Source organism: Poecile atricapillus, chromosome 2, assembly GCF_030490865.1.
Source record: "Poecile atricapillus isolate bPoeAtr1 chromosome 2, bPoeAtr1.hap1, whole genome shotgun sequence".
Taxonomy (NCBI): Eukaryota; Metazoa; Chordata; class Aves; order Passeriformes; family Paridae; genus Poecile; species Poecile atricapillus.
In genome coordinates this window covers 39,132,302-39,420,659 of record NC_081250.1, presented here as the reverse complement: position 1 = coordinate 39,420,659, position 288,358 = coordinate 39,132,302, and the positions used below count along the sequence as shown (strand labels likewise).

At 39.3% G+C, this 288,358-nt stretch overlaps 4 protein-coding genes across 12 annotated transcripts; 2 read left to right on the top strand and 2 right to left on the bottom strand.

Moving 5' to 3' along the window:
* Positions 1 to 49,994: 49,994 nt before the first annotated feature.
* Positions 49,995 to 56,227, bottom strand: OXSM (3-oxoacyl-ACP synthase, mitochondrial). 4 transcript variants are annotated; one of them, XM_058833170.1, is made up of 3 exons: positions 56,058 to 56,227; positions 52,984 to 54,001; positions 49,995 to 50,612 (listed from the first exon to the last, which is right to left on the bottom strand). In XM_058833170.1, the coding sequence occupies exons 2-3, from the start codon at positions 53,985 to 53,987 to the stop codon at positions 50,210 to 50,212; spliced, it is 1,407 nt and encodes a 468-aa protein (XP_058689153.1). In that variant the 5' UTR covers positions 53,988 to 54,001; positions 56,058 to 56,227; the 3' UTR covers positions 49,995 to 50,209. The 4 variants fall into 4 exon arrangements, with proteins under 4 accessions (XP_058689153.1, XP_058689152.1, XP_058689151.1 ...); XM_058833169.1 differs by lacking the exon at positions 56,058 to 56,227 and adding an exon at positions 55,832 to 56,041; XM_058833168.1 differs by having other exon boundaries at positions 49,996 to 50,612; positions 52,984 to 53,989; positions 56,058 to 56,226.
* A 2,098-nt stretch (positions 56,228 to 58,325) lies between these two features.
* On the top strand, positions 58,326 to 80,744 carry NGLY1 (N-glycanase 1). Its single transcript, XM_058832579.1, has 12 exons — positions 58,326 to 58,506; positions 59,590 to 59,704; positions 61,903 to 62,145; positions 65,557 to 65,716; positions 68,920 to 69,142; positions 69,872 to 69,993; positions 70,410 to 70,555; positions 70,737 to 70,847; positions 74,760 to 74,924; positions 76,212 to 76,400; positions 79,827 to 80,004; positions 80,422 to 80,744. The coding sequence occupies exons 1-12, from the start codon at positions 58,346 to 58,348 to the stop codon at positions 80,595 to 80,597; spliced, it is 1,989 nt and encodes a 662-aa protein (XP_058688562.1). The 5' UTR covers positions 58,326 to 58,345; the 3' UTR covers positions 80,598 to 80,744.
* A 16,804-nt stretch (positions 80,745 to 97,548) lies between these two features.
* Positions 97,549 to 157,331, top strand: TOP2B (DNA topoisomerase II beta). Of its 6 annotated transcripts, none has more exons than XM_058832575.1 (36): positions 97,549 to 98,107; positions 116,214 to 116,369; positions 117,050 to 117,140; positions 119,176 to 119,239; positions 120,460 to 120,605; positions 121,000 to 121,097; positions 122,492 to 122,704; positions 122,784 to 122,957; positions 127,483 to 127,584; positions 127,666 to 127,803; positions 129,389 to 129,527; positions 132,186 to 132,343; positions 133,059 to 133,184; positions 133,853 to 133,963; positions 134,045 to 134,150; positions 134,342 to 134,451; positions 136,916 to 137,008; positions 137,103 to 137,217; positions 139,920 to 140,041; positions 140,818 to 140,966; positions 141,565 to 141,796; positions 143,199 to 143,333; positions 143,772 to 143,972; positions 145,620 to 145,815; positions 145,970 to 146,061; positions 147,146 to 147,301; positions 147,431 to 147,514; positions 148,461 to 148,658; positions 148,997 to 149,141; positions 150,376 to 150,534; positions 151,295 to 151,502; positions 152,008 to 152,090; positions 152,409 to 152,519; positions 155,637 to 155,753; positions 156,540 to 156,637; positions 156,847 to 157,331. In XM_058832575.1, the coding sequence occupies exons 2-36, from the start codon at positions 116,214 to 116,216 to the stop codon at positions 157,006 to 157,008; spliced, it is 4,788 nt and encodes a 1,595-aa protein (XP_058688558.1). In that variant the 5' UTR covers positions 97,549 to 98,107; the 3' UTR covers positions 157,009 to 157,331. The 6 variants fall into 6 exon arrangements, with proteins under 6 accessions (XP_058688558.1, XP_058688561.1, XP_058688559.1 ...); XM_058832578.1 differs by having other exon boundaries at positions 97,948 to 98,153; XM_058832574.1 differs by lacking the exon at positions 97,549 to 98,107 and adding an exon at positions 98,311 to 98,752 and having other exon boundaries at positions 116,196 to 116,369; positions 152,011 to 152,090.
* Positions 157,332 to 157,394: 63 nt separating this feature from the next.
* On the bottom strand, positions 157,395 to 249,789 carry RARB (retinoic acid receptor beta). Its single transcript, XM_058832580.1, has 8 exons — positions 248,384 to 249,789; positions 224,541 to 224,689; positions 202,930 to 203,071; positions 178,011 to 178,171; positions 170,931 to 171,107; positions 163,392 to 163,596; positions 161,916 to 162,074; positions 157,395 to 158,820 (listed from the first exon to the last, which is right to left on the bottom strand). The coding sequence occupies exons 1-8, from the start codon at positions 248,538 to 248,540 to the stop codon at positions 158,624 to 158,626; spliced, it is 1,347 nt and encodes a 448-aa protein (XP_058688563.1). The 5' UTR covers positions 248,541 to 249,789; the 3' UTR covers positions 157,395 to 158,623.
* Between the last annotated feature and the right edge of the window lie 38,569 nt (positions 249,790 to 288,358).

Sequence of the window (288,358 nt, the reverse complement as noted above, 5' to 3'; positions counted from 1 at the left end):
ACAGGACCAGAACAGCAGCTGGAAATTGATGTTCAGGAAGACTGTAGCAGCACAGGGAGCAAAAGGAACTGGCTGTTCAGATTACTTTTATGAACACTGAGCACTGAAGTTTTATTTCCTTGTAAACAGGAAACAACACAAAAATAGAAAGATGATATCTGAGGTAAACAGTTTCTGGAAACACATGTTAAAAATGCTGGACTGTGTGATGGAGAACTCCTCTGTATTGGGAACCACGCAACAGGGCACTGCAAGACATCAGATTGTCACAGCCATGGCAGTCAGAAACAGCACAACAGGATCAAAACAATACAGGAAGTAGGAATGTGAGTGGTTTTCAGCTGGAAGAGGTCCTCCAAAATGCAGTAAGGGTAAAAAAGCAGCAAACAGCAACCTCAGCAAGCCAAAGATGACAATACTTTGCTTAGAGGATATTTCCAAGGCGTACAGTGAAAATCTGGCATTCAAGACAGAGGATCTGTGGAGCAGCTCCTTCAGGCCCAGCCTACAAAGGGACACCAATACTTCAGCCCCTCTATAAAATCTACATCTCTACACCCCAGGTACCTCTCAGTGACTAACGATTGCTCACTTCTGAATAAGTAATTCCTGAACTTCTTCAGTCAGCTGCTGCCAGTGCCTCCCAGACCAAAGAGCTTGCAGGTGGCAAGCACAGCTGGGCTTGTCATGTTAATGTGATTGGTTTTGCATCTCTTTCTGGATGGAGCCACTTGATCTCCCCAGTTCTGGGTGACTTCAGCAGCAGCTCTCCAACCACTGCTGACATTGCTCAAAGGCACCCATTTTGTATTTGAGCCACAGTGCACTCTGTTGAGTGATAAAAACAAAGATTTTGCCTGTGCCAAGAGCAAGAGCTCTGACAGTAGCATTTATATTTCCCCTCAGCCACTGGAGGGTCCCCCCCTGAGCAGGAGTCACCCTTTCAGCACTGGTGCCTCTATCTGGGCAACTAAAACACATCTCCAGATCTTCAAGCACGCCATGCTGGAGACACTGGTCCAAGGTCTTCCATGGACATCTAGATAACAGGGGCTTTGAGAGAGTTTTACATTATAACCAATTAAGTTAATATTGCCTGCTAAATGCCCTTACATCCTGGCTAATGAGTGTTCGCATTGCAAGGCTTAATTCAGTTTTCACTCTACTTTTTGAGTTGTGCCTGAATGCTTCTATTAAATTCCTGCTCTGCTAGTTCAATAGCAAGCAGCAAAAGCAAGGCAGTGTAAAGTTTTAAGTCAAATTTCAAAGAGAGGACAAGAACTGTTCTTCTGTAAATCCACATAATAAATTCTAGTGGAAGCACAGCATATTAGTACTTCTCAGGATAATGGTTGCTAAAGAAATTCTGTACTGGTCATTTTAAATAGAAGAGGAATCCAAATTCCTCACCAGCTTGCACTTCTGCTCTATTATGTCAAGCTGCATTTATGTCCCACTGCTCCAACTATTCAATTTTTCAAACAATGTTCTTCAATGTAGCCTATTCTATGTAAATATCAAAATGTTTAATTATTCTATTATATAGAGCATTTCTGTAAAGCAGCAGGTATTTTATATTAACTCACAAGAGATAAAAAAACCACAGTTAAGTACCCCAAAATACCAGTCATAATTTAAGCATCAGATTTCCAGTGAAACTCAGCTAGCTCACCAGCTCTCAAATACAAATCTAAAGCTTTAAGAAATGAGTCCATTTTCCTTTGGAAAGTTCTCACAGGGTGCTGAATATTCAGGACTGCCGGAGGTAGACAGCCACCTGAGATGACCTTTCATCCTTAGGTGAAACCCTTGATCTGTAGCAGGGTTTGCACTAAGGGAACAAGGACTGAGCACATAAAAAAAATATATGAGCCTCTGTTTATATACTGCTTTTTTTTACAGCACAGTTCAACTCTGTCACCAACCACAATAACTTCTCCACTGTTAAGCTCAGTGGAATATTTATCTTATTCTCCACTGCATGAAAGACTGTTTGAAGCCTGAACAGCTAATAAAACTTTGAGCCTTTATTAAGCAACGCTCAGTTCTTCCCTCAGGTATGTAAGCATAGGCAAAAATCATTCCTGTTTCAGGATGGAAATAAAGCTGCCAAGTTACTTACAGCTATCAGCACCCTCTCTTCACCCAGACTGCAGCAATGAGTGTGTTGGACACACACATTAAATAGGGCTGAAATCTACTTCCTCCCTTGTTTTTTCTACATCAACAAAATTAAGTAGTGGACATTAGCTTTCCAAAATCAAAAGTAAACACAAAAGTGAGAGTTTAAATTTTGATCTGTTCTCTTACCTGTAATTTTAGGAAAGATGGCACTCTGTTTCTTGTCCCACTCCTATTTATTAGCAAAAGGTTATTCATTTGACATCACTAGCAAAAAACTGTACTTTTTTTTTTTTTTTTTACCACTGGTCTCTAGGCTTCTCCTTATAGCTCTGGCATCAAGTGGGGAAAAAAAAATACATTTTATTCCACAAAGATTTTTACTCTGTCATGAAGTTTTGACTCTGCTATTAAACATCATTATTTCATAGGAACCAGTACCTAAAGTTATTTTCTTCCAGAGGTGGCTGCTTTTTCTCCTAGGAAAGACACAGTTTATGATATATAAACACAGGTATAGACTTTAACTTAGGACAAAGACAACCAGAAAGGATACAACTTGCATCCTTAGACATACTGCTGTTTTCATCAGAGGGGGCAATAGCCTTGTGTGAGATACAACAAAGAACAGATAGTATTAACTGGAGGAGTTACTGAAGTCATTTTGTTTTCCATCTCTGCTGCATACTGAGCACAACATGACTCCCTCAAATGGCTAACTTCTGCACACCAAGTCTAAATATTGCCACCCCGTGGTCTGACAGCACTGTCTGACAGCCCTGCAAACAGGGAGACAAAACATTTCTAGGCTGGGCACTGCACATTCCAGTCCCTACACACTGTTTCTATTCAATATCCAGTTTTGTTTTCTTCAGAGTCAGGGCAGCAAAAGAAATGGTTCCCTAATGACCCCACTTTCTCCTTGAACTTGTTTTTTTTCCCAGGTGCCACACCCTGACTTACCCCTCCTGCGGCCCAGCATGAAGACAGACACATGAAGCAGCAGAAGTCAGCAGCAAATACGCAGCCATAATAAAACTTTCACTGCAACGTCACACAGCAAGTGCAAATTCCCTTCTGAGGGGATGGACAGCAGAGGCAGGGAAAATCCCTCCAAGCCTTATTCTTTGCCATGCCAGCATGATTTCCACCGGATTTCGTGTGCGAAGCAGTTTCTACCACAAACATGTGGAGATACACTTATTTCTTTGTGATGGAGGAGGGAAGAATTAGCCACAGCCTTAAAGCTTTAGGGATCTGTTCTGGCTGTACAGCTCAGCAAGTGCAAAGCAAGTGCAAATAGCAAGTGCAGAGCACCTGACCCTGCAGGGGCATTAAGTTCAAAGGCCTCTCTTCTTGTAAGTCTTCTGTCCAGTGCCACAGTAAAACATGCTTCATGGACAACTGAAATGAAATTCAGCAAAGACAGATTTTATATTCTTACTTTTGCAGAAATGTCAGAGAGCCAGAGCAGCTGGTGGGGTCCCAGACCTGGAAGGGACCACCAGGATTGCCTGGTCTAAACTCAGTCCTCAGTTAATGGCTGAGTAGATCAAAATAACTTTTCAAGGAGAAAGCTTCCAACATCTCAGGAAGGATGGACTCCAGCATTTTGCAAGCTGCTCCAGCCACTTTTAGTGTTTTGCCCGCTTTGATCTGCATCTAGAAACACTTCCCAACTGAGGGATGTTTTTTATACCTCAGCTTGCTAGACTGGGGAGTATTACAAAGCCTCCATTTTCCATACAGCTGCTTACAGAAAGTTTAAGCCTCTCTCTAGTTCTCCCTATTTGAGTAGGCTCCTCTCGTACCTCAAAGCCATGGGAGACCAGGCAGGAAGCCCCAGCTGAGCTGCTCCATCAGACACCATTAGAACATAGCAGCAGCTGCCCCAAGGAGCCAGACCCGAGTTACAGCCAGAAAGTGGTACTGGGCATCATTCAGGGGTACTGTTATGTGCTTCAAAGGGCATGGGGTAGTCTGCCCGTTCCAACATTAGGTCGTTTCCCAGCCTCTAGGGGATTACGCTTAACCACTGAAGTTAATTATCCTTCCCTACTGCTTGACAGTCTTTTCAAAGTTATAGATGTTATTACTGAAAACTCCAGATAATCTCAATCTTTATACAGAGGTCTGATGTCCTAACTTTCTTACTCTTGGCAATAACAGTATCCTGTGACAGACTAATGTGCCTGTTGTAAAATAGATGTTTTAGCACAGCAATGATATTGTCATATATCCGTATCTCCTAATGGGCCATTATTTTTGTAGAGGGACTAGGCTGTACTAACAAAGCAATAGTTATGTTACTGAGAGGTGACATGTTAAAGGCTGCTGAAAAAGTCCAGAGAAGGGCAACAGAGACCCCTGGGAGCACAAGAGAACAGATGCCAGAACTACGGGACAGCCCAAGTGTTGATCACCAGCCACAAATGATCTGCTACTGGTCACTGAGTAAATCCACTTCTGAGAGCAGCATAGAACCAGTTCTAAGACATAACTAGAAAACATAGAGCCTTGTGCTACAATTTATTGCAGTTGCTCAAGATTGGTAGCCTAGGCAAAGCTGTCTTCAGATTATCTATGACTGCAATGAAAGCAACTGGCTGTGCAGGATAAATCTTTTGGAATAGAGCAATCTGTTACATTGTATTGATAGGGACAGATGATTTCTTAATTATTAAAGGGGAAAAATCATCTCTATTGCTTTTGCTCATATTTTACTGCTTGTGCTTGGTCTGGTACCCACTCCTCCCCCTTGATGCCTTATTGTAATTGGTATAGAATAATATATCAGAAAATTGTTCTTAAATTATTTTTTTAACTCCTCACTCCAAATGGTTGTCCCTATGGTCTCCTGATAACAGAATGGGACAACAATTGCCTTATTTTCTGTCTGCTATCATGGTCACCCTTTCTTTTCTTTTGAAAGGAAGCAATTTTTAATTCACAACCAGATGCAGAGATTCCAGAATTCTAAAGGATAAACCAACTGAACAAAAATCAAAAGAACCTTTAAATTTGTTTATTCCAAATTCTTTATCTTTTCCTGAACACACTCCACTTCTTAAACATCCTGTGGAGGTAAGAATGGCCAGTGCAATTTCAGAACAACCTAGATCTCATCTGGATCTGATCCCAGCACTACTTACTTTAGGAGCATGGGAATGCATCTTTATTGCTGGCTGCCTTATACAACGCGATTCCTGACATTTTATTCATTGTTCTGGAACTCTGAGTTCTCTCTATAGATGTCTAGGTTCCTTCTGGGCTGACAGATGTAACTTACAGCCCTTTAAACTCTTTAATAAGTTTCTAATAAGGTGGAGTTTTGCCACCCAGAGTCCTTCACCTCACAGCCAGAGTGGCAAAGGCTGTGGTGGGAGGGAAAGCAAGAGCTGAAATCTGCCATCTTACCAGACAGAGGCAGGAAAGCTAAAGCTCAGGAAACAGAATGATCTTGACACAGTATTTCTTGTAGCTGCAGTGAGCAGGGGGGATTAAAGGCACCGTGGGAAAGAAATAGTGACCCAGGAAGCAACTGTTATTAATAACCTAACAGCAAAAGGAAGGCTTCAGAGAACCTCCCTTGTATTGTCTTCAAAATTTCTTATGGATAAACAGCTTTTCAAAAGTCCCCAACTGGCTGCTCATAAGCAGAACTCATGCTGAAAAGAGAGATGGTCTCTCGCCAGTCCTGTGCTAATTAAGGCTGTTTATGTTCTGCTTGAATGGATGACAGCATGTCTTCCTGGGAATCCAGCAAACCTGGGAAGCAACTGCAGGTACCTGAATTTCATTTTGGCCTCACTGTGCTATTCTTGCTGCTTGGAGTAAAAGCCTGGTAACATTGCTATAAACTTTACCTGAAGGATGAGCACTCCTGTGCCCCTTATGAAATTTGGCAAAAGCAAGACGCATTTTTCAAGGTGGGAATGCACCACTGCTGTTTCAGTAATGTTCCTTGACAACCCAAACCAGGCCCTGGAGATTCAAAACTATTTGACAAAATATTTCTGCCCCTTTGGGGAATCTTCTTCTATAGCCATCAAAATGCTGTAAGGCACCCTGGGAAAATCGATGGGAAAGCTCTTGACAGCCTTCCTCCCTGTGATTCCTAGTCCAAATTTGTTCCCCCAGGAGGCTGGGACTCTGTAAACAGACATCTGACTTACAGCTTCAAAGCACATCTCTTTATCCATCTTATTTCTTCTTAAGAACAGTGCAAAGTGAAAGAAAGGAAGCCTAGTTTTTTGCTACTGGAATATAAATATAAATCATTCAGTTGTTTTTTTAGAGTTCCAAAAGCTGATCCACTACTTGAATAGCTCCGCAAAAGTCAGTGTGAAGGTGGAGATTTTGAAAGGAGGCTTTTAGAATTATTTTTTGCAGAGGCTTCCAAAATCTAAGACACCATTCTCTGAGTGTCTCAGCCAGATCACATGAATAACCATTTCATTAACCCTTAATCACCAATAGAAAACCTGTTTAGCTTTTTTCTGTTTTTCAAATTAGGGTTCCAGTTAAAGTTAGGGGAAAAAAAAGGTCTTTGGGTTGAAAAATCCTTCCTTCTCCCTTCCCCACAGAGTCCAAATGTTGCAAAACATGGATTTTCAGGCAAATGACCAGGCTTCTATCCAGGAGAGGTCAATATAGAACATATGAATGGGAAATTACATTATATAATCTGGAAAATCCTGGTTTTATGTTACAGCCTGGCCTATACTTCAACACCGATATCAACTTTGGCTTAGCAGGTTTTGCTGCTGATCTCACATCTTTTTCAATAAAACAGTCTGAAATGACATAACAGATGATAAAACAGAATCTTAAACTTGAAAGTCAAAAAGATTTCCCTATGCTGAAAAATCAAACCCTCAGAAGTCCAGCTGCTGGCTCAGAGACAATTTCACTCAACTGTCCCCAGCCAAAATCTTCCCAACATCAATGACATGCAGCCTAACTCCCAAAGTAAGTTGCTCCTGTAAGTGATTTTCCATGAGGAAAGCTAAAGGAGGATAGGAGTAGGAGACATTATTGTCCTCAAAGCCACCCACCTGCAGAGACTCTTGCAGTTCACTCAGCAGGTGAGAACTTGGCATCACAAAGCTGCTGAAAGTAGAGCTCTGAGCGGCCTCAGGAGTGGCCAAACCTGCAGTGGCACTCGCCAGTCTGGGTAAGTCCAGCTCCAGGCACTGGGTAGGCTCCTTCTTGCCGTGGGCAGTAGTGCACAGCTGATGCCCTAGCAGAGTACTTGAGCTGGAGCAGCTTTCAGCACATCCTCCTCTTCTCTGCAACCTTCACATCCCAGGGAGCACCTTGTGCAGTGGCTTTCCAGTCTTGCCAAGTTTTTTTCCCAAGCCTCCTCTGCAAACTGACTGAGATGTAATGGAAAATGAACAAGTTGCAGTGTAGTTGGGTGGGTATGTCCCTGCAGTGTCTTACCACCCTTATCACTGTGGTATCTCAGCTGCAATTCTAATACTTTTAAAATTTTTGCTTATAAGTCCAGATCTTAGGATGCACATATTAAAAACCAAACAAACAAACAAATAAAAAAAAAGTAACAAAACCCCCAAGCCTGCTGGAAGGGAACAAAATAAACCCCAAGACTTCTGGATGTCAGACTAGCCTGTCATTTCACAGTTTAATGATCCCATTTTAAGGGGATAAAAAAATCTGCTTCAAAAAACATACCTGAACAATTCGCCAGAGTTTAACAGTCAGGTTCAAATTAACTGCTTGTGCAAAATTCTTGTCACCAGTTAGCAAAGATAGGAATGAATTTGTGGACACATAAATAAACTTTCAAAGAGATTTAAAAAGCAGAGGTGAACATGTTCCAAGTGCCAAGAGACACTGCAAGTCACAGATTTTACTGGTGTAATAGTCCATAGAGTCAATATAATTATTTTAAACTAGTAAGAGTACTTATTGCAACTCATGGTTTTTGTGAAGAAGGATCCCAGGATGAAGATGATTGTTAGCATTCATCTTGTGCTCACCCAACAATAATTCCAGCCTCTGCTATTGCAAAACCAGAAGCCTGGGAGCTGAAACAGAAAAAATATGAGAGATGAAATGTGCATTAAAGGCCCTTCAAGTCCGTTTTATTTCTGTGACTCGCAGATGTATGCTTACTGCTTGCTTTCTCTGCCCAGGAGGCAGACACTTTATGTATGACTACTTTGTATATGGAAAATTCAGAATGGTATCTTATACCCCTGGATTTAAATCTAGTAAAAATATTCCTGTAATATACACTAGCTGGTAACAAACACAAAGCCAGATTCTTTCCATGGGTTCTGAGAAATGAAGTGTAATACACGTTACATTATTTATTAGGATGGCATCATATAATTTTTTGTTCCTCCTGTATAAATATTATAATACAAAGTTTTACAAAGCTGCCTTATAACAATTTTTTTTTTTAAAGGAAAAGCAATTCCTGCCTTTGGAATTTAAAAAAAAAAAATAAAAATAAAAATTCATAGACAAAACCCAGACACTGCAGAATGAAGTGAATGAAGAGTGAAGCCATGTCCTGGATAAATGGAGCCTCCACTGGCAAAAAAGGAAATTCCTATTACATCAAAAAATAAAAAATAAATACAAAAAATTTTTTTAAAAAAACTTTTAAAAATTAAAAACACCACTAAGCAATACTAGCTACAGATGAATGTTGCACCCATTTTGCCAAGCAGCTGAAGGTCACAAGTCCAGCCCAGCAGCAGCACTTAACTCTAATGGATACTATTTGTCTCACGCAAGGATGGTGTCATCCCACTGAAGAATGAAACCCATGCCGGGAAAGTCAGCCCATGCAGTGGACTCTGCCTAGTCGTTTCCATTTAAATGCACATTCTATGCAGGCATGAGTCTGCTCAGCTGGCTGCCCTTAACTGCAGTATCCCTGATGTGCAGAGCTGGCATCCAGGATTGCCCTTAGAAGGCAGCTCAAGCAGTGGGATCATCTTCAAGGCATCTAAAACCATTCTCCAACTTAATAAGAATAGCTTCCTCTCAGGTTTATCCTCTTAGAGTGGCTCCTAAGCTACATATGCCCCTCGTAAGCATGTGAAATCAAACACTACCCTTTTCTCTCTAGCATCCCAAAGTACACATACTGTACTCCAAACTTCCAACATTTCTCTGCCTCTCCCTTTTTGAACACCAGGAAGCCACAAGGGGTCAGTTAGCTGTGTCTGAAGTAAAGTGTGCTCCTAAGTGTTTGTAGCTGTATGTTCATGCCTCCCACTACCACTCTTAAAAAGACTTGCTATTCAGGCATTAAAAAAATATAAAAAAAGAAAAAGATTACTTTTCATTGTGTTTAAAGAGATTACATGTGGGAAGTTATGATCCTAGGAACTAGACACATAGAAGTGTTTTAGCTGTAAGTACACTGAACAGACATATCAGGGCAAGCAAAAAGTTCTGGCTTCCAGAAGTGCATTGGGATGAAGCCCTAAAAAAAGTCTTTTCATCCAAGTTTTCATGTAAGAGAGAAGTTTTTATCTCCAGATCTTTTTTAATCTATGTAATTTTCACTTCAGTAAATTGTTTTTGCCATGCTCTAGGATTACATTCTCACCCATAGAAAAGATATCCAAATGCCTGCATCTGAACTTCTCCTTACTTTCTTGTGATCTCACCTGCTGAGCATGCCCACCACTATTGTCACTTAGGAAAACCCAAATGTATTTTATGCAAATGTTTACCAATATTTTGTTCCCAGTTTGTCAATAAGAAGTTTTCCAATTAATTCTATTCTTCATTCACCTTGTACACAGCTACAAAGAAAACCACAAGTAGCAACATTTTACCTGCGTGCCCCAACATGAGAAGGATGTGAATGTGCTGAAGCAAGCCCAGAGGAGGATCACAAAGATAATCCAAGGGCTGGAGAACTGCTTCTGTGAGGACAGGCTAGGCCTGGGGGTTGTTCAGCCTGGAGAAAAAAGGATCCATGGAGAGTTATAAAGAGAGCCTACAAGAAAGCTGGAGAGGGACTTCTTACAGGAGCATGTAGTGATAGAGGTGAGGCCTTCAAATGGAAAGAGGGCAGCTTTAGACTACATATCAGGAAGAAATTCTTCACTATGAAGGTGGTGAGACACCTTGAGTTGCCCAGAGAAGCTGTGGATGCCCCATCCCTGTCAGTGTTCAAGGCTGGTTGGATGGGGCTCTGAGCAACCTGGTCTAGTGAGAGGTGTCCCTGCCCTTGGGAGGAAGTTGGAACTGGATGAGCTTTAAGATCCTTTCCAACCCAAACCTTTCTATGATTCTATGACATTTCATTGTGAGGGGGGAAGAAATAGAGCTGTCTTCTCCTCTCTTGTATATGCAAGTATTAACTTAGAGATCCAGCAGTGAACACAGGAATATGAGCCACCTGAGCACATCTTTTGAGAAGGAATCATGGTCTTAGGCATTAAAGTATCAGTTCTGAAGGAAATAAGATGAAGTTCTGGTAGCATTGTGTCCTAGCAACAGAATTTTGCACAGCCAATGCAATGCAATGCAGTAGCAAAAGAGGTCTTAGGTCCAACAGTTTCATTACTGGAAGACATAAAATGATTTCAAAATAGCTTAGGTTCAACTGTTCTCTAATAAGTTGAAGTAGTTATATATTCACACCACTTTCAGAATTGCAGTATCCAGGCTATTCTTAATTACCTACAGTTCACTGCTTTTCTAATGTATGTTAGCATAGATACTCTTTCTGCAAATTTTTGGTTATAACTTGCACATTTATTTTTGACTGGAGTGAAACTGTGAAATGTCTGAGTACTCAGAAATCCATACATTTCTAAAGCTCCTGGAGTTTGCCATATTATTGTAATTTCTGGATGACAAAGAGCATGTATGCTATTTTAATTTATAGCTCAGCTCTTTCTTCAGAAAAAAAAAAATAAATAAAAGGGCCATTTCTAACTCTATTTTGAAAGACAAACAAACAAAAAAAAAGAAGTTAAGGTAGAATCCTCTAAGCCAGAGAACCAAGAAACCACAGAAATAAGAACTTTGTTGCACCACTGCACACTATTCTTCTTTGAAAATTGTAGGACAATGAAGAAAGGAAAGTTCAATGTATAAAAAGAATAATGTATAGAAAATCCAACAAAGTATATCAAAGTAATGTGAATTAATTAAAAATTTAGAGTGAGGACAGAGTGTGTGACTCATCTGTATGCTATGAGACATTTAAAACAAGCAATCTGATCTTGGGTCAGCAGCAAAGAAAGATGCTGAGGCTTCAGGCACTCCAGGCCAGAAGCTGCCTGAGCTTCTCACCAGACACTCCCTACAGGCAGCGTGCAGCCGAGGGAGCCCCACCCGGCATGAGGGGCTGACCTGCACTGAGCTCAGAACACTTGGTGCCACAGGGCCACACATGCCCCCCTCTCCAGGAAAATACCTCAGATACACATTCCTGCCTGTACTCACTTTATAGGACAAAATATTCCATGTGGATAAAACCTTTCTCAAGATCTATAGGAGATATAGATACATATATAGATACATATATATATATATATCTGATGCAGAGACCCCAGCATGTATTTATAGCTATATGTGTATGTGTTGAAAAAGAATTTGTGTTTATCTTTTTCTTTCAGTTGAATTATTTTGGGGTTTTTCTTGGTAAAACTTTAGGTATCAGAGTAACAAAAGAACTTTTATCACAGGGTCCTCTTCTCACAATAGCAGAAAAGGCAAGTGTGCAGATTTTTTTGGAGTTGTTCCACAGCTGTAAAATGTTCTCAGTTCCTAAAAAATAGCTAGTAATATCTTATAGTTGAAAATTAATTAACTATCTAATTTAGTTGATTAACTGAATAAATCAATGACTATGTAGAGCATGTTGAAAGAAAAATTCTGAAAAAACTCTTATTTTGAGATTAAACCATTTTGCTTAGCCATGTAGATTTAATGTGGTGCAGACCTGAAAAAATATTACATCTAATTATATGTGCAGTGCCACAGAAGCAATGGGAACTTGAGAGTATGATTGATAAGTGGCTAGATAGTAGGCTAATACATATGCATAGTTAATCAAAGGTCTAACAATGGTCACAAAATATAAGTCTGCTACTGTAAGAGGAAAATAATCAGAGACAGAATTTAAAGTTGCATCGTATCTAAAGAATGCCTAATGCTGCCAGCTGCAGGAGCCTGAGTTCATGCTCAGTGGATAAGTTAATTAACCAATTTAATACATCATGATGGACGCATTAAGGAAGATAATCACTGAGAGGAGGCTGAGGAGAAAGTGTCTGGGCTTATAAAGAAGAGCAGCAGTTCTGGATTTGGGATGCCTGGGCTCTGCCTGGTGAAGCCCCAGGTGGGCTGCTTGGTTCTGGGTACACAGCCTGGCATCTCTGACCTAACACATTACCTGGGTTAGAAATGCCCTGCTGGGCCCTGAGCCTAGGCAAGGCACAGTGGGGCTGATCCCAGAACTGAGAAAAACAGACTGGAAACAGGCAGCAGTGGTGAGTGGTTGCCATTGCATGAAGGAGATGCCTCAGTCAGGTGAGGCCCATGGAAGCCTGCAGATATAGGGCAACCAGAAGTATCCTGTGAAACACAGTGCACAGACACTGCCAGGCATAATAAACAATAAACATGGTGTGTGTAACAACCATGCAGAAAATCCTCCAAAACCTCTTACCACCAGTACATCTTCCATATTTTTTTTTAGCTGCTGGAGAAAGCTGCCATCAGCAGCCAAAATATTGTACAAGAAAAAAAAAAAAAAATACAAAAACTAGATATGAGGTGGCAGAACAGCAGCCATAAACTCTCTTCCAGAAATCCATGGATTTTCAGCCATCATCTGATCTGGTTCAAACCAGATGAAAACTGAGACAGTTGAAAGGAAAGAAATTAGAAGATATGACTGACTTGCAGTCACTTGGAAACAAAAGACTGAATTCCAGCTGAAAGAAGACAGTAAGTAATGCTGTATTTCCTTAAATACAGAAATAATAAAGAAGTAGACAATAAAACATTCACACAGCTTATTTTTGAAGAAAGGAGAGTAAAAGGCTACCGAAGGAGAGTGGCAAAGGTTAGAATGTTTTGAGGAGTATGAAATTAGCACATCTATAAACATGACCTATTGCAAAAACCAGGTATTGCAGATGTCACTTTTTTTTTGAACTGCAGTCAATCTTAAGCAGCACGTGTAAAGAAACCGCAGACATAAATATTCACACAGCCCTGGTGCCTGAATTTCTTTCTTATCAGGGACTAACCCTGCCTTGAACTGCACACATTTAGCAGAGTCATATAACAACTGAACAGCACTGCAGATCAATCATGGATACAGACATATCTTTCTTCCATGGTTCCACAGTCTTAGAAAAAAATTAGTCTCCTGCAGTTGCTTAATGATAAGGCTTCCTAAACTGTTAAATCTCTGAGACAGAGTAAGCTGTAGGCTTAAACATGCTCCAGAAAAATAATTAACAGGTTTTAAAAGATTATTTTGTTTTCTCTCTCGCAGCTTTTGCAGCAGATTTTCTGAAGATTTCTGGTCAAAATTATAAAATCCCTTGCCAGCTGGAAGAGGTATTTAATCTTAAAATAGTCAATAATATTAAACTTACTTTGGAAAAGCAGATTTTTTTATTTTTTTTTTTTCCAAAAAGGAGACGGCAATCTCTAATTTAATTCGTACAAGAACTCCAAATGGATTATAAAAGGAAACCGAGTACCTTCTAGAAGAAGCCAGGCATGTTCTATCCTGGAATAGATTAGGTATGTTTTTATTAAAAGCAGTGGAATGTGCAAATTGTTTCTCACTTTTGAGTAAGTTTTATCATCCTGCCAATGGAGTGGAGCAACAGACTGAAAGCATCATGAAAACAAGTGACTACTAGTTATGGTGGGAGAATTAAAGCAATATCAAAGTCTTGACATGCAAGACATATTTAATACTCAAGAAGTATTTCTTCAGTGCTGCAGCTGAAACCATGTAAGCAGTACTTACACAGAAACAGAGAATGAATGCTGCAAGATCGTGGTCATAGTCCAGGTCTTTTATGTTAAACCTACACCACTAAGCAGCTTGAACCCCTTCATGGTGTCAGTTTTTATGATATTGATATTCCCCTAAAACAGACAAGACAAACAAGAGAGGATGTGGGAGCTCTTTCATGCCAATTTTATCCATCTAAAATTCTCATTAAAAGCCAGGAAGATGTGTAAGGAAAGCAAAGGTGACTGTGTCACATCTACCATCTCGTGAGGAAAAGCCTCTCCAAAATGCAAGCACAAGACAAAGCAAGCCCCTTCCAAACTCTTGGTCTGTCCATACTTGCAAATTGATTTGTACAAAGTAAGTCTAAGGTCAGCAGGGATACAACAGCTAAGGAAATCAATGATGAGGTGCAAAACTTAGGCAGGGTCCAAACCCAGTAGTGCTACTTGCAGACAGCTGAGATCTCTCCCTGCAATGCTCAGCCCTCCCACGAGCAAACACAATGGCTCTGCTCCAAGCACAGAACTTGGCCCTTCCTCACAAAGGTTCCCTCAGCTTTTGTTCTCCTTATCAAAAAGTTGGAACAAAATTGAGGAATATTTATTTATTTATTCTACTCCATATCACAAAAAAGGGAGTTTCTTTCCATGACCCTACTCAGTGGCACCTTTGTACCCCTCCATACAGTTTCTGAAACAGAAGCCCATTAGCATAACCCAGCCTGACTCATCAAAAGCAAAATAACATCACAAGACTATTTTTTTTAATGGGAACATATATGAATACAAGTCTTCTAACCACTGGGATGCAGCTGCTACTCTTATACCCTTATTTAACAGTACATATAAAGGATGGATGTAAGTTAGTTAATAAGATCAAAGTTATCCTAAAATAGAAGCAGAAGGAATTGAAGCAGAAGGAATGTTTTCACCTGCTGTCAAATAAGGCCTGTATGGAGCTATTGTACAACCACATCACCAGGTAGTGGTTATGTTCCCTTCCACATACTCCAGCTTAGCTGAAACAATATGCCTGAATCTTTATGCTTCTAGATGGCTAAAATATCAAAATTAAAATCAATATAAACCTAGCAATTGTATTATCCTGAGGCTTATGGATCAAGAACTAAAAAAGTGAATATAATCTTAAATTATTTAAGAACCATACTCCTTACTGAAAGATGACTTTACTTCTTTGCATGAATGTTATTAAAATCATTGACAACAAATTACAACAAAAAAAATCAATAAAAATATGAAAATGTTGCCATTTTCAATTATTTCTAACTTTAGCTTAAATTAAGAATCAAAGTTGCTGCCAAATTTAAAATCAGATCAAGGGTCTAAACTCTGCGAAGAATCAAGAGTAAATTACAGAAATTATTAAATTAACAACATTTCTTCAAGAAATAATCTGTTTGCAAATTCTAGAAAGTAACAATCAATTTACAGAATGTCCAGTTGAAGCCAGAGTAATTTAAAGTGCATTCAAACAGCAGTGAAGCAGCGTTATCTAATCTGCAATCTCAGGCTACTTGAGCTTCCTTCTGGGAAAGCTGCTTCTTGGTGAGTGCAGGTTTACACAGTATGGTTCTAAGGCTCCTAGAAATTCCAATATAGAGCCCAAAAGTTAAGGTACCTGAGGCTATATTTTCAGAATTATTTCTATTTGCAAGACTTGTCTTTTTTTTTTCTTTTACCAATATGTGTTTTACAGGAGCTCACAAAGCTCTCAAATGCACTAATGGCCTAAAGTTAAAATTGGGATATCTCTCCTGTTAATAAAATACAAGCAACAAAAATGAAATTAAGATAAAAATTACACTTAAGATTATCGGGGATTCATAAATGCATCAGCTCAGAGTTTCCTGGCCTCTCATATGTAAGTGCTGCGGCAACAGCAGGGACCAAAGCACCCTTAGTGACGGCACAGAGCTGTGAGGCCCCAAGATTGTTTACAAGCTGCAGTTTCTTGTTAGTATTCTTCTTTTCAAGATTGCCCAAAAGAGGATTTTAGGAAGCCTTGTTTGGGCTTTTTGCCACAAACTTCCCTTTCTTCTTGAATTTTGTTTGTTGAGCCTTGCAAAGCTTCCCATTAAGGTCCTTAGGCAAACAAGTCAGCACACAGGCGTTCACCACAATCAAATTCTGTTCATCAGTTCAACTAGGGAAAGAAATTTATCTGAGCATTTTTAAATTTAATGTAATGTCACCAACCACAAAGCCTGAAAGCTTAGAGCTTTTAGAATTTTCTAGATTACCTTTGGATATGATTCAGGATTGGCGTAATTACATGAATACTTTTAAGTTACATTCTCCCACTAATATATGGAAATCGTAATTTTTTAAAAGATATTTTTATCAATAATCAAAAAGTGTCTAGCCTATAAAAAGACAATAAAAATAAACATGAAAACTTGTGACAGCTTAGCAGGAACACTCCCATGTTAGAACACAAGTTTTCATTTCAAATAGGATTGTAGGTCCAAAAAAAGCTACAATCTGATGTTTTATTTTGTCAGTTCTGTTCAAAATATTGCAAACTAAACCTCAGTAAAAATACGAACTCTTTTCTTTATATTCCTTCCATTTCTCTAAGGAGTATCAGGGGAATTCTGCATTTGCTGTTGAATGACACAGGAAAGCGCTGCCTGTTGGCAGGTGGTTGTCTCAGAACAAAAACAAGTCAGTGATTTTAGGCAAACTGCAGATATGAATTTATGGACATGAGGATAACAGCAACAATATGCCGTTATGAAAGTGAGTTACATGCCCAGGTTTATTGTTCCTCATCTTGTCAGAGTAATTTAAAAGTAAATCAATAATGATAAGTGATCCCCAGCTGCCAATTAACAATGCATCGTATATGTCTTTTAAGCACTGTAATAAAGATGATTCAGGGAATGGATTTTGAGAGCGAGTGAGGAGTAGCTCAGATATCATATAGAGATTGATATCCACTTGGAAAGGGATTCCTGAAATAATACAAATACACTGGAAACATGGAAAATTACAGGTAAGGGAAATGTACACTACCTAAAAGGCTGAGAAGTCTTTGTGGAAGGAATTGTCACAGAAACTTCTTCCGTTCAAATGAAGAAAGTGGTCTCTCTTGTTTAATGACTCAAGGAGATCATATTTGTAAATGCAGAGCAGAAAAAAATGTATGCAGCTTTATGATCTCCTAGGCAAGGTCAGGCAGTTTTAGGGCCTGATCCTGCTTCTTCTCCCAAGCCCCCACTGTTGCCAAGGAAGGGGGACAGGGGAGTGAATCACAGATTGACAGCCTATGGTCTTGGGGCTGAGGAGAAGCAAGAAACTCCAAGACACAGCAGTGTGGGGCAAGCTGCAGGCACTGACCCAGCAGCTCTCAGGCACAGCAAAGCAGAAGAGCTGTGACTTGGCACCATCACCCATAACTAATAGTTGTAAAGCACACTGGGGCTTGGCCAGGCCTTTAAGCCTGACCACGATGAACAGTTTAAATACAGCCAATTTTCTTCAGGGCTTTGGATTCCCTTCAGAGCTCAGTTAGTTATTTCCTGACATTTGGTACTCAAGCCATTTATTTCATGTGAAAAATAATGGTTTACCTATTTTTCTAAGCTAAAAATCCCGTAATTGATCTAGTCTCCTTTTAAGTAACAGTTCAATAAGAAGATTTTTGATCTAGATTCAGCTTCAGCCCAGCCCCACCTCATCTTTCTCTTTGACCTGATCAGGATTTATCCCACTCCCACAGACCCTCCACAAGCACTCCAGGAACCAAAGCATGGGCCTTGAGAGGAGGTCCTCTACTTCCTCCTAGTTCTCACTGCTCCCTGTTGCAGGAGGGGAAAGGAAGAAAAAAAACCCAAAACCAACAAAAATTCTTGCAACTAACCCACAACTAAGTTTAACTGTGCCAAAAACAGGACAAAAATAAACCCTGCATTTCTGGGCTTTGGCTATGGCTTCAGTTGCTCCAGGGTAACATGACCAAATGAAAGTTGAGAAGAAGCAGCACTTTGGCATGAAGTCCATAAAATTTAACTGCAAATTATTTAAGGGGAGGCTGTCAGGTGTGGGTGCAGTGTGGGTCTTAATTGAGATTGAACAAATGTTGCAGAATCCTTCAGAAGCTGGTAAAGGAAGAAAAAAGAACAAGGCTTATACTCAAATGCAGCAAGACACCCTTGTTTCATCCATAAAATGAGTAAATCTGAATCTGAGTTAGAGATGAAATATATTATATGTTTATATTTACCACAATTGAATAAAGCCTTTAATATTACCATTTCCAAGGCTGCAATGAACACTGCTGAGGGCCTTTAAGAAAATCATATTATGCCATGGAGAACAGCACAATGATCATATCCTCAAGTTAATAGAATACAACCACTGCCTACGCGTAATACCATAAATTAACTTTTATATATATGTATCCGATAGGCTTATCCTTAGCAGCCTGACATTTCCAATCCTGATGATGTAAGCTGGTATGTCATTCTCTCCTTCAAGTGGTCAGCTAACAGAGTGTTTTTCCTGCATCATTCTAACATTATAGCATTTTAGATTTACAGGGAGGGGGGACAGAGGGTGGAAGAAAAGGGCAGTGACTCCACTCAAAACAAATCTCAGCTAACATTCTCCCAGCAGTACTAAACTGAATTAATCTGGTTTGCCTAAAACAAGGAGACATCGGTGACATTTTAGGCCAGGGAATTAGATTTCAGAGTAGCCATGAAAGCATTTATTAAATTCATGAAATGTTAATCTCCTAATAGTAATATATAACCTAATTTCATTTGTATGAATTAGCCATGAATCACAATAGAAATAGAACCACTAAATCAGACAGAGGCTATGTTCTGTAGCACTGGGTAATTTCTTTATTATTTTTCTTGCTCTGAAAATGTAGCTTAAACATGCAAATGAGACAACAGTCAAGTACTTGAAAGTCTTCCCTGTGCACTTTTGGTGAAGGATAACCAGATTCAACTAAATCTCATTTTAGATTCCATAGCCATACAACAGTAACCTGTGCTGGTAGTTCTAGCATCAAACTCCAAGGAAGCAGTAGAAACCAGAGCTGGGAGTTGAAAGTAGATGAGGCTTGTGGGTGCCTTCCAGTTCAGGAGATTCCATGGTTCTAGGATTCAATGACTAAAGCTCAGACCCCAAGAGATTCCTTTTGAAACAGAAATTTCACCGATCTGAAGGTCAACTTTAGTACTTCAGGACTGTTATGGATTTATACTCAAGAAGTATCTCATTAAGCGAACTCATATTGCAACTTTAGCTTTGTGACGCCTTCATAGAAAAGGTAACAGGATGTTATAGAAAGTAAACACATAATGCACAAGTCTAATAAAAGTCAATATCACTAAGTGAACCTTAAACAAGACACAGTATGGAAAGAGAACAAGATCTTGACTGTTCTGCTGAAATTAATGGGCACTGTGTAGCTAAAGCCCCATGGATCTCATTGTAAATATGCCTATTACATTGTTTTACAGCAGCCTGCAAGAACAAGACTTAGTCACCAAGGCTTCAGACTAACTCAACTACAGTTAGTCCTGAGCAGGAAGGAAGCAGAAAGTCTGATGTTTAACATAATGGGCTGATAAAGTCAGCAATAACAGGCACACCAAATTGTCCTTCCTGAGGACAGGAAGAAAAGCTCTGTCCCTAGTTCACACATAACCCAGGTGGAGAGGTTGGACCTGGCAGCACCCCTTGAGCTGAGGGGACCACACTGCTCACGTGGCAGGGGAAGAAAGAACAATGGTGGCTCCAATAGGCTCATTGCTGAAAGGTGTTTTGTGAGCATGGCCAGAATGAAGACTGTGAGGAAGGGAAGGTGTCGTTTTCCAAGCCAGATACAAGCCCTCCTTGCAAGATATTTACCAAATTATATATAAAGTTATGCATGTTGCTTTTCTGTGTCAAGAAAGACAGCTCAGTCACCTAAGTAAAGATCAGTAATTGTGGTCTTCTGGCAGGATGGATAACACATCATGATTCCAAGTCCACTGTTGTCTCTACATACTATCAACACCCTCCAATTTCTAACCTTATAAAAATAGAAAATTGGTTTGCAGCATACACAGTGACACTGCCCTTCAAACAATAGATGAAAAGGGATAAGTTTATGTACAAGTCATTGGTACATATAACTACAATTCATAAAGACCTTAAACCAATCCAAGTTCAACTAGCAAACATCTGTACAATGTCCAATGATGTAAAAAGGGCATGATGACAGGAATAACCTTTTCCTGTCAGGAACTGCACAAAGTCCTAGTCCATCTAATACTTAATTTTTTGTCTTCATACCCCTTCCCACGTGCTCGTAAAGGAAATATTATAAATTTAATATTAGTGGCCTTGGTCACTTCTTGAATTTTAAGATACTGATATTTCTTTACTTTTACTTTTTCTGTTGTTCTGTCTTCCAAATATGTTGATTTAGTCTCATATCTAACTATATCTACTACAAAGGCCTGATTTTCCTTAACAAATACCGTATCTGGTTTACACAGTTCATTTTATTCATTTTTTAACATTGCTTCCTGGAATACTACCCTTCTTTTCCTAAGCTTCATTCACCTAGATGTCACATGGTTGGTTATGTCTCTTAATCTTAGCATCTTGTACCAGGGGGCAGTATGCAATAATATGTACACAGCTGTCATTCTCCAGCTGGCAGTGTCTGCATTATTTGAGTCTGTTGCCTATCCTTAATCTGAAACTCTCTGGCTGGGTAGGCACTAGCTCTCAGCTGTTCCTCTTTAATGAGTTTTCTATAGGGAATTCCTCTAATGTTCAATCCAGCTGTTACTAATATTCTTCTCAAAGCTAAAAATTTCACAGCCTTGGGTAACAAGCTAGGTCCAAATTATTAATTCTTAGTTTTTCCAATTACAGGATTTCAGAAAAATTACCTTTGCAATAGTTATCTCCCACTCCAAGTCTGGTTCCTCACCACATAATTCCTCTGATATAGCCAGGACTTCCTCTGGGTTTCAAACTTTTGGAAAATTTGAAAATATTTGAAAGATAAAATCCTTGTGACCTCCTGCTGCAATTCACCATTTTTCAAACTCTTTCTCAATGCCATCCTGCTCAACAACTGCTCTTAATGTCTCATCCAAAGACAGCACAATTCTGTGCACTCTTAAAGCTGGCCACACTAGGGATCAGTCCTGAGATCAGTCTGGTAACACCTAAACACCCACATCACATGCTGTGCTATGACTTGGCAGGTACTTTCCAATAGATGTAACCTTTCCTTGACAGCAGGTCAAATTGCACGTCTAGGGTTTCCAGGAACAGGGGTTATGCTTTACCTGGCAGGCCAAACTGATGTAATCACAGAATAGTATATCCTTTCAGGATGTTAGCTGTATAAAATCTCTCAAATAGAGCCTTTCCAACCTGCTGCAACCACCCCTTTATCTTTTCCAGTAGTTCTGGGTTTGATATTCCAGTCTATGGGTCAATACATAGTCCAGGTACTTTTCAGGGCTACCAGGTTCAATCATATTGAGGGGCTGCTGTTAACTGCCCATGTAGGACAGTAATTGATTATATGAGTTTTTAGTGGTCTTGATGTAAATTCTGCCTCCTTTTATGTCTTGAGGCCAGTTAGCTCAAGAAGACCTCCCCAGTTTCAGTATTTTATCTGCATAGGATTCCTACACAGGATCCACTCAACAGAAGCAAGTTGTGTTCAAGGATCACAGTTGTTTATTTTTCAAGCAATATTGAAACCCACACCCCTCTTCATCCAAGTTATACACTTACAGCATCCATAGATGAGTTAAACAAAATTGGAAGCATCTGATCATCCTGTTCTGTACCACTCCAAATCCCAACAGCATCCAACTGTTCATTCTTCAGGTCAATGTAATACTGATGTTCTCATATATCTTCATATAACGTTATGATTGTCACAGCCTTCTGTTCAAGAGCTGTGATAATGTGAGAATGCCTTTCAGTGTCAAGGCATTTTGCTAAATCAACCAACGCCACTCCCAGTGACCAATATTCCTTCATGTTTCAAACTAACAGTTGTAATTCTTTCAAGTTTTCCAAATGTCCTGATAATATCATAAATCCCCTTGGCCTTGGATTACTGGAGAGCCCAAGAACCTAGCCAGAAGATTCAGTGATCAGCTTTGCATTTATAAAGCAAGACTTTTTACTTTAATACACTGATGCTCAAACTTCCTTCAGGAGTTTAGACATTTGGCAAATTTTCAAATCAGATATTACATCTACCCTACATCAAATTTTTTTCTGGTCATATCCAGTAGAGCATTCAGAAATATTCTTAGCTTTAAGCACAGGTGTAAAGTGCAATTGCTAAATCAGGAGTCCTGACTTTACATGAATTTCCACATGAGCCTTCTGTAAATGTTAGTAAGCACAGGCTATTTTTGAAAGGCATATTAAGGAAGCTACATTTAAGAACAAATAAGAAAGCTTTTTTAAAAATTATTTTTATCTAATATACCCTTTTTTGGAATAGAAATGCAAAATGTATGTATTTTAACAGCTTTTAAGAACTGTCTTCATTCTTAGAGCTATTGACAAAAATGTTGGCTGCTGCATCCATCTAATGTGTCTTTTAGATAATACAGTTCTTGAGGCAGTGCTTCAAAAAGAATTGCTTTCTCTGTTGAGTATCAGATTCAATTAGCTCCTTCAGAAAAGCAATCGATATCCCACCTGATTTAAGAAAGTTGCTATGCAATGCTTTTATATAATGGCAGCAATCCTTTTAGCTTTGGGAATCCAGCACTGTCTCCATCGGTGCCATGCTCCAGCTCTTGAATTACATGTCCCTGAGTAAAGACAAGGAGGGAGGAAGGGAGGGAGGAAAAGAGGAAGGAGTCTAAGCTGTACCAGGCAGAGCTGCTTCTCAATAGCCCTCTAAAAATCCACTGGGCATTTCTGATGGATATAGGGGTTCTTGCCTCACTCACTTCTAAGGGTACATCTGTAGGCAGCAGGCATGCACTCTCTGCCAATAATCACGAACCGTAGGCAGGTTCAGTCAGGAACCTCTTGGCACTTAATCTGAGCACCAAACAAATCAGGCTGAATAACCCCCTGATTATGGGCATAAAAAAGCAGAAGGATCAAAAAATATTAGATATTAAAGATTCTGGCCCCAGTCCTGAAGCAGGATATTAATCATCACTCATTAACATGGTGTCCCCATACTGAACAGCACATGTTTGGCTAGTTAATTTTGGAACTGCTGTGATGTTTTGAGAGCTAAAAAGAACATACATAAAACCTGCAATAAAATAATGGTACTGTTGCTGGTTATGTGTACAAGCCAAGAGTGAGAGAGCATTCATAGGCACAATTGAGGGGTTTGTTATTCAAAGATGTGCTACAGTAATAAAACTTCTCTAACTTTAGTTGACAGAATGCCATAGTTCTGCAACATTGCATAAATGCTAATCATCTATATAGACAAACAGTAATGCTAAAGCAATCTGTATACTAAAACACAAAATATTGTCCAAATTAATCTGTATGAAGAAAAGGTGGCTGCATTTGAGTAGGCTAATGCTGATTTGTTGGGGTTTTTTAATAGAAGTTATATAGCAAACACAGTCTTAAAATTATTAAAATGCAAAACAACGTAAGCATTGCATACGCCATGACTTTGAGGGAATTTTGATAAACAGAAGATATTTATGGCAGTCATTTACATAAAAGCAGAAATATGGCAAACGGTTCTAAATAGCATTACAAGTAAAACCAGAAAGCAAAAATAAGAGACTGATTCAGCGAAGTTTTTCCCAAACATTTTCAGGATTTTTCTTCATTCAGAAATTCACTTGAGAATCCATACAAGATTAAACCACAATATTTAGTGGTCTTTGGGTTAAAACCCCCATTGTGATATTCAGTAATACATCAGGGATAATGATAAAACCAACTAATATGTGAGAAAAAAATCTCATCATCACTGGGCTGCGTAATATAATATTTGTACACAGACTGTACAACAGACTGGTCAGTCGAGCACAGTCCCTGGCTGAAAAGCTCAACCCATCTGCTACAGTGCCAGAGCTTAGCAGGGGAAAGTGTCAGATAGAAATCAAGAGGCAGTAGTTTCTTAAGCCATACAAGCTCAGTCACAAGAGCACACTGGGTTGTGGTCTGAAGTCTAAAACATTTAAAGATCTGAAAAACTGTGTTGACTGATGACCACTGTTCCAAAGTAATTATTAAAAAGGACTTTTAACAGTGGCCAAAGTAACTTGCAAAGGAGCAAGGTGGAGAGAGAGAAGCATATCTTACAAAAGAGAACTGTGAGAAAAATCAGAGGAACAGCTGATTTTGACTATAGTGATGTCAGACCAGAGCATGCCTATAGGAAGCTTCAAGAAGAAAAGGATGCCACGGCATGAGAAAGCTTTGGGAGTAAGGAAACACCCAAGTATTGCTGCCTAGTAACAAGCAAGTGCTCATTTTTATGCAAAATTCTTAAAAAGAAAGATAATCCATATCCATATACATAATTTTGTACTTGCATTTTCTAGAGAGAGCTCACCAGAACAGAGTACAGCAAATAAGTTGTTCTTCAGTATTCTACCCACCAGTATATACATTTCAACAACAGTAGCCTCCCTTCAGGACATACATCTCCCCCCACTCTGAGAATGGCTAGCTCTGGCCCATGAGTATCAACACACACCACATGGCATCTGTTCTCATTTCAGACTGTAGCTAAACACTACATATTTGTTAAAAAGGCAGATATCTAGTGATAGGCAAAGGAGAATAATAATGCCTGTCCTGAGTATTGGAGATACTGAAGTGTGAAAGGCAAATGGTAACATATGAATAGAGTATAAAGTAGAAGTTGACAGACTACATCACTCATTTTAGCGTCTTAAGGCATGTCTTGGAGGGATATGTAGCATGGCAACCTTGAGTCAAAGCTAAAGCTTTGTCTGTTGGGGCTTGAAATAATGATCATTTGTTTTCGTTTCTTTTTACAGAACAACTTAACTATCTTAAAACCAGGAACAAATGTAAGGAAAAAAACCACCAATTATTCATGTTTAAATATATTTGACAACTTATCAAGATACTCCAGTCTTCTTTCCTTATTGTCAGCTGTAAACATCAAACCTGCCATCAATCTGCTATAGGAAACTATAGGTTGTCTTCTATTAAAATTACATACCACCCTTCCTTCTGTTTTCTCAAAGTTGTTTCTAAAATAATTCTAAATAATCCTGATGCTTCCAAAATTCCTTAGAGATATATATTTCTCACAAAGCTCCTTTATCCTTCAATAATGTCTCTGGAATAACCATTTATTCTCTAACATCATAATCCACCACCCTTTCTCCAATAACTAGTTCATCTGCAGCTGGGGATCACCAGTGTGTATAATTCCATGTTAACTTATTTCTAACAGCAGAGTCAGCTTTTCTCAAGTAAGATGTCTTCTAGAAAAAGCTTTAGTCTCTTTTCCGATCAGGAGATCCTTGCCAGTGTGGAGGATGTTTAAATTCCTGATGTGTTGTAAATGATCACAGTAATCTTTGCATGGAATTGCTAATTGTAGCCATTGTGTCAGGATGTTAAATGTTCTCATCCCAAAAACTTCCATGCTGTGAAACCTTCCAGGACACTATATGTATAATGCTGTAAATGAATCAATATGGAGAAAAGATAAAATATTAAGAATATATTTAGAAATAATTTGACTGGTCTTAGCATAAGCTCCCACTGAACTTGATTCTCACAGAACTCTCAATAACTGCATCACAAATATATATTTCTGTATTACACAGGTGAGTGTTTCAAACTATCAAAAATATTTTTACTTCATCAGAGTAACCTGTCCTGCCAAATTCTTGGGAACTCAGTACAACAGTAGGATTTCATTGGATTTATTTTTGTATTCAATAATACTCTAAGCACAGGAAGTCTGCAGTCCTGATGTTCAAGCTCTAGACTTTGTTCGTGTTGTAAGCACTATCTTAGATAAAAAGACCATTGGTAAGAATTTTGTTTGTCCAAAATCTGTCAGTTGGATAACATTTTGGTAATCCCAACTCAAAATTGTTACACATAAAACATGAAAGCAAATTAAAACGTTTTGTTTCACTCATTCCAAAGCTTTAAATAGTTTCATGTCAAAGAGGAGCACAATCTAAAAAGGTAAGGGGAAATGCACCACTTTCTCACATCACTTTCTCCACAGTTACACACTGAGACATATCTTTGAAGAGTTTGAAATAAGCCAATATCCAATCATCCTCAAGACCTGAATTAGATATTCCTTTTCTGTCATCCGCATCACCAAATTTACTATATATCCATTTTGGGTCCTTTAATAAAATATTTAAACTGGTAGTAAAGAAGGGGAAGTGTTTTTCCAAACACAGCAGCAGAAATTTTTCCTATGTTTTTAAAGCAGAAGATAGTGCTCTTCAAATAGCTGAACCTTAAGCAGGATATTGCCCAATTCTCCATCCTCAGTATATTAACTATTTCAAAGCAACCAATACCAGCCACTTGAGACAACAAATATCTGGAACATCACCTCCTTACATTCATTCCCTGTATTTTATTTAACAGCCACAGTCCAATATATTGCCTATGGTTTTGACTCAAAAAACCCAACTCCTAAGCTGTACCTAAGCTTTGGCAGAGGATATTTTCAAATACTATTTATTCAAATGGAGACAAAATTATATGAAACTAAAGCAGTTGAATTATTACGTATCTAATGCATGATTATAAGTTCACATAAAACTGGTATGGAGTAGATCATGAAAAAGTAAAACTGTTGCATATGGAAAAATTCATGGTTTTTTGTATAAAAGAGAAAAATGCTTACTTTTTCATTTTTTTCTGTGATAATTATCCAAGTCTTGCAGGCATGCAAGCAACTAACAACATAAATCAGCTGTGGCAACAAATCAGCTGAGATTATGCCAGCTAGAAGTATGACTATATGGAGCTAATTTGGGTAGTGAAAACAACCAGGTTTTTCTCCAAAAGGTGTATGCACTTGGATATAAACTCTCCCCAGACCTGTGAGAGAGCGTAAAATAAGGTCTTGGTCCCTCATCTTTAAATATACAGCACTTTTCAAAAGACTACTGGTTTTGCCCTTCACTTTCCATTGTAACTATGTTCTCTCTGACTAAATTTACCACCCCATTTTGAAAAACGTAAACCTCACTCCATCTTCCAAAGGCAGGGACATGTTGTATTGCATCCCAATGGAAAGAAGAACTCTGTGTTGATTTGGTCTCACTCAGAGCCTCTTCCATCTCCAAAGGAAGAGTTATGTGCAGTGTGGCAGGAAAAAAGGAATGCAGAAGTAGGCAAGCAACTTCACCAATACAAACCATAACTTTAAGTTCATCTAAAAGGTAGGTGCAAAACTTATTTCCTTTGATGCCTCAGTGATGGAACCCACAGCCAGGTTTAGACAGCCTCACACTACAAAGTTTTGCAGTTTTTGCTAGGGATTCCTTTCATTTTAAAAAAGACAACAGCGGAAAAGATCTATCAATTTCAAAACTGTTAGGCCACCAGCAATCCAGGCTTTCTAGAGGTGATGTAAAGACAAATGTTTTCACATGTGCTGGCGCATACAACAACATTTCTAAAGAATTATGATGCTCACTGCAGATTAATTTCCAGTGGACATTTCTAAAGAAAATTTCTGACTTAGGAGATTTAAAATGAGTTCCTATGTATCATCAATAAGACTTCACCTGTTTCCTGACAGATAAAGGTTATAAAGGTTAATAAATAAATCTTTCCGATTTTAGAAAGAACCTTTGCCATCTCATCAAGTAATATTAAAGATAGCAATGATACTTGAATTGAAATGCAAGCATCTTTTTTCATGCAGTTCTTTGGACTTCTTTGCAATTCATTGGATCTTGAATAATGATAGTTCATAATATTAAAGCACACTTAGCCTCAAGAAAAAATTCTAAGCATCAGAAAGTGTGGCTACATCACACATGGTATTTAGATCAAGACCAGTGAAACATGTAAGCCAAAGTTACAGATCTTTGAGGGAGAATTTACAATCACACATGGAAAATTGCAATCAGAAAATAATGAATAGAAGAAAAATTGTCTGAGTTATTTCAGTGTCCACTTTTTTTTTTTTTCCAAAGAGTCTGAGCTAGTCCACACTCATATCTTAGAAGTAAGAAAATATTTTCTTCATTTATGAATTGCAAAACATAAGTCAAGTCATACTAACAACAGTATGTATCAAATAAACTGAACATTCTTGCCATGGAAACTTGGAAAGTCTCCAACAAAACTTTCTCTTTTGCTTAAAATGAAATGTAGAATATTATATTAAATATAATTTTTCAGTATATGCCCTAAAATCAGACCCAAAAGTAAACCCCTGACTGCAACAAGAGTTTTCATAGGAACTTTTCACTGTAGCCCAATGCAACATTAATTTAATTTTGTTAACCAACATGCAGTCAGTGTTAAAATTCCTACTTCATATGCTCATGAGTTCAGCATTTATTTCTACTTTAATTAAGAATTCTGCAGAAGTGGTACCACGAACACAATTTTTCCTTGCTATGAGTGCACTACAAAACTCTCTTTTTGCATTATAAAACTTTCTTAGTAAACAAGCAGTTCTAGTATTTCCTGTCAAAAACCTCTCTTTTCCATTGCTTATGGCTTCCACCACTCAGGAAAAAGTCCTCCTCTATCTTCCTCAACATAAATATTTTCCAGAGGGTTTGAACCAGACTTAAAACTTCATGGAGGAAAAAAGTTTTTCATTAAAAAAAAAAAAATCATTAAAAAATAGCACTTTTCCACTTGTTTGAAGCTAAAAGTGAGACAGAACTCCATAAGAAGCTCATCAATATTAGAAAAGACTGCCCACGGTGAAAACGAATATAATTTATCCCCTTATTACCTGTATCCATTAATACAAGCAATCATTTAAGTGGTTCTAACTTACTTTAGTTAGCCAGAATGATCCCTAAACCTGACATCAGCTTCATGCTGAAGGAATTCCTTTCTAAGTGTCATGCTCCCTTTCCAACATGTTTCAGAAGTGAGCTTTTTCAGAAAAGCCTATGAGAGCTCTGGAAAAAACAGAATATTAAGTCTCTGCAAAGTAGGTAACTTTTGAGAAGGCAGAATTAGCAAGTTCTTACAGAGAGAGGACAAATTCCAATATTGGCTGAAATTTTATTCTTTTGGAGCACTGAAATTCTTCACATTTAACTTAATTTGACCCTCACAGGCTGACCGAAGTCGCAACAGAGTAACTCAACCTAAATCAGCAAGTAAAATATAGGTTAGGAGCTAAGCTATTCCCTTTACTCCTGTGCTTCAGGACTCCTCCATTAGAAACTCAGAAAGTTCAGCATCAAAAGTATGCTCGCAACTTTGTTACTAGAAATAACATTTTTGCATATTAGAAATTTCTTGATTCCTACAGAAAACCCAGATGAAAGTGAGGAACAAGACGTACTATTACTCAGATTTTCAGGGGCACCAGTGACCTGGGCTGCATGAGTTAGGAGTTCTCTCCCAACAAACTGCAAGCATTCCTTTCAGGGATACTATCAATAAGGGGCAGGTTTGAAGATGTCAAGTAGAAACCTTCTGAAAGGGAGTTGGAAAGATGCAACTCTGCATTATCACCAGATTGTCATGGCTACCTTTATCTTTGATTTAAAAATAAAGGAACTAAGGTACATTAGTGAAGTGACAAATCAGATATTCAAAACCCAAGGAAATGCTAAAACTGAAGTTTGCCTTATAAAATGAGGTTTATAGTACCTCAGTATGTCTCAAGGTGGCTGTAAGAATGTTTGTGAAACACACAGATACAATAATGACAAATGCTGTAGAAAAGGTCAGAGGAAATTAATACTTCTTTCTTCAGAGCTGGGTTTGAATAGGATGTTACCCAACATGGCAATAAAGACCAGCACTGCATACTGAACACTGAGGCAGTAAAACAACATTGAGTAGCTGCCCATTAAAGGGAGGATATATCCCACCTAAATTTAGCAGTCCACTCTATGTAGTCAGGCAGACTCCGCTCTTGCTGAAGAGATGCAGACATCTCCAGCAGCAACTCATGATCCCAAGATAGTCTTCTGAGATGAGCAGGAAGAATAACCATCCAGAGCTCCATCTATTTCCCCTTTGACTCAAGACAAGAATTAGACATCAGGTTTAAGCTATGTGCCTAACTGGTAAGCAGCTAAACTGAGATGGAATTTATCTGCCATAAATAAGCACCATATGTCCCATGTATTAAAGAATTAAAGTAACAAAACCAAACCAAACCAACCTAGTATATAACCTGGTAATTGCAAGGGTTTTTATGATATGTGTGCAAAGGGCACTTCTAATGCATAGTGTAATTCTGAAAATCTTCTGGTTTTTAAAGACCAATTTTGCAGACCCTAGTGTGCGTCTTGTTGTACAGAGCGAAAGTACATTTGCATGCTAACTAATTGGAAATACAAAAACTACATGAAACCTCTCTTTCATTCTGTTTCTGTGCTTCACCAGCTCAGATTTCCTCATGTTCTGTATGACAGGAGAAAATCCCACTACATGCATATTTAATTTTTCTTGCACCATCTTCCATGCTACATTAGGAGGTTTTCATATTCTAGTCACTAGATTCCATCATGCTAAGAATTGCACAAAGAAAACTCAGTACCTGATAGTTCCTCACCACAGGCTCATCTACATGGAAATGGTAGTTGTTCCTGCTTTTGCTCCAAGAATGTTCCAAACTGATTATTCCAAACTAGAACAGACACGATAAGATGTGATGGGATCACATCTTATAATAAAGAAGGAAATAATTCCTCTTTCATTAGAGAGCCCTGCTCTAAGAAAAGCAGAATTACTCTTGAACTTTCCAAATGTCCATATTTTCCTTAAAAAGGGAGATGTTAGTTTCCTACAATAAAACATGCTTCTGAGGCAAATAAGATGACTCATCCACCCTCAGATATTTCAGTTTGCCAAGGAAGACTTTAAAAAAGTAATTCCATATTGAAACAAAATCAAAGTAGATTTTGAGTCAGCAGTTTGGCCAGGAAAAATGGTACACCAGGTAGGGTTATGCTATACAATGTCTGCTACTAACTACAAAGAAGTAATTGAAGCAAACCTCTGGAACAAAGCAGACATCTCTACCACCGTTCTGAGAAAGTATGATTGCTTTGTAATACAGTGAAATCAATCATTTTCAGGAGCATCTGAATCACCCTGACGTGGCATAAGTGGTGCTGCTCCAGGGAGCAGACTCATACACAGCTGCTGGCATTTCACACACTACCACGGCTTTATGTGGCTGCCTACCCACTCAGAGGCAAACGGGGATACTCAGGAGAGAAGCAGCTTGTCTGAAGCACAAACCTGACATGTTGCTCAGGAAAGGAGGGACTGCCTTAAACCCCTGCCATCACCCTTCCCCTGGAGCTTGGAATCTGACTGCAAAGTTTGTCACCAGCAATCCAAAGAGCAAGTACGTGCTTAAAAGGCTGAGATTATGGCACTAAAGTGTTTCAGCTCCTACATAATCACATTTTTTTGTTTGGAGCTCCTCTAACTGGAAACTGCCAAACTTGTGAAAACAGCATCTACCTCAAGTGAAATGAGCATTAAAATGCAGTCAGACCCCCACTGTCTGAAAGCCAGATCCTTAATCTCTATCTCCAGTGATTCACAAGACTTTCCATTCCTATTAGAAATAAAACCAAATAGCACAGCATGAAGTTGATAAAGCTGATTGGATCAACAAGTCTGATATTTCACAGCTTTCTGAAAATAGAAAGAAATTGACAGAGGCAGTACATTTTCCAATCACTGCTCATGAACCAAAAACTTTCAATCACTGGTTATTTAAGTTTCACACAGACATGCACTGTATTTCTAGGATATGCCCCAGAGATTAACTAACCTTTCCCTGAAAACAAAGCTAATACACATGCACAGCACAATTTACCCATCAGATAGCAACCAATGGATTTAATTCCATGTTAATAAGACCACTGTCAAATATACTTCACACCTGTCTATTGAACTTTCTGATGTGTGTAATAGTGCTATTCATAGCTAATAGATCATCTTTACGTCCTGCATGAAAGCAGGAACATGACGAAAAGCCAGTTCCTCTTGCAACACCTTTCAAAATTTAGAGACTTATTTCTGTGTTATTCAAGTCAAAACCAAAACTCTGAAAGAATTTTTTAAAGACCCACATAAATCTGTTTTCAGATTAAACCTCAAACTGCATAGCAGGCTTGTCTGGATTAGGATGAGGAGCTTTTGTAACCACACTGAAGGTGAGTGCCATAGTCCGGGGTTTTGAAGATCCAGTCAAGTTTCTGTGCTGATTCAAAGCAGGCTTTTGGAAAAGCAAAAGATTAATTCCAGTTGAGAGCTGGGAGATAAACTGCATCTTCAAATCTTAGTGCAGTGTCACGAGCACCATATCTTCTAGAAAAATGAAAAATAAATAATACTTTTTCCTCCAACATTCACCTGCATCCAAAAAATATATCCAAAGTTGTTAGAAATCCTTGAAAATAAACAGGTTCTTTAAAAGGCATGTTCTCCCCCCAAATCCTTAAAAACTTCCACCTAGCTCTATAAAAAGCCTATAAAATATATCAGCACAAAATCAAGTGAGTTAATCAGAATGATCAAGGAAAGTAAGAGTGTGTCAGTGGAGAAGCTGCACTGAAATTTACATTTTCTTTAGAGATGTGCAGGAAATCTGCTCATTTCAATTTAACAGAAACCAGAAGAATTAGAAAAAACAACCAGCAAAACGACCATAAGGCTCATAGCTCAAAATTTTGAAAATTCCAGCAAGGCTGGACATGTAACAGGATCCACAAGCTTTTAATCAGCTTGGGATCATATGGAATCTTGCATCAAGATGTTTTTCATGTTTGCTTGTGAATCAGAAGGAATATCACAAAGGCACAGAGCTGGCTAGTAAATTTGGAGCAAGATGTGGTAAGGCATTGTCAGGCAAGAGAAGACAGAGCAGGAGGAAGACACTCAACAAGGTCAAAGTAGCATCTGTTGGGCCAGAGAGAACTAAAGTCCATTGCAGAGGTAATCTGTGTATAAGCTAGGAATCAGAAGGACAAGCAGACTGATTTTCTGCAGTTCTTTGACCAATGCTTAGCCCCAAAAGATACCAAAGTAAAAATCCAACATTACATTCATTTGACTTACATAAAACCTAACCAGAAATAAATATTGTTTTATCCATATGGGATATGCTCTAGGGCAGGCACTGTCTTAGTTTTAATCCAAAGAAAAATTATTTTTCTTGAGAACATGACAAAATATTGATGTGATCAGAAATTGGAAATTCCCTTCCGTTAGGAAACTCTTACTATGAAGATTTGTTTCCATCTCAGGGCAGATGCTGCAGTACTTGCAACTTTTACTGAATGTGAAATTGTCCCCTCCCCCCCTTCAAATCTCAAGGTGTCAAAACATGTTGGAGCTCAAGCCTGAATTGCTTCCATTTTACGTAAAGCCTCCAGGGCTATGGAGCTAATGATGGATCTCTCACAGCCTGGACCTTTCCAGCAGACTGCTTCCCATGAGTGCTGCAGTCACGACACTCCTGTGATGCACAGAGCACCTAACCACAGGACAAAGCACAGCCTTATTTTGCACAGGGAGGCCAGAACACTTTGAAGGGGCTATATGTGCCTTTTCACAGTATTTCAGGCAGATAGACTTACAAATTAATTAAAAATATTTTCTCAGCAAAAAGAAAAAATCAATGTTTCAGCCTACCAACATTTTCCTATTGAATATTTCAGTTTTGTAGAAACTGAATGCCAGGCACTCAGATTTACAATGTTTCCCAAATATTAGTATATACTTCCTGCTTTAATTAACCCAGTGGTTCCAGTTAGTGCATAACACACCAAGTGCAATATCACAAATCACAGTATGGAAATGCTGGCACATTTGAATGCAGTGAGAACTTCACCAGAATTTTATGCACAGTTTGAAAAATCAAATAAAATCCATTTAAAAAATAAGAAGGGAATAGGCATTATTGGAGACAGGGGTAGCGATTCATCTGATTCTATGTCATTTTTATAATCCTAGCTTTTGAGCTTCTGTGGCCTTATATTGATTTTCTCTGTTCTTTCTCTACTTTTTTCTTTTTAAATTATGGAAAGTGAACACATTTAATATAAAACAGATTTTGCTTTATTTTTTCAGGTAAGCCTGTTAAAAGTAGAAGATACTTCATCTACTGCACACACAAAAAGCATAACATTAAGCATTTGACATTAAATCTTGGTAGATAAATATCGTCTCTATTTAATTATCTGTTAAAAATTGATGGAAGGGTAGCATCAGCTTTTGAAATCCCCAGAAGCAGAACTCCCACTGATATCAGTGGGCCTAGGATTTCACTTGGAACTTACCTTTTTTCTTTTTTTCTTTTTGAACAAGCAGCATCTCTTTGTGCAATAATTGGCAGCTATTATTGTCAGTTTGGCAGATCCCAACTGCATGGGTCTTTGGGAAATTTATGCCTCCTAACATGCTTTGCTAAATTTAAACCTGTTGCATAATATGCAGATTTATTCTGATGCATGTAATGCAGCTAAGAATATCTGAGGTTCAAGGGAAGCTAATACACATGCAGACTAAAAAGGAGTGTTTAGATGCATTTGGGCTTTCCCACGTGGAATAAAAAGCGTTGATGACTCCATTTAGACAAGCTATACCTTTTCACAATCACTTCAGTGAACATACATTTAATTAACGTGACAAACGTAAATGGTAAAAAGCACCACCAACATTAAAAATAGGAAAACAAGAAAAGGCAGACTTGCTTTTTGTTTCCACTAAGCCATCCCTTCAGTCCTAGATCTGGGGATACCGTGCTCTAAAACAATTCTGGGGAAAGATGAAGCCTGCTTTTTTCTCCAAAATTACAAACTGGATGACTTATTTCTACAATGTCCTTCTGTATTCCATCTTTTTTTTTTTTCCCCCACACTACACATAAGAAACAGACCTCTTTTTCTCTTTCATCTTGGAGACTGAAAAGCCTTTCTTGTAATTCACATTTTTACTTCTGGTCTGAGCCTGAACACAAGAAAATACAGCGCAGGTAGATATGTCTACATCTTTTCAGAAAGTTAAATAGCAGCTTGATCCTATGTGAAATTTTAAAAACAGTTTACTATCAATCATTACAAATAATACAGATAAAATAAGATTGGATGAAGTTTCATCTCTTTGGTCTTCATTTCTAATGCACATTCCAAAGTGAAAACTTCTAGAATCCTTGACAGATTAGAATGGAGAATGGATAAAGAACCATAGCCAGTATTTGGGGTTTTTATTGGTTTGAGGGTTGAGGTTTTTATCACCTAACTGTTATCACCAAACCTCTTCTGGAGTAATTCCCTGAGGATGAGATAATTCCTAACCTATAGACCAATTCTTAAGTTATTGTTCATGTTCCTGTTTCATCTTGAACTTGAGCCATCAAAATACCTTTAATACTAGCAGCCCAGACATGTTCTTAATTCACACAAAAATATTCCAGGCCCCTCATTCAAATATTATGCTTCACAAAAACCACTTCTTACAGAACACATATTTAAAAAATTATCCTCCTGATTTTCAGCTTCAGACAAATAAAGGTTTCCTTTTGCTCTGTCAGGCCAGCATATCCACAAGCCTTCTGCACATGACATTTACTCTCACTTTTTATCAGGTATCCCAGCCTTATTGGAAACAGCACACTGGAAGACAGCCCTGGTCTGCATTAATATAGAAGAGCCCCCAGTGAAAATGCCAAACAATTTTTTGGTATCAAAAACATGACATGGTTGGAAGCAGTAGGAGAGATGATAAAATTCTTTCTGTGTTCTGAACCATTCCTCATGTTTCAGTTCCCCATGATACTGATGCAGAGCTATTAAACCCTCTGACCTAGAAAGGATATCAGTTTGAGATCAGTACTCAATTACTTAATTTTTTGGTACAGCCTGATTCTGCTTGGAATAAACATAACACAACCACCAAATAAAATGATCAAGATCACTTTTTTTAAAAGAAAACCAGAATATGAAAACTTTCAAACAGAAGTTCAGGATTCTTATGGCAGAAAACCTCTCCAGAGAGTTTGAAATGATATGAGTGTTTTGAAAAACATGAAAAAGCACATGGAAAAAGTGGTGATTGCTATTTATTGTTGCTATCGTTATTACTCCAAACCAGAGATAAGGTTGACAGGAAAATCTGAAAGAACTAAGTCCACAGCAACATAGGCGGTGATTGAATCAAGATAAAAAATAACCGAAGAGGAAGAATACAATTTGAAACATTGTGAATAGCAAGAACTAAGCATTGAGGGAGAATTCACCTGTAATTATGGTGTTTGTTAAGAGCTTTATGAAGGTTTCTAGGCTTTATTTCTAGCATACCATTATATCCATGCTATGAGTAGTGTATATTACTGAACAAGAACTTCTGACCAAAAGCAACATGGTCTAGCCATTGACAGAGTTGGATCCCAAGCAGTGAACATTTCACAGCTGCTTCGGACACAACTTTGCAGGGGAAGGAGACAAACCAAAAGTTTTGTTTGTTTGATACAAAGGTGTATCAGCCCCTGGCTTAACTAACCAGCTGCTGAATGCAACTATGACCAAGCTCAAAATTAGCTACACTAGGAAACCTGGTGAAATGGTGACTTTGTCTCATAAACAACAGGGCTGTAGATAAACCCTGAAAGAAACCACACAGCAGAAGTCCAGGTATAGAACACCCACTAAGGCACTGACAGGGAGTGGCTTAAGCTTAACATGACATCTCCAGGAAGGCTGCAGAGGCTATTAATATACTGCCTATTTTTCATAAGAATAAGGATGGAAGAAGCCTCCTGAACAGACACATAATCTACTCTTTACCTTTTTAGAATGTATTCCAGTTCCAGTTCTCAAAATCTGGAACAATTCAGCATTCCACTTATTCTCTGTTAATATTGTACTTCACTAACTCCCTTTGCTTTGCCCAAGATATTTGACTTCTGGTGCCCTTTTGTGTGTCTGACTCACCTTTTAAAAGAGTCAGTCAAGAAAACTTCTCTTTCAACAAGTCTCTTGTTAAACCACACCTTCCAGAAGACAATGAAAACTCCCCTGAATCTCATGAAACAAGTGCTTATGAAAACAACAGATACACAGTAAAATAGTGGAGATGTGACAAACACAAGTTTTTCTCCAGTACCTGCTGTTACATTTTCTCTCAGTAGCAGCCCAGCTATCACAAAGCATTTTAAGAGAAAAACGTATCAAAGACAAAAATACATTATAAACAAAAAGCAATCCAAAGCAATTTCTTTTTTTCATATTCTACTATAAGGATTCCTATTTAATCATTACTTTATTCAGTTCTCCACACCTTGGTCTAAATTGCCTTCACTTTCCTTATTTCCCTGGCCTCTTACACCAGAACAGACAAGTTAATGCTCTTTACTTCATCAAATAAGTATTTCTGACTTGTATAGCTAGCAAATAATTTATTTAACTGCTGACTAATAAGCAAAGATAAGAGAATCTATCACTAGAATAATCTTGGAACCCTCCATCTGTTATAGATAGTGTGTTTCTGTTCAAACAAATGCTGGGAATGAACAATTTATTTCTCTGTTTACTTCCTAACCCATACCCTGCATATTTCATAATGATGGAAAAGCCTACAGATGAGTAACTAACCCCAGAGACAGCAGAACATATATTCCAAGCTGTCTATAACTTCAGAGCCAAAGCACCAGCAAAAAAAACAAGAGATCAGATAGCCTAAGGTGCTTTTGGTGAGGAGCAGCCAGTATTCTAAATTTCATTCTAACGCATCAGGGTAGAATACAGAAAATTTGAGGGTCCTAGTGACATTTTGTTTGAGTTGGAGAATCAATAGCTTTGGAAAGACTCAATAGCATAGTTAGGACCAACACTACCTCATCTTCCGAATGGCTCCACTATCAGTCCATTTGTTTAGATTTTGGAAAAAGGAACACATGTTCAGCACCTAGCACAGTGGTACTGGCCTTCTGGGTCCTTTGGCACTAACCTAAATTAAGTTAACACTTTTAACAAAATGCAGTACCTGACACAAGTACTAATAGTTTCCTTAGATATGGCTTACTTGCAGAAACTAACACACAGAGCTAAGACCAGCTCTTCTCATATTTTATCAGGATATTTTGAAATTGCAAACAACATAAAATTATTGTGTTATTTTAATCAATCTGACTTACCTGTACAATGAAATCAGTCCCCTCTTAGCAAGAGTTCACTCATCTCCCTGATTAGATCTGCCATTTTTATAAATAGCAACAGAACCCATCAACCATCTGCTGATCTTCAGCCAAAGGCTAGGAAATAAACTGGGATTTGCCACCAATGCAGGACATACATACAGCACACTGGGGAGAGCAGGGGACTGGAATTAAGGCACACAGATAACTCACAGCACACAGGGGGAGCCCAGGTGCTGGATCTGAGCTTGAATAGGCTCCTGTGCAGTGGCCAGAGAGTATGTGGGTGAGGGTCCCAGCTGAGGGCCCTCAGGGCAATTACAGCCTGCAGGTGCCCACAGGGTCCTGGCATACACATAACCATGTGCAGAGATGTGCAAAGGGTTGGTTAATGTTTAGAGTCAATAAAAAAGACATAATTGTGTCCTGGATGTATGGCTTCTTGCATTAGCTTAGAGGAGATATGTTTGGGTTATGTGCTCTATAAATCAGGGAGAAAAACCCCACTTTGCTCTCTCAGCTGACTGAATTTTTTTTCTCTGAGATATGCAAGTCACTGTGCAAGCACACCTACAGCATCAGGCAGATTTCTTAGAGCACTGGAGCTCTTGAGCAGATTGACAGCCTAATTCCTGCTGAAGGCAGTAGCAGTTTCACAATTTAGGGTAGGCAGGTTTTGAGCAAGAAAGTCATGAAAGGATCTGAAAGTCTTCTGAAGTTGACCTCCCTAACGTTCCTAGAGTTCACTGTCTGTTCAAAAAGCACCATCTTAGATAACTGTGAGTCAGCCTGGGGATATTCATAGAATCATAGAATGGTTTATGTTGGAAAAGATCTCTAAGATCATCCAGTCCAACTGTTAACCCGGCACTGCCAAATCCACAACTAAACCGTGTCCCCAAGTGCCACATCCATGTATCTTTTAAATACCTCTAGGAATAGCGGTTCTACCACTCCCCTTAGCATCCTGTTCCAATCTTTGTCAACCCTTTCCATTAAAAAAAAATCTACTATCCAATCTCAACCTCCCCTGGGGCAACTCAAGCCCATTTCTTACTTGTTACCTGGGAGAAGAGGATGACCTCCACCTTGCTACAACCCCTGTCACACAGCTGCAGAGAGCGATACGGTCTCCCCTGAGCCTCCTTTTCTCCAGGCTGAACAACCCCAGTTCCCTCAGACATTCCTCACAGGATTTGTGCTCCAGACCCTTCCCCAGCTCCATTTCCTTTCTCTGGACATGCTCCAGCCCCTCAATGTCATTCTTGTACCGAGGAGCCCAGAACTGAGCACAGGATTTGAGGTGTGGTCTCACCAGTGCTGAGCACAGGGAGACAATCCCTGCCCTGGTCCTGCTGGCCACACCATTGCTGATAAAAGCCAGGATGCCATTGGCCTTCTTGGCCACCTGAGCACACACTGGATCATGTTCAGCTGCTCTGGAGCAGCACCCTCAGGTTCTTTTCCACCAGGCAGCTTTCCAGCTGCTCTTCCCCAAGCCTGTAGCACTGCCTGGGGCTGTTGTGACTCGAGTGCAGGACCTGGCATTTGGCCCTGTACTATGGCCTCAGCAAAAAGCAGCTCCTACAGGCAGGGGTCAGTCCTCTCACAGCCTCTCCTCTCAGCAGGGCCAGGCAGCCCCCACTACACCAGCCCCAAGCCAGCCCTGAGCCCCGAGGCCCACAGCCTTGGGACCTGGCACTTGTACTAAAGAAACCATGGAAGTAAGTACCTCCCTCTGCCAGACCAATTCTGGAATGCAACCTCAAACACCTCAAGTATCTTTGGGACCAAATACCTGAAACATTTTAGGTGTATTTTACCTGGTCCATTACAAAAAAGCATGAGGAAGGAACAATGACTGAATGACTGTCTTTATGTTCATTTTTTTAAAATCTTCCCTTCTCTTTCTTATTTCCTCTAAACAGGTACTAAGCAATAAATGTTATCATTTGCCTATGAATGCATTTTAGGAATTTCTTTTGAAACAGTTCCCAGGAGAGTCTTCCTTTCTTTCAGTCTTGTAGGCAACTCCATACAGAACAAAGGTATCTAGAGATGAAGCCAGAGGAGGAAAGGAGCGAGAGCAGGAGCAACGTCTGAGTCACATTCAATATCCAGTGAAGTAGAGGGATTCTTAAAATGTCTCAATTAATTTGCAATTTATAATGGGAAATAAGTAGTCCTAAAGCACTCATGAAGGCCCAAAACAAGACAAGTGAATCACAGCAAATATTGAGTTATCCCCAACATACTTCTATTTTTAAACTCTGTGGTTCCTTCAGGGCTAGAGCCGACAGCAACAGGGACCTCTCCTGCCCTCAGTGCATCAGCAGAGACATCCAAGCAGTACAGCATATTTAAACAATTTCTTTTTCTTTAATCTCATACTTCCTTCCTTTCAGCAAGTGTACAGTACGCTGCTTAGGAAGCATGGAATAATTTCCCCTCATCACTGCTCTGCCTGTGCTTCTGGCATCTAACAGCGTAACATCAAGGCTTTAAAGAGCTGCTGACCCCTTCAAAATCTGTGCCCTTCAGTAAATCAGCGCAAACTCGAGTTTAATTCACACAGAAGAACTCAGATTAACTTTATGAAGGATAAACAAAGGCTGGATGAGACTTGTTTGGTCTTTGTCCCGCTCTTTTCCTTGGCAAGCAGCGGCTCGGTGGAGGTTTGAAGAGGAAAGCGATGAGGTGCGGTGGGAGGTGTCGCTGCTCGCTGCAGGGCACGGGGCAGGATGACCCTTAGCGGTGCCTCCCAGCGCTGCCGCACGGCCGAGCTCCGGGATAGCCGGGGCTCTGCTGCCACCGTGTGCCCGCTTCCCGGCCGGAGAAAAGGGCTCTTCCTGCAAAACTGCTCCTCGCACGGACGTGCCCTCCGCCAAACTCTTCGCCCTAAGGCTAACCAGCCAAGCCCAAGCGAGTTCGATGCGTGCTTGGGGAGCAGGGGTGGCTGCTCTCGGTAGATGGAGGGTCACCAGCTTTACCCAGTTTCAGAAGATGCTCTTCTGCGGTTTCTGACTGCTCTGCACTGGTCCCCCAGTGTCACCCATTACAGATGGACAAGCAGTAGTCCTCAGGGCAGAAGCAGCTCCTTCACAAAGTAGCAAAGATCTATTCAATCTCCTCCCACAAGATTGACAGCTGATGATGGTTTAAAATGTTTAAGGTTCAGACTCTTCTGACACAATCTTTCGGCCTTCTGTCACAGACACAAACAGCCTGCTAAGTCCATTTCCTCATGAGCATTTATGAATGGTGGACATGCCTCTGGAGCTTGTTGCACTGGGTATGGCCAGAGGATCAAGCACACACTCTTTAACGGGGGTACTTTTAAGGTTTCCTCTGGAGAGTTACTGGAGCTGAGTGGAAGAGATATTAAATTCTTCCCAGAAATCCTACAGCACACCTCTTCTTAAAGTGATCCTATAGCATCCATCATGAGATACAGACCAATTTGGCCCAGTGCAGGAATCTGTAACATTCCAGGACAGACCAGTGTGCTGGCAAATAAGCCTGGCTATCAGCCAGTAAATCCTGGCTCACAGTGTGTGAACCACAATACTACCTTTTAAAATCTGTTTCTAAAGAGGACAGAGTTGTTTTTAATCTGTTTCTAAAGAGAACAGAGTTGTTCCAGACCAGGAACAAATCATTCAGTACAGAAATGAGGATGTCCCAGTGACCTGGTGGCCAGGTACAAGGTCCTTCTAGGACTCCGTAAAATCTGTGGCTCTAAATAGTAAATACAGCTAAGGTTTTAAGTAAGCGTGATCATTTCAGGCAAGGTGACCCTTGGGAGTGAGACCTTCCATGTCAGTCCCAGTCATTTCCCGGCAGAAAGGCACTCACATTCAAAGCACAACCATCACAACTAATCATTGCCAGTCAGAAGAGAAACAAAGACTAATTAATTGAATAAAGGCCAAATTATTTGCTCCTATTATAAGCATGACATTGGCAAGAATCCCAAATGCATCTAGCGGTAACTTCACCTAGTCTGTTGGATATTGCAGTTGCCTCTAGGGGAACATGTTCTATTATTTTCAAGGGCTTCACCAATTGTTATTCTGAACACTCTCTTTCAGACACATTTCAGCTACCTAAAACAGAACAAAGGTGTCCTTTACTCCCTTTCCACCTTATATGGCTGAATCAAAAAGAAAATGTCTCTGAAACAGATGTGAATAGAGAAATTATTACTCCTTGTCTTCGTTGCTCAGTTAGACTCCCTATACAATTTCTTAGCAGTCTTAGGAATCTGCTTTTCTTAGAACTTCTGGCTATTTTTTTATTTTTTTTTTTTTAATTCTAAATTCATCTGAATCCTTCTCTCTGTGTTATTGAAGAAATTCAGCGAGAGCTATTTCTATAAATTCCACCCCCACATAGTCTGCTAAGAAGGACTTGTGCAATGAGTAATTTGCCTACATTAATGTGAAAAAATGCACTGACAAAAACTGACTTGCATCCATGACAAAGGTTGTTATTCTCTTTCTTTTCCAAAAAGGGAAGCAGAGGCAACTCCCTCGTGTTCTGGTACAAAGAGTGAAAATCACGTCCCCCATCTAGCACTTAAATTAAAGGTATGCTTAAGACTATTATTTTTTAAACCAAAGGATGACTTACAGGATGTAGATCAGACTCAGTTTTACCCACTTATGCACAGCTCTGGCCTTTACTTTCCATCCAAGAGAGGAGTCATTATGTCCATCGATGTTTCAATAGACAAAGCTGTGACAAGACTATCATTGAGGTAAGTTAATTGATTTTAAGTATCTAAGTAATTTTTAGTGTTAAAGAATGGATGGCTAAAGGGCAGTGTTGGGACAAGCCTGGCTCCAGAGACTCCTTTTGGTGTGTTGCTGCCAGCAGCATTTCTCTTTATCCACTCTGGGCTTGTTGCAGATTGGGTTTTGTTAGATCAGGACCAGCAAAGTGAAACCTCAGTTCTACTGCCCTGGCCTCCTGCACACATCCAAAGGATGCTCTTCAAGTGTGGAGAATTTGGCTGGTCCCAATAGAAACAATTATGGAAGTGGCTGAACTTGCTGGTCCTGTTCTCCAAATGATATCCAAATCTCTCAAGAGTCAAGAGTATTGCCACCACTGATATCAGAAATTGCCTGAGCATTCCTAGATGACTAAAAAAAAAAATCTATATTAAATACAGATAGATGATACCAAGTTACATGTAAGCCTCCCTAGGCCAGACACCATTCTCAGAAAAAAAAATCCTCAGGAAAAAATAAGAAATTATAATACTCCTATAAAAATAATTAAATTACAGATAGAATTATAGCTTTCTGACCCTCTTTCAGAACTTATAATTAATAATTGTATACATATATTCCATATCAAGACAAATGTAAGCAATCCTTCCTTCCTTCCTTCCTTCCTTCCTTCCTTCCTTCCTTCCTTCCTTCCTTCCTTCCTTCCTTCCTTCCTTCCTTCCTTCCTTCCTTCCTTCCTTCCTTCCTTCCTTCCTTCCTTCCTTCCTTCCTTCCTTCCTTCCTTCCTTCCTTCCTTCCTTCCTTCCTTCCTTCCTTCCTTCCTTCCTTCCTTCCTTCCTTCCTTCCTTCCTTCCTTCCTTCCTTCCTTCCTTCCTTCCTTCCTTCCTTCCTTCCTTCCTTCCTTCCTTCCTTCCTTCCTTCCTTCCTTCCTTCCTTCCTTCCTTTTCCTTCCTTCCTTCCTAGAATTGATTCTTAAATTAATTCCTAGAATATATTTTGTCTTGTTTCAGCACAGAGACTGCTTGATGGCATTCTAACTCCAGGAGACAATCTATTAGGCATGAAACAACTGACCACTGCTTAGAGCAATAACATTTAACACCAAAATCATGACAATGAAAAAAGAGGAAAACTACAAAATTACCTTAACTATCACATGGATGTCCAGTTATTTTACATCTGATCTGCTTTATAGAACTCTAAGAGAACTATCAGACTCACATTAAAAAATATTAATCTCTTTTTCAATTATAGTTCCTTGTTTGCATTTCTTCTGCTCTTCATGAGCATAGGTCTTTTTTTCAAACCTTATTACTATTATTTCACTTCATTCCTATTATAATTTTTTGGAGATCTTGGGCTGCAATAGCCTATATGCTACCAGTTTGATATACCTGTATATTAGCTATCACACTAAAATGACTGTAACTCCTACACAGAGGTACTGGCTATAAGCAATTGATATTGACATATTTCTTTACAGTTCAATAATTGCAGATAGGAAATTGGCTTTCTACCAAGTTAATATTAATCATCATTGTTAACAAAATTTAGAGAGGTGTCTACTGCCCAAGCAGAAACTACTGCACATTTTGCTGCCTTCACTGCACATAAACTGCCTTTATCCTAGTTTTTTTCATTACTGTTGCTAGCTTTAGAAAACAAACAGGAGCCCATCTTAAAAAATAAATCAATAAATAAAAGAGGAACTAAAGATATATTACTAAAACTGTGATAGATACAGAATCATTATTACAAATCTAAGCTGATTAAACTTAAAAGCTTACATGATATTGCTGGAAATATCCAGAAGGAAGAAATATTTTCACTATGGTCTTAGCTATGATAAATGCTAATTCTACCTTCAATTTCCTATTTTGTGAAAGCTAGATAGTGAGTATGAGCCAACATTGCTACAGAATCCATATTTTGAGGGTAGTTACTCTCCCCCCATCGTACAAGAAAGAGAAGCTTGACTGTGCCCAGATGACAAGCAGAAGCCCTGGGAGACTTGCCCAAACTCCTCGTGCTACTTAAAGATCAAATGTAATTTCCTTCCAGGTGAAATGTGATTTGAAGATGGAAAATAAAGGACAGTAAGAATATTTATTAATTAAGTTGCACAGAAAGCTTCTGAGAGTAAAAGGATGTAGTCTAGGTATTTCAGGTACCATGCAAGCATGTTTGTCCATTCTTACTGCTACAGAAGCTAAAGTGGTGTATTTTCACAAGCCATGGCCCAAAGACAATCAGAGGAAATAAGAGGAAATCAGGATTTTTACATGCCCTTAAAAGCACTAATAATTTCCATTCTGCAGTATACTCCACTATATCAGCTGAATTCGAAACACTGCTTCTCTTCAAAATATGCCCCTCTATAAGGCAAGGTTTATACATTCCAAAGTTTGGGATGTTTATTGCTTTAAAATGATACTTACGTCCTGAAAAAACTATTGCCAAAGTTGTTGTTTCTTTTTTCTTTTTCAGAATGCAAAAGCTAATGGTTATGTATTATTCACATAAATTAGGAAAGGATGTAAGAGAGTGAAGATTTAGAAAAAAAAGGGGGGAGAGAAAAAGTTATCATTTCATTACACATTCTTTTCATTCTCTGATACCACAACATCTATCGTCCACTTCAGAATAAGAGGAGCATTTGCCAGTCTACAGTTTGGGGGGAAAAAAAAGTATTTAGAAACCTTTTCTCAGAAATTGTCCAGGGTAGAAATGCTCTGTATAGTCCTCAAAAACTAATAAAATGGCTCCTCTCCCAATTATATTCTAAGACCAGCATATAGCTGAAAATAGAAATAAATTTAGGTTTTTTCTGATATCAGCAATCACTGTAAAGTTTTACTAAGTAAATAAGTATATGTTAAACAACAGATAGCAAAATTAAACTTTTTGCAAACTTTTATCAGTTATTTTTCACATTACCTGAAAAGCTGTACACCTCTGAGATACTGTCCTGCCTTGCTTTCCAAAAAATCCAAAAATCCACCTCCTAGAACACTTAAAATTTCCTTTTAAAATCAGTAGAGCTTCTTATGTTTCTTATCACAGAGACTTTTCTCTTTACTTCAACAACCATAGACCATCACCCAACTGTCCTTAAAGTCTGCTTCTGAATTCATGATCCAAAGTACTCTCAGAGCATCCATGGTAGAGAAAGCCAAACTACCATCAGCTGGTAAGCAGGAAATCATGCTGACTTGCATCTAAAGATAGTCCTTGTGTTAGTTAGCTTTTTGTTCAAAAGAATGTCACAGATGGCTTGAAATAACTACAGTATATACCTATTGTTGATTTTTTATTATATTTGTAAACCATGAATCCCATTTTCACTGAAAATAAAAGTTTTTGCTCAGGGCTTCTTTCAAGCTTTAAATGGATTTAATCTGAAATAATTTAGGAACTTGCAAGATATTATAATATAAATTCATTCGTTAGCCAAAAATACACTGTATATGTAAGTAAAAATCTTCTGAACTAAAAAACTGAACTAAAGTGATTTGCAGTAAACTAACACAAGGAGTATTTGCTCTCTACACTTGCAGAAGCTACGGAAGTCTGAAATGAAATTAGGTTTATCATTTTAAAAAACTGCTTCTGGAGACAGACAGTACTTAACCCTAAGCAGTGGCTTGACCTTTGTAAAATTTCAGCAAGCATATGCTGTCTATATTTTTTATAACACATTTTTTTATTAGGTTCCTTTAAGTAAATGAATTCAGGTGAGTTACCATAATTACAATTTTTGATTAAAATGCATTTAGTTCTAAAAATATTAGCTTAAGTTAAAGTCCTTGATTCAAATGTAAACAGTATTTTAACCAGCTGGAAAGCAGGTTGACAAAAAATGGCCAGTGGTCCTCATGGACCAGCTGCCTTTGCAGTAAAGAAGACCAAAATAATCATGGGCATGAGGAAGAGCAGCAGCAGCAGCTCATGGGAGATGATCCTTCCCCCCTGCTCATCAGAGACATATCTGCAGAGCTGTGTTCAGTCCTGGGCTCCCCAGTACATGAGAAATATGTTCATGCTGGAATAAGTTCAGTGAAGAGCCACAAAGATGATAAAGGACCTGGGGCATCTGACATGGGAGGAGAGGATGAGGGAGCTGGGACTGTTCGGCCTGGATGAGACAAATTTCCAGTGAGGTCTTATCAACATGATTATACCTGACGGGGGAAGGAAGAAGAGAGAGCCAGACTCTTCTCAGCAGTGTCCATTGAAAGGATAAGAGGCAATGGGCACAAATATAAATACAGGAAATTCCACTGAAATGTAAGAACCTTCTTACAGTGGGAGTGACCAAGCACTGGAACAGGTTGCCTAGAGATGCTGTGGAGTCTCAAGATACTCAAAACCCAGCAGGACATGGCCTTGAGCAACCTGCTCTAGCTTGCCCTGCTTGGAGCAGTGGTGCTGGACTAGAAATCTCCAGCCACTCTCTGATCCTGCCTGGAACATTTGGCTCTCACAAGTGTGTTGCACCATTTGAGAAACAGGCTTCAAAATAAACACTCTACGAGCACCTTCAAGTTTTGTTTATGAGATGGTAAATAACTCCAGACTTGTAAATTTAAATATGAAGCTTTTTTTAATCCAGACTCTGGATGCTGCATTGTTTTAATACGTTGGCCAATTTGCTCACTTAATAGTTTAGCAACGCAGATCTATTTTCCTTTTATGTTTGCAGCTACCATAATAAAGCAGTAATTAGCAGTAAGTAGTCCCTGATCAGCTCAGTAGGGTATATGATAAAAAGAGATTATTCAAAAAAGTATATAAAAAGGAAAACTATATGAACAAATTTCAATTAGACAGGGGTTAAACTGTGGCTCTATTAATTTTTTTAAAAAAATCCGGATTCCCTACAGGGTACACTACTACTGCATCTAGGCATCTTAAAATCCATAATCAAAACACCTAAAATAACTACTGTGACAATGCTTTCACGGTTTAAAGGTTACCTGCACCAGATGATTAAATTGCAGTGGGCTGAAGAGAGAAAAACCTTCGAAACATTTCAGTTTCTGTTTCATTTTTTGTCTGAGATAGTATCATCTATCTGTTCATGGCTGGCACACTGCAGCCTGCACCCAACACTCCTGGGGCCATGATCTCTATCTCTGCTAGAGGGAAGAGGAGGCATCTCTGTCACAGTATTAATTAGAGGTCTGCAGCTCTGTAACAAGAGGTGAGTTTAGTTAGACTGTACTTCCAGCCCACAATAATGCAGCACTATCTAGTCCTCCCTTATACTGCCTGGAATCACAACTACCTCAAGAAACATCACCTCCAGAAGAAGCTTGCTGGATGATTTCCTCCACATTCACTGCCTTCCTGCTCGCTCTCTCCTCTGAGACTCTGAGACTCTGAATTCTTTAAATTAATTTCTTTTCGCATATAATTTGCAGAGAGTATTGATGAACTTTATATTCTGCCTTTTATACTGCATGCAATCCAGATCATCATTCATTGTACTGCCACTGTTAATTAACATAAAGTAAGAAATTTGTTAGCATTTTCCCTGACAGCAAACTCCCATACTCTGTCTTGCTTGTATATTTCACATTTTGCCTTTGCTAATATATCATTCTACTTTCACGCTTATTACTCATTAATCTGTTCTGGGATTCATTGTTCTATATGAACTCAGCTTCTGAAATAGTCTTAATAATTCTCCAACTGCATTTTTCACAACAGCCTCTTTAACTTTCTATTCACTAAAGACAGCAAATGCAAAAATTATGCTGTTCAATATCAGCATTCAGACCATTGGTGTAAATAATGAGATTTTAGGGTACAGCTCAGCCTCATAATAGCCTATTAGTAAGCTCATTCCAGAAAGAAATTTACTTAGAAGTGCAACTGCTTTTCATGTTATTTATTTTAAATCTAATGAGTTACTTTGCCTCCTTTGACTTACAAAGGTCAAAGGCTAAGACTGACAATTTCAAAATGAACACCAGTGAAAAGTCTTTTAATGAACTAACCCACCAATGGGAATATCAAACTTCACTCATATCTGCACTATCAATCAAGCCACTGTTTGGCTAAGATGCTTGGCTGGTGCCAGAAGGAATATACAAAAGTCCTTTACTTTTTCTTTGCTAAACTACACCCTCATCAATATGTTAGTTTTAGGTATAGTTTAGCGTTCCTGTTCTCTCAGATTTATTTCTTGAAGACTTTTTTTTTCCTAAGAGAGGCCTTGTTTGACAAATTTTGCTAGTTTTACTTTTCCATTTTGTCAGAAAAACCAGATACTTTCCAAGATACTTATTCCTTTCTATATAACTATTTTTAACATCTTCAGTGCCATACTTGAATATCTACCTTACTATGCTTGTACAAAAGTTCAGAACAAAACAGGTCATGACCTACTAATTTTATCCCTGTGCTACATGGAAGATGTGCAGGCCATGCTGTATGCATCCTTCAATGTTAGACCACAGCTAACAAGGAAACAACAAATGGACATGAATAAAGATGAAAAGAAAATGAACCAGTGCCAGAAAACTTATGAACATCTGTCTATATTATTGTCCCCTGAATATCACCTGTATGGAAGAATGTACATAAATCTATGATTGAGACAACCCACCATGAGGAAAAAGGCAGAATTCTATATGGAGTGGGTAGCAAAGGGGAGCTCAGTCATAAACATTGTATTACCATGCAGTTAATTCACCATGTGTGGAGTCCGGTTTTCCAAACAATTTCTTTGTCACATGCATAGAAAAATATTTTCTAACATAGTTTAACCATGTCTCCTTCTCTAGTAAAGAACAAAAACTTCTTCATCACACAAAGAATAGCTATTTTATTTGTTTTTATTAAAATGAGTAAAAGAAGTTTCCTCTTTCTAAAAGAATTACTGGTGTACATGTTAGGGTGAATAAAGTTCTTATGTATCAAATGAGTGACTCTCAAAGCTGAGGAAAAGATTACATAACACACCAGGGACAGCAGTACCATCATTGGTGCCATTTTTTCACACCATTCACAGCCTAAGTTAGACACTTGCAAAGCACAAAGTTGCATTAGTGCCACCAAAACCAAATGAATTTGTGAGTGCTATACGCCGCTTGTCAGTTTTCCATTCCTGAGCTGTCAATGGAACATAATTGAGATCAAACTCTGCCTCTGTTTTCTGCAAGTTTAGAGTAGGTGGCAAAATCCCATGGTAACAGGACAGTGCAGTAAAAGCTGCTTCAATAGCTCCTGCAGCCCCCAAGAGATGTCCTGTTGCTCCTTTTGTTGAGGAAACTGCAATATTACGTGCGTGATCTTTAAAAAGCCTCTTGATTGCTTGATTCTCAGCAGCATCTCCTAGAGGTGTAGAAGTTGCATGTGCATTGACATATGTTACATCTTCAGGTTTGATCCCAGAATCTTTTATTGCTGCAGACATGCACCTAAGGAAAAAAAAGCCAACAGAATGATTTTCCCAGTGTACTTTTGTCAAATGTACAAACCAAAAGAAAATGTGTAAGTTGTTTTAAAATGTTTGTCAAGTGTGAAAATCTGCTTTAGCAGAGATGTAAATGACAAGGGATTAACTGATCTAACAGCACACATTAGCATCTACATTAGGTCCCAGAATAAGACAATAAAAGTGAGCCCCACTATAAAATCAGACTTGCTGTTAAAAATTCCACACCTAGGAAAAATACAGAGAAGAATAAAAGAAGTTATGAAAACCAGTCTCTACAGACTGCATTAATGTATAAAACACGCTTTTCACTGTAAAATTTGAAAACACTTGAGAGAGAAGTAACTAACGATATTATTAAAAAAAATTTAGAAGTGCTCTCCCTAATAAAAATACTGGGAAATGAGAGAAAAAATCTGCTGTCACCCTCTACATGAGCTTTTTTTGCATGCTTTCCAGAGACTAGAAAATGTCAAGGAGATAGCACAAATCCCCACATTTCATTTTATAATGAAATTTACTGCAGGTCACACTCTTCTACCCCTGGCATGGTATGTTTCATTTGACTCTTGATGACTTGTGCACTGTGACTGCCTCTTTAAAACATGTTTTTTTTTATGAAAACCATGGAAAGATCAACACAGTTCCATACTGCAGTTTCTCATAGATATCCTTCAAAGAAAGAAATGAACCAGGTATCTCTCCTTGCACATAACAATAAAGCACCTCTGAGCAAAAGACCACTGACTCTTTTGAAATTTATGAAAAATAAGGAAATAAAAGGAAGTTCAAAAACAGATAGCACAGGCTTCTGGACAAATGTAAATGACTCTACTACAGCCTTCTACCTCAGAGGCATCAGCTTAGCTTAGAGTGGAGGCCACTGACACTCACTGTCACTAGATAGTGAGCCAATATTCGGGCAAAAGAGATTACTGATAACCATGAGATAATTTAGTTAAATACATTATCTGCAATGAATTTATTCAATTAAGGAGATATCAGATTACTTGTGTAGGACACTCTTTATAGTCACAATTCTAAGACTGGCTTGGCCTCTCCTTTCCTGCTGGTTTATCCCAACATACGTTTTAGCTTCCAACAGAAGTAGTTATTAGAAGATACCTAAAAATATATTCCTCTGAATTTTTTTGATGTGGTAAACAAAATTCCTACCAAAAAAGTGAGATAAGCACATACATTCCAGATTTAATCCATACACCACTGCAGTAACAAAATATTGGCTTGAAGACAGTATTAAAATGTATTATCTTATCTCAGGGGTGGAAATGCTCAACATTTTGGAGATATCCAGATTAACTTTCAACTCTTCCTGCTGTGAATTTAATTTATATGCTACTGCAATCATAAAATACACAAAAATTCTATTACTATGTATTGCCATATAATCTCAAGGGTAAACAAGTCTGAAAATATGAGATAAGACACTCCTGATTACTCATCTCACACCTAAGTCTGAAGAACAATTAAATATGAATCAAAGAGCATAGATGGAAACATGGTACATTTACACTTCTAGAAAAATCTCTTAACCTTATAAAGATGCAAACACAGCTTTACAATACCATGCAGAAGTTTGATCTATTTGTGCAGTGATATATTGAATTTTGGTACTACATATTCACATACACTCAGAATAAGGCAAACTAAATCTTTACTAAAGATTCCAATGCCAGCAATAGTACTCAGCCTGCACGAAGCTCTCCAACTTACACATGTAATTTAGCTGACAATTTAATTAGGTCAATGATAATGATTAGTTGAGTATCATCTACTTGTGAACTGGTTTTGATGAGATAAACACTAATGAAGCTTTACCACCTGCCTTAACAATACTAAAGTATATTTCTGCACCAACACTCTTAGCTGCATCCAAATGAAGTACTAAATATTCTAACAAACGAGATCTTCTAAGTGCTCTACAGCTTTCATCATCTGAGATTTCTTGGTGGGGGGGAGGTCTTCTCAATGGAAAAAGAGTGAAGACGAACCTGAAAAGATTCTATCTTACCACAAACATCTTAAAAAGAGGTTTCCATTGAAATCTATTTATATGAACAGCTGTATGCAGCAAAGGAAAAATGTTTTCACACAGAGAAAGCTTTCATACCTCTATGGAAAAAGGTTGATTCTACCGAGGACTGGCCTTCACCCTCCTACTAAATAAAGAGAGTTGGCCAGAAGCTCTTTCATTTTTCAGATTTTCAAGCTTTTGGAATATTAATTCAAGACTGAACATCCCTTCTCTATGAAAAATATACAATGACAGAAACAAATGTACCCACTACAATTAACATATGAAGTAGCCAACATAATCAACATAGTGTTCTTACCTGAATGCACCATCTCCCTCGGGATTAGGTGCTGTTATGTGGCAAGCATCACCGGACAGTCCATAACCCAAAACTTCTGCATAGATCCTAGCACCTCTTTGTACGGCATGTCCATACTCTTCCAAGACCAGCACAGCAGCACCCTCTCCCATTACAAACCCCTCCCTCTGTGAATCAAAGGGTCGACACGCTGTTTTAGGGCTTGAGTTAAAACTCGTGCTGAGGGCCCGTGCTCTTGCGAATCCAGCCAAAGACAAAGGACTGATGCAAGCCTCAGTGCCTCCAGCCAGCATGACATCAGCATCACCAGCAGCAATGAATCTAAAGGAGTCTCCAATGGCATGTGCACCTGTGGTACAAGCGGTCGACACAGCATGATTCGGCCCTTTTAGCTGGTATTTAATGCTGATATGGCCTGCTGCCATATTGACTAAAATCTTTGGGACAAAAAACGGGCTGACTTTATTGTAGCCCTTTGTTTTAAATAAGGCAGCTGTGTCAGAAATTTCTTCCAGTGGAACCATTCCCATCCCAATTGCCACACCAGCAGTTAAGCAGTCCTGCTCAGACTGGGGAGACCAGCCAGAGTCCTTCATTGCAAGCTCTGCTGCACCGATGGCCATCACGGTGGCAGAACTCATGGATTTGATCTCTGACTTCGACACAAAGCTTTCTTCACTGAACTCGCCCTCCTTGTTTCCCCTTGGCACACATGCAGCCACTCTACATGGGATGCCTGCATATTCTTCCCCATCTAGTGATGTAATCCCACTGCCTCCTTCCAGAAGGTGCTTCCACACAAACTGAGTCCCCACACCAAGAGGGGACACTAAGCCAATACCTGTAACAACTACTTTCCTTCGACATGCAGGCAATGACTTGCTGAAAGCCCTTCTGTGGTTTTGTAAATGTCGATTTAAATTCAGACTCCGGAGATGAAGATTAGCAATCTTTAACAGATCCTGTGTGCACTGTGAGAACATGGTTGCAATAATCAAGCACATTCCTTGAGGAATTCCTAGAGGAGGGTAGAGGGGGGTGGGGAAAGACAAACACAATAATAAAGCAGCCAATGTGGAAAACATTCCAAGAACATTAAATTAATAACCTGCTGTTTACATGACAGCCTATTTTCAACCCTGAAGAAAGGGATATATAGTTTCTGTGTCTGTAACAAGGAATAGTATGAGTTATAGCAGATAATGGCAAAGAAACATGTTCACTTTGAGAATGCTTCTAGTGGGCTCTTCTAGCTTAAGCTACTGATAAATATAACTTTGCACCACTGTGGACTGTGAAGCACTCTCTGGTTCTGCTGCAAAATTGTCCCTGGAGCTTTAACCACCAGCTGGCTGGAGGAAGAAACAATGAGCAGTAAAAGTTTCTTTCTTCTAAGGGAAAAAGTATGTGTTCACTGGTAAAGTGTATGTCCCACCATTACCAAGTTGAGGATATTGCTGTCTCAACCTTCATCTAAGGCAGAACGGTCTAGAAAGCTCAAACAGGAGTCAATAAACTTCTCCTGGTTCTGCTACTGATGTAATACACATCTAGGACAAGACCCTTTCTCGTTCAGCCTCCATCTACCCTTTATCAGCTACAGGTTATTACACTGTCAGGGGACAGTATCTCAAGTAGCTTGAGCAAGATGTGGAGCACAGCACCACTTCCATTGAAGGTAACACCACCACACCCCGCGTAACAAGAGGCATGGCAATTGGTGGCAGAAGGCCTCTGCTGAGAATAAGCACTTGAGGAAGGACCAGAGGACTGTGCCAAGCAGTGATGGTGCTGTACTGTGCCACAGTACCTTTTCCTTGCCTTGGCCACTGCCAGGTCCAGAGCCAGTCTGACTACACACATCTGACATGCTGGAGCAGGGCAGAGGCGGCAGTACAGCTCTGCCAACACCTACAACACAGGTTTCAACAGGTTGCCTGCTATTTGCCTTGTCCAAAGAGCAATTTAGCATCCCCAGGTCTTTGGTAAAATGGAGAGAGCTGTATGAAGACCATAAGGGGCTGCTGGGCACTCCTGCTAAAATACCCAGACCTGTGGCAGCACAATTGCACAACAGCGTTACTAAAATATGTTATGGAAGCATAGAAAAGCCTGGGTTGGAAGGGACCTTAAAGATCATCTCATCCCAACAATCCCTGCTCTGGGCAAGGACATCTTTCACTAAATCAGGCAGCCGAGACCAGCATCCAGCCTGGCCAAGAACACCTGGGATAGGGAATAAAAATAAGAAGAAATCACATATTATATTTTATACATATTTTATGCAATCATTAAATTTAATTATTAAAAAAAAAAAAATTAAAGGAGCCCGTTTTAAATCCTGACCTGAATTTCCCATTTCAGTTTTTTAAGCCACTTAGCCCGGACTCTATAAACGAGGCAGTGTGTGTGTGTGTGTGTGTGCGTGTGTGTGTGTGTGTATGTGTATAGAAATATATATCTAATATATAACATTTTATGTATTATATAATGCAAGTTACAGATATAAATATATAAAAAATATTAGATAGTCTATACATAATATAAACCCCTCTGCAGTCATATTGTATGCATATTTATAGAGTATAATGGATAACATATGTTTTAGAGAGACACTGTATGTGTTGTGCACCATATACAATGCGTAAGATAATGTATTTTATACATATTATTATATATGCATAATGTATAAGGCGTTTTTTCAGTGTAAATACATATATCTCAATATGCACATATAATATGTCTGCAGAGCGCTGTAAGGCAGCTCGTCCCGCAGCCCCAGGCAGCCTTTACTGAAATCCATAACCCGGTGCCGAGCCGTCCTGTGCGACCCACCAACGCCCGATACCTGGTGTGCGGGAAAACCAGGCGCAGGATTATTTCCCCCAGGAGCAAGCGCACTACCGAACACCTCCAGGTGTTCCAACTCTAATGTGTAAACCAGGAGTCAAACCCCGGCGCCACGGGACCGCCCAGCGCCGCCATTGCCAGCCCGGCCCGCCCCGCCGCGGGGAGCGTCCCCCGCCGCTCCGTGCTGAAACCCCCGCTTCCTCCGCCCCAGCCCTCAAGTGTACCTCCGCCGGCCGCGCTCCCCCCCGGCCCGCGATGGTTCGCTCTGCCTCCTCTCCCGTTCCGACGGCGCGAGGCCGCACCACTCCGCAGGCGCGGGGGGAGAGAAGGAGGCGTACGGGTACGCGCGGCCCACGGCGCTTCCTCCCGCCGGGCCACGCCCCGCAGGCGGGCAGCGTGATCGTGTGAAGAGCCCAGACGCCAGGAAAAGGCGATGAAATAATTCCCTCCCCAAGCCACGTGTTTCAATCACGCAAAGGAGGAGTTAAAAAAAAACCCAAACCAAACAAACCTACCTAAAAGCCTTCAAACGAACACTCTGGTGGAGTGGTAAGGCTAGACCTTATCCCGGACAGACTGGAATGGCAGAGTATAAAATGTTTGTCAAAGTCTCATCAGCAGAGACACGAATTAATTACATTGTGAGTTTACTTGTTAGGTGATACCTTTATATAATTTTAGTATACAATAGTAAGAAAACTGAAATAACTTTACCCCCACACAACATAATTATGTTTATTAGCTGCAAACACAGCTACTTAAAAATACGAACTATAGTAATGAGGCATGTACTGCAGGAAAAAGGAGGAAAAAGCCAAGAAGGAGATAAATGCAATATTTAATAAAGAAAAAATAAACATATGTGCACTTTTTTTAAAATGAAGACTGTTTTTAATTTAGAAATAAAATTCCTTGGGCATTTAATGTGTTAGCGATTTGTTGGAAGTTGGCACTTGGGTTTAAATTTTTCTCACTGCTTGCCTATGAGCACTTCCAAAGCATTGTTTACAAATGCCATACTGAGATACATTATGTATTTATATGCACACATGTATAGCACCACAGTTAATTTTTATATTTCCTAAGGCAGCCAACATTGAGACTCACATGCCTACATGAAATACATGGAAAGGAAATGAAAGCTGAAGTAGCAGCCAAGGAACATGGCATCATCTTAAATTAGAATTTTATTACTTTGGTACTAGTTCCATGATCTTGAGGGCTGAAATAGTAACTTTTTCACTATGCTAGTAGGAATAATAAATGTAATCTCAGCAAAAGTGAACTACCCTGTGTTAAATCTCAGCTTTTCTGAGGGCTATGTACCACTATCTTAAAAAGTCACAGAAGCTGAACAGTGACCTGTCAGAAGCAGGCAGCAGAGGCAGCATGTAGTATCACCTACATAATCAGAAAACGGCTTGAATTTTCAAGGCCTCACTCGCTTAGGACTCTTTAAATCTGCATTCCTAATAAAGTCTCCATTCCTAATAAAATCTCCACAGGTCTTTGTGTCCAAGGTTCTTCACCACAGATCTTTCTGTAGCAGCCCAAAACAGACGACTAGAAGGAGACCAGGGGTTTTTTTTTTTTGCTTCTCTGGGATGCAGTTTGGGTAGTGAAGGGCAGATGTGATGGTGGGGACGAGTTGCTGCAGTGATATCCCTGCTCAGGCAACCCAGGTGAGCCTGAAGGTGTGGTACCCTCAGTACTGTCAAACCAGGGCAGTACAAAAGGGGATTTATATCCTGAATGACGTTACTGCCTGCCAAGGGGCTCTCGATGTTGTAAAATATGGAATAGGTAAACATTTTCTTAAGAAATTATGCTCTTTGATCATTGTATACTTTCAAACCAAATCAACCAGAAAGGAGATTTAATCTAGCTCTAAGTTATGTCCACGTGTTAGAAAGACAAATTGCTTGTTGATAGAATTGCTTTTTTAGGGCTCCACATGTTTCATGAGATCACACCTCAAAGAGCTGGAGGTTTACAAAGCTGGGGAAGAAGGATGTACCACTGACAGTGGGCACAAGAATTTACTTGTCACAAGGACATTTGGCAGAGCTCCCAAGATAAGGAAGAAATTAGCAAAGACAACTCAGCTGCTGTGCTGGGATCACCTCTGACTGGATAAAAGGTAATTCTGGCAGGGGAAGTCTGCAACCATTTACTCGAGAGAAAAAATGAGGACGTGAGCTAATCAGCGTAAGAAGTAAGGGAATCATTTGTGCATCCCTTTCTGCGCAGATCTATAAATAAATCGTGGATTGGCCCCTTGCACAGCGGGTGAAAGAAGCTGCTTTGGGACCCCGAGATCCCGGTGTGATCGGGAGGTCCCGCTGCCCGGGGCCTGCGGGTCAGGATTAAACCCGCTCGGGCCCTTTAAGGCCCCCCCCCCCCAGCAATGCGCCGTCTGTGGGGCTGGGGCGGTGACCTCAGCGCTCCTACCGCGCATGCGCGCAGCGGCGCTGCCAGGCTGGCGGCTGTGACCTCGGTGCTCGCACGGCGCATGCGCGTGGCGCAGCGCCGGGGGCGGGCAGCGATGGCGGCAGCCGTGGGACTCTCGTCCTCGCCGGGTTCCCCCGCTGTGAGCGAGCTGTGCCAGAACAGGCGGGAGATCTTCCTGGAGGCCTCGCGGCTGCTCCTCACTTACGCTGACAACATCCTCCGGTGAGCGGGGTCGCCGCCCTCGGTCCGCGGGCGGTGCCGCAGGGTCCCGCCGGCCTCTCCCCGGCTCCGCGCGGCGCCTTCGGTTCTGTTGTGTAATACCGGAGCTCAGAAGCGTCTCGCGTGTTTTTGTCGTGATTTTAAAATTAATGTTGCTTACCTAGGGGTGTAGTGTTCTGGATTTCTGTTTCTTTCATTATTGCTGGTTGGTTTGCTTTGAAAGTTTAGGAGTTTGTGCATTAAACACAAAGTGATGCCTTATTCCTGATTCTTCACCGTAGGTGCGTATTAAAACAAGTATTACTGTACTGAAAAAAGTGGGTGCATAGCAAGTAATTTAACTTGTTTAAAACTATTTTAACTTCATTTTAACTTCCTTGTATTTTTTATTTTATTTTTCGCTTGCCCTTTGCTTCTGACTTCGCAGGGTTGGTACCAAGAGTTAATTATAGCTGAATTTCTGCGAGGTGGCTCTGTAGGGTGCACATACACGCCGGTACATGCGATTGACCTTGATGTCTTCCAGCAGCTCGAGGAGTATGGGCTGCTCCTCCCTGTCTATATCTGGCTCTTGAACTGCTTGTAAAAGCTGCTGTGTGACCGAGAATGGCGAGTCCCAGGCTGGCTTCTCTTAAAGAAAAAGGCGAAAGAAGAAGGTTTTTAAAAGAATTGACTGAGGAAAGGGTAGCTGAGAGGTGGCACAGAGATCGCAGTCGTTTCACTCAGTACCAAGCAGTTTAGCACAACCTCCACGGTGGGACTAGAGCCATCCAGCATTAACCTGACAGGTTCATTTAGAATGCACTAGGTATAGCGGGATGTGAAGTTGTCTCTAAGTGTCTTAGCCCTGCTGGGCATGATTACAAAACACGAATTCATGAACATAAGTTGCAAGCTAAACTTTAGCACCAACTGGTAACTCTCAAAGTAGAAAAAAGGCATTTATAATGTCAAAGTTTTATGTAGGTTTCACCTAAGTGATGTAGATTAAATTAAACTTAAAAAAAAAAAAATCATAGTGCAGTTAGCCTGCTTTTAAGTGTTTACTTAATTTGAAAATATAATTATAACTTTCAATTTGTTCAGGAATCCCTATGAGGAAAAATACAGATTAATTCGGATTGGAAATCCAGCATTTTCCACAAGGCTGTTGCCCGTCAGAGGAGCAGTTGAATGTTTATTTGAGATGGGGTTTCAAGAGGTGAGTATAATGTGGTAACTTCAGGTGCCCTCATCAGTTTACATAGTAAAATTTAAAATTGGAATTTTTTTTCTGCTTCTCTAGTGGCAAGGCAGTAGATTTTAGGGCAGTTGGTATATTCTTTCAATTCTTGCCTGCAAATATCTGTAGCTAACCAGCAAAGAATTTAGATGTGGTTGCTTCAGAAAAATGGTGGGCTAACCTAATGCATAACAAGATATTTTTTTTTTTGCTGGTCAGGCACGCTGATGGTTTACTGAATGGCTGGATACATATCCATGCTAGCACAAAGGAAGTGGTGGGAAGCAGGGTAGACTGTTAGGTGAAATAACAGTGTTGCACTATAAATAGTAAAATGTGTGTGTGTGTGTGTATATAAAATAAAAAAAAAATAACACTATAATAGTATAATATTTATGTGTACTATATATATTATATATCCCATTAGGTATTATTTTTATTATATATATTATATAATTATATAAATAATAAAAATGTAGCACTATAAATAAGTGTTGAAACTGCCATTTTAAAGAGAGGAAAAAAAAATTTAAAGCCCTGCTCTTCTTCATGTTCCTGCCATCAGTAGAGCCCAGTAGTGATTTAGGGGAAGCTGATCTGATTAAAATTTAATCTTCCAAAACAAAACGAATTTTTCAGCCAATTCACAGTGCTGCTGCACAAGTCCTTGTGTTGTCATGACATCAGCGAAGGGCAATAGACTGACTGTTCAAGTAGTAGTAGGAGGGTGAGTTCTTCAAAACCTGTTTTTAAAAGTTACGAAATGTTATCCTAAAATAGTGTTGAGTGAATCTTGATTCTGTTGCAGTCAGAAAGATGTGTTTCAAAGATTGTTTTGTATTCTCAAGTGGTCCCTGTCTTGGTTGAACTTAAACTGACAAAGCTTGTTAAACTAGAAGTAGTTTTTATAACTACTGGAAACCTGGCCTGAAAACCCAGCTCTTGTTTAACGGTGCAAAGCTCTTGCTTTGCTTTAATTTGATGCCACACTTCTGTATGGGTATGTACATTATGTTACTTAGGTCCAGCTGTCATGAGACCTCTGCCTTCTCTTTGGGTGAAGTTAATTACTGTAATTTTTTAATTGAAAGAAAAAGTGTGCTGGAAGAGGTGGTGACTGCAGAGGGAGAAATGGTCTGTGGATTTTTTCTCTTGCTGGTGCTCCGGAGACTTTTAATGGTGTATTTTTGCAAGGAGGTGGGCAGTGTAGCTAGGGAAGCACTCAGGCAGATCTCTGGGAGTGTGTTGGCTCAGTCTTACGGTTATTGTGTCAGTCAAAGCTGGAGCTCACAAGCTTCTCTTCAACTGTATGGCTAATATATTGTTCTTTTGTTTCTGCTTGGTAATGGCTTGATACATTCCATTTAGTTTTGTGGTGATTTTAAGTGTTAACATGAAGTCTCCATCTATAGTGATATGTGACTTCAAGTAACTGTGGGTAAATAAGTCAGCTTAATAAGCTTATTAAGTAATAAGTAGAAGCTGAATAGTGGTAGAAACTGAAACTGTTAAAGGATGAGTGCTTCAGGATATTCATGTTTTTAGTAACCTGTTTCTTTATGTTAAGTACACAGGTATTTGATTCTGTCATACTTACTGATCTCATGTTACCCTGCCGGTAATCATGTTGCAGTCAAAAATAAAATCTAGAAATCAACCCAGGTACCAGTTTTAATAAGAGTAATAATGAAATAAAAATAATAAGTAATAAAAATGAAAACTTAAAACTTCAACGTAAAACATACCAGTACGTAAGACAATTTCCAGCAGATGCCATTCTAGGGACTTCTTCCTTCAACATTGAATGTCTTCCTGTGTTGCCTAGGATTTCACTGAGGTGCTGTGGGAACTGAGCATTAGTTGTTCCTTTCTGTTGTTGCTGCTTTCTGTGTCACACCATAACTACATAGCCCACAAATGGCGCTCTGCAAAATAAGTTACTAATAAAAACATATTGTTATGAGCCCTCTTTCTCTAGATTGACTTTAGATTCTTGATCTGGTAGGCTTCTGAAGCTGTGAGAGGCTTCAACCTTCTATTGTAAGGGACCTAATCTAAAAACTTGAATACTGCCAAGCCTTAGGATGCTAGCTTCCAGTAAACTGTCACCTATAGCTACAGATCATTGACCAGCTTAGGCTTGCATTAACTGCTGAATTCATTTGTCTGAATTTCAGGGAGAAACTCACCTGGTTTTCCCTAAGGAAGCTTCAATTGACCAACTACGTAAAATCAGAGACTTAATTGCTGGTGAGAGGAGTAGCAGACTGAATGAATCAAACCAAATCCACAGATCGGGATCCTCTGAAACTGTCACCAGCACTCAGACAGCTGTACAACGGCCTTCGAGACCTGTTGACTCTGTTCTTGCCCCTGCCCATCAGCAATCAGAAACATCACTTGTGCAATCTCTTGAAATGGTAATTATAACCTGCAAACTTCATAGGCTCATTAATCTTGCATATGAAGAGTGAGGAAGAGGTAACTATTAGGACAGGTTGCTCAGAGAAACTGAGTAGTCTCCTAGAGCAACTTGGTCTTTTCTCATAGCTAATCTTGCTTTAAGAAGGTTGGACTAGGCTTATTTATTCAGTGGTTTCTGAAGGTTTTGGAATGTTTTCTTCATTTTACATGCAACTTAAGCATGAAACGTGCCAAAAATAGAATATTAGCAAGAGATTTTGTTGAAAATGTCCATAAATATTCTATTGATCAGGGTGTCAAGAGAAAAAGCTGATACGTATTAAAAAGGAGCAGCAAGATGGGGAGCAAGGGTGAGAGTGGGAAGCTAAGACTAGGGTTATATTTGATATTTGAGAGCCAACAGAAGAACAGGTGCAGAATTGTAATGTTTATAGTTATTGGTGTCTTGGTTCATGCATTTTGATCTCTATGTGTAGCCTGTGAGGAGGGCTTTCTTTTTTCACATGTGCCTGTCATTAAAAACAAATTTAGCCAGACAAGGACAAGTTTATAGATATTTAGGCTGTTTCCTTTGTCCAAGAGGTTGAGGTGAAGTTCCTGATCAAGACAGAGCAGAGTCCTTTCATCTGTTGTTAACTGGCCTGATGGGAGAAGACTCAGCACCTCGAACAACTTTGAAAAATTAAGTTACACCTTTTGATAGAAACTTTTAAGGATCCTTTGGTTTAACTTTCTGAAGTGTTTTCTCCTAGAACCAGTGCCACTTTAGTCTCAAAGTTGGTGTACGATGAATCCTTCCAAAAGCTCACTTCCCATGCATCCTTAGATGCATGTTGCATGTTTTAAATTATATTATCAGTATATTGTTGGATATGAACTAATACATACTGTTTTTTCCCAGTACCTACACAAGTCAGTGAATGAGAAGCAGCAAAGCATTGTTTGAAGTGATGGCTTTTGGGGATAGAGAGCACTGAATGACCCATCCTTACACCAGAGGTCCTTTGAGCAAGGTGCTGGTGTAGGTTGTCTTGAGACATTTAATCTAATTATGTTAGCATGGCAGTAGTTGCCTTTAAAATATAATGACTGGATTTCTTTTGCTTTGGGGATTTCTGGGTTGTTTTTTTTGGCTTGCTTCTAGACTTTTACTGTTCCAGCCACTTCTGCAATGGTGGTTGGAAGTAATTACGAAACCTGTGGAATGATTTGCTGCTGTTGTACTGCTTAGTACTGGAAGCTTTAAAAGTTGATCCTGCAATGGCAACAATGTTGCACAATATTGACACAAATAACTGTGGTTAATCCTTAAAATTCCTAGATTTTTTGCCCCTGCATGTGCAAGCCGTCAGGGTTGTGGATCCATTTCTCTGAAACTATTAATTTTCCATGCTTCCATGCCTGGGTGGTGGGACCAAACATACTACTATTTAGAGACACCAATAATGCAATGTTTGCGCTCTGTTAGAGTGCTGTATTTAGCAGATCTCTACAGGGAACTCTACTGGTAGGTCTCTGAACCATTGAATTTGGTCTTTATAGTCTGGATTGATTGGGAGGAGGTCTGGCAGCGACTTTGCCATTTTGCTTGCACAGCAGTGGGGGGTTTATTTCCAGTGAGTATGCTGCAGAGTTATAGTTGTATTATTGTTATACGCACTGCTGACAGATCTCAGAGAGATTTAGAGTTGTTTCCGTAGTGCAAGCATTTTTTTCTTGCCTGTGTGTTTCACCTGTCATTCATGGGAGGCCTGGTAAGTGCAGGGAAAAGCAGCTTATTTGAAACAGAGAAATATTCCTAAATGCACAGTTCTAGGGACTTAGCCCATCGCTAATTTGCTTGATTGATTTCTTCTGCATATTGTCATAAAATATTCTTGAGACTTGGGAAAATGGGAGCTCTGGCTAGTTGTTAATCCTGTTGGATCGGTTCTGATCTGTTTCTGAATGGCATAGTGATTACAGGAGGAAAGATATATCCAAACTTAAAACTGCAGTGAGGTTCACCTCGCTTCTAAGATTAAATGCTTGCATAACACTTCATACAGTGGCTTTCATGAAACAGATTAAGCCCTAGTGTAACACTGGTGGTTTTGCCTCAGAAACCTGAATTGTCGAAGAATCAGGGAGACTTCCTGATGTGCTGAACAATATCCCTGCATACCCTTTCAAGAAGCTGACAGACCATGAAGGTCTTTAGGCCTTTGTCAGTCTCTAATGTCCCTTACTTTGTTCTTTCAACTTTCATTAAAGTGAATCTGGACACAATGTAGTTTATGATGTTAAACCAGTTACCTACAGCTGATGAGCTCCAGGAAGAGTAAGACCAGCTCTATTTTTCTATCTTTGTTCTATTTTAGCAGTTATGAAAACTAAGGACTGATCCTGCAGTACTGTAACAGCATAAAAACAATCACTTGTAGTTTAAGTGCTCCCCTAAAAGAAATTATCTTCTGAAGAGTTCTCACACCTGGGTGTATTATATTGCATTTGCTGCCAGCCTCTCAGGAAAGCATTGCATTTTTGATTAAATTAAGATGGTAGTTAACAAGGCTGAAGGCTGAAACACGATGTAGCAATAGGGAAAAGGTAATTTATCAGTGCCACAGGCTTCCCCCAGAAGTATGCCAGACTCTTACTTTAAAAATCACATTTCACTTTCTGTATTGTTCCCTTTTAAATGAGAACAAGTAGTTTGCTGAGATACCAACTTCATTACTATCAATTTCAGTATCAATTAAAATAGTTTTAGTATCTATGTGTGTACATTATTGGGTGCAACATGCCACTAGTGACTCGTAGGATAATTGGCTGAAAAAACCTGGTTCTCAAATCCAGTTGCTACTGAAACAGACTGGGTGGTTCAGTGCTTCAGTGTCTATAAAACCTCTATCAGAGCTGATCTGTAAAAGAAGGAAGTAGAAACAGACAAGCAACATTCATGAATAAGAAATATTAAGCAGAATTCATCAATAATATAGTTCTACAAACCAGTATAGCAGTGTCCAGAAAATGAAAGTGATTACAAGTCTTTTTTGTGGATTTTGAGTAAAAGATGTCCAAAAGAAAGGTGTGGGGGATTAGGTGGGGAAGAGAAGTCAAAAACTTTCCCATTTGAGGTGTCTTTAAAAACAGTTTTCTCCCTTAGTACACTTTTCACTCAAGACACCATTCAGAATGCTCGGAGATGACAAGACTGGCTTTACAATTTGGGTGGTGGTGGTCTTCAGTTTCTGTTGATTTCTTTGCAAATAAACATTTCACCTGTAAGTAAATACATAATGTAAATATGAATTATGTAATGTAAATAGAATTATGACTTACTTAAACTAAAATAGAACAGCTTGGTTATTGTGCCTGAAGGTGAAAGTTAATAAATCATCTTGTGACTGAAAATCCTTTTGCAGGCTGCAAACATCTTGAAAACACTTCAAACAAAATTTGAGAATCTCGTATTGATGTATGAGAATCCTTCTATTCAGCAGAAAGCACTAGCTGCAATTCCCCTCCAGGAATTGAAAAACAAGGCTCAGAAAAAGCTAGCACAAGCTACAAGACTGGACAAAGGTAATGCTGCCAAGTTGAAGTGTATATGGAAGCAGAAATGTTCTTTCAAATGTACCATACATCGTTGATGTGTGTTTGGTCGGCGGTCGGCAGGTTCCAGCTGCTGTTTCTAAATTGGAATTAACTGCTTCATAATTTACTAGTCTTTTATTTTTTGTTTTGCTTTTGTGATCCATCTATTGTTGCTTTTATGTAGAAATTTCTGACTCCTAATTTCTGAATTAGTAGAAAAAGGTCCTGTGGAAACAAATGTTGCATTCCTTGAATCTTGAGTGAAATAGGTACAAGGAGAGGAGGGGAGCTTCTTGTTCAAGTAGTCGTTGTTATGAAATTCTCAGAGTGCAGTTTTCCTGCACATACTAGAGTTCTAAATTCAGAATAAATTTTTAAATACAGCCTCTCTTTTTTCAAGTGGTAATGGTGAGATTTTGAATGAGATCTTTCCAAGATGCAGATAACAAACAAATGATCACTTCCCTTGCAAATGCTTAAATAAATGCGGTTATTCCCTCTTCTTCTTGGACCTAGATATGAAATGTTGGCATAAATACTTGCGGCATCAGTGTCTAAAATTCCTATTTTCTTCATAAATGAGAATTTGTTTGGAATGTATGAAGTTTTTGTCAGTTAAAATGACATATTTCTGTTTTCAGGTGATGGTTTTAGATTTGCTTCAGTGGTATAGTGAAATATTGCTTCTATAGGATAAATATTAAAAAAAATACAATTTCAAGACCATATTTAAACAAAAAAAATCCTTCTCACTGTGAATCTTTGATAGACTGTTTCAAGCAATTCTGCTAATCTTACAGAAGTGCTGTTGGTTTGCAAACCAAAAATAATCTCGTCAAAAAAATAATCTGTTTTTTTTACAAATTACTTTGTTGTGTCTCATATGGCCACAGTAATGTATAATTGTGCCTTTGGCATTAAGGAAACTTTTGACAATGGAGTTTCATAGTAATTTTTCTTCTTTTATAAAACTGTATTGGGAAGTGAGAAACCATGTGAACAAGTAAAAAGCATTCTCATTCAGCAGCATGGGACAGTACAATAGGGAAAAGACACATAGCAGTAATAAATTATACAAGGAGAAAAATAAAGAACAAGCCTGCCTCTTAGACTCCGTTCTAATACTACTGTGCACATTGTTTAAAAAAGGGGAAGGAGGCGGGAGGATAGTGTTCTGGGTGTTTCTTCCCAAATCATCAAGCTGACTTAATCAAAATGGCTTCCAGACCTTAATTTAGATATGAATAAAGGGGAAGGGATGGAATTCCATTGTTTTGCATTGTGACAGCTTGAAAGCATTTTTCAAGAGCTTTATAGAAACATTTGTTTTGGAATGGACTCTATATGAGATGTTTCGGTAATTGACTTTCAGCTTCTTTGGTTTCTGTCCTGCTGCATTAAGACCGCCACCTCTGGGAATAAATACTTAATGCTAGGGGACACTTATTTTTAGGATAGGCCTTGCAACACATTATAAGCATTCTTGGCTCATAAAGACTGTACTAGGAGAATAACAACTATTTGATGGGAAGTATAGCTTTGATTTTACTATTTCCCTTTGCCACATTTCATTAGAAAGATGTGTTGAACAGTCAAAAATAGCTGTGTATCACAGCCAATTGTGTTTTCTGTTCGAATAAGTCACATTTATCATTTTTCCATGTGATGTTTTAATGAAGGTTTTGTTTTTCAAATGAAGGGAAGAATGTTTATAGTGCATAGCAGTTATATTTTCACAGATGGGTTCTAGTTTGAATGTTGTTATCCAGGAAAAAAAGAGTATGGCCTGGGCTTGAAATCTTCTCATTCAGCTTTTAGCAGAGTTTGAATATACAAGCGTATCCTTTCTGTAAGTAGTAAGCCTTTTTCTGAGTGTTCCAGCACAAAGGTTTTCCACACACAGGAGTAAAAATGGAAATTTTACTATAATTAGGAGTCAGATGTTCTTGCTTTTATTGACAGATGATCTCTTCCCATGCACTTCATGATCTTGGCAATGTGTGTTTGATAGTGTTAATGCTCCTACAGTCTTTTGTACCAAAAATGGCTACAACTTCAGAGCAAGATGTGAAATGAGCATAAAAACTAATCTTGGGTTTTTTTTCACCATCCTGAAAAAGGAGCTAGTGCATAAATTTTTAGTGCAACAGCCGTCAATTTCCTTTAAACAGCATTTGTACAAATTTATTTTGTATGTTAATATTCATTAGTCAAACCTGTCTGCACTGTGACTAGAATAAAGCTGTAGTGCATAAAAATAACCAGGCAGTAATACCTTTGATTGCAGTGTGGCCTAGATGATAAAGTTATTAGGAAGAATTATTTGAATATTTATGTATCTGAGAAGGAAGACTATCTCTCTGGGGATTGCATTTAAAGATTCTAAGGAATTTAAAGGAATTTTCAAGTTTCTCTCTTGAAAAACTGGATTTTTTAGATTTGTTTTTTAGGTAAAATGGGGCTATTTCAGAATGTCAGAACAGTGAGAGTATGTTAGTGGGTTCTAACACCTGTTGTAAGCAGGAAAATGGGCCAGAAGAGTCTGGTGTGGTAAAATCATCTAGAGTAGAAAACAAAAGACATCCTGTGTCTACCTTGGGTAAGCTGAGAAAGGTGTTTATTTGCTGAAATTAGAACAAACTTAATGTGTTTGCACGGTATATATGTATTTTCTACGATAATTAAGCCGTGTTTGTAGAAAATCTGTTTATAGAAAGCCTGTACACCTGGTTGTTTAGACTGCTGCCAGTGTCTGGTTCTTTAGGATTTTGAAATCAAAGCAATTGTTATTCCTAGTTTAATAGCTAACAATAGGAAAATATTTTGGAGCATAAAAATAATTAACTCTCTGTTCCAAAGTCCTGGAAGAGTGTGAAGGGCATCAGGAAATTCACCAGGCTGAAATGTAAATCTGACTCCTTTTTCTGAGCAATTTCTTATTCTCATTTTAACTGTAGTATTTAGGACTGCAATTTTTTGTTCTTAAGTTTGAACTTAGTCTTGACAATTTAGATTTTCTTTTTTTGTATGTGTTTAAATAATATATGAAGCTTTTTAATACAGTTTTTATATTTAAAAGTACAAAAAATATATATAAAGGCCCAGAGATGCTGATTTGCATGGGCACTGTCAAGTTCAACTAAATTACTTTTACTTTTCCATTTGAACCATGTGTTGTATGAATTTTACAGGTGCACATGTGAATGAAGAGGACTTCTTATTGTTGGAGCTTTTGGATTGGTTTAAGACTTCCTTTTTTCGTTGGGTAAATAGTCTTCCTTGCAGCAGGTGTGGTGGGCAGACAGAGCCTAAAAGTGACTACCTGTTGCCTACTGATGATGATCTAAGGTGGGATGCCAGTCGAGTAGAAAACCATTACTGCAACCAGTGTCACCTCTGTAATAGATTCCCAAGGTGAGCATACAGAGACTTGCTGTCTTTTTTTCTTTCAAGAAACAGCTTTGCATTTGTGCATTTTGTGAACAGGTGAGAAGTTGTTAGTTCAGAGAGTAGAGAAGCTGTTTTAAGTAACATAATATAATGTTGGATGAACCAGCAATTTCTCTACAAGATTAGAGATTTTTAAAAACAATATGTGCTTTCTCCTATGCAGACTTGTTCTGAATGCTTGTCTGGCTTGGTTGGGGGTTTTTTAATGTTAATTTGATGAACTACAGCTTCCAAATTAAATATGTTAGTATTGGCAACCATATGTAGGTAGTGTTTTGTTACTGCACGGAAAACTTCATTTCTGTAGGAAATCCCAGTGTAATGTACATCTTTTGCTGCATCTGTATCAGAAGAGCAAATACACAATTCATTTATACTTCTGTGATGTTTAGACATTTTTGCTAACTATTTAAACGACAAGCATACAAAAGTCATATTTTAAGATGTCTAAATCAATTTTGAAAACTTAACCAGATTAATTTCATTGCTGCTGTAAACATATGATGGAATCACGTGAATTGAGGTAGCATTCTGATCAGATGCATTTTCTGTGGTACAGCAATTATTTCCATTATCTTCTGTGGACTGCTTGGTACTGAAGTCTGTTCAGATCATCAGAACACGATGTGAAGATTTCTGAAAGGTGAAATGTATTTTTAGTTGTTCATCTTTTGTGTTGCTTTTCTCCTGTAGATATAACAACCCTGAAAAACTTCTGGAAACCAGACGTGGACGTTGTGGCGAGTGGGCCAACTGTTTTACACTGTGCTGCAGAGCTGTAGGGTTTGAAGCAAGATATGTCTGGGACTGTACAGGTATCAGTGTTCTGGAGTCTTGAAACATTAATACAAACCTGTGCAAAAGGAGTTTATGTATTTTATGTCTCTCAGATCATATTAGCCATCAGGCAGCGTGTGCAGTTATGCAGTCAGCTAACTGAGACAATATACATTCAATTTCCTGTCTTGCCTGATGAGATGAAATACAGTTCTGCAAGTAAGATCAGATGACTGACTTCAAAATGATACAATCTTTAGCTGAATGTAAGGGACTGTGATCCTAAGAAAAAGGAAGCTTTGGTAATGTTTCTAAATGTAGATGAAGAGAAAACACATTCTTTCACCTGTTCCTTCATTTAATAAATCAGTAAAAGTTACAATATTCTTCAAGATTAGATAGAGGCTCTATCTTCATAAGTTATAAGTGTTCATTCTTGGCCTTTGTTACACAGATCATGTGTGGACTGAAGTATATTCTTCATCTCAGAAAAGATGGCTTCACTGTGATCCTTGTGAAAATGTGTGTGATAAGCCTCTTCTTTATGAAACTGGCTGGGGAAAGAAGCTCTCCTACATAATTGCATTCTCCAAAGATGAGGTAGGAGTAGTGATGTTAATAATAAACAAACTTGCCCTGAAGCAAGTGTGCAATGTATTCCACCTTGGTGTGATTTTCAGAATTATTGTAGAAAAGCATACTTTCTTTAACTGGCCTCTTTAAATGAAGCAAGATATGTGGAAATTTTTGGTTGCTTTATTTTCTTTCACTTGTGCTTGAGGTTGTTGATGTCACCTGGAGATACAGCTGTAAACATGAAGAAGTACTCTCCAGAAGGACAGCACTCAGCGAAGCTACACTGCGAGAGACAATTAACGCACTAAATAGAACGGTATGTGACTTTTCTTCAGTGGGTTTCTGAGAGTGAAACGCAAGTATCTGCACAATGTGGAGTCCTCAAACAAAGGAATGTATTTGGTAGGAATATCCATGCACTGTGGATATAAAAAATGCTGTTAATTACCCATTTTACCCTGAATACATAGGAATCAGTGTGTGATGAACTTACTGGAAATAAGATAAATGATAGTATGTAAGATGATTGTCATATTATCTCTTATATACACAGATGTGTGCATATATATTATTTTTCCTAGGGACTTTGGAGCAAATTTGTACTTGCTAGGAGTAAACTGCAACTGCTTAGTAACTTATGTAACTTAGTAACTGTGTGGACTCCTTCAGGGTGTTTGAATGTTTTCCACATCAGTGCTGCTATAATTTGAAAACAGTAGCATTTACAATTGTAAGAAATGCAGGTTTAATTTGATTTTAGTGAGTTTTTACAAGCACTAGGAAGTGAGAGGAATGATTCACGGACTGTTTTGAAGCCTTTCAAAAGGTGTTGATACCAGCAGCAGAGTTTTGACTCAGAGCCACGTGTATTTACATTGTTCATGCTTAACATCCCAAAAGTACATGGAGCCATTTGCACCTGCATGTCATGTTTGCAGAAACTGTCTGCTAAGGTTTTTTCCACTCCTACCTGGGACACCATGAACTTGGTTCAATATTCTATAATACCATAAAACCTTGAACCACCTTGGGGTTTCAGTTTTGTCCTCCCTTCCTTACAGGGCTAATTCCCATGCATGGAAACTTTAGTTCCAGTGGTAGTATACATCTGATGACTTAATAAACAGATTATGCCTTTCTTGAGGCCTGCTGGCTTGAGAGTTATAGCCATAGATTAAGATTATGAAGAATTGAGCTGGAGTAATATTTTGAGACCAGGGCTTGAAATCGTTTTAACAGTAATGAAAAATTAGAGTCACATAGCAGAGCAGAGCACTGAGAAGAGTAACCAGAACAGCAAGGCAAAAGGAGGTGTAGGATCAAGTTGAGGAATGCATGCTCTTTGTGCAGAGTTGCAGGAATCTAGTGGTGTTCCCTCCAAGCCATGAATGCCTGCTGGTTACAGAACTAATCTGAGGGGTCCTTTCTTCTGATCTTTTGGCAAAAGAAACCAATCACCACATTCTTCACCTCTACAGCTGTCTGTACAGAAACAACTTTGGAAATGGGGCAGTAGTAAGTTGGAAAATTTCCCTGACAATACTGATGGAATCAGGAAACTATGACAGGGGTCATTTTTGTCTTTCCTGCATAAAGAGCAAGGGCTGTTACTTCTCTGGATGTCTGTCTGTTCCACTGCCAAGCAGAGGCCACACAACAGTTCAGAAGTTGTTGAGTGGTTTGCATAGCAGACAAGATTAAAGTAATCTCTTCTGTACTTATTTTACTTGTCAAAAATAGTTTGTGTGTTTTATGTGGGCCAGGCATTCCTAAATGTGTGTATAGCCTTTGGATTACCCACTCTCTGATAATATTCTGTAGTACTATAGCACATATTGACACAAATTTTCTTCACCTACTGCCATATTCCAGGCTATTGTCTGTTATCCAGATAGAAAGTGGGGAGGACCCTGAACTTTCACTGCTTTCATTAGAATTTGGATGGTGGAACAGAGAAGCAAATTATTTTTTTATTTGCTCTCAGCTCCAATCTTTTGGTAGTGATTATAAATGGTTATAGTTATAGCCAGGTCAATTCTTGATAGGAAAACTAGTAATTTAGGTTGGATTACAAGCATTTCATGCTCATTAATGTGAGATGAACCAGTGTTCTTTGTCAAAGGTTTAAGATTCCATTCATGCCCTCAAATTATCTGTTGCTCATCCAGCAGTAAGCCTACTTGAACTATTGGCTTTATATAACTATATATATAGTTATATATAACTATGGGTTATTGGACTCCTGAAAGAAGAGAGTCCTTCAGGAAGCATCAACAGCACAACTCGTGCATGACACAGAACTGATTTTAAAGGTGCAGTTCACCATCCTTCGTAATACCTTTGTCTGCCAAAGAAAGGTGTGGCCTGACCAAGTATGTAGAGGGTAATACCTTGAAACAAACAAACAAAAAGACAACAACAACAACAACAGCAACAACAACAAAAAAAACCAAAAAACAAAAAAAAAAAAAAAACAAAACAAAAAAAACCCTAAAAACCAAATAACCCAACCAAAAAAAAAAATCCAAAAACACAAAAGCAAGAAGTTTGAGCCATGGAAGCTGGGGTTTTTGCAATCCATTTCTGATGACAATGTCATTGGTAGGAAATGTAGTTGCAGGTTTCCCAGCACAGGCTGTGTTGATGTCTGCTGAGTCTGAGTGTTTGGCATGTTGGACCTGCTGCATTTCTGTGCAAGAGTCTGGGTGGCAGGAGATGACAAGAATTAGCATACTTGTGTTGTACTGTTTATACTTGAAGGACTAACTGTTTTCTTGTATTATGCATGATGAGGTGTGTTTTCTGAAGCCTTTTCATGTTGAAGCACTGCTCTATAACAGGTTTTTCAGCTGTTGTTACAAAAACTACACAGCATCCAGTTCTCAGCATGACATCAGTGATTTCAGTGGTGATGACCACTGACACTGGGTTTCCACTACATCAGAGTACTTAAAGGAAATTGTGAACTGGTGTTGTTAATTTAGGATGAACCATATCAAACTTCCTCTGAGCTGGAGCAAGATCAGTACTGCTGCATAGGGATATCCTAAGTGTCAGGGCAACTGTTAGATTCAGAAAGGCCTGATGTTCCATGGGAAACTGCTGCAACCAGTGCTTGTCATCCATCAACATATGTAGAGGTGTATTTCCCCCCTTGCTGTGTAAGAACTGGTATTTGGCATCTGGAATATGTTCAGCTGGAGCTGTTTCTTGTCATTTCTCTGTATCTACTTTCCTGTATACAGTTCCACATTGTTGATGGGAACAAAAAAGGTCTTCAGATGTTTCTTTTGTGATCTCTATTAGCAAAACTAGCTGGGATCAGAGCTGCTTTTGAGATAATTGAAATGCCTATCAGCCTCAAGTGTCAGGTCCCAGTGGGCTCAGTGTGCATGCCTTGGGTGATCACCAAAGCAAAAAAAGAGATGTGTGTAATCATTTATATACTCAATGTTGAACTTAATTTTTTCAGTCCCATGTGGGTTTATTCACAGTTAAAAAACTGAAAAGCTTCACATTCCAGATTTGTATATTTGACATGAAAATCATGTAGACAAAATACTAGCATATCAATGAAATTTTAAAAGTTGTTTACCAAAAAACTGCTCAGAGTTTTATTCATGTAGTCAAAGAAGACATGTAATTCTTTTTATTTTTCACTAATTTTCCTGGAACTAAGTTTTTCTTTGTTTTCTCACATCTGAAAAATGGAAATGTCAAGGTTTGTTTATGACAGAATCAGCGAAATAACTCTTTAAAAAACTTTTATTTGGGCTTAATCACAAAACCAAAACTGTTGCCAACCAAGTCACTCCACCTTTGAGAATTAAAATTTGACCATATGTGATTCTTGCCTTCTCTTTCCTCCAGATAATATTGAGAACAGCTATGGTACAGCATACATATGAATAGCTATAAAAACTGTTATGGAAGTGTTTTATTGTCCAAGTAAATATTGAAAACAAAGAACAAACATTATTTTAAAAGAATTCCACATAGTGTCTGCAAGTTCTTAGAGAAAGCACTGCTGTCACATAACTGTACATTTATGACTGCTTTATATTTCTGTCTGTGGTATAAGTTTAATGCTTCTAACAATTGGTCTAGACTTTAAATGTTTATCTGTTTTTTCAATTATGTTTTTCCCAGTTAGTGTCACTCTAGAGCAGAATTACAAATACCATTTTTTCAGAATGTTTTCTTTTTTCCTAAATGTCTTTTTTTTCAGAGACAAAAGTCTTTGTCAGAAAATAGAAAAAGAGAACTCCTGGAAAGGACTATTGTGGAGCTTGTTGAGTTTATTTCTCCTAAAACCCCTAAACCCGGTGAATATGGTGGAAGGACATCAGGCTCAATGGCTTGGCGAGTAGCCAGAGGTGAAATTGGTCCAGAGGTATTTAACTTTTGCACTGATGACCATCTTAGAGGTAGCTAACTAAGGCTTCATTATTATGACCTGTAAAAAAAAAAACATGGTAGGTAGCCAGATTCAGCTCTAACAAGTGAATCTTGCAAAAACATTAGGTGAAAGTTTGATGTGAATTCAGTAGAGGTCCACAAGTAATTTTTGAGAATTGATGCTGGAGAATTGATTCTAATAATGTTTGGGACTCCTTGATATAAAGTGTGTTTTGTTCTTAGAAGTTAAAAATACCTTTTTTATTTAAATTAGTCTGACAGAAGTAGGAAGTATGTTAGTTGAAAAAATTGGGAAAACTGTAAAAAATTTTTGTACTTGTAATATTAGTTACTTCCAGGTTTTAACCAATAGTAGGTTTTGACCAACTATTTTTGCTAATCAATTAACAAAATTGGGAGCAATTAGAATTGTATAAATTAAGCAATCACTTAAATAATAAGCTTGATTGATTTTCACATCAATATTTTTTTACTGTTTCCAAAAGCAAGGCTTAATTATTATTTATTTTATGCTAAGATACAGTTTCCCAGTACCATAAAAATATTTAACATGAACCATAATAATATTTCACTTTGAGGATGCAAAGGTGTGACATCAATTTTGTAGCAATCCAGTCATGTGGAATGTCTAATTGTCCTAAATAGAAACAGTTAAGTGAAATTAATGAGTTTCTTAGGATTGTCTAATTTTCAGAAACTAATAGTTTATTGCAATTCTCAGTTGTTTGGAAAACTTAATTTCTGAAACTCGTAAGAACAATGACTTTAAAAAAAAATAATACTATGATGCTACAAAGTTTGTACTTTAAGTTTTTTTGAAGTTGGTTTGAAAACAGGTATACACAAGCACCTGTACATAGTAGTCACAGGTTTGCTATTCAGAATAACCATTTTCTTATTGTACAAGCAATGTATTCAACGTATAAATTTTCTGTTCTGAAACTCTAATTTCATACTTAAATTATATTATTTCATGTTAGTTTGTTAAAAAATTACTTCTAAAAGAAATTACATGAAAATTTAAAAAATAAAATTACTCCTCCCCTCTGGAAAAGTTACAGGTGTACTGTAGGAAACTGGTTTAAAACATTTCTTCTGCAGAAACGGTTTTGTGACCTCTCTTAAAAAGGACATTTTTTTTTTTTTCACTTGGTAGCAAAACTGAATTGCAAAACCATGACATACTATTTAAAAGTAACATAGTCTTGGGGGAATTTAGGCATTGGGGAATGAAGGTGCGTCTGTTTTTTGGCTTTTTCAGAAAAGAAAAGAAGTAGTTTTTATTCCCTCTGAAAAGGAGAAGGCATCTAAACTGTTCCATCTCGTCTACAATGTAATAGATGATAGTTATACACGGATTTCCAATAACAGTGAAAAAATAAGTGGCTGGGAAGCAGGTGTTTGGAAGTCAGAATCGGTTTGGAGAAAGGTTGAAACAGATTGGAAAATGGTAAGAATACGAATTATTAAAAGCCTATAACATACAGTAAAATTGTGGTAACTCCAGTAAAACAGAAACCCTTGCCAATGTTTGTATTCAAAACCTCTCTTGGTGCTCATAGAATTTAGCTGATGTTATAAATGCTGTTGTTAAGATTCAGTAAGATGGCCAGATGGTACAAGAAATTAGAAATAAATATAACTTGTCAGAAAGGATAATAACAGAAAGGATTATAACAGAAAGGATGAGTGAATTCTCTGCAGGTAGGTAAAATCCTTGCCAGAACACCAAATTTTAAAAAGTGGCTTCCTTCTTAGACTTTTGGGAAAATGCTGATTTATTGAAAAGCAGTATTTCTCTTGAAACAAAAAAGGTACTTGTTGTTTTTAAGAGTAATTTTATAGTGTATATCTCTTTGATATACAGCCAAAGGAAGAAATTGTCATCCTAAATAATAAAATTCCATCTGCAAGAAGACAAAAACCTGTCAGTTTTCCAGAATATTGTATACCCTGCCCAAAATCCTTCCCAAATGTCAGGACTGAGCAGCTCAAGAGTCATAGGCTCTAAATCTGAGAACTGTTACCTGTGAAGTGGGAAGGGGTTGTGTACTAGCAAACAGCTTTTCCCACAACAGCAGCCAACTGTGGAACACAATGTTCTTGTCAGGGACTAGAGCATGTTACTGCTTTTTTCCTCTGCCATTTTACTAGTCTGAAGAGTCTCTGACCAAATAGTCTTCTAGCTTCCCACTGATGAAAATGGAGCTAAGTATGTATCTGCCTTTTGAGATTTTCTCTCCTGGGTCTGTACGTAACTGATTTGCAAAATGTAATGGGGGAATAACTTGAAGAGGCTATGCTGCACTAAAGAAAAAGAATAAGGAGAGAAACAGGAGAATAGTATGAAAGATGTCACAATGAAGTAGACCTAATAGTAAAAGAGAAGTAACAAAAAACTCAGAATAAGGGACAGATGTTCTGTTCTTCCCCAGGATCTGCTAAAAATCTGATAGCGCATTATGTTTTCAATTCTGCAGTGACCAGTTATCCTCACTTTTGCAAGAAACATGCTGTCCCTGCACTGAAACAAAACCACAATTTTTCTCAGCTCTACTAATCTTATAAGACAGGGTGAGACTGATCTATAAGACCAGGCAAAAAGACTTTACCCTTGTATTCAGTAACACATCCAAAGGATGAGATGATGGCACTGAGAAATTAGGAGCTACTGCTCTAGGTCTCTTTCAGGTTTGTGAGTAAGGCATGTTAGTTCTGCAGGAATTGCATCCTGCGGAAAGTGTGTAAGAATCTAAGAATTTAAAATTACTTTTCATTGTGTGTTGTTTGTATAATGGGAGATAACAGCAGAGGGAGAGATTGTCACCCTGAAACCTCAGCTGAGCTTGCTGACATGGTTTTCTAAAGACTTTCCCAGGACAGTAACTGTAAACATAGATATGTGTACATTCTTTCTGTTACACGTCTTGTGATGGGCATCTCTCATGGCCAGTGCAGTGAGAAAGTGTTATCCTGACCATCCAATCCCTGGCTGTGGTCAGAAACCTATAAATCCTGGGAGGAAAAATAAACTTTCTCTTCTTTTCACCACACCTCAACCTGTGTCCGTGTGATCTATTCATCTTCAGCGGCAACAAGAGATTGTTACAGGTTTGCCTGTTCTTTTTGTACAAGATGCAGCTTTGGACTTTGATTCAGCAGCTGTCCAAGAGCTTAAAAGCCAAAGGAACCTTTACAGAAGTACTTGGTAAACATTTATAATGTGTTGAATGGAAAGGCATTTAAATCTAAAAGCCACAGAAAATGTATCTGTAAGCATTAGACCAGGAGTACCAGAAAAGAACCATTTGGTTTCATGGTACACAATGCAAACAGGTACAAACCACAAATTGAGTTGGATTACCTGGAGACAACCTGGTATCTAGGACTCAAGGAGGCAGACTACAGTAAATAATAGTGTAAGAACCTGTAGATGTGAAATCCATGGATCTGTGAAAGGCTTGTTTTCCAGAATTGCTGCAGTGGAAGAGAATTTGAATGGTTGGTTGGTTAGGTTTTTTCCTCTGAATTCAGACATTTTTCAAATAATACTAGAAACAAAACAAAAAGTTAGAGGAAAGTCAAGAATAAACAAAAGAAATCTTTAAATTTTTTTTTTCTGATTAAATGCTTGGATATTATAGTGAAAGATGAAACAGACTAATGTTTGAGGCTTTTCTAGTGTTCAAAACTATATTTTTAGTGCCTTTCAACCAAGTAGTATTCAATGGGGTGTTTTGGCTTCCTTACTCAAGTACAGCCATTCAGCAGGATCTGATCAAAGGAAAGCTCTTGCTAGAACCACTGGAGATTGTGGAAAAAAAGGTGCTGGCCTCCACACATAAAAAAATGTGTGGAGGCCAGCACCTTAGTGAACATTAAGATTACATTCACATGAAAACAGCTTAAATCATTACATTTTTCGTAGGTGATCTTCAGTGTAAGTCCTCACACCTTTGGGGTTTTTGAGCTTTCTTCAACATGAAAATAGTAACACTAAAATTTTGTTTACTAGTCTGTCAATGACATTTCTATATTAGGGTGCGATCTTTTGTAAAACAAGCTACTGTGTTTTATCATTTTACTCTGGGTTGTGTTTTCAAGATTAAAAAATGAAGAGCTGACTAAGTCCACTCAGTATGATATTAAACAGAAGCTTTGACGTGACAGAATTTTTATTAATTTAGGATTCCAAAAGGATCATGGTAGTTTAATCGGTAGTGTCTGTTATTTGGATTTACTGATAATAGATGTTGGACTTGTCAGGCACTTGTGCCCAAATTCTTGAGAGGGTTCACAGTAACTGTAATGCACGTTAATATGTGAGTGTGACTGTTAAGCCAGGTGAAGTTCAGAACAGCATTGGGACTAAATGAAATTATGCAAAGTTGCAGCAGTTCAAATGATGTTAATATGGGATTTACAAATGGCTGGCATGAATGATGTGCTTTAACTGAGACACATCAAGTCCTAGGAGAAGCAGTGTGCAGGCACAGCTGAAGAATCTACTGATTGCACAGTTCTTTTCATCAACAGTACTGAACAACTGAAGTGTTCTGTGCATTTAAAAATATATCAAATTCTCCTTTAAAAATAATAAACTTAGGTGTTTTTGTGGCTTGAAATTTGCTATGGATGTTGAAATAGCAAGGGGCTATGAACATGTACAATTACCTAACTGTGGAATATACTTGAGGATGAAGAAAGAGTGTTTTTTTGTATAAAATTGTACTTTGTACATTTTTAAAGGTTCAGGGGCTTGACAAAGAATGCAAGTGTGTTATCTTGAGATTTTTATGTTGTTGTTACAAGGATTAATTTGATGTGTGTTGGTCATCTCAGTTTTTGACATGCTGGTTGTCTTCTTTCCGTGTAGGTTTATTTAGCTCGAAAAGAAGGGTCATCCTCTGCTTCCGTCAGCTGGAAGTTTGAGTGCAAGTCAGTCGGTCTAAAAATAGATAACATTTCAGTTAGGACAAGCAGTCAAACATTTCAGAGTGGAAGAATACAGTGGAGACTTTGCTCTCCTACAGCAGAAGTTGCTCTGATAGGAGGTAAGTCTGGAATTTAAATAATGAATTATATCATGTAGCAGAGGTGTAACTGGAAATATTTTATGTGGAGAGAGTGTGCAAACATTAAAAACAAAATATGAATATTCTTTACTTTTCCAACAGTGTTTCTTAGCAAGGCCAAGAAAATACTGTGCATTTAATTCAAGATGGTACAAAACTCAGTTTTATTAATGTACACAGCCCTATGTTAACAGAGCATGGCAAGCAGGAGCGGAGAGTGAATACAAGATACCTGTGTTTTACTAGGAAGGATAGATACATCTGTGTCTGGTGGCAAATGTCGCAGCTGAGCTCCTTAAACATCCATTACGGCTTAGATTTTTTAACGTGCATTCTATTATTATATACTGTCTGGGGCTGTGGCTTACTGAATTATTTATCTTTTTCCTCCAATAGATAAAAATCTTTGCTCCTATTCAGATTTTTCTGGAGCAACGGAAGTTATGTTGGAAGCAGTTTTAGATGGAGGGGATGGTGAAGCTGCATGGCAACACACACAGCTGTTTAGAGAGAGCTTAACAGGATGTGGGGAAAATTGCTTGGAGATGATTATAAAACTCAGTGACCTCTGAGAATCTGAGCTGCAGAAATGTACTTTGGAATCCTTGAAGACACTATACTATGGATACAACGTGAAGATTTGGTTGGCAATTCCTCTTCATCCTGCTGGCAGCTTATTTCCTGTTTCACTGCTTCCATTAAACCAACTTGAAACTGCACGTGTACTGAATAGGTAAACATCACAGTGAGAACCTCTTTGCTATAAAAACACCAAAATTAAGGGATTGAACCATAAAGTACCCTTAAACTTTACAATGAAAAGGAAACAACATTTTTAGGAAGCAATACATGATTATAGAAGCACAAAGCAATTGTAATTGATTTTAATTTGGAGTTTTGGGATTGGGTTGCTGGTTTTTTGGGGGTTTTATAATCTATTTGGAAAAACAGTTTGAATTCTGTTTTCCAATTACAACAGATGCTTGTGATGATTTTAAAATATTTTAAGCAATGTTAGAGGATTTAGACATTTTTTTAAAAATTTGATTTCGTGTAGTATCCAGAAGTGCTGAAATTAAGTTAATTTCAAGATTGCTTCAAAATTTTCTTGTTAGATGTCTAAGTATTAAACCCATGTTTAATACCTAGAACTATTCAGAAGCATGATGGTTGCTGGAAAAAATAACCTCATTTTGAAAGAAGTGTTCATTATATACCTAAAATTGTCATGGCCTGTGATATGAAATTGGGGCTTAAAACTGATTAAGAACATGGTATTTTTTTCTATGAAAAAATAGGTTATTCAGTATAAATACTTTTTAATGGTATTAATTCAGATTTGCTTAATAAATCTTTTAAAAGGTAGGCATGTAGGTTGAAATCCTTTTAAGCTATTGTCTTGACTTGCTTCAAATACTATTCCCAGATTTGATGTAAAAGCATATACATTTTTTTTCTGTTCAATTAATGCAGTGTTTGAATTTATTTTCAGTCAATATAATAAAAAATACTATCCAGGAGATGTCAGATGTTGCTATGAATAAAGCGTGGAGTGAATGTTCAGATTAGATAGTCTTTTTCAGAATGTGAGGAAGGCCATGCGTGGATTATACAAGAGATTTTCTATTACGGAACTAAAATGCAAAGTTCAAACTATGGTTTTATTTTAAAATAAGTGAGAATTAAGGATGATGTTCTCAAGATCAGTATTTTTAAAGATTTTCTTCCTTTTTCTGACCTTTCCAACCTCTGTATTGAAGTGTTTGTCAGAAATAATTTATGTTGAAATAAATGTTTGCTGACCTTTCAACAAATCTAAGCAAATATAAAACTATTCAGATTTTATTAGAAAACTGCATATGCACAGTGAACACAGGCATCTTAAAAAATAGTAGATTATGGCAGCTCAGAAGTGACAGAACAATGTGTGATGGATTATATACCCTTTACTTCAGAATGTAAATGGAGAGTTTATGAGGGGAATTAGAGTTGGGGAATCCCTGTAATACAGAATAGCGCAGTGACGGTACTGTGTTGTACACACTGGAAGGATGTTTATCAGTGCTTGACTAATGCAAAGTGAATTTGCCAGTCTCCATTTTAAACTACTTCTGTATTTAGTTTCAGTTAAATGCTTTTTCTGAGATTTTGACTAGGAGCCAAACAGAAAATTATTTTAGCCTAACACGGATACTACATTGGAAGAAAAAAGGAAAAGGAGGAAAACTCAGGTACCACCAATCAACAAAAATGTTTCCACTTAATATTTTGATAGCTGAAAAAGTTAGTGCTTTAAGGCAGAAATTTTTTTGCAGTGGAATTGCAAAAATTCTTAACCTTGAGGAATTGCAGAATTCTTTAACTGCATCTGATAATTTGAAATCAGAAGGCAAAATAAATTTAAAAGTAATAAAGTAATTTTCTCATAATTTTGATCAGAATCTCTGGGGGAAATGTAATAGCTGTAGATAATTTAAAACAGTAATTTAAGTCAATTTTTAAAAAGTTGCAGTGAATTAAAAAGATGGAAAAATGCCTTGCCAGTCTTATTAATGAGGAAGTACTTCTGCATTTATAAGATCACATGCAATGAATAGATTTTAGGAAAGAATTAATAAATAAAACACTCAGGCTGAATAGAGCTAATATGAAAAATTTAAATGTAACTCCTTCAGTTGTCTTTTGGAATACGCTATAAACAGTGAACACATGAATCTCTTCATGCATAAGCTGTTTTAAAGACACTAATTTCCTGTGTTGTTCTCCGTTTCAGCCCAGCTCTTAATATATTTTAATTAATTATTTTTTTTAACCAGAGGTAATTCCTCATCCACAGTTGTTTAATGTTAACTTAGAATATCCTGAATTTGCAGTATTACGTGGTGGAAAGATCTGTGCTGCAATCTGCTCTAAAACTATGGTTATTAAGTTATGCTGGCAGTGGTACAGTGCTGGGTAAGTGGTAGATGTTGATCAAGGCACGTGTAGGTAGAAGTCAGTGTTTACTCAACTTTTTATAGAGTACTTGGATAGTAGATAACTTTTTATAAGATTGAGGAGGTAGAGATTAAATGGGGAAATGAAAACTACCGTTGCCTAGAAATGTATGGCTTAATAAAGGTTAAATCAGCAATGTTTGCTAGGATCCAGCTTAGTCAGGTATATTTTAAAGAACAACTGGCTGTCGACCATGCCATTCGTGGATGCCTTCCAAGGTTGCAACTGAGGTCTTACATTAAAGTTTACATTAATGCTATACTACCCAGTTAATGCTTGCAAACTGATTTTGGGGTGCATTGTTTCCATCAGAACTATGTGGGAGCCAGCTTGTGCACAGAATTCCTCCTTTCAAACAAACATTTGTTGTACTGTTGTCTGTCTAGAGTTGATCATCCAGCTGTTGATTTCTTCATATCCTGTTTTGATACTTCATGCTTAGTAATTTCCTACACCACAGGAAGTTGCTGGGAAGATGTGTCCTTAAAATATAAGATGGAAGCCCCTTCTAGGCAGTGTAGAAAGAAAGAAGAGGCAGAAAGCACAGGTATGCAGGAATCAAACTAACTTTGGTATAAACTATATAACTTAAAATGAGAAGCAAGTAGTGAAAATTGTCTTGTCTGATCCTGTATGAAAATCTGTCTCAACTTCTGTTATCCTTGGAAGATTTTTCACATATAGTGGGTTGGATTTAAGATATAATCCTTATTATGTGCAACATCAGGAAATGTAGAACACTAAAAATAAAGTGTGTTTGTCTCCATAGTGCGGTGGAATGAAAACAGATGGCAGGCAGCACATATGGCTGCCAGAAGCTGGGAACACCCATTTGCAGAGTTCTTGCAGCTCTAAACAAAACAAGCCAAAACAAAGGAACTCCAAGAGGGGTAGAGATTGTTCCAGGCAGATATCAGGATATCTGTCCTCCACGCCCACACTCTTTATTTGTTTACCTTTGGTTGCTCAAGCTAGAAATGGAAGTATACTACTAGTTAAGAATTTATTGGACCTTCGTAGTATTTGTCCAAACTTAGCATTTCTTAAGTATAGGCATTATTTAAAATCTCTAATTTCTATTGTAGGTTCAAACCTCTGGGTTAGGACAAAATCTGAAGTTTTGCCAGTGTTGTCCAAGCAATTTGACAACATTAAAAATGTGCCAGTATTGAAGGGACTTTTGTATGTCAGCTTCATGTCATAGAGATGGTTGAGAAGGAAATTGCAGACCGGTGTCTTCCTTAAACACAGCTGCTGGAATAGACTTGGATCCTTTCTGTGTACTTTGAATATTTTGAGGGAATTTATTAAACATTATTGGCAGTAGTTGAGCTTACCTGGTGCTAGTTCTGAAGGTTCTTTATGGAGTATTACTGTTGCAAGCAGTGCTTTATGCCTTGTACCTTATGGCCTCTCTAAACAGTAATCAGTGATGTAATGTGGATTATGTGTACATCTGTGATCACTGGTCATATAGTTGTCAACATGAGCAGAAGGGAAGAGTAATAGCAATAATACCTGACACAATTTTAGGTTTTTTATGCTTGTCTTTGATAGTTAATCCAAACAGAAGGACAGTAGAGTTAAAAAAAAAAAAAAGTCTTTAGTAGATTGAAGCAGTTTCTTCTTTACTAAAGCTTTTAATTTCAGAAGCAGAATTTTGAGGCCTCCCAGGCTATATTACAGAACTTGGGAATGACTAATTAACAGTCCAAGGTCAAGTATATGTATTTTAGGTGTACAGGTATTATGAAATGTGTAAAGGATTAAATGTGACTGTGAATAAGACACCAGTGATTTTCTCCATTGTTAAAATTTTTATTCTTATTCTTGGACTTGGGTTTTTTTTTTATGGTAAGCTTTGTAATTTGGCTTTAGCTTTGTTTATTATTAGCCTGCTTCAGTTTCTGCAGCTTTATTTTTTTCTCATCTGATTTAAAGTACATTTTAATTTGCTTTAATTTATGTACAGAATTGCAGCTGTATGGTAAATACACAACGACAAAAAGTAAGTTGGTTTATTTGGTAAAAGGAGGTGAAAGGAATAGACTGGAAATATTCAGACTCAGCAGAAAAAAAAAGCAATAGTAATTAAAATTGATGATACCCAGAAACCAACAAAATTATGAGGACTTAATAAAATTTTATTTCAAAAGAAAATGTAATGGACTGCATAAACTGGTGCTGGCAAAAAGTAGCTTCCAATGACTGACCCTGTTTTTGAGACATTTTATTGTGTGTTTATTTATATTTAGGTCACTAAAAGTTTTCAGTAGAAGAAAATTGCTGAGACCAGTGAACGGCTTTTTTTGAAAATCCATCTGAGATTTAAGGAATAAATATTTAAGGGTTTAAATATTTTTTATTTTTACTAGTTAAAGCTATAGAAATAATTTTAAAATTAAGAATAAGGTTCCTCTTGTTATAGATAATGTCTTCCTTTGTTCCAGTGAATAATCTTGATCTTTGATTTTTGAAGAAGTGTGTTTAGTGACACGTTGTAACCAAGAGCTTTAGGTCCACATTACCTGTAAGGATGTGAGATTTCAGTGTGGCATTGAGCATCTGCTTAGACTTGAAGCCCTGAGTCTCCCATTAGAGGTCTGTTAAACTGTGGGAAAGATGATTTCACTATGCATTTTTATGGTAATGTTTCAGTGTATGTTCTGTTAACTTGATCCCTTTATTACATAATGCTGAGTGTTATTTCATATCCTTGGAACTTCAGTAATATAGTGTATTATCCTTGAAGTCCCAGGGGAACATACTTTCCCCACCGAAAATCATCAACTAGCAGCTTATATCTGTTGCAATCAAGAGGAAATGCTGGACTTACTTTAGATAAGCACTTTGGATAACAATATACAGACTCCCCTGTGGAACAGTCATAAAGAAACCAGCTGATATAAGACAGTGAAGACATCGGAGAGCACTGTTTAAGCAAACTCGAACGAAAGTACTTGGAACGGTTGGTCACAGTCTCTTAGAGCAAATGGAAACAGCAGTGAAGTACAGAATGGAAGGAGAGAGCCTCACTTCTCACCTCTGCGTTATTACCACTGTGAAGAGAAGGATGGAAGGTAATGGAATATATGTGTGTCCATTCTTGCGTTATTTGAGAAGTCAAAATAACACAGTTAAGCTGCAGCAGCTTTTACCTTTAGCCAAAGTGCCAGGGAAATGTATGGTATATAAAAAAGCAAAGTTCACTGCTGGCAAAAAGGATGTAAAACTTTATTGGTCGAAAAGGAAGTGCCTGGTTGTGGACGGCATTAATAATTGTGGCGCTGTTCTGGTTTGGTTTAGTATGAAGCATGCCCAAAACTGGTTTTGATTTGTGTTTTCTTTAGGTTGTATAGATTGGAGTTTCTGCCTGAGTATGCTAATTTCCATGATGTTAACAATAATGGTTGAAAAGAAAATAGTCCTTCCTCTCCCCAAACTAAAACAAAACATTCAAAATGAAAAATAAACACCCTCACTAAGGATGTAGGAACAGAAACAGGAAGTGTTAGAGGCTGCAGTTTAATTTTAACACTAGAGGGTGGGAAAAAGTTAAGATCAATGCTGATTAATGAATGTCAAATTTGTAGCATTTGGGGACTTGTTTAGAAAAGCTAATTGTTTCCTTTTTTTAATAAATATTTTTTGAAAGGAATTTGTATCATCATGGAGCCTTTCAAAACAGCCTTAGGAAGTTCTTGCCTAAGGGTCAGTTCTATGCAGGATCTGCCTTTATAAGTTGACTCAGCCTCTAACAGCATTACAAGTCATATCAATTCTTCCTGTACACTTCAAAGTCCGTCTTTGATAATGGTATTTTTAAAATATAAATACATTTGATTTTTTTTAGTAAGGGTGAAACCCCAGAGTTCATATTCAGTGCAACAGACGTTGCAATTTTTCTTGACTATACACTGTAACTATGTACTCTGCAACTTCATTTTGTAGTTTTATTTCACATTTTAAGGCTTGCTGGTAATTCATATTTGTACACCAGCTTGTAGGTGAAAAAAAAGAATTAATGTGTGACAGAAAGATATGAAGAAATGGGCTTTCAACCGTACACAACATAAGCATAATGAAGATACAGAAATGTGTATTTCTGGCCCACAGAAACAAAATCTGTGATAGGAAACAGACTAAGAAACACTTCCCAGAATACATTTACCTTTTCTATTTTTGATTTAATTTATTTCACATACAGAACTGATTACCAATCATGTGAGGAAATTCAATCTTTTGTAAGTATTCAGTGAAAAATACAAGGTTCGTCTGTGAACAGAGCATGGAGGCAACATGTATGCCAGTGAAAGAGTGGCTGAAATTTTGGATGTGGAAAAAAAGAATATAATTTCTAAAGATCATGAGATTTGCTGGCGTGTGATAACCAATTCAGTGGAAATCAACTAGAACCTATTCTGTTCCAAGGATTGAATGTTAAATCCATAACTGGGGAATATTTTATTGGAAAAGTTGTATGGAAGAGACACTTCAGTCATGTAGTGTTACTTGTGGGTGGAGCAGGAGTAACTACGAGCAGAACTGGTCAGTGGATTTTGTGTTTAACACACATTAGAGCAAGAAAACCAGGACTAGCACCACATATTAGCATTACCTTTATTAGTGGTGAGATGGAGGGATTCTACAGTGAAGCATAAGCAGATGTTTTATCCTTCTTTTGGAAGATTCCTTTGTTTAATGTGTGATACCAGCTGTCTTCTGGGGTAACCCTCACTGTTGTCTTCACTCTTAAAAGCTCTTCTAAATTTCCCTTTTTCTAAACTGGTGGTTTTCATTCTTTGAAGCAGTGTCTGCAGTGGCAGTCAAGGCAACTTCCCAGTGATTCATAGGTAAGATCTGGAGGCTTCTGTACCATCCCTGGATTCTGTCTTTTTCTCTCTCTCCTGGTGCATCACAGACTGGTATCCCAACCCCATACAGAGCCTCCATGTTTTCCCTAGTTTATGACAGCTGCTGTTCCCTCTCTGGTGGGCAGTGGGAGAAGCCATCAGGATGACAGCAGCATGGTCTGCTGAGGGAGTATGTGGTCCTTTGCATCTGCCACAGTCTTCATTGCTGGAAGATTTTGTTCATCTCTTTTATAATTTTATTTCCTGCGTGCTTTTTGTGTTGTGTCTTTGTGTCCTGTGTCACCCCCCTCCTCATGACATATTCATAGGACAACTGAAACCTCAGCCCCTATCGTTCCAGTAATGTGTCCCTCACTGGTATGCTCCTGTGTTCCCAGCAAGTCTACTGGCCACCAAGAGCAGCCTGCTGCAGGCCTGGTAACATAGGACTTTCCTCACATCATTTTGAGATCCACTGTTGCCCAGGAGCCCGAGAGGTGACAGACGTGTTGCAGGGGCCACAGTGCAGGGGAAGGTGAAGGAGCAGACACTTTAAGGGAAGGGTTTTAGGACCAACACTGCAACCTAGTGTTTTGGTATGTTTATGCATATAGTTCAAAAGGGCAATGAAGCTCCTGACCAAATGAAGTAAGCAGATTTTACTTCATGGGAAAATTTTTCTCCACACCTCATAGAAACATTACAGAAGGAGAACTGAAGGAATTGCCATGGAAATTCAAAGAACTGAATGAATGATTATACGTTAAGTTTGCGTGTTGTGCTACAGGTATCTGTTGTAAGGCTATCAGAGAATAAATCAAACAAATGCTGAATTGAGAACAATATTTTTATTTCGTGTCTTTTTGAAAGATTAACTATTGCTTTTTATAAATATGCAAAGATCTGTAGGAGTGGAAATGCAAAGCACAGCACTCAGGCCATTAACATGCTAATTCATCTGGAGGGGATTGAAAAAGTAGTTTCAACTATTTTATTTGCATGTCCCTGCTAGTCTGTTACAGAACCTGTTAAGCTACCATGCTGTGGCATAGTTAACAACCCTGGAGAGAGCATCAGCCTTAGGGATTGTGGGATGTCCCACCATGTACAGCATGGGACTAGCATAGGTCAAGGGTGGGATGACAGGCACTGCAATCTTCCTGTTTGTGAAACACAGACAAGGGATGATAAATTAGCAGGGCAGATTTAAGCATTAAGTGGGAGCTGGAGGGAGGCGTGGGAATGTTGTGTTCCGCATGTACATTCTGCTGGGAGAATGTCTGTTGTACGGGGCAGCTTGGCAGTGCTGTGTGCCGTGCCTGGCTAAGGAGATGTTTGGCTTTGTGGCTGAAAGCAGTCATGCTGGTTTGGTGAAGCAACTCAGAGCTGAGGCATGTGCCATGGATTATGTGTGAGTGCTGCAGCTTGTGCTATGTTCCCATGGGTTGGTTAATGTGCCTGCCTCTATGGCCTGCGTGCTCTGTCTGTAGCATAATCAGAGAGCTGGTGTGGATCCAGCTTTGCTGTACTTCATCAACAACTATCAGGAAAGAAAGTATTGTTTCATCTGAATTCTCTTCAATTCTGCACAGCAACTCAAAATTTATACCTTTAATTATTTGGGAGAATGGATTGTTTGATTAGAAAGCTGAGGAAAGCTTTATGATTTGAAAATTAAATGTCGCAAAGAACCATATGTGTGCAATTATCTCTTAAACTTTAGCTATTCTATAACTTCAAGTAATTTCATTGTGTTTTCAGCCTTTATGCCAGTGTGCTCTTTCATTATTGTTACTCATGTCTCAGAAAACTGAGTCAAACATATTTTGGGAGAAATGATAGAAAATAATGAGCAATTGAAAAAAACAGGTTAGCAAACCAGCGGAATTCTCATGCATGAGAGCTAACAAGTGACTTTTTCAATAAACTAACCATAGGATGTAAAGTAAAAAAGGAGCTTCCATGCTTCTTATTATGAGTCACAAGAGAAATGAACTCAGCAGAAAAATGTCATGTTTCAGTAGCATGTCCAACATCTCTCAAAGGGTACAGGAACATAAAAGAATCTGTAATATCTGTCTTTTCCCAAAGAACTAACGTTAGTACTGGTTCCAAAGTAAATGGAATTCTGACATGGTTAGTGTCAAACAGTTTCAAAACCTGCTGGAAAATACATTGATACATAAACCCCATTTTCTAATTTAAGACACATTAGAGGGAGGAAAAGGTTGAATGGGATGGAAACTGATACTATGTTGAAATATCTGGGTAATGTGTGTTGCCTTTTCATGGAAACCTGACGAATTCATTGCACTTATTACCTGGAAATAGAAGAATGTGAGCAGCAGTAAAAACCAAGGTAAAAGGAACCACATTACTTTCAGATAAATTTCAAGAGCTTCAGAGCTTCCTACTCTTCAAAGGCTTTCTGCAATAAAAGCTTCCAGCAGAAGAGCATATGTGGAATAACAAAGCTTAGTAAAAATCCAGCTAAATGAAAAGGAAGGTGAGTTGTTATTACAGTTCTATAGCATGATGGTGAAAAGTTTGGCATGAGCTTACTATGAGGTACAGTACAGGAAATGTATTCTCTCTAGCTGTTACCTATGAACATGGGGTATCACTAAGTTGTTCCTGCAAAATTATTTTGAAAAAATGAGGAAAGTGATTATAGTATAACAGCAGATTTGTTGCAAAAATAGATATGTTGCCTTTTTTGACACTTAGGTCTGTCAGTAAGATAAAATATACAGTACCTTTGCTTCATAGTTTGCAAGAGATGAAGGAATATTGTAAAAGAACTGCATTGATGAAAAACATTTTTCTTTACTCTTCTACAAGTTAAATCCACAGTAGATTTCAAAAAGAAATATGTAGAATAATGAGGACTACAGTGTCCATATTGTTTAGGTAAAACCCACACAGGTGTATGTATATCAAAGCAAGTTACTTCTAGCACATCCTGTAGATGAAAATCTTTTTTCTAGAACATTAAAGTGAATTCACAAATTACTAAAGCACATATATTCAAAGTCATTCAAAAGACTGTTTTCCTTCTTCATAGGTGACAGCCAGGAATCCTAAATCAAAGAAAGAAATGCTGTGATCAGGATGCAGCATTCTGAGGTGCTTAGAAATGGAAAGATGCTGTTGAAAACCATGCTGGACTGAAGACCTAGACTGAGATTCCCAGACTCTAATAAAAATACGGCATAGCAAAGTGCTGGTTAAATGATGCCTAAGCAGTCAAACACATTGTCCTGGCCAGTACTGACATCTGTTGCTACTGTGACTTCTTCTACCTCTACCAGCAGTAGCTACAGTTATAGTGAGCAAGAGGCATGTAAGAACCACTGATCCGGATGATTTTACTTCATCTGAAAACTGAGGTAATGTCTTCTTACATTTCTTTAAGAAAAACAGGAGTGCACTAAGGAGCATGAAGAATCTACAGAGCTGATTGGAGCAATGTAAGGTACGTAGTGGAAAGAGAATATTAGTGTTAGTTGGGTAAAAATAGAACAGGAGACCATAACTTAAATGTAAAATCATATTTAATGTGTTGCATTTGGTGCTTTATTTACCCATTCTCCTAATAAATACAGCACGGCTAAAATGCTAAGCAGAAACACCACTGTTGAAAAAGCATGGAGGACAGCTGCATGGTATCTGGGAGAGAAACATTCAAGACCCAGAAATACCAATGCATTAAAGGATCTAAAGGAATAACTGAAGATTTTTTTTGAATTTCTGATCATCTTTGCGTAGTAATAGTAGTAATACCTAAGGAAAATAGAAAACTGCATGAAGCAGCTAGCTGTGACCATTTTAAAATACTGCTTGCTTAATCACCCAAGCTGTTGAATTACACAACTGCTACTGAAATAAATAGGAGCTGCTTCTGGTGAGCCTTGTTATAATTGAGGCCACCTGAGAAATTGTTGAATAGGTGATCTCTAACAAGTAATTGTTAGGGAGTTGTAAATTCAGATAATACTTATGGTTAAGTGGGTGGCTGAGTCTTGTGTACATTTTAGCTGTTAGCTATACTCTTTATATTTTTACAGTTGAAGTATACATCTTATTTTTGTAATTACTTTCTCAAAGACTTCTGAAAAATTAATTCTCAAAAGCCTTAGAATACTCTGCTGACATAGGTAATCTGAAACAATGCATTTAAGCAAAGAGAATTATTAGCAAACAGGTAACTGGAAGGAATAAGCACTTAAGTCAGCTAGAAAAGAATACTCACAAAGCAGTATTATTGTATAAACTTCCTTTTCTAAACTGCCTTGTAATTGTCAGAAGAACATGGTGAGCACATTCCCTGTGCTGTGGGCTATAAAAGAGGAATTTAAATTTTAGGCCATCTAGTACCAAATCAAAAACACCATGGTCTAGTAATTCAAAGCACTAAGTCAGTATAAACTCAAGCTGCCAGAACAAATTTACTCTAAGGCTTTCTTCATTAATTTGTTGGATAGGTACATGCAAACTCTCTGTGGTTCTGCTATTCTGTGCTTGACTGGACCCTTCATAGTTACCCCTGACTATTTTTTTGTTAGTTACTACTTCTTGTCTTCCCCACTTTCTGTGCTCAGGTGTATTGTTAGCTGATGTCCTCATGTGTGCCTACCCTAGTCCTCTATCAGAAGGATGTTCACAGGTCATTCATCCAACTCTTTTGTTGCTCTTTGCCTCAGAGATTGATTTGCTCAAGTATTCTAAAACTTGTGGCCTGCTTCTCTTTTTGCCTTTGACCTCAGCATAAACTATGTGGGTACACTGGCCACACTTCAGTGACATGCTCTGCCTCAGTGGATCTTGAGCCATCAGCCTCTCTTGAGTCCTGAGACTTTTCTCTTCTTGGGCTACCACAAGAACCACACGACTCCCTTCTGAGAAAGGGAATGCAAATGCATGCCCTGACCTAGTCATCATTGGTTCTAGTCAACACTGGTGATACAATGAAGGTGTGCAGAAAAACATGTTCTTTCTCTTTCCTCATAATAAGTTAAAACATTATGTGCCAGAAGTGGTTGAATTTTAGCTCAAGAGAACAAAGTGCCATCTCTTTAGACATTTCCCAGAATAGTGGGCTTCTCTGCTCATCATTCTCTACATCACTTATCACTTTTCCCCACAGAGTCAACATATCCACACGTGCCTTATATCTTTCACCTTCCTGTCATTTCAGGAATGAGTAGAAATGACCTTCTGCTATTAGGAAGCAGTCTTGATACTCAAAATCTATCCTGTCTATTTCTATCTGGGAGACTGGAGAAACACACTGGTAATGAATGGGTACCTTCAATGAGCAAGGAGTCTTGCTGGGGAAAAATGAATTGCCACTCACATTATCTTGCTTAAACAGTCTTGTTTAGGTGAACTGCTAGGAAAAAACCTGCCTGTTTTAGTCAAAAGGAAATTCTGCTTTGGAAAGAGAGAGCTTCTTTACAGAGGGTATGGGATAGAGGGACAGTAAGAAATGGATATGTGGCTAACATCAGAAAAGCTTCTCAAGGAAAGCCTAGCATACTTTGCACTATTCATCACCCTGAGCTCGAGGGAGTGCCTTTCTGAATGGCATGGCATGCCCAAACCTTGCTGGCGGTTTATGTTCTCCACACTGATTTGCAAAGGTGTAATGGAGTTGGTGATTCCCAGCCTCCAAATCACAGCAATCTCCTCTCAGCTCAGTGTAACTCCTGAGATGGCCACTGCTATCTCATGCACATTCAGCACATGAAAATCAAAATACATCACCTTCTCCATTCTGTGTTTTTCCCATTGTTTTTGTCCTTCCAGGCATTTGCATCTCTTCTGACTGCCACCAACTCTTGTAAGACTCAGATGTTGATAGCATGGATAATAATCCTATTTATGTTGAGAATTCCTCCCGGTACAGCCAGTTCAGTTTCTCCTGCTTCACCTCTACATGCAACTTCTCTTGCTGTGTGTGGTCACTGCACAAGGGAGCTTTGTCCTATACAAGGAATTTCGATACAAATATATTTAATTTCTATGACCAGCCTATGCCATATCAACAACTTTGTGTATGCTGCCCAGTGAAAGTGTGTCACAGTTTAAGACTGAGCTGTCTGTGAGGAGACTGGGCTTGGATTCTAAAGTACTTCTAGTCACAGATAAATATTTAAAAGTGACACCACTTCCCTGTTCTGTGTGAGAGACTGTGCAGTTCAGGCTAGAGGCCAAGCAAGTCGGTGTGATGGTCCCTAACAAAACTAGCAGCAGGGAGATGATGCCATCCAGGAGGGAGGAGGTGGGTCAGCGCAGCAGTCCCAGCCATGCGATGGGCAGTCCAGGGTGGAGCCAGGGGTCCCTGTAGCTAACCCTGGGGATTCTGCCAGATCTCTTCCCCAGCTACAACCTGGCAGTAGCACTCACAGCCTGCTCCGCTTCTGTTTTCCACACCTCTAACAACAGCACAGCACTTAACAGGTTAGTCACCAGAGGAGGAGTTGGAGAGTAAACAGATTTTAAGCCATCCAAACCCTCTGTCAAGCTGTCACAAGTGGTACATTGTTCCTGGAGGATTAAGATGGAAATGACCTGGTGTTTTTCAAGAGACTGGTTGTGGAACAGTCTGGCCCCAGGAGTAGCTACTGACAAAAGTGCCATGGATACATCAGGTATGTAAAGCCTGGGCACAGTTCAGCTGAGAGTGTCAGGCAGTGCATTGACAGTGCACACCCACAGAAAACCACTGGTGTGGTCTCTTGCTAATTCAGCAAAGGGTTTTGAGATACAATTGTGTAAGAACACAGAACCTGGCTAAATTTATATCATAGGTGATCTGGCCATGGATAGACTTCTCTTAAATACTATGCAACCATGGCCTGAAGGTCATTCATAATGCAGTACAAGTACGTTGGTCACTCTTACATGGTATTGCCACAATCCTACTCAATAATTTGATCAGTTATTTTAAAATTATGTTAATGAATTATAATGAAATTTTTAAATGCAGTAGAATATGGAAATTACTTTATAGCAAGTGTAAATATTTAATTTTAAAATGTGCAATGTTTGTTTATACCTCATTACAACTACATACAATGTGGAATGTATAATGTAATGGACATCTACGTAGTTTCATAAATATTTTAGCACAAAATTACACTTTTTTCTGTGTAGTTTTCAGAAAGATGAGAGCTGTGATCGGTCATTTAAGTAAGTAGTTGTATCTGAGTACATTCACAGAGTAGATAAATGTACATAGTTTCACAAATAGTCAACTTTTAGGCCCTTTAAATCTGAGTCCAGAAAAGCTACATAGAAAGAAAAGGTTTTATTAGATAGTAAGTAAACTAGAAGTGGCAAATAACATGAAATAGATGGGAAGTTTGTACACACCAAGTAGAGAAATACTTAAAGATCATACATACAGCTGTCTTTCTGCTAAAATGATTGAACACAAAGTAGTATTATAGTAAATATTTTGCTTACTAAAAGCAGTAGTGAAACTGGTTTAAGTAGATCATTGTTTTGAAAGCCTGTAGGGTACTTCTGTTTATGTTATGGTCTACAACTATGAGGACAAGTAAATCTCCAATGAATTGAAATAAGACTTTGTGTGTACTATCTTAAGGGGATTATTAATTTAAAATGTCACACAATAAGTGTGAAGTATTTGACATGCACTGGTAGTGCACTATTTGGGCAGGTTGCATCTAGCAAAGTAATTCCACTCCCATCAAAATATTATGGCACTTGAATTTGATTTATGCTCAAATCTGCTTCTGTGTTTAACAGGGATCACTTTCAGTGTGATGAGCAATCTCATTTCGCTGCTTCACCTCTGCAGTCCACAGAAGCAGCTGCTTTTAGTCTCATGAGAACTGGGTCCCACAGTCCTACATAGCTAGCAATGCAACTACTCAGCATATACATATAAGCATTAGGGATAAACCCAACATCAACAGGAAGCCAGTAACATGCCGTGCAGCTAGCATAGTATAGAATGAGAATTAAGTAAAATCCAACCTGGACAAAGTAATTTCAAAGGCTAAAGAAAATGCTTGGGGGAACATCAGCCTTTCCTCATAAATCTGCTCCAGCGTGACACAGACTGAACATGTCTGACCATGCACGTTCAAAGATCGGTAACTGCCAAGAAGAAACTCCCTCTGTCTCTCTCTAATATATATGGAATTGGCTGCCTTCGAGTTAGATTGCTATCTTCTACTTGGCTCATGTTGCAAAAGGCATGCTTCCCACACTAAGGACAGCCTATTTACTAAACAGCTGTAGCTAACAAGAGCATAGTACACTAATGTTTGTGACTTGCTCTGTTTCTGCTGAATGCAGTAATGGTCCTCTAATGATGCAAAAATCTCTGAACAGATGCACTGCTTCTGTTTTCTCTGGTCCTCACAATATTCATTGCAGCAGTTCACTGTACATGGTTAATTTTAACAGGTCCTACATATAAATTTGAGATTTTGGAAAAAATAAAATCAACATGGTTCTAATCAGCAAGCTCAGAATTCTGAAGTGCTAGGCATAACCCTGCAAGCGTTACCTTCTGGTTCTGCAAGAAACACTCTTTATCTTGCCAAAAGTAGAAAAAACCACAGCCTACAGCTCAGAGGTACATGCAGCTGAAATAAAACTAGGCTGGAACAGATAACTTACTGTCCCCTCTAGGCAGATGCCATTATTTTCCATAATCCCTGTGCAGCACTTAGATATTAGTTTAATAGGTTCCTTAGAAACTGGCAGAGTAAAATTATGCTAAATAAGCAATATTTACTAAAAATTCTTCTGATCCTTCCCTTGAGGCATAATTGAACATTACAACTGACTCCTCAAAAGTGGCTGTTCCATTTCCAATCCCTTTACTCCTTAGGAAAAGCATTTTGCAGAAGGAAAACCTTTAAATTATTGCTCTTCCTTTGAAACGATTCTCTGATTTGTCTACTAGCTCAGATGCAGTGCTCCTACTAATCCTTCCTTTTGAGACTTTACATTCTCAATAATTCAAGGAGTGGAAACAGGCTGGACTAGGTAGGTCCTTTGCATTTCACACAGCAGAATGAAAATTACTAGTTAAGAAGCTGCATGTGCTGATGCATTTTTCTAAGCTTGCAAAAAAAATCTTACTATAATATTTACGGTTATTTGTATAAGTATATATATATACACTTTTGGTGCAAAGTATATAAAACTGTGCTTTTTTTTATGTGCTGGTACCTAAAATTACATGAATTTTGGGCTTTGTACACACACCGGTTAGACCTAGGAAGCAGATGCTAAGTATTTTGGCCACAGCATTTTTTTCAAAACGGCGAATAGGTTTGCAGTACGCAGGGTTGTGTGTGTTTTATGTACAGAACGGGCTGCTGTGCTGTGTGACCCTGTATGAGGACTTCACACGGTGATGCTCAAATGCAGGATAAAGATCTGTGAGCTGTCCGAGTTAAAAAACTCCACGGGCCGATCCCCTGAGCCCAGAAGAGGGCAGTGGATTGTAAACACTCTCCTGCTTGGGGCCCCGGGACTTCCACCCTGCTGCTCCTGCCGGAGGTCGCAGCGAGGGCGATTGCAGGGATCAATTACGGGGCTGGCGGAAAAGGGGGCAGCTGCCCGCCGTACCCCCGCACACCTGTCCCCCCCTGCCGCATCACCTCTTCTCCGCCCGCGCCATCATCCACCTGGAGCACCAGGGAAACGGGACAGCCGTGTTCTTCCAGTCCCCAAACCAATTCCCCTGTGCCATCACGGGGAACCGAGGCGTCTCCCTGCCCGCTGTCGCAGAGCGGGAGGGTGGGCTGAGGGAGCCCGTCGCTGACCCGGCAAATGGGCGCTGCTTCGGCTCCATCCCCATCCGTATCCCGATCCAACCCCTCCGCCTCCCCTCACGCCGCCCCCTGCTCGTGCGGCAGCGCCCCCGTGCGGGCTGTTCGCGCCCTGTTGCCACCCTCGGTGACGTCACATGCAGCCTCTCCTTCTGCCTTCTCGGATTGGCCGGCGCTCCGCGCAGCCTTCCCGCCTCCAGCGCGCGATTGGCGGGCCGGCCCGTGATTGGCGGGCACAGGGCGCGGGGGGAGCAGAGGCCCGGGCCGGCTGTGTGGGGAGAAGCGGCCGCGGCGCGGACGCCGAGCGGGGCCGGCGCGGTTGTTTATTGTCTACGCGCGGTGTCTCGGCGGCGGCGAGAGGAGGGGGAGGAGGCGACGGCGGGGGAACGGCACCGGGCACCGGGACGCAGGGTGGAAAGAGGAGGGGAAGAAGGAGGGGGCCGGGCCAGCTCCGGCTGTGCGTGTGTGCGGGGGGCGCGGAGCGGGGAGGGGGAGGGTCTGCGCGGGAACGCGCGCGCACGCGAGGGGCGGGAAGGGAGGGAGGGAGTGAACGAGGGAGGGAGGGGAGGAGGGAGGGAGGGGGAGATTTTTTTTATTATTAATCTGTTTTCCGGGCCTTTGTGGCTGCGGGGGGGGACGGCCCGGGGGTGAGAAGGAGGGCGGGAGGCAGCAGCGCTACGGCGGCGATAGCGGTGGCTGTTGTTGCCGCCGCTGCCGCCGCGAGGCGAAGGGACCGGCCCGTCGTCCCTTTAAACTAGCGAGAGCCGCAGGCCCGGCCGGGCCCTCCCTCCCTCCTCTCGCTGCCTCCCCGCCGGCGGAAGGGGCGCTTTGTGCGGGCCCCTCGGCCTCCCTTCCTCGGTGCCGGGGCGCCGGTGAGGGCGGGAGAGGCGCGAAGGGCGGGCGCGGAGCGGCCCCAGGCGCGGTGTCGGTGCCGGCCCTCCCGGCCGCCTCCAAGCGCCCTCGCCTCGGCTGAGGAGAGACGGGCAGAAAATGGCAAAGTCTGGAGGAGGAGGAGGAGGAGGCGGCGGCGGCGGCAGCGGGGGACTGACTTGGGTGGTAAGTTGTGGGGCTGCATTTTGTTGTTCGTGGGATTTTCTACTCGTGTTTTATTATTATTATTACTATTATTTCTGTTTGCGTCCCTTGCGTGTATGCAAAGAGCGCGGGTTGGCTTTGAAAGGAGGGAAGAAGCTGAGGGTTGGCGTGGAAAGCGAAGCGCTGTAGAGCCGCCGCTCGGTGGAGGGCTCCGGGGTAGGAGGAGGAAGCCTGGGCTTGGAATTGCTGTTGCAGAAGGGTAGCTTTTATCCCTGTGAGGGGCTTCTCGGGGTCCTGGGAGCCGTAGGGAAGAGGTCAGTCTGTGAGCAAACAGGTGGAAAGCTCCTGTGGGGAGCGGGTGGGTCATCAGGGCTGTCTTGAAGTCGCTGTCCTCCTAAGCGAGGTATCTGTCTGTCGTCCCGCTAGAGTTGCAGGTATTACCTCTTGTCCCTAGAGCAAAGCCTTTGCGGGCTAGCAGAGGGTCTCTATGTTGATCCCATTTTCTTTTCCAACTATGTGAAAGGACAATACCTCAAGTTCCCAAGTTTCAGAGACAGGAAGCAGGCGCTGTCTGCTTGCTATTCCATCTTGGCATTCAACTTCATCATCTTCCAAAAGTTGTAACTCTGTAACAGACCCAAGAAAGGGGGTGCTTTACTGCCTTTCGTGGATTGGTCGGAAGTATTAAGATTAGAGAGGGTGCTGGTGATAACTGACTCTAGAACTGGTGAATCCTTTTGAGCCTCCTTATAGTCCTTTGAGAGTACAAGCCCTGGCTCCCAGTGCAGAGGTGCTCCCCTCGCCAGTAGTAAGAGTGGATGCTCTCAGGTTTTGGTGAGACCTGAGAGAGGAAGGAGGAGCCAAGGTGACCTGAAGGGTCTAGTTCATCCCATCACTAACTCCCCTGCCTTTCTCTTGCTCAGCATAGATGGGTAACTTTAATGTTTAAGCGGAAGACAGTACATCTTGATGGAGAGGTGGTGAGGTATCTTTAATCAGACGTGTGCTTTACAGAGGTGGAAACTTTTAAAGTTAAACAGAATAATAGCTAACTTGTTCTTGTCTACATCTTGGAGCTGTTGAAACAGAAGTATTATTGGAGTGAACAAATCCTGTGTGTTCTGATGGTGGACTATTTCCATGGCTCTAATTACTGCATTTTATGTTGGTAATTCTCCTTAATTTTAAGGAGCTGGCACCATGGAAAGGTATATTAAAAAAATGTGCAAGTTTCTGGGTGTGCCACTTGAAATCAGACAGTTTAGGCATGGGAACATGTCTAAGTTGAGAAGCTAAAGTTATTCTTTCTTTCCACAATACTTTGCAATCTTTGTCAACTATGGTCTTTGGATGGCTCCTCAGAATTAAGATTTTACCATCTAGGTTTGACCAAGTAATTGAAAGTTTTACAGCTCATACAGAAAACTGCAGAATGAAGTGTGAAAATTACTGAATAGGCATTTTTATGGAAACGTGTCCTTAAATGTAATGGGGTTGAAATTATGGTGAGTCAACAGTTTCCTACAACTGGAAATGATCAAACTTTTCATTCTCTAAAAGCAGTAAAACTTAAAAGTGTTTTTGTCAACTCAAAGTAGTTGTAGGGAAATAATCGGATTTTAGTTAAAGCTATGTTCATTTATTTTTTTAGAAAACAGTGGGGCATTCTTTCTTTCTCTCATGTGCATTTTAAATGGTGAAGGTGGGATTTCTGAGCCAACTCCTAAAGCCAGACCTGTTCCATGTCAGCTGTAGAATACTGGCATACAAAAGAGCAATATTGTTGTAGAACTGAATTGGATGGGACCATGGCCAGTGTGCCAGGCTGGAAGAAATGTTGGTTTAGGTGGTTGTTCATTTGTAGATGATCATATGCTATCCTTGAGGAGGGTGAGAGGTACAGAGGTAGGGACAGAATAGTTTCAGCTGTATGGCTTTAATCTGCTTGCCATATGTCTGCTGGATATGAAACCATTTGCAGTTTGGTTGTACGTCGTTTTGAAGCCACCTTGATTTCTTTAGAATTCTTGCTAGTGTGTTGAAACCACTAGGATGCTTCTCTGTCTGAGTAATGTATTCTCTGTAGTTTGTGGTTTCTTAATAAAACCACGAGTTAAACAATTGTATGGTAACAGAAGAAAGTCTGGCTCTAAAGATGAGGAAACACTTAAAACTGGTGGGATGTTAATTTATGTTTCAAACTAGCAGATCCTGTGTATATAACATAGCTGTTCACATTTTAGTAAAGAGTTGTGCTTGTAACTTCAGCTTTGGGTGTGATTCAAGAGCATGCTTGTAGGTAGGAAAGAATTACATGCAGTTATGAAAAAGGAAAGGTACTTCCTATAATAGAGAATTTACCCTAGAGTGAATTTCATAATGAGACATCATATAAGCATCAGTTGATACCTATTTTTACTTTTAAAAGCAAGAGGAGTTAAATGTTTATGGAAACAAACAGTAAGTCATCTGCATTTTCAACTGTAACAGAACTTGAAGAAATATAAGTTAGGCACAATTACCAGTGATGGAAACACATGAGAGTATAACAACTAAAAATGTTTATTGGGAACGTAATTTAGCATTATTTAACTGAAGACAAACCAAGATAACCTCTGATTTATACAATGTATTTGCTTGGTTTTTTAATAGCTTCCTTTTTTTTCTTCATCTGGCTGATTGTTTTCTGAAATCAACTTGAAGCCCTGCACTCTGGTACAAGGTGGAGTTTTAACAGACTAATATAAATTACTTTTAGGGGGTAATCTCCACGTGTCATTCATGAAAGTGTTAAATTGTATTAAGAGTTAGTTACAAAAATATGGATTTGTAACTAGGAGAGTTTTCCTTGGTGCAATGTAATGACATGTCCTAATGCTAGGAAAACTTACTGTGAACAAAAGAAATAATTCTTTAGTGTCTGTGTGTTTAGGACCTACAGAAAATGAATTGTAATGGCACAGTAATAGCACTTTTTTTTTTTTTTTTTTTTTTTTTGTAAATATGCCTTTTATAGTGGAAGTGAAGTTATTGCAAGTAACACTTTGAAGTGCATTGGTTCTGATGCAATGGTAATGCCCACAAAACTGAGCATTTCAAATAAGCAACATTTAATCACTTCTGTCAGTGTTTTCAAGACTTTCTCCTCTACCCTAAGAGCTATATGAACTTGATAAATGGAAGCTGAGAGTGCTGATAATAATTTAGGACTCTGAACTCTACTTCTACTTTCCTGTCCTTGGTGAAAGGGACAGGTTTTGGGTCTAGGAAATGCTAGCTTGAAGTGAATATATGCCAAGTGTTCATGTGACTTCTCTTTTGAAAAAAATATCATTAATATCTGCTCCTAGATGGAGTGGAAATATATATATTATTAGTAGATTAGTATTACTATTATGAGTAGATGGAAATATTGCATATATTTAGGTTATACTTGTTTGAATAAATGCAGTAGATGTATATTGGTAAGTGAAAAGAACCAGCCTTTCAAATAATCTAAATTCAGACATAAGCACCTTTCAGAAGATTCAAAGTTTACTTTGAAAATAACTTCTAACTTAATACTGCCATTTTTTAAAAATCTGAAGAATGTATGTAATTGATAAGATAGTAGGCTCAATTTATTTTTTTTTTTAAAAAAAAGCTCCAACAAATAAAGCCCACACTAGTCCTGTTAAAGGGACCTTGTCTTTCTTTTACTGTTCCATCTGAAATCATGTACTTTTAACTTTAGAAAGGGATGACTTCCAGTTTGATTTGGCTTTTAATATGTTCTGAGAGGATTAAAGCAAGTCTTCCTTTTGAATAATGTCCAATAACTTCTAGTGACGTTATTGCATATGCATAACCATAATTCACTGGTTATGGCTTCTGCACTGGGCGGTTTCTAACTTTATGGGCAGGTTTCTTGTGTCTGAAATCTGAACTGGATCTCTGCTGCCCCAAGGATCTGCCCATCACCGCTACACTGAGCTTTGACTGTTCCTCTGATTTGGGAGCAGGGGCTTTTGGATGGGAGCAACACGGGAATTCCCTTTTTCTGCCAATATAGTGCTTGGAGGGAGGGCGTTGGGCTCTGACAGCGTCCCCAGGAGTTGCATTGCGTTACCGCTCTATCACGGGTCTGTTTCTGTAAGCTGTCAGGGTTCTGCCTGCCTGAAGTACAAACAGTTGGCAGATATGGTCAGTAATATGACCAAATCGTAATAAAATCTTGTTTTTTGAAATAAGCATACTGTCATAGAGGTGAACCAAGGGTAAATAGTCCTTTATCATTTTTATTTGCTGTTCATTACTATGTGCTGTTCATTTCAACGGAGGAGTAGGTGATTGAAGTTCCTACTCCTGAGTCCATAGACCTCTTTAGTTGCCTCTGCAGACCCAGGTTAAAGCTCAGAATTAGCTTCCTGTTCTTTCCATTAGTTTATCTGGATCAGGCCTTCTGTTTCTCTGCTGGCTGCAGCTGGGCCAGGACGCAGTTGTCACATATGTAACACTTGTTACATGTGCTGTTAGTTTGTCTTATCTTTCCTCTGCTACACTGTGGTGTCTGCGGAACAGGCGGGGCATGGTGGAAAAGTCTTGTGTTGTTGCCAAGCCTTGTTTCAGTGCTCTTCTCTTGCTTTAATATAAGTGTCTGTCTTTTGCTATTATGGTGACCAGAGAACTGGGAGGTTTTTTGTCCTGTGTGTCCTTACCCTTCTTCCCCCTCCCTTTTTCACAGCTATACAATGAGAGGAAGGTCAGACCTGAAATATTTGCCCCAATGTATTAATATTAATATTTACTTTTACTAAACAGAATGCGTTTTGAGCTATATAGTTCTGTCCAACAGTTGAGGGGAAGCAGCATTCCTTCCTGGTCTTGTTGTATTCCTGATTCCACTGCCTTTAAGGAAGCAGTGCTGTAATGAGATGTCATGACTCTCCTAGATATTCTAGCACCAGAGGGAAATGCTTGTGGCTCAGTTGGGCGAGTCAGACACAATAGTTCTGAAGCGGGATTCCTCAGATGTTATGGTTTGCCTCCCCCCAAAAGAAAGTGGCTGCTTCTTATCCTACCCTCCCCACCACCATTCATTAAATACTTTTGTAGTCCAGTCTTCTTGTCAGAGTGCTGAATAATGCAGGATCAAAGAAGTGATAGAGGTGATATCAAGTGGAGGCTTGGTACTGGAACAGGATCGGGGCCACATCTTTGACAGCAGCTGAGCCAGTCCCACAGCTCAGTACATACATCTGCACCCTCTATTCTGAGCTGGGAGGAAACCTTGTTCTGGCATAGAGTGATGAATGCATAGGAGTGGGGAGCTAAATTGTAACCAAGTCTAGGAAGGAATGTATATCTCAGGGTTTGGGGAGGAATTGATTTTAGAAGGTTTGTGGGCTATTACTTTAGGAGTTTGGTGAGGAAAGGTGTACATTGGAGCAAATGCACTGTGTTAATGTTCGACCCGTGAGATTTGTGTGTGTGTGTACATTTAATTTCTAAGGTGCCTGTGTTGTATTAAAAAGTAAGTAATTACTTTATTTGGACAGATAAAGTAACCTTTCCAAATAAAAGAACATGTAAGTAATCTAAGATAGACAGCTTAGGTCTGAAAAAATTACTGATTAAATTTAGTGTTTCATTTGCATTGACTTTATTTTTCCAGAGGTTTTTACCTTGCATCTAGATTGTCTTGTGTGTCTATGTGCAAAGGCAATCTGCAAATGCATGTTTATATTTCAGTTAATGAAAAGCATATTAATGTGATTCATAGCTGATGGATGGGAGCAATTCCACCCCTGGGAGTAAGATATATTATAGAATGTATATATAGAAAACTTAAGAATTAAAACTATTATAGAAAACTTAATTTACTGTTTCAAATGAGGAAAATTTCTTGCAAGCCACCCACAGTGGAAATATTATTCTGCGTTGAATGTTTTCAAAAGCAGACTGAGCAAAAAAATTATGTAGTTCTAAATGTGTATAACTGTGTGAAGACGTCTCTTCTGAAAATTCCATGCTTGGAAACATAGTGGTGTCTTCTCAAGTACTTTTACTGTTACACAGGTATCTTGGAAGAATTCATTTTAAGGCTTATATTCCAGATTTAAAGTAAATTCTAAATCAGGGCATAAAAAATGTTATTACATAACTTTGAAAATAAATACTAAAATTTGATGTATGTTTTAAGTTCTAGCAATAAAATCAAGGTGTCAAGATCAAACACCAAATATTTATTTCTATTGCAAATATAGAAAACTGTTGCACATGAGTAAGTGATAAACCAGCTCTTAATAATTTTTATTCAAAAGTGTTTCCTAGCTGTTTTCTTCAGGTATTTCAGTAACGAGTACTCAAAAATTTGGTGTGAAAAGCAGAAAAATATTCTTCTTCCCCCTGACAAGGGAGCATCAGATCTGCTGTTTTTAAAATTTCAATGTGATTGCAAGTGCTTTTACTCTTATGAACTAAGTCCTTTTAAGCTGTGTTTTGAAGTGAGTTGTTAACTTTTTCTATGATATCAGCTCATCTAGTTTCATTTAATAAAGCTATTTTAATATCCTGTCTGTGTCTCAATGCAATTCCAATTTACATAGAAATACATTTTGCCACTGAAAATAAAGTACTACTTCTATTTTTTTTTTATTTGTGAAAGTGATAAATCTGTGTGTTTGTTACACTATGCACATCTAGCAATTTTAATGGGTTTTTTCAACAAGTAGGAAAAAAGGGTGTTAGCCAAGTTAGTGTAAAATCTGCTTGAGCTAGAACACGTTTGAAGGGTTCAGACCTAAACACCAGACCTATCTTTTCCTTTGGATGTACTTAAAAAAGCTACCTTAAAGCAAAAAAAAAATATATATATAAATATGTAAAAGAGGATTAAAATGCTTAAACTACTAATTTTTTTTTTCCTGATTTGTGAAGTAGAATTGCAGCTGAGATATTAAACAGTCTCCTCTCATGGACCCCACGTCTTGATTTCTTTTGCTCTTCTTTGGTGAATGAGTGGGCCTAGTTAGTCTTGGGCTTCCTGTTCCTTCTTCAGATAATAGAAACTTGTGAGAAAAGCAAATGTATGAAAAAGTGGGCAAATGTCTGTATTAGTGAGGTGCCAGAAGCTCACACCATCTTTCTCAATCTTTGAAGGAATCTTTAAGGAGAGAGCAAGAAATAAAATTTTCTTGTCATGACAAAATATATAAGATAACACTGAGGAGTTATTTTCCTATAAATCAAAAGAAGCTGAGATAAAGTAGAGGAAAAAAAAACAATAAAAAAAAATTCTTGCAACCAGATAACTTGATATGTAATGTTTCTATAAGAGCAGTTAGAATTCTGGGGTCGTCCCCTAAGCAGGGCATCTTTACTTATGAGAAATGGATAGGGTGAGCTTCACTGGAGATATTTCCAGCTGTGTAATCCATGGTAGCTCTGGGCTGTTTGGAATTTTTAGGAGCAATAGTGTTGTAGTGTGTGAACATTTCAGCCCTGTGTTTATTCCCCAGTTGTGTGCCATGATATAAAGGCACAAGAATGGCAAGATGTCTGGGGAAAAGTAACTTTGTCTCAGTCCAGCTGATGTAGAGAGTTCTGCTACCTGTAACAGAACGCTGTTACTCCATGCGTCAGCACAGAGCTTTTTGTCGGCTGAGGTAGTTTTTTGTCATACTATGTTTAGTGATCCTAACTTAGTGTTTTCCATCGCTCTTGTGTAACAGCATCATCATGGGAACGTTGAGATGTCATGTCACAATCTTGGAGTAAAAGGGAGGCAAGTTGCTTGGATGAGAGTGGTTGCAAGAAGGGAGGCGGTTATTATTTTTTGGTATTAAGTAGATGCAGAAGAGGATTTTTCTTAAAATCTCATATAGGAGACTGAAAAAGCATGTGAGAAATTGGCTGGGGGCAGAGGAAGAGGTTCCATACTGGTTTGCTGGGGAAGACAGAAGCAAGTGGTCGAGATGCTCGAGAGAAAACATCTAAAATTGTATCATGTTAACCTGCCCTTCCTGGTATTAGTTAAGTCTTTCCGAATATGCTATGTAGACTTTCTTCTTTGATAGCTGAGTGATAAGCATACATGTCAGGTAATAGGTGATGAAAATGCAAAACAATTTAAAAATTAATCTCCAAATATATTTGAAGTTATTTTATGAGTCTTTTATATGGTACCTTTATGGAAAGGTTGATTCTTCTGCCTGACAAGACACAATTCTCAAATAGCAAATTAAAGGGTACAGTTTTGATGATCTTCAAGATTGTCAGCACTTTTAATGAACAGTCCTGAAAGATTTTTCCCTAATGGCTTCTGCACGAATGTTGTGGGAGGATGAGTGGCTGAGGAAGAGAAGGGAGTCTTAGAACAGCATTAAGTCATTATTGACTCATTGATGCATCTGTTTTCTTCCTTCTGAATTGCTGTCAATGTCTGGAACACCAACCCTCTGTTCCTTTCTTATGGAATTTACTACAGGATTGAGACTAGAATTTGCAGTATATTTATGAGGCTTATAAAACATTTCAAGGCTTGTAAAGTCTCCAGAGGAGGAGTAGATGTTGCATAGTAGGAACTGGGTAATTAAACTCCAGCAACTGTTTTTTAAAGGAACACTGGATTCATATTTATCTTAATATGGCAGAAAAAAATAGATTTTTAAACTAGAGAATACCAGAAAATGTGGCTGTATTACCATAGATGCTTCTAATTATAAAAAAGTAGTTTTTAGTGTGGACAAAATGTAGTATGGGGTATTGAATGTGTAGAGTTTGTTCAATGTTTGAGATAGTTTTTTTTGGAAGGAAAAAGGAAAAAAGCTTATTATATGTGGTTTGTGTTAAGTAAATATGTTGCAAGTAAATTTGTTGCTTTTCTGTGGAAGGTTCCAGGAGCAGACTTCTAATAGTTTCTGTTGATTGTATTGCATTACTTTTTAGGGCACCATGTGTATTAAAAGTATGAAAATCCCATGTATCACAGTCAAGGTATTTTAGTATTTCAATGCAAGGTAGACAGGCAAATAACATAAAGGTATGTTATTATAAACAATTTCTAATAAACTGATAGCTGTTACATTATAGAACATAAAGCTGTTACATTTGTGAGAGTTTAAGGATTTGCTTCTCTTGTTCAGCAGGGGATTGCTTCCCACTGAAGAGTGCAGTTGGATAAGTAACCTCTGAATGATATTTGGGCTCTCCTCTATTACTAATGTTGTGTGACTGGTAGTCCTGAACCTGACTAGAAAAGTCTGGGTTTGGGGTGCTCTGTGAAATAAAAACTTCATGTATGCCAGTTAACATGAGCTCAAAAACTACCCTTTTGGGTTTGTTCTCCCCCTGTGCTGTCTTGCAGCATGAACATCTTGAAAGTTGCCTTAGTCCTGCCCAAAGTTTTTCCTAAAGTTTGCTTGTTAATAATGAGGATGGGTGAGCAGGGAAAAAATACCTTGCAGTGTGATATGGGTTCAAGCTGGCCACAGAACCCAGAGCAACTGAAAGAAAATATCACAATGCTGATGTGGTACTTGACATACAACCTGTGTGGGTTTCAAGGATTTTGTTTTTCAGAAACAAAAATCTATCAGGTTGTGGCAAGTAATCCTTGCAGCTGGGAAATGGAAATGTGCTGGGAGTCTGGAATACTTTCACAGTGCTCAAACTAGTGATGCAGTAAAGTATTAGGAAAAGGTAAAGGATATGCAAAACACTGAGTTATAAAGTGCAGCAGATACTGATAACCTGAAGTGCAGATGTCAGAACTTCTAACTTTTTGATTTCTTGGCTAGTGGAGCTCTTGTGTGTGAGCTGGCTGGTGAAACAGTGGACCAAACAGATTTGGTCATTCTGTCACCAGACAGCTTCAGCCAGTGGTTCCAAAGACCACTGTTATCAGAATCTGTAAGAAAACAGTCATAAGGTGTCCTAAAGTATAACATTAATAAATTCCTTTTTATGTTACAGTATTTTTTTCTCTTGTTTGCCTCTGAATTTTAGCTGAAAATAAGAGATTCTTAGAAGATTAATCTGTTACCACATCATCCATGGATGTACTTTTTGATACTGTGTGAGTAGTGAAAAATTCAGTATTATAATAGAATTTGTCAGTGGATAGACAACTAAAAAAATTTCAGACCAACAGAAAAATTTAGCAATAAAATTCAATTTAATTGTCATCATGCAAGGGCAGATGCTTTTAAAGAACATAGAAAAGATCAGGATCTGAATGTATTGGTGGTTGTGGACAAGCCTGTGCCAAATAAAGCATAACTGTTGCTGTACTAACTTAATATGACTGAAAGTGAATTCATATTTGAAACAATATACATAATTTTCTGGTTCATAGTTACAGTGAGCATACATATTTGCACAAAGGTGTTATTCTTCAAAAAGAATGGAGAAAGATCCCTAAATTTTTATTTAAACCTGGTGTGCCTCTATGTTGTGTATTAATAATCCTAAAATAAAAATGCTACTTTTCTGAATCTTAGATATTTACTAGGAAGATGAAGCTCTGTAATTCCAAGGGTGTCATTCCATTGTGCAGCTAAGCAATCTAGCAATACCTGTTGAAAAGTGGGGGTTTTTTTAACCATATCATCCTAGTTGTATGTTTCTTCTCGTTTCCTTGCACCACTAAGTTATCTGATTCTCTAGAAAGCTCGTTGAGAAAGGTGAGCTAGTAGACAACGGATTGCTTCTGGTTGATGAAGAATGGGGAAAAGCTATGTTTGCTCCCTGAACCAGATTGTTGTGAGGTGGATTTGATTCCACTGTAAGGAATGGAGGAGGGAAGAAAGAACTTTTGCCCTTTTGGCAGCAATTAATAGTTTAGGTTTTCTATAACAGGGAAATTTGACCATTCTGAAGCTATTCCATTACCAGATCATCATCACTAAACTCTACATAATATGATGCTCTCGCAGTCCAGAGTGAAGTATCAGAATCAGGGGATTTTGAAAAAAAAAAAAAAAAAAATTAAAAAAAATTTAGGAATTTAAAATGAACAAATGGATTAGTCTCATTGGTGAGACTAGTTCTGGGTGAATTTTCCAAGAACTCCTTTCCATGATTAGCTTTGGGAAGGATGTGATAGAGAGATTTAGTTCATGTCACTAATAGTATGCAACAGTCTATGGAAATCTGCTGTAGTAAAAGGGAACTGTTACTTTTGTGTGTTTTCATCTTGGCAGGAGAGCCCAACCATTTGTTAAACACAGCAGGAGAGTGGTTTATTTTGAAACTCCCTCCAGTTTTGTTTTCATGGTGGGAGGTATTCTCAGCCAGAGCTGTCTTTGGGAAGATTGCAAAATATTTAGGTAAAATTTTATTCCTTGACTATTTTTCTAGGGCAAGAAGAGGCCATTATGATCCAGTATGGCACACTACAGTCAAGTGCATGTTATCTATAGAATCCCCTAGTAATTATCATATTGCACCTATACATTTGTTTTTTTGGAGGTATAGCATATCTCCCTCAGAAGAGGTAGTTTTGTTTTGAACTGTTTTCCCTGGATTTCATTACTTAATTAACTTCCCAAGGTTTTACAGCTTAATTACACTCAAAATTTAATGTCTTGTCCCACTAAATGTGCTTATCTTACACTTTATTTAAGGAAATGTAGGACACATGGCATGTACTTCTCTAAATTGTTATGTCCCAGGGCTGCATTTGCCTATTCAGGAGTATGTATCAGGAGTATTCATTATATGGAGTAGTTTTATGCGTTTAAGGCAGAAAAGACAGAGCCAAAGGGAAGGAAACTTCTTGTTCACCTACATCTTCTCTTCTAGGCTCACTTATGCCTGCCTGCCAATGTAGAAAATGAGCCCTTTTTATGCCTATTACCTAACAAGGGTAAGCAGGAATGGGCAGACTAAAGAAAAAATGGTTTGTTAGTGTTGTTGTATGGAGATATTTTGCAGTGGAGGAGAATAAGACAGTGACCAATACAAAATTAAGTTTGTGTAAGTGAGGAGAGACATTAATATTAACATCTTTCAGGTTCTTCAACTTTCTATGGTGTGGAATTCATCTACTTAAGTAAGAGTAAAGCCTTCACTTAAAGTAAGGAGTCAAGCCAAGGATGTATATTCCAGATATGGCAAGTTTGAAAGTGATGATGAAACCTGCCTTCTTTGTTGTAGCTTTACATGTTATTGTGTCTTTTGATAGGAGTAGCTTTTCTCTGGTGCTGCCAAACTCTCTAGTTTGAGAGTGTATTAAGATTTAGCTGTATTAAGTACAGCTGTTTGCAGCATAATTAAGCAAACTCAGCACAGTGGCTCAAAACACAAAGGAAGATGACATGACCCAGTTTTCATTACAAAAAGACAATAAAAATCTCTGACTTAATATGGATATCATACATGCCTTGTTATACACAGAAATGTCAATGGGTGAGAACATAACGTGGAAAAAAAAAGGAGGTAAAATGTGAAGAAATAAGATGCCAAAGCAAAATATGTGAGTTCATGGGTTGAATGTAGACAGTAAAAGCCTTGTTGCCAAACTGTTGTCTATCAGTGGCTACTTGAGTTCTGGCTCTGGAGATCACTAAAGGAAAGAATGACTGCAGCTTTCATACATTAGTGGATAAATTCAAGGCAAAAGCTACTTCAAAAGGGAAGCCCTTGCAATCCTTCTGGGGAGAGCAGTTGCCATGATAATACCTGGTTGTGACAGCATGCACAATAATCGTGATGTGGTAACCTGTGCAGCAATTGCTGTCAGCTGAGAATTGGAGTTTTTCTATCCAGTTGTCACTCTGCTGTGTTAAAGAGCGTGTAGAAAGTTGGCACCATCAGAGGTCACTGTATGAAGTATGACTGCATATCTTTGAAGAAGGATGAACAATGCAATAAGTTGTAGCTTTCCAAACTGCTTAAGCATGGTCCTCCTGTTGACTTACCCATATGTGTGTATTTGTCATCAGTCTGGAGGGTTAGAAAGTCCACAAGATTAGTAAGAATTTGTAAAGTCTTGAATATCACAAGAGCATTGGGGAAGTCATAGGCTGTGTCTAAAAAAAATAATAAAAAGTTGGCAAGATTAAAATTGCAAAGCAGACCTTGAACATTGGGTAACCTGTAAACAAACAAGCAAAAAGCAGTCTTACTGTGAAGCAGAAGACTTAAGCCCTTTGTGACACTTGGTTAATTCTCTTTAGGGGTTTTCTCATGAAACAACAGCTGGTGCTGTTTTGAGAAGTGTTATTGGAGCTTTAACAATACGAAGATCTTTCATACAGGACAGAATACAAAAGGCATTCTTGAGACAATTCCAAAATATACAGCAGAGATTGTCAGTTAAACAGCACTGTGGTTAAGTGCTTGCCTATTTAAAAAAAAAAAAAAAAAAGGCGGGGGAGGACTTTCCTGTTGCATTTATTTGTATTTTAAGTAGTAGAAATTCAGAAGTTGAAAAGACTTAAATTTCATTTTGGTTTTTTATCAAGGAACACAAAGTGTGAAGACTGTGGGAGCTGTTTGTGCCCATAGATCTCCATCCTGTGTTTGGTGATGAAGATTCTCTTTTTTGGAATGAGTTCTAAGCATCACTTGAACTCTAAAAATGTCCATTTGAGATGAAGAGATTCAGAATTAGTTTTCTGGGTACAGCACAGCCCAAAATGCTTGGCCTGGGAAACTGCAGTTCTGTGGACTTCTGATCCCTGCATACCTGAATAATTATATTCATTTGTATGGTTGAATACTTTTGGGCTTTTGCTTTTATTCTTGTGTTTCAGTAGCATGTTAAATAAGTTCTGAATGCTTATAATGCAATGGTTTTTACATGCAGAATATGTATGATTCTTGAAGGGTTGCATGAATAAAATCATACATCATGAATGAAGTCTGCCCTTCTCTATGACAATGAAATGAACATTTAAGTTGGCATACTTTGTGATGTCTTAAAAACTGTAGCATTAAAGTTCTTTAAGACTACTTTTTTCCTTTATTTAATTTTTTTTTTCAAATCATTGAGCAGAAAGAAAATATGTTATGCTGATCCTTTGTGTATTTTTCTCCCTTCTTAAATCATACATTGTCTTCCAATGAGTGTGTGTGACAATAATGGACATAGATGTCCCAGGGAGCAGAGTGGCAGAAGATCCTTACTAATGCTGGCCTACAGCAAACTGTAAGTGTCCCCAGGAAGGGACACTTCTGCAGGGCTAACTCTGTTTAGGCAGCAGAGTTTGTTTTGGTGTGACCTCCCTTGTCTGTCAACGTGACAACGATTTGAAAGTAGCATCTCCAGAGAAGATAGTTTTGATACTCTACATTTTTTACTGATAAATTGGAAAGTATAAACTCCTCTAAACTGTCAGCTGCCAGTTTTTCACTGGAAAGAAGAAATGCATTTCCTAGCATTGTATTAAAGGCAGTAGCCTGTAGAAATCCCTTCCCAACATTCTATTCTGTAAGTTTTCCCCACTCTAGAGTTACTCGGTCACTATAAAATAGACTTTTACAAATCTTCTGACTCTTACTCTACTTGTCCCATAGCATTTTTGCTATTGGAGGTAGGAAAATTGTAGCCTAAATTTTTAAGCTAAGGTTTAAGTTCTCACTTTGTGTTAATGTGTTTGCTGAGTTGGGATGCGTGGTTAGATCGCAGTCCTCACACTGGACGAGCAGAAGCATTTTGGAGAGCTGTCCTGAGAATACAATACTGATATACATGTCAGCTGAAGAGCTATCATGGTACCTGCCTATCACAAACTTCCCTGACTGTAAAAACTCCTTAAAGCCTAAGAATTGTGAGCAAACAAAACAGTTCTGTTTGAACAAGATTTTGATGGTCTTTGCACCTGGAATTCTTTTGCATTCATATAAATTTTGTCTCCTCTCTTCCATTTTTTCCATCACTTATTTAATCTGGGAAGTATTATATTATTTTCCTGCTAGCGAGCGGTCCCTTCAGAACAAGTGAGCATAGTAAAACAGTGTTAACAGAGCTGTGGGAGCAGTAAGTGAGCTAAGGGTAATTCCTATGAGGTATGATGTCAAAGATGGTAATAAAATAAAAAAATATTTATATACATGTACACTGAAACTCATTGGAAGCCTGGGCATCATTCACATAACTACTTCAATGGAAAAAAAAAAGCTATGTTTCAACTATCGGCAGTGCTTCTTTAGTAACAATTTTTATTCCTCCTCTTCCATGTATCAGTTTAATGTATTTATTTGCAAAGTTCTGTTCCTTTTCTGCTTGCTTAGTTAATCCATAGCTAGTATTTTTAGGGTGATGGTGACAGGGTTATCACAGTTTAAAACCAAATAACTGTGAAGGCTAAATTAACTTGGATACCAAAGCCCTCTAATCACCCATGTGATTTTGCAACTTCCCTGTTTGGCAGAAAATGAGATAGACTCCAGAAGAATAGTCATGAGAGCTTGTGTTGTTGTTCCAGCTCTGCTGCATGTAATCCTGATGCCAGATTGTGAGGTTCCCTGGGTTCTTTCCTCTTTTCCTCTGGATGCTGTCAGATACAGGAGTAGTAATAGAGAGTTTTATTCTCATTTGGCACGTTCAGGTATACTTGTGGCCAAATAATTGGTTGTTGTCATCACTGGTGCACACAGTCTGCCTCTCTCAAAGTTCTGGAAGTATGTTTTCTACAATTTGCATAAATAAACTAGAAAAATGTGATCTCTAAATCTGGAGGAGAAAGGTAATTTCCCATGTTATGAATAGAATTAAATGCTTTATTCTTGTGCCGGCTTGGCTGGGCTTGGGGACGTGTAGAGGCATCAAAGCCTGAGTACTAGAAGCTGGAGAAGATAAATGAGATTAATATGTGGAGAGTTGTGTGCTGTAGGTTGGTGTTTGGCCTTTTTGATTCTGCTGAAGTTGTTTGTGTGAATTCAATATCCTTTGCTCCATTTTCCTATGGATTTATGTGCTTTCTTGCCCTTTGCTTTCAGTGCTATCTGAGGCTGCAACAAAAGCTAGATCGAAGGAGAAGTGATTACACTTCCTCTTGGCCACAAAATTTGCATGATGACTGGTTAATTGAGGGTTGGAGTTTAGTCTATGTTTACTTTTTTACATAGGCACATACTGGAGACAGCTAAATGAGAGTGAAAAAAATTGCCTGAGTGGCAAGTGGGTTTTGTCTTCTTTATTTGTCTGGTGATGGTTTCTACTGGTCATGTAACACCTGCTTCAGAGTTCATAAACCCCCTCTGAGAGAAGGAGGCTATTTCAGGTACTGGGTGGGTGGGGACAGAATTTCTTATGTCTTCTAGCCAGGCAAATAAATCATGTGAGTTAAAGTTACATTTACTGGCATTTTTAAGATAATTCCATTATATAGATAGGAATGCATACTGTAAAATGTCATTACTAGTTTCTTTGTATATATGCTTTTACTGTCTCAGAATAGAGCCAGTCTATATTTGATCATTCTGATTAACCTTTTTTTTAATGTGGTTTTCATTCAATGGCAAGGAGGCATCTATCAGCAAAAAAACTGCTGAAAGTGCACCAAATCTCTGTATCCCACCTCCCTCCCCATCCCAAACTGAGTTAGTTTACCATAAAACTGTTCTTCAAAGTATTTTTCATAAAATCCAGACAGATTAGTCTTGAATTCTGTTTAAATTCCAACATCAGCCTATGTGATTCTCTCTTCTTACAGTCCTTGGCTTATTTCACAGAATCATAGAATGACCTGGATTGGAGGGGACTTTAAAGATCATCGAGTTCCAACCCCCCTGCCACCGGCAGGGACACCTTCCACTAGACCAGGTTGCTCAGAGCTTCATCCAACCTGGCCTTGGACACTCCCAGGGATGGGGCATCCACAGCCTCTCTGGGCAACCTGTTCCAGTGCCTCACCTCCCTCACAGCAAAGATTGTCTTCCTAATAAGTAATCTAGCTCTACTCTTTCAGTTTGAAGCCATTCCCCCTTGTCATTTCTCTATAAGCTCTTGTAAATAGTGTCTCTCCTTTCATCATAAAGCGTTCTGGGATTGTATCAGGTTTGATCACTTCAATAGAGAATGTAAATTATAGTAATTGAGAAGCCAGTAGGAGAGGCATTATAGTGTTTCTGAAGTCCTGCTGAATGAATTGTCCAGACTATAATGTAAAAGTGTGGTATTGCTGTTACCGTTTAGAACAGTATTCAGTGGTTTGGATTCAAATGCTTATGCACAAAATGGATGTTATAAATACTTAACCTGAAGAGATGGGTGCCTTTTGTGTTGTTGTTTCCTTATTTTGGTTTATTGTGCTTAGTAAATTGCTAGTTTGAATATGCAACAATTTGTAAAGGATCTGTCATGTAATCTGTTGATTTTTCTTTGTTGCAAGTTCTATCTTAATACATCTGAAAACTTAACATTTAAATTACATGACAAGTTTTGATTGTAATTTAAATCTCTGTCAGATTTTGTTTATGTCTCAAAAGTGACAGATTGAATGAGGTTGATTGTTGGTTTGGTTTGTTTTTTTAGACATTATTTGATAATCAGATGAATGCTTCAAAAAAGGAAGACTCAGAAAGCATTAATAAAAATGACACTTCAAAGAAGATGTCTGTTGAGAGAGTTTATCAGAAAAAGACTCAGCTTGAGCACATCCTCCTCCGTCCAGATACCTACATTGGGTCGGTTGAACCCTTAACTCAGGTAGGTGTCACTAAATTTACAGTCTTACTGGTTTTTGTTGTTTTAATGAGGAAATGTCTATTCTGGTTATTAAATAGATGCATCTCTGCTTTTCTCAGTATTCTAAATTAGAAAGTTAAAAGCTGTGGTCTTGTTTATGTATGCGTGTGTAGGAAGGGGATGAGATAAGACTTGCTGTAAGGCATTGAGTGCTTGGTTCATCTGAAAAGATATGGTCAAAAATGTTGAAATCCAGTCAAAACACAAACACTCTCCTATGTGTGTAAACAGACAGCTATGTGTGTATGGGTGTGTGCTCACAAACGTGCCATGTGCACACACATACGTATGCACATTTGTATGTAGCATTTGTTCTAGGTCCAAAAATGCTTTGGTCTGTTTGTTTAGGTAGAGAACAAAGAATTTAAGCTTCCTGCTGGCACTTTCTTCAGTTGTTTTTGTGAAGTTGCAAATTGCTTTGAACTTCACTGTCTGTACTGTTGGGAGTTCCCCGCCAAGCAGAAAATAATGGATTTTCATTATGGAATTCTTTGTGGCTACAGCTATAACTTTTGCACACTTCTGCTTTTGTCTTGTATGCCTGCAGTAATCAGACTGTAAGAAGAAAGTTCCTAAAGGAAAGAGAGAATCATAGACTGGTTTACCAAGACAGTAAATACTTTTATTTTGTTTCCATGTAGTTAATGTGGGTTTACGATGAAGATGTAGGAATGAACTGCAGAGAAGTTACCTTTGTTCCAGGCTTGTACAAGATATTTGATGAAATTCTTGGTAAGTATTTTGAACAATAATAGTGCCTTAGCATTATGGAGGACAAGCTTTTTTGAGTGCTCTCAAAGTACATCAACTTGTATCTAAGTTTAAAACCCAGACTTGAGTCCCGCTAAACTATAGGGCATGAAAATCTAGTGCATTCTAGAACTATAGAACAGTTCAAAAGGGAAGAGTTTTCAGCTGAACTTGGTAGAAAACGTAAATATTTGTTACTGAATGTCCAAACTGCATTGTTCTTTATGATCAATATTGTTGCAAGATTTTTAATCTGTGAACTGTTATTAGGGCTACAATTTAAAGTGACATTTGAAAGAAGATTATTTCTCTGAAGGAATGCAACTTCTAAGTTGTCTGAGATTGTTCACTTAGATCATCCTTTCATCAATCATTAGACTTCATCCTTCTGTACAGAGGGATAGTGGTGGTAGTTTCCATGGATCATATCTAGACTTCAGACAGTTTTAAAATAAATATGTATCACACTGCCATTAAAAAACACCATGGCTGAGGCACAAAAGGATTATTTTTAGAAAATTGTGTCAGTTCTCTGAGTTACTGTTACTTTCTGGTTGATGATACTCTGTTGGTGACAGACTAATCAGACAGTACAGATGACACAATAATCAGCAGTAGAGATGTGGAATATCTGAATACTGTGCTGTCTGATGAACTGATATTTTGGCCTAACTGACATGAAATCTTGGACTTCTCAGCTTTCATGAAGTTCTGTTTAAAGGATTGGTAGGATTACGTCATTAATTAAATTAGGGTCTACCGAGGTCAGTTTTCATGACCTTCATTAGGTTCACAACTTTTCCACATCTCTAAAATTGCTTTACTGCATTGCTGTCTTTGAGACAATAAGGACTATATCTTTACCAGATAGAAGATAACACTTAATATTTTTTTAGTATTAGTTTTAACTTATTACTTAATTTGATAAACATGGGAATGTTTATCAAACATTTAGTTTTATTGCTTCTGTTTTGAGTGCTACCTCATATATCTAAATTTTTTGGCCTTTCATATTAGGAAATGCCATATGTCTCAACACTTCCATATTGTCCCATTCAGAAGGAAGATCAGTATTCTGTATGGGAGGGAAAATGGAATTATTGGAGTACTTCACGGCTTATTGCTGCTTTATGAGGCGCTGATAAGTGCTCCACAGAGTGTGGTTTGAGAACTAGGGGATAGTGTAATAACATTATGAAAATGGGACATTTTAGCTATGCATGCTTTTGGGTAAAACTGCACTTCATGGTTTTAACAAAAGCACCTTGAAATATCTGATCTTAGACTGAGGTCCTTGTCAGCTGTTAAGATACTGTACTTTGGTGCTTTGGGGTTTTACGTTCATCTCTTTCATGGATGATGAGACAGATACTGGAAATGACTGTAATGTGTTATTTTCATGTTTAGTGGCCACAGTCACATTTCTGCTTCCTGTAGTTCAAATACCTGGCAGTGCAATTTAATTAAATTCTGATCAAATGTTAATTTCCAGTTATCCTCATTTTGATCCTAAACTGTGTAGGCTGTTAGTTACAAGTCTTGCAGGCTCTTTAGAGAGAACTTCTGCTGCAGTCAAAACACCCCTTAATGGATTTGACCTTTTCTGGTGGGTTTCAATGTGTAAACTGGTCTGGTGATGCATATAAATTTCTTGGGTTTTTCACATACATGCTGCAATAAATATCCAATCAAGAACAACAAGAGAAGAATGAAGTGCTCAGTATGTTAAGAACAGTTATGAACTCAAGAAATACACTTCCATATGTATTTCTGAGATGGTCTGACTGCTAGAAATAGAATCAGTAATTATAAGAAGGTTGAAAAATATCTTCTTGTAGGTACTTGGTTATATTTATATACTCCAGTGCTAAGATATGAAATATATACAAAGAGCTACCAGATTAAAAAATACCTGGACTATTGTAACTGGTGGTGGAATATCTATAAAATCAGTTTTACAGACCAAGAGATTAATAATTGCCTCTGAAGTGTTAATTTGTGCTACTTTGTTTCATAGTAAATGCTGCTGACAATAAGCAGAGGGACAAGAATATGACTTGTATTAAAATATCCATTGATCCGTAAGTAAAAGCTTGTTTTCACTTGCCTTCCCTGTCAGTGCTATTGCAGTTTAGATTTGTACAAATGATTTGACTAATGAAATTGGATTTCTTGAAAACAGAATATTTTTGAAATTATTTCCATTAGCTTCATATTTTAAAATGAAGAGGCGATTTAAAAGTGGTTAACAGTAAGTGCTGCCATTCTGAATTCATAGTAATTGCTTTCCTAAACCATTTGTTAATGTTTGAAACTTCTAATGAGAAGTTCATTAAATTTATGATAAATTGAAAGTTTGACAGTGCATAACTATAGCCAACCAGATTTCTTACAAATCTTAAATACCAGCTTTGAGATTTTGTAACACAATTTTGCCCTTCTTGAACTTCTGTATTAACTCCTTTAGCATTAGGATAAGATTGTTTGAATTAGTCATCTGTATCACACTGAATCTTCATATTGCAAATACATCATTACCATGATTTTTTGAAACTGAACACTTGAAAGGATAATTTCTGGTGAGAAGTACTGTATTTAAATAGGTGGTGATTGGGCTCCTTTAGTAGTACCTTTTCAGTGACACTGAACTGAATAATAAATTATTTAGAAAGCTAGATTTCAGACCTAACCTTTAGGATAAATATGCTAAGACATGATTTTTCTACTTTCATCATGGAGTGGGAGGGAAATGGTAAATGTGTAAATTTGCCTGACCTGTCCTGATTTTGAATTCTCTAATACTCAGAAACAAAAATTCTGTGTTAAGAGCTAGAATGATGCTAGGTATTGATGGATTTTGGCACTGATACATAAAGTCACAATGTTTATCATAACTCAGAAATAACAATTTGAAACAGATGATAGCTTGTCTGGATGGACTTCTATGAAACCTTAAAAGCTACGTCTCTAACTTGAGTGTAATTCTTTCACTGAAGCCTCAGGATCCTGTTGCAGTTCATGTTGACAGTGAAAGCTCTTCAAACAGATTTTTTTGGTTTTTGGGGTGGTTATTTTTGTCATATGAAATACTGTCATGTATGGACAATTAAGCTCCTTCTTCCAAGACATCTAATAAGCAAAAATAAGTGGAGTTTTTTGTAATTAAAATTGTTAGAGGTCTAAGTAAATGTGGTAAGGATATGGTCTTTTGCTATATTTTTATGTAGTTATTTTATTTACTGTGTTTAGACAGGAATGCAGAGACTGCATTAATTTGCTTAATGTCTTCACTGTTTTCTAGGGAATCGAACATTATCAGCATATGGAATAATGGAAAGGGGATACCAGTTGTGGAACACAAAGTAGAAAAAGTATATGTACCTGCTTTAATCTTTGGGCAGCTACTAACGTCCAGCAATTATGATGATGATGAGAAAAAAGTTACAGGCAAGGCTATTTAATGTGCTTAGTTTTATTCAGTTAAGACATTGTGTGGCTCTTCAGTATGCTTCCCCTTCTTAATTTTTTTATTTCTTTTCTGTTTCATAACAGGTGATTACTCAGTCACCCTTAATATAGCTCTTTATTAGAGTAAAAAGACTTAAAGGAAATATCTTACTTTTTCTTTTTTGATACCAGTATTTACAGAGAACTTTACATTTACATCTCTAATGTCAGTGTAAAAAACAATATACTTTTATATTTTAATTGTAATGTATATTTAAACACTTCTACTCCTGAAATGCAAGGAAAAATAAATTTTATAAATTAGGATATGATTTATTGTCCTAAATTTAAACTGGCCCTGGTTTGATTTTTCAAACTGGTTGTTTTTTTTCAGGTGGACGCAATGGCTATGGTGCAAAACTTTGTAACATATTTAGTACAAAGTTTACAGTTGAAACTGCTTGCAAAGAGTACAAACACAGCTTTAAGCAGGTATAGAAATGTTCAAGACTTCTTTCCTTTTTTTTTGCAGTAGTTACAGGTTTAAAATCTAACACTTATATTTCAGGAGTATTTAACAAAATGGATAATTTCTCATTCAAAGGGATGTGTAGAGTTTTCAGGCTAGGTTAGTTCAGTTGGTAAAAATTGGTATTTCTATTTGTTAGACTTTTTGAGTAAAATAATATTTTCTTTGGAGTGTTAGGTAACTAAAAAAAACCCCAAATTTTTGTTAAAACTAAAGTATATTAATGTACATGTGAAATGGAATATATTCAATTGAAAAATTTTGAAATTGCTGTTGTATAATTTGTGAAAAAAAAATCTTTCTACTTAGTTATACAAACATGGAAACAATTATCTGTGTAATTTTGTATGGTGTTAAGAGATTTTTCAGTGTTTATGTCATGAATTTAACTAGCCCCACATGGACTAGAGTGCATACTCCACTCTTGAACCCATTGCTCATTGTTGACATAAAGACCAAGGGCTGAATGTGTTCAGGTCTACTGTATATAGCTTTGAGATGGCCACTTTTCTAAGAGTTTAGAGGACTTTGACAGAGTATTAGATGCTAAAGTTCCTTGGCTTTACAGTCTTTCCCACCTGGAGGCTTTCTTCTCTTACTTTTTGGACAATTAATTAATTTCTGGTCATGCTATCATATCACTACATAAATAATACACTTAATCTGTTGTGCCTCTCTCTTAAAAAATGCAATATTTTATGCTGACTGCCAAAGGGCAAATTAATATTGGTTCAAGTGTACTTTTTGAAAATGACTAAATGCTCTATGACTTAAAGTGCTACATTTTTCAGTATTATCAAAATCTGTGAAAATTTATTAGAGCTGAACTTCGATATATGCTGTGAGCAGATATTGTTCTGCTTGATCATGCAGATGTGCCCACATTCTTAAACAGGGAACAATACAAGACTCCTGAGTCAAGTCTGAACACCTTGGGATTGTTTTTTTTTTTTGGCATATTGCACAACCACCCAGGTGCTGTCTTGCTAAAAAGCCTCTCTGTAGAGGTGTGCAGTAGATTGAAAGTGTTAAATGGATGGCTAATAAGGACTGTAATCCCAGTTCACTTGTATCTAATTTAGTAAGCTCTGTGGGAGGCTTCATTTGCGTTAGAATAATGTCCATCAATGTAATAATAGCTGCATGTTTACAGAAACCACAAATGTGCTGCCACCTATGCTTGTGCTTACCTCTAAATCAATTAACTTTGTGTAGTGTTTTACCAGAGGAAACTTCTAAAAGAAGTTTGTGAGTTTTTTGTTGTGCAACTGTTGCAATCCCAGCATAGTCAGAGAAGGGACTAAAGGAGGAGGACAGTGTGTTGTAAACTAATATCTAAAATGTTTTGTTTCCAAAGACTTGGATGAACAACATGATGAAGACCTCTGAGCCCAAGATTAAACATTTCGAAGGTGATGACTACACATGCATTACATTCCAGCCAGATCTGTCTAAATTTAAAATGGAAAAGCTTGATAAGGATATTGTGGCCCTCATGACAAGACGAGCGTACGATTTGGCTGGGTCGTGCAAAGGAGTCAAAGTCATGTTGAATGGGAAGAAACTACCTGTAAGAACATCAGTTGATGTATCTTGAGTGTACTGAGTATTTGGTGCAGAGAGTAGTGACTGTTACCTGTTACTCGTAGGTAAATGGATTTCGCAGCTACGTAGATCTTTACGTTAAGGACAAGCTGGATGAAACCGGAGTAGCACTCAAAGTCATCCACGAAGTGGTGAATGAACGATGGGATGTGTGCCTCACTCTGAGTGAAAAAGGGTTCCAGCAGATCAGCTTTGTAAATAGTATAGCTACCACAAAGGTGAGTGCTTAGATCAAATGGTACAAAATGGAAATGATAAAATGAGTGCTGAAGCTATGCCCAGTCAGGTGTTTGATAAAAAAGTGAATCTGGGTTGCTATAAATAAATAGGTGAGGTAATCCTCTGCATGAGACAAACTGGCAGAGCAATTGGATGCAATTAAAATACATCCATTGCAGTATTTCTACATAAGCACTAGTTTTGATAACGCTGGTGATCATTATTGGTGATACTGATGTCTTATGTGAGCATACAAGGTGTTGGAGAAAATGGAACTAATTTATTTCATCCTTTTTAACACACTGTAATTAAATAATTCTGAAAGTAAGGTAAAAAAGTGTAAAAACTCCTGTAGAGCTACCAGTAGCAAGTTTTGGAGAGCAAAAATGGCTTTTGGTGTCCTTGAGAAGTGGCTGTTCAGTTACTGCTTTATGATGTAAAAAATTGGCTTGGAGTGTTGAGATTAATTTTCTTTTATTTGTGTATCTTTGTAAGGATACCTAGGTTTTCTTTGCAACTATAGTAGTAAAGATATAATAAAGAAAGATCTTAAGTTATGCTAAAGCAGCAATGTGCTCAGCATACTAAATAAAGTACAGCTCAGTGCTTCTCAAGTTGTGGGGGTGGTCAAGCAGGAAGGGAATCACCTGAAATCAATCAGCATAACTCCTATTTACACTCTTTTGGCGTGAACAAGGTTTAGGGATCTGTGGTCCACCATAGTGAAAGAAAAGTCTTTGTCACTTCTGCTCTTCACAAATTGCACTGGAGGAGGGACCTAAAAACTAGGCAGTTAGGTTGTTAGATCTTAGTGAACAGTCTAGTTATTAGAGCTAGCAGATCTAACAAGCTAGATTTAACAAGACTAGAAGTCCTAGTAATTGGTGAGACTGTTTCTAGAGAATCTTAACTGTGAGATTTCCAAAAGATGGGAAGGATAAGAATTGGTAATCAGACACTTTGATACCTCTCCTTGATCAGATCTCTGTTGAAGGAGTCGGAAGAAAATTCTAATGGTAGCACAAATGGTTTATAAGCACCGGTGGTTACACTAAGTCTAGAAGGTGCCCAGGAATGTCAGTGTTAATCTTGATGTTAGGTGATGTGTAGCCAGTGTCTGGTGGGGCATAATTTTTATTACATAACTTATTTTCAGTCACTGTCAGTGTAGCTGAACAAATGTTCTGTGGTAACAGGGGAAGTTTATTTAATTGTAGAGTATTTACTTTCTAAGTGTGCATTGCAATTAAAAGCTTTGTCGAAACTAGTGATGACAAATCTGGTAGTTGAAGGGTTACAACTTTGTTTTAGTTCAGGCCTCTTTGTGCAACATAAAGAAGAAAAATAACATATCCTAAGATATTTGTACAGTACTTTTATGATGAAACTAGCAATGTAGAGAAACTTCACTATGCTTGGTGAACCAGGCTAAAAAAAATTCTTTGAAAGAACTGAGTACTTCCTGACTCGTAAGTAAAATAAATTGCATACACTTACTCCAAAGATTTTGAATTTTATTCTTCTGGATCAATATTTGCCATCATGCAGTTACACATCGTTATTATATATTATTTTGGAATACATCTAGGAAAAAATTCTATGTATTATTCAGAAAAATTCTGTGTACTTACAAAAGTAAGTGTTGTAATTTCTAGTTTTCCCCACTCTCCCAGTCCATGCCCCACGTGTGTTACTGGGTGCGGGATGTTGGGGCAGTGAACCCCCTCACCAGGAATTGTTGAGCAGCTACCCACTGATGGGACATAATAGGTAGGAACTAACTGCATCAGCTGCCTGCCCCCTTATCTGCTAACAGGTGAGGAACTCATTCTAGCTATTAATTATCACTGTCTGCTGACAGATTTTTGTTTCTGCATCTGGGTAAATTTCACACAGCACTAACTTTCCCCCACCTTTTTAAACTTGTTATAATTTGCAAGTAAGTTTTTTTTTTAGGTTGCTGGCATGGTGTCTTTTGAGGGATTTGAGAGGTCAGGCAGTATGTTTAGGTGCCCTTGTCTAGTTTGTGTAAATTTGTTACCTTTTTCAGTTCCCCATTTAATCAAAATTTTGCCATAGTAAACCACCACAAAATTTGACTTCAGGCTCTCAAACAGCATTTGAAAAAATGTTTGTAGCTATTAACAGTTGTACCTTATTGTAGCTATTAACAGATACCCTTCAGTGAGACTTGAAAACTGACTAAACATGGTCCTCTTAAGTTCTGATTTTCAAATAGTAGCTGTGGTAGAAATTGTGGTAGAAACCTCATCTATTAACATAGCAATCTAATGATAATTTTAGTATGGTGGCACTGCTTACTGGAATACTACCAATCACTTTAGCAGAAATGTTCAGCCAATACATTTGCAGTGTCAGAAGTTACACTTAAATGGACAGAGAATCCCAACCTGTTAAAATTTGCTGGAGTTGAGCAACAAATTCAGAATTATTCTAGATTTCAGATTTATTTTCATAAAATAAATATAATTTTAAAAAATGCGAAGAAAGATAGGATTGAGAATGTAAAACTCATTGGATGGAAGCTTCAAATTTATAGTTAGCTTCTGAATTTTTCTACCAAATAAACTATTTATCTGTTCATAGAGTTTAAATGTAGCTTACCTCCAAATTGATGGAAACTGTTGGCTATGAGAAGAATTGAACATATATAGGAGGCAGTCAAAGCTTCATTTTTTAAGATTTTTGTTCGCACTTAATTAGATACCTTTGCATGCTGAAGTCTGCAAGACAGGACTTCCATCATTACCTTCTGGAAAAAGAAGGTTATGCAGTTCTAGTTCTCTTTCCCCATAATTCAAAACTTGTAATAATCTTTAGCAACCCCTAGATTCAGAGGGTATTTTTATTTTTGCCTTTGTGTCTTGTATGGGATTGTTCTGACAGCTGGGGCAGTTCCAGTCTGTTCTGGTCCCAGAGTGGGTACATTTGCCACCTGCTGGTGAGATGGTTAAGAGGGTCCCAACTCTGAGCTCTGAACATCCCTCACTCACAGCTGCATGCTTAAGAATGGACTCAGGAATGGGGAACTGCTGTAATAACTAGTATCTCCTAAGAACAAGAATTACTGGTAAATTGCTGGTTTGGTTGATATGTCAGATGCTACTTTTAACAAAATTTAAAAATTGCTAAAGTTTTAAATGCAAAAATATACTGAGATGTTCCCATAAGCATAAGTTTTCAGTAATGTGATGGGTAAAAGAAATGCATTTCAAGATTGCCATTCAAGTGTGGAATGATTTTGAAACGTGTAATTTGATATTTTCCTGTAATAGCTTTTCTTTACAGTTTGGAAATAGATTTATTTTCCTTTAAAGTGGCAGGGTATTGATAGATCAGCTTTCAATTGAACTCTCCCTCTGCTGAAACTCTGTCATCCATATGTGGGTAAAAACAGTTGTGTTTTAATTTTGGCAGCTTTTGGTGGTTTGAATGTGGGTTTTTTGGATGGTTAGTTTTGTTTTAGAAGAAATGCCACAAGAAAAGACTTTGTATGGTGCCTCTAATGGTTTGTGTTGATGTTTTAGTAGATGACTCTAGGAACTGAGAGAAACTATAGTTGATTTCTTTGAAGTGCCAGTACTGGTTTGGTTATGACTAATAATATTTACTAGCTTAACCATTTTGGTTTTATTTACTCTCTCTCTCTTTTTTTTTTTTTTTTTTTTTTTTTTTAATTTAAATCTCTGCTTTCTGTATGAAGCTGAGAACACAGCTGCTATCCCATCAATTCAACTTCTTTACATCTCCAGTCTTTTCACATGCATATTCCTGCTTAAAATGTAGAATCCTAACTTTAGGGGGTTGATTGCTAGTTGTTTTCCACTTTTTGGTCACTGTTTATTCTTGGTTTTGCTTTCTCTTACTTATTTCTTATCTATCCTACACTTTCTCATGCCTGCCAAGAGCTTTTTTTTTTTTTTCTCTGTTCTGTTTTAAATACAACTTTAAAGAGTGAGGGTTTTTCTGTTTGTTACTTCATGATGAACTTCCCCATAGATATGTGTTCTTTATTTTGTCTGCCCTAATACAGATTGGTCTGAACAGGAGCCAGTATTTAGTCTGTATTTTTGTAAGGTGCTAGCTGATCTAAAGCAAAGGTGATCTGTGTAAAATATGGAATGTTGAATTAGGTATGTTTTCATTTTATGAGATATGCCTTCATCACTCCACTTTTCATTACAAGATTTTAGTCAAAGTGTCATGAACTTGCTATGACAGCCACTAGAATTTAACATTTTATTAGTATTTTTGAATTTTTTGTCTACAAATTTGAAGGAAGATATTTGAGTAATCAATCATTTAACTTCTGTCATCCTCACTTGAATGAAGACTGAATGACCTGAAAAAAACCTGATTTTTCTATGTTATGCTGCAACTCAGTGTGCATGGATTTCTATACCAAAGTATGACTACAGGAATTTTGTTTTTACAGCTAAAAGCTATTGGGAAATTCAGTGGTTATTTTGTTTATTATTTGTTTTTTTCTCTTCCCTCATTCAGGGTGGTAGGCATGTTGATTATGTGGTGGATCAGGTTGTGGGCAAACTGATAGAAGTGGTGAAAAAGAAGAATAAAGCTGGAGTCTCAGTCAAACCATTTCAGGCAAGTAACTTTATGCAAAAATATTGAAAGAGATGAATGTGAGAATTTTGTTCAGTAAATTGATTTCTATGTTTTAAACAGGTGAAGAACCATATATGGGTTTTTGTTAATTGCTTGATTGAAAACCCATCATTTGATTCCCAGACAAAGGAAAACATGACATTGCAGCCTAAAAGCTTTGGGTCCAAGTGCCAGCTATCTGAGAAATTTTTTAAAGCAGTAAGTATACCTTTTTCATTTTCTGCTCTGTGAAACGGGAATTGACACAGTGGACCAAGTGTATGTTCTGTAGCAGAAGATGAATTTTAGTTCATTATGGTACTGCAGTGACATTTGCATACTCTGGAAGTGGGATGAAGGAGTATGTAATCATTCTCTGGTCTTAATAATGGATGCAGTGACTGTGTTTTGATTGTTGCCCTGGATTTAAAAGTGAGCGTCACCTGATCAACTCGTTTGTTGGAGATTCTGGCATTTACATTGGTGAAATGAATTAGACTCTTGATATCTAAACTAGGTCCTTCATCGATGTTTTTTGTGTTCAAATATTTTTCCGAATCTGAGAATACTGTCTACCTTACTCTTTGGTATCAGTCCTGTTCTATTTTGCTGGAGTGAAAAGAGAGGAGGGGATATTTCACATTTACTTGTCCATCCAGTAATCAAGAAAATGCAAAACAGTGCCTGTAGTATTCAAAGGGATCAAGTGATCGTTATTGTCAGGCAGTAAGTTAAAAATTTTTTTTAATGATAGATGGGCTAAGAATTGCTGTTCTAAATGAATACATTTGTAAAAATACATCAGACAGGTTTTTCCTCTACTACATTTTCATACAATGAAGGAAAAGTAGAATTCTGTTAGCCAGAACTCATTATACTGAGTCCTATTTAATGCCAGTAGCCTAAAATGAAACTCCAGTAGTGAGGAGAACAGTGCCACTGCTAATACTCCTGGCATCAAAACTTTACTGATTGTATAGTGGTTTATTCTTCTACTTCTTTGTTATGGGTGACTTTCCTATAGAATTTAGAGGAAAAAGAAATAACAGTCTTATATAACAAAATCTGAAGAATGAATACATGTTGTGTTACCATCAGCAGGTTTGATTTATAGCATTTCTAGTATTCCCAGAAGTAAACATTGATTTCCAGATGCATTAAATGTGCAGCACAGTCTCAACAATGAATGGTGTATTATGGGAGATAATTAAAAGCCAAAGCTCACAGTATTTTGCTCCATCTGTGTTTCCTTTTGATGTGAAACAAAACCTAAAGCAGTTTTAGTTTAGAAAATATACTATATGCTATTTTTTTTCTGCAGATGTGTTTCTAAAATTGGTATCAGATTCTCAAGTGGTTGGTAGAAAGCTCATTCTCAAATAGTTTTGATTGTCTTTCAGCCATTTTCAGCCATTTCCAAAGGAACTGTAAATGGTCATAAATATCCCATAAGGCTGCTTTTTGCTCTCAAAATCCATGAAACAAGTGTGTAGTGCCTAAAATGTCTCAGCACATCAACTACACAATATAAGACAACCTCTTGTTAGGTCTCAGACCTAACACTCTTTCCATCAGTTAGAGAAGTGGTGGAAAAGCAAACTCCTTTTATGTTGTGTGTCAGTTGTATGTGCATGAAGTGCTAAATATTAAGATGTGTGTTAATTCTTTCACCTTTCATATGCTGCAATTTTTAAAATTTAGAGGACCTTAGAAACAGTGTCAGTGATTTAAAACCGAGGTGTAAGAGTCTGCTGTCTGAAGCTTTTTATTTTTCTCATTCACAATTCTCATTTGTTGCTTCTAGGCCTCTAACTGTGGTATCATAGAGAGTATTTTGAATTGGGTCAAATTTAAGGCACAAACTCAACTGAACAAAAAATGTTCATCAGTGAAACACAGTAAAATCAAGGGCATTCCAAAACTGGATGATGCTAATGATGCTGGTAAGAGCACTTACTTTAAAATTCTTTACTGTTTCATAAATTCTTCACAGACATGCTAATTTGAAACCTGACTTTTATTTCTCATTCTGATGTGTTTTTTAATAAAAATCTTTCTGGTTTCCTAAACTTTCTACAGCTAGAATTTAAACATGATGGCTGAGAATTTAAACAAGAGGCTTGGTTTTGTCAGGGTTTTTTTGCTTCTTTGGTTTGGGGTTATTTTTTTGTGCTTCATTGTTCAAGCCAAAGATGACCTGATGAGATGATGGTTCTGTTTAATTTTCCTCCCTTTCTCTTTGGTTCCTTGGTGATTAATTTTTTAATTGAGTTTTCTTCAGTATTTAGTTACTTTTTCATTTATTCAGATGTCATATTTTGCCTCAAAAGTTGATAATCACATCTACTCTAGGATATGGAATTTTCACTCCTCACTCAGATTTATGTTCCTGATACTTTTCTTGCCAAAAAGATTGTGTGCTTGAAGAAATTATATATTTTCATGGATATCAAGCCTAGCGCTCTTAACTCATATAATGAATGATTCTGGACACACTTTTTTGGTAGTATTTTTAGTTTTACTTTGGAGATCAGGCTTCAAAATCACTTCTTACTCTTTTTTTTTGTTTGTTTGTTTTTGTGTTTTTTGGTTTTTTGCCTTTTTTGGGGTTTTTTTGGGTTTTTTTTTGGCTGGGGGTGAGGGGAAGGGAGAATGTCTATCAGGGGAGCTAATAAAATATTCGATTATTTTTCATCCTGACCTGAAAGTTCCTCAACTGAGAAGGCGTGTAGAGATTGATTTGGGCTGAACACTCATGCCTAGAGCTTTGCATGACTTGAATGCCTGTTACCCAGGTATTTCTCTGAAGCCTCATTATTGTTTCATGTGGAGGGAATTCTGCATCTCCTGAGGAGGTTTAGCCAGGTATTCTGGAAGATACTGGATTTCTGACATTGAAGGCATTGCACATTCAGGTTACACACACAGGAAGTGCAGCAGGGAGAGAGCAGTCTCTGGCCACAAACCCCTCTGACTTTAGTTATTCCTGTGGTTTTTAGATTTTATCTTTACTTGAAGAGTGAATTTGAAGCTGAGGTCCAGCATCCACAGGTTTCTTGTGTACCTGGTACTCCTGAATGTTTTAATCATTGTCAGTTAATGCTTAGGAATAAGAGAGGTACATCTGTAGAGTGATGGACTTGCTGCAGATTTCCTCCCCCTCCTCTGTAAAGAAAGGGTTCTATACCTGGTCATTCTTGCTTTCTTGTGATCTTGAACAGCTCTACATAATTCTGTGACTTGTAGGAGAAGAGGTAGAAATCAAAGCAAAAATTAAGAATATTGGATTTTAAGGGAGCAGCTAGTTTACTAAATCAGATGAAGCATAAAAGCATTTTCTGAACCTGTCAGTTCATGTAGTTTTGTCTTTGAGTTCTTTAGGGCTGTGCTCAGGAAAATACCTGGTATATTGTGAAATTAATTGCTACTGATTGGATCCATTCAAAAAGAAGGTGAACCTGGATGACATTCACATGTGTTTTCTGCCATTCATATATGAAAAATATTGGCTTTTATATATTCTAAAACAGCAGACTGCTGTTTTTCTAGGTATTTGAAGTCCACCTTGCTGGTAGGTAGTCACAGGTAGTGTGAATAACTGCCTTAGATTATATTAAGCCACCCATTTTGATTCAGAAAACCAAAGGTGCTGAATGTTCCTGTGTAATAGGAAGTATGGGGTGGCTTTTATCTACCAGGTAAAGGCAAATTACAGCACACATTTTAAATACCAGTATATTCAAAATTACCTTATTAGCAGTAGGTGAGACTCAACCAGCTTGAAGTTTTTTTGGAGTCTTTCCCACCACAGGCCTGGATAAAAGAGCAAAGCAACTTAATGAGCATATGCACTGTTGCAGAAGGGTGGGTTCCTTTTTACAGCCTGCTTGTTATTTAGAACATTCCACTGCTACAATTGCAGTAGGCAGAACATGAATGTCATTCCAGTTTTGAGCACACAGGCACCGAAATGCTGTTTCTTGTAGAATCAAAATTACACTGTTAGTGAAGATTTTTCTGTTTGAGAAATTTGGGAGGCATAAGAAGTGCAAATGTTCTCATTATTTGAGCTTTTCTGACAAATTTTTCATACAGTTGTCTGGCTTTACCTGATTGACAATAAAAAGGGAAAATCACAAAATTGTGATTTAACAAATTACTTTTAAAAATATACTCAGAGGAAAGTGAAAATGCAGAATGGGAAATAACTCCTATATGTAACTCAGACATGCATAATGCATGTGTGCATGAAATCTGCAGTTATAAAAATGAAACAGTGAAGGTAGAGAAGCAATCTGTGTCTTCTTTTGTGCGGATGTGTAGGTACCATTATATAAGACATGCCACTATTGCATCCCATTTTGCTTATTTTGCTACTTGTCTGTACCAATCCATAGTCTACTGCTAAGGGCAAGGATACTCATTGCTGTGCAACTTTAGTGGAATGGAAGGCCACCCCTAAGAAGAAAAATTCAGCCTACTTAAATTAACTGATGGGAGAAAATTACCTGTAGAGTAGAAAATAATTCAACTGTATTTCTTTTATTTAAGTCACGGTTTCTGGTTTTTTTGCCTTCCCTCTACTTCTTCCTGGCCTGCAGGTGGCAAACATTCCTTGGACTGCACGTTGATATTAACAGAAGGAGACTCAGCCAAATCTTTAGCTGTCTCTGGCCTAGGTGTTATTGGTAGAGACAGATATGGAGTCTTCCCACTCAGGGGCAAAATTCTCAATGTCCGAGAAGCTTCTCACAAACAGGTGTGTAGTTTTGTCCTTTCCATTTTGCTGACAAATGAATGTCCTCCTGCTTATTCTTGATTTCTAGATTTACATATTTGTAGTTTAATTTTTAATTTTTTCATGGAAGTTTTTTGACTGAGATTTCATAAACTACCAGCAATTTTGAGGACTGGGATAAGCATGTAAATATTAATTGTAGCAGTGCAGTATTGGGATGATGAAGTTAATTTCTTCAGAAGTGAAGGGATATCTTCCTATGACTCATATTCATGTTTCACATGAGTACTTAAAACCCCTACCACTTTGTATTTTTCTCCATTGCCATGGGATTTCACGGACTCACAATATGAGTCAGCAGCCAGCAGCACTACCCCATCATATTGCTCCTGCTGCCATTCATAATTTGTCTGTAATAAGAGGTGTGCTGCAGATGCCTATAAAAACGGTGGAAAAAGAAGGCAGCTTTGTGAGATGACTTTTTGTTATACATTCAGTTTTCTCCCAGCTTTTCCCATCCAAAGTGCTCTGGCTGTAGAGGAGAAAGAGAGTGGTGTAGTCTTGAGAATTTGCATATACAGAAGAAATCATTACAAGTGCAAAGGCTTCAAGGGGTAGGAATAAAAAGCTTATGAGATTGAGGTTAGGGTGCATTGAAAAAATAGCTATAAAGCAAGATTGGGATGTTTCTGAATCTGCTTTTTACACTGGCTGCAAAAATAACTTTTTTGTACAGATTATGGAAAATGCAGAAATCAACAACATCATCAAAATAGTTGGATTACAATACAAGAAAAGCTATGAAGATCCAGAATCTCTGAAAAGTTTGAGATATGGAAAAATCATGATCATGACAGATCAGGTGAGTCTGAAATTCGCAGGTTTTAATCTACAGAGCTTCTTACAATGTGTTTTGCTGGAATTTCATAGGTTCTGAGGTTTCTTTAAAGGATTAATTTATCTGTGTTGCTTTGGTTGCTCTAAATGCACAACTGAACCTTGCTGCAGAAAATAGCAAGAAGCCAAAGTAATAATAAAAACATGCTATGGATAATTCAAAAATATGTTGAAAATAGAGACAAAAGTAGACAGTAAATGAGGTGGTATTGCTAGCAAGTCAGATAGAAAAAAGAATGTAGGCAATTATTTTTAGATAATCTCATGATTATCTCATGAACTATCAAGCCACCAATGAGAACTGTGGCCAGGTTTGGCTTGTTTTCCCCAAAAATTCAACTCTGTGGTGTCTGGGAGAGCTGTCTAGCTCTTGGCAAAAACATGCCACAGGCAAAGAAACTTTGAACAGCACTTGGTTTGGAAGAGCTTTTTAATAGCTCAGGGACAGTGACATTCACAGGTGGTAATTTCATACCCAGGTCCAGTTTGAAATCCAAATTAAAACCAACTGTTCCTTTCTATGCTTTCTGTCATCAGACATTGTGTTGATGTATTCAGGCCAGTGAGTGGGTTTTTTGGTGGTTCAGGGGAATCTGATACAAGATTGCTTCATGTTTTTGTGTTCTGATTCAGGATCAGGATGGATCTCACATAAAGGGCTTGTTGATCAATTTTATTCATCACAATTGGCCATCACTGTTGAAACATGGTTTTCTTGAGGAATTCATCACCCCTATTGTGAAGGTATGGGTTCTGTTATTGAGATTTTATGGATTACTTACAGCACAACAGAAATGTTGATTTTGTTTGTTTGTTTTTTCAAAGGCAAGCAAAAATAAGCAAGAACTTTCATTCTATAGTATTCCTGAATTTGATGAGTGGAAAAAGCATATGGAAAATCATAAAGCATGGAAGATAAAATACTACAAAGGTTTGTTTGAAAACAAATATGTGAGCCCTATGAATAAATAATAATAAATGGGTGCTGTGAAGTTTTATTATAGCTCTTTTCATGATTGTATCTTACATAATGATTTTATAATATTCCCAGGAAAATAAAAGGGATAAAATAATAAAACTTAAATTTTGAATATTGAGTAACTATTTCTTTTTATTGTACAGGATTGGGTACCAGCACTGCTAAAGAAGCAAAAGAATATTTTGCTGACATGGAAAGACATCGGATCTTGTTTCGGTATGCTGGGCCTGAGGATGATGCTGCCATTACACTGGTAAGAACTCATAAAAGTGCTTCTATATGATACATTTTAGTTTTCATTGTGTGCTGAAAGGGGCACGTGAGGAAGTCCTGACAGGGCTTGTTCCAGGTTTTTTTGTGTACCTGAAAGAAATACTTTGGGCGGAGAAAGAATCTTTTGGAAAATGTTTTGAATTTTGGAATAAGCTTAATCCATGGCACAGAATGAGCTCTATCTTCTGCTTTTAGCTTTGATAATTTTGTGTGGTATGAGATTCAAGAAATGTTACAGTCAGAATTGATTTTAAAGCCAGAACATACAAAAAATATTCTGAGGGGTTTTAATTTGTTTGGGCAATAGAGCCCAAATGAATTATGTTTCATATCTACTTAGGGGTCTGTATTTTGTTTCTGAGCAAAGAAGATCAGATAAATATTGTTTATTCGTTGAAGATCTGTATACATGTATTTATGCACATGCTCTACATATTTGAATTTGAAGTTTTGTAAATTGTGTGCAGGAAAATACTTGTGATTTAAGGAAAGGTTGTGGAAAGAAAAAGTATGAAGTGTCTGGAACGAAGCTGTTTTCTTAAGCAATATTTCAGCTTTTATCTACTTTAATTTGTTATTTTAATTGTAGGTGACATTAGTGAGAAAAAGGGTAGGAGAGAAAAAAAAAGAAAATGGAAAACTGTCTACCTATCTTAGACAAAACAGCTTTTTTCTTATCCTGTGGGTACAGTAAAATGTGTGGTTTTACTAACAGAATTCTGATCTCTATTTCTGCAGAGACCTCCATACACAGACTGGTGTATGAGGCCATGTAACCAATTATGGCTGATCCTCACTGTTACCTAAAATAGTGTTCTGTCAGTCTGGGAGGAAGCTGTTCACCTCTCTTACACCTCAGCAACTACCAGCTAGTGCTGGAGCTGTGTACAAAAGCTTCACTTACACTTCCACCTTCATTTCCTCTGCTGGTCACTGAAATCCCAGCCCCAAGTTTACCTCTGGGTGGTGTGTGATTATGGGCCCCACTAGACCTCATGATAGCTGAAATCTAGGACAGCAAAAAATTATTTCACAAAGCAAATTCTTCAGCATTCTAAAGAATTCTTTTGCTAGTAAATGAAGTATTAGAATAGCAATTTTAAGTGGAGAAACCAAACAAAAAGTCCCCTTCTTATTCTTTTGAGGGATAAATATTTGAGAACAGCTCTTAATTCCATTAATTCTGTTATTATTCTATTGAAGTAGTTTTTATGCTGATCCAGCTCTTGGTCATTTGTCACTTCAGTGGTCTAGAAAAGGTATAGATAAATTGAAAGGAGCCAGAAGAAAACTGTAAGAATTAATCCTGTTTTTTCTAAAAGCCTAATATTAAATTTTCAAATGTCTGTCACTGTGAATTATCAAGCTTTGTTCACAAAGGAAGTCAGTCTGATGCAAAACAGGGTGATATGGCTTAGTACCTTCCTCAGAAACTAACATTTAATATTTATATTACCACTGTAGCTTCGTAGTCTCCAAGGAATTGAAACTACTCATTGAGCTCTTTTGGAGTGCTCCAGTCAGAGGCCTTTGAAAAAGATGGTGCTGATAACTGTGTTCTTATGCAGGAGAGTGGTTGAAATCAGGCCATGATGAAGTTTCTTTATGTTACTCTCTGAGAAAAAAAGGCAGTACCCCAGCAGCTCACAGAATTTCCCCAAAGGAGTCAAAATCTTGTTTAAACCACATATTCAGTTTCTATGTGTTTTTCTCTTTTTTGGGGAAGTAACTCACTGGAGGGGAACTCTGTTTCTGTAACACTATAAAGTCAGAACATTCCTGTGTTCTTTTGTGATAAGTGGTTGCTGGAAGGTGATGTCTTGTCATCATGAGGGCTGAGGCCATCAGTCAGCTGGCCCAAACTCTGGCTTGGGCTTTTTGTGCAGCGTCAGTTTTGTCAGGTTGTCAATTTCCGTCAGAGGGCTAGGCATGGCCAGTCAGGATCAGCTACAAGTTATTGACAGAGCAAAGAGGGCATGGAAATGACAAGACTGGTTTTTTTTTCTAATTTCTTCAGTTGATTTTCTTGATGAGAGCTGGTTATAGCTTGGTCTAAATGATGAACCCAAAAGCTTAAACCTTAAAACCATGTGAGGAAAGATCTTCAAACCTATGTGTCAAAGCACAGGTCTGATATGAAGAGGGGAAGAGGAATGATAAGATTTGTCTGAATGTGTGTAGATTTCAGGAAAGCAATATAAATTTATACTGCAATCAATGAGAGATCTGTCATTTCAAAAACCCTTGTGCAAAAATGTCTGAAAAGTCATGTACTGCTACGGCTCCTTTAATGTAAATCTTAGTTATATGGATTAGCTTGTCCAACTAAGCATTATGGAATACTTGATCAGAAAGTGCAATATACTTAAAATTCTTACTGAAGTAGCATACATTTGCACAAACATTTATATGCTGATACCTTAGTGTACTTGGAATCTTTCCAGGCCTTCAGTAAGAAGAAGATTGATGACCGAAAAGAATGGTTAACAAATTTCATGGAAGACAGGCGACAGCGTCGACTACATGGCCTTCCTGAGGTGAGTCCTAAATAACAGCAATAAATCTGCCAGGTGAGATTTAAATGTAATGTAGTTTTTGTATTGAATGAATAATGTATGTGGTTTTTTTCAGCAATTTTTATATGGTACAGCAACAAAACATTTGACTTACAATGATTTCATTAACAAGGAGTTGATCCTTTTCTCAAATTCAGACAATGAGAGATCTATCCCTTCCCTTGTTGATGGTAAGTTGATAATTCATTATGATTTTTTTGAATATTCCTGTTTATTGATGGTTTTTACAGCTGTGATTTGCATTGGAATTAATGCATTCAAGTAGAGAATATAAGAACTTATCCTGATTATCCTGGGTGCATTAGCAAGAGCAGTGCTAGTGGATCAAGAGAGGTGATCCTGCCCCTCTGCTCAGCCCTAGCTGAGGTCACATCTGCTGTGTCCAGTTCTGGACTCCTCAAGAGAGCACATGGAGCTCCTGCATTGGGTCCAGTGGAGGGTTGTGAAGATGATTAAGGGACTGGAGCATCTCTCTTATGAGGAAAGGCTGAGGGAGCTAGGCCTGCTCAGTCTCAACAGATGATTGAAAGGGGGCCTCATCAATGTGTTTAAGTATCTGAAGGGGAGGTGTCGAGAGGATGGTGCCAGGATCTTCTCAGTGATGCCAAACAATAGGACAAGAGGTAGTGGACAGACACTGATGCACAGGATGTTCCACCTGCACATGAGAAAGAACTTCTTCAGTGTGCAGTGGCCACACATTGGAACAAATTTCCCAGAGAGGGTGTGGAGTCTCCCTCAGTGGGGATATTTGAGAGAGAGACCATATCCTCTGCAATGTGCTCTAGGATGATCCTGCCTGGGAAGGGTGGAGCAGGTGAGCTGTGGTGGTCCCTTCCAACCCGAATAATTTAGTAATTTATGTGCTAAGGAATTGCCATGTTTCTTCTGTGAGGAAGTTTAAACTGTTGCTGTGCAGGCTTTTTATTTAACCAGACCTATTCCCTAGGCCCTACAAATGCTTTGTTTCTGCTCATACCATCAGAGAAAGCAAGTCTCTTAAGTGCTTATAGTAATTAACATTCATGTCAGCAGCTGAGTGCAGATAAAGATGCAAATGTTTTCTCCCCTCAGTCTTGCACCACAGGCAGTGCTATAGTGTTTACTGACCTGTAATCTTTCTAGGCTCCTGTCAGTCAGTTTTACCAACCCTCCCCTTGCAATAGCATGTACATTAAAAGGAGCAGTTTTTACTACACTACAGCTTCATTTGTAAAACTGTCTGCAGAGAGCGTGAGCAGGAATTTCTGCCCATGTCATTGTCTGTGTGGACAAGCTTACTATGATCAGAAAAAAGGCCTTGAAACTTCGGGAGGGGTGAAGTACATTTATCTCCAGTTCCCTGTACATTTTATAGTGGAGGTGGTCAGCCTTCTTAACACTACAGACTTACACCAAAATATTCATGCAGTGAGAGCTTTTCGTGTTTTGCATGAAAGAGTGGGATGGTTCAGGGGGCAGGGGCAGTAGCTTCCCTGTAGGACGGATCCCCAGCTTTGATGGAGAATGAAACTGAGTTCGGTATGCAGATACACACCTAGGGAACCCCAAAGAATGTCAGTCTCTGTTTCAGCTTCTCCAGACTTACTTCCTCCCATACCTGGTTACTTACAGAGCTGTGTATTTCAAGAGGTCATTGCTCCTTACAACACACTGTACCCAGACTGCCTTCTCTGAAACAGCAGAATGGTTTGGCTGAAACTTAAGAATGAACTTGCAGTGGACTATTTCTACAGAAATACAAGGAAATGAGAAGGGAACATAGTTATTCATATATTTGTGTGTGTGTCTATGTATATATGTAACATAATGTAGGTGTATATATAATACTACAGATATTATTTATAATTCATATGAGTGTTTCGGCCAACTTTGGCTGTAATTCTGCATTTTGGCATGGATATGTGAATTGTGCAGCAGGTGTAGTGCTCTAGCAATGGTTTATGTCCTTTAGCATCATCAGGTGATATATGATAGGCTAGCCTGCTGGCAAGTCTCAGAAAAAATAATGATGAGGAAGAACATTTTGACTGTCTCTTCACAGAGGGTAGTTACAATTCTTGATGATTCTTCTTTGTGAAGGAAGTCCTTTAAGTCTATTGTGTTATTTTTTTCCCCTTTGTCTTCCTTCCAGCTTTTTGCTCTTATGTTTGACCCACTCTAGTAATGGTAATATTTAACAATATTTTAGTTCATTTTAGAAATGTATGTGAATTAAAACACTGAATAGCTCAATAAGCATGATCTGGAACTGGCTATCAAATTCTGGATAACATGCAGGAAATATGATGCAATCCCTTCCGCGCAGATGTTGTTCCTAAAGTGTGTCTAAGGAATGAGAATAAACCAGAGGATCAGAGACTGGCTTCTTTCTAAAAACTTTAAAAGATCTCAAGTGGATAACATTGTTTTGTTGTTGAATTTTAATGTGTATTTGAGAATTCCAGACAAAAAGTAAAATTTGAGAGTGCTGTGAAATACATGTAAGCTACGGTTACAGCTGTCATTGCTGAATTTGTGCTGATATTCTTAGGAAAAAGATTTTCCTGAGTAGAACGGAAAGAATTTTTGACTTGTGGAAGTTGCACATTTAGAATCAAGGTGCTGTTTATTAGAGTGATGTATTGGATGCTGTATAACTGGCTGAAAAGGTGTTTCCACTTTCTTGGTAATTTTTTGAGTTCGGTAAAATATTTGAAGTTTAAAAAAAAATACGTATTTAGTATTTTGTTAATTTTACAATGTGAATTTGCTTCTATTTAATGTTTAGACTTCTTTTTAGAGATTAGAAATTATAATAAGGCAAAACAAGTGCATCACTTGAAAACATTTGCTTGTGTATGTGTTGAAAATGGGGTGTTCTTCTTAATAGGTCTGAAACCAGGGCAACGCAAGGTTCTGTTCACTTGCTTTAAGAGAAATGATAAACGTGAAGTAAAGGTTGCTCAGCTGGCTGGTTCTGTGGCTGAAATGTCAGCTTATCACCATGGGGAGGTGAGTATGGAGGATGGTGAAGTTGTGAGGACTTTTAGCCTATGTAAAATATTAGGTAAATATTTCTGGAATTAAAATTACAAACTATTGACTAATTCTACTAATCGCAGATGTACTTTTAAAGAAAATGAACCAAATGGTATGTAGCTTAATAAGACAGTATATTTCCTTTTTTTCCAAATGTTGATACACAGTGTTATCCCAAATACATTGTGGGTTGTGGCAAAATAGTAGATAACTAATTATCTAGGCAACTTCTAGATTCTGAAATCATAGGAATATAGGAACTATGTACTAGGACAATTTTTGTCTGAAACAAGAAATCCAGTCTTTTAGGGGAAGAAGCAGAAACTCTGCTCTTCTAAAATTTATTACAATGTCAGAATGAAGATTATTTCTAGCTACTGTGTTGTCTATATTTATCTGAAATATTAGCAAGAGTGGCCACATTAACATCCCATCCATCCTTTCTCTTCTCCCTTTAGAAGGTATGAGTAGTGGTTTGTGCATGCAATTGTGGTCAGTTTATGTCCCTTTACTTCCCCCAGAGAAGCGCTTTAGAGGAAATTGAGAAGCTCAGGGGTTTTCATAAGCACAGAATATGTATTCCCAGCAGCCCTTGTAATAGGTTACAACAGTCCTTTCTCAGGGAGACTGCTTTCTTAAAAATTTTATTCAGGTTAGTCACACATTTTTGGGCCATTAAAAATAGATTTTATGGCTGATTAGGATAGACCGTCTCATACTTATTATTATGAATATGTATTTTCTTGCAGCAAGCATTAATGATGACTATTGTCAACTTGGCTCAGAACTTTGTTGGAAGTAACAATGTGAATCTGCTACAACCTATTGGTCAGTTTGGCACCAGGCTTCATGGTGGAAAGGATGCTGCCAGCCCTCGCTATATTTTCACCATGTTAAGGTAAACTTTTAATGTCAAGGTAAATGCATATTTTAAATAGCCTTGTTATGAAACTCACCCTGTCACAACACTCCTTTTTTGGGGGTGGGGGAGAGAAATGGAGAAAGATTGAAATATTTTGATGGAAGCTCATATTTTACTTTGGATCTCTTGAGTGTGGTTTTGAACATTAATAACATTTTGCTACTCCCACAGTTAAGCAAGGAAATTTTGCAGCTATTTGGACGCTGTGTTGCTTTATTACTGGGTGCCCCAGTGTCACACTGAGCTGTGTGTTCTGAAAGCTTCAAAGAATGATATTTTGTAGATGTTAGATGTCAGCAGTTGCTAGTGTACCAGGTACACGTGTTACTGAGAAACAAGCAAACATCATCTATTACGAACAAACACTTCCATTGGGAAGAATTTCATTATCTCAGGAGATGTGTACACTGGATTTTCAGCTTCAGAATGGCAAAGAGAAAGGAAGACATGAGAAAAATCGGCAAACAGATCATATCTGGGCCCCGGGGGTGGTTAAAGCAAAATGTTCTTTACTTACTGGACTCGCAGTTAAATGGTTTTCTTTCCTTTTTTTTTTTTTTTTCTCTTTTTAAAGCCCTTTAGCAAGGCTACTTTTTCCATCAATGGATGACAACTTGCTTAAGTTCCTGTATGATGACAACCAGCGCGTAGAACCTGAATGGTACATTCCCATCATTCCCATGGTCTTAGTAAATGGAGCTGAAGGAATTGGTACTGGCTGGGCATGCAAACTTCCAAACTATGATACCAGAGAGATTGTAAACAATGTCAGACGAATGCTGGATGGCCTAGATCCCCACCCAATGGTAAAAATAATAGTATATATTGGTATTTTGTATGTGTGTACTTACAAAATGAATTCCTGTCTCTCTAGAACTTCCTAATTCTCGGAGCATCGGAGTTGGTTTGTCCCAGTAATTTGATGTAGAAGCTCTACTTGACTGTTGGGATGAGGCTGGGGAAGTTCACCTTGAAGCAAAAGCCTTGCTATTTGTATTTTTAGCAATCATTTTAGAGGACATTTTGTTCAGTCTGCTGACTGTTACGAGTCTTACAGAGTAGCTATGACATGGCAGTAGAGTGAAAACTTGTATCACTCTTTCTTTTTGAAGGAACTACTTAAGTATGTTCAGCCAAAGTTAACATTTCCTTTCTCTTGTCTGAATTGTTCTCTCTTTTATATATCTGTAGGCAGAGGAGAAGATATTGCTGCTATTCAAGAAAATCAGCAGCTTCTGAACTGCATTTTGCTTCTGTTTTTTCAAAATTTTAGAAGTCCCAGAAGTAATGTGAAAAAAATTGGGCAGGAAGAACACCTGTGTGAACCCATAATATCTGGGACCAAGAGATGAAATACAGTTGATGTAACCTTAATTTTACAACTGATGAATATTGCTACTTGGCTGTGTTTACTAAGCCATAGAAGCAGAAACATCTTTTCTTCTCTATTTAGATCACAGTTCACTGAGTGTGCAATATCAATTTTCAAGACATATTGGCTTTCCTTTTTCAAATTCTTGGGAACAATGAGATTTTTTTTTGATTTTTTTTTAAATTAATGCACTCCATTGCCCTTCCTTTAGGATTCCTAGGCCTTCTGTGTAGTCTCACAACCAGTTGAAGCTCACTGTGGTTGAAAGAGGCAGTTCTGCCTCCATCTAGCTCCTTTCTGTATGCTGGTATGTGTTTGTGTCAGGCTGGATAAGGAAACTGATCCTGTTAAAAAAATTTCCTCAGCCTGTTACTTACAACTTAACCTGGATGGGTTCCACTATCTTTGCCAAACAGCACAAAAATGAAGAAATGGTTAGGGGAGGTAGCACCACTTCTGTAAAATTATTGTGGGGTGTTAATCTGCTTTCTGTCATGCCTTATTTGTGCTTTGAGTTTTCTTTATGAAAGAGGGAAAAAAAAAAACCAGAAGAGTCAAAACACAGCCCCACCACCTCACTGCGTTCAGCTGCATCTTCTTAACAATTTTTCTACTCTGTGGGCAATAGTATATTTGGTTCTGTCACTTGCATGTGTATATTCTGGGGTTTTTTCTGTTGTATTTTCCCTATGACTTCAGATTTTCACAGGCATGAGAGGTTTGTGTACGGGTTAGTGCAAAATACAGTGATAACTGTATGGACTATGGAAAATAAATCCTTTTCTGACATTTTATTATAAAGATGATTACCACTTTGCTGTCTTCTCAAATTTCAGCTTCCAAACTACAAAAATTTCAAAGGAACCATTCAGGAACTTGGTCAAAATCAGTATGTAGTGAGTGGTGAAATATTTGTGGTGGACAGGAACACAGTAGAAATTACAGAGCTTCCTGTAAGGACATGGACCCAGGTAAGAAATAGTGAAATGCATTTTAATAGAAACAAAAAACAGTGAAGAATTCCTCATTAAGTTATTTAATCCTACATCTGCATGAACTTTTAACACAATTTCTGATTATACATACATGGAAGGGAACATGGTTTCATTCTCCTGTGTGCTTTTGCAGAAGATGGTTCTCTGTGCCATCAGCTGTCCATACTAAAAAGAACACCTGCTTCTCCTGCTGAATTCATAGTTAATCCACTTTACAGTAGCCTTTTCTGTCCTGGTTTTTTTTTTTATGTTAGTGCTACTCTTGTCTTGCATTTCTCAGGTTATACTGGTTCTGTAAGGTATAACTGGTATCAGATGTAATGCACAGAGCTTTGAAAGTTTATGTTGTTCACTTGGTTTGCAGTTTTAAGGCATTAAAAGTGGTTCTGTTTTTTGCTGCCCTATATTCAACAGGTGTACAAAGAGCAGGTTCTAGAACCTATGTTGAACGGGACTGAAAAAACTCCAGCATTAATTTCTGACTATAAGGAATACCACACTGATACAACTGTGAAATTTGTTGTGAAGATGACAGAAGAAAAGCTTGCACAGGCAGAAGCTGCCGGATTGCACAAAGTCTTTAAGCTTCAAACAAGTCTTACTTGTAATTCTATGGTAACTTTTTCATGTTTGGCTATCAGAATCCCTACTGTTGATTATTGTAAAATCAAACATTTTTGTAGTATACTTTGGTTCTTGATATTGAACTGTGCATGGTGTATTTGAAATTGTTTCAATAGTAGAAAACTGTAATGATGACCAATACAAGTCAATATGAAAAAGTAAATCCATTTTAGTCCTGATGAGTCTTTCAAATAAGACAGGTCTGGGGTGGTTGCCTTCCTGTAATTGAAAATTTCCTGTGCAGTGAACCAAAAGTGGTTAATGTAAAGTAGATCATACAAATAACTTTCTGCCATAATAATTAGATTTGAGTTTTAAACTTGAGACAAATTACATTTTCAAAATTGCAGTTTGTGCAGGATTGTTACTCCTCTAATAGGAGTTAAATGATCCAATGTTTCCACCAGCATAAATCTAATTTTAGGTGGTAAGGTATAGCAAATACTGTTCTTAAGCTGCTGAAGACACAATAGTGCTGTAAATTACTAAGAATATGAATCAGCATAGATTCGTATTCTTAGAGGGATTTCAATGCAAGTTAATTTCTGCAAAGATTTCCAAACATCCTGTCTTTACAGATACTGAAAAAACAGTTCTATTTTTTTATGGCAGATGCTACTTTCAGATATTATCACAAAACACAAATGTCATTATTGTTGCTATTGCTGTGTACATCAAAAGCTGTGTCAAAATAGCTTAAAAATAAATTAAAGACCGTAGAATTGGAAAAGGAAACAGGCCTTGCTCAACTAATTTTGTAGATTGTACTTGAAAAGCAAATCTACCAAATCAGGGTGATGGTATTTCTCACATGTTTAAATGAACAACTGTGAGAATCTGTTGTCAATTTTACATTTCACAGATTACAAAATGTTTTGCAGCTGAATTCCTGCATTTTCTGCCTGGCAAAATAAGTAATAAATTGTAAGGGCTGCTTTCTATGCTTGTGTAGGAATTAATCTGCCCTAATGTAAGAACCTTAAAAAGTTATGCAAGCATAACTGTTGTCCCCCAATTCCCAAATAGCTATTTTGGATAGATTGATTTCCCCCTAGAGGGGTTTATTTCTTTCAGTTGACTATGGAGGGCACCAAGGGTGACTAGTTCACCTATAAATGTCTAAACTGGAGATATCAGAAACCTGGCAGGATTGATTCCACCTATCAAGCAAAAATTATTTCTTTGTAATTGAACTTGAAGGATGGTAGTTTTCACAGCTGAAAAGTGACAGATTTCACAGTTGAATTGAATGATTATTAAGGATTATTAAGCTTTTCAACTGTTATATTAAATAGTTGTGAATCATCAGTTGCTACTGAACTTGCAATTTAATATGTAGATAAAATTAGTCATTCAAGTGAATTCAGGCATATTTCTCTCTATAGCTGTAATTTTTTTATTGTGCTACCATAAATCTCATCCAAAATCTACTTGTGAATAAAAATAGTCCATCCAGCTCTGTGCTGTGTAGCTCCACAGTGAGGTTTGAGTTCACACACCTCAAAACTCCTTTTACCTCCTTGTACCACTTTTTGTACGGTGCTTTTATACGCACAACAGAACTGAGTGCTTTCACAAGGGCTAACCAACTCTGAGTTATGCAGCCTGTCTCAAGTCTATCATGTGTTTATTTTCTAGGTGCTGTTTGATCACATGGGGTGCTTGAAGAAGTACGAAACCGTGCAGGACATCTTGAAGGAGTTTTTTGATCTCCGGTTGCATTATTACAGCCTGCGCAAGGAGTGGCTGGTGGGAATGCTGGGTGCAGAGTCCACCAAGCTGAACAACCAAGCTCGTTTCATCCTGGAGAAGATACAAGGAAAAATTAGCATTGGTGAGTAAACAGAAGTTGGAATTGTTGACAGTGGGGGAAGATCTAGAAATTATTTAAGTATAGTAGAAAATACTTGCACGCAAGATTTTCACTACAAAGACTTTCCTTCTTTTTTTTTTCCTTTCTCTCCTCTGTGTTTGTGTGTGTCTTGTAGAGAACAGATCAAAAAGAGATTTGATTCAGATGTTGGTCCAGAGAGGTTATGAATCTAATCCAGTGAGAGCCTGGAAAGAAGCACAGGAGAAGGTAATAATCTAGATATAGTTGATGTTGTTACTGTTATAAATGATATTGCTTGTCTTCTAGTTGTCTAACTTAATTTATAACACACATGTAGCACTTTAAAAACATTATTCATTACTCCTCATTGGCTTCCTTTTAAAAATAAACAACATTAAACTTACACAAAAATCAAGTCACATAACACTGGCATTGTATATGGATAATGCTTAGAAGAAAATTAGATAGCACAAGTCTGAAAAATGAGACTGCAGAGGACTGACTGCATTTCTTTATGTACCCAAATCCAAACTGGCAACTTGATTTCTGACTGGCTGATACAGAAAGTGCTGCATCAGTTACCTCACACATACAACTAATTACTAAATATAATTATTTTTACATAACTTAATACTTTTCAGTAAAGAAACATGGATATTATAAAGCTATGACTTTTAAATTTATTGTAGTAAATTTGACCATGACCTTGACCTGTATTTGTTTCTGCTTTTTATAAAACCAAGCAGTTTTTATTGTTCCAAAAAAGAGATGTGACAAGTTTAATTTCAAAGTTGCATCCCCATTACTATGGGCAGATGGGACTGCTTTGAAAAGCAGCTTTGAATTTCTGTCAGCCACACCTTTTATGTGTCTGTGCCACTGTTTTAGCTATTTGTTTTCATTTCACTTTTGTTTTTTATTTTTAATACTGTATTTTAACTCTACGGAATGATTTCTATTTTATAACATAACTGTTTTTTGGAGAAATTTTGATCTGCTTTCAAACCTCAGTTTGCACATTTGGGGCTTTGATACCAAAGGGCTGTACTCATTTTCTAGAGGAACAGATATCCATGAATACCCAAATGGCAAAGGTCTCAGCCCTGAGAGACGGGTGGGACAGCACCAGTATCTGCAGCCAGCAGCACACAAGGCTCTAGCACAGGCTCAATTTGTTTTCTTAAATCACATGGTTAAGTAATCAGCTCTAGAAGGTCACAGGAACACAGCCTTTTGGAAAGCACTAGAAAAGGTTCACCTTATTTGGAGCAGTGTCACAGTTGATGCACAGAGATCACTAATACTTGTAATTGTGAATGTTTCACCTCAGGCAGCAGAAGAGGAAGACTCTCAGAATGCAAATGATGATGCTTCCTCTTCTTCTGGTGCAACCTCTGGCCCTGACTTCAACTACATTTTGAACATGTCCCTGTGGTCACTCACAAAAGAGAAGGTGGAAGAGTTGATTAAGGAGAGAGATTCCAAGGTTGGTACACCTGGAAGGTTTGTTCTGAAATGACACAGTAATTGCTGATGTGCCTGTTGAGAACGCTCAGTCTTCAGTTGCATTTGCTTGAGTTGTACTTAAATTCTCTATACTGCTTTCATGTTTTAGGAGAGAGAACTAAATGATCTTAAAAGGAAATCTCCTTCAGACCTCTGGAAAGAAGATCTAGCAGCCTTTGTTGAAGAGCTTGAAGTATGTTTTACTTTATATATATTTCTAAAACATGAAATTCACATTAATTTAATTTAAAACACTAACTAATAAAAATTCTTAAAATTTAAGAAAATAATTTAAAAATACTACATTTTGAATCAAAAGTAGATATATTTCACAATATAATGGTAACTGGGAAATCAGTATTGGATATTTGTGTTCCTGGTAGTGTTTCTCAGGGATTGTTTCTTGCATCTATCCAGTTTAATATTTTTCCAAGTCGGTGATATTAAAAGAAAAATAACTAGAAGAAAGTTAGTTAGTTTTCAGATTACACAAAAATCTGTGAGTAGTAACTGGTAGTGCTAATGATTACAGTAGTTTTACATGACCTAATCTTTTGATGACACAGTAAGTATTACCAAATTCAAAGCAGTAAGTTTTATCAAATTCAAAGCTGTACATTCAGGAATGAAGTGTAAAGACTGTAAATACTATATGAGGGGCTTACTGTACCTCATCAGTAATTCTGGAAAAAAGATAAAAGTCCCTTTGGTGAATAAAGTGCTAAACCTCAGTTTTCATTTTGTCTGAAAAGGGCTGGCACCATCTTTTGAAGCGACACACTTCAAAACTAAATGTTTAACTTAAATGCTGAAATAATGGAAATTTACAACAGTACCAGAGACATACTTGCAAAGTAGAGACTTTATAGAACAAAGATTTTTTTCAGTCTAACAGTGTCCAAAAGTTTCTGTTTATCCTTGAATGAAAGAGTAGCTTTTAGCTCTACAGGGTAATGAATTTACCAAGATAGTGGTTACTGTTCCAGAACTGAAAATTGTGTTCCAGTTCAAGTGAGAATTAAGGTTCTTACTTATCCTCCATGTCAAAAGGAGCAGGATCTTAAATAATCATCAAGTTCCACTTTGTCCTCATTAAAAAATAACGTGTTTTCCCCCTCCTGTCTCCCCTTGTTTGTTAGAAAGTAGAAGCACAGGAAAGAGAAGATATTCTGACTGGCATGGTTGGCAAACCAATAAAAGGCAAAGTTGGTAAACCCAAGGTGAAGAAACTCCAGCTGGAAGAGACCATGCCATCACCATTTGGCAGAAGAATAGTTCCACAGATTACATCTGCCATGAAAGCTGATGCCAGCAGGAAATTGCTGAAAAAGAAAAAGGTGAATCAAAATGACTGCTACAGTTAAATTATTTATTATTTAACTGGTGTATTTTTCTACTCCAGTAGCATAAATCCAAATCGCCAGATTGTCACTGGTGCTGTATTTGTACTCTTTTGCTGACCTAATGCATAAGAAATTTGTACTGGATTTCTTTTACATTTGCAAACCTCTTGTGACTGCTTATTGTTCAGGTGTTTTTATTGAGATAACTTCCTTCCAACTCAATTGAAAAAATGTCAATATACTAGTCTACATTAATTTATTATCATCTGCAAATCTATTCCAGCTCAATCTTGAAATATAAAGGTGAAAATTATTTTATTTTGTAATTTCAGGGTGAAACTGATTCTCTAGCAATAAAAATGGAATTTGATGAAGAGTTTGGTAGTGTGCCAGCTGAGGGTGGTGGGGATGACTCACTGAATGCATCAGCTGCAGCAGCTAAAACCCCTAAACCCAAGAGAGAGAAGAAGGAGCCTGGTAAGACCCTTGCACGCCATAGTTAACCTTAGTTGTGTATTTACTGGGCATGAAATGCATTTTTAACACAGTGTGAGAAGGGAAATACAGCACAATAATCACTATTTCATCTGGTTTTCTTTCCTAAAATGAAATATTTGAAAGTACTCTGCTGAAATTTCTTTGTTTAAGCTACTTTCCTGGGGCCAAGGGATCTTACATTTTCTACATTTGAATTTTAGGGGGTGGGGGTCAGGGGGTCGGGTCTAAGTCTTCAAATTTGAGTGCAGAAAATCAGATTATTTTTATATAATGAGGCTAATTCTTTGCAAACTGAAATGTCTAGTTTGTGTGCTCTTTGATATTGAAGGACAGGGCAGTCACCTTCAGCCCCTCAGTCTGAGTAATGGTATAGATTGTAGAACTTGATTAAATAAATGTATTTTTCTATTGACAGATTCAGTCATTCTGACTTTCAAAAAGTTATGGGTGCTATGGCTTGGCAGACGACCAACGTCCACTTCCCCATTTCCTCTGCTAGTGGGAATTTATTATTGCTGTTTGAGAAATACACAGTAACAGGGAGGCAGCAACAGAAAAAGAAAGCTGGAGACAGAAAAGGTTTAAGTATGAGGGGGGGGGGGGGTTATTTTTTCAGGAAAAAGGCAAAAAAACCCCATGGTTGCACAAATAATTATTCTGAGATAAGATCTACTTTTAATTATTCAGGGGATTTTCCAGCCTGAGTAGATTCCCTGAGTACAGTTATGACTGACTTGTCTACGTGCAGCTCAAATCTCCCACAGCCAGTGTTGAGCCAGAACAAATGAGCCCAGCTTGCCCTGCAACTGACCACGTTTTTACACTCCCCCATAACAGGATACCCTCTGCTTCCCATGTTTGTTGTATTTTTCCAATAACTGTTTCTGATCTTCTTCCCTGAATAGTGGAAAACTGCATTTCTTTTCCTGGAAAGCAACCTTTATAGAAACACAAGTTTGATGGCAAAGGAGATAAAAATTTAAAATTAGAGACTTCATGTTTTTCAGTCATAAAACAAATTTCTTTGGCAGCAGCTGGTCAGGTTCTGTGTGAAATAATTTCATGTTAAATCTTCCTTCAGGGAGGAGAAGAAAATTTACAATGTTTAAAGGAGAACTTTTTAAGATGAAAATTTATGCTAAATTTGTAAACAATTAGAAAAGATGAAAATACTTTTGAACCTGACTGTAGTAAATGTTTTTACTTTTGGCAGGTGCCAGGGTAAGAAGGACACCATCATCTACAAAATCCAGTGCAAAAAAAGTGAAGAAACGAAACCCATGGTCAGATGATGAATCCAAGTCTGAAAGTGATTTAGAAGAAAATGAGCCTGTGATTATTCCAAGAGACTCTCTGCTTAGGAGAGCTGCAGGTACTCAAGATTTTGTGAATTGTGTATTGGGATTGAAAATTTCAGTTACAAACCCACATTTTCCTTTGGGCATGGCCTTCCTTTAGAACTTTCATTTCCTACAGATAGCTCACATTACGTTTTCTTCACTGTGTAAAGAGTACTACTAATGTCAAGATCAGAAATCTTGCCCCCTATTCTAAACGCTAGAATAGAAATTACTTCCTAAAATAGTGAATTATACAAGAAACAAACAAGACAATATTACAAACAAAGAAAATACTCTATTATTCTAATTGTATTATTCTAGTACAATTATACTGCCAAATAAGGCCTAAAAGTAAAAAAATTATCAAAAAATTCTGAACGCTGTGTGTAAAGCAAGACTGAAAGTTTGGAAAATGTTTAAAAAACCTCGACAGAGTTTCTGGAAAATTAAAAAGAATGTTCAAGTGATGGATTCAAGAAAGCTTCAACTCTTAAGTGAAGGATTCTCATTCCTTAAAAGTACTGATGCACAATGTCTCTATAATATCCTCAGCTGAAGGTGTCCGAGCAAGCCACAACAGGTGTTGGGTGTTTGCTAACATCTAAATTATTCTTTATTCTTTTCAGCCCTTTATTCTTCCAGTCTGAAACAAATTTATTATCCACCACTCTTTTGTCTTGTGTACTCTGAGGCAGGGATTGTTCACTGACTTCCACTTTGATTTGTATATGTTTCTGTGTTGTATAACTCAAGCAGTTCTCCTGAATTGTGTACATGTGTGATTTTTCTCAGCTGAGAGGCCCAAGTACACTTTTGACTTCTCAGAAGAAGAAGATGACGCTGACGATGATGATGATGCCAACAATAACAATGATTTGGATGAGCTCAAAGTAAAAGCCTCTCCAGTTGCAAATGACAGAGAGGATGAGTTTGTTCCCTCGGACAGTTTAGAAAAAGATGAGTACGACTTCTCCCCAGCCAAATCAAAGCCATCTCCAGAGTAAGTAATGTAACTCAGCAGGATTTCTTTATTAATGTTTTTTTCGATGCAGAAGTGTCTGAACAAAACTGAGAAACACCAGCCTGTTACTGCTCTACATGCACTGTGAAAAATAAAATGTGGAGGAATTCAAGTGCATGCTATCTCAGCCATGCAACTGTCCTGTGCAAGGGTGACTCATGATTTAAAAGAATAATATAATAAATATAAAAATAGTTATGATACACTGTAATATCATCTGTTAAACCACATTCTTAAAGATTCTCTGTTTTCTGTCTTGTGCCAGTCTGGTATGGAGAACTTTTTTAAGAAATGCAATTCTGTTAATTTTAAATGCCTGGGGTTCTTGACTGGATGTCAGTAGTAGGGGTTTGACTGCTGCAAGCAGATACAAAAAATGCTGGAAATGTTAAAAGATTTAAATTTTGCATGGATATTATGATGTCCACGTACTTCATTATGTGCTTAATGTAACTCATAGTTCCCCCCTTTTTTTGTTTGTAAGTAGAAAAACATCTCAAGCCAAGAAGAATCAAGATTTTGGGAACATCTTCTCTTTTCCATCTTACTCTCAGAAGACAGATGATGGTGAGCTTGTTTTCACAGTTCAGTTTAATTTTTATAGCAGCTATTAATGGGATATTTTGGGGAGTGGTACACACAAACTTCATGCAGTAGTTACAGTAGAAGGATGTCCACATCCTCCCCCTTTAAAAGGAGGAAATGTGAAGGAAGTTCTGATCTTCAGAGGAACAAAGCTTGTATCATAGGTCAGGAAGTCACAGTACATCCATAGCTGTAGCATCACAAACACTTAGTTGAGATTAATTTTTACTGTAATTAATATTGATGTAATTAATATATGCTGTGAATGAGTCTTATTCTAAACTTACTCTGTGATTGTAGATACAACAAAATTGGACAGTGATGATGAGGATTCTGCTCCTGTTTTCTCATCATCTTTTGCCCCAAAACAGACAGAGAAAATTCCAAGTAAAACAGTAGCTGCTAAAAAGGGTATGTATAGAATTGGCATGGAAACCAATTCTTTTATTTGAAAGTCATCATATCCACCTTTGTCTCTTCAGTCTCAAAAGTGGGAACTGCTTTCATTTATTTTGATCTCCCTGAAATTCAGCTAGTGTATGAACTTTCCCCAACTCCTTAATAATATTAATTTGTTTCTTTCCACTGGCTACTTTGTAGTGTCAGAACTTGATACCAGAAGTGGTGTTCAGCCTTCAGTTAGTTTAACTAATGGGAGGTTTTTAGCTTCAGGGGATAAGCAAAGTGGAGCATGACAGCAGGAGGTGTGGAATATCCCTTGGGTCAGGGGGAAGCAGCTGTCTAGACTGTCCCCTCACTACTGGTGTGATGGTGTGAGAATGAGAAGAGGTCTTGACTCTGTGTCAGCAGCAACAAAATATCCCTGCATTGTCAACATCGTCTCCAGCCCAAACACAAAACACAGTCCCATACCACTTAAAATAAAGAAAAGGAACTCTGTCCTAGCCAAAACCAGCACACAAGGCTATCACTTTTTCCTCCTGAAACAGAGCATGAGAGATTCTCCTCAGACTTCAGAGGTATAAATTCTTTCAGGTATTAGTCAGCTTTTAGAACTGTCATCTTGCAGCATTTTTTCCCTGTGATGCCATGGCCTTTGTTTTTTAAAACTTCTTTTGACCAACTTGCAGCTGAACTTAATATATTAATTCTGTAAAAAAAGGGACCTCAAGGAGATTGACAAGAAAGCAGCCAGTTACAACAGTTAACTTACTCTCTTAAAAATGAGAAAAAAAAAAATCTTGTTTTCTACCAGTGAACTGCAGCATCTTTTCACCCTTTTCTCCACTGCCTCCCTATTTCTAATCTATTTCTTGATGCATTCTGTCCACTCTAATGTGTTAACAATTCAAATCAGTGAATGCCTGAATACTTCTTAAACACTTCCAGTTGTTGGTAGAATTCTGTAGTACAGTAAATAAAGATTGTATACAGAAATAGTTGATCTCTAATAGAGTAGTCTTTTCTATTGAATTTCTGTACTGCAGAAATAGAGAACTCTATGCTGCAGCCAGGCATGGATGCAATTTAACATTCAGTCTTTCTTCGCTCTGTTTTTTGAGGGCCTGGACGTGGTGAGTTGTCTTTAGTCTGACTTGAAACCTTAAAATACAGCTGTGATCTGAGTTTCTGTTTAACCTGTACACACACAAAATAGGTATAAACAGGCTCTCTTTCAAGCAAGAGTTACATTTTTGCCTTCAGAGTAGCCTTAGGGGCACTCTCCTTCTCAGTGCATGGCAACATAGCAGGTTGCTTTCACCAGTTTTCATCTCTTCTTTTCTGCCCAGATCAGACATGACCACATTTTCATGATCACAGCTGGACAGTCCACTGACAACCCAGCAGGTTTAGTTCACTGGTCATCTGGTACCCTTTTCGTAGTCTCTTTGATTCTAAGTCCATCTTCATGGATTTGGCAGCAGGCTCCTCAGAACCCATTTTCTGGTAATGCAATATTCCACCCACTCACCCTCACACTGGGAGTGCTGCTTATTGTGTGTGGCTGGAACGATTGTTCCAGAGTTGTTTGATTTTCTGTGACTTCAGACTACCATCAGTTTGGGATGAAAACTCTTGACCTCTGCTGTTCACTAGAGAGGATCAAGAGACAGCTGAACTTTTCCATGACTATTTGAGCTGTCTGTGGCTTTAGGGCTTTGTAGTAAAGCCTAAGGGAAATTTGAAAAGCCGGCTGACTCTCGATAAGCAGCTGCTCAGCTTGAACAGCCTTGAACAGTCCAGCTGCAGAGATTCTAGCAGTGAGATGTACTCTTTGTATCACCTGTGGGATTGATACCATACCTGGACTTCCTGCCAAAATCTTGGGCTTCTTGAGAGCCTGTGTACATTGATTGTGCTGCACACTCTGTTTCCTGTCATTTGGCTGAGCTGATTTGCCATCAAGTTGCTGTCAAGAGATCCTTTACACTTGTGCAGCCATTAGGGGTGTGAGTTAAAGTAGTGGATGAGAATCCCCCTGTATTTAGTACAGAGGGAAGTCAGTGTTCTGGACACTATTCCTTTAGCCATCAGATAACAGCTAAGAGGTTTGCTGTCCCTTGGACAGACTTCACAGGAGTTACCCAGTGATATCAGGCTCTGTTTCCAGGGAAGAACAAGCCCAGTGTCTGTGGCAGTGTGTTGTACCTCTCTTTCTGCAGTTCAAGGCATCATAACCAAAATGCTTGTGGAAACACTCTCTTGTTCTCCAGACACATTCCCCTTGTGATCCCATAAACTCGAGTTCTCACAAACATCCACATGCCTGCTATCTGGGGTGTTTGTACATGTGTCTGTTTGAGGCATCTGTGGCTGATAGAGGGTAGGGCAGGTGTGTGTATCTGAGGTTTCTGCAAGACTCACTCATCTGTAAGCCTATAGAACACATGATCTGGTGATCTTAAGGGTCTTTCCTGACCAATATGGTTCCATAATTCTATCCCTTGACACCCACTGTGGGAGCATTCCACTGACCATCTTTTAAAGACAGACAGATTAGTTGTGTAGCACTGATTGAAATTCTCCAGGAAATGCAGAATGTTAATTACCTCTCATTTCAGCATTTTCTGAAGTTTCTGAAGTTCCTTTTCACTGAGACTGACAGAAAGCAATGCCACAGAGACAGAGGCACTGCCTCCCCAACTCCTGCAGTAATCCTGGGGAAAGCTGCCCCACAGTCATGCCACCTGAAGGCAAAAATGTCACGAGCAGCTGGATTTGTAGATGTTATAATGTATCCAGACACGGTCAAAGTATCCAACCTGGAGGACTTCTGTTGCTGCTTCAGCTGCTAGTAACTTGTTTTGTATTTAAAAAGATGAAACAGTATTCAGCCAAGGACATTGGAAGTTACTGGGTGCACCAATCCTTCTCACAGCAGGACACAGGAAACCTCCTGTTTATTCCACACAGTTCTAGCGTAAAAGCTTAAGTGTTTTCCCCAAGTGTAGAAATCATTCATCTTGTTTTAATGTCTGCCATTTGTGCTATAATTGTAGTTTCTAGTACAATTTAATATGTCCAACCACTTTGTGAATTTATTTAGTATCTTTTAACTTCCAACAGCGAAACTAGATGCGCCCCCTAAGCCTAAAAGAGCTCCAAAAGCCAAGAAGGTGGAAACTGTGAACTCTGATTCAGATTCAGAATTCGGCATTCCAAAGAAGACGGCAGCACCCAAAGGTAGGAGTCACACCTGGGCTCACAATTACTGTAAGAAGCAAGCTGAGTTATGAGTACACTGATCACTGATTGATCACTCAGCCTTTCCTGTGACAAATACACTGTATTGACTTCTTGGCAAACGATGTGTGGACTTCTTATCTGACCTTCACTGTTGGGAATGCATTTAACAGCTGCACCCCCCACACAGCCTCTGCCATTCTACTGGATACTATTCTCTTTTTTTTTATTATTCTTATTATTTTTATCTCTTTCCAAGCCAGGAAAATTTTGGTAGTAATTGTAAGTGGCACTTTCTGGGTTTTTAAGCCCATTTTTTGGTATCCCAGTTCTCTGAGTCCTCACAACACAGCACGGCAAGAAGTGTCATTGGAGGAGTCTGTAAAGGATGTGCCAGTGTTGATGGTTGAGGTTAAAAGTAAATTTACTAAATAGTAATGGTGAATTAATGCTGTCATTCAGTGCAGAAGGTGACCAAGGACTTGCAGTTCTTCAGCAGTGTAGCAGTTATTTGATCTTATGAAGTTTGCCCCTGTCTTGAACTGACAGCTTGAGCTGACAGGTGAATGTTGACTGTGGAAGAAGTAGAAAATTTAAAACTGAGAAAATAAAAAATACTGTATTATCCTGCTGTTGTGAAGAAGCTTGAGTACTAAACTGGGTTTGAACTTAACACGCAGACATGCTAAAGTAACTTCACTAGGGGGTTTTTCAGTTTGACAAAGTCTGGAGTTTATTAAAAAAAGAACCAAAGACCCCAAAGTTAACTCATAATCTCTGACCTAGGAAAAGGCAGAGGGGCAAAGAAAAGGAAAGCATCTGGTTCAGAAAATGAAGGTGAATATAACCCTGGGAAGAAAACACCCAAGTCCACACCAAGCAAGGTCAGTTCCATCTATGCTCTCTTCTCGTAAGAAGAACTTCATGGATTACTTTACTTAAAAGTTAAGTTCTTATAAGAAGTAGCTAATATGGCAGTGGGGGCTGAGGTGTCATTAGCAATCAGATGCTAGAGAGGTTTTTTTTCAGTTCTGAATATTAAAATGGAAAATGTACAAAGCATCGCAACTGATTTGTCTTTTCTTTTCTAAAGAAATCCAAGAAAGCAGCTTTTGACCAGGATTCTGATGTGGAAATCTTCCAGTCAGGCTTTGCCTCCGAAACTGCCCCAAAGCCGCGGACAGGCCGGGCTAGAAAAGAAGTGAAATATTTTGCAGAGTCTGATGAAGATGATGATTTTGATATGTTTAATTAAGTGCCCAAAGAGCACAAAAATGTTTTCCAACAAGTATCTTGTGTTGTCCTTTTGTCCCCTCTGTCGCAAACTTTTGTACATTTGACTTATTTTATGTGATAATGTAATTGATGGTTTTTATTATTGTGTGTAGGCATTTTAACATTTTGTTCTTACACCTACAGTTTTATGCTCTTTTTTACTCATTGAAATGTCATGTATTTGTCTGGCTTGTAGAGATGTTCTAGACAGCTGTGCTAAAGCACATTTTAATTGTCATGGTTGCAAACAGCAAACCTGCTTTTTGAAATGAAGTTTAAACATTAAAAAATGGAAAACTACCACGTGTGTATGTGTGTGTGTGTGTGTAAAATGTGGGCTAGAGGGACTACTTCTACACAATTTTTAAAATAAATATATTTTATTCTTTGCCAGGAGACTCCATGGAAAAAGGTAAACAGTATATGAACATAGAAAGCATTGTTAAACAATCTCAATGTACAAACAGAGCCAGTGAAAGTACATCACAGACTTGCTAGAATATATAAAAAAAAAAAAAAATTCCACTAGTGCTTTAAATGAAACCTAAGAAACTGACACTTTAAATCTGTTAACCATTCTACCACAGTTTTCACTCTGCTTCATGGTGATTTAACAAGGCCAAGAAGGCAGATTCTCTCCTTGTGTTTCTGGAAGTCCTAGCTGTACTTCCCTAGCACCTGGAAGGCTGGAATGCCCAGCTGATTCCTGGCAGTTGATTCTTAAGGAAATACCCTGGACTCAGCGATTCAAAAGCTGTGAGTCTGCTGGTTCTCATCCCATGAAGTTTCCCTAATGGCTTGTGAACAAGTAAACAAAAACATGGTAACACTGAAAAGTGTTTCTGCCTTGGCGGCTATAGCATTGCTGTCGAAATGAGCAGGTAATTGTGGAGCTAGGTCACCAGCCAGCTAAGAAACCACTTCTTTAAACTTTAAAGTGACATTAACAGTGGAACGAATGACATCTGAATAACTGATCTGGCAGTTAATGCTGATACTGATACCTCTTCTGCTGGGGCAGTGACGTTTTGTATACTTTTTACAAGGAAGGAGATGCAAACTGAGGGCAGCAAGGACAAGTTTTCATATTTCAACTAAATCAGACGGTCCTTTCAACTTCCTTCTCTGGATGTGTACAGTAGTCCATGTCCTGTGGTTGGTGTCTTGATCGTTTTAGGTATGAGAGACAAAAGGAAAGCACCAAACATCCAGTATGAAGAGTACAGCCATACATTTGTATGTACAAAGTCATCAGAAATGCAACCAGAATTTGAAGACTGAGATCTGTCTTGTCACCATGCAATATTGAGTGTTCAGAGAAGAAAACAGAAGCTTAAATATTTTTTTTTTTTTTTGCATGAAATGGCTGATTTAGAGTTTCAAAAGTTTGCATTTTCTAGTTTTAGGAGTTTAACAGCAAGGAGTATATATTGATACATATGAAAATTTCTTGGTCCTTGTTGAGTTTATCTATATATATATACATATATAGATATATATTAAGTCCAGAAACTAAGCAGCAGTAAAAACGTTTTTCTTGCTTTTCATCCCTGTACATAAGGTATTAGGAATGTCTGAAGTAGCTGGAAAATGTCTTATTCCACCATAGGGGATTGACTGACACTGCTGTTATCCACTGAACTAGGTGAGATACTGGGACTGTGTTCTGCAGTATTTCCATTTGAGGTTGGTGTCAGTGGTTCATGTCCTTCAGAGTTCTCCAACATTTCCTGAATAAGAGGTGGCATGGATCCAGGAATTTCCATTTTCAATGTAATGACTCGTTCCGCACCTTTAAAAAGAAAACACAAAATCCTTTCCATGAGCATGATTTGTACAATTTCCTTTCTGTTAGCATTACAGAAGTAATTTCAGCATTTTGTTAATAGATTTGGTGTCTCCTTCAATACTTGCACACAAACGTGTGAGCTGCTTCATACAGTTCAAGAAGGACTTAGGTGAGTGCTCCTTAGCAAATTAATTCAAACCTACTAGCAACTGTTATTTCAATACAGGTAAATTGGAGGAGCTGCCTATTTTCAAAGAGGAACCCAAAATGGCATTAAATTATACCTAAAAATTAAATTAGGCTGTGATCATGTAGATGTCTTTATAAACTGCAATAACATTCAGTCTTTATGCTGTACTGGATCTGCAAAGAATGACAAAAATTCCATCTATATTACATAGGTGAGGTGAATCCTGCAAGAGAACTGCAGTGATCTAAGTCAAAATGTTTTCTTCCCATAGAGAAAACTCTGAAATAAGATGCAGAATTTAAAACACAATTACTTTATAAAAGAACACAGGCAAAAGGGTACTTTTGGGGGGAAGAAGCTGCCTTCTGTATTTTTCAGGCATCTTGTCCTGTGCTAAAGAACCACCAAAGTGGGCAGGAGCCCTGAGCACTGCTCAGCTCTGCCTTGGTGGAGGCTGTTTGAGTTGGGCTTGTCACGAGTACCTGGCATTTGTATGCAGAGGGGGCTCTGCAGGTGAGTGCATGCAGGATTTAACAAAATTACTGCATCAATCCTGCACTCAGACTGGGAGCCAACAACAACTGCTTCAGGGAGGAAAAAAAGCCCAACACAAAGTCTCAGTGTGTGGTCAGCAGGCAGGGACACGGCACAGACACAGCAGCCAAGGCCCTGCCGGACACCGGGCAGGCAGCGCTGAGGGAACTGTGCATCAAGCAATTTATAGCCATAAACCTCAGTGTTCCTGTTGCTCAGGATTCCTGATCATCTTAAAATTGGAGTCCAATGGAAGATAAACCAGTGTTTCTTAAACAGCAAGAAGAGCAAAAAACCAAAAACCCACAAAAAAAATTTACAAAGAAAATAGTTTGGTTATTGAGGAACCATTCCGTAAGAGTGATCCATAGGAAATGCACTGCTTATCCACGCTGCTGCAGGGGACATGCTGGAGAGATCACTACTCACTCCAGGCTGGAAGGGAGCATTTAGGTGTTTATGTCTTACATGAGGAGCACCAAAAAATTCATCTACAAAGGCAATGATTGACTTTCCAAGTGAATGCTGATTTAAAAGTCTCTTAAATTACTGTAATGGGAAAGATATTAATGCAGAGTGATGCTGAGAGCTTCTCTGAAAACCAACTATTGTCAGAGCTGTGCTGATGAACTCAATTTGGCCATGTTAAACACCTGTTTTCCACTATTATATCTGTTTGTGTGGTCATTCAGTGCAGAGCCAGAGAAATTTTTCAGGTTGAGCAAACTTCCAATTTAATCAGGGGATAAGAGAACTCAGAAGATGAGAAGAACTCAGAACTGTCTTGCTTCAGTCCCACAAACACTTCACCCTTTAGTTACGATACCTCTAACACCAAAGGAGACACTCTCAGTGTTTCAGATTCGTGCTTTCTTTGGTGTTTGCTTTCAGAGATCAGGTACCATCCAAAGTCATTATCGTCTAATGTACATCTTTAAAAATGAAACTCAAGACATGCCCACCCCTCCAGGACATCACCATCCTTTGGTATGATTTAGTTCTACTATGAAATATTAATGATATAATTAAATACCTATGTCAGAATGAAAAGAAGCCTTTCTTGTGAACTGAGTATAAGGAGTTGAGTTCTTGAGGAGTGGGAAGGCTCTGGTAAAGAAGGAGGGAAGTGGAAATGGATTTCCCAGAGGTACAAACAGTGGAACAAAAGGGCTCCCCTAAATGCTTTTATAGCTCAATACTGCTCTAAGTTTATTTTGTAGATTCAGTTGGATGGAGCTTGTTTCACTTGAGGGTAAACTGCAAGCTTTAGATAACCTGGTAAGTGGTTCCTTTTTAGGGTACTTTTGCTTCCAGCTCTGGTGGTTCCCTTCCAAGTTGCTTCTTTTGGTTCTAATCAATCCAATTAGATTGCTCACTTTTTTTGGTAAAGATAGCTATAACTTAATCTTTTAACCTGGATTTATATTGTTTGAAGTGGAGCAGTTAAGGTTTAAATTTAAAACAAGTGTATTTAGTTGAGTGAATTAACTACTGTTTAGTTTTTTTTTTCCCTGAGTCTTCCCTCGAAGCATGGGGGAAATGAAATCAGTAATCTTCCCAAAAGAACAGATCCAACCTACACAGGCACCTGTACATACAAGCTCGTGTACCTGCTTATCTATCAGGAGTAGCAAATCTGTTGCTGTGTAAGCAGAGTAAGAAGGTGAAACTGCATCAGCCACCATAAGAATAAGAACCATTGCACTTCAGACTCTCTATTTTCAGACTGGTACATCAGGGAACGTGTTCTGATCAAATGAAAGCATTCAGCTACACCTGTGCTCAGAGAATGTGTGACCATGCTTAGACTATGAATTGCACAGGATCAATCCAGCACATACAAGACTGCATAAAATGTTAAAACTGATCTGTGTTTAGGTATGGTTAGTTTAGATTAGAGGGGCCGAATCTCCAAAATGCTGGATCAGAGCAATTCGAAATCTCCAATACTTCAAACCACAGTTTAGGGGATTTTTTTTTTTTTTTTTTGCAAAAGTGTTTTCTGCAGCCTGTAACCAGACTGTTTCTTAAAAGCCATTGGTGATACAGAGCACATGTTGATCTGAACCCACTTGTAAACATTAACTAAGGTTTTATCTTGTCCTAAAATTACTAAGAAGGACTTCATGCTAATGATTTGCTAAGCCACTTGCACCTACAACATCTTTTTCAATGTCAGTTGCATGGAGAATGGAACACCATGCATGTTTAAAACATAACCAATTTCAAGGCAGGAATTATGTAAAGAAGCTGGGAAGAATAAGGTCACAAGGACCTTTCTTAGATGTGTTAAAAAAATAACAACCCAGGTGTCTAGGCCAGTTCCTCTGAAATGCAACACTGCCACTCCTGCTGTTATTCAGAGAACCTGTACCTTTTGCACTGATGCTACGAAGATCCGTGATTTTCATTAAGATCTTTGGGAACATATGAGGCTTGTTGGGTCGTCTCTTTCGGATGTAGATTTTCAGTGCTTCAAGCAAGGGTTCCTGAAGCTTATCCACTTTCATTGGTTCTTCAAGGTCCTGGCGATCTGTAGAAAAGCATCATAGCACTTATTTTAAATATTTATTTTTTAAAATAAACTCCAAATCACAGAATCTCCTCCATGTTTTTGATAGAACTCCATGAATTTTGCTCTCTGTTAAAAACACACACTCTGTAGTGAACGTTCCATAGGAAGAGGATAAACCACAGCTTTCTGAAACTTGGATTAATTTTTTTTTCCTTGGTGACTGGAAAGGTTTGTCATGTGGGTGGTCAAGAATTACCAGTTTGCTCTTGTACCTCCCTCTTCAAGGGGGAAACACCTTGCTGAAAACAATATTTTGGAATTAATTTTATATGTGTCACTGATTGGCTACTCAGGTACTCATAGAGGTTACAGCTATTTTTTGTTAAAACTACAGTAAAGTGAGTTACCAGCAGGAATCAGCAGATGGCAGTGCTGGCTTGAGTGACAACAAATGCCACCCCTCTGCACCAGGACACACCAGTCATGTATCAATGACACCCAGGAGCCCATCAATGTTTTTAATGGGTTAGGGTTAGAGAGACATAAAATCGGAATGATTTTGTACTAAAGGGCCACTGCCAACAAAGATTGACTCTTGTGTTTCAAACACTCACTAGTAGCACCCAGTCTGTGTTTCAACAAAATGGCTCAGCTAAACAAGGTGTGTTTCTATTGCTAATCTGGACTTTGCCAAAGAGGAGAGAGACCAAGTGATTAAACTAACAGAAATTTACAGATGATTTTGGAAATTATCTGAGACTTTTCACTTATTTTAAGCCTATGATTTGAATTGACAACCAACCTTTTGAGTTCTCTTCAGCCCCAGTTTGGAAGTGTAACACATATTTTTGCTAAAGAAAGTTATCACCAATGGCTTCCATTTGACTGAAATCAATGCAGATGCACACAATTATATTTATGAGTAAAAGCTGTGTAATTGGGCATCTTGCTGTAAGAAAGCTCATTCATGCAGGTACCCATACACTGCTTAGCAAAAACACAGCAGGACCTGATCTCCAGAGATCCTTTCCAACTCCAGCTGTTCTGTGAGGTATCTCAATGCCCTTTGTCAGGCAAAGAATAGGACTGGTTGCTTGACAGAATGATTCCAATAATTTTTTTTCAAATTATCAATAATAAACCCAGTAACTATCACCAGTGGAAAACAAACTTTTAGCATTAAGTAGCATATGTAATGCATATAAATCACGTTACAAATATATATATGTATATAAAATATATGTAAGTAAAGGAAAGCAAACCAAATAGAACATAAATGAAGTCATTATCATGTTTGTCCTTTTGAAATGCATGAGAGTTCACACTGTACAATACCTCCACAGATTAGGCAGATGGCACTAAGGAGACCTGTTTCTGTATCATCCATTTCCAAAGGCAGGAGCTGGTTGGCAAATGTGAACACGAGATCAGTCAGAGGGCCAAATCCGGCGTTGTGCATCTGAGTTCGGTTTAGGGTAAGGCCATCGGAAAAGGTCATGGTGTCTTGTTCTGGTGTGTATCTTGTGCAAATTCTAAGGATCTGTGGGAAAAAAAAAGAAAAATGGAATTTGAATTTAATCCATGAGAGGTTTGTTGCATTTTCTCAGTGCAGTGAATGACTCCATGGAACTTCAGTACTTGGCCATGTCAGAACAATCTGGAAACAAACTCCAGTTTGTGCAGTTCTAGCAGCACAAAAACTCTCAGGTACAACATAACTATGCTCTGTTGACTATGTGTATTCCTTGTAACACAAACCTAAGAACAGACATTTCCCCCTAGTTATGAAATAATCAAAACTTTGGAGCAACTCTCACCATTCAGGTCACCAACATTACAGTGATATTCACAAACCCAGGTTTTTCATTAGTTTGCCACCTGCACCTAACTATAAAATGTAATTGATCTGATGAACTGCTGATCTGACTCAACAAGATCCTGAAAGCATCTCACCTCTTCAAACAAAGGCATATCTCACTGATTTTGGGGATCACTTTTGCACAGCAACACTTCCCTGGGTTGTGTCTTTGACAAGGACAACATTGGTCTGTGGAACCTTCTGGGAGTGAGTGTGGACAGCTGTGAGCCACTGAAGAGGCAGAATTTTAGGCTGTTTTTCCCCTCTTCTGAGAGAGCAGACAGGCAAACACTGCTATGGGGACACAGCCCTTCATCTCCCCAGCAGCTGCAGGAAGGGTCTCCTTGGAGCACTGCTCACCTTGTCAGCCCAGGAATTCTCACCCAGTGGAATATCAAACTTTGCACCTCCAATTGCAGCACATGCAACTACCGGCAGCCTGGCCAGTGGTCTGAGGAGCTGGCCTCAACCTTTTACAGTGGTTGTTACTTCTGTGTGCTGTAACACCAAACCTCCTTACCAGCCTGTTGGCTCCCAGCCCTCCTGCAGGCTCTGGTGCTTTCCCCTGCGGAGCCCCAGCAGCGGTGGCAGACCCTGCCTGCCTGGTGCAGAGCTGCTGACAGCATTGCTCATTCCTGTGCACGCCCAGGCACTGCTGGCTTTGGCAAGTTCCCTTGTATGCCGACAGCCACCCAGGGCTGACCCCAGATGAAAGCGCCTTCGAGGGAAGGACGGGGATTCACACCTCTAACTGGACACGGAGGAATGCAATACACATGAATAAAACACCGAGGATGCTCTACATTTTGTTAATAAATGCCTCTGGGGTAAGGGCAGCGTCAAGAGCGCTGTCACAGCGGAGGTGGCAGCACGGCCAGAGAGAGAGTGTGCGCGTGAACGCTTCCGCCTCTTGGAGCACACCCGGGATGTGTCCCGTGATAGACTCTGTGGCACAGGACCATTTGTACAGCTGCAGTTAATGAACATGGCCTTAAGGACCAAATAAAAGAGATGTCCATCATGCTGACATATTTCTGTTATATATATCAATGCTTAATGTTTAAAATAATCAGAGGTGGGAGAGGGCTTATGCCTAAACTAAACTGAACTAAAACCCTGCCGAAGTCAGGCTGATTTGCTAAGACTACAGCTGTGTTTTTTCAGGGCTGCACTGTATTTATTTCCCATCCTACTTGGTTTTAAAGATACAACAAAAAAGATTTACATGAATATAAGAGAGCACTGGGAGAATTTAATTACTCCTCTAGCTGCTGAGGCTCTGAGTCAGAGGCCCCAGCACATGGCAGCTGACCAGTCTGGGCTTGGTTCTCCCACTTTCATCTTTGCCTGGAAAAAGTGCTCTAAATAAGCAGGGAGGAGAATGAGGAGAACATGGTCTGTAAGGCACCTATAGGGAAGCTTTTATTTCTCTTCTTCAGTTCCTTGGTAAGAGACTTAATAGGGTGTATTTCTGCAGACGGATCTTCAACTATTTTCTACCTCAGCAATAATCTTATCTCACATTCTGGGTATACATTGAAGCACTGAAACTTTGTGTGGTTGCACAGGCATGTTTGACATTGTTGCCTTACCCCCAAATTAGAGTACGTTCTTGAAATTACTTAAATCAATGACCAAGAGAGGCACAAATACCAACACACAGCACATTAATTCCTCAGTGACCACAAATTCCCCATAATATATGTCATCTTAAAAGCTGCTGGTCACTAGGTTTTATGTAGAAGCCAATGTATTGTTCAGGATCATAAGAAAAAATTAGCATTATAAAGCACAGCACCCTGTCAGTAAGAGACAGCACATTTGGAACCACCAGTAACCACTGGCCATGCTCTCCCCTGAAGTTCACAGTGGGTTGCTCTTTTAAATCATTAAAAGATTGTATAGAAAGGAGAAGAAACATGGAGAATATCTGGTGTTCAAGAAAACAAAGGTTTGAAAGCTACATATGTACTGTGAAGCCCAAGAGCTGCTTGGTTCACTTCTCTAATGGCATGTAAGAGGAACTGGAGGGCTCTTCCCACCTGAGGCCTGCAGACAGTAGCTGCTTTCCAGTAAGGGTGCATGGCTGAAGAAGATCAGGTAGCCAACTCTGGGAGGAATGAGGCTCTGTGCCTCTTACCTGGTACTACTTTTCCCTCAGCTCAGCCAGGGAGAAGGCAGCCTCTTTGACTCCAGTGCTATTTCAATTGGAAAGCCTTAGCAAGGAGAACTCCTCCCTCCACTGCCTCAGGACTCCCTTCCCAACAAATGAGCAAAGCAGGATTGGGAGCTTAATTGGGCAGTGCTGTGGTGTTTTCCCCAGGCTGCCTGCAGCTTCCCCGGCAGCCGCCCAAACAGGGCTGGCAGATATGGATCCCCCAGATCCTCCCTCAGAGGGTAGGTCTGGACACTGACTGCCACAGAGATCCCTGCCCAGTGGGACTGGGGTGCCCTGGAGTGATCTTCCCCAAGAGCCCAGAGGCTGAACAGACACCTGCCACCATACACCAGGCTGCTGGCTGCCTCGCAGCAAAGCTCCCTGTGCTCATTCCCCGGTGCCACAAGCCCCTCTGTGTTTGAGGATGCATGCTAGGAGTGCTCAGCAAAGGGACCCCCAGGGCTAACTCAGAGGAAGAATTTCCAGGCTGGATCCTCATTGAGAACAAATTTGGGGTGAGGTTACTCAGCCTCAAGCCAGCCCCTGTGTGCATGCACAGAAAAGGACCTGCAGGGGCCCTGCAAAATTTATAATTAAAACATAAAGTTGTGTGGGATTTAGCTACTTCCAGGCTTAAGCAGCAAGTAGGACAGGTTTTTGTTAAAGGCAGCCTTCAGGCCTTTGTACCCCAAGTGCTGCACCAGCCATCAACTGGAGGAGCCTCCAGCAGCTCCACTGGGCACTGGCACAGCTGAAGATCAACTATGTGTTTTCAGCAATGCACTTAACTTGACTGCAGCAATCAGGTCTCAGGTTTCCTCTGCATTCCTTTGACATTATCCCACAACACACTGTTATTAAACTCCAAGACAGATCATTTGAAATAGTGTTTTTCTTTTCTTTTCTTTTTTTTTTTTTTTTTTTTTAAATTTCTGTCCTTCATCAAGATCTGTGAAACGCCATGGATATCGCTGATTGTTGCTAAACTGTTCTTGGGCAAATTTCCAGTGTCAAAGTAAAGTTGATTTCAAGCTCATGTTCACTAAAGAACATATGGGAAACATCAGCACTTCAAAATAAGAAATCATGGTATCTTTCTTCATTTTAAACTGAACTCCTAATGTCCTCAATGTTGTTTAGATTTTGCAACCAAGCCAAGTATTTTAGTTGTCACTCTGCTCTTAAATGCCACTTGCAGCCATAAATACGGTTTTTCCTCATTATTAAAGGGCTCTTTGTTTTAAGGAATATTTATATATGAAAGCATTAGGGATTCCTATGACCCTGTCATGAAGTGCAAAGCAAAAACCCTACCAGAGGCACAAAGTCAGCCAGAAAGTTGCATTTATGACATTGTCGTTACCACAGAATTGTTACTCATTTTAAACAGATTAGGTAGGTCAAGTTGGGCCTATTTTTTAAGAAATCCTGTTGTTAGACACTAGCTGCCTTAGCTGGCTGGGACAGTTCCTTGACAGGAGAAGCCCAGGCAGGTGACTCTGAAGCCCCATGGTGCTGCCAAACCCTGTCGGCACAGGTTGTTCTGCACACTGAAATTCCTGCCTGGCATTAACGCACAGGGGCTTACAACAGAAAGCAAAAATTACATCATTAAGAATTAGCATTCAAGGACTTCTCAGGTTTTTATTCACTGGATTTAAGACAGACTGGACTCTGGATTCTTTCCACATTTGTCTTGCCTGAGCTCAGCGAGGCTGGGGATGCTCAGCCGCTGCTGGGCCAATGTACCAGCAGACAGAAGCACTCACTTTTACAAGGGTTATTAACTGAATTTTAGTAATATTTATCCCTAAAACTTTTGGCACCAGGCAAGATACAAATTCAACGATCCTCAGTTGGCACCTTGAGCTGCCTCAGGAAGCTTGATGTTTTTTCCCTTCCACAGTTAGTGTTTGTTTGCACATAAAACAATTCTTTGGCCCATACCCATCAGAGTTTACTGAGCTCCTGGCACCATTTCCTTTGTCAGCCTTTTAAGAGGGGCTTGAGCATCCACAGCCACAGGAACCAATTGAGCAGAGACTTTGGCAGGGTTTATAAATGCTTAAGACTCTCCACAGCTGCTGCTGAAGGACAGGCAGGCAGTGAAGCCAGAGTCCTGCTGGCAGGGAAACCTGGCCACCCTACCTGGGAGCCCCATGCTGCTCCTCCAGCATGCTGGGGCTCTGGGAACAAGTCCAGGGCATGGCAGAGCAGTGGGATTGTGAGGGAATGCTGCTGAGGCTCATGGTCCTGCTCAGCAGAGCTCACACCGCCGCCACTGGGCGCTTGGTGCAGCAGGAGGGGCAACAGCGCTCGCTCTGCATCTCAAGGCACAACAAAATGAGGCGTTTGAAACACTCATAACTAGGACAACTGGATTGTTGAGGGGAGGGGAAATATGTACGATTAAAACTGCTCCAGTACTGATGTTCAGCTTAAATAAAGATAGAGAGTGGCACTGCAATTCCAATTACGTGCAGGTGATGTGGGTTTAATGGATAACAGCATTTCACAGGCGGCACGTACACTACACATTACTGTGTCATGGTAATTATCCCATTTTCTTTTTAAGCAGCACATAAAATAGTCACATAAAGTTTGTGTAAATGTCACACAGGAAAGTTAGGACTATTTGCCATGCCATATCTGTTCCTGGGTTTAGAAAAAAAAGCCTCAGCTCCTCCCAGTTGCAGGCTCCTATGGTGCTTGCTATGCCCTGCTTGCTCGGATGTGTCACCTTCTCTGGCTTTGTGAAAAATTAAAAACAGAGTGAGCAGGTGATCTAGAATGACGGGACTCAATAAAGTTTATAACTAGAGCTTAAAGGTTGCCAATAGCCACAAAGTGAAAGTGGTGAATCATATTAGAGAATTAATTTTCTATCCATTAATTAGTTGAAATAAAGTCACCATTTACCACCTGCTTCATGCCCTTTTTCTAATCTGGCAACTAGGCTTTTATTTAATCACTTTGATCAAAGTGCCTTTGTGGAGGCACTTCAGATAAAACCCCAACCAAAAAGGGTCCCCTTACTTTTGAGCCAGTGGTGGCAATGGCAGCACTGAGTGGAGCTGCTATAGGGACCCTGTGCATGTTCCCAGGGTAAGCTCCCACTGTCTACCCCAACAAAGACCACCAGGAGCTCACAGGATTACCAAATTAGGGTATTTGTTATCCAGCAGCTTTGGAGCCAGGGTATGGCACAAATAGGGTGGCAGCTTAAGGGCTGAAGTTTTAGGAGTAAAAAGTTTGGATGTGCAGATTCTTGCCATATCCTGGCTCCTCCCCACCTTTTTTGTGTAGTTTCTGTATTAACTATTTGTTACGGGTTACAGCAGCACAGCACAAAGCAGTTCCCATCCCCTACTGCTGGCAGAACACACTCAAGGCAGCGCTGCAGTTTTTTGATCACCATCTGCCTCTCGTGTGAGGGAAACGAAACAGAATCCGATCAGGACAGAGCTGGTGATGACAGGCGTGCAATCGGTAACGAATGGCCCTGCCCCACGGAGGGACACTCTCAGTAACAATGAGATGGCCGAGTCTGAATGAGTGCCTGGATTGAGGGAACAACAAGAGGTGACTCTCAAGCATGGCAGGGCAACCTCAACCTTCCCTTTTTCTATAGGCCAAAGAATGACACCCCTTCCCCACTCCTACCCCTCTTCCTCCTTCATCAATGTCCTCTTGATGCGATTCTTCCAAACAGCTTTTGACAAAACAAGAGGAAAAGGTCACAGCAGTTAACGTCCTCCTCAACATGATCCTGTTTGAAGCAATGCACTTTTAGAAATTCCAAGATTAATTACTTCAACTTCAGCTTCCCTAGCTTAAACTCCTGTGTCATGACAAAAAATATATCTACAGTAGCCATCCTACAATGTGCTTCTAGACTGGCCATGCTTGGCTCAATGAGGACCTGAAGGTTTGTGCTCAGAATGTAACATTTAAAGCATGTTTACATTGAACATACTGTTTTACTGCAAGTTATTGCTACAACCAGTAATACAAAGCACATTTGCCACAAAAAGCCTGAAGACCTCTAAGGGCTCGATAAAGAAATGCTGAGATCCCAGAGGGCTCCTCTGAAGGTCAGCATGACAGAAACAACCGGAGACAAAGGGAGGGAAGACAGCTTGCCTTGACATAGTGGCAAGGCAAGGTCTGGAGAAAAACTCCCAGCCCACCTGCACAGTTCCCTCCTGCAGGTTGTATGTTTGCCTATTTAAAATTAAATTACATTTAGCTAAAATCTGTACTGAGTCCATTACATCGGCCACTTCCACAGATACCTGCAGCACTGGAGAAAGCTGGGGGATATGAGTGCCAGAGGCTTGCACCTGACATGCTCCAGGCACTCCAGCTTCCCCTCTAAAACCTGAAAAACACTAATTCTGAAGACTTGTGTCTTGTTCCTTAAATTCCCTCATGACCACAGGTACAGCACTTTCCTAAACCATTATACAGTGGACTGTCTTTCTAGGTATCCTTTATGCATAAGATTATCCAGAAGGAGGAGGAAGGATGAAGGAAGAAGGAAGGAGAAACAGGTCTCTCTTCAGTAGTCACAGTAAAGAAAATTTTTCAAAGTTGTACATGCCATAATACCAAAATGTGCCCTTTCTACTGAGACCCACAAAGTGCAAGGACTTATTTTGTGAAGTATGCTCATCCCCCAAATCACACCTCCATAGGTGTGCTGGAGTCATCTTCTACCGCACCAGACTACCCAGTAAGTTCAATTTTACAACAATAAGGTCAGGGCCATGTTTCACCCCCCTCTTCCTGTCAATTACAATAATAAGAAGAATAGAAAATGCATTAGTAGGAGAACAATGATGTTAAAAATACATACCAGTATATCCAGGCAGGCTGCTTTGAGTAGAGTTATTTGGTCTGCAATGGTCAAACTTGTAAAGCCTGGCAATCGCTTTGCAAATTCCACTATTTTAATAATGCACTTCGTTGCAAGTTCACTGAATTTGTCCCAAAGCCCAAGGTCCAGTCGAACCCGATGATCTGCGCTGGAGTTCTGAAAAGACAGACAGAAGGCACCATAAATCAACAACGCCCCTTTCAGTAAATGGTTTTCAAGGGAAGGAAACAACAACCACGTTTTCCTTCCAGAAGTACTTGCTATTAACATTCCAGGCATTTTCTGCAGCTTGCTGTTGGGATGATGCTGGTTTTAAACTTGGATTAATCGCCTGAAAATTCCTTGGATACTTCTCTGTTACTTATGATTGCAGAGGCCATCTGTACAAGGAATACAAATGAACTTAAACATTTCCAAATGCTACCCTCATTATTCTTCCTTGCCATCATATAATAAGTGCATTGAGAAAGACAATTTACAGTTGTACCCCAGAAAATATAAATGAACAGTGGAACAAGAATATTGGGTCCTCCTCTGGAAAAAGCAGCACAATATTTGGAACATAGTTGCACATACTTAAGGTCTTAGAAAATTAGTTCTGCTTAATTTCTCTGCTCTGCGGCTCTGCCACAGCCTTCTGAAGCTACAGTCTCCCATGACTTACAGAGCATTTATTTACATGATGTTAAGGAAAATCCCATGTGTCTTGATGAATGCTACCTGCTCATTTGATGGTGCATCCAACATTCACCCCCACTGTTGGAAGTGTAACAAGGACATTTCAGTGGCGTCTTTCAGGGACTGTTTTCAGTACATTCACCTATCTCAAAAAAAGTGTCCATCATTTGCTAGAGTGCATAGAAAATTTGCATGAAGTTTGTGATCAAGCTCACATTTTCATATATTTGGAACAAATTAAATCACTTAACCCTTGAAAAAGCTGAACATGTCAGCCAAGAACCATCTGATTCAAAATCTGCTGTCACCCATTTGATGCCAGCCCACCAACACTGGGTGTCATGAGAAGACCTGGTGAGTCCACTCCAGTCCACCCAGGATTCACATAGTGACAAGAAACAGGTAATGACAGAGCTCTGAAATACCCAAATAATCTCTCCTTCTGCCCTCACATGCAGTGCATTGCCAGCATTTGATCCAATGCTATTTAGGATGCAGCCAGTGTGATGGTGTCCCCCAATCCCCTATTTCATAAGCCACCAAGTTTAGTGTGAATTTCAGCTGCCTTCAGCATCTGGGTGATCTCTTCACTGCAGCAGGAATTTTACCTATAAAAATATGCTCAGGCAGTGGCTTTCTCCCCAGCTGTGGAGGAAGCCCCTGTGATCAGCTGCCTCAGTCTCAGCTGGTTGAAGTTAAAATGTTAAATTAACTTTAAAATTAAAGTTAAATGAACAGTCTCAACCTAAAAGTCTAACAGACATGGCAGATTAAATAGCCATCAAAAAGCATTTGAATTATACAGATCACACTTCCTTGGAGGAAACATTTCCAGTGAGCCTGTCACCACCACTGCTAGTGGTGAGGACGTCCACCTCTAGAAAACCAGTGAAGCCATTATCTTGTCAGCTTTCTTTGGTTCACAGGAAGGACACGGGGCTGGAAGAGCTTGGTGAGGGAACGTGGAATGAGCTCAGCTTGGCTGGGATGCTCTGGAGCCCATCCCGGTGCTGCCTTCACAAGACACCACCACCACCACCGTCCGTCACAAAGGGGAAAGTCCTGATGGGTCCCCAGGGTGCCATCAGCCTGACATTCACCCTCACTTGGAACAGCGTGGAGATTTGAGCCAGAAATATTTACATTAGCCCTAACTGCAAAAAATAAACACTAACTGTGCTGAGCAGTCTGAAGGAGCATGCGTGCTCTTTCCTGCTACCCCTCTCTTCAGGGGATAATTAATTAATTTTATTATTCTATTTGAATTTTTATTCTGGGAACTTCCTCTATTTTGTTTTGGGATTTTTTTTTAAATGACAGAAGAAAGATAGAAGAAAATGGCTTTATAATGCTAGACCTAAAGAATTGCTTTCAAAATGGTCCAAAACTAATGAGTTAACAGTCATTGTAATGCCCTTTGAAACATTTCTTTCGGCTACTGGAGTATGCATCCTTCAGATTTATTTTATTTCATCCTCAAGGACCTTGGTGAAATACAGTACATTGGAGGAAAAATAAGATCAAGATGTGCAGTCATTCAGGCTGTAATTAAATTTAATAGGCAGTTTATCCAGTTCATAGAAAGATGGCATAGCAGAGAGCTACAAAAAGCAGAGCCTAAAGCAGGAAATCATTTTACAATAGGGTATCCATCTGGAAAAAAAGACGTTGCGTGAAACCAGCAAGTGTGAACGAAATCTTCATCAGTATCATATGAGGTTACTTTATCATGCTGCAGTGCCAGCAACGGGAAGTTTGACGTGTCTTCTATTAGGAGTAATGCACGGCTGTCGTAACAAATGTAAATCTAACTCTCTATTATGCAAACTGAAGAGAAGGGGCAGTTAATAAAATACAAAATAACCAGGTGTTTCATTATGCCAGGTGCCAGATCCCTCAGCATTGGAGCTAATGTGGTTTTACACATTATCTTTGAGATGCTACAAATGGAAAGAATTTTAACATTCTATCTGTTAATGAATGTCAACACAAGTGTCCCAGGAAAAAGAGCTGGATTTTTAGCAGTATATCTCACTATTTAAAAACCAAAACTGACTCAATATCAACGTATAGGTTGAACAATAAAACATAGGGTTAAAACAATGCACAATAGAAGCAAAAAATCTGATTAAATTTGCCTGCAGATCTCCTCTATCCATGCTGTGAAAAAGATGCAGACGCTCTGACTTTTCCTCAATATTTTAATGAAGTGGGTTTTTGGGTGTCTTTTCCAGGAGCAGTCTCACATGCTTTTCAGGCCTATGCACCAGTGCACATATGGTGGAACAATACTGTAATACACCCTAGTGGCATCTTTATCAGTGGAAAAGCCCAACCTTGCTATGAAATCCAATTAAATAGCCATTTTTGCCACATAAATTGATCCCATTTTTTCCATCATTTTTGTTTTTTCATTGCAGGCTGCTCTGTCTCCACATTAACAATACGGGATGAGGTACTGGTAGAAACATACACAGCAGCAGAATCCCTACTGTCTTTAAAATCCACTTTACAAAGGAAACAAGGCTCACAGGGGCACTCTGCCCTAATCAGGAACACTCGTGATGCCTCCTTAGTAAAAGCAGCAACACACTCCAGCTTTGGTGAGGTCAGTGAGGACCATGGCATATGTCCCTGCTCAGTCCCAATATCAGGAGATACACACTTCTTATATATGTATATCTATATATATATATATAGATAGATAAACACACACACACACACACACACACACACACACATACATATATATTCCTCTGCAATGGCACAGAGCAGTAGCTGTGTAACTTCTAAGCCCAGCACATACAAAGAACAAAATGCCACCAAGATATGGAACCTTTTCACTTCCATCTAGCCAAAAGCAACCCAGGAGAATCTGAAGCAAGGGTCTGCAAAGCCAAATTGTTTTCTGTTTTATCCTCCCTTTATCACGAGGCTGGATGTAACACAGCTGTAGACTTACAAATAATACCACTCTCAAGGGACAAGCAGTATAGTTACACTCAATTATACTATAAAGTATGACATCTCCAGAGAAATTACTCAGGCACTCTCTCTTACCTGGATGACAGTAATAAAACAGATTTGTTTATGATGGACTTTTGGAATCCATTACATTTAAACAGCTTGCTGATTCTCATCATTGAGAGAACTGTACTTGTCACTGCCCACCAAATGCAACTGTTAAGTGAAATGACCCAGGGAATTTAATACAAGTGCTATTCTCCCATTATTTTAAGCAGACTTCTATTAACTATGCAAAGTATGGGGCCACTTTTTATAGAGCAGATGGATATAAAAAAAGGTAATTGAAAATGCTTCTCCAAACCAGTTTTTAACAGGTGAAAATACACAGTGGTGGGGGGGAATCACCATGTAACCTTTCCCTCTGGGAAATGCAGGCTGCAGTGCTCAAGAATGAGAGGAGCCAGATACACAAGTCAAATGCCTAAACCAATTAATTTTTTTTTACGATATCTCTGTAAGGTCTTTTTTACATTACACCCTTAAAATTCTTTGCTCTTTTTAGCAACAAATTAAATCTTCTTTTAAAACAGTCTGTAACTGAAGGCACTCAGGGGCTGCTCTTGCAGAACAGTTTCTTCCCTCCACCACCCTAGTCAATACACAAGTGCAAGGCTCACAAAATTCAAGGGAGTCCACATTGGTTAAAACCACTCACTTCTCACCTCTCATTTAGAGAATGAAATAAAAAACTCTAAGGTTATAAAAGCAATCTGTGTGCTCTGCAGTGTGAGCACGCCATGTTTCATGACTGACAGCATGCAGAACCAGGCATAAAAGCAGGACTGGGGGCAATCTTCTACCTGTACCAGATTGTTAGTATCAAGAAAAGCAGAGTGGCATAGGCTTCTAGCTCCTCTTGGACACAGCACTTAGAAAAAGGGCTGTGTGCTCCTTTGTTTTTTTGATTTCTGGTTTCTACTTCAAGTGTCTCAGATTGTTGTTGGAGCCCTGCCATTTGATCAGCAGCTGGTGACAGTGTCCAGGCACCAGAGCTGCGCTCCTGTGACCAGCACACACAGCTTCCATATCCCAAATTCTCCTGTATCTTCAGTGCTGCAGAAAGGATTCTCTCCTGCCCCTGGGCTGACAGGCATCTTGAGGGTTAGATGACCCTTACTCCAGCCCCAGAGCACATGAGCTCTTAACACTAAAGTCCTACATAAAATGCTGGAGTGGCTGCCAGACCTTACCTAAGAGAGATTTAAACACTCTGCATTTGACACACAGACTATGAGAATGCAGTAAGAAGACAGTATTTAGCATTGCTGCTATTAGTTCTGATGCAGCGTTTGAAGGAAGCTGCATTGCTCTCAAAGGTTCAAGGTAAGCCAAAAGGAGCTCTTTCAGTACACTTTTGTTATTGCAACTGGTACCATGACAAAGCAGGAGGGAGCTGAGCCCTGTGCAGCAGCGCACTGCTTTAGATGTCCAACAGAACAATGTTAAAAACAAGAAATCTCCTGCCCCGGGCCATCCCATCAGGCTTGAGATATGAACAACCAATATCCAGCCTCAAAAAGAGTGTGGTCAAATCATGGCTACTCATGTTCCATAGACAGACCAGATTCATCTGCTCATTACTGAGATCCAGGTGTTCTCAATAAGGGCTCTGAAATTCCAACAGGGACATAAACTCGCCATGGGGTTCAGACGGAACCTAAGGACGAAGGCATCAGCAGTGAGTGTGCTATGCAACAAGACCCTCTCCAATTTCATCCACTTGTATCATTTCAAGAGCTAAAAGATTAATGATACTTCAGCATCCAATACCTAATGCAAGTGCAGAGGTGCCAAGGTTTATCTTTCAGCCCTCGAGGATCTTTGGCAATTACCAGGATGCAGTGCAGTACCATCCCACCAGCTGCAGTGCACTCTGCTAACTCCGAGGTAATGTGGAAATAGGTACTGAAGTGCCCCTGCTGGGAACATCCAGAGGAGCATGGGGAGGGCAGGCTCCTTCCCCAGTATTAACCAGCTTACATGGGGCTCAGAATTAAAGGTGAAAAGTGTTTCTGAAAATACTTTCAGCAACCTGAAAAACGTGACTTTTTCTAAAAACACACTATATGTGCGTGCTTTTCTTGCACTTAAATACCAAGTTTTACACTCAGACCTCAGTTTTGAGCACTTTGTTTTGTAAATAGATTAATATGCCACAAAAGAGCACCCTGATCACTAAAACAGTAAATATTGATGGCACACAGGGATTTGCCTACATCACTCTGAGAAATTTTATGTTTGTTTCAACAGCAGAAAATTTACTCAAGACAGAGAGCAACCCAGTGATAGAAGTATTTCACCTGGCTCCTGGGGATTGGTCCCAGAGCTTCAGATGGGGCTGGAGGGCAAGAACCACGGAGGCAGCTGTCTCCTTGCCCCAGCCATGTTACTCCTGAACTCCTACTCTCAGCCATGAGAGCACATGCTTGACTATACCTCAGGCTGTTTTGCGCATCCCTCTGAAACAGCCAGTGCTGCTGCAACCAACAGCAAGCCCAGACCCAGCAGTCATTTCTCTACTGACAAGGCTCTAAACATTATCTAATAGTTATTTTTTATCATCTCTCTTATTACTGGATTTGCAAACCTGACATTGAATTTTCTTTAATCAACTAATATCACTGACTTTCCCTGTATTTAGCAACATTTATATGCATAGGAGAAAAATTATTTCCCTGACTCATCTCTGGAGAAATGCCCATAGTACTGAGCTTCTTGATGGGGGGGCTGATTTTTCATTTCTAAAAGCAGAAGAAGTTTCTGCTGTTATGGGATATTTTGGTAGACTGGGAAAGGATGTGTAATTTTTGGGGTTGTCATGTGCAGAGCCAGGAGTTGAACTCAATGATCCTTGTGGGTCCCTTCCAACTCAGGATATTCTATGATTCTAGGAATAAACTGAAAATGAGCATTTTGGAAACTGTTTTACTTAAACATTTCATATTTTCCTTGACCTTGGTAGCTTTGGGACTATCACCAGTAATCCAGCAGCATTTAAGAACTCCCTACACCTGCAAAGTTGTAATCCGCTGATGCACGAGCAGAGATCACGTCTTTGGAAGCCAACAAATTTCTAATGAGCAATGGAATGTAACTGACTCATGGTCTCTGAACTGGTCGTTTGGCTGCATTAATCCTCCAGGAGTCTCCTGTGATACCACTAAGTAGCGCTCACATCTAAGTGCAATTTCTCTCCCCAGCAGGCAGCATTTGCACACACACCTCTGCTTTTTCCTGGCTAAGGAGGTGCAAAGACTGAATCTACTGCTCCATCTATTTAAAATGTCCAGAGCCTCCAAAATTCACATCCATCCAGGCATATCCAGAACGCTCTGTGCCTCAAACCATACTCACCGTAGTGTATTTTCCCAGCTGGCAGAGTGAGGGGAAGGTTTCCTGGTGAGCTTTTCGAATTTTCTCAGTGAGATCATCTAACTCTGCTGTCATTTCATAGTTTTCTGTGGACTCCTGCTTTGAAGGTTCCTTCTTCTTTTTGTTCCTATCATTTCTGACAGCTGTAACAAAAGCAGAGATACAGATCACATGGGCTTATTCGATCAACCTATGTTGCCTTTACTGCTCTATTTCAAATCACTGTAAAATGCTGTTATTTTAAACACACATTATTTTAAGTGAATGTAAAAATGTTACATGCACAGAGAACACTAATTCCAGCTTACTCATTTAAAAATAATTTAAGAACTAAATGTAGTGAGCAGTGATGAAACCAAACTTCCATAGGGGTTTGTTGTGGGTGTGCCATCTCAATCCCATAGTATCTGTCTTCCAGGAAAATCCACTGCAACTTCATATGCACAGTGTCTTAGTAACTTTGTGAAGTGGGATTTTTTCATTGTAGAACTACAGTTGTGCAGGGCGGATGGTGAAGTCCTCTGCAGTGACGCAGTCACTATTTTATTGGATGTGAACAACACTAAAAAAAGACAGCAACAGTCTTTCTTCTTAAGTAAGTACCTCAGCATGGAAGATAACAAAGCCCCATACTAATACAAACTCCACCAAACAGAAGTTATTTAAAAGGAAAGTTAAATGTGAAAACAGTAAACAAAAGAAGATGAAACACGTTAAACTCAAGCTCTGAAGATCAAAGGAGAAGCACTAACACTTGAAAGAGAAAAAATGGCAGTGAAGCTATCTAAAGTTGCTTGCCATCTGCTTCTGCACTCAGATCAGCCTTCTACCTTCCCCCGGCCGTGGGGGATTACTGGAAATATGCATTGCGCGCACTCGTGCTGTAATTGATTTCCCACATATTTGTGTTTTGTAATAAAATATGACAGCTGCTCCATCACCATGCTGCTCTTTGTTCTTTTAATGAAAATAGCTTAATTTTACAAAACGTGCCCAGGAGATAAGTCCATGTCCACAGTACTGCCAGTAATTGTGAATTTTATCAAGAGTCTTGCTGTTAGCTAAAGCTAACGTCTTAAGTGTAACCAGATGCATAAGGTTTTACAACAAAGCCAAGCAAAATCAATCCCTCTCCCCAAAGACTCCATGTCAATATTAAACACCCTGAAGACTAAATCTTGCTGGATAAATAAAACCAATCTTAACATTGTTAGTATTCAAAACCTCACGATATTTAAAACAAGGCCCTAAACTCAGAGGGTGCAGCTGGTGGGTTTGGCACACGTGAGCATGGCCAGGGATTTTGGATGGCCAAAGATCTGCTGATTCTTATTTGTACTGCCCCAGAAAGTGCATCTATCTGTGCCATAGGGAGGGAAGCACAAAGCCACCTCCATGCCAGCTCTTTTTCCCTGTGGGTTCCCCAGGCTCATCTCCACATCTTCTATGGTCGCTTCCTACATGCCAGTGAACCACAAATAGTCATAATGAGCAGAAGAAATAGTGGGCTGGGAAAGCATCAGTCAGAGGCATCTACAGAAATAACATATTGTGTGTAATAGAAAACAAGGAGTAGAGATGTGGGGAACATTGTTTCTCCTTCACAAGGCCATTAGGCACATAGTCCATGCAATGTATGGCTCTGTTTTTTTCACTGAAGGTCTGACTTTCCAACTGAGAGAATTCTGACACAAATAATTCACATTTTAAGCATAAACTTGACTTAACTGTGTGACAGACCCACACTGAAGTCAGTCATCTGCTTGGCTGGATCAGGGCTGGGATGCTGAGCACCCCACTGGATTAATGCCTAACCTTGGACACCATCAATTTTGGTGTTTGAAGAACACAGACCCAAAGGAGACCAGTAAGAGTGGACCAAAAAGGATATTCCTTGCAAAGGTACAATGCAGCAGTGTAGTCAGGTTTAGGGAGATGGACTGGCTCCTTCCCACTTCCTTTTACAAGTTTTTCCTTCAAGCAAATGCTCTGATTTGTTTGCTGGACCCCAGGGCAGAGCACAAGCACCATGTTTTGACCTGACAAAACATCCAGGACCCAGAGGTAAGTCTCCAGTGCTGCTAACTGCCCCTGCACTTCAGAAACAAATCCTAATCACTCCTGTACTTGGGAGATAAAAGAGTTCCTCAGATAATTGTGTAATCTCCTACACAAGCGCAAAGAGCAACACACCTTTGTTGCAAAGCCCCACTTACTTATAGCTCTACAAGCCTATTGACAAATTTGCCAAGCAGGCGGCCTCAACAACTACTTCCCTCAACAGCTTTGAACTCCTTGTGGAAGATGAACACATTTTTCAGGCCAGGCTTTGAAGCAGGTACCAAGGGCTCCCAAAGACCAGGAGGTAACTGTGGCAGGAACCCTGCCGTGCTCCTTTGCTACCCCAGCACTTCTCCCTCAGCTGTATGTACCTGATGTCCCTTTCCCTCCAAAGGCCACAAGCGGGACAGCTGCTGATCAGTTCACATCACCAAATTGGCCCAGCTCTGATCTCTTTCTTTTTTGGTGCAAATCAGAGGGTAGAAAGGGAAGAAGTAACACAGCTGAAAACTAAGAACGCTTTTTGTTCCTCATTAACTTTCTTTTGTAATAATGATAAAACCAGAATAATATATATCTTCTTGCTTTATTCATTACGTCTGCATTAGACATGTCAGCGTTTCTATATTCCCTGTAAGATAATGGATTAAAGTGCTGACATATAACACCCAAGCTCCAAAAATATAAAGCATTTCAATAACACTGAACTACTGGGCAGATTTAACTACAGCTATAATTCAACACACAAAATAAAAACAAACAAAAAAAGGACCTTAAGACAACACTATGTTTAAAAGTGTTAAATAAAAACATATAAACACACACACATTTACGCAGTAAATTAAAAAAAAAAATCACTGCTCTGGGAACAGGAACTGTCACACCGCATGTGGGAAGGGTTCTAGATTAGAGCTTATGTTTAAATTACATAAATCACACCTTTTGGTATCTTGATCTTTACATGCATATGATCACATCAATCCCCAATGCAATTCCACTGCCTTTTAATGATGATACGCCAGTGATGAATCTGTGTCACAGTTAATGCTGCCGTAGAAAACTCAGGTTATGAATTTCATTACTTGTGCACTAAATTCTGACTTGATGGCTGCATTAATTATGAGCTCCCAATAGGGGACAGTATGGAAGCTCTTTTACCCTATGCAAACTCTTGGAAGTTAAAGAAAAAAAAATAAGGTGGAAGTAGAATGAAAATAGGTGTATCCTGATACGTGAGGAAGCCAGGTCTTGGTGCGTCTCAGAAGGCTGAGTGACACACGCCCACACCTGTGCATGTCTGCTCCAATCCATCTTCCTGTGACAGCTTCCCTGTCCCTTCGACATACACGCCAGGACTTGCACTTCCACACCCAGAAACCTCCAGGCAGCCACAGCAGGGTTCGCAAGCTGGCAAAGGTACTTTCTGCTGCCTTAAGAACTAACCTTCAGATTTTCAGCCTCCTCCCTGATGGCAGAGGGGCAGAACATCACCTCTTGTCTTGTTCAGTCTGTTCCCCTCACCCCAGGTTTGCCATTGCTTTTTCCTTAGCCTCAGATACACTTTCCCTCTTCTGCTCTAAGTGATGGACAGGGCACAAAAGTTGCATGAGGGTCAGATGCACCCTTCAAGAAAAGCAGGGTCAGCTGTAGATGGAGCTAAGTATAGAGAAAACACTAAGAGCTTCTCTTGGAGAACCCCAGTGCTCTCATTAAGTAACCATGCATCAATTCTCCTGCCTGAGTGGGGTCATTTCAAGCATGTCCTAATGCAGGGAATTGTCCAATATTAAATGTGAGCCACTCAGGTCCACCAAACCTAGCCACTGCTTGGCCTAAGAACAGTTGGGGATCCAGCCCATAAGATTTAAACAGTTTCTAGACAATCAGGTAAAATAATGGAATAGTGAGTACATTCGTTTTTCAAAAGTGGCACAAACATGTCCAAGAACTTGCCACTTGCAATGCAATTTTTCATATTACTTGCACAACCTGTGCTTCCCCAGATAACCAGAAGATATGCAGACAACTCCTTTCATGTATTATAATGATTAATCAACTATAAACTAATGATTTTAAATGCTATCACTGCAATTTTGCCTCTTGGAGATCCCCATGACCTTTGAAGAGCTCTGTGTACTAGTTAGCTGGTTTTGTTCCTGTAGCAACAACTACTAGTGCTTCCAGTCAGTTCACATTCCAGTAAAACCACACTTCTCTTGTCCCCAAATATTTTGGAAGTTACTCGTTAAGCTAACAAACCTCAAAAGCACCATAAAGCACACAGAGCAAGTCAGTAATTGCACAGCGCTGGGCACAAGGTCGGTCAGCAAAAAGACTCCTTTTGTTTGTAAAACCCAATGAGAAGAGAAGTGGGAGGTGAACTGAGGTAGGAAAGCTGCAGACCTGCCAGTTCTCCCTTCTGGGCTCACTGTCCCGCCTGTCCTCCTGCTCCTTGGGAAGCCACCTGTCCCTGTCTCAACACCGGCAGCCTGGGCAGGCCGATGGTGCCACGCGCGGCCGTGGGGCCGATGCTCAGCACTGCAGCCGGGAAATCCAGGAGCATCAAGCTGTTTGTTAGGGTGGAAACCCACAAACCTTGCACAGCTCCTCCATGCTCTTGGCTGCTCCACCTCCAGAGCCAGCTGCTAAAAAAAATCTAATTCTGGCAGAAGTTCACAGCTGTGGACAATTTCAGTCAAATGTTTCAGTCAAATAAGCAAAACGCTTTCCTACTGCCAATGCCAAGTTTGCTCCCTCAGCAAATAATGCCCAACATATACCACATATTACTCTTCAACAAACTGTGCTAAATGGTATAGAATGTCAGTCCATAAGAGTGTCTTTTCCAACAGTCACCTTGGAAAAAAATCAAACCGAAGGAGCCTTAGCAATCCTGCTGCTGCTGAACTAGGCTCTTTGACCCCATGGTCAAAAGCAACACCCAGCTGCACATCCCAGGCAGCTTCCAGGCATGAGAACTGGTAGAATAAAGCACAAGGATGAAGGAACTCAGGGAGTCTGAGTTTCCCATCTCCAACACAAGTAAAGGAACAAAATAATCATCTCAAAATCAGCAAAATCACACTTGACAAATTGACAAGCCATCAATTCAGGATGGTGGGACTCCTGTTCACATTAACAACAGTGCAATTGGAAGCCAAACATACTAAAATATGCAGAACGCCAGGTAGTTATAAATAGACTGGTTTCCTAGGTTGTGATTTCCAGATGAAATAATGTTTTCTTTTAGGCAAAACAGCTCAGTCTTAAAAAAACCCAGGAAACTATTTTAAAACAAATTTCCATGCCAAAACTTGGCTTTGACATATGGAGAATGATTGGAGACAAAGCCCATTTCAAACACAAACTCTCATTTCTAATGGACAAAGCCAATAACAAGTACACAGTTGTGTAAGGGGCTTACAAAACCAAAACACATTGAAACCTGCATATTTTGTGGCTGATTCTGAGAAATCAACCATGTCAGCTGTTGGATAACAATCGCCAGAAGAAAACATCTCAAATTAAGCGAGATAGTATCTCTCTACAGACACACATCAAAATTAACAGGGAGCACAGAGAAACAATCATGGAAGACATTTCATAAGCACCTGGCACGCTATCATTTTTCCCCAGGCACAGAGCAAGCACATACATTACAGAATTCGAGCCCGCCCAGGGTTTCCTCTATTGAGAAATAACATTCAGCTATGGCAAACCCACCCTGGCCAACGCGCCAGGAACCTCAGTTCAACCACAGGGGAACACACCACAGATCCAGAAGACATCGTCCTGTCGCCTGCTTTCACGTACAGTGGCCTTTCCAGCCACTCATGGTACTTCTTTTTTACTTTTTTTTTCTTTTTTTGAGGAAGGTAGATTTGAACTCTGCCTTTGTAGCTTTGTATTATTCATTACATAATTGCTATGTTTTATTAGAAAAATGATCTATTATAACCTTGAATATGGTAACTTAAATGACATTGAAAATTAGATTATTCTGATTATTAGAGAAGTGAGAAAGGTACTAAACATTTGTAAAGCTGATAATCAATCAGTGTATCCATGTGAGTGCAATAAAAATCAATCAGGAGCTAGTGCGTTTAAATCTAATTTTTTAAGCATGACATTTTCTTCTGAGTTTCTTTTTTTAAATGTCACCCTCTTCTACAACAGTGATTGATTCTATCCCCAGGGATAGTTAACTCCAACTGTTTTATTCATTGCGCTGAGCTCTTGTATCCATGGTCTTTTCTAAATATCAGATTAATGACAACAATAATATTTTTATCAAAATGTGAAATTCAGAAATAGGCATTTGAAACAGCAAGAAGCATGGCACTACATTTAAACTGCTTCAAATACCAGGGACCTTTTAACTAGCAAGCAGTGTACTTTATTTAACACAGAAAATGGTGGAATTTTGTGTCCCTCCCGTTTTCTTTTTACTCCCATAAAAGAGAAGGTCAAGGATTTGCTTGTTTAAAACATAATTCATTTAGAAATGTTTCAGGAGTGAACAATGAATCACTGGCTATGGGGAGTCTGTGAGTAATTACCTATGCCTTCAAAATAACCTTATTAGGCTATTGTAAGTATAGGGGAGACCTTTGATACCTATAGCCTAAGGGCCTCTATTTTTCCATTCATGCACAGGGGATTTATATGGTTATATCCTGACGAAAGCAACACATCTCCCATTTATGTGTGAAGATAACTGTGGGGTTAATATATCAAGAGCTAAGTTATAAGAACAGGTTTCATTATATGAATGAATGATACAAATGGATGCTCCACAGCTTTATTTAACTGGCCTGAAACTTCACCTGTGGTTTCAAGGATTCTCATCAGTCTGAACAGTTTTATTTTTGACATGAAATTTGGCACCTGCTATTGTCATATCCCTGAAATATTAGTAAGAGGAATGAGCAAAAAAAGAGGGGTTTCTAATCCTTTGAAAAAAACCAATACCATCTGAAATCATATGCAGGACCAAAACTGAAAAGCCAGTGCAAAACAACAGGCTGAGAAAAATACCCCTTGAAATTAGCTGAAAGGTATGCCTTTAGCATTCTTTTATCCATTTATTTTAAATTATTATTTATATTATTTCACTGTCTTTTTTAAAAAAAAATTGCGGGTTTTTTTTGTTTGGTTGTTTTTTTTTTAATTTTGAGAGATCCAGAAGCAAAATCTGCAGCTATCATACTTGGGAGATGTCAAAAACACTGCTGAAGGAAAGCAAATGTTTCCACAGGCACATTTGTCTTGAACATTGCAGAAGGACAGGGCATAAAAAACCCAAACCAACCAAACAACCCCCAAAAAACAAACACCTCCCCCCCTTAAAAATAAACAAACCAACCCAAACCCACCAAAATCCCATAAGCTATTTCCAAGTGTATGAATATACCAACTAATGCCTACTTTTATATTTACTATAGTATTTTGGGAGAGATTCAAGTTCTGCAGTACATGCCAGACAGAGTGCCAACTGCCCAAACAATAAAAATCAGGACTCCAGAAATACAAATGGAATACCCCCCACACTCCCCAAACAGGTTGTAAGAACAAATGAGAAATGAAGAAGTTGTAAAAACAGAAAGACTGTAAGCAAGTGGGGGAAAAAAATACAGAAGAAAATGTGTTTTGCAGCACGTGGGTGTGGGCAGGTAGAGGATGAGAGGATGAGGAGCAGCTGAGTCAGAGGCAGGACAGACAGGGAACAGCACCTACACCAGGGCTGAACTGAAAGACTCCTCGGTCTCCCCTATCATCTCCCTGCATGCTACAATCAAAGTAGGTGGAGAGATGGGATTATACATTAAATGATAAACTGTTTAAATAGCATTTACCCTGTGATTTCCATTTTCAAAGTGCTTTAATATCATCAACTAATTGCCAGTGTGAAATAGGATAATCCACATGCTCTAAGCAGCTGATGCTTAAAGAGCCATTGAAGATTGTTAGCATTAACAATTGCAGGCAGAATAAATCACTAATATTTTCCATCAAGACCCACCAACACATCTGCAATGGAAATAGCCTAGCCATACTCACTGACTCAGACAAAATTTACTCACTGGTATGTTCCCATCTGTATTTCACATAGGCATCACCTCAAGTTACTTAATATAGCCAGAAATTCCCATATGTGAGATGGAGTATCTCCACATGCAGGTCTTGCAATGTCCCTGTGCATCTTGTGCAGCTGTTAAATTAAATTACATATGTCATTCCCTCCTCACTCGGGTTGTGCCCCATCTCTCTCAGTATTCTGCATGAAATCAGTCACTTCCTTACTCTCAACATAAAACCTATGATTTTTGTTAAGATCTACCGTGCCATTTGCAACAGGTTTGCAAGTAATTGCATCACCCAGTGGGTACTGCCAGTCTTTCCCTTCCCTGCACAGTGCAGGAATGGGAAGGAGCTTTGGAAACCAATCACTCCATCCAGGGTGATTTCCTAAATTAACAGGGCTTCTTCAGGTGACCCACTGAGAACTGCCAGCCTGTGGCATTATCCCCATGAAACTAAAAGCAAAGTGTTGTGTTTACTATCTACTGTTTTGGCTGCCAAGATCCCAGTGGATTTGCTAGTAACTTCTGTGGCAGTCTAGATAAAATTCTGTATGCAGCTGGTTAAACCAAAGTACTCTTGGGAAATGGAGGACAGCTTTTCTGGAATTGCAGTGTCTTAACATATTAGCTAAAAATACATAAGACCACAAACACAAAGTGATTATTCTTTCTCTTCCTTACAGCTGAAGTGACCAAATGTATATGCAGCAGTTGAAAAACCCTTCTAAATACTCAGCCTGAAAATTAATTTCTATTAGGCTACAGTGCATTTCTTTTACATAGGCTGGGTGAAGAAAAAAAAACCCTAAATTTCAAACTCTGAACTTTCAGTCAGAAATCACTGAGAGGCCATTAAATATGTCTCATCTGATTTCAGCTGTTGAGGTGCCCTTTCAAGCTACCTTCTCAAAGCAACTGCCCTTTTGAGCTACAATCTTGAAGCCTGGTACACTAACTCTTTATGGATAACCGATTATGAGCAAAAATATCCTGAATCTGACCTTTCTCTCCAGGGTCATCAAAAGGTAAATCAGTCTACTTATCTACAGATATTACAATAATTTCTCTTAGGAGACAGTCATGGTAGTATGATGCCTCACAACTGGGAGATGCTGGGGTTATCCAAAGTCCTCACTTCAATTTGCTGGGCATTACCCAGGGCCACTGATGGCCAAGGAAGTGCATGGCTGTAAGCTAAGACCAGACACTGCACACTATCCTTGACCACTGCCTGCCTGTAGCACTTCACACTTCAACCTGCAGCAGCTATTTTATTTCTTATCCTAACATACACTGAGGAAAAGAACATGACTTGCTTTTTACTTAACTAGCAAGCTACCTACCTAATGACAAATTGCAACCTCTTTCCTGATGATACCATTAACAGACTCCTTCCACAAAATAACTTTCCATAATAAGCACGTTTATTCAATGTAATGAATGAGTCCAAGCTAGAGGACAAATTCTGATCGTGCATGATAAAACTGACTTTAAGGGACAGCAAATGCAAAGGCTGCCAAAAAAAGGTGAGCTGGAAGACTCCTTCCATTTGCTTGCACATGGACACTCAGGGCAATGGCTCCCCAGAAGGAAGAGCAGAAGTTCAGGAGCAACACCAAGACAGTGTGTCACTGCATTTTTCCCCTTTATTATGGGTGGTTTCACACAGTGAACACAGTCTGTCTTTCCCCAAACAGGGTTCACTCCTACATTATTTACCAGAATTAAAAATAACAGACTGAACTTATCCCCACTGCCGTTTTTGTCTTGCAGTGGTGCTACTCCACGGATCGCAGCAGAGTCCTATTAGTGTAAAACTACAGTAGCGTAGTGGGAGATCAGGTCTAATATCTGTATCTGCAGATGGATAACACCGCATTCATACCTAAGTTTCATTTCTTTGTTTTGCCCCCAAGGCTGAATTTCACATTTGTACCTCCTGGTGGCTTGTGCAATTGTGTAAAGGTGCATCTAGCGAGAGAGCTGCCAACTGACAACACGTCTGAAGAAGCTTTGCGTGCGCGGGTGCTTCATCAGGCGCAGGGAACACATCGCCTCCCGCAACCGTAAATTGAGCTCATGAAGGCGCAGGAACAGTTGTTCCCAGAATGTTTTAAGGAAAGGAGGTGCAGTCTTGAATCACAGCACTTGCCTGCGTTACAGCCTCAGCAGCTTGCAGCCCTGGCCTCCCACTAGGCCAGGGACAATAAAAGCATAGATATAGCTCAGAATCTATTTACCTATTCCTCCAAAGCAAATGTGGAAAACATGCCATTATGAATTTACACACATTCCTTCCTAAATGCAAAAGCTTGTTCCTACTCCTGCTACTAAAACAAAATAAAATAGAATTGCAATTGGGAGGTTATTTGCATCTCTCAAGGTGCCCTGATCGGCACCCAAAGTGCAAAGTGGAGAGCAGGGCTACACAGTGTGCACCCCACAACTGCGCTCAGCCTCCCTGCCCAGGCTTACCCTCCTGGCCAGCTGAAGCAGCAGGAGAAGGGAAGAACAGTATCATTTAGCCAGGTGGACTAGAAGCACTGCTAGATCAGCCAGAAAAAATTGCCTGTTTAAGGCTCACACTGATGCACAGTCCAACACAGCTGGTGGGCACACATCTGCACTGGCCAGGGGGCTTGGACAGCAGGTGGGTTTGATTTTTTTAAAGAACAGTGTGTGTTGTTAAAGCTGGTTTGCCATAACACTACAAAAAAAGAAGCTTCATCAAAGGCGAAAATAACATGCCCAAACAATACTGTTGCATCTCATTGCATTTTAGTGTGTTGTTTACATCCTTTCCCTTCCCAAAAGCTGAGCAGTTGGAATAAACAATCTGCAGATTTGTTGTTGGGGTGGGGCATTTTTTTTGGAGATTACATAGTCCTGTTTTCATCAACTGTAAACTAAGGAGAAAGCAAGGAGTGAGGTCAAGGGACTTCTTTTTCTTTCCATCTCAGGATTTCAGGAAAGCCATGCTGAGCCAGCCAGCAGGCTCCGGGAAAGCCCTGCTCAAGCTGGCTGCTGCCACAGGTAAACAAGTAAACAAGTTTATTCACTTTCAGCTTTAGCGTCTCACTGCCCACCCCAGAGCACTACACCCTCCAGCTGAGGCATTTAAAAGGCCTTTGCCTCCCAGGCTTTTCTTCGGATCTCTTTCTGCCCATGCATGGCATAACTCGGCTCTGGGCTCCAGCCAGGCTAAACAGGCAGCAGCTGAAGCCCCAGCTCACTTCTCGGATCTCTGTGCCTGGGACAGCAGCAGGCTTTAATGCAACTCTTCAAAGCAAAAGGTGCCTGGGAGACAAAGGCTCTCGTTTTTGCCTGTAATAAATACTGCTCCATCCATAATTCACATGCAGAAATATTGCTTCTCATCTATTAATGCAGGCTCTCTGGACATCTGTACTCCTGCTTTATGTAGAGGCAAAAGCATCACGGCATTATGGGGTCGAATTCCCTTAACACACCTGCAGCAACCTCAGCTGTTTCAGCAGTCACGTTATGACATGAATCACTCCACAAGCCTGCACCTAATTATCAGACTGTCTATTTTGATATATTTTATCTTTTATGCACAATGCCAAATAAGTTCCTTAAAAATACATTCCAAATATTCTTTCATTAGGAATAAAAAAAAAAAAAAAAGCTTTTCTGTCTGGGACTGAAGTTCTGAAATAGCAGGAGTAAGTGGACCAGATTATTTTAAAAAGAAGGCATGCTAGTAACTACAGGACTGGCTTAAAGAGCTTAATTCTGTCAGTCAGGGTCAAGCAGAATCAAATCCTGATTTCTCCATAAGATTTTTTTAAATATCCCCAGTAAAGCCAGCACGTAACCTTTTTTACATTAAGTGCTTTCACAGCACACCAGACCAGCCTCATGTGTTGATCACACAAGAAGCAAAGCAGACAGACACTTGTTTCCAGGAAATAGAAAGATACTAAGAAAAGCAGCTTTTCATTTTTTATTTGAAATCAAAGTGATTACTGAGGGCTCTGCAACTTCCAGGACAAGATTTAGTGCACACAAGGGAGTTCATTTTGAGAAGGCAAACAGGCAGCAGGTCAACACAGAGTTAACTCAATAAAAAAATAATTTCTACTTGGATAAACTGACCTAGTTTTCCCAGACTTCTCCATGAAAACAAAGGATGCAACTTGGACATGAAATGACGTCTGAAGGGAAAGCCAAGGGCTGGGCAAGGAGATTGAATTCAACACACAGCTGGTCCTTAACTAAATGAGGGTGGTGGTCCCCAGTTTGCACTAGACGTGACTACCCAGCAAGGATCATCTAGCATTACAGGTGGCTGTTAACCCCATGTTATCTCATTGGTGCCGATGACAAATCTTTCATGTCTGCCACCAGTGTGGGATTGGGTCCTGAACTCATTGAACACAGGTTGGGTTGCCTGCTTCCAGCTAGGACGGTCTTCTCCAAGACTGTGGCAAGTGCAAGATGAAAGATGCACTAATAGAAGGGTTTCTGTGAGGTCCTCAGGATATCGTTCTAGGGCTACAACCCCCATGGGAAGCATGGGCTAAAACCTCAAGATTTCCAAAAGCAGAGGTTTATTCAGTTCCTGAAAGAGCTGATGAACATCCACCTGCCCAGCCAGCTGCAGAACTGCCCAGGCTGCATGGTAGACACAGTGCAGGCAAGTCCCCCAGGGCCTGGGATGTACAACATGGAGGACAGGAACAGACAAAGCTCTTTCCTGGCCCCCCTTGTAACTCATCCTGAGATTCTGCAAATCTGAACACAACAGACAGCTCTTCATTTTGGGATTCAACCCAATGTTATTTTCAGCAAAGCTTTGTTGTGCTGGAACACCTCCAACCAGCTCAAGTTAAACAATTTGCCCAGAGAAAATGTTCAATGAAGGGGAAACATAAAAGTATGCATAGAAAGAGGCCTGAGTCCCTCTCTTTTCTAATCCATCACACAGCATTAGGGATTAAATACTCATTAAAAATATATATAATAAACTGTTAAGACAGGGTATCTAGTGATTCCTCTTAATTGCCTCATTTTTCCCACACCCTGGTTTCTAGGGAATATTTTTAAATATTCCTCCTCCATTAGTGCAAGGCCCCTTTACCAGAGGGTTACCTCCCTGCCTCACTTCCCCAGCCAAGAAAGACCCCAAACCTAATGGGTTCATACTGCATACCCCATGAGTGGCAGCTGAAATGTCCATGCAGTTTATATGTGTGTTCACACCTTACAATGCTTAAATTCTAGTAGGAAGAATCTTCTTAATAAACATGTGAAATAGCTGTAGCTGACTTACAAAACAACAGGAAAAGTTGCCAAGAAATGGCTTTGACTCTCTTTTGAGGACAAACAGGATTTAAGCCTTCTTCAGAATTAAAGGAATAAAATATTTATGCTTATTCTCCTTTGGCCCTGTTTACTTTTCCCTGTGTTATGAGAGAGGTTTGAACATAATAGAGCTTATTTTTCTTAGTAACAACTGTCCTCTTATTGTCTTTTTTATTATTATCATTCCTTTTCCATTTAAAATTATTTTCTGGATGTTCTGATTTAATAGCAGTGTTCACCTGAAGAGGGATCCAAAGAAGGGGCAGGGAGAAAAGTATGCATGGATCATATCTTCCAAATTACTGAAAGGGCAAATTAAACATCTTTCATGTAAAAAAGCACTGTCAAAAAGCTCTTATGAACTAACAGTCATTTGTTCCAAGGATCTGGATCATGTGGGTTTGATCCTGGAGCTACTCAATGGGATAACCAGATGGTGCAGCACAGTACAATGTGGACTACAAGACCAAACACACACTGAGCTCTGGACTTTATCGGTCTTCATAAGACTCCTAATTGGAAACACAAGAGCTCCCTGTCCAAAAGAGGCAGACTGGTACTGCCAGAGAGCAACTCAAGCTCCCCTAAACCTAATGCTACATCTTCTGGCAACAACTCTCCTGCATCTGAAGAAAAAGCTCCTTGATGAAATTTCAGATGTGACGCCTTTTTGAGTGTCTTTTCCTAGTTGTGTCTCCACTAGAATCAAAACATGTCACATCACAGGTCACCTAGAAGAAGTGCTATGGCAAGAAAAACATGAGAAAGATAGTCCTTGCATGACTCACAGCTATGGTGCAGAGAAGCTGAACATGTGAGGTGCAGCAGTTCAGCACATAAGGATATTCACTTACTGCTGATCTGTGCTCCTCTCTTGGTGTTTCCAGCTTACAAAATGGCTAAGACCTGTGCAACACCACTAATTGGCTTTCTTGAGATATAGGAAAAACTCTCATGTATTACTCAACATCTTAATTTTTAGAACTATAAAAACTAGATCTCAATCTTTGCCACTGGAACATTCTCTAGAAGTACACAATACATAAAATTACTCCATAAGAGTATATGTAACTTGTGTATTCTTTGAAATGTAAAATTCCTCATAAACTTCATGACTTCCTGGCAATTTCCATTTTTTTTCTGCCTCTCTTACATTGTATCACTATTTCCATGATGCAAACTTTAATCAGGTAGTTGGGAGTTAAAAACAAGGAGAGTTGGGAGGAAGCAAAGGACTTGTAGCAGCACCCATTGCACCAGGGCTGAGTGACAGCAGAAAACCTGTTAATGATGGAAACAGGAGGAGACAGAGCAGGTGAAAACAGTGTCCCTGGATTGACCAGTACATCAAGGAATGATGTCCTCTCCTGCTTTTTCAACCACTTTGAGATGTCTTCATCACATGTAAAGCACATAGAGCCCAGCTCTTTACCAGGGACCTGGCACCACTCAGCCATCTGACAAATTGTGTGTGTGTTCACTGCTGAAGGAGTGAGGTGGTCTACAGCATTTCTGAAACACTTTCCTTTATCACCCAGTATCATTCAATTTAGTATCTTTGTGATGTTTTAATCCATCCTCACTGCTAAGTTTTCATATTTTAAGGCTTTTTTCCCCCAAGCTCTCAAGTTTTATGGTACAGAGTTTCCCAGGTTCAAATTCATCAAGTTCTGCCTCCACGAAAATACTGAAGGTAGAGCATCAACCTCCTTAACGTAGGGGGGGGAAAAAAAAAAGCTGAAGTGCAAAATGCATAACACTGTCTGCCAGTAATCCCTCTTTCCCCAAGTTTAAAGACAGCAAATGTTTAAAAATACAATGCATTGAAAATTATACAAATGTAATACACTTTGTTAGTCTGTTATTTTCAATGGTTTGTAAAGTCCTCCCTCAGAGGATTGGACTTAAACCATTCATTAACTTGAAGCTGATTGCTTTGTCCTGCAAAGGGGGAAGAACATGGGTTTCTCAGATGTAACCCAATTTCCTAACAGAAACAAAAACAACCTGATGAAATTCAGTTACCAAAACAATCTATCATACCCTAAACAGAAGTGTAAATAAATTAAATTACAAAATGAGCTCCATCACCGAAGTTTAACTTTATTGAGTGTTTTAAAATTAATACTACACTTGCTTCAAAGTTTGAAAAAAATAAAGAAAGAAAAGTAGGTCAGCATGTTTCCCCAGCATGTCTTTCTGACTCCATTAAAACTGTCTGTCAGATGACTAACCATGCCTGTAATCCAACTAAAAGCATGTTTGCTTTCTGTTGCACTTTTTGCCAGGGGAAAGGAAGAATTCCACTTAGCTTTAACTCTGAAATTCAGGTAAATGTCTCCAAAGTCAGACAATTTCCTCACATTTACTTACCAAATCTGTTTATATCAACAACAAGCAACTGGTTATGGATGCATGGCACTAAAAAATGATCCCACAGCTCATTAAATGCCGATCAGCCATAGGCACTGCCTATAGGGCTTTAAGATACAACTTGTAGAAGTCAGGTTTCAGAGCTGTTGTCTGATTGACAGACTTTTCATGAGACCTAGATTTAAACATTTAAGAGCTTTCAGAAACAGGCAAGCATGCGAACAAGTACTGGAGTAAAATAAGATAAGGCAAAACCATTTCTGTTCATTTTGGGCTAGAGGACATTAAAAATTCTAACGCCTTATGATCTTTCTTTTTCCTTTTATAGAATTGGCAGCTGAGTGTTATTTAGGTTTGGATAGAAAGGGTGTTATTTCTACTCCTCGTACACCATCTACTTTAAAACATCCTTTACACTTTCCACATGAGCGCTGAAGAACTGGAAATTAACTGTTCTGATGTATTTTAAAATGAGCATGTGATACAAAGTCAAACTAAAAACAAATCAAGGCTATTCTTAGAGCACAGTCCTAGGGCCAGCATCCCAGCAGGAGGAGCTGCAACGTGTCAGCCGGCTTATCGCAGGCACGGCAATGGAAAACTCCCTCTGCTCTAACAATTCATCCAGCGGATGAAAGCAAGCCGTGAGAGCCTGACAGCAGCAGAGGGAAATCCATGGCCTCATCTACTTATGGAGAGATCTTCCTAAAGCGTCTTGAAGCGCTTACTGTTTTCCGAGTGCCTGCTTTCCATCTTCCGCACCATCAGCACGGGAGCTGCTCTCCGCAGAGAGGCCAGCGAGAGCTTTGCTTCTTTGCCTTTTGCAGAGGCACCTACCCCGTGCAAGACCACCTCCAGCAAAGTGATCACCAGGAAAACAAAAGTTTGCAGATATAAACCAACAGGAAGACAAACACATTCTCACATTTATTTCTTCTGTGGGGAAGGACCAAATAAGCCTCTCCTTTCATAGAGAGTCCTTCAGGAACATTCGGGTTGCTGCAGTTCAGACTTCCCAGAACTCTTGGGAACAATTTACTGCATTTCTCATGAACCTTGGCTACTGTAGATAACATTTTCAGGTTGGCCTGACAACCAAATAAGCCATGTTTAGCTTCAAGGCCCAGAACACTGGCAATTTGCTCGTTCCCAGACTGATATTTATCTCATTGACATTTCTCCATCCTTTGGATTCAACATCCCAAAATAAAAAAAAATTAGAAAAAGAAAAAAAAAAAAAAAAGAAAAAAGAAAAAGAAAAAAGAGCATTCAAAGGGAGAAAAAAGATACCAGAGACACTACAAGGGCCAGTATAGAAAGCACAAGCTACATGGCACAATGGTAATTAGAAAGAGAGATGTAAAGACGCCCCGCGTCCCCAAACAACAAAATGATCCGAATGAGGAATACGAAGCAGTGAACTGAGTGCATAAAGGAAGAATGGAAGCTCTGAAACAAAGCTTTTGAGGTCATGGGATTGGGGTCTCAGCAGTTATGTCCGCATGACAAAGCAAATGTGGCCTCAGCATCATTCTTAGGAGTGCAAGGACTGGGTAGGGACTGGCTACCTCCAGATTTCCCATCTGCTCTTACAGCAGCATTAGCTGGCACAGGACAAGGCAGAAAGGATAACCCAGGTTTTTCCTTGCCATGAAAGCAGCTGGGATACTAAACTGAAGAAGAGGCAAAGATGACCTGCAATGGCAACACAGATGCATACAGCCAGCGTCTTTACATGTGCAATTTGGAATAACGCTATAAACCAAAGTAGGGCATGGGAAATAACAGAAAAAGGCCAGGAAAAGAACAAGACCTATGTTGAGAAGTGATTTTTTAAGAGATACCTGCCCAAAATGCCTTTTATTGGGAAACTGATGAAGAAGAAAGCATCTGATGATTCCTAAACCAGCCCAAAGATGTAAAATTAAAAATATTAAAGCTTAGACCTGTGTCAATGTCAACTGTTCTCAAGGAAGAGCCCAATCTCCAGAAAAGGATCTCCACAGAAGGTGGCACATGGCAGGGCTGCCACAGAAACCTGAGCCACAAGCACCAACAGACATACCATGGGCTTCTTTAAAATAAGGATGGGTTCAGCAAGGTCTGAGGGCTTTGCTAGAGCACTGAACAGTAGCAAGCACTTCTCTGGAGTGTGCTGCAAGTCTAAGCAGAAATTAGACTGTGTGTTCATTACACATTTCCCTGGCTCTAGTCATCTTAAGTTTCACCTGTAATGAAAGAAAAGTTGTACTTATACAAGGACTGTGTGCCACTCTTCCACAGGATAAGACTGGATAATATCTTCCACAGGGTAGGACTGAGAGCCATTCAGAAAGTCCTTTCCTAAAGCACACCTCTTTTAGAGCATGGCTGGGTATTGCAGTACAAATGATTAGTGTAATAACTTTAGAAGTGTCACAAATTTAATAAAACACCTTGTTAAGCAAAAACGTAAGAAAGGCACACATTTAGTCATCGAGGACTAGGATTGATGGATGCAGACTAAGGCTGCAGAGAGCACACGAGCCCTGGTAACTTCTGCCAGGATCTGTGTTGTCATAGAGACAGCAGAGAGCGTTGAAAAGTTCACCACAGTAGCTATACCTTAGTGAATAAGTCTTAATGTAACTTCCAGCTGAGGACATGTAATCAATCTCTGTATGAGCTTATTGAAGGAATTCCCTTTATACTTACCCAGTCCTCAAGAGCCCAAAATGAGGGAAAATATTTTAAAATATATATTTTACTACTTTTGAAGACAACCCAAAAGCTTCTTTTGGATTGGGAGAGTAGGGATGGTACTGGCAGGAAGGTAACTGTTTCATTTGAGAAAGGAATTATGTAAAACGTGAAAAACTTGATAAAGACTTTAATTTTAAAAACCCCAAAACACTAGCACCAACCAAAAGAAAAAACATGGAAATAGTAATTCTAGAGCAGCCTGGCAAGGTTGGCCACATGCAGCAGTTTTTCCCCCTTTCCTCAGACACTTTTCCTGAAAAGGTGGTTGCAGCCCTGGCATCTCACTGCTGCTCTTCTCCTGTTGGGTTCAATCACCTCATCCCCTTTTATACTGCAAAACTCAGGACTTTCCCTGTTCTCTCTTCCCTCTCCATGCCTCTCTCCTGGCATCTCCCTCTCCAGTGGCATTTGACCTTTGGTTTACCTTCCTCAGGGCAGCAGCACCCCGTGACCTTTCTCGGGTCCCTGCTTCAGGCACTGTCCCACCACTTGGGAGGTATGGGACACTGCAGCCCACAACAAGCAGCGCAGAAACAGTGCCAGGGGTTGTTTATTGGCCGAGGTCTTCAATCCTTAGCTTACACAGTTATGGGGTTTCTATGCAAGGAAGGGGAAAAAAAAAATTTGCAGCACTAGAGTGCTGCAGTTTAAAGTTACAGCTATTTGCATAATGCCTGAAAGGCAAGGAACAGAAGAAAAAGAGAACATTAAGATGCTATTCTTACTTCTCCCTAGCATTTTAGGATATAAAGATCAGACTAATTACCAGACAGTGTTGAGTTGAGCAGGGTTCACTAATCACACTCTGCTTGAGGAATTAGGAGAGAATTTACTTAGCCACATCATGAAAGGTGCCAATAAATTGTTCAGCTGGAGAGTTAACATAATAAAAAAAATCATTTTTTATGTTATTTTCTTTAGCAGTTTATTAATTGCTGCCTGAAATACTTTTCTGAAACACAACGAGCTGCAAATGAATTCATGGGCTATTAATCTGCTGTACATGGCACTGGAGGGAAAGCTCATTAGGTGAGTTGATGCAATTACTGCTATTACATAACCATCTTCACAGAACATAGAGTAAATTATGGATAATAACATTCAATCTAAGTTGCTCCTTTAAACATTAAAGCTGGCAAGTGTAAGCTATGCAAAATCAGGGGTAAAGGCTAAAACACAGAAGAGGCAGACCTCAAAAGGAGAAAGGAAAAGCAGATCTGCTTCTTTGAAGAGAAAAAAAAAAGATGTGAAAAGCTAGAGATGTTTGTTTAACCATGGGAAACAATGTACAACAAGTAGAACCCAGTTCTCCACAAGAGAATTTTAATTGTATGTAGATAATTTTCAGCCACCCAGCATAACAAAGTGTGCATTATCCCTGGCAGAGTACAGGCTGACACTAGAGCACTGTGGTTTTTGTTGCAGGAAGAGCCTTCCCCATTAGCTTCACTCTCATCTTAAAAAAATCTCCCCATCAGTGATATTGAGAGTTTGGCATTACCTTTTAAAAGTTCCCAATTTGTCAGCCTGAAAAAAAAAAAACGAAAAAAGACAAGCTTTCCTATCTGATCAGCAACTGAAAAAAAATCTCCAAAACAATCCATCCTTAGAAAATAAAATGAAAAAATGTGATCTCTATGGTTTGGGCATAGCTTCCCCACTATCTATATTCTCCAATTCTTAATTTAATTGGTATTTTCACAGTTTACATCTTTCTACTTTCAAAGCACTTGCAATACAAGGTCTCCCAGCCCCTGTGAAAAGACATAATTTTCACCTTGCAAGATAGGAAAGACAGAATAGTCAGACAGGAATTAGTCCCAGAACAGAATTCAGGGGTTTGTGATTTCCACTCTGATATTTAGCTCCTGCCTCTCGAGAAAGCAAGTTAACAGGCAAGGCAACTACTCTGGAATTTTTGAAAAAGCCCCCAGCCACTGTGTGGTATTTAGGCATCAGTTAAAAATCTAGCCTGTAGCAAAGCAGAAACAATTCCTAAATCCAGTGCTTCCTGCTGGCTAAAAAGAATAAAATAATCCCAGTTCAGTTCTGACTAACATCTAAATAAAGACTGCATGTTTTCTAATTAATTAACTTTAAAATTACATCAGTGAAATCTGCATGAACTTCTCAAATGCAACTATGCAGGCTAGCCCTCTACTTAGCCACTCACTGAAGATGGAATCATGCTTCATTAAGGAGTCTGAAAAAAATTAAAGAGAAATAAAAAATACAAACATGACAGATCCTCAAGCTGATGTTTCCTGCTTGCCAATTTCTACCAGAAAGAAAATAAGCAAATCCATTCATTTCATTGTTTGGTAGCAGAATGTAATCATATGTTCCAAGAAGCATGAACATTTAAATATTATAAGACTCAAGTCTGTGACAAAGAGTAACAGACATTTCTGGGCAAGTTAAAAAAAACCCCAACAAATACAGAGCACAGAAAGCAGATTCTCTCCTCTTCATGATAACTTCCCTGCATTCCCTCCCTCCCTCCAGAGAGGTTAATTGTAAGCAGATTTGCAAATCTGAACATTGCTTCAGTGCACTGAAGTAATCTGGAACAATTCTGTGCCTTTATCAACATAATTTCGCTCTATTAGAGCTCACTGCAGACAAGGTTTATGCCAGTATAAAGATGGCTTCTCTGCACCACACCCTGGTACGTGGGCTGGATTGTGTCTGAGGGGACCCCAAAGGTCTTCAAGTACAGTGGCAGTCCCTGCAGCCTGCACAGTTTATGAGAAAGGATGGAAGCTGAAGAGCTGCTGGGCTAAGCTGGGCAGTTGTGGCAGAAGGGAGCTCCATTTTCTTCCCCCTTAGGTTCTCTCTATGAGCAGGCTTCACCTTACAAAGCGACTGTTGCTGCATCCTGCTTGAAAGAGTCTATTCTTGTCCAAGAGTTTTGCCCAGCTTCCTGTGTGCTCCTGCTTACAGCAGGCAGTGCTGTACGTGTGACCCTGGAGCTCCTGAGCACCGAGGGCCCGCGTCCAGGCAGCAGCGAGCTGCTTGCTGGCACCTGGGGTCACGCCGAGGATGGCGCTTCAACAGCAGCGTAGAGATCACGTAATAGAAGGGCAAAGGTTAGTTTCCTAAGGCTCTCCATCACATAACGAGCCACTGTCAGCCTTACTAGCCTTCTCACTTCAGCAGCAGCAAAAAAAGAACCCTGTGTGATCACTGTCTGGCTCTACGTGGTAATCAAAAAAAACAGACTGGAAGGCTATGAAGGACAGAAGTTGTTTGGAGTTGGGTCCAGAGCCTCAGCTGCACCTACACTCCCCCATGAGCTGAGGTGGGACAGCCATAAAACCATCCCCAAACCTGATGCGGTGCTGGTGGAGGGACTGGCTCCAGGCCCTGAACTGGGAGCTGCAGCTCAGGTTTCGGGGACAAAGCTCTGGAGTTTCTGAAAGAAGGATATCTGATTAAAGACAGCAGGGTTTTATTTCAAGCTGTGTTTTGTCCTGTTGTAGGATGATAAGGCAGTCATCACTACTTTGTTTCCCCTCACACTTTGTCCTGCCTATCTGGAGGACAAACTTTTTGCAACAGGGACTACACAATGAAAGATGTCCCTAATGAAAGAAAGCCCTACTAGTGGGATCCAGTTCCAGCAGGTCTTGCAGATATTATCACAAGGCAAATATCTCCATTCCTGCCCTGGAGGTAGTGTAGTTATTGACCTCTCTTGATCAGATCTGGGGAGTAAAATGGGGTCGAAGATAGCTTTTTTTCCTCTACACTAACAAAACAACCAATAAAGAAATGCAAATTGGTGCATTCCTTCATCATCTCACTTCATTCTCTGAAACAAGATAAAAGCATAAAAGAAATGCTCAGTATCTTCTCTTTCAAACACTGTACCCCCATTCTTAAACCCTTACTTATCACACTGGCTATGAACCCAGTTCCCATCTCTCCTCTGATGTTTGTGAGGAACATTCATTAAGCTCAAAGGGAGCTGCATATGCAGGTACTTTTGCATGCCCTTTAAAGACAAAATAAATAAACATAGGACTGTTGCTTTTAAGCACAGATTACTCTGCATACTGAAACCCAGCATCTACTCCTCCTCAGTGCCTGGAAACAGACCTTGGGGTTCCTATTTGCAGGTGCCATCATGATTACTTTCCCCATTTGGGACTGGTTTGAGCATTGTAGGCTTGTTTCCCTGTGAGATTTCTCTGATACTTTTTTTCTGTCCTTTGTTCATGGCTTTCACATTACAAGATAACAGAACTGTAAGAAGACAAAGAAATAAAATGTGAATAATGCACTAGGGGAAAAAGAAAAACCTCTGTCTGGTAAGAAAAAGCTGAATGACAGATGTGCCTTTGTTTACATAAACTTCTAAAGAAATGGAGTTGAAACCTAGAGATATGTATGAAAGAAGGTCAGATAAGAAAATAGTTCCTCAAATCTCTTAAGAGATGAAAAGCTCCTGTTTATGAAGGGATAACACAGAATCACTTCAGACTTAGTTCTTAAACCCAGAAGACAAGACACACTGCATTCAAACTGATGACATTTAAAATAATTTCTCTGTTCCCTTGCAAATGCCTTCTACAGAAATGCAGCCAGAGGACATCCCTCACTTCTCTCCAGGATCCTCTGTTCCCCCTCCAACCTGTTATCCCCCCTTTCGATGCCTGTAGAATTTTGAGATAAAGGCAACTGCCAAAGGGCAATTTCACTTGGTTCATCCCAGGAAACGGGCAGAGCAAAACCTTAACTCCTGCTGGCAAAGCTCCAGCTACCCTATGGGAGAAAAGAATCCATCACCTAAAAGGCAGTAAATCTTTTATAGTTTATCCAAAGTAACTTTGGTTAACATGTTAGAAATACTGCTGATACTTCCAAAACCTACTCCGATGTGACGTTACAGCATTTAATAAGATTACTACTTCGCGTCAGCAATAAAGTCCTTAGGAACTCAAGACCAACAAGCCCTCAGGTGAGAAAAGTGCTTTTTTCTTCTCTTCCAAACTGCATCATACTGTTTTTATCAAAGAAATAAAAGACATCATGTGTACAGGTACACATGCAGTGAAATAGATATCAATAAAATCCCCTTATTCAATTTTATATCTTCGCATTTAGCCTACCTTCTCCTTTACTCCCATCACGGTTTCCATCCAACAGCTCTATACCTAAGTATAGATAAGTGCACTTCAGGCACACAAGAAATCTAGAAAACCCAACATGAACAGTAAAATAATGGAAATCTTAAGACCTCCTCCCCTCAGCAGTTTGAAACTTTCCAATAACCACAACTTCACATTTCCATGAAAAGGAGCTGGAAACACAGCACAATGGTCGTAAGGATGTATCTGGTTCTTTCTCCACTTCTCTACACCCTTTCTCTGAGAGGAAAGTAAAGGGTGGGAGAGAGAAATGGGATACAGTGAGGAGGGACAAATGTAACTTTAAGACCTCTAGTTCCTGACCAAGTACAGAGAAGGTAACTACTGGGATGTTCCACACAATTCAGGGATGTAAAATGCTGAAGATGAGAACCTGTTTAAATCACAGTTCAGACATAAATGCCTCATCATTGTCAATTTTTCTTTTCATGTGATCTTAAACTCTCTCCAAGAAACTCTTGTGGGTGAATTAAAGTTAAGAACTGGTGTTGGGCAATTTTCCCTTCTCTCTTATGCACACACTGCAAATTTCTGTAGTGGTTATTACTGGAATTGACCTACTGACACCAGGAACATCGCTGATAGAGGTAAAAACTCTCAACAATCAAACAGATCAATACATCAGAGACTTTTTTGCTACTGCAATCAATCCAGTCAAAAATGAGAAAGTTTCAGAAGCATTACCCCATGGGATCTAAGAAAAGCTTTTTTAGCTATATTTTCAGTCTTGATGGGGACATCAATAAACTGAAAAAGAGAATATCACATATTTCTACATAAATATTTAAAAATGTTAATTTAAAGGGAAAAACAGAGATTTCTAGAAAAGAAGGGAGAGGAAAATCCTTTGGGGTTTTGGTGTGCTTTGCATAGTCAGGTTTACTGGCTTTGCAGGTTTAGAGAAGAGCATTTGCCAGCTTGTTTCACCTTTCAGAGAAGGTCCAGGCAGTAAGAACACACAGCTTTTAGGCTGCAGAGTTAAGGACTCAGAAGTCTGTAAATACAGATCTGAAGTTGTGCACCAAATTCATACTCCTTTCCCTCCATATGAACGCAGATACTGGCTTCAATCACATCATTGCATCATATTTTTTTTTCCCTTAGGACTGCCACATATATGTAGGATATGACAAACAATAAATTGTTTCTGAAACAACTTACATTCTTTGGACATTCCCACTTCAAAGCACTTCTGTAGTCTGCAGTACTGGCAGCGATTTCTGGTAACTTTATTGATAACACAGTTTTTATCTCTGTGACATGTGTAAACCATGTTCTTCTGGATACTCCTGCGGAAAAAGCCCTGGAATCAAGAAAAAAAGAAATCAAGTAAGCTTCTGAGCTTTCCATAAACCTTCGAGACAGGCACAAATGTTGCTTTAAAATAGCAAAATAAATTCAAAGTTATGGCTGGTAAGTAAGACTCAGTCTTACTATAATTTAGTACTGTTTGTTGCAACATAAGACTCATCTCTTAAATAAAAACTAATTATCTAATGCAACCTAAGGCCAAAATAAACAAAGCTAGAACTAGTAAGAGCATTCAGGAAACGAAGCCCTAGATTTTACAAAAAAGCTCAACTAAAAATGGTTTGAGCTTATGAATGTAAGAAATGAGTTGGGTAAACAACAGCCTTCCTAACAGATCCACTTGGAAGTCAGACACTCATCCAATAACAAACAGACTCTCTCAACCTGAAGGTCCCATCTATTTTCGTTACTGCAGAGATTCTCTAGTTCGAAGGCTGCACCTCAAAAGAGAAATAATTTGAAACCCAGGTCTCTTAACTGCTGAAAACTCCTACGGCAATTAATAAGCCTTCTGCAGGTGGAAGAGTTCCAGTATCAGGTTATTGAGTTGTGAACTTGTAAAAGTTGCCAATTACAGCACTTTTTTTCTTACTCAGATACAGCTGTGAAAATAATCAAGTAATTACAACGAGCTTGAACAGAAATTAAGAAACCTAGAGGTCTGGTTTGTACTTAAGGAACACCATTTAACTGAACTCCTCCTTCAACAAGTAAAAAAGAGAAAAATAGCCATAAATGGTAAGGTTAGGTGGCACAGAAAAAAGGCAAAACCCAAGTTCATTTCTTTATCTGCACTAAACCCCAAGCTTTAGATAATATCATGTAATAATGAAGAAAAAAAAGAGGATTACTTTAAGCATTTTAGAGCTCAACCCAGAGATATTCAGTGAAAGTATTTCTGCAACAGACATTTGGAAATTTGACAGCACTATTTAACCTTCTCACTCAGATTTTGAAAATCGTTTCAGCAAGCACCAGGGTCAAATTTCAGTCAACATCACAGCATTATGGAAGAATAGTTAGCAATTTAATATTTGTTGGAGGGCTTGAGAGGTTAAAACTCTTCAACCAGCCGCATGTTTACACCCTACAGGGAAGCTGTAAACCTGATGCCACAGACAATAGCTCTGTGCCCACAATGCATTTGTCTAAAGATGCAATCATGGTAAGCTATGAAATTGGCTCTCCTTGAAGCGCTCACCGAGATACGTGAGCAGTTCAAAAGACAAAACTCCCATCATTCAGAGCTGACTGAGAGACTTTCTGGCTGTATGATCAGGGAGTGGTAGGGCAGGCAGTAAGGGCTGGTCATAAATTCCTTGCACAACCAATGTGCTATAGATGCTAATGTTATGAAAATACCTCAGATTCACTCAGAACTGAAAAATGCCTCCTTAATCACGTAACCCCTGGCAAGAGTTTTCTGCAGCTCTTGCACAGGCAAGCCTCATCCTGAGGTTAGCTCCTCTGCTTTAGGAGATATTTAAATACTATCATCAAACAGGTAAATAAAAACTCTCCACATCTTTTCCTTAAGCTACTGGACACAGAAGAATAATTTAAAGCTATTTGTTTGGATAATTAAAACTTTCAAGTTATCAATAAACACTGCTATTTTATATTCTACACTTCAGATCATTAGCACTGCTTGAATTGTTGCAATGGCAAGTAGGGCAAGTGTACATACACTTGTTTACTCGCCAAAAAAAGAAAATTTATAGCAATATTCACTCCTTTCTTGCTTTGATATTCCCCTGTGATGCCTGGCTCTGGGGTAATTGCTTATGTGGCTAACAACAGTGAGGCATCTATGGCGTCTATTTTGTTTTAATTAAACAGGCAGAAAATGTGAGCTGTGCTGTTTCAAGGGTCTCTCTACAGCTTATTTGCTCACCACTTTCTAGCTGGAAGGATGCAGGACAAGCCAAAACTGGTAACTGTTATGGCAGCCACGCCAGCCTAATCCAGTGCTGCTGCAGGTGATTTAACAACCACAGCCACCAATGGTATTACTCTCCTACCACAAGCCTGATAGGGCAAGAAACAAAATGGCCCAAATGAACAAGTCACCCAATACTGGGAAAAGAAGAAACAGTCTTCTCCAAATACATCTGTACTTTACCAAAATATAACCAGTAGCTAATGGCACCTACTGGTCAGTTGTTCTGATATATAGCTGCAGGGTGTGCATCCTTATAAGCCAGGGTTTAATTATTTAATTAAAAATTAAACAATAGAATAATAATAAACAATAAAATATAATTATTTAATTATATTTAATTGTATTTAATTACCAGGAAAGAAAGCAGAGGAGGCTGCCTCAGTCCTTACCAGTCAAAGCTGACCACACAGCGCAACTGAAAAATGTGATCCATCTGCAGACAGCAAGTATAAAGCATTCATGAACTCATTACTAATAAGAAAGGCTTAAGAAGAACAAATTCGGAAAAAGCAGATCTCCAGATCAAAATGAAGACAGTTTCCTCATCAGCCTAACCTCCCCAGGCAATGTCCTCCATAGAGTGAAAGATATAGAAGATACTAATTGTGGAAGCTTTGATTGCTGTTTAACAAATTACTTTCTAACACCTGTATTTGATTTTCTTCCTGGATTTACTCATGGAACATAAATAAAAATGAACTTGTTTACACAAAATATTCAGATGAAAAAAGGTGTAATGAAGTCCTGGTCAAAGCTAATGGTTCTCAACAATGTATTAGTACCCATTCACAAGTATTCCCCAAATCAGCATTGGGATACCGTTCCTTGTAAGATTTGTGACAAACTCATTTTAAAAATTCAGCAATACCTCATCAAAAAGATTAGATTTTTAAATATTCCTCTGGACAGGCACTAAGATTATAATTATCTTTGCATACAAACCCCAAACCAAGCCATCCTAGGGGGAGGGACAGGAGTTCAGGCACTGGCGGGTGAGGAGCATCATTTGCTGGGCAGTGGTGACTCGGTGTCCCCACCTGCCTCCAGCAGCCTGGTGCTGTGCAGCCACAAGTTATGTGTGGCACTGCAAGCAGGGTCATGCTCAGAGATATTTCCTGAATCTAGCCTGAAAAAAAAAGTGTCCCGTGTTTTCCTCTGCAGGGGGTTTGGACCCTGACTGCAGCTCTGCAGCGAAAGAAAACTGCAGGATATGGAGATGGCAGAGCAGATGCTTGCTGCCCAGTTCAACAGAAAAGCACATTTAAACCCTTTTAAGGCTGGACTCCAAATAGCATAGGTATAACAGTGGCCTTTTCACTAAAAATACTGAAGTTAGAAGCAAGCCAAAGTCTTCCTCCAAGTGTTTTCTGTCAAATGACTCCCATCTGATCCTCACAACCCCAATAGTTTCTTCAAAAACCAAGAAAATCCAAATGTGACCTGATGTTAAGAAGTTGCCAGAAACTTCAGAGACTGAAAACCACCACTGCTTATAAACTAATCAATTTCTAGTGCCTATTGGCTCTTGGAAAACAATATACTATCTCCTATAGTACAGTCACCTTGAGATGAATCTGTTTGGCTGAATATTTACATGAGCCATTTTTTATGCAAATAGTTTAGTACCTCGTCCAAATTAACACCTTGTGATGGGAGATGAGACACTCCAGTGCCAAAAACAATCACAAATGATTCTTTCTTTGTAATTTAAAAAGCCTTATGAATATAAAAGGAAATCCCATTCTGTGAGACATAAAGCATTACTGTCATACATAATTGTTTTTGATAGCACCTACAAAGTACTTGAATTTAAAGTAGAGAAAGCTACTGAAGGCCTATCAGGAACAGTGATTTACTCCGATATTCCTTTTATCCATAACTTTTGAAAGGAACATGGATCTTGTGTATTTATTTTAGAGAAGACAAAGCTTTGTGGAAATCACACTTTTGAATTGATTCTGTTTTTCTGAACTGCTTTTATCAGCATCCTTTACACAGAACATTTTGGACAAACATTTCAATTTTTAATCTCATCTTTTCTGTGTATCATGCCACGCTCCTCCCAGGCCCACCAATCTTGTTATCTTAATGGATGACAGATAGAGTATCACTCTGACCATGCCACATTAGGCATCCTCATTTACCGAGTGCAAGGAAAAAATGCTGAGTATAAATTATTCAGAAATCTATTGTATCAGCGTGTGTTCCCTGAGCATCCACCAGTGGCAGAGCAGACAGATTATTTTTCACTTTTAATTGTGTTGATATCTTATCTGCCACACTGAAAGCAGAGAGTGATATGTGAAACCGTATGTATCAAGCAGCAAACAAACCTGGCTTCCTAGGTCTATTGCATAGAAGTAAATAATCTATTTAGTCAATCCAACCTCAACACAATGCCAAAGAAACCACCTCATCCCATTCAGCCCTTGCTTTTGCAGCAGTTGCCTGAGAATGAGTCAAACTTTGAGAGCTCAGTACAGAACAGAGTGCCCACATAGAATATTAACTATTCCAGTAATATTTTGAATGCCCTTATGCCATTGGTTATGTGAATAAAAAGGACCTCATTAGGGATGAGCCCTCAAGATAAGGTTAAGTGTTTAAACTTATGAAGTCTTACGGATTTGTTAGTGTGAACTGCTACCCTTACATTTTTGATAGGGAATCTATACAACTCCCTCTCCTTCACTGTCCAGTTGATTTTGGCAAGGCAGATGATTTAGAGCTCAACTTATGCACATGCATGAAGAGATGGATCATTTGATCACAACATCTTAAAAATATTTTGCCAGCACAGAGCATGCCAAGTCTTATTTGCAGGCACAGTGGGCTTACTAGCCGAAAACTTGCACTGCAAGCCAGGGACAGGGTAATCAGCAGCGAAGGGCTATTGCAAGCTCAATCTGTTTGAACAACCTGCTCGGTTCATCTGGTTCAGCTTTGATTACCCCCAAATACAGGCAGCCAGCTATGACTCCTGCAGATTTAGAGGCTATTCTTCTGTAAATTTGCAAAATAAGCTTCTGAGTGAAGCATATTGCTACTTTATCGTAAAAGAAACAAAGGAGTAGGAAGGACTTTTCCATGGTACAGTTTATCAGTCATTTATAAACTATGACTGAGCTCTGAGAGGAAAGATAAATACCAGAAACAACAAAGAAAATCCAGCCTACCACACACCTGAAACCTCTAACCTTAGCTTTATTCTGAAACTGGGGCTGGGCAGATATGTGTATTTTTTACAAAAGAAATGTTTGTGATGCATGGCCTCTTTTCAATCACTCTATTTTAATCATTTAAGTTACCCTCTATCCTTGCTAACTGTGTAAAATGTATTTAGAGAAGGTAAAGCTCCCATTCCTGCTCTCTCTGGAGCATTTTAGGTATCAGACATTTAAGGTATCTCTCAGTGATGGGATCTGCACAAAACTGCTTTCTTCTTTGACAAGGGAATTGCCCAGGAACCTGCATGAATTAAATGTAGTTTGCAGCATTTTTAATAACTAGTGGCAGCAGTCAGGGAACAAAAAACCCCTGCCTCACCAAATCCCGGTAGGCTCAACAGGCAAGCTAGGGCAAAGACATGCAATTTTTAGTTGTTAACCAGGAAAATTTACTCTGTGAGGCTTTGGTAACAATGCAAGCCTGCAACTGGAGTTGCGTAGAAAGACTTACAAAAGACGTACAACCCAGCATGTGCTGTTTAGTGATACCATACAGACAAAACACACTGCGAAGTGGCAGCAGCCAGAGCAGGAGACCCCACCAGTAATCAAAGCTACCAAAGCAGCTATCTAAAAGGAAGCTCAAATGAGCTTATTCCCAGTTGCACAGCACTTTTCCAGGATGTCTGCACTGTCTATCACACTTTGGAAGTCACAGCTTGCAGAATAAACAATTTAATCATCTGACATTATGAGTGGAAACCACCGCTGGCACAAAATGGATGCAGCTACAACAATAAGTAAAGGAAGGCTTGTTGCCAGAAAGCAGGGAAATTGTGATGATGATGTACATCAGGGCAGGACAGGAAGATCTGTGCAAAAACAAATGTCAATGGCTGGTAGAAAGCACCTAGAAATGCCAGCCAGCCAGTGGTGGTGGAGTTCAGCACCAGCCCACTCTGGGAAGGGCTCTGGCTTTGTCTGTCATTACTGGTATTGCCAGCTTGCCATGCACACTTCTGCTTGTTTAGCCATTTATTCTGCAGATGAAGAGTAGGCCTAAGATTCTATGGTCAAAGAAACCTAAATTTGCTCTTGAAACCAGTGTGGCAGTGATTTTCTTTCTTTTTCATTGGCAGAACTCAAAACACAGTGAAAATAAGCAGCTGTCATCCCACATCTTGCATATGGAAATCTAGACCTGTGGATTTAAGAGCAACCCACTATGGGAAAAAAGGTCTATTATTTTTTCATTGTTGTTACACAAATGGAAAAGTTTGAAATATCTCAGGGTTTTGTCATTTCTTAAAAAGAGAAAAGGGCCCAAAGGACATGGATGAGGAGATGAGGAACATTTTACTCCTCTCTAAGCTACCACAGTGGGGATACTCATCTGCAACTACAAAAAATTCACAGCAAAGACAGAGCAGGCCATGTTTGATAAATCCTAATAGTTTCTAAGGTGAAAAAGGTCTTACGGGCTTCACAGGGGAAAAAGAAAAAATAAATCTGATAACAGAGCTTGAAAAATTTGTTCATGGGGCTAGTAATGCCAATTAGCCTAAATTAACCCCTGGTGAGCCTGGAAAAAAACACCATTTTTTATTGTGCCCCTTGCCAAAACATCTTCTGATTCCACAAACCTTGGTTTAATGTAAAAAAACCATCAAAACATTGACTACTTTTTTTTGCTTCTGGAGAGTTTGAAACACTTATGCTGGCCAGCTGGCAGAGAGGCAGCTACCAACAGAATAGGGGAGATGTGTTCCATCAGCTGCAAATCTGCAACGACCAGATTCTTCCAGCAAGGGCACCAAGGCATCCCTAGGACTATGCACGTATTTTTCCACAATTTCGATTTTCACTGAACTCCTGACCTTTTTAGCAAACATGTCAAAGTCTCCAGACAGAACAGTCATCACCTTGAAACAATATGTGAGGGGAAAGAACGGCTGAGATTTTCTGCTTCTCCACTTCAGTGATTTAAACGGAGAGGAAGGCGCTGGTATGTGCTTCCATCTGCTTTTTTCAAATTAAGAAAAAAGAGGAGATGGAATGTATATAATTAAAAAGTTACAGTTAACTTCCTTTCAGTCATGTCTGTAGGATGATTTTTGGCCTGCTATGAAACTCCAGATGGGAAGAGTAATGAATATAATTTAATACAAATAACAGGAGATCAAAGAAGCGCTTTTCTGAGTTATTTCACACAGTTTAATGGAGAACTCAAGAATGAATTATTGCATTTTGCTGTTGTTTTATATTTTTGTTTATGAATATCAATTCCTTTTAACCTAATTTGTGAAGGATCAAACCTATAACCCAATAAAACCATAAAATGTCACCAGGATGGTTGTACAACTGGCTAGCATTTATCCAAAAGGCTGTATGTTGCTAACTGCTCATCGTTTTTTTTTCCTCTCTTCCCCTCCAGTGCCTCAGGATTTATACCACCAATTAAGACAATAATGAGTGCCCCAGGTTGACCTCCCAGGAGCAAGAATTAATTAAGCGCAGTATTTCTTCGTAAAGAATGACACTTTTCCAAACCATTTATGTAGCTGCCCTCCTGCATGGAGGCACAGTATCACAGAAGAATTTTCAAACTGTTATCCCTCAATTGTATGACTGATTTTGGTTTATGCTCATAATTCATGTCTTTATTTTTATCCACTGGGTTTTTGGACGGCTGGAGCGGAGGGACCATTTTCTGTGGACAATGTCACAATTTTACTGGGATGCACATAGGGTTCTTTTTTGCAGAGATATAATGGAAAGACACTAAACAACAGCTACTCTAGCAAACTAGTGGACCTCCTAGTAAAAATAAACAAAAAATCTCCACCAAGCTATGCCCCTGCAGTGACATGCAGATTCCTGCAGCAGGCAGGACAAGGAAAAGACTTATGTTAGCTATGCAATTACCATACTGCAATTACTTGTAGCAGTCTCTCAAATTAACCTTTCCATTTAGCTGCCTGGCAGAGATGGAAACATGTGAAGAGGAAAGGGCAAGCTCAAACACAAACCTACATGGGAGAAAGAAGGTGTGTGTGTGCTCCCAGGAAATTCCCCGCACAGGCAGGCTTTGTGTCCTTCTCCTTCTCCCCTCCCAGCCTTCCCCATAAAGGCTTGCAGAGTTCCTGCACATATTTGGCAGCAGAGTTATTTATCAAAAGAGGCACAGGGACTTTATTTAATTGTCAGCCAGTACAAAAATCCCTGCTTTTCTGCACCATCTGAAATTTATAGCAGCACTAGTTTCTTTCCCGCTATCAGCAACCGAATGTTTAGAGCTCAGCTGAAATAATAATGCAAACTATGCCACAAATATTTATATATGCCTGCAAGCTGGCTGAGGCGCAATTCCCCTCACGCTAGCAGAGAGATCTGCACAGTTTGCGTGCACAGCCAGCTGTTCCCTGCTCTCGCCCCAGCTGACCTGGAGCCAATGCAGCAGCCCAGCCTGAGCCTGGCTGGCTGGGTGGGTGCCTGTGGGTGCTGGCAAAGAGCTGGCTTTGGCCATGCCACAGCATGGCCCCTGCGTACCTTCAACACCCAGCATGTCTCTATTCTCTTTGTCAGACCTGGGAGGAGTTTTAAAACATGCCCGGTCTGCAGCAAAGAAGTTTCTGAGGAGGGATGAAATGACATATGAAAACAATGCAGAAAGCAACTTAAAAATACTCAGAAGAAATAACATGGACATAAACATGCCAAAATAAACCAGATGTCTTGAGCATTATGCTTCCTGGTACAGTTTTCAGTCCTCTATCTGAATGACTCATCAACACACGCTCACTATCTTCCCATAATTTTTTTTTGCTCTTAGTTTTGACAGTTGACATCTAAACAAATATGTTGTACCAGATCTCTTGAAATCTGGCAAGTAATATCTTGTACTTACTACTATATGCTGCACTCTCATTGCCCTGTGTTCAGCAACAAAGAAACTGCTAATATAGAGCTATCCACCAAAATCCACTAAAGCCTAGAGTTTAGTGAAACTTGGATGCCTGGAGACTAGAAAACAGAGTTCAAGTAAACACCCAGAAATATGCAAGTCTGGCTCTCTATTACTGGCAGTAGTCAAGGAAAATTACCTTTCCACACTGCAGCTGAAACTCATTACCAAAGGCGACAGCAGAGGGATGAGTTGGAGCTGGACCAGCTTGGAAAACCCACCATTTTTAAGAGTGAGATGATGGCCATATCCCCCTGCCCAGTTTCCATACGCAGTCAGAGCACCCACAGTCAGAGCATACACAGTCAACGGTCTGGACAACATGCGAAAGCAGACTAAGAAAGGTGGATGAAATAGAGTCTGTGCCAGTGCAAGGGATTAGCAACTGCAGAAACAGAGCCAGAGGAATCAACTGACTAGTTCCTCCAAGCAATAAAGACTTTTAGGGTAACACTAATCAGAGAGATGCATCTTGTTGCAAATGCCAACACAAACCACACTGAGATGATGAAAAAGCATCGTAGGTTTCAGGACAAATGCAGTGTTGCATCCACCTTGCCTGGTGGATCACTCAGCTAAGCTGTAGGGAGGCAAGGGAGAGTCTTGGACTGGGCAACTTTGACAAGAAAACATGACCTTTCAGAGATGAGTGAATGAACTGGAGCTGATTAATCTAACACAGGAAAATCTTAGCAAGATGTTTTCCTGTTTTCTCCCTCCCTTGCCAGACTTCAGTCAATGGCCAGATTCAAGCACAGAGCTCATATAATCACAAGACGATCATTCTTTCAGTTTACAAAAATCACATGGACTTAGATGAAAGGTCTTTTTAGTTAGTTCATCCATTTGGTTCCTGGATGCTGTGCTTGCATCTCTTCTGTTCACCTAAAACTCCCTTTTCTTTCCTTTAAACAAAATATGTAGTTTTCACTTTTGCTTCTATACATGTAATAACCACGGTGCATTAGTATCGACGTATATGGACTGGGCAAGACCATTTGAAGCAGCATCTGAGAAATGCCTTGATCCCATGTTCCAAAAAACCTGCAAAAAAATGGTTATGCTCACTCATTTAAAAAATGAATTCTTTCTTACATGCTCTGCTTAAATATTGCTAAATCTGGAGCACTGCCACTCTTTTGGACCAGCAGAAAGCATGTAAGGATCACGGCGCAAACTGAAGCGGGGACCTAATAATTTGCATATATATTTATCACTGGTGCACAGGGCTGCAAGCAAGGCAAGCACTCCAGAGACAGGGAAGACCTCTCTCCTGTTTGGAAGACTCATCTGGAGAGCAGCCAGCGAGGACACTTGCAGGAGGAGTGAACAGTAGCCCATTGGAGTGGTTACACCACAGCTATAAATCTCTGCTTTCCCTGTTAAGCGCCTGGGAGGAGGGAGAGGGAACTGGCCACAGCTGACAGTAATGGGTCCCATTAAATTGTCGCTTTTAAAGAGACTCTAAAACGAGAACAAACTTGCTTCATAAGCATTTGATCAGTCTGCCTGACACCAGGCAATGGCAGACCCTGCTCACGTGCACTGGCTGGGGGCTGCTGGCTCTCCCCTCCGGCATTGGGTTCTGAATAGCTGGAGTGAAATCACTGACTGCATTTACAGCCAACCAAATCTACATTTTTGGCACTACTTGTAACTGTGTCTCACCTTATAATTTATGCATCCATTATTCTAGACAAGGGATCCAGAAACAATATACTTTTCCCCTCTAAAATATAAGTATTATGATCCAGTTTTTATTGCATAGTAACTTTTCCCACTGAAATATATGAAATGAGAAATTTTAAGCATGGCCACATGAAATCATAAGGGACTTCATGTACAGAAATGTTTTTCTACTTCTCAGCTGTCTCCTGAGTTGAGCTATGGAAATTGTGGGGGCTCCTGCTTATTATCAAAAGGAAGAACAATTTATGAGTAGGGACTCTGAATATTTGGCAAACTAGCTGCAGCAGCACACCACTTAAACAGTTTCCATGTCAACATACCAAAGAATTGGGTGCATGACTTCTTTAACACTACTAGCTTTTATAGCTAGAATACTGAGATGCACAGGTGTCACACCTAGAGGTGTCCCCTGTATATGGGAAGTTCCTCTGAAATAATAAGAATAATAAGAAACTGGAAGAAGAACATGTATATAATTTTCATGATTACCAGAGACAAGGTATCCATGTTTCAAGACTACAATACAATCTAGATACAAAGAGGGAAAGATAGGCACACGGCTGTGATCTCAATTTTGTCATTTTCTGCTTTTTTGAATGGGTACTCAAAAGTGAAAGAATTTCTTTTAGTAAGGCATTTGTTTTGTTTTACAGGGTGAAGAAAAAGAAGAATGTATATCATAAACAAATTGGATAAAGAATCTCTAAAGCTGACTTCATTGGAAATACTGAATCTTGGAAAATTACATCCAGTTGTCTTTTCTGCTACAGCACAGACAAAGACCAGCTCCAAAAATCTAAACAGCTCTAGGATCCATGGTGCAAATTCAATTGCACTCCATTTCCAGAAGAATCTGAAGCAAATGCCCCTCTAGGAAATTTTCTCAAAGGAACACTTCATTCGGGATTAGAAAGAAGCTCTGTTTCCATTATCAGGTCAGTCAGTCAGTTAGCAGATGGCAATGGAAGGCTACTTTCCAAAGTATTTCTGCAAATTGAGAAGCTGACCATTTGCAAACTGGGTGATGGTTTACAAAAACCAGAAAATATAGATAGGTGCATCTTTCAAAGTAAATTCCAAAACTGTAGCAAACAAAGAGCACCTGAATATCTACTTAATACACAAGTGTGAAGAGAGTTAGATAATGATTAATTCCATTTTCTACCATTGTGAAACCCCTTAAGTTTGGATTTACTTCTCTAAGATGTGCCAGTTAGAAAGGCTTTAAGTACATGCTATGAAAAACTCGAACTACAATTTGAAAAGATGCCTAAAGCAAGAACAACAGTGACCTCAACCATCTCACCAGCACCAAAATCACACTCAGCCAGAACTACTCTTGGCAAACTATTCTATTCTTGTTTCCAACAGGAAAAACAATGTGCAGCAAGCTATCCTAAATCTAAATTCAACAAATCAGTTGTATATACTTCTGTATCAACTAACTTCTCATTAACCAGATTTTTTTTAAAGTTCCAGAGTTAGAAAATGAAAGGTAGTTCATTGTAATTTTATACATTTGTAATGCCATAAATATGGCATAGTATAGAAAAATAAGCTAGCACTGTTATCAGAAAATCTCAGAGTATTTAATTTCTGAGATGTTTGCTCTGATATCCCTATTTCCTTATTTGCTGGATTACACCTGCAAACAGTACTCTTAAAGATATTATAAAATCTTGTGTTAAATACGGTGGAAAGCTGCATTTTTTCCTACACTTGCACAATTTGCAGAGTGTGCACACAACAGCCTCTACTCTACAATTATAATTAAAAGCCACATGTGGTCCTTAAACTAATGGAGAGGTATGAAATAGATTGACAAGATGAGAACAAAATAAAAGGTTTTTCCCTCTTTCTGGTGAAGAAAATTGAAAAAGTAAAACCTATTAGAACCTAGTGACAGGAAAATAAAAATACACTCCACACTCCCTGCATGCAAACCAGGGGACTTCTCAGCAGGCAAGTGTGCCAGCCTGAGTTGCAGCTCACCTGCTTCTGGTGTCTCTGGTCAGTACCTCACAGCATGATTTGCATAGACAGCACTTTTACAAGTGGATATAATTTACTTAGTTCTGCTGAAGGTGTTGTAAACCACACACACATTACTGATCCAGTGCGAGCCTGAGCTCTCTCAGATATTTGTTAATAAGCCACAACAGCTACAGGCAGGTGAAAGCTGGAAAGAAATGTGACAAATACATCTACAAGGACTCTTTATCATCCACTGTGGTGCAAGAAACCATGATTCAACTCCAACAGCAACTTGTACATACAAATATAAATTTGAAGTTTCTTCTTTTTACAGTGTATATTCCCAGACAGAGAAAGGCATAGACACTGCCAAAAGAGTAAGACTCAACTACTTCAGCTTATTAATAGTAACAACAACGAAAAAACTGTAATTATAATGGACTAGTTAATGGCCCAAGATCCTGAAAAGATATGCAAGATCAGCATGCACAAAGGCAACATTTATAACAGGAAATGCTCTTGCCAAGCATCATGGGCACTATGGCTTGCTGGCATACAATGGGAAAGCCCACATCTACCTTAGATAATTCCTACTGACCTCTGAAATGGGACCCAAACTGTCCATAGGAGTTCCCTGCCTGCAGGAGGAACACCCCTTGCCACCAGAAACCTTCCAGGTGTACTGCACAGCAAAGCTGTGCCCCAAATGTGGCTGGTCACCAACACACCAGAGTTCAAGAGTCTTGAAGTGCTCTTTTTTGAGACAGCCTTCACTGATGGTATCAGGAATTTTACACAAGAAGGAAGTGCAAGATATAAGCCAAACAATTATACATTATTATTTGACAGTTCATGGAAAATAAGAGAGTACTTTCCCGTTCTTGTTTCTACAGGACTTTAGCCCTTATGCTCACAAATAAGTGGAGCAGTGGGGTTAGCACAGTTAGAAAGTTAATTTGGAATAATCTCTGTGCTTTTATAGCACCAGCATGGATGCCAGAAAAAATTACAGTAATTAGTAAAAACAACTATTCTCACATCTTAAGACGAGCCCCTGGTCTATGACAAGGCAACAGGCAGGGTAAGCAGAAGATTAGCTGTGGATGGAGGTGCTGTACCCTCATGGAGACACTGCTGCTCTTTGTCCATCTCTGCTTCAGAAGGGCAGTGCAGGGGAGAAGCTGATCTATAACCCACAACCTAAGTCCAAAGCACTGGAAAGTATATTTGGTACACAATACAATTTATATTTTTGCTATCTGTCATGGTGAGCAAGTAATTTTATTTCTTCATTCCTGGCGCTCACACAACCCAGAGAGATTTTAATAAACCTGGTAAGACAAAATTTTTGTTCCAAATCCCACCTATTTCATCATGTTTGCTTGCTCTCAGAGTGCTTTCAACTAATATACGCTTCCTCATCTGAAAATTTTTAAACAAATTCAGGATCTGTCAAAAGTTTTATCTTACAAACAAACAAACAAACAAAAAATAATTAAGGACTTATTGAAATAGATACCACCTTTTTCATGGGGCACCTGGCCTTCCTGGGTTTGTTATTTGAAAAGCTACAATTTTAAGGATGGCATTAAAACAATCAGGTCTCCTCTGACAGCACAAAATGAATAAAATTTCCAGGTTTTCAGAACTACATTTAAAGCAGTTGCAACTCATTTAGTGAGTTTCTGCATATGGCACTGCTTTCTGCAAATGAATGGCTTGGAATGTTGCTATGCTGTGAAGTGCTTCCAGTTTAAGATCCGATTATATTAATAGTATGCAGAAAAGTATTTCGAAATACATTTTTCACCTTCTAAAAAGTGTTGTTGATTTAACTGAAACTAGGAGCAATTTTCTGTGATTTGAGGAATTTTTCATAGCTGTGCATGGATGACAGCATGCATCTCTACTGCTGGCACTGTCACTAATACAGCCTAAATGGAGACGAATACTGCTTGATCATTCAAGCTGATCTATATTTTTCTTTGAAACAACAGAAGCTTTTCCCACTGCATTGATGCAAACAATGTTACTTCTTTCCCTGATACAAATCATACCATACACATATTTTAACGTTTACATTTCTTACTTTCTGTTCCAGTTATAGGTGATTAAAATGTGCTGAGAAAACAAAACCAAACAAATACATGGAATGTTAGTTAGCTAGCTTTATGAAGTGTGTTTTTATTTTTTACTGCTAAATAGCTGAGAAAATTCTATGTCTGGATCCTTAATTCCCTGTAAAGGGGCATAAATATAGGCTTAAACATAATTATATTATAGCTAGAAGCTAACATGTGCATGAGTGGTGTTATCAAAAAGAACTGCTGCTTAAGATCCCTTCACAATCCCAAAACTGCCTAAGAAAATGCAAATCTGTTCTCACATGATGTAAGAGGCATTATTAAAAGGAAAAGGCATCTGTCCCAAAGGACACTGTTCCATAAAGGGAACTTTCTTATAACAATCCATAAAATATTTTAGGTCTCTCAGCAACATTTCTCGCAGACCAAAGCATAATATCACAGAATCATGATATCATTTAGGGTGGAAATAACATTCTTGCCATCAAATTTCAAACAAACAAATAAAATGAAAGCCAGTTCCTCTCTCTCGCTCTCTCTCTCTCTCTCTGTGTAGCATTTTGTAAACTAGTTGTTGAACCAGTGCTGATCAGGGACTCATGGCCAGCAACAGGGAAACCCCCAGCCCCTCAGCATCCAGAGGGACATAATCATAGGGGACATCGTATGAGAGAACATTAACACAGTTGTGTTTGGGCACCTAACCCAACGGCTCATAGAGACAGGCTGTTCTAGAGGGTGATCCAGAGCAGGTCTGGTTTAGATGTTTTCAAATCAGCAACCACAGGAGCTTCTCTCGCTTGTAACAGACTACAGACAGCCCAGCCTTCAAAGTTAGGCAGTAATTTTGGGCCTCAAATTGAGTGGTGGCACTGCCTTGCGCTGCATCTGTAAGCGATTAAGTTAAAACTGTAACAAAATGACAGCTTTTCTCCTAAGCTTAACATCTTCAGCTTAACAACAAATTTGAATGAAGCAAAAACTGTTTTGTTTTCTCTATTTTTTTTCTCTGTGTGGATGCTATCTTGGGGAGTTAGTCCTACAAAATTACAGACCTAAATGTCAAGGTTTATATCAATGCCTATTTTTTCATATTGCTTCAAGTCTTTGCAATAATAAAAACATATATTTGAGTCAGGAATATGTCAAACAAATAGACATATTTTCATAGTTGAAGACCCTTGAAAATATATTAAATGTGGTTACCCTTTTAATTTATCCCATATTAGATGTGATTCTATATGAAAACTCTTGATGGAAGGAAAGCTATCCTTATTTTATGATAAAAGCCAACTTGGGATCACTCAGTATTGAAGCAGTTAATAACTACATTTTTGTCTGTTAGCATCAATAACAGGCAGAGAGGCATCTTCATCATTCAGACAAAACTGCTGGACCGTAAACCTAGCCTCTTATATGCTGCGCTGTCTTCTCCCATGAAACTGCTCTAGGCATCTTTGCTGCCCACCGAATTCAAGCCAGTAATCTGGGCAGGACTGTCAGCAGAGGAATGCCATCTTTTAAATGCCCAGAACAAGAGACAAGGCTTTCAGAGACAGCTGAAGCTGCCAGAACACCAGCTTCTCCTCCTCACCCACACAATGATGGCATTGTGTGGGGAATCCAGACCACTACTCTCAGTCCCTCTTCCTGCAAACCCGGCTACAACAACGACTCAAGTCAGGACCAAAGAGCTGAGCGTTTGGTGACAGTCATCCCTATAATCACTTGCACCAGCTGGATAAATCCAGATTGCTCATTTTCCATGGAATTTGTTTGCGTGCTATCCAGCAACACCCAGAGACTGGGGGAGGAAAAGAGAAAGATCTCCGAAGTCTCTAACTGAGGTCATGAAACAACACAAGTAGGTTCCAAAACCTACCTCTGAAATGCCATGCAGTTTACAAAATGGGAAAGTTGTAAATAAGCTGAATATTGTCAATGTACTGTTTTACACATAAAAAGATGGACTGTCTATGGAATTTTTCTTACAAAATACAAGTACATTATGAAGATCAGTTTGATTTTGAAACTAACACATACAGAAAGCAAATGATCAGCTATGAGGCACACACACTTTCATGTTTTGTGTAACACCCAGAAATAAACACAGAAGCTCATTTGGGTTTTTTTTTTCTTTTAACCAGTTTGAAATTCTCATTGTGGTTCACAAGCGCCTATTATGAAATACTTCATCCTCTAAAAACCTTAAATTACTAACATATCAACACAAGCCACAGAAGAGTCTTTCTAGTACCGCACAGTACTGAAGACTCCAGTAATGAATAAGACAGCAAGGTCACTAAAGTATTTGGCAAAGGAGATTAGGAGGTTGTTCCCAGGTACCTGAAAAAGTAAGAACCAAGGATGACAGTGAGTGGGAAATGAGGAAGCGAAGACAGGAGAAGGCCCCAATCCTATGTGAGAAGACCACAGCAATGGTTTGAGAGTGAAGACAGCTGAAGCCAGATTCTCAGATTCTGGAGGAGAAATGACAACAGACAGGGTAAAATCTGTAAAAAAAAAATAAAAATCTGTAGGGTAAAATAGAATCAGAAACAGACCAGATTCAGATTTCTGCAGACCAGAAATTATGTCATCATGACAGGATGTCTGAAAGAACTGACAATATTGTTGGTGATGACACAAAGAGAGGATGGAAAGCTCTGTCTTCATGAACTCTGTGTCCAAGGTAGCAGTGAGGTGAGCAAGACGACACGCCAGGGAAAGATGGGAGGGGAGAAGTCAGAAATAGGGGTACTTTGGAAATCATCCATGAGTTGGTGGCAGCTGAGGGAAGATAAAATTTACAGCTCAGTGTTTCCCAAATTGAACATCACAAGGTTATAGCCACCATCCACAGCTCTCCAAGGGCTCCTGGCTGGAAGGGTCTCAATTAAAAATACACCTGTTATAAGCAGAATATTGCCATGACATCCCCCATTGGTCTACCATAAAAAGAGGTCAGTAAACAATGCTTTTTAAAATAGAAAACCAAAGAACTGAACCTTGGGGAATGGCACTAGGAACTGGATAAAGAGACATTTAAGGAGATATTGAAAAATTAGCAAGGAAAGAGTCCTGAAAGCCAGGAAAAAGAAAGCCTGATGAATCAAAGGCAGCCATCAACCCAAAACCCGTAGGACAGAAAATTGTCCCTTGCATTAGATGATGACTAACAATGATCACTGTGGCAGCAGCTTCACTGGAGCTCAAAAGAGAAAGGCAAAGAGAAGGAAACAGAGAGAAAACTAGAGGAAAACAAATGGAAAGCCAGGACAGAGAAACGAAAGATTAGGGTCCTAATTAGATAAATATGATGTGAGCAGAGTTTTCCATTTGTGTTTCCCTTGGGAAACAAGACCGCCAGGAGTTCAAAGTGAAAGGTAAATGAGACAGAAGGGAAAAAAAAAAAAGACTTGAGAAAAGGACTTCAGAACATAGGAAGGTGCAAATGCAGGAGAAAAAATTAGTGAATTTAAGATTTAACATCACAGAATGGAGACTGCAAATTTGATGAAGAAAGAAGAAGGGAAAATAGAAGTGAAAAAGGAGAAAATTGCAACAGTCAGATGAAAAGAGAAAGAAAGGGATTGGCTGATATTTTAGTCTAGTTTCTTATGGAATGAGATTGCCTCTCCCCATCCCAACAGCTTCTGAATATGCTGGTCAGCTTCAGTGACAAATCTTGAAGAAAACAGAGCTCTTGGAAATTGTATGAAAATGTGTCTTCAAGGTAAAGGGGTAATGAATTTGAGTTTCCTAACTACACAAAAGGCTGTAACTTCCTTATAATAATAATATAATACTCCCTTGATTGACCAAAGAATCAGCATGAAACTGAAGCTCCATACCAAGCAGAAGTCTTCAGTGAAACACAGGCTCTCTAACAAACTTTGGTTAATCAACTGAAAGGCAGAGATCCATGAGAGAGAAGGCTTCCTCAAGCAGCAGTGCTCAGTTCTCAGTGCCTATTGAACTTGCAAAGCAACAGGCAAATTTTTGTATGAAAAAGGCTGGAAAGAAAAGAGGTGCATGAAGAACTGGTATTGAGAACAGAGGGTGAAAGTGGGCTTAAGAACAGGAAGAAGCCTGTAAGTATACAAATCAGAAGTTCAAGGTGGTAGTTTTCTTGAGGTACAGGACCAACAGCTGATGACAGTATGAAAGCAAGTGTAAAGATGAAGGAAAAGAAAAATAAACCAAACAGTCAAAAAGGGCTCAAGAGGAAATGTGGATGCTAAATGCAAAAAGAAGGGAACAGAGCTGTGAAACTAAGTCACAGGCTTCTCATTCTGGCTTGAGAAAGCATGAGAAAGAATCCAACAGTCCTTCGTAAAGGACAACAATCTTTGCAGGTGGTGTTTAGGAAAACAGTCAAGAAGTGACGTTACACTTAACCAATGATGGTAGATGTGTTGCTTTAATGACCAATGAGAGTTTTACCTCTCGGACTTTCTCAAACATGTCTATAAAAGAAGATCAAGAATAATAAACTTTGCTCTCCTGTTCAACACACAAGAGAGTCTGTGTCATTCTTCTCGCCATTCCCAATAGAGCGACATGGAAAGGGTAACATTCTTCAGAAAAAGAGTGGAAACTGGCAACACAGGTTGCTGAGGTGTCCTCTGCTGTTGCAGTCCGCTCTCTGCTCTCTGCTGACATCCAGCTCACCACTTCTGTTGACCTGAAAGCTCAGATAACTTTCAACAGCAAATGAAGCACCTGACTGTCCACCAAAGGGACCAGTGGTTGATTCAGCAGCCACATCATGTTCTTGCTATTTTCTACCATTCACTAAGGATATTGATTCAATCCATGGAAGAGATTCCATAAAACCTTAGTCCAACCTGTTGCAGAGCTAGCGTCAACAAACCCAAATATTACCAGTCTCAAGCAGCCAACTTACTACTTTGGAATCTTGTTATTTCTCATAGACTTTGAGTGAAACCAATCTTTTTTTTTTCTCTTCTTTTAACATCAGCTATCGTTAAGTGCTGAATTACCCCATCTTGCAAATTAGCAAGTAAGTGAAGACAATATTTTTGTTCTTGTTGAGTAATGGCTAACACATTACAAGATGGATTTCCTCATGTATTCTGACAAGTGAGATCATGCTTTAATTATTTATGAAAAAGCTTTGCAATGCAGGCCAGTGAAAGTCCTACAGTGTATATTTGCATATTTTTCAGAAAGAATTAACTCTTAGGGACACATGACCTTCGTGCCGCGGTCTGCAATTATGTCTGTGATTAGAGGTAACATGGGTGAGCAAGTTACACTACCAGCATTTGCATGTTAGCATCTGAGTATGATGAGATTAAGAAATCAGCTAAGTTCTTCTTAAAAACCAGTTAAGTTGTGATAGTTTTTTGGTATCTAAAAGAAAAAAATACAGACAGGACATCTAAAAAAACCCTCAATAATACCAGAAAGAGGTTCTAAAACTGAGGTGAGATTAAGAAGTTACTTCCACTAATTCAGTCACTACAGCTATAAAAAAGGGGGGAAACCAGATTTCAGTCCTTTAGTTTTTTGTCTAATGACATAAACCCAGGACTGTGATATTTTGTATAAGTACAAAATGCCACTAGCATGGAAGAAGTTGAATTTTCAAAGGATAAAGTAAAAATGGCTAACTAAATCACAAAAATAAACCTGCAAAATGTCTTTTGTTAATTTATTCTAAGAACTTTATTTATATGGCTATAGCACCTGTCACATTTTCAGCATGCATTAGTACTGTACTAAACACTACACATCTATTTTAAGCTAAAGGATGAAAATCATAGGTCTTTAACTGTTAAGAAAGATCATTGCACTAGGGTATGCTAACAAATTTATCTATGAGAGCATCTGCCCTATGATATCATTCTTTACCATTTTTCACTCTACCTTCTTCTTTGCATGGATGGAAGTGCACACTGTGTGCACACCTCCAATTATTGCCACACAAACATGGTGTAAATGACATTGCTTCTCTGCCAGGTGTCTTCAGATTTTCTCTACTTTTGAGTGGTGTGTTTCATCGCTGCATCCTATGGACAGTCATCAATTCATGCTCTGACAATCACAGCACTGGAAGGCAGCTGGCAGATGTGCCAGCAATGAAGTCTGACAGATTAAATCTTGCAAATACAAACCTGCTAATCCTCAAATTCCCAAATTGATTTGAGATTAGTTACATAGCTAGAGACAACACCAAAAATTTCCAGATGATCAGATCCTGTTCCCAAACTCTACCCCCCGGGTACAGAGAGGTAGAAGTACACAGAAAAAGGCCAAGAGCAGCCAAGGGCTATGTGAGATCTCAGGGAATATCTGACCTACAGATGTACAATGACGAATCTTAAAAAGTTTTCTGTTTATTATTTGATTATGTCTACATCTATGACCCCATTTTCATGCAAGTCAGTACTTCAGGAGGTCCCTGAAAGACATATTTGGCAGAAATTACAATGGGAATTAATTCCAAGAATGATGGTAATTTACTTGTCTTTAGTCATGAATCAGAATAAAATCACGCAAGAAAGTTACAGCCGTCTTTGAAGACAATCAAGTCACACCAAACTGCATTGTTTTATCCCTCTCCTAAGATGAAATGCAGACCTATAAAAGGAAAGGGAGTTGATGGCACTCACCTTACATCCCTCACAAGCACTGACACCATAGTGATATCCAGATGACTTGTCTTGACAAACAAAACAGGGCTTGTAAACACGAGGGGGTGGAAGTGGTGAAGGAGGGCTCGGAACAAGTTCCTCAGAACTGGTACTCTGAGTTTCAACTGCTACAAAAGAAAAAAAAATTGAATGATTCATAATTATTTTGAATAAATTACTATATATAACCATATTGTAAGTATCAAACTGGCCCATACCCTTCTTTCCATAATAAACATTAATTTGTCTTTCCTAGTAAAATTTAAAGGGAGCTAAGCAAGGCAAATAATGGCAAGACTACATCCTACAGCCTTAAAACTATATTTTAAAGTACCCAGTAATTTAGATGTAGGGCATGAATCTTACCAGGCTCCCAAAAAGGACAACTTTTGGCTCATGTTCCGGTTTTAGCCTATTGAATTGTACAGCAACCACATGTGCAGGTTGGACATCAGCCTTTAAAGGGAAACTGTGATGGGTACCTAATCTTGGGAGAGTGTTTTATCCTCCAATATGCAATTCTGACCCAGCAGGATAGCAGCACATATAGGATATATGTAAAGAGTGTGAGACCTGAAATGAAAATTACCTAAACAAGTTGTCCTTTTTTTTTTTTAATCTGCAAAACTAGTACAACCCAGCAACACCTCCTTAACTACCTTAGGACCCGTAACATCAGGAAACCTCTCTGAGAAAAAGCTACCTATATATTATGACCCCCCACATCCCTTTATTGCCTTAATATTTCTTGATGGTCATTTGTTTTGAGACTGCTGAAAAGCCAGTAGCCCCTTTCAGGGAAAGGACGTGAAAGCTCTACGATGCAAGATAAGACATGTGAACTACATCTTTCCAAAACATCTGCATTAGTTTTCTGTGATATGCTGTCATCATTCCTCACGTTTATTGTGGATGTGCAATACATTTTCATGTTTCACCTAGCCGTCTGCTGCTTCTCAGATAAATCCCTCTAACTTTTCAACAGATATACAGGAATGACAGGATCCATGAACTCAGATCTATCCAGAAATATTAGGCACTATCAGCAGAGCTAAATCTCCAGAGTACGAACAGCAGGCTCTAAAGAATATTACTCAATGGAAAAATCTTAGACAAGATTTACTGTACATGATATTTTTCAGATTACAATGATGATACATTTCTACTAAGCTCATGATTCATTTTCAACCCATGTGTTGCTGAATTCATAGAGGACATCTCAGCACAGGAGGCAAGCTCTGATTACTCGTGAGAGAAGGGCCCCTTTCTGCCATTTTTCCTTGGGTTAAGCTAGTATCAACTTCAAGGACAGACGCATCTTGAGAAGAAAATAAATGCCAGAGTAAAGTATTAAAGGCTCTGATCTAACCGAAGAAATACCTTTATTTATACATCTAACAATAAGGAGGCTGTGAAAAAACAGGAAACTAAAATAAGTAAAGTAACATGGCTCCATAAATTGTGACATTAAGACAATGTCCAGAACTACTCTCATCTTTTTCAGTATTAAATAAACTGAACTTGTCAAACATCTACATGCTCCTACCACACCAAGAAAACTTTAATGAAGCTTTTTCTTAATGAAAACTCATGTGAGAATTATAATTTCTTTTCAACAGTAATTTTTGGTATATAAGAGAGATAGAGTTCTCTGTTATTGACCTCTGCACAGCCACCCTGCTTGAATCAATAATCTATTAGTACTTCTAAATTAAAGTTAGATTCATCAAATGCCCTTGAGAAGCCCCAAACATTCCTTGCCTTATTTCATGCTCATACATGAATTATGGTGGCTTCCAACGAGTCTATGGAATGATAAAATTTTAGCTTTAAAACTCCAATACCAGCAGACAATGTGTTTTGTATTAGCTCATTCAACTCTCCCAGTCCAGTAAAAGGCAGCTTTTAGGCTCCCCATGGGAAAACAAGGTTGTGTCATTCAATAAAACAACTGCACTCCTGCAATCCTTCTGTGATTCCAGTTTGGGGAAAGCAGCCTTTCAGGAGTAATACTGATACACTTCTATTTATTCATCAATTCATCCTAAACAAGTACCAGCATCCAATAGTAGCATTCCAACTACAAATAGTATTGTACACCAGAGAGGTCTGTCAAGCACTGTAGAAATAACAGGAGATTGTGATACCCAGAAGAGATTATGCAACCAACTCAGTTCATAAATACCCCACACAGTCAGCAAGTGAAGTGTTGAAGGTGCTGCTAGAGAATATTTTCAGGAAAATTTGAAAAGGTATATGATTAGGAAGGAGTCAATGGAAATCAGAAGATCATCCCTAAAACACCCATATACATGTGCCATTAAGTAGGACTTAATCTACTAAAAATAATGCTTGCATTAGCTGAACAGCTGTCTAGGCAGTTTGGTTTTTAGGTTGTTTTATTTTGGTTGGTAAGTTTGGGGGTTTTTATTTGGTAATTTTGGGGGGGGTGGGGGTTGTTGGTGCTTTTTTGTATAGAAAAATCTAGTTTGCGCACATTCACTTTTGAACACAGGCAAGGTGTGCAGTTTTCTGGAGAAGGCTTGAACTCTTACTCCAGTTTCTGACTTACTACTCTTCCTTGGATTCAGCTTTTATAGCTCTTTACTTGAAAAAGTATGCAGTGCCTGTGCAGAAGTCCTGTGCAGGCATCTGTAGCAACTCATGCTCAGGAGGTAAAAAGTGTTATTTTTGCAACATGTTGACAGCTAATGGATGCATGACAGCAGAAGCTGCTTTCTTCAATGCATATCTACACAAGCAATAAGGAAAAAAAGAAAGGATGGAGGGTGGACAGTTGACTTTTCCAGAAGAAGCATTTTTAAAGCAGTCCTACAATTTTGGGAAGAATTCAAGGGGGGAAAAAAAGAGAATTAAAAAAATGCAACTTTTTTCATGCCTTGCTTTCTTGTCCTGTGGGATGTAACACTTCAGGATCCCTACTCACCTGAGACAACAGAGCCTTGGTGTTGTCATCCAACACCTGAATGCAGCTTAAACACACAGGGACTCTCAAACAATCGGTCACTTCACAATTCCTAAGATGTCTGAAATTTTTCTAAAGGTTAGATAAAGTAGCAGATAAGATCTTTAAAAGCACAGCGTGCTTTCTGAGACCTAATTTACTGCCAGCTAAACTGTGTTGACAGATGGAGAAGGTATTTTATTTTGAGACCAACTAGAAGCAGGCAGGCACTGCAAAATGCTTCATGTTCTCCTAGAAGCTTAGATTATTAAGCTTGCATGTTAATGCACACTTTGGACAGTTGAGTTTTAAAAGAATAAGAAGTTGTAAAGCAAATGGCATTTCCTGGATAGCCTCAAGGGAATTTTGAATACTGAGCTCAGGGTCCCTGGTGGGAAGCAGCAATTTCAGCTAATTAGGGTGAATAGCAAAGTGTTGCATTTGGTCAAAACATTCTGTTAACCCTCATTTTTGTTGGCACCAACAAGAGTCTGGATTTTCTGCCTTTTCTTTTCTTTCTTTCTTTTTTTCTTTTTGTAAATTCACTGCAGGAGTGCAAGGCACTCAGCTCACATACATTAGGCAGAAAGTCAAAGGAAACGCCAAAGTTCAACTAAAGTACAAGTAATTAGAACCAGATTCTCTGCTGCTTGTATGTGTGCATTTGATTGTAGAAGTTATTTATAAGCCTCCAAACATTTGAAAAAATAACTATATACTGTAGATCATTTAATTTTTATGTCTCGTCTGGAAAAAAAAGTCTGCTTTTAATCATCTTCCAGGAAAGAGCCAGGAACTGGGAAAGTGGGTCTCAATTGTTTCAATACAAATTTCTCTCTTTCATGTGCCACATAAAACTATACTATAAAATTAAATCCAAAATATCATTGACTTTGCCCCCCCCCTTCATTTTTTTTTTTTAATAGAAAACTTCTTTGAATTTGTCATGCTTAAATAGTTTGCATTGTTATGAGGGTTTGGGGTTTTTTTAAACTCTTGTTTGGAAGAGAGACAAGGGGAGAAGAAAAAAAAAAGAAAAAAAAAAAAGAGTGAGAGAGAAAGAAAACATTATCGTGGAGACTTGCCAGCCTTGACTTAGTAACCTGGCCATGACCCTCCAGCGAGTGTGTGTTTGACCCGGTCACACATGACTCTAGCTGCGTACTGTTGCTGGGTTATAAGTCCCAGATATTTTTACCATATATACAACAGGTGGGGATCACAGACAACAGAAAGAGGAAAACAAAGTCTCCCCTTGTGGAAAGACTCCCATTTTCTCCCTTGCAAAGAAAGAAGCACAAAGCAAAGAAGTTGTGCTACTGCGTCACTACTGGCACTTGCTGTGCTGGATCGCTGCTTTTCCCGGGGGGGGGACGCACGGAGGTGGAGTGGGCTGAGGACAGGAGGACTGAGGAAAAGGCTCAGGGGAAGAAGCCATGTGCAAATGTTAACACAGAACAAATGACCACTGTCAAAAATCTTTCCTTATAGAGCTAGGTATGCATCGAAGGTCAGGAAGGAATGCTTCTTATTACAAGTGAACACAACATACCTGGATTAAAACCTACAAAAACTTCAGATGGAGATATTAATACCAGGATTTTCAGAAGTACCTAAGAAAGTTTGTTTTCTACATTTGAGGGTTTCTTTCTTATTTATGTCATCGTAGCTGCACACATCTGGCTTAAAGCTATAATGTTAAATATATTTATTCTATTTTAATTCTTGGTTATAATTTTTCCAGCATTAATTTTAATCAAGTCATGCATGTGTACCAGACTGTCCTTTGAAAAAAGGGTGGTATTCTGGTGATATTCTATTTGGTATGAAAGCCAAAGAAACCCTCTAAAGTCTACTGGCTTGCATTTGGTCTGAAAAGGGGCATTCTACTTTCAACAGGCACATCAGAAGATGAAATTCCATTACTTTGTTTCTTTTTGAGGGTGCCCAATCAAAAATGAGTCTTTTCTGTTATTTTAAAAGCTAATAGCATGTCTAACAGGTTTCCACTATGTGCTGCTCAGGATTCATACAATTTGATTAAAAGAACAACAGAACTAGAAAGAAGTAAAGGTTATAGAGCTCAAAAGCCTGGTTTGCAAGGACAGGACTAATGGACAAAACTGCACGCAAGGTCACCTAAAAGGAGTCTCAGACCCGGGCACTTTAAGGGCCATGCAAAGGGCACGGGCTGCTGCTGCCAAAACTATCTCAGACAAGGTGCAAGTCCCGATAGGCGCAGCCGAGTTGGCAGGAGTTCTCTAAAGCTGAAGTACTTTTGCTGCTACAACTCTTGTCAGCTAAAGAGCGATAGGGACAGCTGGCTTCTGTCCCAAAGCATCTGGGAGAAGAGGGGTCCTGCTGAACTCTGCCCTCCACCTCGGAGTACAAGAAGCAGTGAAGCACACTCTCTGCTCTGATATCCTCACCCTAATGAAGTTCCAAGTACAAATTTGGCCATTGCTTCACTGCAGCCAGACATACCATCAGGACAGTATTTTCTTCCCCCACCCTTCTGCATCTCATGCATTTAGACAGTGCACTATTTTGGGCAGGGCCTCAGAATGTGCTGTACAGTAACTGGCGCTGCAGGACTTTCCAGTGATACTCCAATTCAAATAATGGTAATGATCGTGATCCTGCCAAGTCAAAAGATATTTGAAAGAATGAACCCTGAAAGGCCTCCACAGCCTTGAGGGGAGACATTACTTGCAATGCAGGTCCTTAGAGCGCTTTCATTTTAACTATTGTAGCATTTCAATGTTAAAACACTGACTAAATTTAAAGTATGATTCTAAAAAAACAAATGCTTTTGCTGTGTATACACCAAGCTGTATTTGTCAACTGACAGAAAAAAAGAGTTTACACTCATTTGCTGCCTCTTTCCCAGTTTAGAACGGTGAGAGAGAGAGCTGCATCATATTCCTTCATGTCTTTCATCAACAAAATTGCCAAGTTTCAATTGCAAATCCGTAATGTTAACCAGCAGAGTCATGTAACATAAGTCAGTGGAGTCAGTGGATACTGATCTTGGCCATACAACGGGAGTATAGCCCTTTGAAACCTGTATTCATATCAGGTGATTAGAGCCAAGAAATAGTTTGCAATAGTAGAAACAGCAGAGCTAAACAGATTTTTTTGCTCTAAGTCAGAAGACAACAGCATCTATCTTCTGGTTATTTCTCTATTCCACTCTCACAATATAATTTCTATTACTTAGCAGCTAACTTTTTCACAGATTTTATTATTCCCCCAAATAATCTCTATCAGTTGCCCACTGAAGAGTAGAAATTCTTTTGTAACATACTTTTCTGTCATGACACAATTTGGCCTCTTTATCAATCCATTAGTTAAACATGGCAATTCGGTCACCTGACTTCATGCTGGCATTTAATAAGGCACTCCAGGAGCTCCACCTGCCAGCACATCTTCCAGAGCGACATTCCTGCACAGAATCCCTGACTGACTCTCCTCAGGCCCTGCTGTCCCTGGCCACACAGCAACACCAGCACCGCTCCTGGTTCTGCCATATTTAGCAGTGTGAAAGATCCTTCTCTCTTCTGCTTATCTGAGCTACAAGCATGGTCCCTGCCACTCCAGTACATGAATAACCCATGAGCATTCATATTTTTACCTTTGTAACACCTAAGCGAGATAAGGGAAGAGCTATTCTTACTTTACAGACAGGAAACAGAAGCCCTGACAATGAAAGAGCTTTATCTGCTTGCATCATAAATTCCTAGAAAAATGCAAGCAGTACCCAGCTAGGATTTTCAATAGCAACTGTGAACCTAGGTGTCTACAGCACTAAGCGGCGTCCTCAAAATATAGCCTTACATGCCTTGCCCTAGGTTTCACATGGGATACATGACAGAGCAGGGAAGTCTGTTAGGTCTGTACTCGGTCCCTCTGTTGCAGGGGCTCTGAAGCACCCTCAAGTCTGCATGTGCACCCCACTCACCTGCCCACTGTGACACAGGACAGGGCTGGGTGCCCTCTGCCTCCAAGAGCCACTGCTGCTCCTGGCAGGGAACTCGGGAGAGGTGATGAAACCTTCCTTCATTTTCTGATCTTCGCAGCCAGCTGAAAATCAGCTTTCTATAAGATTACCATCACACATACAACTACACAGGAATGCCCCGGCAGGGAACTGACTGGCCTAAGAGAAATCCTGAATCCTCTCCTGAAGGCAGCACAGTCACAGCTGTGCATGTGAACGCTGTGTACCACACAGGCATAAGCAGCACTACAAACTGCCATAAAATCCTCTACTCTCGACTGTACTGTCCAAGACTCACATACCACTAAGATATTATATCTGAATCTAGCAGGTTAGTCTTACAAATTGAGTACGTATGACGTGAAAATCACCAACACACAAACAGGTATTTCTGAAAGAAAACACCCTAAAAAACCTTTGTCTGAAACTGCTGCATCTTCTTCTTGTGTCCCACACGTACATAGGGGGAGCTGTCACTGCAACCACTTTTGGTGCTTCTCCCAGCAGAGCCACAACTTTATGCAAGTACATTCTCTACACACATATATACTACAGTTAGCAGTAAAGAACAACGAAGAGGCTGCAGCTGCTCCACAGGTTTGCAATTTCTGGTTCTCAAGCACCAGTTCCACTAAACCCTGAGGTAGTATGTATAACTAACATCACCTTTTCAAAGAAAATTATACTGCTTTTCAGGCTGGGTTTTTTTTTTTTTTTTAACAGCTATGTCAGCAAAGTAGTTCTACATTTGGGTTTATGTGTCCATATAGCCAGAGAGATGAATTTACACCTGAGCAAACGTGGAAAGCAGGGAGCTTGTCAGGATTAATTATATCAAGGCCAAGAACTGCATCTGGTTATACCTGTGTTACTCTCAAGACAGCAAGACTTAATGACATGCTAGTAACTGAGAACAGGAGCATCTTTCGCTAAATAAATGGCCAGGCAGACACCATGAGTGAGCCAGGGTGAAAGTAAGAGTAGAGACAGGATGGCCGCAGGGTTTTGCAGGCAGAGTTTACAGGACAGCAGCTCATCACTTTGTATTAGGAGCCTACCTTCAAAATGAAAAAGAAAACATGTTAAATGAAAAAAATAAATCGTATGGAAAACTGAAGAAAAACATCCGAAAGATGCTAGCTCTGTAGTTTTTTCAGGTCGGTGATTTTCTGCCTGTCTGTTACAATGCAAAACTGCATCAGTCTCAAGTGAAAATTCCGCATTACCACAAAACTGAAAAATAGAATCTTCTTTAAAAAAAACAAAACAAAACATAATTGTGCCATCATCTGCATGAAGTTAGATTTTCCTTTGCAAATTAAATTTTCTTATGATTTAGACCCTGGCTGCTTTACCTGTGAATGCCTATGGTCAGATCCTTATGTAGAATAAAGTAGCATAGGCCAAGAAGAGACACAAATGTGGAGATGATGAGAACTCTAACATCTTTATTCTTTATTTATTAAAAAGCAGCCTATTTCTGTGCCCTATTGATACAAATGTGGTCTAACAAATTCAGTGTTTTCCCTAAAGGATCAAGTGTTTTAAGAAAAGGCCCACTGTAAGGAAAGAAACACTTAAAAACAAAAGGGGTCTGATTCTTTTTTTCAGCTAGGTTTTACAGTGTTGCTACTCCACTGATTCCAAAAAACGGCTCTTGTAAACATGAATGGGAGAAAACCCAGATCTAGTATCATCAGTAAGAAATGAAAATTGAAAGGGCAATGAAATATTTGCTATAATCTCTATACACATCCAGGTATTTTACTAAGTCATAAAGTCTTCATTTATAGTTATTAAATGTTTTATAGTATTTTGAGGGTTGGAAACAGAATAATTCAAAGTATTATTCTAAAAGAATGATTTTATTCTTCAAAACTCACCTCCTATCCAAGCTGGTATTAGGTTTTGGTATTACTATGTCTGCCAAATAAATATTTTATTTTCTATACAGTCAACATATCTTATGACACTAATCATCATGACTTTTTGCTGTGGTTTGAATCCAACAAGAAAATGAGTGTTTTAATATCTTTAATCATGTAATACTATTACACAGTTGTTCAGTATCACATGGACAAAATAAAACTATTGTGCTCTCTTTGGAAATGCCATAAAACTGACTTGCTGTGTAATATTTTACGTATCATTTTGTTTCTCAAATTTTAGGACCATTGGTTCAGAACATTTTGATCTTTAAGTGTTTTCAAACCCTAAAATTAATAGAGTGACTCAACAAGAACCAATTCAGTGATCAAAACTACTTCAAGTTAGTAGAGTAGCAGTTAAAATGCTTATCATTACAATTAATTTGTATTACAGCCACACTGCTGGATATCACTAATTGATTTATATACCCTCCTTTCTATACCCATTTACAAGGGCAATTATGAACTCCATCACATATGTTTAAATGGGTTACATTAGAACATTATCTAGAAACTAGACTGCTGAGCTTAAAATCCTTAAGAACAGGTAAATTCTTCATTAATGGGTATGTTATCAACTCACTACAAACGGCCTATAACCTTTTAAGGCAGCACACGGTACTAATATTTTACTTTTCATGGGCAGTTGGAGTTGGCTCCAATGATGAGCTCCACCGCTATCTTTAATTGTTTTTAAAATTGCATATTATAGGCAGCAATAAACACAAATTAGTATTATACCATCCACAGCTTTCTGCAAGGCATGGTTTCTATAAACAAGTTAAAACACATACATCTGTAAATAATAAGTGTAAGTATGCTAAATTTAATGAATAAGGACACTAAAAGAAATTGAACAGTAGGGGTTCAGCAATTAGAGTAACTGCCCATTTTATTAAAAATGTATTGTTTCCAGCTTTCACTTTAGAAGGCTTTTATTGCTTTGCTAATTCTAAGTTTTGATTTCCTTTGAAAAGGATGTCTAATTCCTTATTTTTCTTTGACAGCCCCATCACTCACCACTCACCTTTTTTACAAGGCAGTGGACAACTATGAAGCTTGGTATCTCTTTGCTTGGGCCCTGAGTGCAGACCTTAGTTTGGCATTATGCCACCCAGAAGTATGATACCTTATCACGTAAGGTTTCATACCACAACAGAGCTGGGATGAAACCTGCTGAACCAGCAGACCCCAGACAGCCACCCTTTGGCCCGTTCCCAAAGGTTACCAACATTCTGGCAGTGGGGAGGGGAGGAGCACATTTCCAGCTTCCCAGCCATGCCCCTACAACCCAGGGCCATTTGCTGAAGCTGGCAAGGCTCAGGCCATGAAATGGAGCCATGAGTTTCTTGCTGCTGTTCAGTAGCAGCCTGCTGCAGGAGGACAGGGCAGTGTGTAGACTGGGAAAGGCAAAGGTAGCTTCTCCAATGAGGCAGATATCCCAGTACATATCTCCCATGCCCCAGCATCACTACAGTGAACCCCTGGGCTACCCTTGCTTGTACATGTATTACATCCATGTAGCTCACTTTCCAAGTAAGTGTTAAGATTATTCCTTACACTAGCCTAATTGCACCCATGTCACTGCTCTGTGGGGGTATAATTAAAACAATCCATTATTTCCATTCAGACATGACACAATAACAGGAAAAATATGGCTTTCATCACTTGAGCTTATCTGCAAATAGAAGGACAGTCAGACCAAAACTTGACCTTTCTAACATCCTACAGCACATGTACATTTGCAACATCTGAGACCAAAAGAGGGACATACTCTGTCCTCCTCCATCCCCTCAGCCTGCCAGACTGTGGACAGTGCAGTACTAAGAGCAGCTCACCCCAACATTTCTGATGCTAGTGCAAATAATTCCAGTTTATGGTATATTGAAGAACTTTGCCACTATATTTTGAGAGAGAAAATTAAATATAGAGTTTACCAAGCTGTAATGCTCACCTGAGTGGAATTTCAGTATTTCTGAATTTCATACCTGCCAGACTAAAAATGGTAACACAGTGGGGAAGGTAACATGAAAACTAAGACACTAATAAATTTCCTTTTCTTGCAATTCACAGCACCTTCACATTCAGTTTATAAAATAGTTTGTTCTGGTTTTTTGATTTTTTTTTTCTTATAACTTTCCATCAGTGCAGTTAACATGGTAAACATCCCTCTGCCCCTCTCACTGTAGGTCCAGCAAAAGCTGAAATCTGGGAAGAAGCACAGTGTCCCAGAGCCAACTGGTAGCAGTTCTCTTGACTGTGGCTCAGAGCACACTTCCACACTGCCTAGAAGATTTAAGATCAGTAAAAGAAGACATTCATAAGAGCCTGGAGACAAGATGAGTACCATGACTGGAGGGCACATTTCCCAATATTCTGTTTTCCTATTCTCTACCTGCAGTAGATTTTCCTATTAAACTGTTGGAGTGAGGAATGCTCCTAATTTTACCTGTACTTTGTCTGTCATTATTATTCTCACTCAGAAGTGAAAAAATATGCACACACTGTACTTCAGGAAAACACATATATGCTAATAGTATTTCCTAGTCACCTGGTCTTTCTTATTCAATACCTGCCTTCAGCAGTAAATCTTTTTTTTTCCCAGATAAGCAATTCACAACTGACTGCAATATCCCTACCTTGCAAACAGGAAAAACGTCAGCCATACTTTATATAGAATATGACAAAAAGAAAGTACTCTGTTTCAAAAGAACTGAAAAAGCAACATTTAGTCCTAGTAAATGATGTCCCAAGAAACTTAAGGCAAAACATACTTCGAAAAAGTGAAGCTTCTTTTCCCCTATGAGGTTAAAGTTTAGAAAATCTCTGGTTACTGTGCTCTAATAATTTTAAAATGTCTATATTATGAGTATCTACTATGCTTATATTTCATAAAACATACCTTTTCTTTAGGAGTAAAAAGCCCCTGTTCCTGCCATGTCTGAGAGATCTGGACCCTTATTTTCCGAGAAATTAGGCTAATATTTACAAATGTTTTTCCAGCTGTCACAGTTCATTAAATGCAATCGCCCCAAACTTTCTGAAGGACTGGTTTTGTGTCTCTGCCAATACCCAAAGGATTCTAAGACACAGCAAAGTATTACTGCCAACACCTCAAGGATATTAAAAATTGTAGATAGCTATGAAACTATCTGTAAGACTACTCATTTTACTTGAAGATCCAGAAAACCTCCAACCTGTGGCACTATTATTTCACTGAGTCACTGTGACAAGGTAGAGCAGCCATTTCAAGAAATTAGTAAAATCAGCAGTGGAGGGTTGTCGATTAGAAATCTCTGCTTTTAATTTCTTAGTATTTGCACAAGTCTGACAACTGCATAGCTGCACAGAGTTGACCCAAACTATAATATAAACTAGGCATGCTTTCCACAGAGTAAATTCAATATGCTTTCCATTACTTCCCTTTCTAAGGTCTGATCCTGTTTTGGTTTTCATTACATGGACTAGTCATAAATTTTGGAAAATCTTCTTAGTTCTTTTCCCACACTTTACCCACCAGACACAAGTTTGTCATCCAAAGATGACGACATATAGAAAGAGTAATTTAAAAAAAGTGCAACCTATGAGCTCAAGGGATGCTCTCTGAGAAAACTCACCTCTGACCACCTTACCCTGGGACCAGACAATCCCAGTGGGATGGGGGCACATTTTGGAAAGCTCACATACCACCCAGGGACAGGGAGACCCTGCTGTTTCATGGCACCCCAGGCATTTGCAAACCAGTTTGCCTGATCACTGCCGTCTATTGTTTCCTGAGATAAGCAGGGCCCCAGTGAACAATTAGAGCTTTCAATAAATAATCTGTAAGCACATTCATTTGATTTACTGTTATTTGATACAGCAGTTAGTTTCAATGGGGCACTTACTATTGATCACTTAAAGTACTACAGACAAACATGAAACGCTTCCAGAACTCCATGGATTATTACTCTTTATCTGCCACTCATCTGGGTTACTTGTAATGGTTGTGAAATTTAAAATCAATAACAACAATTAGCGTTTGTTATACTCTGAGGAATGAATCATGTGAAATATGTTTTGTTACTAAAATGAAATGCTGGAGAGCTTGCAAACAGGAAAGACTTGTAAATAGCAAAATTCTAAAATAATTTATCTTGGTATTAGACTGTCCAATAAAGGGGTTAAAGAAAATTAAAACCAGGTATTTTAAATGCATGCTCAAGTATACAGACAATTATAAAAAGGTATCAGTAGGATTTTCAAAGGCATAAAACTTTAAACAAAACTGGTTAGAAAGATGTATCCAAGTTTTCCTTAGAAAATTTCACTACAAGACCACAATTTCATACTCCTTGACATCTACAGAAGTTTTGGGGTTTTGATCATGGCTGGGCTTGCTCCTATGTAGATACAGGAAAAGCTCTGACTCCTCTTCCGACTAGCTTTTACTGGAGATTGTCACCGAAAAAACAAAAAAACAAAAAAAAAACAAAACAAAAACAAAAACAAAAAAAGGAAGTATGTAAGAAATTAATTCACACTGAAATTAATGAAAGCTGGAAGCAGATTTTCAGGTATATATATATATATATTGAAAAACACCTTCTCTCTTTGGATTCATATAAATAAGTTGTGAATCTAATGAAATGGATGAAAAAACAGTATTTTGAGATATCTGCTAAAGTAGTAATGCTGCATAATTAAAATGCAAAACAATAAGAGAAATATTTTATCATTAAACTGTAACCAGAGCTCTGTGTGAAATCATCCATTCAGAAGACTTATTTTTCATCAATTATTTGTTATTTATCTGATGTAAATATAAGAAGGTCTAATTAAAATGTATGACTCCTTATGCAGCTTATTGTCATTAAGACCAATGAAAGCATTCTGAAGACCATAATGAAATAATTATGTTTGCCTTTAAGAATCCTCTTCAACGACACATGGTAGTACCACACTAAATTAAAACATCAGGAACTAAATTTCTCTTGCATCTATTTCCATTTTCACTAATTATACCCCCAAGCTTTCCAATAGACCAGGCCCTAAAATTCTTTTGAAGCTGAAACAGCCTAAGGAACAGCAACCTTTTCATAGTAATGGACTTTGAAGAAGAAACAAAGGTAATGCAGCCCTGGAAGGATTAATATTTCAAATAGAGTTATCATGTGAAAATATGTGTTTATTTGAAAAATGGGGAAAAGATTGTTGATAAAAAGCCAAATGTGTGTTCCAAGGAAACCAATACTCTGATTTAATCTCATTTCATTGCGTCATTCCTTCCTAACCTCTTTTTGTCAAAGTATTTTCTTGTTCTGCACAGAAATCCAAGTTAGCAAAAGCATAACAAACACAGTACTGCTGGGCAGTGCCAGTGTACCACGCTGTAGCTGAGCTCTGCTTTCACATTTTGGTGAAGGTGAAAACAGCCCCTGTGAACAATTGCAGTGTTCATAATGGACTCCATTTCAGGGAGAAGGGAACAGCTATTTTCCCAAACTGCCTCCAGACATTCAGTGCATCCTAACACACAGCTCATGTTTTAACCACAAAGTCTTCCAGGACCTCACCAAAACACAGAGAAAGGAAAGGATTCGGAGAAGGAAGAACAAAAAAAACCAAAAAACACAGAAGGATATGAGTCAGCTCTGACTTCTTGCAGGCAGCTGAAGCCTTCTTTTCAAAACCTCAGGGAGATAATGGATCCTTCTTGGTGTGGTGTCAGAAGTGAATGTGGCAATACGCACAAAGCATAGAAAGATGAGCAGTTCACATACCTAACCTGTATAGCATGTGACTATATGTGCAACTAGAAAAACACAGCTGGAATGTGCTCTCCAAACTGAGAGAGGAAGGCAGAGGTTCACCAGGGGATGAAGACTTGGGAAAAGTAGCCTGTTAGCCTCCCTGATCAAAGATGCTGAAAGACATAGGTGATTTGCCATTTGTTCTGCATTTTACACCTTAGTGTTCAAAGTGTGGAGTAAAATCAGAAAAATCTTTATGAAGTCCAAGACTTTCCAGCTAACCTCTAAGGAGGATTTGACATATACCCTCCCTCATCCAGTAACTAATAAAATTTCTTCCTCAGCTGAGCGAAAAGAGGAAACTCAAACAACAAAGCAATGCTAAGGATTACTCTGGAAGATGAGGGGGAAAAGGAAAAACCTCTTCAGACCAAAAGTTGAAAGGCAGCAGCATGAACAATGGCTTAAAACCAAAGAAAGAACCCCCAAGCTCAGGACCTGATCTTAACAATAAAAAAGTTCACCCATGCGTGGCATTTTAGCCAGTCCTTTCACTTGTGCCCTAAGCCAAAACCCGCAGGCTGGTGGATCAGTGAGGGTGGATCTCTGTGAAGGAGGGAAAGTTTGTAGAGAATTTAGGACCTTTGATTGGAGCAGCCCAGAGAGGAGTGCAAAGTCCCGAGAGTCAAGCTTTGAGGGGCACAGGCGTTTCCCTGTGCCTAAGCCAAGGTCCTGGGGGGAAGCATGTGCCTGCAGATCCCCAGCCCTTGCCCAAGGGGAGGTCTGGGTGTCAGGTATCGCCAGATGGCACTGTGACACAGTTTTCCAACTCCTTTTTCTTCATGTGCGAGCGAATGTTCAGTCTTGGAAAGACAAGCAGCCCTGGTCTTCTTGGGAGTTTTTGAGTAGAAGATGAGGAATTAAAGTGGCAGAGGAGCCTGTTTCCTGCCTCGGGCTCTGCCCACAACCAGTCCCTGAGCAAAAGTGCTGGAGGCTCCGAGACCCCCAAAAGCCAGGGCAGAGCTGCACTGTGCCTGAACACCTTGGTCCCAAATTGGTATTTTTGAACAAGTGAAGTACTTGAATCAACTCAGATGCTGTGACATTAACTTATCATGCAAGAACCTAGAAATCCTCTTGGTATCAGCCACCAGCTGGCAAAGGAGTGGTTCTGGTACAGGACTGGAAGATGAAGGAACTCTCATAGGAGATGAGATACACACCTCTATATGATGTGCTGCTGTGTCATCAGCCAGCCTGGCAGAGAGGACCAGCAGAGTGGTTTAATGGTCACTTAAGAAATTATCTCAAGCTGCATTCATATTAAAAAAAAATAAAAATAAAAAAATGCAGGATATAAGAGATTTTTCTTTAACTGTTTTGGTGGGATGGGTTTGTTTTGGGTTTTTTTGGTTAGCTTTCTTTTGATTTGTTTGGGTTTTGTTCTTTTTTTGTGGGGGGTTTTTGTGTTTGGTTTTGGGGAAGTAGTAACTGAACCATTTCTTCCACTGTTTCTGTCTTTCAGGCACAAATGGCTTTCTATAATCAAAGCACCCACTGAAGGAAATCTGTGTTAAATCAAACTGGTTTTTGTCTCCAGTTGGTGAAACACTGGTGAACATGTTTAATTGTTCCACATCTCTGCTATGCATCTTTAAAAGAAGAATGATCCTTTTTTATTTTTAAGAGGAGATGCTGGATGTTCATTGTGCTGAACATCCAGCACAGTGACATGAACTTTTACTGGTATTTCTTAAAAGTATCAGTACGTAAATACACCAAAGGCTCACTCATACAACCACTCTGTCTCTAAAACTCTTATTAAAATCGAGGGTGGAGAGTTGAGTGCATTTAAGTGCTTCACTAGATAAGGCTGTAAAAGACAAAGACATCCTTAATTTGTCATTTTATTGTTCAAAGATCCTTGCTAAAAATACAATGTGAGCCTAGAGAAAAATATTATGGTTCAATGGAAAGAGATCCTCCAAACCATTAAAAGAAACTAAGCGGTGCTAAAAAAATCTCTTTGTTGCGAGACATTTCTCTGCTTTTTTTCCTAGGGGATGCACTTAGAGGGTAAGATGTAAGTCACTGAAAGTGCATAAAACGGAAATCCTTCCAAACTATGGATGGACTCTAACATCATGTCCTTAGCAGTGAAGATCCAGAGCCCTCTGAGAATTTATAAATACTCATTCAAGCTTTAACCTATTAAACCTATGCAAGTGTCACCTGCATGTGTATATTTAACTTACATCGTTTTATAATATTCAGTTTACATATGGCATAAGCAGGGGGAAGAAAAATCACCTTGTCCAAGGAGAACAGAAGGTATATTTTATACTTTGTGCCTAGGATTCTTTAACACAGACTTGCTGGATTATATTTCCATCTCTCTTAACAAAAGTATTTGAAGAAGCTGCAAGGCTCAAACAGAACACTAAAAGAAAGTGGGGTCAATTATATAAGGGCTAGCACTAGTTTGTTGAAAGTTTTTTTCCTACCCACTCCCAAATAAAGGGACAAAGAAGTGAACATTGTGGGAATGTGTTTCTAAACCACATGATATCCTTATCAGATTGTCATGTACAAGGGAGGTTCTCACACAGGGACCTCATGCTGGTGAGCTGCCCTGTCACATGATGCAAGTTCTACGCTCCTATTCAGATTACTAAAATGAGCTGAAGAAAGCTAGATTTCCCCTCCTCCCTCCCTGCAAATAAGCAAAATGCACAGTGACCAAAGTCATATTAATTCACTGCCACTGGGAAAGCAATCCTGAGCAGCTGCAAATGATAAGTGAGTATATGAAGAAGATAATCTAGCTATTAAAATCTATACCACAATTAATATCTGCTGAGCAGATTTTACTGCAGAGAAGCAAACAGAAAATCAGAGAAACCTGTGAGTCAGACAAAATACAAGGAAAAAACTCAGTTGATTTGTAAATCTATGGAAAGACTAATATGTTTTTATAAGGAAGTCCTACTTTGTCATATAAGTGTCTCTATTTTCACTGTTGATGTTGCGAACACTGTCATTTAATTACTTTTTCATGTAGTTTGGGGGAAGTGGAACAGTCCTGTAAACATTTTTAATATTAAATGAAGGTTTTAAATAGTATTTGATCATTCAAATACATGGCCTGTTTTAAAAAGTGCTGAGGGAGCTCCTAGATGCTCAGCATATTTGGAAATGAAGCCATGAAATGTGGATTTAGGATGCTAACTTTAGGCTACTGTTTCTGACACATTCTTAACTTTTGAAATATATTTGCTCTTGCAACGACAAATTAATAAAATCCCAGACCTTCAATTATTTTGAAAAAGACAGTTTAAAATCCATGGGTCTGGATGCAAGTTGTTTACAGATTACAATCAGGAGAAACAGCTAGGATTTCTGTGACCAAAAAACTGCACAGAATCATTTCCACATTATAGCAGTTTGTTTCTTTTATATCTGGAATATGGTTCTCATAAAAAGGTGGCAGCAGTAAGACATTACTCCTGGTTTGCCTGCTAGAAAATCCAGTTTTGTTACCCTCTTGTCTATACTTTTTCCTGAAGCACAGAAAAAATGATTATTCTCTTACTTTAGAATAGTTTTGAGCATTTTGTGGCTTGTATTTTTGTGGTTCCATTTGGTTAGAAAGGGCTTGGATTTCAGCAAGAAGTGGCATGGGTCACAGTGCATGGGGACAGACTTCATGCACATGAGCAAAGGTCAAAATCAATCATAGCTTTGTATTTCCAGGCCTATTACTTTTGGCAGTTTACCCTGCCAGAAGGGGCTAAAATATTTGCTTCCCAAAAGGAGTAAACATCAATAGGGGGCAGGAATAGAATCAGCTTCTCAACCACTCGGCAATGAGAAATGAGGGTAAAGGATCCCCTCCTCGCTGCAGCCACAAAGTCATCTAAACGTTAGATGCAATATTTTCAGCAAAAAGTTGAAAGATTTCACAGCACAGTGACTTGAAAAGGACAATAGGCCTATTTAGGCAATTATATTATGCAGGCTTTGTTATTAGGCAGCCCTGCTCAGCCCCAGAAAGTCTGGATAATCAAAAGTGTCCAAGTACAGGAAGGGGAAAAGTACAACCCCACCCTCCCGCACAGCCGCTGCCAGGACCTCTGGATTTGAAGGGTAAAGTCTATTTACCGAAGTTCCTTGGCCATTTTATACATCAACTGATATCCTTCCTCGTGGGGCTGCGTGCTACAGCCTAGCAAAGCTCTGGAAAGCCCTCTGAAACCACAACTAATTTGGCCCCAGCCGCCCGCCCCTGTAAATTCACTGCTCAGAAGCTGCTGCCAGCCCCCCAGGCAGAAACCGTGAGGGGAGAGGGATGTTCCCCCCGGCTCGCACGCATACCAGGGCCGGTCCCCACGGCCAAACAGATCTGGAAACTCATCACAGCTGCGCTCTGCTTTTGAGGTCTCAATAGGACGGGGCATAGCGTGGCCGACCGCGGCAGACAGCAGTCCACCGAGCACAATGTGTCTTTCACAGCCCCGCTCCCAAATCTAAATGCTGGCTGTGTAACACAGCCGCACTTCATCGGCTGCGTAAAGGGCGGTATATAAATCAGACCTGAGCAAAACCAGTCACTTGGCGTGTTTCGGGGAGGTGGGACCGTAATCCGCCGAGCAGGGCGCCTCGCTCCCCCGGGCAAAGCCCCTCGGCTTGGCCGGGCTGGCGTGACGCACACATGGTTAACAAAAACCGCTCAGCAGTAAGTAGGGATTTAACTGGATGTGAGGATGACTAACTTCGCTGTCTGAAACACTATCTCCCTCTTTCAACTCCTTAACTTCACCGTAACCCTCTTCAAGGCATCGCCTCAGAAGCCTGGCTTTGTTCTGACAAGTTGCACCTTTGCTGCACAGACTCATTAGGCAAGCAGGGAGTCACCCAAAGATACATTGCTTTTTCCTCCAAGCTTATCCCACCCTGACTTCACCAGCGAAAGCCTCTCATCTTTTTTGTCTGTAGGAGTTTTTGACAGTGGTGCGTGTCCATTAGAGTTTTCCTGTGCCAGCAGCCGAATCAGACTAACTGCATCACAGTCTACGTAGAGAATAGTTTTCCCCTTTCAGTTATTTCAGAAGAAAAATATCCCCACACAATTATTTATTTTTTTTTATGAAGTGGATCAGAAACAAACATTTTTTCATCACATATTTCAGAGCATTAAGCTAGACATATAAAAATTTAAACAAAGACTCTATCCCTAAGCAAATCAGTCCTAGCCATTTAGCTGTAAAGTTTATAGAGGAACTTCAAAGAAAATAACCTGGTTCAAACAGATCTTGCCTTCTGGGCACTAGCAAACACACCTGCAGCAATTTGATACTTGGGAATGCAGATTACAAGTCCTTCACTTCAAAATGTTTGTTTTTTAATTCAGAAAGATGAAAGAAAATAAAGTAGTGAGCTTTTTTTTTTTTTTTTTTTTTTTTTTGTGAAACACAGATGTTTCCAGTACTTGCAGAGACAGAATCTGACCCAAACATCACAATAATCCAGAATTTTGAAGGAAAACGCATGCTTTCGGGAGTCCTATCTTCATGAACTTTCTGAAAGTTAACACCCGCTAGCTCCTCTCTAGGCAAACACTTCCTACCAAACTGAAATAAGAACTGTATACTGTATATATGTGAGCCTCGACATCCCAGAGTGTTCCACTGCCATGTCCATAACTTTTGATTTTATCAAATTTTCTATGCTTCTAACCCTAAGGAAATGCAGTAGGCAGTAGTCATCTACTTGATATAATTAGCTGAAACACTACATACTGCCAAACAAACTTACTCTTGTTTTGGGCCTGCTCATTTGTTTTTTTGCCTGTTTAATTAATGAAGACTAATGAAGACTTTTTTTAATAGGCTTTTCCAAGGTCAGATCTCCATTCTTTGCAGCTCCTCTCTCAAGACCTGTCCTGTTCCCACTTCTGCAGTATTTAGTTAGCTCACGTTTTACCAAAAGTTACTGGTTTTCTCTCAGTATTTGTTGCCACTGCACTATGAGGGAGTAGAATATTCTAACTTACTTAAGAAACGATAAATTACTCATTCTTGCAATCTTAACTCTTTTGTCCTCTTAAGAACTATCCTTGTCTAATTTGATTATACTGACCTGATTTTTATCTTACAACAAAAGGCGCGAGAACAAATTATGATTAAAGCTGGTTCTAGTCCCATTTCTGAGTCCACAATTTTCTTTGCAAACATACAATCTCATTTTAAATCTAAAACAATATAACTAGAATCACATAAAACATAAACTCATATGAGCGCAAAATCAGGGGGATTTTTTTGCGTTCTTGTAACACACCGCACAATATACAGTGGCTAACAGTTGCGTTGCAAACCCAGGGCAGGTTTTTCCTCCCACAGGGGAGAGGAAAAAAAATACCACACAAGTTAAGGTCATGTTTAGGTTGTGTCTTATCCTCTATTTTCACTTTGCAGACCCTCATGGACTAGAAAATTCATGATGCTGCAGGAGTGCACTAGCTTAGTGAATTGTAACAGGATTAACGAACGGAAGATGTGCTGAAGTTGGAGACCTACAGCATTCTGCCCTAAACCCTGCAATGGCCAATTTTGCCAGCATTTCAGTTGAAACCCTGATACTGTCTGGGATTGTTACTGGCCTGCTCTGAGTTTGCACTACCCATGTACTATTCCCTCAACAACCATTTACCTTTTACTCTACAATCACGTCTCTATCAAAGCAATATTTCTAAGGCCTAAGGCAATGGCTGCAGGTGTACTGGGGGTTTTTTGCAGAGCCAAAAATTAAACAAATTAGACCAAAAAACCCTATCACACTTCTAACAATTACAAAATTAGATTGTTATTACATTACATCAAATCACAAAGGTCTTCTTAAAAATGGAGAAATCGGAAATGCTAAAGTTAGAATAAAATATTGCTATCCTTGTATTTATAAGCACTGGAGCAACCTTTAAACTATTAAAAGCTTTCTGGACTGCAAAAATTCTAGTTCTGTCATATTTTCACGAGATGCACGACAAAAATCTTACACTTTGAGAGAATTTTAGTATTTCATAATTTGTTTGTATATTTACTCATGCACAAACTGCTTACACTTTCCTCAAAACTGAAAACAAAATCTGCTCTAAGATTTCAAACAGAAATCTTAATTTGGACTCTAACTAAATTGTTTTTCCACATTTCTATACCATTAACTTTCACAGTTCAAATTACAGCCACTGTATTATGATTCAGGTTTCAGCCCGATTTTCAGTGCCCATGCAGTGAAGATTAATCCTTACTGCTCACAAAGTTACAAGACTGGATTTCTGGATACATTTTCCTGTATTTTTATTTGCTCTTTTAATATGAGTTTCTTTGATTAGCTAAACTTTCCTGTTATCAACACTTGTCTCTTATCACAGGCCCTAGGCAAATGACATATTTACCACTCATTCCATTCTGATAAGGGTAATCCTGTGTTTAACTTGCCCAAGAACAAACACCATATATTTTGTTTTTAAGAATCCTGCTTCTAGGTATTAACAACACACAAGAGAAAGAGTAGGACATTTTAAAGCTGGGAGTTATTTAAAGAATATTTTGCAAGTGTAAGCTTTTAACGACAGAATATATGCCTCCTACTCCAGGAAAGTTTATTTAATTCCAAGTTTCCGCAATATCACCACAGAAGTTATACTGAAGTTTAAACCATGAAAGAAGGAAAATGCTTTTTTTAGTAAAACATCTGGTTTGGATTTTTGTTTCTGCTAACTGAAGCTCTCTCATAGCTAGTAACACTATTTTGAAGTAAAAGCTTTGTTTTTGTTTGTTTATTTTGTTTGAAGCATTTTGAAAACAGTGTGAATAAAAGAAATATCCCATGCTGAACTTCACAGTCTCCTTTTAATTGTAAAGACATCAAAACATTTGCAGTGTTGTAGGCTGCTAGTCACTGATTTTTACAATTCTGTTTTCATTACTCAACCCACACAAATGTCATATGGTGTCTGAAAACTTTTGAGCCGAGTGAAACACACCATTTCACCAGACACTCTTAAATTTATTTTTCAATTACCTACTCCACCCCTTTGAAATGTCGAGGGGAGAACTCTTCTAATTCCTAGTTAACTTTTTAACATACCGCAAAACAGAAACTTCCAACAGCATTATACAGTTAATGGTGTACTGAAGTGTCCGAGAGCGTGCTAAAAACATTTTGATAGATAGCCAAGTCATTTATCTAAATCACCGTCAGAGCAGTGAAGCATCCTGCAAGCTTTTAAGCATAGTATAAGGTGATGTTTTCTGGCACTTTTTGTCATTTCTCAAACTCGAAACTGGGGTGTTAAAATAATGCTCTTGTTTATCATCTATATATTTCAGCAACAAATCAAGACCCTATAACATAGCATCACATTTTCAGAAGTGTCCCACCACTAACTCTCACTCCTCTGTTAACAGTGCATCGCTGTCTGAATCTCAAGGTATAGAAATAATTGATGGTTAAACTCAAAGGGTGTTCACAGTAAGTAGTTTTCTAGCAAAACAGCAACTTCTTAGAGCAACAAAGTGAAGAAGAAAGGTGGCAGTAAGGTCAGTACAAAGAAATATTGCCTTTTCTTCGGAAACTTTTAACTACTGTCTGATTTTTGGAATGGCACCTACCCACTGCAGTCCCACATCTTTGCAAGAACTGTAGAGATTAACATTTTAATTGCTTGGCTGCTCTGTTAAAATGCACTTCAAGACAACACGCATCCTGATTAGCAAATGTGCTACAAAATTAGATTAAGGAGGGAGGGGGAAAAAAAGCTACCACAGAGGTGTTATGTAAATTAATCTTTCACTGGTTGGAGTTTTGCAAGTATTTGTTGTATTACATTACGATTTTATGTGTTCCTGTTTGGCTCCACAACTGTTGTTAGGATCAATATGGCACATGAGAAGGGATAAACAGAAAGAAGTCCGGTGCTTCTTTCCTTTTTCCTTTCTTGCCAAAAGGAGAAAAAAAAAAAAGCTTGCAAACCACATTTTGCACAAAAACTCACCCCACCCCTCATTACCTCTGCGCTTAATTACCAGTCTTTCTTTTTTAAATACATGCAAGTAAATAAATAAAATAAGTAACAACAACAACAACAATTATAATAATAGTAATTGCTTTAAAGTGGAAAAATAACAGTTGGGACCTACATTGAGCACTGTGCCGGTGTTGCCACTCTGTTTGTGCCAATCCACTGAAGCATGCTTTGAGAGCCTTCTCCTGGAGCATGCAGGAAGACGGACTCGCAGTGTAGAAATCCAGCATCTGAGCAGGGCTCACTGCTAGAACGTCCATACAGTCAAACATGATTCCCCCTGCACAGAATGCCTGCAAAAGTGCTTTCCTCTAGGTGTGGAGGAAAATGGCACATAAAAGTACACCCAACTCCATCAAACTCTGCCCCTTTTTTGGCACGTAGGCTGTTGGTCTTTTTCCCAGACCAGAATCATGAATTATGACAGACAACACGGCTAAAAGCCTGTAATTGATCCAAATGATCATTTACCATTTTCCAGGCTGCCCAGCCAATCCAGCAAGATGGGGGGATGCGAGCCGCATTCCAAGTTTTAGCTACCATCAATTTCCCCCCAAAATTTCTTGAGAGTCAGTCCAGCTCCTAGGGCGCTCGCCGGGTGTGTGCCGCGTCCCACGCCGTGCCAATCGCCCACCTCCCCGGGATAAAACAGCTCCGGTGGAGGCTCGGGATCCCCCTCGGCCGTGAATAGATGCTTCTGCCTCTGAACAGCTCACTTCCTACTACTTGTGTCACAGGGAATGAAAGATTGAATTGCCTAATATATGCGAGTGAACTTTCCGTGAACCCTTCCCAGGCTGCTAACCTTCAAATGACCCAAGCGGTCTGACATCACCAGCTCCCAGGATTCTCACACGCCTTCACAACTCCCAGCAGCCCTGCAAAAAAGCCAGGCAGGCGGGCGGGCAGGCAAAGGCGAGCCCCAGCCCTGCCGGAGTCGCCCCGCGGCCGCCGAGCGGGCGGGTGCGGACGGGGAGCGCAACTTACAAAAAGATCCAGAAAAATAAAGTGATTTAAAAAAAAAAAAAAAAAAAAAAAAAAGCCAAACACAACAACGAGGAGGAGGGGAAGGGGGTGGGAAGTAAAACAGCGGTGTTCTCAGCGGCTGCAGGGAACGGAGAATTTGAAAATTCCAGCTCAATTTGCTGAAAGTTCTTCTGTGCCCCCCTCCCAGCCTCACACAGATAGACACACACACACACACACACACACACACACACACACACACACACACACACACACACACACACACACACACACACACACACACACACACACACACACACACACACACACACACACACACACACACACACATTCCTTTCCTCCCCGGAGAGGCCGCGAGCGAGGCGCAGGCGCTGCCGCTATTCCACAGCCAGGGACACGGGCTTCGCCCCAGCTGCTGGGCTGGCGGGCTGGGCTCGGGAGCAGCCTCATCCTGGCGCTGTCCCGACACTCGCCGGCGGGCACCCCGCTCAATACCACCCGCAGGGACTGAGGCCGGTGCCAGCCCCATTCCCAGCGGGGAATCGCAGGGGCGCATCCCCTCTGGGGGTGAGGGGCGGTCAGGCCCCATCTCTACGCACCATCCGTCCCTCACACTGGCTCCGAAGTCACCCAGCGCTCCCTGCTTTCCCCGATGGGGCAGATTTGGCACTGCCCGGGAGGGTCTGTCCCCACCACTGAGCCCAGGGCAGGAAGCAGCCACGCATCCCCTCTTCTCCCTCCCCAGCCCCGCCGCCGCCGGGTCCTGCCTGTCTCTGATTAGCAGCGAGGGGCTGGGGCCGCTCGTGTGGCCCCGGAGGGGCTGTATCAGCTTTCAGAGGGCTAATGAGCCCCAGCTCCCCGGGAGGGGAGAAAGGCCACGAGCTGATCCATGGGGAACAGGACCCAGCCCATGGTGCTGGGCCGGGAGACCTCCCTGGGGCAGGCGGCCCCGGCCAAGCCCTCACAGCCCCTCCGAAGGCAAGGGGCCGCTCCCACCCACTAAGGTCCGTGCTAAACCACACTGCCGACAGCCCTCCCTGATGGCCGCTCTAGGTGTCAAAAGCTTCCCAAGTCTGTGGCCACGATGCCACAGCCAGCCCTGTGCGGGCCCACCGCTTGCATGAAGCCAGCAGAGAGCTCGGTGATTTTTAGGTAGCTAACTACCTTCTCAAATATCTTGCTCACCGAGAAAGACTCCATGGAGGCTTCCACCAGTTCTTATTCCTATGGACAATTTAAAAATTAAAAACAACAGCCTGGGAACACTCCCTCCGCCCCAGTGGGAAGGACATGAGCTCAATAACCACATGCATGCTTTAATTTTAAATGAATAAGCCAAGCCACCTCAGCCCCAGCAGTGAGCATCATCCAAGAGCAAGGCACACGGGAGCCTCGCTTCCCCGCTCCAAAGCAAGCTCAGGTGCAGAAATTAGAAAATGGAACACTTGATTATTGCCCATTTCTTGCAAAGCCCAAGACAGAAGTTGGGCAGAGAGGGGCACATGGAGCAGGCATGGCACACCACTGGTGACCGTAAAGAAATGCTGCAGAGAGACTCACCCTGGGACCTGCGCAGCCACTTTAATGGATGTGGTGTCCCCTCTCCACAAAAAGTCCTTTGATGAACCGAAAGCTCTCTGACAATGCCTGCAGATTGTATTAACAAAACTTTTCACACAGATTCAAGAATTTAGGAAAAAAAAAAAAAAAAAACAAACCACAAAACAAATCCCCCACACAGCACACGCACTTGTTCTCTGAAACTGATATACCCACATTGAAAACCAGCGGCCAGCAAAAAGACCTGCTGCAATCTGGAAGTGAATCCTTTTGAAGAGATTAAAACAAAAGTTTTTCTTAGCCTCCTTCCCCCCTCAACGGGAGAGCTATAGTTGTCCCTGCAGCAGGCAGCCTCTCTTTCCCTCTTCCCTTCAGGCAGAAGAGTTACAAATGCTGGAGTTTAACAGCGTCTTTTTAAAGAACTTTTTAAGGACTTTCTCAGCCCTTTGGGGTGTCCTCCCCCAGCCTGAACTCCTGCAGCTGAAGAAGCCCCTGACACTCTCTAATCTAAAATTTATGCACAGCATACACTTACTGAAAAAGCCATCCTTCAGGGAAGGTTTGTTTAAACTATTTCAGCACAGCAAAACAGTGTTTGTTGCATTAAAATAGCCAAGTGGAAAAGTGGCTAAACTTTTTTTCTTTTTTTTTCTTTTTTTTTTTTTCTTTTTTTTTTCAAATCTTGGCTGGCTACATTGCTACAGTTTTGTTTGGAATAGCAAAGCTAAATTAACAGACAGTTATTTTCTAACCAGACGACACAGGATGCACGAGAAACTTGGAATACGTAATGTATCACCACAAAAATAACTGGAAAGGATGACACAAAACACAGTATGTTTTTTTCAGTCTCCAATTTAGGGAGAAAACAGCTTTTTGTGGGGACCAGGGTTCTTGGAACAGTTTAAGCTTATGCCAAGAAAAACATGTTGCCTATGTGAGTTAAAAGTAAACAGAATCAGACAAACAGAAATACAGTTATGCTTATCCCATTAGCAGTCTTATAGTACCATATTCAAAAATAACACTTGTTGGTTGTACCTCAAAATGTACAGTGGCAACTTTTGAAAGTAAATGTCGGGAAGTGATGCTTAAGGGTGTATGAATTGGAAAAGGACTGCTTTTTCTCACTGTATGAAAATGAGCCAGGTAGCTCATCATGCTTTGTTACAAATAATAGTTGCACTAATGCTTATATTTATTATTAAATGCACATGAAATTTAAAAATTCCTCAAACAGCCCAATGGCTTGCTCACACACTATTTCTACAATACAGTAACCTATGCATCTCTTATTTCACTTTAAAATAGCACGATAATTGTTTTTCTTCAACAGAGTATCAGGAAAAGCTACATACATAAAATGGGGAGTATTTTCTAACTTAGATCAGGACTAATAATAATTATTGTGCTAACGAACAGTCCTCTAGTTCAAATGTAATGAAACCTTAAGCATTGCCACATATTTTAAATGCCTACCCAGCGCCCACAGAGGTGCGAGGAGGCAACAACTCTCCAATAACTTTGACTTTGTCCATGCAAAGAAATTGTGGTTTCACTTCAGTGCTTTGATCTGTTTTCTCTCAGACTTTGATAGCAGAAACTTTACAATAAACATATTCTTAGCTATAAGTGAAATAAAAAGCACAAGTTCAAGTCAGAAATCTATTTCCTCTGGTGTTACTGTATATTTGTCAGTGTGACATAGCACATTTGAAACCCATAATCATAAAACAAAAATTTACAGCCAAGGTTTAGGGTCTACATCTGTTTCTCTGGTTTTTGTACTGCAATTACCCACTGGACAATTCAGAAAGCAGCACTATGAATCATGTACTGCACACATGGTTGTGCTGGTCACTTTTTTGTTAGTACAAGAGGCTGAGGATGCCATAATGTGCTTCACTGAGAGAAAGAGAGAGAGCATTAACTAGAATTAGGATGAGTGCACCAGGCTCTCTAATAAAAATGACTTTACTAGAAGCAACAGAGCACTTCTGGAAAATTACAGGCATATTTATAGGATGGGAAAATTAAGAAGTGCACGCAGAAATTCTCCCCAACTAAGTACCTCAGGGGAAGCAGACTTTTTTTCCTTTTGCATGCATTTTACTATTAATCAAATGTAGCACTCTCTTGAAACAGTTTTGACAGCAGAGTAAATGGTTACTAGTGAATGATGTGTGTGTTTAAGCAGTGAAAGCAGAGACAAAGTGATGTTTTCTTCTACTCCCTAGGCAAGAGCTGACACTAAGCTTGCTGCCTCAGCTTTGATACTCACAGATTCCTTTGTGTCAGTTGCTGGGAGAATCACTGGCAGTTCACTAACCCTGCCTCACACACAGGGGCTTTGATTTTTACCTCTTCATTGACGATAGATGTTAATATGAAACAGTACTTGCCTGCCTCGGCAGTTTTTTTTTCCCCTCCCCCCAGATGGTGATACAAATCTGAAAACCTGAATTCCCCCTTCACTACATGTAGTTTTTAGTGTTGAAGGATGTTTTCTTCATGTCTCAAGCACATGAATGATGTCTAAAGATTATGGGGAAGAAAATCACTAGGTCACGAGAGAATGGCTGAATATTTAAAACTCTAAAGTAGCACTAGGAAATGAGTGCCAATTGTGAGCAAGAATTGCCCTGAAGAAAGTAAAACAGTAAAATTACTGGCATGAAATGGCACAAATGACATGGTAAAAAAACATGAAATACAGTGAAATTTAGTAAAAAAGGGGTTTCTTCACTCCACTATACACTACTATGCTTAGCTTGCAATGACCGAAACAGGAATTTGCACTAACAGAAAGAATTATTTCAGGCCTGAAATATAACAGCAACTGGCAAAAGACAATTCAGTGCACAGCAGTATTTTATTTTAGATGGGAAAAGCAGAGTTAGTCATCTCCAGACCCAGAACTCAGGCATGCAACCAGTCAGCGAATCACTTACTGATAAAGGCTTTTTGTCTGTTTGAATCAGTGGATATGTATTTGTAAAGATGCCTTTAAAGCTGATTGCTTAACTTAAAGGCTATAATAATAATTCATCTCCACAAACGTGAGCCTACAACCATGTTTCTTAGAATCCATACAATCCTTTGGCCTGGAGCCAGGGGAAGAGGACTGCCCTACATGATAAAACTGGAAGTGTATCTGGCTCAGCAATTCATTTCTAAGAGTGACTGCTACTAGACCTTTCTAAGGAAAATACAGGGATCCCTAGTGATTGGCAAAGTATAACTCACCCATAGGTCCTCTAATAGCCTATTCTCTAACAGCAAATCACTTAAGCATTAAAGCATGAGATCTAATATCCCTTCCAAATTTATTTTTTTTTTGGTAATAGCCTTGCTATTCTAGATAGTTATATATAGCCAATGTCTTTTGGATTGTGATAAACTTGTAGCTCTGCAACACAGAAGCAGATAGTAAGTTATTAGGCTTAGATATAAAGAAAGACAACTTTTAAAAAACAGACAAACAAACAAACACTGTAAAAGTCATCCACATTGCAAATAAAGGAGAGAGACCAAACTGCACCTTTTTGAGGCCCCAAAGGCTGATGGCTACAGGCTCCTGAAAGGTTGGCAAAGAGGCAATGACATCATACACATGATGAGGGGACAATATGCATTTTTGAAGGATATAAAAATAAAAGAACATTATTAGATTAACCACTGGCTACATACTGAATCTACACTTGCTGTTTATGAGGATCCTGCAGTGCAAACACCACTGCTAAATGGTTGCCAGAAAAAAATCAGAAGTGAGGAAAAAAAGGTTTGTTTTCTTTTTAAATGACTAGAAACTGCTGTTTCAAGGTTTAGCCAAGAAAGAGATTTTTACTGCTAGCCTATAAATCCCTCAAAACATAGAATTATAATGGAAATGCTGAGGTAACTGGAGTGCCATGCATGGCACTGACACATTGCATTATATAATCCAGGGAGAATGAAGGTTGGGAGATCTATAAAACCTAAGTAGAATCAAGATGTATAAAAGAGCAGAAGAGCAAGTAGAAATATTGAATATTAAACTGTGGAGAATACTACTACTAACAATAAAGTTTCCTATATGCTGAATATGCTTATGGTTGGCTGAAGGCGAAGGAACACAGAGCTCCATTAAAACTAAAACAGAGATCCAAAAAGGTTGTTCAAGTAACTACTTTGTTTCTGCCTTTTTTAAGGAGGTAGAAAAAAATTACCGAATAAAAGGATAGTATTTCCTGGTGTTCTGATATCCTTAAAGGTGTCTCAGAATAATAAATAAATAATCCAAGAACCTGCAGACTAAATGTGAGTTCCAAACATAGACATCTTACCACCCTAGCTGTAACCAATATCAGAATATAAATTGGGACAACTGTACTTCTTCTACAGGTTCACTAATTGCAGCTTAAACTCTTGAGGAAAAGTTAGCCCTGATGGTTTTCTTCCAGAAAAAGACCAAAGCTATCAAGCAGTGACTGGAACTCAAGCTCAATACATACATATAACTTAGCAAAAACTAAACTGTACCCAAACCCTATTTCATCTAAGTCAGACATAAGCAGCATTTAAGGCTTGTGCACCTGCACTGCTGACAAGGACAACCCATATAGAGGGATGGCAGAGGCCTGAGATGGCCGAAACACACTTGAGCTCTGGTCACATAAAGCCCAACGCAGATTGGACTGGATTATGCCGTGAATGTAAACTGCAATAGATCCATGCTCAGCAGCTTGACATGCGTATTCCTGACAATCCAGTTCCCACTTAGCTAGTTCCCAAATCTACATCAAACACTGAAAGAACAGCCCAGTATCCTATCTCTGGGTATCTTAGAAAGAAGAATGAAGGGGTAACTGGAAAATGTGTTGGCATAGCTACCTGGCTAGCAGGGGTAATGACAGCAATGACAATGTGGTGACATTGCCTGAAAGCTGCTGGTAATGACGGTCATCATGGCAACACCTCCACTCTGCCTGTTGCCCTAACACACTGTACTTTCACACCTTTTTTTTCTGTCATGCAGATGTGCTTTCTGTTTGGGAACAGCCTGTGTAAATTTTTGCTGTAAATGAGGTAGAATTACCCAGAAACTGAGGTATATATTTAGCAAATCAACGTCTGGTTTCTTTTGTAGAACATGTGCCATCAATAATGTGTGAATTAACTAAGGGCATATCTCCTCTGAGGGACACAGTTATCACTGTAATTTTATTGATGTAACCTGAAAAGTAAACTTTACTAACGGGGTCAGTTTTACAAGCATACGGGTTATCACAGTGTAACTACTGTTGAGCAGGTAAGGGATTCTGTATATTCCTTTTATACTACAGTAACTGGGCTGTGATAGGTTACACTCTTTCAAAAAGGAACAACTGCCTTCTCACCTACATTATTATACCAATGTGACATTCAAACATAGATGAGATGTCAGGAAAAGTCAGGCTGGGCTGGACCTCACTTGCATTCAGAACAAGCAATGGCACCATCAATGGTCTCTAAGCATGTGGTGGTCCCTCAGCATATCAGGCTTGACAGATCTATAAAATTATAAAACTGGTTTTGCATAAACTAGACCAAAAACTCTTCATTTGGTTATCTTGACCTTTCTTCTGATGGAACAGTTCTGCACAGACCTTGTCAACACACTGAAAAAAACCCCATTTCTTTCAATCCAATCACAGTTTTGAGCAAGTATCCTCAAGAACAGGCTTCTCATTAATGGGACATTGATCTTCCATGTATTGTTACCAGACTATTAGAAAAACAGACTTACTTGGCTTCATATGGAGACATGGGAAGAAGAATGTGTGTTCTGTCTTTTGCCAAATAGCTTTGAGATCTCACCCTTACTGCATCCATCCATTCTATCTTTGGCATGAAATATGCCAAAGGGTACTACAAAAGGCAGGGTTGTGGCCAAGCTCTTCCAAGGAATTATCAAGATTGTTGGATGGGTAAAGTAAGCCTGAATCTATAGAAGCTTTAGTTACAAGAAAGGCATATGCACATTCCCAATCTTGAGAAATGTGTTGAAGTTCTCCTTAAAAAGTACAGCAAGTTCTTATCCCCAGTCAGACCTTAAATGACAAGTTAGTGCATATATGCTAATTAAAACCTTAAAAAAGTTAAAGGTCCACCTGTTGTATTCTTAAATTTGTCTAAAACTTGTTAGGTTTTTTTTTAGTTTTGTTTTTTTTTTTTTAAACACACTAAGAGCAGAAGGGCACACCACTGATACTATTCTGCTAGCTGAACAATGCAGGAACATTATGTCACTCGGAGGTAGAACTTCACAAGCATGCAAGAAAGACCAAGAGCTTTGCCAACACAAACATGAGACAGAACCTCACTGGAAAAAATGAGGCACAAAGATCTAAGCGAAGTGTAAAAGTTACTGAGACTTGAACGACATGTTGACAGATACCACTCCACTCTCTTGCTTCCTATCAGAACCTAACAGCCAAAGCAGAGATTCCTAAGCAGTGTTTTTACAGGCTAGGCTTAGTCTCTCTCTCATCTTATCAGTAGCCTTCAAAGGGACTGTGGGTGGATCTCCTCCAGGGAAAAAAAAAACAACCAACAAAAAACCCCTCAGAAGTGCCACCTCTTCCATACCAATATATTGGCGCAACCACAGAGGCTTTGCTTGAGCTGAGAAAACACACCTGGCTCTTCTAAAGGAGAAATTAAAGAATTTGTGCTTCAGCCCTCAAGCCTTGAGTGGCCTTAGAGAAGAGGAATAGCTAAGGAGAGAGTCTAATCAGGATGCAGGGAAAATCAATACTTGCTTCTTGAAATGCCTTAGGCAGGAAGGAGCAGTTTAAGGTTGAGATATTTTTCTGCTCTTTCTGTGCAAGAAAATGTGCTGAAGACTGAGTGCACAGGTGAGAACACAAAGGTAGGAGAAGGCTTTCAGGTAAAAGCAATCCAAAGCATGTTATACCCTAAAGTTCTTTGGGAAATCTTATCTTTTAAAAGTTTCCTAGTTTTGCTGCATCAGAGGTCTTTCTATACACAATTCAAAGTTGTCCAAAGTAACATTTTCAGGGATAAAAAGCACACCACTGTACTGTTATTTTCTGACTTTGGTGTGGAATACAATTATTTAAGACTCAGTGGGAGAGTATGAAAGGAGCAGGAGTGTAATTCCAGTTCAGGAAAAACTCCAATAACTGACAACAAGTAAGAAACACAAGATAGATGCATTGTATTGTAGGGGTGAGTCCCATTGGCTGGAAACTCTGACTCTCCCAGCTGGACTCAGTTACATAGCAGCTCCTGAGGGCAAATTAACCCTTTCCCAGTTAACATATCTGGAATGATTTAAGACACCTTTTCCTTCTCCTGCTACAGAATAATTTCATAGGTTTGCAAAAATGATTTGGAAAAAAAATGAGTTGAATGCTACCAGGGTAAAAGCAAAGCTATCTGACTCACCACAGGATACTGATGGTACAAGGAACAGAGAATGCAGGGAGTTCATGTTGGTCTAAATGATATTTTATATCACCAGGTATTGTGACATGTAAACCACAAAATGTATTTCTCATCAAATAGATCATACTTAGTCTGTGGGGACCCTATGCAGACTGCACATATCAAGTGCCAATGGTCTTTCTTACCCAAATTCTCCCCACTTACTGACTTCTGTCTAGATAATTATTGAAGAATTAAAGAGTCCTCACCTGGAATGGACAGTACTTAATTAATCTAATAGAGAATTTTTCACCATCAGAGAACGTGTTGCTTACATTCAGAATCGTACAGATTGATTATTGTAAACTCTGAAATACCTCTTGCAAATTTTATAATACTGGTTGGTTTTCTTCTAATAGTCCTTTCTAATTACTGACATCAAGTAATTTGATGAATTTGGGAATCTCTATTTATTTCATCATAGCAATTTCCCTATTTTGTTTTTAGAACTGCATTACACTTTGGTGTATACATATCAAATGTAAGCACCAATACTATATACTTTTAGCATATTCTAAGAACTATTCATGTTCTTCTGGTAATCAGAGATAACAAAGTTTGAGTCTAAAAAAAAAAAAAAGTCTAAGACAAACACTCCTAAAACTGTCTATTTTTAAAATGTTAGAATTCAGGTACATTAGTTTTCTCCCTTGTAAGACAGCTAGACTGTCCCTGGGGACCAGGAAGGGCACATGTCCTCACTCAGGGCATCCCTGGTGTGGTCACACATCACTGCTTTGAGCCACAGCTGCACACCATTAGGAAAAAGTAGTTACTACATTTCCAGAGGAGAAAATAAGAGATCAGGCTGATGTGATATTACATTTACTTTTGACTGTCTTCTGGTCACAGTAAGTGAACTCTACTTCCTTTTTTCTTTCTGTTTACAGGCAGAGTTGGACTCATGGTAGAAAAGGCATTAACTAATGCTTGGAAAGGCAGGCACCAGTGACACTGGCCCAATTCAGTCAAGCAGGGTAAAACTACACCTTTCCCTTACTCTGGAAGACCCAAGGACACTCTTACCTGAAGGTTAGAGGAGAAAAGCCTTGAACCAGGTCATCTTCTCCCCCCACCCACCATTCTCACACAGCAGGTCCTGTAACACACACCTCGCAACAGCATCTCTTCCTGAAGTAAAGTCACTCCTTAGCAGCAGCTCCTCAGTTCCCATTCAGACCAGTCAGAAGAAACCACAGTCCTGTTAAAGTTTCTTTTTTCCTTAGTTGCTTTAAAAAATAGGTAACCTTTGCATGTTACTGAAAGGACTATCTACATGGTTAAGATATGCTTCGCTTTTCTAACCATTACACATTCTAAAAATTCATCTGCATTTTCTTTCAATGGTTTTCATACATCACTTGCAAATCCAGATGGGATAGAAAGATATAACTTAAAATTCTATTTATTATTTAATTTGGCTTCTTGTATTATATCTTGAAAATTCATCCTGAATTACTTCGCTGCTGACTTTCATAAAACTCGGTGTACCAATATGGGGGCTGGGAAGATTAGTACAAACTGAGTTACTTCAGAAATGTTATGTGATCTGAAAATTAATTAGAAGGAATAAATTTAATTTATTTTTATGGAGTTTTTTTTTAAAGTTCATATTTTGCTATCATTATTCACCTAGAACTATCAGTGACACCACTGGAAATGTAGTCTTTAAAAGGGTAAAACCTGAAGGACCAAGTTATGTTCTTGTTCATGCTTATGTTCTGTTGAAAGTACCTACTCATATAAATGCCAACACAGACCTATCAAATATTTGTGTTCTTCATTAAACTAATGCCTCCCTGTACTATAAACAGGAGGTACAAAATATAGGTGTATTCCCATGCCCTCCTACTAAGGTAGGTGATATCAAAATAAATTTGCAACCATATCATTATATCAATCTCCAGTATTACTGCATCAGTACTATAACCATAATTAACTAGCTGCAGGTCAAATTTCTAATAAATCTTTAGAAATTAAATGTATAATTTGTCAAAACCACATGTCTTCATAAATTGATTATTCAGAATTTAGAAGCTTTTTAATTAGGAAGAAATTTATGCAATACCATGTGTAATAATTACGAATCAGCTCTTCTGTGATATTTTTGTACATCAGCAAAAATTAAAACATTGGAAAACATTACCAGGTCATTGCAATATTTCAATGTCAAAAGAAACACATAGTTTAAACGTAGAGGTTAAAGATATTTTCCCGTATCTTTTACATCTTATATAGCTTTATGATCTCAGAACAGGAATCATTAACCAAATACAAAATCAATGAGAAAAAGATCTAATCTGACCGTTTTCAAGCACAGAGTCACTAAAAATGATTTATGCCACTGTAACACTTCTTTTCCATGGTTCTATAGTTTTAATAAACCGCACATATTCTAAGTCAAACTTCCATTTAATGCTACACTAAATATTTTACCTCTCTCATCCCTTCCAGCTAAACTTCTGAAAGAGTTTAAAACTTTAAAAACATCACCTTTGTAACAAGCGTCAAGATGAGGGGTATGACCCTGGCTGCCAAATAGAAAACTAGAGAAAAAGAAAGATAAGGGATATTCGTTCACGGCACACAAGAAGCAAAAATTGTACCCCAGGTCCCCTGCTCTCCCCTCCTGTGCTTTCACCACAGGCCTATTCAAACTCTGCACCCCCACAAGGGCTCTGGGTACTTCTATCAACATTTCATAGGAGAAGATTTTTTTTGACAGAGAACACAAAAGCTGCTTTGTGTGAAGTCTGGACACTTTTTTTCTACCTAATAAAAACATGAATAGAAGTGGGACCTCAGCAAGCATATGGCAGAAAGTCTGGACTAACTGAAGAAAAGGGGCCTAGATGAGTTTGCTCTCTGTCATTCCCCACCGTGTTTACTGGTGAATGTATATGGTGTAAATAAGGAGTATGCAGAGCGGCCCATAATGGAACATTGTTTATGTGCACATCCTGGCAAATGCATATACAGCGTGGAGACTATTTCTGAGCAGAACATAAACACAAAAGGGGAGTGATGACAAACAAGTATTCCAAGGCAAGAAAAATGTTATTCCATATACAAACCAAACAAACTAAAGTGGTTTCTCCCCTGCTAGGATCCAACTGGCAGATCTCAGCTACACACTATGTAGCTGTTAAAGAAATGAGAGACATTCCAGGCTTACTGGTTGGCTTTCTTTTTCTTAAGAGACCTTATTATGCTCCCAATATTAAAAAGAAAAACACAGTTAATATTTTATTTTACTCTCTTGCAAAAACACAACAAAACAAAACAGCCCTTTCTTTCAGCCTCAATAAGAGCTGGAGAGATAGAGCTGATGCCAAGAAAACACCGTAAGGAATTAAGTCACAGCTGTTCTATTTCGAGTTCCCACTAAAAGACAGAGATGGTTCTTTCTTCTTCAGGTCTCTCTGACAAACCTATTACATGGCTTCAGCAAGTGACACCAGTGTGACAATAACTTAGAGGTTTCATGCTCCTGGCAGTATTTTTTTTTCTTTTAATCATTACTCATATAAAGGAAGAGGGTTTAGAAAACCCAAGTCCCTGCAAATTCAAGATAGCAAAGCAGGTGGATGAACCTTTTTTGGTGCACTTACTTCTGGAGAACAGAGTATCATGCTTTGACAGCTGCTATGTAAATAAATGGGTGTAATTTTATTCCTTTAAAACTAACTTCAAACACCCAACTAAAGGAGGAAGAAAAGATGACAAGCAGAAAACCAGACAGTAGAGTGGCAACAAGAACCACAAAAAGTCAACTGATAAAGCAGAACTTTTTAAATAATTAATAGGCCTTTTTAGGATATTAGACATTAGAAGCTAGCAGCTTTAGTAGGAGATCATAGGAGGTCCAGAGGTCCAGAACAAAAATACTTTGTGATGTCCTACACAGAAATGCAGAGCCAGCTTGTGATTTTAGCCTATTTTAAGATATACAGAGTGTGTCTCACTTTCTCCAAAGTTCTAGTTATAGACCCGATAAAATTGAAATACAAGCGCAGAACTGGGGTCTGCACCTATAAGTAAGATTTCTGCCAGTCTGTCAAAACCTGGATGCAAATGTCCCGTGCTTTGCCTTTATGAACTCTTGGAACTCAGGTGCATCATTCACTGGGAAGTGATAGAGCCCAGGCTGGGAATACTGGCAGCACTTTCACACTATATAGAATCATATAGAATTTTACACTTTATGGAATCACATTATTCTTTGATTTTCCTTTTTTCATGCATCACTTCCATTATAAAAGACCAAAAGAACCCTCACAAAAGCCTCTCGCTGGTGACTGGTTTAGTATTAATACTTTTCAATTAAAATCACAATTTAAAATCCAAAGGAGGCTTATTATTATTATTTTTATTTTTTTTTAATTAGCCCTGAATGTGCATCTACCTCATCCCAACATGACTTTACACATGCCCACTGCTTGGGTTTCTCTTCAGCTGCTTGCAGACTTGTACAGAGACTCCACTGTGCTTCACAAAACAACACATTTCTCATAATTACTCTTGGCTGCATGGACCACTTACAGTATGGTGACAGGGAGGGTGTACACCAATGTACCCGGGAGTACAAGCTCCCATGCTCTTTCCTCATTACAGAAGGTATTTCTGGTGGCTGAATACCTTCTGCATATTAGAGCTGTTTTCTGTATGAAGGGAAGTTTTTTGTGATGTGCGCTACACTGGGCAACAGTATGGCAAAGAGGAGGATCTGTGATGGCTGCAAAGCTGAGTCAAAGTGGGTGCTCTAAAGATTTTAAATAAAAGGGGTTGTAGTAAGACTCTACATCTTACCACTTACTCTTAAAGAAAGGTACTAAACTATGGGAAGAATCTTAAAAAGTTTCACCAAATGTATAAAATTCATTGTGAGATTTAAAGAATCCTTTTATTCTCTTAATCTAAGTTTCACCATGCAGGTGAGCCACTCAGTTTTCATCTGAGAAGTTTTCAGCTTTAAGGACTCAGAAGAATAGCCTACAAACATGACCAGACTGGCATGCTGAAAGCCTAGGAAACTGAGGGATAAGGAAGAAGTACTCTAAATTACTAGCACTAAGCCTTTTAATTTGTATGTCAGCATTAAGATTTATTTTACATTTGAGGTTGACAGCACTGAGTAATTCATGCTAAAGTGAATTCAGGACATGCAAAAGAGGAAACAAAGGCACTGAAAAGGTACTGTGAAAATACTCTGAGACCAGCTGTGTATTCCTTACTAACCGTTGTCCAAGCTGTGCAATCTTATATGTTGTTTACTAGACAAGTACATAAAAACTAGTATTCTTTATATACTCCTTCCATCCCCCCTTTAAATTAAAATTGAGTTGTTATTTTAACCCTACTCAAGTATGTAATATAGTGATGATTGTAAATCTTTATGATCACAAAATCCCTTTGATTTATCCCTCAGTTTACTAGCTTTAACAAACATAATCCTAAAAACAATACACAGGAAGATCATACAGGCCTTCAAATGATGGAGAGGGAGCAGAGAATAACTACATAAGTAAAGCTACAGCTTCAGGGCTCAAGACTTTCCTGTTGGGAGGCTTTCTGAATGCTGCTAATAAGGTCCTGCCAGTGGAATCAGAAGAGTATCTTCATAAAAAAAAAAAAAAAGGCCTTCAGTGTGGGAAGATACAATTTTCCAGAAAATTTTTAATAAAAAGCTAATAGATGTGGGACCTGAATCTAACAATAGACATAAGTATGTCTAAATTCATAGGAAAACATGAATATTATTAAACATGGCAAGTCCATCCTGCATATCCCCCACCTCCAGGTCTGTTGTCACGAACATGAGGATATTCAAAGCTTATGTGAAGATACCAGACCCAGCTTTCCACTATTAGTGACCATATGGCAACAGCCAGTTAAACACACAAAAATAATTTTTTCCTTTTCTGCTCAGTATTCCATGCTGTGACAGACAGAGGAAAGCAAAGCAAAGCAAAGTATACCTGCCTTGTCTATCAGCCTTGGCCTTAGCTGAGATGCAGTCACCACCCTGCACCACAATGGACTTTCTGGACATTTTGAGAATCTGTATTAAACCAACATTTTAGCACTAACTCTCCCATATAAATTCCAGAGAGTCTATGCACAGGCACATCCTTTTGACTGTACTTACGCTCATAAATACAACGGGCCAGAGCTCAGTTCCAGCCCTGAGGCTCAGCTTGAATTCAAAGCATCTCCCACTCCATTACAGCACTGGCCTGGGCATAACTACAGAGGCAGTTCCCCTCTCAGCTGCCCCTGATCCACGCCTGGCATTGCTGGGGACAGGATGCCTGCATGCTACCTGTCAGTATGGACAACTCACAGGGCATGACCTCAGCCCATGCCCTGACCCTGCTTGTTTTTCTGATAGCCTTTAAACCCCTGCAACTCACTCTTATCCACCAACATGGGCAGCAACTAAGCAAGTCTAAGAGCTTCCTATGGCTTTTGCTGACTCTCAGGACAGTTCACCACAGTCTAGGGGAGACAGTGCCATGTGAGTAGGCGTGAGACTTCAAGCCCATGAGAGGTTCCTGACAACAAGAATTGCAACAGCCACTGTGTTTCAAGCATCATTGCTAACGGAGGGCTGGAGTCCTTCCATGAGTGCTCTTTGCTGTCTCTAGAGCTGCGTGGTTTGAGGAAGCGCTGCCTCCACTTGGCTAGCAATACTTATGCAACATTTTTATATGCTCACTGGATCCACACAAGAAATCTGATCAACTACCTTCAGGAACCATCCAAAAACTTCAGAAGCTTCCAGCTGGCTCACTTGTTCACCCATCTTGGGTCCCCCCATATCTTGTATAATATTCCCGTATTAAAAAACACAGAATTTTGTACTGTCTAATATTTAAGCATATATACAATAAGTCAGTGACTTCAGTGACATCATCCTCCTCTTGAGCTATGGAGATGTATCTGATGAAAGAGTGAAAAGAGTTTTTTTTTTCATATTTTTCTCTCATGCATGTGTCTCCAAATGGGCCTGGCTTAGGTAAGAGGGATGTAATGCCTCTTTTGAAGACTTTCTTAAAGGGTCAAAAAGTAGGAAAATATCCCTTGAACACACCAAGAGGACAGTTTCTCACATGGGAATTCTGGTCACCAATTTGGAGTTTAACTCCAACCACAAGATGCCTCTTAGTGCTGGCACTGGCACATGAAACTGGAGGTGAGTTTGCTGGTCACTTACATTTTATTAGTACAATGAAGCTTTTACTGGTTTCTTATTGGTGAGAAGAAAAAGTGCCATCCTGCTTAGTAAAAATTGCTGTGCTTCCCCTAAGTGTAAAATCTGCCGTTGAGACAACCCAGATGCCTAAGTTATCACACCAACAACAAATTCCCTTCTGGGAGGAACCTACTCTATCTTCTCTCATTAGTTTGGTCTCAATTCTGTCTATTAGCTAGTCATCATAGCCATCATTACCCTTGCCCCTGTCTAGCTAAAAGAAGTTTGTCCAAAAAGGTGATCATTTAATATGTCTAGTAGGCTCTCCATGCCCACCCAGGATGTCCATTGTCAACATGGAGACAGGACTGCTTCCAGGATGAGGATGTTGGTCACCTAGTTAAGATGCCAGGAAGGAGGGGACACACTCCTTAGCAGGTGTCAGGAAGGCAAATCTCTCAGCCAAGGAGCCAAGGCCAGCCAGTCACTGCCCTGTAACCCCCAGGGACAAGACAGGCTACAGTGCCACACAATGGACTGTAGTGTAGAGCTGAGCACTAAGACCAAAGGAGAGAAATCCTTTCAGCGATCCCACCCAAAAGCAGGAACCACTGGAAAGCCAACTGCAGTGCACACCTGTTAGTCAGAGATAGAAGCTAGAAGCTGGCATGAGACACGACTGTAACTTTTAACAGCAAAATCTCTAGACCTTAATCTGTCAGAAACACAGTGCAGCTTCCTTATCTTCAACAGGGTTTGTTCATGTTCAGCACATTAAAATGAGACCACCTCTTAGTGAACAGGGCTGATGGCAAATACTTTACCACCTAATAGAACCATTTAAAATCAGACAGTACTGGAAGTCGACAATCTAGGTTTAAACACCCTTCTGATCTGATCATGCTGCTCCCAGGGCAAAAACTATGAAAGAAATATGACACTTAAGCAGAAAATTGACACATTTTCCAGAGGAATATGATGGAGTTATTGAGCAGAACAGTCTTTTTAAGCATTTCTGTGAACTCAATTCTGATCTCAAAATATATAATCTGTTGGGTTTACATGACATTTCCATTGCTGATAAAGTATGTTCAAATATATCAGGCAGAGGATGGCCTACCTTTTTAAAGTTCTAATTGTCAATTTTAATGGATGGCTAGTAACAAAATTTGCAACCCTGTGTCAGGGGAAAAGAGCCTGGTAGAATTAAATGAGAAAAAAAATTATATATAAAGCATTTTCCATAACTATTTATGTTTTAAAATTAATGCCTTCAAAGCCAAGTGCATGCCATTGGAGTGAAGAATTTAACAGTTGTGGATTTCTGTTGTTGTTTTTAAGAGTTAGGGATACTGGGATTGCTCAGTCTATAGAGAAGTCAGTGTAATTAAAAAAGTGGGTGAACAAACATCTTTACTGCCACAGCAAACAAAACCTGATACTGATTTTTCTTATCTGTGCTGTAGACGTCACAAAAAGCTACAGAGATGTAAATCCACTGGAAATAATAGTTACTCCGAATTGTCCTGGTCAAATATAGAAGAATTTGACCTTGACACGAAGGCAGAAGAACAACTCTGCAACTGCATTTATGCAAGAAAATAGTAACATAATACATTCTTTACTTAAGAACCCTATGAAATATTTAAACACTGACATAAACTAATATTCCGATAAAAAATTCTATTCATTTAATAATGACTAAGTTGGGCAGGACAGATCCACTCCAGCAGTGAATTTTAGGGATGCAGCCCCTGCTTGCATAAAATTAAGGCAACTATGCTGCTAATCCACAATCACATGAATAGTCAAAGGTCTCTACCTATAGTCTTATATAGGTGGGAACAGAGTAGCAAAGTTTGATCAGTAACTTGGGGGCTAGTCTGATCTTATCATTAGCATATCTTTTTCCAAGAGACCTTAATGATCAAAAAAGCAGCATCAACTCACAAAATACATGGCAGCCTTAGAAGTTAAGAAAAAGGGCATAAATCACATTTGAGCCAGAGGAAAACAAATACCATGAGAAGTAGTACTTTTTGTTGTTTTAGTTTTTGTTTTTGTTTAGCTTTATTTATATACAGGATGAAAAAACACTGCAGAAAGTTTTAACACAAGCAGATTTTTAAGGTGATCTCTATCTACTACAAAAGTAATCTACATTTCCTTTATCAGTCTTAAATTGTTTTCTGAGTCTGAAGGCCAAAGCAAGTTTCTAATCTCAGCCACTGTCTACATGACCCATTCAAAAAGAAACCCTCAAAGCTCAGGCTCCTTAAATCAACTCCATTTGGTGCAAGGCTGGGTTTCCTGCTTGTTTGCTTTTGGCCTTCCTGCATATTGGTTCAGGACTTAGGGCCGAGCTCAGCTGCGGAGATAATGCAAAATCAGAACGATTCTTTTCCTCTGGCTGCCAAGGAAATCCCTGCTTTAGATTAGAAAATAACTAATGATTGTGTGTCCCTGTATGCTTTGGAGTAGGGCCCCTTATTTTATCTACATGGCAGCTACCTGTCAACGTGTGGTGCTTGGAGTAGCGCACTGGGAGTTCATACACACCAAGACTATCTAAACAGACCATTAAGTGCTAGTAAAGTAACACATGTGAACGACAGGTCAATAAATTTTGAACAACTTATGTTCACTGCAAAGACCTGGCTTTTTTAGAACAAGCTGTGTTTACATAAAATCAATTTTTACAAGCATCTAAATAATTAGGGAATATACTGCAATAATAATTATATTCTAAGTTCAATATAATAGTTCCAAACAAATTCAATGTATCGCTTGCTTGTTTGCACAATTCCTCCTCCCTCCCTCCCTTCCCAGGTCTTGAGTCTTAAATAACTCCTCCTCTTTACAGAAGATGTTCAAATTCCAACTTGTGTCCAAATGTGAAGGAGCTGTTACTTTTTATACTAATGTGCCCTGATGCTCATCCCACTGCATATATATGTGTAAAATGACTGAGAAGTCAGTAAATCACAATTCTAACCTACGTTGTTATTTTATACCTTCTAACAATATTTGCCAATATTTATTTAAAATCAGATTATTTACCCAGAGCAATCATGCGTTAACAGAAAATTAGAATTATCCAAATTGAATTTTGGATCAAAAATTCAAAAGCTTTGGATTAAATGATGGTTGACATCTCAACTTCCTGTTTTTTATGCAATATCAGTCTATTAATTTAAAAGCTGCATATGCATACTCAAATAAACATACACACATGCCACATGCGCTCACACCCAATTGCAAGTAGATGGCAAATAAAAGAACCCAAATTTCACAATAAAGACTGAACTAAATGTTATCCATAGCTACAATGGCAAAGACAGTAAACTGATTTACAGGGCTGAGCTTCCACTTCATTTTTGTTGCTTTTCAGCTACAGGCAAAAGAATTTAGCATGTTGTGAGTGCTATAAATTCACATTTGCCACAAGAACCCATGATGCCATCTGTTCCCTGGAGCGTTTACATAAAGTATGCCAATGCAAACCATCTGCAAACTGTTCTTGCATGCGAATTCTTGTGATAATGCAATGTGGTACATTTGCAATTTCAAGCAAAGACCACTTGAGCTTCTTTGTAATTGCCATGCTTAACTCAGATTTCTATAGAAACCTCTTCAGAGCAGGATTGTGGGGTATTTTGTCAGTGGTTTTGCTGAAGTCCTTGATGTTAACTCTTTACCATTGTTTTCAGGTTCCATTACTGCAAGATAATGGTGCACCTTAAGGTAAGGGTGAAAGGAGGGAACAGAGAAGTGGAACATCCTCCATTCCCTTGAGCTAAGGACTTTTAAGCAAACTCAGCCTTCTGAAAACAAGAGAGAAAGACCCTTGCTACTTATATTTAGCCCTAGGTTGCATGCACTGTGGGTTTGCAAAGCACTGCAGTTCTTTCTATCCACTGCAGAATTGTATCTCAGTTTCTCCTTTTCACAACTCACATTTTTTTTCTTCTTGCTATTTTAAAAAATTGATGGGACATAAAATACTTACAAATGATGTGCTGATATGCACTGACATTGTGAGCAGCAGTGGAAATTTTCTGAAATAATAATGGTGGAAAAGGTACTGGACACACACACACACACACACACACACACACACACACACACACACACACACACACACACACACACACTCTACACTCCCCTCAACAGCAGAAGTCCTGCATATGTCCCAGCAGCTGGAGCCCTGGTTAACTCTTTACTAAACAGACTAATTACTGAGCCTCTAAACCATTTTCTAGGTTTCTCCAGTTGGTATCTAAATTTTAAATAACCACTTCTTTCCCCACACAGTGAATTCAAATGTAGAATTCCCTATCTTGGATCAAACTAGCTACTATGAGTAATCTGTGTGCATGTGTGTTCTGCTTCCTTTTCTGATTTGCCATAGAAAGGAGTGGCCAGTATCACCACTTAGTCATACTTTTTTATGTAGCATAATTTCACACTTCTGCTGTTACCATATGTAATAGAACTTCACTCTTCCCTACTACTCAAACATGCCTTTAGTAAAGCCACTCAGGAAAACAAAGATCTGGCGGAGTGCTTGGGTGACACCCCTCAATTAGCCAGCCTGACACATGTGACACACCCGTGCTGCTGCCACCCTCCAGCTGACTCCAGTGCATTAGCTGATGGTTGAAGAGTGTATTATAGAACGACTGTAGAAACGATTAGCAATACTTAAAAGATTCAATCAGCTTGTCATTTGGCTCAGTATGCACTTGTGCTCTATGAAAATGACAGTCTGAATCTTCCCCACTCTGTGAGTGTTACTACTGGGAAGTTTCTCTTGACAGCTATCCCCATACACCAGCCTTAAACTAAATCCTAGTAAAACTGGTTCTGAGATTTTAATTTCTATCACTCATTCACTCATTTTAACATTCAGACAATGTTAAAAATTGTGAAGGGTGACATATATGATATAATTCACTTTGACAGAGAATTTTCATTTGTTTACATGCAGAGGCTTTATTTTCCATTATCTTGTTTTTAGTAAAGGAACAAGCAAGCAAGCGCTGACATATATGGTGCACATCACACCCCTCCCAACACTTCTACAGCCAGTGAATGCCAATTTCTAGTGCCAAATCTGCCTTTCTTCAGCAAACCTGCTTCCTAGCTCTCTCCTGAGCCTCTGGGAGTAGCACTCACCCCAGGTGGTTCTCCAGAGTGGGTGATGTCATGCTTTTTTGGGAGTTTTCAGCATGCTCAAAATTTATGCAAAAGAAAAAAAGAGATGATCAAAGTAGCAGGTTTGGAAGCTGAGGAATACCTGAGCTTCTCTGCCTGTGGTAGCTCACTTTCACTGAACAAGCCTCAACAGCATCTGTCACTAAAGCAATGGATTGTTTTGCTCAGACATCTGTGGGTCACATTATTTCACTAGGCTGCAGCAAGAGGGGAAAGTAAAACTGAGGCAGGTTATTAATCACTTACCGTTTCCTGTACGACATAGAGGAAATAATCAAGCAGTATAGTGGGTTATAAAGGGAGATTCCTGAGAAACAAAAATACGCACTTCATTTAAGGCATTGCAGGAGGCCGTGTGATAGAGGCGGATTCAGTTTGTGGAAATTTGGCTTTATTTTATTTATGAGATTAAGTAACTGACAACAGCTGCCACATCTAAATGAGGGTATGATGGCATTCACCCAGCAACTGAGAAGAGCAGTGCTTCGGATTTGCAAGTCCTCTCCATTCATATCCAAAAAGCACGGGGTTTGCAGGATGGAACAAGCCCAAGCTACTCTCAGTGATATTACATGACCAGATCTGGAGGGAACTTGCCCCATATAAATTAATGCCAGCCTTAACAAGAGTAACTTTGATTCATCGATATATGCAGCTGTGTCCTCACTAGGGAGTTTTCTGGCTACATAGGATTTTATACATCTGTCAGCTTTAAATCAGGGATCCAAATATAGACTGCAGCATGCCAGAACACTCCATCAATTTGTCCCTTTCCCTTGGGCCTATAAAGCACTAAATGGGCAGAGACTCATCAGTGAAGGATCAAGCCCTGATCCTACCCACACCCTGCAGTCCTGTTAACCTCAGCAGTGCAAAATGGGAATCAAAGAAAATGAAGCTGCACCCAATTTTTAGAGTATCTCCCCCATCCCCTGCCCCAAATTTTCAGTGTACAGCAGATCGATTTTTTTTCCATTTTTCCTCCTGCCACACCAATGTACGGGCAGTTTCCTGCAGCCAGAAGAGTGTAAAGTCAAAGGGTACACAGCATCAGCAACAACAAACACCAAACTGAATTAGACCATTTTCTGAATCATAATTTCTGTGATGAATAAGGGAGATAAAACTTCCTTTGAAGAATTTTCTAAAGCTACACTTAAGCAATCACCCAAAACACAGCAGAAGTGGCTCACACAGAAGGAAGGATATGGGGGCAGTGCTCTGTGTTTTTGTGTGGATTTTAGCTACATTAAGAGAAGAAGACTTAGGGCTGCTACCTTCGGTAATTTATATGAGGTATTTCTAATACTGATCTATTCTGTTACGCTTGCAGGACAACAAAGTCTTGTCCCTGTTTCTGCTCTTCCCATGAATTTCCAAAGGAAAAAGACAGCATTCAAAATCAGGACTGGCCATGCTGGCAGATGAACATGCTGCTATGGCAGCTTGGCAGTTCAATACCAAGTGAGTTAAACAAAAATAAAATTAAAAATTAGCCCATTTAAGCAGTTTCAACTGCCAGTAATGGTGATATTCACAGTAAAAAAAAAGCCTCATATTCCACTAATATTTTTAGATTGATGGACTAAACTTCTAGTAAATGCAAAAACCTCTAACATGGAACACTGCAATGCAAAAGAAGCAACCTCCGCACCAATTTTTTTCTTTTTTTTTTCATCTTTTTTTTTTTTTTTGTATTGCTCAGCTTTACATTTTAGTCTTTAAAATAGCTCAGTCATCAAAGACTGCGACCCCCATGAGGGCACTAATTGAGGAAGGGATAGAGTTTCCCAGAGACTAACAGCCCAGGGTAGTGAGGCTGTACTGCCCTGCTACGGCACTGCTGTGAGGAATACATATATGACAAGACCTTTGGTCCCTAACCGTGATGGATACCAAGTTGCTACAGCAAATATTGCCCTGGATGACTGCCAAGGATTAATCTTTTGACAATTAGGAACCTGTTTCATTTTGCAGCATAAGTGAGGGTATGCCTTCGCTAACCTAATCTCAGTTTGAGAGATGTCAAGCATATTCTTCAATACAAAATTAAAAGACAGGCTGTTTTATCTTCAAAAGAAGTAACTGGAACATAGAAAATCACTCTTAAATCTATCACTGGATATAGGATTAGATGAAGACTGTGTTTCACTGATACATACAGCTTTCAATACCCTCTTAAAAATCACAGTTCTAAAAAAATCAAATGACAGAATCTGGTAGAAATTGTATTACTTTGTAGTGATCAAATTCTGTCCTTAGATATACACACATGGGGCTTCAATTTGACAGCAAGCCTGCATAACCAGAAAGCCTTCATCTGAGCACAGAATCTGACCCACAGATGCAGGAAAACATCTATGTTTGATGTAGCAGATTTCTATCCTTTTAGAAGAGTAGCATCTGGACCTGAAAGTATTTTAACACACTGAGACTGATGCATTTGACATATTGTAGTCTTGCTGAGTTCCTTCCTTTATTTGGAGATGATGAACTTGATAGCAGTCTGCATTACCAAGTGATTAATCAGTCACTTTTGTAAAGGTTATCTGTTAAAAATACATCTGATTAATTTGGTCCAATGACAGAAGAGGAGCTATAGATCCCTTACGGCTGACCCAGAGGCCATCACTGTATAACAATGGACAGGTTTCATTTATAACATGGTGAACACACATGGAAATCTGCTTGTAATTAGAAAGTGATAATGAATCCATCTATCAAAAGGAAGCTGGTTTGTCAGCAGTTCTGGATGCAAACCCTGATATTTACTGTAAGTCCCTCTGGCCTTCCCTGGGGAGTATAATTGTAAATATAAGTCTTCAGCACCTCAAACAAAGGTCTTCCCAGGTTCTGGTTTTAGGAAACAGATTTTTCTTTTTGGTCAATTCATGTTCTTGCTCTAACAGTGAATAAAAGTGGCAAGTGATGAGTTACAGACATCAATCTTTTTCTTCAAACATTATTGTGTCTGTTTCAGTAGAGGAGAAATGCTTAGAGACTCTGATGATCTGAAAGACAAATGAGGTCTGTACAAACAGAAAATGCTTGAGTGAAGCAGAAGTACGACTGCCTGCAGGTAACAGAGGATAATTCAAGAGAGTTGTGTACCCAGTGTAAGTTCCTGACAAAGGGTACAGGTCATTCAATACCTATAAAGATTACTGGGGTGATACCAAGGCTGTTTCACAAATAATCTGATTAACACGAGCTTCTGAAGAAGGCACAGACTGAAAATGGACTTTGAGATTATGAGCTTTGGAAACTGGAAAAATAGAATTACCATCAAAGGAAATTATCTGTAAGGATGAAAGGGAATGGAAGGTACTTGGAAGAGGCCTGACAACAGCTGCTAGCCTTTTTCCTTTTTATCAGCATTCAGGTGGAAATATCTGCAGATACCAGAACTCCAGTTCCAAACAGCAACTGTAACAGGAACAGAGCGATTACTCAAGGTACCTGAACACTTCCATCACCCTGGGCAACTGATAATCAAATGTAAGTAACGTCCCTGAAGGAAAGCCACAGTAAAAGAGTTCAATACATTTCTGAATATTGATTCCTTCCAGAAACCAGAGCAATCCACATAGGACTAAAAGAAAACAGGACATCACTCTTTAGTGTAAAATCAGTTACAATCCAATTAAGCATCTACCAGAAAGCCAACATAAACACTTACATGCAGCAACAAAAAACAAAACCAAGTAGTAATAGTCCTCTAAAATCTAACACCAGAAGATGAAGAGACCTGGCCTGTTTCACAGCCACAGACAGATGATTAAAACATAAAACACACATGTCAGAATAAAACTGTTAAATAAGTCATTTTACAAGGAGGAATTCTAAGGTTTATTTCCACTATTTTCTTGGCAACTAGCTAATTACCTGCTTATATCTTCTTAAGATGAGGAGGAAGCTGAAAAGAGGCCATTAATAAATCAGATGTTCCCCAGCAGCCCCAAGCCTTTAAACACAGTGGACAGCAGTTTTTACTATGGGAGAATATAGCCAAGCTCATAACAACATTACTCAAAAAGTCCAAACAGCCCTTCAGCCGCCAGTCTTCTCAAGTGTTTGTGGGGAAAAAGTCCATTAAGAAAACTCTAGAATATACACACATGGAAGAAAGTGAAGAAATGAAGCACAGCTGAGCACAAAGGCTAATGTCAACCAACCACGGCAGCAGAGGCATGGCATCAGAGCAGCAGGACCATCCAGAGTAGTTTGTGATTGCAGAAAGAAAGAAAGGGTTTCCTATGGCCTCATGGATACCACTGACCATTCCTAGAGGCATGATCATGGCTTTGCCATGAGCACCAAGTACCTGCAGGACACAGCCAGGCTGGGGTGGTTGGAGTCAGAGCATTGTGAGATCTTCCCAGGAACCCTCCCATGGCTGGACATGGCAACATAGAAAAAGACCAGCATAGCAAGGAGAAGAAATGACCAAGAACAAGTTTTCAAACAGTACTCTAAAATATGAAACTCATGAATTCACTGGATAGAATCACCTGGTCAAAGTAAAAGATCTCAAGTAAAAATTTAGCTTTCAACAATTATATCTAATTTAAATTAAAATAACATGAAGAAACCAAAAGAATCCAAACACAAGCACACCACTTCCACCAATCTAATGGGAACAAGCAACAGCTTTCATTAACACCAAATCCAGCAAGAATGTAGACTGTCACTCAGCCACAGGTAAATTAACCAATTCAGAAAATTTGACTAATTTTAATGCAGTTGATAAATGTTCAGGAGAGTATTTGCAGAAAAGCATGACCAGAGAAAGGAAAGTGGCACAAGCAGCACACTGCCGCCTCCGGCCAAGGCAGAGGAAGATCACCACCACGCCCTTCTCAGAACTCCAGAGAAATTGTCCAGAACAGCTGCAGCTGAAAGGACAGACAAGGGCCCTAACAGCCATCTCATGGCAGGACTCATATGCCCACAGCCCTAGGGATACCACCAGAAAGGTTTCAAAAGGGGTTTATTTATGGAAGATAACCATTCAGACCATAAGCTGTCACAGTTGCAGTCCCAACAGGACCAGCCAGAACAAGAGCATTACAAGACACTGCTTTTCCTCTGTAATTCCAACTGTTACTATGGAAATAGAAGGAATTTTTCTGGCACTTGCCAAATGCAACCAAGAGCTGCTGCAGCTACAGTGACCTAAGGTGGACAGATCAAACCACCTGTGCCAGTGGAGCTATCACTGGGAGACAAGATGACCTGCATAAATAAGGCTACTGAAGGCAGTGCAGTAGGAAAGATCAGGTAACAGAAAATCTCGAACAGGTAAAGGATCATAGAGTGGAGAAGCATAAGGAAGAGGGAGGGGGGAGGGCATGATAGGAGAAGAGGTGGAAGAGAAGGATGATGGTGGGAAAGGCACATCAGCATGTGTCACTGAAAAAGGTCTAGAATTTAGTGAATGCCACAGCAAATGCTACCCAACCAGTAATACCAGCCCCTCCCAGCACACCATCCAGCAACCTGCAGAAGGCAGCCTTCGTCTTAGTGTTTTGGTGCCAAGGAGTTGAGTGCAACACAGTTATTTGGCAAGCACTGAGCCTTCAAAATCTACATGATTGAATGTGTTTCCCCTAATAAAACAGATTTATTAATATACTTCTATTTTTAAATGTGATTTTTAGAAACTGTGTCATCCAAGAGGTACACTGCAGGGTGGAAGAATGGAGAGGCAGAGAGGGGGAATAGACGCCTTATGAGTCTTGCTCACTGAGACAAAGCTATTGGGAAAGCAGCGCTAGAAGAGCGGCAGACACAGAGCAGACATCAAAACTGTGAGTGGTGATGTTACTGAAGATGCTGGTTATGCAGGCATATGCAACAGGGCCACATGGTTCTATTAGATACCCAGAGGTTCTGAAACACAGCTGGATCAAGCCTGAGTTATGTGCCAGGTGAAGGCAAAAGCCAGCATTAAAATTCCTGCAAAGCTGGGCATGGTCAGTGTTAATGTTTGTGAAGTGCCACAGAAGCTCTACATTTTTCAGACACCTAATGATATTGAGGCACAGAAAGAAAGCTAAACAAAGAGCTTCATTCACTCCAGCTCCATTAAAAACAGGGAGAACAAAATCAGTTCCAGACATGTGGGAAAGAACCAACAATTGCTAGCAAAAACACTAATACCAGCATTAGTGTTCCAAGAGAAAGAAAAAAAACCATGATGGAATAAAAAATAATCACATGAATCACAGAAGATGCTTTCAACAATCTGAGTACAATTTTAAAATAATTACTAAAAGAAATTAAAACTAGCTTACTGAATTCAAAATGTACATGTCTGAAAGATTAAGACTGCTTCAAAGATGTTCTTGTATAAATGGTCAGTAAAAACAGCCTATATAATGAGTACAAGGTTATTAAGAAATATAGATAGCAATAACTTAATGAGGACATCATATTTTCCCCTAAGGAAGGACGTGATCACTGATACATCCATCTGTTCTCTTCATACCTAGAGTCTTGTCCTGGTGGCACAGTCCTCATGCACTTCAGCCCATACTATTTTGTGAGAAGCACTGGTCAATGCAGTAAATGTCCTTACACTTTTATGTTGACTTACAAATAATAAAAGAGTAACTCACTGCTGTTTGATCTAGTAGAAAGAGGTTTGTACCTAGCCATTCTACTTATTTCATCCTTGTCTGGCAAAGCTAACTGAGAATCTCTACTGTTAAGTGATCTTACTGCCCTGTCAAACTGCTCACTCCCCACTTTCCCCCACACTTGGGAAAAGTCTTGCTTATAGCCAGAAAAAGCAGTAATAATCCATCATCATATACACAGAGCACCTCCTCAATTCCCTGTTTTATTTTATTTTACCTTCTCAACAACCACTCACTTTTCCTTCTTAGAGAAACCTGTCTCTCATTCCTCTTGCTGAAATGGCACCCCTAAACTTAAAACACAACGGCCTATGCTGCCAACGTTTGGGTTTTTTTCTGGCATCTCCTAAAGTGATCAGGGCTTTTGAGGGCACAGCACTTCCCAAGTCAGCCTCTTGAACAGATTAAATGGATCAAGTATGCCCAGTATTTGTTCCTGTCAAATGTATCATATAAATGCTGCTCTGACAGTGTTTTTATGAGTAGCACAGGAACATATTTGGAAACAAACAAATCTTATCCTTGGGACCAGAGACAAGGATATTAAGGAAAGAACATTTTGGTGTATGTGAGTGTATGTTTTCCTACTTACTGCCCAGTAGGGAGGAAGGTGAATTGCTACTTACTTTCACAGACTGTAGTAAGATTTCCAATTCACACTGCCAGGCTCAGACAGTATTATCACCTGTATCAATTAAGGTACCTTAGCAAGGGGTTTTGCAAAAAAATTACAGTAACAGCTTTATCAAAGCATGAAAACATAAATGTGCCTTCATTTATGAGGAAGAAAGAAATTATTAGAATATGAATGCACCGTTTAGGGTAATTTGCAAAACAAGAGGACATGTTCTGTAGGCACTTTTGTTGGTAGGTAAAAATAGCCACGAAAGAACAAAAAAAAGTCCCACTGAATTTCCTCCCTGCTGGCCATTGTCCTCCTCCCCGGTTCCTATTTGCCATTTAACTGATACTTTTATTTTTTTCCAATAAAAATCTGGACACTATTTCTATGAATCTTAAGGGTTTGTATAAAGTTCCTCATCGCAGCTACAATGTCAGTCTGGGTTCTCCCAGCCTGCCCTCTAAATCACTTCAAACCACCTTCACAAAGACAGTTAACAAAGCCTCTCAAATAAGCACAACTGCAACAAGGATTTTCTTGATAAGAGCAGTCCTTTACCTAGGTATCTCTCTCTGCTGTGGTGCAGTTTTGCCCATGATCCTCTCAGCTTAAAGCCAGAGTCAGGAAATACAACCTGCATAAATACACCTGGTCAGTCTGCCTTTTCCTGTTAATAGAGAAATAATAAGTTACATACTTTTGTAACGGGCTTTTAAAGTTTTACACCTGTCTATACTTTTCCAGATGTCCTAGGCAAACCAGCCCTTGTGACTTCTACCCCCGGCCTTTATCCTTCATTTTTGGAGACCTTAAAACAGCAGTGCTGTCCTCTCCAACTGCAAAGCAAAGGGAGGAAAATCTGACTGTGAATTTCTAGCTCAGGATACTGCTCGATAGGGTCTACGTTCTCAAAAAGCAAAGACATAGAGGCTGTGTTAGAGGCTATTTTCAGGGAATAGTACAGAAAGTGGTTTCAGAGGGAGGCAGGATACTGCAGAAAAGCAGTTTCATGCCCTATAGGAGAGATCCCATGCACTAGTTGAGCCTCTTCAGAATGGATGAACACTGAGAAGCAGAAGCTTCACTACAGACTCTGAAGACCAAAGTCTTCAGTGAAAGAAATTTCTGACAAGGGTTCAGGAAAAGGGTTGGTTTATAAGTGGACACACTGACCATGGTGATTGTCCACCCATTTGGTTTGATGTCAAAGTAAATCTCATCCCACAGGAGAAAGTAAGGAATTCTGTAATAACTCTTCCCTACAGAATCAAGGTCTCAAGGAGTTAATGTAGCACAGAATCATAGACTCACAGAATGGTTTGGGTTGGAAGGCACTGTAAAGATCATCTAGTTCCAACCCTTCTGCCGTGGGCAGGGAGCCTTCCACTAGACCAGAGCCCCATCAAGCCCAGTCTTGAAGGAGAATTGTAAAACTGTTTCAAATCATTCACTGGTGATTCTCTTGCCAAAAATAATTTGTAGATCAAAGACAATCAAATTAAATCTTTAGCATCATACCCTTTGTACAAAGGATTTGGTTTTTCCACTTTCAGTTGTCCAAGTGAAAAACAGGGTGGATAGGGGAAGTGTTTATGGTAGACACTAGCTTCCTGCAGCATGTGAATGTCTTCACCTCTGGAAGAAGGACCACAGTGGCATCCACTGTGGGTGGCTCCTGCGCTGCTCAGTCAACCTGACAAAGCTTGGCACTGAAAATTAAACTGTGCAAGTTCAAGGGTTTCTCAGTTGCATCATTAACAGGTCTCAGAGGCAATGGTTGTCAGGAGACAACAGGAAAAAAGTGATATATGAAGAACATAAATGAGAGCAGACAACTTCTAGCAATAGGTTTAAAGCATAATGCACTTTCAGCAGTGAGGTTCAGCTACTACTGGGAAGCACCTGGTTCTGTCCAGGTCTCTTCCCCCAAGACCAGCACCAATTCCAATAGTTGTTGGAAGTGTTTAAGCCAGAAGAGTGTGTCACAGTCTATTTGCAGATCTTTGTGACTGATACATGGAAACTATCAGCCTATTTTCCTAATATATGCCTGAGCATCACTAGAGCCTTTATAGGAAGAGTTATTTTGTGATAAGATTGCTTCCGGAGTCAAGTGCCTATTTCTTTACTTTGGGCATGGAAAGACATTAAGAAATTATTCCCATTTTGGTACCTCTAACTGATATTCACAAAAGACTGCGAAGTATCTAACTGGGATTTTCTGAAGCAGAAGATACATGTGCTCTTTTCGCCCTTTTGGGGCAGTTACCACACAGAAGGATGAGAGAGGCTTAAAACAGAGTATTTTGTGTGCCCATTTCACAAGGATGCTTTGCCAGTCTATCCAGCTGTTTGTTACTTCACAGTTATTGGCATTCAAACCAGAAGTGAGGACTGTAAATGAATCTATGGATTGTACAGTCCTTGAAGATTTCAAAGGAGTTCAGCCTGAGCTAAAATCTGGCAAGTTTGAAACCATTTAGACATCTTACTGCGATGGTCAGTAAGAGGAAACCGACTTTCAGACTACCTCCTGCCTTAAGTAAACAAGATACATGTGTAGTCCTGTCAGAATCAACTAGTCAAGAACAAGGTTCAAGCACATTTAAAAATGAATCTATGCTGACCCTGACTTAAAAGAGAAGCATATTGTTGGTAAGCATATATAAAATTCATTTCTCATGTATAGAAAGGAAGAAGAAAGACCAATTTGGATACAAGCTTGCAGGTCGTCTTAGTATTTGAGCCTTCTAGATGTAGAAAAGGGTTTGCTAAGAAAGGAAAACATGCTGGGGATTTGATCTGTATTCCAAGAGGTCTTTGCAGTCATATAAAATGACCCAGACTTATTACAGCTTCAAAAGACACATATAGTTAATACTGATTTTATCAAATACCATAACGCTACACAGACTAGCATTACTTTTGAAAGTATTTGCATAATGAATAACATATCAAGCTGTGTAAACCTTTACATTTTTGGTTTCTCATCTAGATAGCTTTAAAACAAGGTCAGAAGCAAAGCTACATGCTTATTTTGCCTTTTTCAAACTTTTAAACAGAAATAAGATTTGCTATTTTTCAAGCATTTGTTGTCCCTCCTTTATTTTGAGCAAGGAGAAATGGTCCTGACATATTACATATGACATATGACATAATGGATTTTTGGAGGAATCTTTTGCTGATTAACCATGCAGTGAAATGAAATGCTTAATAGAAAACACTTGGCACAAGCTCCCTGATCAAAATGTCACCTTGAAAATGGCTCATAAGTCATTTGTCACTGTAGATTTTACCCACATTGCACAATACTGGCATCCCATACTAACACACAGCAACTGTGAGTAGACAGCCTGGGGTGATAAGGAAATTACAGGTATTACCTTTCTGGTTATCCACAGATAATTAGCAGCTCCCATAGGTTGCAGTGATCTAGGAAATACCATGTCAAAGGCAATCCTTGTGCAAGTACTGACTCTGACAGTGCTTTACTATCTTTGGCCAAGGTTAAATTTGGGTCACCGTACATGTGAACGTATGGAATCACGCATATGATGCCAAACAGGCTTCGTCCAGTGTTTGACCTTTACAGAGAACGTTTTTCTTGCAGTATGTAGAAATTATTTGTAAAAAACTGGCATCCAAAGTGTGAATACGGTTGAGAAGTTATAAACAGAACTAGGTATTTTCATTTGCTCTGCTACTATAAGGTTGTCTGGGCCCTGATATTTTAGACAGAACTGGCTTCAGCTGAGAAATGACATCAACATTAGTCCACACAGTGCCCCTTCTGATTGCAGGCAAAATGAAGATTCCTCAGACAGGCGACTCAATGCCCTTGTAAAGGGTAAAAGTCAAATTCTGCCCTTTTGAAGAAAAATGTTGGTAGCTGTCTGCTTGCTTTGAAAATTGCCATACACTCTCTGCGGATATGGCTGAGAACAAATATGGTTAGTGTTTTACCCCTACACATCTTTGCTTATTATTTTTAAACCATTCAGATTACCTCAGAATTACTGTGCATTTGAGAACCTCTTTATTTCCCCTGCTTTTAATGAAATGATGTAAATAACTGGAACTCATTAAACGTTTGGGTAGAAATTCCACAGTCTGATTTTTTTTTCCAGTATTTGTGGTATATGCAATCAAAATCAATCCATCACAATGTTCCCTAATTCTCGTATTCTCATTCCATATGCAGCAAAAGCAACCCCCATCACAAAACACTGCCCTGCAAGCGCAGTGGTACCTGGCATGTTGTATTTTCTGTTCTGCAGATTTTCACAGCTCCTTTCATTCTGCCTGTGCTCTTTGTAGCCCATGTCTAGAGGTCCACCTTATGTCCATATGATGTAGCTTCAGATGATCTAAAAACTCAGTGTTATTTGTCCAGTCAAGGAAACAGAGACACTTCTTAGTCCATGGTGACACAGCCAAATGTTCTGCAGCACTTTCTGATGACAGAAACATGCACCAAACCCAGGATTCACTGCGTAGCCTGAACAGTATGCCACACTGCATCACCAAAGGATCCTTGGACAGTTTCTTTTAGTAAAAACAAAGACCATATTTCTATTTGTATGAGTGGCCTGGCTCCCTAACCAAATTACTGAGCATACCTTTTATTTTCTAATGTAAGATTTCTATCCCTAAAACCTGAGAACCTTTAGTGCTACCACATCTGCAAAAATGCTTCTTTACTCTTCCATGCATCCCCACATTTGCAGTTTGAGTCAGACCATTTGGATGTTACTTATGGTGCTTTATTTTACCTACAGCCCTGGGAACACTACAATACACAGGGATGAGACATGCTAACAACAGGTCCATGAGTAATTTAATAAGGTCTGAGTGTTTTTTTCTCTCTCCCTGAGCAGTCTGCGGTACAGAAGGGAAAAAGCAAAATACTTTCATCTTCACAGTACTAACATTAACCTTTAGGTAATGAGTACCATAATTCAGGCCATTCAGTTCCATCCAGAAAAACCACATGGAAACACTAAGAGAAGGATATTAGTGAGTATGCCTGGATGTATCTACATGTCCCTGGAAAACACGGGCTTGCTGTGGTGGACCAGTCACACCTTCATGAATAGCACTTGTGCTACACAAATGGTTAGGAGAATCTTTCAGTCTCATCAGCCTTATGAGTGCTTTTGTGTTGTAACCCACCAAAGAACAAACAAATCCCAAGCCATGAAGGGGCACAGAATCTCAGAAGAAATGTGATAGCAACAGGAAATGTCCATCACTGGCACAAAAACGTGGCTATAACACACAGATGCCCTCACCTACGCTGCCTTGTCAGTGGCAATGAGCAGAAGGCACCTCCCCCCACCATCTGTGCCTCCTCCTCCTCCTATTTGTGGAGGAAAGACTAGCATATTCCTCAAAAATAGTACATATCAATGACTTTGCTTCTTTCAGTGAACTTTAAGACTTAAGTGAAAAAAACTTACACGTTTGCATGTGCCATAATCAAGTGAATCTTCAAAGGACTCATGGATTTGCAGGAAGGTAGAGGACTATAATTCCAGATTATAGACTCCAAACAGCATCTTTCCACAAAACTGCATTATTGAAGTCCACTCACAAAACACAATGTCCCTGCAGCTGATTTCGGGAGGCTGCCCTGGAACCTCCCTCCTCTGCTGGCCAGCAAAGCCTCCTTTCCTCTACAAACTGCATTCCTTTTCGGACCTGTGCATTCCCAGAATAGTGCACACACTAGTGCACACACTGTCCTCTAGGTGTAACTAATCACCTTCCCCAGCCTGCAGCCTTCCCCTCTGGGGTACTCGGCATACGCCGTGTCACTGCCCAGCCTGCGCCCTGCTAGACTAAACACACAGGACTCTTTCAGCCTCCCCTCTCCATGTCTTTTTCAAGCTGACACTCATTCTCCTGTTGCACAACACGCTTCCAGTCCTCTACTGCATAAAATTTCAATTGTTCCAGTTTTAACATGTGGGAAGTGCTGAGCCCACTTCTTGGTTTTGCTTAAAAAAACCCACTACCTCTAGACACTGCACTTACGAAACAGGCTGTTATCAAGTTATGCATATAAAATAACCTAACCTAGTGAAAATACAGCATATTAAAAAAAAAAAAAAAAAAAAAAAAAAAAAAGCTTCTACGGATCATTTGATTCTATGATGAAATGTAAAGAATTTGCTACTCTGGAATAGAAGCTAATATTCACCATAAGCTTTTTGATTAAGGTTTCTGATTAGGACAGTGTTTTAATGTCTAATACAGCAAAATCCAATGTTCATATTATGTTGTCTCTGTAGATCAAAGCTTGTCTCAACCTGTGCAATTCATTAATTTTAGTTTTGCGTGTCTAGGATAGGTCATGTCACATTCTGGATGTAGAAAGCTAAAAAAGGCAGAGGGAGTAGCTTACAACTCCACTTTTTCTGCCGTTGACTTGAAATACATACTAGGTTTAATGTGGAAGAGATGATGGTGCAGAATATAACTCACTTTTTCTGTCAATGTAAGCAGTATATTGGTCTGGTTAAAAAGAAAGCATAGGAAGTCCTTCACTGCAGCACAGCAGTGAAATACATGGGATAATGCCACATGTGATACACAAATCCCTAAAGAAGAACTTCCTGAATTCCTTTTAAAGTTTATTTAAGCTTATTTCCTTCAAAGATTTTTCTCCTTTCAGAAGAAGGTCAAGACAGCTCTCCTGTACTTTTCCCTGAGCAGAAAAGGAGGTGGAACATCTGCAATGTGCCTGTATTGCTTAGATGGGCTCAAAAACTGGTTCTGTGGCCCACAGCTGTTGCCACCTTTGCCATCTCTGGCAGAGGAAAGCACACCATTCCTTACACAAGTTCAGAGTAGTCCCTGGCTCCCACATGTTGCTTCTGCGTCTTTGTCTTGTCCTACTCTTCTTATCTCCCAGTCATCTGGCAGCCATGTCTGAAAGGAGAAAGTCCTCCTGCCGGTGATCCAAGGCACCTGAACTGGAGCTGGTGTCACTAACAAGTTTTCAGCTTCCTTGACCAAGGGAATTGAAGTCTTTCTGAGTGACCACTAATCCCCAAGACATCAATGGCAAGCATCAGATTAATACCATCTCTGAGGATGTGTCAACCTAAACAGAATTTCAGTGTGACTACATGAACCTTTTAACTGGTACAAAAGGGGTTTTTTCCTATCAGTTGCTTTTTGGCATCCATCCGTGTGTACCATGTGGTAGAGATGAGGCTGATTAATTCCTCTGCAAAAGATGCTGTGAGATAAGGCCAGTCCCCACAGCTCGAGTGAGGGACCTCACAGGAGCATGTCTGTGTGTGGAAACTCCAAAGCTGTAAGTGATTTCTGCCCATGGATGAGCACACAAACCTCCCACTGAGACCCACAGGGAGCCTAGAGAACTTGTATAAGGGCAAAATTCAATCCTACCCTTATAGCTCAAATTAAAAGATAATAAAAATTCTCTCCACACATATCCACGTGACATGCAGCTAATGTTGCATGATGGAATAGTACAACTCCCTCTGTTTCCTTGGCCTCCTTGCCAGAAAAGCAACAAAATTAATATTTAGCTTCATGTAGTGCTTCTTGTCCTGTTTCTAAACCCCAAGTAAACCCTGCTTGGAAAAAGCAATTCAGGAAGCTCAGTAACACAGAGTCCCTTCACTGGCAGAGCCTCAGTAACAGGCATGTTTGGTAAGAGATGTGCCCCATGCAGCATCGTCGTGTCCTGCTCCCCAGGAAATACCGATAGGAAATATCTGGCAGCAACCAATGCACGGCACAACTGTGTGAGCTTACCACAGCTTACCCTGCACACAGAAATGAGGAGAAAACACTTCAACATGCTTTTTCCTGTCCCTCCTCAATAGCACATGGACTTTTTAACCCGAATTTTCCCAATCAAGCCTTAATAACAACACCGTTAGTTAGTACAGTAGATATTTTCATAGCATATCATATCCTCTTTAAAAAAACAAGCAAACAAAAAAAAACTGTCCAAGGAGTTCATCCTGAAAAAATAAACTCCTGTAATTCACACAGAGCAAATTCCACTGTGAAAACATTCTTGTTCTCTTCAGGAATGCGAAACTGTTTAACTCCATCTACACACCGGGCTCCACAGCCTGGAAAAGACCCGGCTGGGCTTTCCATTTGAAAACCAAGCTGATGTCCTACCACCCTCAAATAAGGCCACATTGAAGAGAAAAGCACTGTGGAGAGATGAAGCTCTCCTCTGCCCTCTGAACCTGTGAGGGATTTTTAACCATGCGTGCTTCATTATGCAGGTTTTACTTGCCTAGTCTGAGCATGGTGGGATATGCACTCTTCTGAAAAGAAAGTTTGCCTCCGCAAATGCAAAGGCAAAAAGTGCAGCAAATACTGAGTGGGAGAATCTGGGAAATTGCTGAGTGTAACTTTACAAAATCCAGTTGATGTTGTGCAGTTGTCATTTAAATTTAATTAAATTACCAGTGAGTGCCTCTACTGATAGCAGAAAGAAGGGTGGGCAAGCTGAGCTCAGACCAACAATGCTCCCTGCCACTCTGACCCACTCAGCCGACAGGCGCTGGAGCAGGAGCACTACCAGCACACGGTACCAGAAGAGGTGTGACCCCTTTCCACAGAAATTAGAGAGGGAAGGTAGTTCTTGGCAGCACGTGGCCAGTGCAGTCCCCACTCAGTGACAATATTTCATGTTGCAAAAAAGAGATGGTTCCTACATGTTGAGAGGAACAAAATCAACCTGGAAACTGGAAATAATCCTCACCTTTCCACATGCTGTGCACACACAGACAGATAGGTATGGACATGTATAAATACATACATACATATATATACACACACACACACAAACATGGTTTTAAATAATAAAGAGCCCATAACTCACACATATCATTGCACATACACACAAAAACCATGCAAGTATGTGAAGAAAAACTGAGCACTTGGCAGGAATAGTCTATGTCATCAGACACAGTCAAATGCATATTTTGTAACAAAAAGTTTCCATAAAGCACCATGGAAATCTGTGCGTTAATCTTACTCCATTTCAAAAAGGCTGGATGTACACACCACAGAAATGATCTCATGTTTAATGCAAACAATAAGTCACTAAATTTATTTTCATATTTTACACTGATTTTATACACTATAAAAAGCCTTCCTGTTATGAGAAATCCTACATCTAAGTACTGTATCCATGTTCAGATACAGGAGAATGTTCCTCATCCTCTGACAAACCTTGGAGTGCTAAAGTTTCTCCTGCATCAGAAAATGTCTATTTTATTTCTTTATGTCTATTTTTTTATTGTACTCATTCAGAAGAATAATACAGAATTCAGCAAATCATTATAACAGGAAAATTTTCTTACAAAAATATAAGGACATGAGGTTTTTTATAGATAGATAGATATGCATATATATGTATCTGGAAACATATGTGCTTAGGCTGTCACTGATCTTCACTAAGCAGGGATTTAACAAAATTTTCCTACAGCAGGACCTTGTTACTATTTTAAAATCATAAATATGTGCAGAGGCAGTTACAGACCTTTTAATTTATTCTGCACACACTTCTCGAGACTTGTAAGATATGCACAAAGAAGCACAAGGAGAGCTAAAAGAAGAGACGGTATCTGGCTTAATTTCAGCATCTAGAAGTTAGATGTCTAGTTCTCAGTTAGTCAATCAAGGTTCTTTCTACATTTAGTAGGTATTTATAAGCATACCTCAGTATCATCCTGTCTAGACAGTCACCCTAGAAGTGCTTGTTCACTGTCTGTCAAGGGGGCTTACAGTAATGAGTTAGCGGATAAGTTTTAGAGGTGTCTAAAACTGGGTGAGATAAATCCAGACATTCACATATGCCTTTGCAGAGGTGCAGGAAAGCCTCTTTTTATGCCACAAGACCTCCCTGCCATGCCTGAGGGCCACCACAACCTTTCAGGGATGTGATGCCCACAGCTCCCAGGCCATCACTTGGCCCATCTCCTACTCCTGAAATGCTACAGCCGAGGCCTGAATACACATCAGATGTGCACCATTAGCAATGATGTTTCCTGCATTTGCAGCACATAAACTTGTTCCTATAACAGCTCTCACTATTTTCCACCATTTGGCTGGCGCTCAGTGATGTAACCCAGTGTGAATGAAAGGACCCCCTTCTTCTCGAGTCTCTACAATGTGCCTATTTGTGAGCAAAGCCACTGCTTTCCCCCACGGATCTGGTTAGTAGTGATATTTTATTTAAAATTCTTGTGGAAGCTTATGGGCTGAAGTAACTGTGATGTGAAAACCAGATGTCCATGGCAAAGGAAAGACTCAAAGGGCTTTCAGAAAGAGGGAGAGTCATAATTTGGCTTCAGAGACTGAGTTATTCTTCTCCATGATGAGTCCTGGTGATGG

Excerpts from the sequence above, each read along its gene's own strand:
- OXSM (XM_058833170.1), bottom strand. The coding sequence starts at position 53,987 with ATGTGCTTGATTATTGCAACCATGTTCTCACAGTGCACACAGGATCTG. Across the intron at positions 50,613-52,983 it reads GAGGGAGATGGTGCATTCAG|GTGCATGTCTGCAGCAATAA; the intron begins GTAAGAACACTA and ends TTTTTTCCTTAG.
- NGLY1 (XM_058832579.1), top strand. The coding sequence starts at position 58,346 with ATGCGCGTGGCGCAGCGCCGGGGGCGGGCAGCGATGGCGGCAGCCGTG. Across the intron at positions 59,705-61,902 it reads TTGAGATGGGGTTTCAAGAG|GGAGAAACTCACCTGGTTTT; the intron begins GTGAGTATAATG and ends TCTGAATTTCAG. Across the intron at positions 70,556-70,736 it reads TTGCATTCTCCAAAGATGAG|GTTGTTGATGTCACCTGGAG; the intron begins GTAGGAGTAGTG and ends CTTGTGCTTGAG.
- TOP2B (XM_058832573.1), top strand. The coding sequence starts at position 98,687 with ATGGCAAAGTCTGGAGGAGGAGGAGGAGGAGGCGGCGGCGGCGGCAGC. Across the intron at positions 120,606-120,999 it reads TGATGAGAAAAAAGTTACAG|GTGGACGCAATGGCTATGGT; the intron begins GCAAGGCTATTT and ends GTTTTTTTTCAG. Across the intron at positions 149,142-150,375 it reads GAGAGAGAAGAAGGAGCCTG|GTGCCAGGGTAAGAAGGACA; the intron begins GTAAGACCCTTG and ends TACTTTTGGCAG.
- RARB (XM_058832580.1), bottom strand. The coding sequence starts at position 248,540 with ATGTTTGACTGTATGGACGTTCTAGCAGTGAGCCCTGCTCAGATGCTG. Across the intron at positions 162,075-163,391 it reads CATCTGCCTAATCTGTGGAG|ATCGCCAGGACCTTGAAGAA; the intron begins GTATTGTACAGT and ends GCTTTTCTACAG. Across the intron at positions 158,821-161,915 it reads TCGTAGCATCAGTGCAAAAG|GTGCGGAACGAGTCATTACA; the intron begins GTACAGGTTCTC and ends TTCTTTTTAAAG.